Source organism: Halictus rubicundus, chromosome 15 (assembly GCF_050948215.1).
Source record: "Halictus rubicundus isolate RS-2024b chromosome 15, iyHalRubi1_principal, whole genome shotgun sequence".
Taxonomy (NCBI): domain Eukaryota; kingdom Metazoa; phylum Arthropoda; class Insecta; order Hymenoptera; family Halictidae; genus Halictus; species Halictus rubicundus.
The window spans coordinates 3554606-3842963 of NC_135163.1; the positions used below are offsets into that span (position 1 = coordinate 3554606).

Here is a 288358-nt window from a genome sequence, read left to right on the forward strand (position 1 = left end):
TCATTTCAAATGACCTCGGGAATCACCCTTTCCAAGTACAACATTTTCGGCCGAATAATAAAAACAATCGCGACGATCTCCACGAACCTCCGTGCAGACTCGCAGGAAGTAAAAATGGTCGTTTGCGTCGTTCACGAGTAATGTTTTATTGAATGTATAATTAGAAGGTAGTATTTACATTGATTCCATTTACCGGGACGAGTGACAGCGACGGTCAAGGGACCGGTCGGTTGTCACCGAGAAATCTCCCACGATCCTTTATCGATCGAATCGATCTACGGCTCCGATCAATCGTCCCATTTCCTCGTCGAAAACCAACCTTCCGGACACCGTCGGAGATCGATCGGTAAGGGAAGAGATCGGTTCGAGTCTTACAAGATCCGAGGGTACCATACATCCACGAAAGAAAGCGAGAAGTGTCCGTTTCCGCGTCACGGGTTCGACGTCTGTCATCCGACGACGAGATCCGCTCAGCAACTTACACGCTACATGTATTTGTACATACATATATATATATATATATGTACGTGCTTCTCGCGTACGCAACGAATATCTGTATATATGTAAGTGTATATGCATTTATATACGTATATTTATGTATTTATATATGTATAACGCACATTACGAAGGAGACGGCCATCGGGCACGCACCGAGAGACGTCAACGAGTCCCTGTCCCTTCACGGCGGAAAGCGGGACAGTGAATGCGAGCTGTTCTACGCGTTCGTGTCCCTTCCTTCGTCCAAGGTTACCGACGTATCCTCGTCGCCGTACCGTCGACGTCGAGTCCTACGTCGATTCCGAAACCGGGGACACCGGTCGACCGCGAATCGCAAGCGAACCGAGACATCACTGCGGCAATCGAGAAATCGGAGATCAAGAAGAACGCGGGTCTCCCGAGCGGCGGTACAAGGTCAACGAACAAGGTTCACACTTACTCTACACTTGCTGGAGCACCGAGTCTTGCGGTACACACGATTCGTTGGGTTTCACAGGGTTCCAGTGATCGCGCGCGCGCGCACACACACACGCACGCACAGGGACAGAGAACACAGTTGTCGAGGACACGCAACGTTCTTGCAGGGTCGACCCGAAGGACAGGCCGTAAGGTCTAGCGTCCGTCGATCGTCGATCGTCGGAGTCGGAGTCGTCCGTGGCGGAAGATGGCGGATCGGGTGGGTTAACGGCGGCCACTCCCGCAAGTTCGACCGGTGATTCACGTCGGGTAAAGGCTGGTGAAACTCGGTATCCTCCAGCTGACGGCCGCCAGGAGGGACACCAGAAAGTTGCTCGCCAAAATTGCGGGGCTAAGGTTCCGTCTGTCGCCGCCGTGCATCGCCGCCGGTTTCTCCTCCTCTGGAACCAGATTAGAAACACCGACTTTATTACAGCGGGGAACAGCCTCTCCTCTCGTCTCCGCCTCTATCAGCCCCCGCTCGCCGAGGAGGAGAGGAGGGCGAGAGGACGCTCGATGCTCGCACAAGACCGGTAAAATAGCCCCGGAGGGCGAACCACCACGCGACGTTTTAAACGAGCTCGACCAGTCCGACACCGACACGGCGAACCTTCTCCACCAGACTGGTCTGTTTTACTTCGTGGCCGATCCGGTTTAGCAGTCCGATCACGCGCCCCCCGCGCGATCTACGGAATCCACGTGACCGGAGCGCGGTTAAACTCGTCGTTCAACCCCCGTCTGTCCGGATATCTATTAAGCGGGCGTCCCGGTTTTATGGGGCGGAAGATCGATTTCTTTTCTTTTTTTTTAGTACCCTTGACGGGTCTTATTGTTTAGGGGACGCCGTTAAATTGACCTTTCGAACGCGTAAACAGAATGTATTGTGCGTTTCATCTCGAGAGAAAACTTTTGGTATATTGATTCTTTTAAGTGAATGCTTGGCTGGGTATGCATTGAAGGACGAAGGACACTGTCGGCATAAATTATATGTACCCTCGTTTTATTGCAGGTTTATTGTAGTAGATAGCGATATTGTTTCTTTCGGTTGCAAATAATAAGGCTTAACCCTTAACGGATCAGTGCCGCCATATAAGTGGCATGGCAGTTTTACTTACTGGGTCCAATGCCGCGTATATGGCGGCGAAAATAAAAAAAGAAAATAAAATATAAATATTTTCCTTTGTATACTTGGTATAAAAATGTTGGAGTCCACAGTTTCTCTTCGTGTGAAAAATACAGCGAGGAGTAAAACTGAATCCACACTATTTAAATCAGCATAGCTTTTTAAAAATTAGAAGGATTAGTTTATTAGACGAGGTGTAAAAAATTAAAAAAAGAAAATTGAATTGGTCGGAATGGCGAAAGAAACAGTAAAAGTTCTTTTTTACACCTCTTTATCTGAGCCAGTATTAAACATTTTTAAAATGCGTTTCATTCTCTCGGATAAATTATATGCACGCTGAAAATTTTACCGAGATTGGTTAATTCGTTTACGAGTCATAAACGATTAAAAGTGAGAAAAATTGCCATTTTTTATGATTTTCGACTTATAATCGCACTTTTAATCGTTTATAACTAGTAAACGAATTATCCAAAATTGGTGAAATTTTCAGCATGGATATAATTAATTCGAGTGAATAAAAGACATGTTTTAAATTTTCTATACAGGCTCAGGTAAAAAAGTTGGAAAAATCAATTTTTACTATTTCTTTCGCGATTCCGACTAATTCAAACTTTCCTCAAAAATAGTTTTCGACTCGTCTAATAAACTAATCCTTCTAACTTATCAATAACACTCAAGTCATTTGATCTAATTTTAAAAATGTTATGTTGTTTCAAATAGTGTGGATTCAGTTTTGCTCTCCAGTGTAGCTTGGACCTGGTGGGAAGTAAACTTGAAACTTGTTAAGGGTTAACTTCACCTTGGAAACCCAGAAAGTTTAAACTTTTTACTATGTAATCCTGTACATTTTGATGAGAAAATGCCAAAAGTCGCAGTTTTAAGGCGAGGAATTCACTGGTTCAAAGGTTATGCGCGCGTAAAGATAAAGATCGGTTTTTACCGTAAAATGATATACGTGTACTAAGCTTGGAGACTATAGTGCAATTTCTTGATTAAATTTCTTGAACAATCCAGTATTTTATAGTCGGAAGCTGTGCACGACAAATATCCATTTCTTTTTTTTACCGGAGGGTTCACTTTTAAACTTCTGAAATATCGACAACTTCTTCGGGAGTTCAAAGGTTTTGTTTCCTTTTATATCGGCGCGCTGTGGTGGCTCGATAGCGTGTCATATTCGAGGTCAAAACGCTTTTGATAGGGAAGCAAAGCTGGCGAAAATGCGAAAAGATTAGGGGACATAGCGAAAATTGAAATATGCAGAGGCAAATATTATTCTGTTCAGCGTCTACCGTTCAATATTCGGATACGGTGTAAATAAACTATTTGTTTTACGTTTCGGTTTATTTAATAGACGTCCAATTGAAATGTTTCACTCTCTATTCCTCTAGTTTTTTATTTTTCTTTCCGAGCGATATTGTGAAATGTGTTTCCAATCACTCGTTATTTCTGATTGTTATCGCTTGCTATTTTATCTTGTTACTGTTACACTGCCAATTGTACCTACTGGTTCACGGCGAGAATAAAATGTGTAATATGTTAGTTAATTTAATAAGATCAAGATTAATCGAGTATTTACTCAGATTAATTATTTTCTGTTCACACTACTTTTTAAGCACTGAAGGTGACCTTCAATTTTTTAAACGGAATGCTATATATTCTTTGCATTGTATGGTAGCGTCTATGAAAACAAATTCAATGATGTATCATTCAATGACCTTGAGATACAAGGTCAGAAATGAGCGAAATATTTTGAATTCATAATGAACGGAGGTCATATTGAACACGACATATAAATCATCTGAATGCCAGTAATTATTCGAAATATTTCCTCAGTTTCTGTCCTTGTGGGTGTCCCAAGGTCATCGAATGATTAATCACAGACTCGATCATAATACTCTATATCAGTTGTTACTCATTCTCGTAGAAAGTAGTATAGAGCCAAAAGGTCCGACAAGTAGTGTAAAATCGTCTAGAATAAATATCACACGATTAAGAAAAAAATCGAACACGTAGCTCACGTACACGACGTGTGTGTTTGTACGGGCACTGTGTGTCAAGGTCCATCGGATAGGCAGCGTACGATCTCGTCCGATCGTGGCCGTTGTAATGGGACACCGCGATTGATCGTGCGAGTAGTATAGATTGACTTGTAACTAGCAAAGTGCAGTCCGTTAATCGCCTATTCTAGTATCGCGCGATTACCAGCAATAGAGGGCCCGGTTAAGGAAAAAGTATTGGCCGGTTCTTAGGCGAGTGGAACACTAAAGCTCTGTCACATGCGTGCACCGTATCTCGACGATCAATCGCCGACGGAATATACATTGCGCGGCAGCCTCGTGGATTATTAATTACGTTTAAAAAGAAGAAAAATGAAACGGACCCATTGGAATGCATTTATGCAAGGGTATTACCGGCGCTACGGGTACAACCGGAAAATAACTGTGATTCCCCGTGAAAAATGAACCGGAAAATCTTTCCCGCGAGAATCAATTCCGCCGTCGTCCATTTTATTCCGCATGCGTGGGATTTATACTCTTCGGTAAAACGATAGCGCGCACATGTTATTAGAAACGAGTCCTGACTGGGTAGAAATGCGGAGACAATATAGCTTGGAGAGTTTGAGGTTAGGATTTATAGCGCTATGTTCTTACTGACTACAGTGTTTTCTCTATATATGTCGCCAAGGCCTCTGTGATAAACGTCGCGGAATTATCCCCACTACCGCGGCGTATACCCCGTGAGGCCTCGGACGCCGAGTAGTATAAACATAACACAGGTCGGGCACATCTATACGATACACGACGCTGGTATGTTGTCGACATATATCGAGAATTCACTGTACTTCTCTGGAAGTTCGCTGGCTCCTCTTTGCTTGTCCGTGATATTTAACGATCTTGAGTAATTATACTCACTGAGGTCCTAATGAAAGAAAGTATAATCGTGGGTGTAGCATCGCACGCCGAGGAGCCTCGGCCTCGCCGAGGAATGCATAACACTCCTGGACGATACATGTCACTGACAAGTCCCGTGTTGTTGACATATATCGAGAATTAACTCAGATGGCGTGCCATCTTTAATTTCTCGAAGACTGCATTTCTGAATGACACACGCGGTACCATAGTTGTTGGGACGCGGAGAAAGGTGAGTAAAGTTGACCTGGCTTTCCGAGCAAGCAGGAGACAAGCGGAAATGGTAAGAGATAAACAAAAAGTCGTGTCGTGACTATTAAAAATCGGACATTTGATACGCAATATAATCCTGCCCACCAGCGTTATGATTTGGCTCACCTTCGATCACATGAACGACCACGTACGAGGACCTCGCGTTGCTCGGGTCGCACGTGTAATTCCCGCCGTGCACCGGCTTCGTTTTGTTCACCATTAGGATCGATCCGTTCTTCGTTAGCTCGACTTTCACGCCCGGCTCCTCGTCGTAATTGATCATGCGACCCTGACGATACCAGAAGACGTACTGCGGCGACTCCGCCGCCGCCATCAGTTGACACTCCAGCCGAAGACTCGAGCCCTGCTTCACATGCAAATCAGGCGCGCCAGGTATGACCGAGTACGCCTCCGTGATTCGCAAGCGGACGAAATGCCGTTGCACTGGATGCGACGTAATCTGAAATACCGAAGACCCTAATTACTCCGTGGAACGTCGCGGTCGACAAGGTTCGCGCGGCCCTGATGAATTTTGAAGACGCACAGCGAGCGGTCTCCAGTTGTTAGAGCACTCGAGTTCGACGTGTGATTTCACACTGAACCAGCGGCGGATCGTTCATTTTCGGACCCTGGGCTAACGATGTTCGGGGGACTACCCAATTAACGCAAATTAATTGAAGTACCAAAAATTTTTGTATGAATTATGTTTTCTTCAGTTTTTAAATTTAAATTCTTGATCGCGAAGGAAGGGAAGAAGAGGATTTTGAATAATTAATTAAACATGTCTAGAGTGTATGTTACGTTTCACGAAATTTATAGGCAAACGTGGAAACAATTCTTTGCACAATGTATTCATGAAAGAACCGGCAAGTGTAACAAACGAAATTTTCATTTCTCACAGTGGAATAAGGTCGCATATTTCACCAGCTGATTGTTTCATTGTAACATTGAGCAAATTGTGTCGGGACAAATTGTTTTTACATCCCCCTATAAATTTCATGCAACGTAGCATACAGCCTTCTGCTGGACATCCATTCATTTCTTGAACACTGATAAGAGCAGAATCTTTGGCATGGCTGAAACCGACCCGGTGCTTCCTGCCACATTCATTATCTAAGCATTCATAGTCCGTCGCAACAAGCTTCGTGATGTTAACTCCATTTAAAGGCGCTATCATGCTTCGCGTAACGCTCATACAACGTACATTACGGAATATGGTCAGAGTGTCATTAATCAAACGTAAGTAGCATGGCCCTACCATTAATCAGACAGGCAATAAAAGTCCGTTTTCAATCAGGCAAGTGGCACAAGGCCGTCATACATCAAACATAAGGCTCGAAACAATGACTGAGATCCCAACGAGTACAAGTCCATATTTCAAAGGAGTGTTCGGTCAATTTCTTTCGACGTTTCTGCGCACAGTGACTCTCATTAATATTCGGACACTTTTAAAAGAACGATAAATTTTTCAATATTGGACCACACGACTGGCAGTTTTTTGAGAACACGCATAACTTTTGAACCACCAGTGAATTCCTAACGTTAAAACTTGGATTTCTGGCATCTTCCCGTCAAAATCTACAGGATTATATAAAAAGAAGTTAAAAATCACTGGGTTGCCAAGGTGAAGTTTCACCACAACTTTTAATATTTTCTCTGCAATTCCGAGCGATTGCAATTATTCAACAAAATTTTTTTCACATCATATAGTAAACTAACTGTTCTAACTTTTTATAAAAATTCAAGTCGAATATTCCAATACTACAAAAATTATCGTCTTTTTAAGGGTGTCCGAATATTAATGGGTTCATCAGCTAAAAGTTCTAACGAGATGCGAATCAGCACAGAATTTTGCCGAATCATTGTTTCAACGGGACGAATCATTGTAGTCCGATTTGAGGCGGAACACGAAACCTGACCGCGAGCCTGCTACCGGAAACGCGAGAATGACCTTAAACAAAGGTCAGACTGCCATATTTCATAGTGAGCACAATGTCCAAGCGGTTAGGATTTAATGTAGCGGATAATGCCGAGCATTAAACACATCTATGAACTTTCTTGACCTTATGCGTCCATTGTTGCGTGCTCTATTCGAGTTGGCCGGTGCTGGCATTTCGGCTGATATTTCGTCCCGGCGTGGTAATGTATTACGGCCGATGTAATTAAATGGCCGCCGGGCGATATTAATGTTCAGCGAACGTTTTATACGGGCTATCTGTTCATTTTGTTTCGCGCTATTGTCCAAGCAGAAAGAAATGCTTCATAAAAGTCGCCGGAAAATTGTGCCCCGTAAATTTAGGATACGGCCGTGGTTTTTACGAGCGAACGAATGATATGCACGGAGCGAACGCGGCCGGTGAAGCATGATGCGCTCTTCGAACAAAGAAACGCGGATTTTATTGTACGCGGATGCATCGGCCGCGGGCGCATACCTGACACTCGTAGATGCCTGCATCTTCGATGGTTACCGCTCGTATCTGCAGCGTCCAATCAGTGCTCGAATGGATCACGACAAATCGTTTGTCGACCGAGTGGGTGTTCATGCCGACGGTTAGCAGCTGCCGGTCTTTCACCCATGTGATCTGCAACACGAGACAAACAATGATCCAGTTATTAGGGGGACCCATAAGTAATCGATTATTTTGAAATGTAAAACAAACTTTGTAGTAACTTTGTAGTAAGTTTTTATTTCTTAATTTATTATATAATCTCCATCATTATCAAGGACAGTTCCTGCAAATTTTCAATCCCCCTCTTATAGAAATCCAGGGTCCGTGAAGCAAAATATGGTGCCTCCTTACATCTTCTACAGAAGTGAATGTTTTATTTCTTAACCGTTTGACTGCTAAGCAATTCTTGCATGAACGCACGAAAACTGCGGTACATATTTTGACTTGATGTTGTCAAATAAAACACTCTCATTTAGACAAATATCAATCAATTGTAATAATTCTTTTCGTATTATAAAGGAACAATGTTAATTGTGATTGTGAATAAGAAAAAATAAACATTAAATTGTTTTTTTCTTTGAAAATTAAAATTTATAAAAAGATAATAATGCTATCATCACTACTTGTGTCTGTTCTTTCACCATCCTCAGAATCACTAGCAATCGAATCAACGTCCGAAATAATAGCCCGTGGCATGGTTATTTTTTAAAAATAATATATAAAAACGGTAAAAAGTTATTTTAGAATGCACTCGTGTTACAAAGTACGCGTGAGGAAAGACTACGTTCACTCCCACGGAGCAACAAAGACACACTGTAACTCGCAGCGCAAATGCGCTGCGTCGCGGTTTTCGAGACAAATGAACGCAGCGCTTTTGCGCCGCGTAGCAGTCGAACGGTTAAATAATGTTCCAGAGATCTGAAAAGATGATAATCGAAGGGCGCAATATCCGGTGAGTACGGGGGATGCGATAAAACTTCCCATTGCAATTCTTTGATTTTTTCCCGAGTGAGTTTCGCTGTATGGGACCGGGCATTGTCGATTTGCAGTATTACACCTTTTCTGTGGACTAAAGATGCCCCCTTTTCCAATAGTTCTGAATACAGCCGCTGTAATTGCTGGCAATACAACTCAGCAGCAACTGTTTCTCCAGGTTTCAACAACTCAAAGTGAATTATGCCACGACAGTCCCACCAAATGCACAGTAACACCTTTCTAAGCGATAAGCTAGGTTTAGGGGTTGATATTGCGGTTTGATTTGCAGAAAGCCATTGCTTGGAACGCTTTATGTTGTCATAAAGAATCTATTTTTCATCGCCGGTAACGATTCTGCTAAGAAATGGATCTCTACGAAATCTGGATAGCAATGAAGTGCAAATTGATCGACGAATGTTCTTGTTGGTCTCAGATAATTGATGCGGTACCCATATTCCTTGCCTATTTGCCTTTCCCATTTCGTGTAGGTGCCTTTGTATAGTTGACCACGTGGACCCAAGGCTTCTCGATAATTCTTGTATACTTCATTTTGGATCAGCTTCCACTAGAGATTTTAGGGTGTCGTTATCAAATTCAACTGGTCGTCCACTTCGAGGCCTGTCAGAGGGATCATAATCACCAGCAGCAAACCTTCTGAACCAACGTTGACACTTGTTGACCTTCAATACATCTCCATAAACATCGCAAATTTTCTTTGTTGTTACCGTTGCATTAAATGCCGCATGAAAATGAAAAAGTATGCAATGACGAATATGATCCTCGGAAGGTACGGAGTCGCCATCTTACTACAGTGTTGTAAAAAAAATGATACTTTTTAGAATATTTTGAGCACAGGCTTCTTTACCGAAAACTGTAAAAGAATACGTATTTCCTCTTCAAAGACCGGTACAGAACTAAAGGCACAACAAATTCTTTGCAAATAATTGATTACTTATGGGTACCCCTAATACAATGATGACTATACTTAGCGAGTGCACTTTTTAGACATTTTTAACGTACAGTATAGAAACATTTGATTCTTTTCGCTTTCAACCGGAAATGCTCGATTCTAGTTCAATAATTAAAACATTCCCGATATATGTCGCTGGATAGACCCGTGTTTCGGACATATATCGAGTAAACACTGTACTTGGAACAATTTGCGGACGCGGGTCCTATGGAAAATTTTCTTTGAAAAAAGACTGGCAGGGTAACTGAATATTCGACGAATGGTGGAAGAGCTCTTAGCAGGCGCAATTATTGTGCTTTTCCCTCCGAGCGGGAGGTCGTAGTCAGGAATGCAATGAAATAAATCATTTATGAATCGTGAACAAAGGGTGTAACGAAATAAATAATCCTTTTTGTAGTAATAATAAAGAGGTTATTCAAGGGGGAATTCCGCAGCAATTAATTCAGATTGAAATACCGCGTTATGTTCGCCTTTTTAAAAACAATTTACTAACAACACTTTGAGCACGAAGAGAGCGTCTTTATGTACGATGGGTACATATTATTTTTAATTAATGCTCCGGCACAGATCCCGTAATCTGTTTCAAAGACTTCCCTTGTGATGTACACGCGAAATAATGTATAGGTGAAAACGAGTCGCGGTTCAGCGGAGGCGTTAAAAGCATTTCGGCCATTTACGGTAACAACGTATAGGAAACAGCGTGTATCATATCAGCGAGGGGGAGGGGGATGGGAGGAGGGGGTAAGCCAAGCTTGCGTCCAATATCAATTACGGAGGCCATTAGTGCACCCTAATTTCGGGCCAATTTTCATTCCTGACCGTAGTGACCACGAAACTTTACTCAATTTGCCCGACACCCGTCGCTTCCCTGTTCTCCCTGTCCAGAACACTTAAAAATACCTTCATTGTTGCTCGATACAGCGACAGAGATGTTTTGTCGGCCATTCTGCGTGAGACAATAACGACATTTCTGAATGTATTGCACAATACGGAGTAAAGAATAATATTCTAACAAACGAAGTTTTTTGGTTGTCTATGAAATGACCGAGTTCAGAATGCAACTTTTATGAAGTGTTTTAATCGAAAAATACTATCATAATCTACAGGTTTACTATACAGGGTGATTAAAAAATGGTTCCATACTTATAGGCCTTATTCACCGTGAATCGTAAAAAAAAGGTCTAATCAACATAGGCCCTGAAAGCAATTCTGTCTTTGTAAAATCATCTTTTGTTATTTATTACTGGACAGCGGATTTTATGCATTTATGACAAAAATGAGTAGGTGTAATTTAAAATAGTAACCACATTAGGAGAATTTAAGAACACTCTTATGTTATTTTCAATCTACTAAACATATTAAGAAAGAAAATAAATTTCTATTTCACTTCAGTTTGTTGCAATTCTGGTAAAAATTTTTATTTCCGCATACAGATCCGCTGTCTATTTATTACTGTTCCATATGTCATAACTGGTTCTCTTCGCAACACATCGAGTGTATACACTTCGTAAACGTAACTGCAGATTTGTACTATGACTTGTGTTTACAATCTTGTGTTTACAATCTTGTGTTTACGCGTACCTCTTGTGTTTACAACCTCGAGTTCCAACTTCTCTGTGCCAGAAGCGAAATAATATAATCGTGATATGGCACGTTAATAAATAATAATAGTTGAAAGGATTGCTTTCCTGACCCCAGTTAATTAAAAAAATCATTTCCATCCTTTCGGACAAATTGCAGATAGAGAAAAAAGAAATATGCGATGAATATTTTGGCGAGCACTATACCGCACTAAAAGCGTATCAAAATTCGGCATTCGTCACTTGTATAAAAGTATAAAAAATTTCAGCGAACTGATGGTAGTATTTATTCATCTTAGCTAGATTAACGTTTGCTAATTTCACGTACACGGTACTTCAACGTTGCATTACCAAAATATACAATTTTTAATAAGCACAAAAAAGCAGGTCCATATTTTTACGTCGTCAAAGCAGGGAAACCATTTCGGTTAATTAATTTTAATTAATTTGAATTAATTACGTGCCTTTGAACGGTGGAGAAACATGAGACATTCAACAACTTTTATAAAATATACAATTACGCTCGCTTAACAGTAACTGCGTTGAGTAAAAAATGTGACTGGTATATACGTTATTTTAGGAAAATTTCAAGACTGAATTTATTCAGATTGCTCGACATTTTTATGACAATGTGTGCTTTAACGAAGAGGTTTATTCACTAATTTCTGATGGAAGCATCCTTCTTCAAAGAGAGACATCCTTTTTAGCTCAACCAGTTCGAAAAGTGGAAGCTAACCTTGAACGACCTTGAAAGCCTACAGCTTCGGTAGTTCTTCAAAATTTTGAAATTTTACACTTTTTCAAATATCAGAAAAGTGTAAGAATAGAAATTCGATTGTTTCGCAGATCTAGACCGTAGCCTACCCTTAAGGGCCCGGTCTTCGTAGATTCGCGATAAGGTAGAGTGACTACATTACCGTCAAAAAATGGTTCTACGTGCCTCAAGTTTTCGTCCTTATATAAGAATATTTTGTCGCTGGTAAAGGGCTCATTCGAAAGAGGAAGGTTCAATCTAGTGCTCGCTGGTCAGGAGCTGCCGAGATTATGCAGATATTTGGTAATATAAGCGTTAGAAGTAGGCCAATAATTGACGATGCGCGTGCCGTGGAATCTAAACATTTTTATGCCATTGGCTGAGTTTTCTGGATGAAATCGAGAGCAGCGCGCAGTAGAAAATATCTCCAGCTACAAATTGAGCTATATTTTGTCTTCACTCTCTGCGAGATTTCTGGCATCAGAATTCATAATATCGACAATACAGTGCAAAAAATGTGACAAGTGTAGTCACAGACTTAAGACCCGTCGGATCAAGACCAAGACCAAGAGGGCTGTGAATGGAAATAATTAATTAAAAAGTCACGTGACTATCCCGGGCCCTTAAGAACTTGCACGATCGTGATGCTCCAAGCGCCACCGAATGGAACTCGCAATTTACGTTTGCTCGTGCTGGATGTGCTCTTCGACTAGCTGACTCCGGTATCTTCCTGAAGGCTCGATAATCGACGTACCAATCAAGCCTCGACACGTTTGCAATCAATCAATCCATTCTTGGCTCGCGGAACGTTTACAACGGCCTGTTTTAATGCTCAGCCCGCGTTCTAATTACTGCGATTCCATCTAATATGTCTGAAGGGAACCGGTTGCCGGGATATGACACTCCAGAATCCACCGAGCACCGGTAATCCCGGATGTTTCCTATAATCCCGGGTTCCACCGTGAAAAGGACCTACCTTCCAGACCCCTCGTCGTCTAATAGCAAATCCAATATTTCGACCGAGTCTCCGTGTCTGTGCGCCTGTGTGCCCGAACGGTTCTGGCACACTGTTCCGCGCAACATACCCCGGAACGCTACGAGTTATCGAGGACTCGAGTTTTCCTCGATCAGCACAAGAAGTTAACCGCGAACTTTGTCCTTGTCCTGTCGAACACATCCGACGCCGAGCAGGAAAGACAATGCCGAACTCCCGACGTTTACCCTGATCACTTTGACTGGCAGCGGTGTGCTGGATAATTTGCAAATTTCGTGTAAACGATACCCTCCGCCGTTCCAGCGAATGCTCACTCCAAGATTCAGAGATCTGCACCCTAAACTTCAGAATATTGTCTGTTTCTGTTACAGAAAACTGACCGGTGGGGTGTCGTTTCGTTTTTCGAATTCGATTTCTGTTAGTTCTCAATTTAACACGCTGTTCGTCATATAAATACACTTTAGTACTTTTATACTCGGAATACGGCAATCTATCGAAATCCAGCATAAAAAGTTGGACATTCCATTTAAAAAAAAAACATGGGTGACCTCTACATATTCTGTACGCCTCCACTTGCAAGAATATATTTATATTATGTAGTTTCTTAAACCCTGAAACTTCTGTATGTAACATTTTCTCGTATTGTTTGAAATAATCAAGATATTTAAGGGGACAGAGTTCGTGGGACACACTGTATATAGTTGTATGTCATGTATATTTTGTTCTGAAGAGTTTGTTTGTGTGTTCACCGATAACGAAAGTAACTGTGTGCTGTATATTGTTGTATATTATAATGTGGGATGAATGGTTCATTGTGCGTGCGTGCGTGCGGGCGACCGGATCATGTTGCGACGGTCCGGCGCCGGTATGTTTGGAAAACTCGAGTGACTGAAGAGGCGTGAATGAAAAGTGTTTAGGTCTAAGTGATAGGAGAGTTTGTGTATTTCTAAGAATGAAAGCGATGGATGCAAGAAACAGAGTGCAAGCGAGATGAATGCAAGGGGGTGAAAGACTATAAAGCGTGGATGTTCGGTAAGAGCGGAGAGAGTAGAGTTGCGACTGCCTTGCGAGAAAGAGCGTTAATCGTGTCAGCGTTATTTCTTTTAAATATATTAGTATTCAGCAACGTGTTTCAAAGAGATTAATCTCCCCATTTCCCAAGATTCCTACAATAACGGTGTTCCGTTCTGCATGGCCCGTCTTGTAAACTACCGTTTCCGGAGAACGAGGTTGTTCTATTGACATTTCATAGCGAACGCTGATACTTCGGGAATTCAAATTGGGACATAAAGCTGCAGAAGCTCCTTCAAGTATACCGAAAGCCCGCGGCGACGACACAGCTGGTGAACACATAAGACGTCGTTGGTTTAAGAAATTTCGTTTAGGTGACACAAGCTTCAGCGGGATCAAGAAAACAGGGGGTGTAAACTTCCTCCGAGTCTTCGAAGACAGTGTCAACACTACGACTTTATCAGACGGGTGGAAAAGAACCGTCTCAGAATTTTTCTTTCGCTAACGTAACCAAAATTAATAAAAATCGTGATCTGTTTTCTTCGAAATTCCCACCAATTTAAAAACAAAATGTACACATTATTTAGTAAACTAAGTCTTCTGACATCTCAAGGAGGCTCAAGTCGGAAAGAAGACGTAAAGAGTAAATGATGGTTGTAAGTCATTGATGACATGAATAGCGTAGAGCGTCCCGCAGACATGCGAGGAGTAAGACTGATTCTATCGGCATGCATCAGAGTGCAGCTTACAAGTCGACGCGTGGTATAACCTTCTAATACCATAGATGACCTTCAAAAGACCTTGACGACAACAACAGTCTGAAAATTTGTTTACATCCATATCAATTCCCTCTTTAACATTTCCTTCCATCTTCAATCTTGTGAATGAGATATTTAGGTGTTCTGTTTCTCGTGAATCACCCTGTAGAGACAAATAATGATATTGGCAATGAGAGGTTGGTGGAAGTTTCATACCATAGATGACCTTCAAAAGACCTTGACGACAACAACAGTCCGAATATTTGTTTACATCCATATCAATTCCCTCTTTAACGTTTCCTTCCATCTTCAATCTTGTGAATGAGATATTTAGGTGTTCTGTTTCTCGTGAATCACCCTGTAGAGACAAATAATGATATTGGCAATGAGAGGTTGGTGGAAGTTTCATACCATAGATGACCTTCAAAAGACCTTGACGACAACAACAGTCCGAAAATTTGTTTACATCCATATCAATTCCCTCTTTAACATTTCCTTCTATCTTCAATCTTCTGAATGAGATATTTAGGTGTCCTGTTTCTCGTGAATCACCCTGTAGAGACAAATAATGATATTGGCAATGAGAGGTTGGTGGAAGTTTCATACCATAGATGACCTTCAAAAGACCTTGACGACAACAACAGTCTGAAAATTTGTTTATATCCATATCAATTCCCTCTTTAACATTTCCTTCCATCTTCAATCTTGTGAATGAGATGTTTAGGTGTTCTGTTTCTCGTGAATCACCCTGTACAGACAAATAATGATATTGGCAATGAGAGGTTGGTGGGGGTATCGAGTATTACTTTAACAATTGTATATAGAAAACATAAGCGTCGCGACCATCATAGCGTAATTCCACGTCCCTGGATCGGTGAAGGTTTATGAAAAGTTTTCGCCGCAGAAATGACCTTCGCCTAGATGTTCGAGGTCAATAATTTTTTGATCGTACAGAACTCGTGTAGAACCTGCGAGAAACATCGCTGAGGCGTCATCTGATCATGGGATTCGAGTTTACAAAGTGGTCGGGGCAATGGCGGGTCGCTGATTTCCATAATAAAGAAGCACGAGTCAGCGGCGGCGGAATTTCGGCGGCGTTCTAGGAGCCACAATGGCCTCGTCGAACGGGCTTTTAGCTCGGTGAACTAGTTTGTTAAGATCTCGACAAGATAGGAAACGCGACCATAACGTTATCCCGTGATCGTTGGGAAGACATCCTCCACAGTTCGCGGCAATTCCCATTCGAGAGATTAAGAATGGAGAGGATGTTGGGGAGGGGGTGTGCTCGTGGGACGATCGGGGGGGACGAAGTTAGTGGATGCTGCGGATAGCCGTTTCCAATTAAGCTTCCGTCGGTGTTGGTGAACGCTCTCTTGAAAAGCTCGCGCGCTCTGGTTTGTGTGTGTGTGTGTGTGTGTGTGTTTGGATCCACATCTGCGTTCATCGCACGTACGCTTGCTCCTCGGGCCGTGGTTCTAGGTGCAGGTAGCACTGCTCCACGTTATACAAAGTCTTTCTTGCCTGCTCGAGCTTTAATAGCTCCCCTTGGGAATTCCCGGAACATCGGTCGCCCGATTCCCCGTCTAAGAAGACCGATGGCTTGAAACAATGTCAAAGGGAATTAGGGGTCGCGTAATGAAGTCGGCGTTTTAGCCCGCTACGCAATTTACATTTCGCCGAGAGCTTTCATCGATCTGAATATTAACCAGGATCTCGTCCCGGAGATGCTTTAAAGCTCCTCCCTGGTAATCAGTTTTTAACGGAATTAAGTTCATTGTTCACCTGATCAATCTTGGCCATGCGGAACGGGCGTTATTGCCGCGCCGGAAAGGCGGACGAGCTGCGACAATCGGCGCGCCGGTACCGCTTTAATTATTCGACGCTTATTAATTAATAGTTTTATGCTCAAGGAATAATGCTTCTTTGCTGAATACGTCCCTTCGAGGAGCTGCCTCGGATGCCCTCTTCTTGTTTCAATCCTTTGCAGTACGGTTTCTTTTTTACCGTCAAAGGGATTAGAACTTCTTTGTCGAAGAAGAAGAAAATTTTTGTTATTTCGAGAAATGCAGAAGAAGAAACTGTTTGCTTTCAATTGATTCTGCCGTGCACATCGATGACAAATATTTTGAGATTTTATATTTTTTGGACTATCTCGATCATTTCATATCGATAAGCAGAATATTCCTGTCGATTTCAACAATAAAATACAATTTCATACCGGTGTAAAGAAAGATAATAACATACATATACTTATTATATTCTGTACGAAATCTTCGTTAAAAGTCTGACACGATATTACGAAAAATGTAAATAATATTTTTCTGGTTTTATTGAAATCTCATAAATACTTTCAAGAGGAAACAGTCAGCTAAACTGCAGCATACTTTTCTAAAAATTCGAGACTTTTCTTCGCAAGATTCTATTGTCACGAACGTGGAAGTGTTTATGAATACACTATCGAGAGGTGACACATTATTTTATTAAAATTCGAGACTTTTCTTCGCAAGATTCTATTGTCACGAACATGGAAGAGTTTATGAATACACTATCGAGAGGTGACACATTATTTTATTAAAATTCGAGACTTTTCCTCCCAAGATTCTATTGTCATGAACATCGGAGTATTTATGAATACACTATCGGGAGCTAACACATCAGAAGTTCTGGAACCAACTTTGTGCGGTTCGAATATGCAAATGTAATCAAATAAGACACTATTTCTGACAAAAAGTACGCGAAACCCGGGAAAATAAAACTTGCGCGCTGAAATCGAGTTCGATTCACAATTCCAGAACGTAAAATATTTTGCAAGGGACGTTCGGCGAGTGATTTATATGCACAATTTTTTATTGAACCAATCCTGGAATTTTACCGTATTTGCTTTTACTACTTTTGTACTCTATAAGAGAAAACCATCCTTTTCGCACATGTCGCTCCTTTTACTTTGCGCGCTCGTAAGTCGTAAACTACAAAAGATATCGAGGAAACATTTACATAAATTTTACGCCGCTTCTAGAGCTCCATGTATCCGCGAGAAATAATTTTTTTTACGAAAATTGAATCCACTCTTCCCCTTCGAAAATTTCCATCCTCTTCAGATACATAGAAGCTTTTACTCGAAATCCAGTTGCATAATTCAGCTGGAAAAAATAAAAATTTCTCAAAGAACACGAGGGAAAAATAATTTTTTCTCTTGTCAATCAATTTTGTCTAATAAGTACATTCTTTATGTATTTATGGCTTCTGAAAATTCTGTACAATGGTATCTTGGAAACACTTGTGGTTAGTAACATTAAACAGTGGTACACTGTATAGTGGTTCTCGTTAGTGTATTTCAAAAGAGTTGCAAATACGGAATTTTTTAAAAATCTTCTGAATGTAAACGTACAGTCTTTTTAAACAAGTTTTCGCACGTTTACTGTACATTTGCTACAGAAGATACACACGTGCAGACATTTTTAAACAATTTTGTTCAGGTGTACCAATGCTGGGTGAGATTGCTTTCTGAATTCAAGAAATGATAAAATAAGTGATAGAAAAAGTTGCATGATAACGTAGTCGGTCCGAGACTATCGGCAGCACGGCATGTTCACGGAAGATTCCACGCTGTTATCTTTCCCTCGGAGACAATTCCGCAGGTTCCCAAGAAAATTCCGAAAGACACGAGAGAAGTCGATACGTGTCTCCCATTTTCGATTCGCCGGCGTCTGGCGGATAAAAAGCAACTTACGAAACCGTGCTCGGAGCAATCCGTGGAACGAAACGGCAACTTTCTCGATGTAATCTCCGAGATCGACGTTCCCGGTGTGTCTCTCGTCGCGAGTTAGGAACAGTTTCGCCAATTTCCCGCATGCACGAGAGGCACAACCGTGGAGCGAAAAGGTTCGCGGAATGATCGAAAGACCGTCGAGCCGAGAGATCGGCGGCCCTAATATATCCACGGCCTGGCCTCTCTAACCCTTTGAGGAAGCCTCGAAATTACTATGATCGCAGTAGGAGCTAGCTGGGCCCCCCGAGTTCGTGCGCGCGCGATTTCTCAAACGGTGGCCGAGAGAAAACTTTCCTCATTACCGGAATACTTTCGAAACCGTTCCTCCGATAACCGGATGAACTTTCGATGTTCCAACGGCGAATTATGTGGCCCGCGCATCGGCCCGCGATCGTAATTGTTTCAACGTAATTGGATAGCGGTTTTATTTCGCCGCGCGAAACTGACGGCCCCTCTCCCCTTCATCCCCGTTTATCAGTGAAATGCGCGATTGAAAGTGCGCGCGACCATGCGACCGATTATATGAACGAATATGCGATTTATTTATCTGCGGCGGATCAATTTCAGGACACGGTGTAGCCGGCGAAAAACTGATTACACATGCGATCAGGTTTGTTTGACGGATCCAGCTTGCCGAGGATTAAACGGGTTAAAACACTGCGACACGGAAATCTCACAAAAAGCGGAACACGTTTGGTCGAATTCACTGCGAAATCGCGGTGTTTTTCCAATGAAATTAACGCAAAACGTTGCCGGTGTAAACATTCGAAGTACATGCTGCTTGAACAAGTATTCTGATTTTTGCCACGGACAAAGGTGAATTTCAACAATTTTTTGTGAAAAACTTTTCATTTGTTCGAGGTTGTTGAGCGGGCGAGGAATTATTGTTTAATTTGCTTTTTGGTTCGTTTGTACCTCCATGAATCACGAAACTTGATCGAAAGTGTGTTTTCAACCATGCGACCATATAATAAATTTTAAAATAGCTATATCTAGGTTAAGGGACCCAATTGCTGTGGGGGTACCAATTACTGTGCCTATATTAATTATTTTTAAAGCATAATGAATATTAAAAACGAGCTGATTTTAATGAGAAAAATTTAGTATCTCTTTTTTAATATTCATTATGCTTTAAAAATGAGTATAATTAATACAGGGACAGTAATTGTAACCCCCACAATAACTGGGTCCCTGACCCTAATATCCTATGCGTACAATAAATACAGCACGCTGTGGGCAACCATGCAGCCATTTTATAGCTTTTAAAATAGCTATTTCTAGGTTAAGGGGCCCAATTGCTGTGGGGGTACTAATTACTGTGCCTATATTAATTATTTTTAAAGCATAATGAATATTAAAAACGAGCTGATTTTAATGAGAAAAATTTAGTATCTCTTTTTTAATATTCATTATGCTTTAAAAATGAGTATAATTAATATAGGGACAGTAATTGGTAGCCCCACAATAACTGGGTCCCTCGCCCAAATTTCATATGCACACAATAAATATAATGAACAGCAAAGAAGCTCTAATCACCGTAACTGTAACATAAATCGTAGTGCAAAGGGTTAAGGGAAATTCCGGAGATTCCGTTCACATTCTCATAATTAAAGAATTTCTGTTTTTAAATAGCATAATGACTGGTAATAGACGCACACGAGTGATTTAACTGTACTCCAAACACTAATGGCATTTAAATTGAGCAAATTACGTAGCACGCAACTAAATCAACAGTAGCGAATCAATTGGCAATTAACACGCATAACTGGACAGCTGTTTGTCCAATAAATATTTGTGCAACGAACGCCAACTCGCCGTGTACGAGTTACATCTAGGCGGCTAAAATTTTTACATTCGCTCTGGGATCCCGTGGCCAAGGGTTGCACTCGACAAATAATGCAGAGGTTAAGATGTCGGGGCGAACCTCCCGTGAATACGATTTTAGTTAGCGAATCAGAGCGAAAGCGAGCGATTACAGCCACGAGAGTCTTCGTCCGGCTGTGCTGCCAAGGTAGGTTTAATTTTCCAAAGTGCTTATTGTGCACGAAGTTTAACGAGATCGAGTTAATAAGTATTTGTTGAAGAGTATTCCTCTCGGCAGCGATTCCGCGGGCACAATGTTGCTCCGAAGAAAATCTTCCGACCTAGAAAAGGTTCCGTTGTTTGCCAGAAGTTTCGTCCGAGCTACTTTATTATTTCGCATGTCGGCCGGGTCTCGAAGATTTTCAGGGAGTCGCGCCGGGGCAGTGGCGGCTCAAATCGAGTGGAGGCCCCAGGCGGTAAAAATATTGGGGTCCTCAAACTCGAGTTAGAAATAGAAGTTCCAGGAAAACTCTCACAAACTTAAGAAAAATAAATGCTGCGAAATTCGGGGACCTATGGCAGTGGTGGGCACGGTGGGGCCTCTGCTTCCCCCACCAACGTCTCTATCGCGCAGCGCGCATCTCCGCTGCGCAGCGGGGCCTCGTGGATGTGGATAGACGGTTGGTTATGGCGGGACGTTGGTGGGGGAAGCGTTTTGTCGCCATGTCGAGAAAATCGAGGGGAATACAATGTACCCCCTCTCTGATGACCAGAGTAATGACACGTTGCGCGTGCGCGGCACCACGTGGCACGTCACGTGACCAGTCTACGGTCTTAGTGGGGGAGAGTGCTCATGGCGGTGGAATGGGATAGTGGAAGGGGAAAAGGAGGAGAGTGATACCGTTTGGGTATCACTTGGCGACGCTGCGGCAGCCATACGTGCCCATCACTGTGCCATGGTGTCCCGGGGCCCCGCGCAGCCGCTCAGTCCGCTTAAAATCCTCCACCGGCGCCAGGAGAGTTGCCGTTCGTTCCGGCCTCGCCGTAATCATTTTCCTGGTTTTAATTGTTTAATCGGCGAGCACCGGCCAGATGAGGAAACGGCTCGCGAGATAACGACGGGCGCCCGTAACGCTCGTCGCTGTTTCCCTTATCTAACGACACCGCCGCGGTCCGGATTGCGCTGACATTGTAAAATGCGAAGGCGGCGTAACGGCAGGCGACAGTTATGATCTTTACAGCACACGGTTCAGCACTTAACGTGTGATTTAGCGGCATTGACGTTGCGTCCAACCCCCGTTTCGCGGTTTCCCGTAGATCGGCCGCATTTAGCCGTACACTGAATAAGTAACGACAGATTTATGGCGCGATAGAAGTTTCGTCCGTGCCGACAACGGGGACAGGTCACATCTTGCGAGCGTCACCGGCGCGTCGCGACGCGTCGGCTTCGTCGGTCGCGATGCATCTGTGCGATTGGCCTACCCTCTCTTCCTCCACCCTCCACGTTCGGAAGCATAATTGAAACGCTTCTGTACTGTTAGCTTGTAAACGTGTAAGGAATTCGAGCGACTGCGGCCCATGCGGGCCGCAGCAGGGTACCATAGGCCGGCCAAGGGCGCAGTTTATGATTACGGAGCGGACGTGACTTCAGGCTATTTTTGAGATTTAGCGGAACTTCCTGTTTTATGATGATTTATTAGAGACTTCGTATTTTAGCTAAAGGTCTCAATAGTCGTTGACGTACCGTAAAACATCTGCGGACCAAACGTGCACCATTAAGGACCCTAGGTAGGCGACGAGGATTCGGGGCGAGGGTACCCAAATAAACTAGTCGGCTTCCCTCACCCTGTCGCCTCTCGGAGGGCGTACTCTACAATTAAGAAACCCGATTGGCTTCTGGGATGTAACCGCCTACACGGCAAAAACCGTTAAAAGTGTAGAGCGGAGAAGAAGCCGACGTTGTTGTAGCGCGCACGAGGGTAACCCATAGTCTTTGTATTTTTCCCGAATAAACGAGTTTAAGAAGTCGCACTCTAAGATCCTCGACATCCTTACAAACGAAATTAGAACGATTAACATGGAATGATTATAGGTCGATTTGTACGGGTTATTTAAACGAAGCTGTTACTTATTCAACCTTGAGATGTCCTTGAACCCATACTTCATATTGTATATCGTTATCGCTGGTATCGAGAGGTTTTCGAAACACTATCCGAACGAAATGCTAAGTCGTTTAGAATTTAAGAGAGAATTTAAATAAAAATGATAAGAGCGATAAACTTTCTAGCGGGATTGCGGACGACAGTCATTCAGAATAATATGTCTCGATCGGTGATTAGTTCGAGGCGGAAAGTACTCGCAGCCCGAGGTTCCAGGGCTAATCGATCACGGGTAATCTCGGCGAAAGGAAACACGATTGAAGACGCATTAAAGACCGTCTTTTCACGGCCTCGATTCAATGAAGACGAAACTCTCTGCACCGCGGATTCAACGAACGGCCTTTATTCCATTTCACCATTTAACCGTTGTTACGAAAACAAACCAGCTACGGAGTAATTTGGAAAAAGATCTCGGCGAACTTAACCGGATAACGAATTAAGCGCCGCAGACCGTCGAGTGGCCGCGTGCTCTTTCCCCGGAACGCGAATAATAGTTTCCACGGGAACAACATTAATCAACGTTACTTTGACCGGAACCCACTTAAGGCGCCAGTTCCTGGAAATTCCCTCCGGAAATCCGTCCATGGATATCCCGTGATCGGGAAAATGATTTCCAACCCCTTGGCCTCTGAATGTTGTGACCCCGTCGGACCTACAGCCCATTAACCAGGCTAATAATATTATCGAAAATATTCGACCACGTCCGTTCCGAAGAATTCCCTCCGACGAGGATCGTATTTCTGATCCTCGCAAAATCTCCGACAATCGCCATTACGTAAACCTCTGTATCGATATTTGCTAACCGGAGGGTTGTTTTCCATTTTTATCTTTCTTTTTTTAAGCGTCGAGCGCGTCAGAAAATTCGACGAAATTTTCACGATAACTCCCGCCGAGCCCCTCTCCATTTTCTCTATTTACAAAGTAATTGATGGGAACGGCCACGGGAGCCGTCAATTTTTCCCTCGCGCGAAAATTTTCGCACACCCTCCGGCCTCGCGGAAACTTTCCTCCTCGGTCGACGCGTGCCGCGGCATCGGCGGTTCTACCGCTCGCCGGGAATCGACTTTCGAAATTGTGTTTCACAGACAATCCGACGCACCACCCATTTCCCCGGTTTTCTTCAATTCTTCTCCGTTTCCCCGACGTGTTGCCGCAAGTTCCTCTCGCAATACCGAGAACTTGTATTGCCCCCGCACGTCTGATTCGCCCGTGTATGGCTATACTTAGGCGAACTGCTGCGCGCAATATCGGTACCAAGTTTCCGATCGCTTGTCCCAACCGCGATCTATTTATTGCCGGACATGGCGTAACGGATTATTGGCTGTTAGATTTATTAATCGGAAATATGCGGAGACCGGAAAATCCATATTTGAAACTTCTGAAGCAGAGGTAACAGCACATAACACTTTATCGACCGGTAGCGGTTGAACATCCTACACACTTCTTACCGATCACTCGATCGCAAACACTTCCCTGACACCGGCTCTGTTACGGTTGCCGTGGCAACTGATTAATAGGCTACCGGTCGATAAGCGTTGGAAAAAACCGATTAATAGGCTACCGGTCGGTAAGTATGGGGACACAAAGCCGATTAATATTCATCCGGTCGGTAAGCCTCGGGGATAGAAAGCCGATTAATATTGAACCGGTCGGTAAGAGTCGGGGACAAAGAGCCGATTAATATTCACCCGGTCGGTAAGCGTCAGGGACGAAAGTCCGATTAATATTGAACCGGTCGGTAAGCGTTGGGGACAGAAAACCGATTAATATCCACTCGGTCGGTAAGTGTTGGGTGCAAAAAGCCGATTAATATTGAACCGGTCGGTAAGCGTTGGGGACAGAAAACCGATTAATATTCACTCGGTCGGTAAGCGTTGGGGGCAAAAAGCCGATTAATATTGAACCGGTCGGTAAGTGGCGGGTACAGAAAGCCGATTAATATTGAACCGGTCGGTAAGCGTTGGGGGCAAAAAGCCGATTAATATTGAACCGGTCGGTAAGCGTCGGGGACAGAGAGCCGATTAATAGGCTACCAGTCGGTAAATTGTTAATATGGAACACAACTGATTTTAAACGCTTGCCAACAACACAAACATGCTGCTTTCTCAACGAAACATCGAGAAAACAAATTAACCCTTAGCACTCGAATGGCGACTGTAAAAAGTTCTATATCATTATTCGAAATATTTCTTACATTATTCAATTTGTATTTAATAAATTACTAAACATTTCAGTATTGCACGAGTAAATTGCACCATTTTCGTATGTACAACATGAAAAGAAAATATATAGAAGGGAAATATTCTAGGTCGGAAGAAATGATTCGTTTTGGAGTTACAATAGCTTCGAGTGCAAAGGGTTAATAGACAGTTCGCAGAAGTTTAAGTATTTCGATCTTATTGTAAACAATCTAAAAAAAGAAGGCAACCGCGGCGAGTTGAAGAGATTTTATTCTTGCAAGGAACAGATATCTTGCATTATTTCAAATAATGAATAAACTGAACTGTACCTAACAGTCCTGGCCTCGTGTAATGAGTTTCGAAGCACACGTTAGAGTCTGCACGATGAACAGGCGTAAGGGTTAATACTCGCGTTCAATAATTAACCTACTAGGCAATTTGCGTTAATTAGATGGGCACACCAAATCTAGGAGTCGGATGAGCCAAGAAGCTGCGATATCAACTGTCACTATATACTTCTCTGGTCTATTCAGGTTTATCCGTGGCCTTGTTCGACCTCACCTTCAGAAGCGGCACCCCTTGTTTCTCCGCATCCGAGTCCCACACAAGACATAGATGAATTCATCTTTTATTCATGCCCCCAGACAGGGACCGCAGACGGTATACCTGTCTGCTGACGATGGACAGAGTGTTTTACATAAGTGTCACTGGGTTCTTCAACTTTCTTCGCACTCACCCCTTTCCCCCCACTGCGAGAGTTCCTCATGGTTCTTAGTGTATAATGGGACGATTTAACGAAATGGTCGAGGCCAGACAATAATGGAATTTATTGACGAGATTGTTTGTCATTGCTAGACTGCGGATTTTTATGCAATTTTAAGTTTTTATAGACAAATCTTGAGGAAATAGAATGAAATAAAATCCTATTTTTCATGGGAGCAACCTGTGTAGATCCAAAACAAATAAAAATCGTACTAACTTCTATCTAATTTATAGCATTTTTTGAAAATTCTCATAAGCCATAAAATATTAGCAATTTTGAGTCATTTTCAAATGACTCTCCTGTAAAATTTCCTTCTGTTTTAACTTATTTCACTTTTCTTATGAATGAACGATATATTTAACAAAATTATTTGGGGCCCCCGGAGCACAATTATGGCAGAGTTATAATAATCTACTTTCCCAGGCAGCAATCTTCGAATTGGCATTATTTCTGAACCCACTCGACAACTTGGCTGGAGATCTACCTCGGCATCGAGAAACATACATAGCATTCATGCTATAAGTAAATTATGATTCCCTGGTGAGGCTGTTTCACGGCGAAGGATGCGTAAACAGAGAAGCAGAGGTCCTCTGAAACTCGCATAAATATCACGATGCTTGAAGAGTATTTCCAACTTTGCCAATACCACCGAAACGTCTTGCACATATTTTCATTTTGGTTCGTCAGTTCCATAACTTGGACATTTTTCTGCGGATTTCATGCATTCCGGACAAAAACAACTGAATGAAATACTGTATTGAATTATTATACACTGTGAAAGGCTATATTACGAGTATAACGATATTACTGTCGACTTATTTGAAACTATTAAACGACACAGGCACAATGTTATTCAACCCCCGTTTCTTACAGTCGACTTACAAACTTTCTGTTTTGCATAAAGATTCGCGCAGTCTGGTTATTAGCCTCGTAAATAAACGAACTCAAATAAAGCATGATAAACTGCTCGAAACTAACGTAACGATGTAAGTTAAGAAGTTAGAAGTACTGTAACGACGAGAAGCATTACCGATATTCGTAACTGTCTGCTGGTTGCGTTAGCTTGGCCCCCCTAAGTAGTATAAGTCAGCGCTTAGCCGGACCTTTTGCCACTAGTGGCACGAACCGCTGAACGATGATCGCTCCAGTGAGTAATTGGTGTTTTTAAATTACACAGGGCATAAAGGAACTCTTATTTAACACTCCCGCGATTGGCTAACCTCGTGTCGGTCAAACCGAGCTGTATTTCACGTTACTTCATAAAAATAAGAAAACTGTCAAATTTTTTGCCATTTTTAAAAAAATAATATAGAATCAATTCCTGGTTTTTAAAATCTCAATAATCGTAAATTAAAAATATTATAACCCGTCGTTTAGACGCGGAAACCTAGTGCTAAAGAAAAATCACGGTTACGAGATACAAGAACGGAGTTAAATAATAATTAGTAGACTGCGGATGTTTACGCAATTTCCAATTTTTGTAGACAAACTTTGAGAAAATAGAACGGAATAAAATCCTATTTTTCATGGGAACAGACTCTGCAGAAAACAAAGAAAAATTGTACCAAATTCTATGGAATTTTATATTACAGCATTTTTTGAAAATTCTCATAAGCCTCAAATGCATAAAGATCCGCAGTCTGATAATTACTATCACGGTCACATCGAATTTCGCGTAACACATGCGAAGGGCCTGTTGAATTTTACCAAGCTTCCCGAGGAACTTGCGGACTAAAAACGAAAAGGAAAAATTTACTGTGAAATTAGCTGGTACACTATTTTTCGAAAAATCCTGTTGTCGCAGTCGAGACACGGCTCCACCGTCGCGAGAAGCCTCTCGCCTAGCGTATACCGCAGGATTACCGTTGAAATTCCAATCGACCCGAATTTCGAGGCCTGTGTTTATTTCCGACGCGACTCTATTCGACCTCGTCGTACCGTTTCTCTCCCGCCCCCCGTTACGTCTCGGTTTCTTCTCTTTTCGTGCGGTCGCGTTTCTCTCGCCGCGTCGGGCTTTTTCTCGCGCGCTCGGATCCACGGCGCCGGAATATTTCAGAATATTTTACGGGGTTCCGCAGCGTTAAACCGATACCGTGGCAGGTGCTCTGTTCAAGTTTCCTGGCGGAAAAAAGAAGGGGTCCCCGGGATAGAGGGGCCGAAGAAAAGGAACGGCAGAAAATCCAGGTTGTGTACACAGACTGTCGAGAAGCGGCGACGGAGTCTCCGTTCGATACCGGTGGCGTCGCACAAGCCAGATGTCGGAATCGAATTCCACTCGGCATCGCGACGACGACGACGACGACGACGACGACGAACGATTTCTTTATAGAACGGATCAGGTCGAGCGGATTTCCAAGGAATTTTTATACGTCATATATTGATAGGAATACCTGATAAGCTTCCACCGAAAGAAATACGTTCTTTCCCGATGCCGAGGATAATTCTTTGGTTAAACGGTCCGGCAACTTCCCGTTTGCAAAATTTCAACTGCGATCTCCTGACCTAGAATCTTGCACAATATCGATTTCTCTTTTCCTGCATTTCCTTAAAGCCCGTGTCTCTAGTACGTATATCAATTCTCAAATTTTCTCTTGAAACAACAACGACACCACGTCGTTTAACAAAATTTTCTCTAGTCAAAATATGCTACATCTTAGTTTGGATAATCATATTTTCTGTAGGCATTGTACCGGTTATTCTCTGGTAGCGAGATTAGTGCCTGAAACATGTATAAATTTTGAATGAAGACTACAGGCGAAGGACATAGTAGGATAAGCAGTGTTAAGCATCAATACGATCGCAAAGAGTTAAAATCAATTTCTGCTCCTTCTCTTGTTCACGACTCAACCACAGCGCGACGCTGTCACTACGCTCCGCGTGGCCTGCCACCGAGTGGGCGTCAACCGCGCTCTGATTGGTCCGTGCTTTTCCTTAATAACTCGAAAACTACACGCTCCAGTGCGAAATGGTAACGGAAAATCATGCTGAGAATCACCTCATCAATCATCCCTTCCAGGGTTCTCGATACTTTTCAGGACACGCGGTAAATATACAAGAAATTCCGAAACCATAGATTGTAATCTTAATTATTTTGTTATAGAAACAGAATCCTGAAGGTGGATCCTGAAAGTGATCATTTCTGTAACTTCCTCCTCTTGAAGGTGAATTAGAGGTCGTCGACGGGACGTTCAGTGCAGCAAAGTATCGGGCAGAGCGGCGAGTACTTTTTCAGTGCTCCGAGACACTTAACGTGATTCATCGATTTAAAGAATCTCGCCAGCGATCCATACAGGGAGAAATACAGGGGTGGGAGAAAGAACCGGAGAGAAAGGATCGAGGCGAAGAGGGGCGAGAGTAATTTGTCTAAAAGTTCAGGAAGGTAGAAGGAAAATTAGCGAGAGCTGCGGCCGAGCTATTTGTTAGCGAGGTGGCAATAATGCTTCCTTCCCCCCCCCTGGCTCCCCCTCGTGGAAGTTTCAGTCTCCGTGATAATTAAACTTAATAGCGTTACGTTACCCACCGAATCCGGAAAAATTCGCCGACTAAGGGATGCAGAGTGCACAATAAACGTCGCTGGAACGCTCTCAAGCTCCGTGTCCAATTCGATTTAGCACCGTGAATTATTTCTTCAGTGGAAACTTTACCGAGAAATCGCTCGAAACACGAAACTGGGGTCCATTAATCATCTTGCCACTAATGAAACACACACAGTATCCTCTACAGCTAGCAGAAGTAGAATAGAAATCTGTTTCCTCTCTTGATAAGTTCAATCGATTCCAACGATTGAAACTATATCTTCAAATTCTCCTAATGTTTCAACAATTTTGTGCTTCCTTTGTTCATTTTTGTCAAATTGTGCAAACGATGTGAGAATATTTTTGAATTAACGTTTCTCCTATTCGTTTCTAGAATGTTGTACTTCTTTGACGGGTGATTTCTGAGCTGATTCGAAGTAACTTTTTCCTTTACGAAAATATTCTCCGCGGCTTTTTTAAGGAGTCATTAACGAAAAATATCGACCAATCAGAGCCACGCCACGCTACGAGCTGACATACGAATATTTAATACGTTAAAAGGAGCCAGTTAGGGAATCAGTTTACACACTAAAAGGTGCCATAAAGAACGATTTAATTGGATTAGTTAAGTTGATAAAAGAAATTCTGTTCTTCAATTATGCTTTGATAAGGAAACACGAGTCTAATTTCGATTTAAAAAATGTCCCGAAAGATATCAGCACTTTTATGAAATTTACATATTTTTATACCGTCGACGTTATCTGATTGAAACGCGCTGAGCAGTTTAAAAAAATCTTAACGACGAGATATAATTAGATCAACAAAAATCTAGGACACCGTGTGACCGTTAACAATCCACAGTCACGTGTCTCGCGGATTTTACGCATGTGTGACAAAGTTGAGTAGCCGAGATTTCAACGAATTTAATAAACGTCGATGTCTATTAAAATTAGCGAATCTTCTTATTTCTAACAATGAATTGTAATAAGAAATATAAATCCGCATGGATTAGCAAGGCTCCTTCGGCAGTGAATTCTTTCTTCCCATCTAGTAAAACCGAGAATCTCTGACGTCACGCCGTTCGATCGATTAATTTTTGCTGTCGAGCGCGCCTGCAACACGCGTGCCATAAGAAAATTAGGTGACCCCGGGACTTTCGAGTCGCACCGTACTCGCCTGTGAAATTTCGCCGTGACCCAGGAAAATTTTGCGAACGTGTGCGAGTCGCCTGCAGCATTTTTCCGACTGACGCCGGAATAAAGGGTAGCGCATGTACGCTCCTCTCGAAGGGAACAAGCTCCAATCTACGACAATTTCTCGCGCTTCATAAGAACGAACGTTCATTCATCTTGATGATGAGACTAGCTCGACGATATTTTTATTCGGCGTTGCCCCGACGAATTCTCTGCAATTTTTAAGGCCTGTTCAATCATCCAGTTAGCAGCTTTCTAGAACACTTCAAAACATTTAGGGGGAGTTCCCCTAACGCCAGACGCCTAAGGGTTTGCCTAAATAATTGAAAAAATATTATTTGTGATTTATATATAATTTGAGATTTTTATGTAATTTGTGATTTTTATATAATTTCTGATTTATATATATCATGTGATTTATATATAATTTGTGATTTATATATAATTTCCGATTTATATATAATTTGTGATTTTTATATAATTTCTGATTTATATATATCATGTGATTTATATATAATGTGTGAATTATATATAATTTCCGATTTATATATAATTTGTGATTTTTATATAATTTCTGATTTATACATAATTTCTGATTTATATATATCATGTGATTTATATATAATGTGTGAATTATATATAATTTCCGATTTATATATAATTTCTGATTTATATATAATTTCTGATTTATATATATCATGTGATTTATATATAATGTGTGAATTATATATAATTTCCGATTTATATATAATTTGTGATTTTTATATAATTTCTGATTTATATATAATTTCTGATTTATATACAATTTGTGATTTATATGTAATTTGCGATTCGTATATAACCTGTGATTTATATATAAATTGTGATTTATATCTTATTATTCTTTGTTTTTGTTCCCCTACAACTTGCATTATACAGCAGCTCGTAAAGTTTTAAATGTTAAAGATATAGCTATTGTCCAGAATTGGTGCCATTCGGCGTCAGGAGAACCACCCCTACATATTTATTATTAAACTGCGAATTTTATGCATTTAAAATGCTTCTCCCAAAAATGGGCGAATTAAACGCGAAATAGGAAAAACATTTAAAGAATTAAAACACTGTATTGTCTCCTACCTATTGACATTATAAAGAAAATAAATGAGCGTCTATGTAGCTGTGTATTGGAATTAATGGAGGCGATTTTTATTTTGCATGGAAATTTTGCATGGAAATTTTGCAGTCTCTTTGTCACCATCAATCCTGGCTCGTAAAAGAATACTGCAGATACAGTGAATAATGTAGGAGTCATTTTAAATTGCACAAGTACGAATTACGTGCACATTTGAAAACCCGCGTTAATAAATGATGCGAGACGTTAATTGAGCCGTTCGTTTGCTATATCGATTAACTCCGCGGAATAAAAAATAGAGGGGATGGATGAAATACATTCATTTTTAAAAAAACCTTTTCGTTTTTGGAGTTCAGTGTAAGTCTGATTATTACGAAAATTTCGGCTGCATTTGGAACTTGATATTAATGATTGTAATAATGATGTTGTTTATTGCACATAAGGGAAAACCTAATTGAATTTGCAATAGGCCATTCGATAGCTTATCCAAAGAAAATACTCTGTGGCAATTTTCAACCCTATAGGTCGACATGGGGGGTAGTAATGGGGTGAAGAAGAAAATCAGTTTTTTCCGTAATTTCTCTTATCCTTTTCAATTGAAAATTCTGAAAAAATCAGGCATATTTTAGCTATTACAATGCACATTTATGAATTTTTTTAGAATTTTTATCTTTGAAATCGAATTTTAAAAAATAAAAAAGCTTTTGAAATACTGATTTTTTCGTAGAAGTTTTTCTTGTGGTATATTCGAATAATTTTATTAGGATGTTTAGAACACAAGAGGGCTAAAGTAGTAAACATAATTTTAGTTTCGGTTTCACCGATTGAATTACTCCGATTTTGCGCAAATTTTTGTTAACGTGCTAATAAGTGTGGATCGTCCAATTGATTTTCCGAAAGACTGACCCAACGAGTTTTGCAATTGCGAGCTACGCGCTCTACTCACCGATAAAATAAATTTGAATATCTGGGACGTTCGAAAAACCGTGTCACTGCGTCGCCACAAAAACACCGTCGAGTCCGTCGGAAACTTTTGAAAAACGAGAGGATATCGATATACCAATCGGTGAAACGTATCGTGCGAACTTCGAAATCTGAAGTGTCTGTCTAAACATGGTTTTACAGCGTTCCGGTGCACCGTCATCGGTTCTCGTTTTCGTTTCTTTTCTTTTTTGTCACCGTGCGACAACAGAACAGCTGCTTCCGTTGCTTTTCTTTGCTAGGGTTATTTCCACGCGAGTATCGATCTCTCGAATAGCCGAGACACAGCGACACTGTTCGAGAGATAACACTAAAAGTCCGAAGAGTAAAGGGAATCTACCGGTAGCAGATTCAATCTCGTCTGATCGGAAGGCGATGAAAATAATACGACCTCAATCTCAATATTGCAACGTACAGTTTCGCTGGGCAATGCCGTTAAATAACAATTGGGAATTTTATTTTTCCTCACAGAGTCGAAATGACAGTTTCTGATGTTTCTCGATTTTTTATACGGGGTGTGGCCGGGCGGGTGGTACAACCGGCAGGGGATGATTCTACATATAAAAGTAATTCGAAAAAAAGGAATAAGATTTTTTCGTTTGACGCCTGGTTTTCGAGAAAATCGAGTTTAAAGATCCTGTCGCGTGCTTTAGTATATGCAGGAAGTAGAATTGGTTGGCCATGGTCAGACGCGTCAGAAGATTGCTGACTAATAACATGCGTGTTTGCTGCATTTTCGAAATCGGTTTTCTCGAAAACGAAGCATCGAACGAAAAATTGTTATTCGTTTTTTCCGACTTATTTTTACATGTAGAATCATCCCCTGCCCGGTTGTACCACCCGTCCGGCCTCACCCTGTATATCTACATTTTTTAGATATTGTATAACATTCAATCTAATAGCGTACATTGTCTCTATGGAGTAGCATTAAATATCGATTGAGAATTTTATTCTCCCCGCGAAATTGAAACGATGCAAAGTACGACGTGGAACGTTCATAGTTGCATGAAAATGTACTGGAATTCTCTTTGAACCTCGAAATTTCATCCTAATGTCCGACATTACTATAGGATCGCTCCACAGTGCAGAGTGCGTAGCGTCAATTTTTTGCTGTATCTATATTTTTGTACGTGTACATACATACATATATACACGTGTGTATGCAACTGCACCGGTCTCCTATAAGCCAACCACCCATTCTCCCTTTCTCTCTCCACACTCGACTGTTCAATTTTCATTTCCCGTCAGAGCAGCGAGTTGAGCGATTTTCATTTAATTTCCGTTCGCCAGACGGCACACGCGGTCCAATCGAGGGGAAGGGTCTTTTAGCTGTGCATCCAGATAACCTAACTGCCTCTTCAGTCTTAAAACCTGAGGCCACAGTTCTATATTAATATTGATACCATCTAACTATCGGTCCGCGTGCCCTGCGAATTGAAACGAAATACTGTGGCTACTCGATTCATGTCCAAAACGCGGGTGTCGCCAGGGACATATATCGGCCAGGAGGTTCTTTGATCCACGCCGAACGTAGAAAAGGACAGCGAAGCTCTAGAGGCCTCGGTTCACGGGTCACACCTCGCGGCAGTGGGGATAGTTCTGGGATTTTTATCGGCTAGGCATTTGCGACATATATCAAGAAAAGACTGTACTTGTAACGCGAAGTAGGGGGTGTAGATACCTACAAGTTCCTCTGTGCTATCTTCTCGTGGACGAGGAATACTTGTACAGTGTTTACTCTGTGTTACAGTGATTTCTCTATATATGTCGCCAAGGCCTGGATGATAAACGTCGTGGAATTATCTCCACTTGCGTGGTGTATACCTCGTGAGGGATCTCGAAGCACGAGAGGCCTCGGAGTGTAAACATAATGGTATGTCTCCTCGCTAATTGCAAATACAGTGTTTACTCGATATATGTCCAAAACACGGATCTGGCTAGGGACAAATATCGGTCAGGAGATACTGTTCTTTGATAAGGACTCGGTTCATGGTCCCTTTAGGGGCATAGCCCGGGGAAGTGGGGATAGTTCTCGGACCTTTATCGGCAAAATATTTGCGACATATATCGAGTAAAGGCTGTATTTATATGTACTTTAAAAATGCAGAATGGAAAGTTTTAAGACACGTTCCAAACTAATTTGTTCACTTGTTTCTATGGGACTTCACTATTTATCTCCGGTTTTATTTATTTGTCTTCGTGCGGTAAATGTCCGGGGAGTTCTTGGTATTTCTGCTTACACTTTTATTTCTCTTATTGCGAGTGAACGTATTCTCGCCGGTGGGAATAATAATCATTTCGATGTTTCTTATGAGCGATACGGCTCTATCGTTGTGCGATTAATTCGTTCGTATTGTTTGCTACTCGGATATTGTTTCATTCGCTAAGATGTTTGTTATTCGAAAGTATCGAGTCAGGTTAAAGAAAACGCGTCCAACCGGTTGTCTCTCGAAACGAACCGTTCCCGTGGAACAACTCGGCAAGAACAAACATCAAAGTGGAACACGGACAAAGCAAAGTTTCATCTAATGTTGTTCAATAGATTGCCGCGATACACACGCTCGGTACATCCGACTCGATTGCCCCGAAAGTTTCAATCTATTTTCGAAATTGCTTCTTTCGCCTTATCAATTCAATCGGCGCGACTGCGTCGCGCTGACATTCCCTCGAAATAGTTATGCTGATGTACTCGACAACGATTGCTGTTTATTTAAAGGAAAAATTATGTCGTTGAAACTTCGATCATTCTGCAACACTCGAATCGCTGTTTTCGTTTCGTACTGTCTAAATTGATGGAAAAGTTACGACGTTCAGTAATAGTATACGCATAGACCGAAACAATGTTAGGTTCACTCTACTGCTGTGACATATATACATGTTTATGTAATATTTCGGTTAAACTTCACCCGAGGAAACCAGAAATTTTTAACTTTTCTTTGCGCAATCCCGTAGATTTTGGCGAGAAAATTCCGAAAATCCAAGTTTCAATCCTAGGAGATCAGCAGTTCAAGAGTTATGCGTTTTTAAACTTGAGTGATTTTCGGGAATATTGATTCCTAAAATTCTTCTGGAATGATTATTTAAAGGAACATTATTGTGCTTCTTTCACACGCAGTCATTAAAAATGTTGACGAGTTACTAAAAAATCTGGAAAACATCAAAATAGTTTACTTGCTCCAAATCAAAATTGAAAAGTCCGAACTAGGGGCAGTAATTACTTCTTTAAACTGCATGCGTGTAGACTGAATAAAAACAAGGTAACTGTTAAGCTAACTGTAGATTAATTGGGTTCGAGACTCTGCAGGTGAAATGATCAGAGAACGCTTTAGTGTCCTGATTTCTGAACCGAGAGTGATTCTCGCAAACTTGAAAATGTGACGCAACGTGAAAGGACACTTACAGTTCCAGCTCCAGGATTGCCGATCTTACAAGGTAAATTGGCAGTACTTCTGCTCTGGGCGAGGATTTCCGTTGTGGGGATCTTGTTGACATCTTCGCCTTTATGGAGGGAGACTTTTAATGGCACCACTTCGTTGTTGGCGCCTAAAGATTGCTGGTGCTCCGCCTGGCTCCCTATAAAACGAACGTAAACCGATATACATACTACTCGAAACGATGCGCGCTGTTGCACTAGGAGTGCCATGAACATGTGACATTTTTCACCATTGCGCGAAACACGAAGAAAACATGTAGATGAAGAAACGAGTGAAAATATCCTCGAATCGAATGCCGGTCGTTGAACATTCGACAGTTCTACAGTAAATCGATAGCAAACATTTGAGAAATATTTTCATCTAAACGTGTTTAAAAAAAAGAAATTAAGATGAAGTAAATTTTCTCGGATTTTTTTGGTATGAAAATAAAATTTTTTCAGCAATGAATTCTGTACTGCAGCACGTTATTGCACTCACAAAATTGTTTATGAAGAACAGATAAAATAAATATAAATCTGCTTTCCGGGCTGACGGTCTCAGAAAATTGTGGATGAGATGGAAATATATTAAATTTTTCTAAATCGTCCACTTCTGCAGTGCTCTGAGGATTTTAATATGCTTTAATAAAACTTCAAAGATATTCTCGTCAGGTTTAACATCTGCGACATTCGACTCTTTAAGGTTCATGGTCTCAGTTTATGTAGATTTAAATGATCAGCGATCATTCGCTTTGACTTCAGTTGGAGTTCAACCAAATAACTATCTGCGAATCCTGCTAGTAAACAGTTCACCTTATCTAAATAGGAATTCAGGATTGCTGGCTCAAGACTTCGAGGCAAGGACAGAGAGATAGTCTGCGACTTCTATTTATCACGGAGAGTAGCAGTACCAGTAGAAATTATACGGGGTGTCCCACCTATACTCAGCATTTTAAATATTGTTCTCGGTGATACACAACAATGGCACAGTACAAAATTGTTTGGTTCAAACGGGCGAATATTGTGGTAGCCAATAAAATGTTCCCAAGTTCATTGTTTTCGAGATACCAAGGTATATTTTGGTCATCGTGCTGTGACCTTCGCGTGACCTTGAAAAACAAAAGCAGTTCACAAAAGTTGGACAACCGATGCAAACACTGAAGAAAATTCTGTTATTTTTCTCTATTGATTGCCAAACTTTTGTGGATTTTTCGTAATTCAAGGTCACGCGAAGGTCATGGTGTTATATGTCGTTGAACTCGTCTTGACCCCAGTTGTGTCATGTCTCATATCCCGAAACAAATGAACTTGACAAAATATTTCGGTTACTAAAATATCTGTCCCCTTGAAAAACATTTTTTTCGGGAGGTATGTAAGATGCTCAACTTAGATGGTGCATCCTGTGAATATGGCGAGTGTTGATTTTTATAATAGTGTTGATTTTTATTTTGAGTACGCAACACTGTAAAACTGCTGTGACACAGTTTCATAAGACGAAAACAATTAAAAACAAGAAGGTTTTGGATTATTATTCTTTGGCTGAGGGGGTCGATCCCACTATAGGGGATTTAAATGTTTCGCAACAGTTTTAAACAGTTCTCTTTCGGAACCGCTTCAAGCTCAGTTTAGGAGTTTTTTGCACCCGGAATGCCCACTCATCATCGCATCGCGGCAGAGTTTTCTATTAGCAGAGATAAATTTCCGCGAAAATCCAGAGTCTTGAAGAAGGATCGTGGGAGAGCTGGCCGGGGCGGAAGCTGGCCGGCTTTAGGGCCTAAACGCAGCCACGATCGGAGATTAAGCAACGAGGTTTTCACGAGGGCTCGGCTGGCGAAGGGCACAATAATGTCGAGGGCCGAGGCAATGGCCCAGACAGGATTTTCCTCTCCCCTCGAGATTAATGCAACCCCGTACCAACGATAACGCATAACCCGACCGCGGCCGTAAGTGGCTTAAATGAATAACTTAGTCACGACAATTACGCGGCTTTGCCCTGCGTTTGCTGCGCCCAAGCTGTTACAAATCTACTAGGCTCACGTGGGAAATTCACTTCGAAAACACTTACTCCCGCTGTGCACTCCCCCTGTCTACCATTGCAAACCGTGGCTCCCGGCCGCCTTTAATATCGAATCCATTCGCGTTTCACGCTGTACGGGCATTTTTGCCCGGAAATGTGGGTCACGATCCGTTTCATCGGATTCGTCACCATTCGACGGAACGTTGGGGCACATAGCAATACTTGAAGATATGCTGGTCTAGGGTAGCGATGGGCAGCGTCGAATGCTTTTCTAATTGAAATACCTGTAAAATACAGTGACTTCTCTATATATGTCGCCAACGCCTGGATGATAAACGTCGTGGAATTATCCCCACCACCGCGGACGCTGAGGAGTGTGAGATCGCGTGGATAAAAAAATACGAGAAAAATGGTTACATAAAACACATCTTACAAAGTACAGTGTTTACTCTATATATGTCCCAAATGTCTAACCGATAAAAGTCCCGGAACTATTCCCACTGCTGCTAGTGAGGGTCAATGAACCGAGGCCTCAAGAGCTTTGCTGTCCTTTTCTACGTTCAGTGTGGATCAAAGTATCTCCTGACCGATATATGTCCATAGCTAGACCCGTGTTTCGGACATACATCGAGTAAACGCTGTACAGTGATGTCCCTATACCGGGTGAACCAAGAATCGTGACCAGTAGAGATTACTCTGTTATTACCAGTCCGATGGAAAATGTTTTTATCAGATATAGCATGGTTTCAAGAGAGCTTTCACGTGGTTATAGCAATATTTTTGTCAATTACTTTCTGCATGATTTTTCAAGGTCACCTTCAACTTTTCTAAATACATCTATAATTCTTTTCACGCATATCTGTTATAGGATTTCAAGACGGTAAGTATCATAACGTAACATTTACCTTAATTTAAGCGACGTTCAAAATGGTGTGCGTCAGCTGCAATGACGAATGCAGGCGAATAAAAGAGTGCTTTGCACATTCTATGACCTTTGCACTGGTAGGCGACCATGCATCTACAATTCTCTGTCGCATATCTTCCGGCGCTGGAGGACTGCTAATAACAGAGTCACTGGTCACGATTCGTGGTTCACTCTGTATATGTCGCCAAGGCCTGGATGATAAACGTCGCGGAATAATCCCCACCACCGCGAGGTATACCCCGCGAAGCTCGAGAGGCCTCGGACGCCGAGGAGTGTGAACATAACACGGGTGGGTATGTCTCCCGGACGATATATGTCGCTGGCAAGACCCGCGTGGTTGACATATATCGAGAATCCACCGTAACTCGCAAAACGCAGCGTCGCGATATAACGAGGGAGCGGCTGCTTATCCCGTGTGTACAATGAAAACGGCGGCAATTAGCTCTCGTTACCGTGGCCCGACGGTTCGTTAAACCTGACCCGCTTCCGCGTGGCCGCGGGATCGTCCCGCTCGCGGGGATCTAACGCCGGACGAGAAATCTCGTCACGCGGTGATCGCACGCGAACGAGGAAACGACGATCGTGCACGCGATCATAGATCGACCGGGCGGAGGCCCTGGCCGTGCCGGTTTTCTTCGAGGATGACCGAACACAGAGCCGGCTTCGTTCTTTCTTCCGACAGCTCGGCCTAGATACCGCAGCCTGACCGCAGGAAGCCTCCGCGATTTATTGCGTTTTTATTGGCACCGTCGCGCACGGTTCGCCAACTATAATTTCCTCCGACCCTGCCCACCAGAACCCTTGCTAATTGAAAAGTACACCGGCGGAAGTCTCTCCCACGGTTTACACGCGGCCCTTATCGATCCCTCGTTCGAACGATGCATTCCGCGCAATGGGAACTTTAACCCTTCGCCGACCAGATATATGCCCACGGTACTTTTCAGTGCATCGATTTGTCCGCGTATTATTTGGTTCTCCAACGTGTTCGTTTCCTTTCCGATTAAGTGGAGAAGATCCTGTAAACGGGTCATTTCTTTATCAATTTTTAGGAATTTTTTAACGTTAACTTCGGTTTTCTGGTTTCTTTCGATTTCGACAGCGAGATACAGTGTCGCCAGACGAGGGGAGCACGAATCCAGGGGAAAAAGTTACCCTCTCTCTCTTCCAGTATCGGTGAATGCACGACAAAGACGGAACGCGTCACGTGACCGGGCCGCGGCGGAAGAGAGGGGGAATAGCGGCGGTGGAAGGGGAAGTTAGAGTGGGGGGACAAGTCTTGATCTGGCGACACTGAATAGAGTGCGTCTCAAATACTATGAGAGAGCGCACAGTATGAAACAGAAGTTAATTGACGCGCCAATTAACGCGCGTTGGCGTCGCCAATTAACTCATTCAATTCTTCAGTTTTTTCCATAATTCTAGTAAACCATGTTCCACGAATTTTCGATTTTATGTATATTTATGTATACCCCTGTGCAAAGTAAAAATTGTCCAAGTGGGACCTGGACGTTTTTGTGAAATGTAATTAAAATTTTTGCATTTTCTTGTGTAATTAACATCTTTAGTACGATATTTACGACGAACTAATTTGACTGGTGTGAAAGTAGTTTTTATAAAATGCAGTGAAAAGTTGACATAACCTAAATGCTTGATGTCAGGTTTGGGTACATAAAAACTATAGTTATAGGTGCTCCGAAGTGTATGCGGCGTATGTATAATGTGTACGCGTAAATTATATCTACATTGTGGGTACTCCTGCTGATAAGCATTAAGATGCCTGTTATGTATAAAGAAACCATTATACCATAAAATATTCCATATAATTACGTACTTTGCGCTCTACCTAGTGCCTCGTAACAGTACAAAAGGTAATCTATTCAACCTCGATAGCCTACACGTAATGCTTACGCAAGACCTTCGATTCGATACTTCATAAATATTTCTCATGCCGTATATTAAACTGCATAGACAAAATAAAATAAAATCATCGACAGTTTTAATCCCACGCGATCGATATTACTAACATTCTGCTGGGTTCTACAACCCAAAATCAAAAGTTACTAAGTTATTAAAATCAAAAGTTTTTAGCCACTAAAAATGTCTGCGACTATAAGGCGTCACCAAAAATTGCTGTACCATTATTCAAAATAGTTTTGACATTATTAACCCTTAGTACTCGAATGGCGACTATAAGGCTCTACTAAGAATTGCAGTATTATTATTCAACATATTTTTTAAATTGTTAAATTTGTTTGTATTTAATAAATGACTAAACATTTCAGTATTGTACGAGTAAATTGCACCATTTTCGTATGTACAACATGAAAAAAATATATATATAGAAGGGAAATATTCTAGGTGGGAAGAAATGTTTCGTTTTGGAGTTAAAATAGCTTCGAGTGCAAAGGGTTAAAACAGCAACAAAAAATCTAAGAGCACCGTACACCATTTTCAACTCGTTAAGATCATTAAAGGAAGAAACAAATTTCTATCGAGCCCCTGTTCCCTATAATTGACGGAAACAACGTAGATTTTCCATAAAGATTCATAGTAATAAATTATCGCTAACAATATAACGGGCTCGGGGTACGTGTATAAATTGACTTCAATCAGAAACGCCGTGGTAAGCTGAGAATACCGAAGCGAGGATATCGGGGGAAAAGGGAGAATTGTTCTTATTTTGCATTAATGGTTGACGCACCGATACGCTCGCGGCGTCGCTTTGAAGATTGCAGTATCGTTCAGCGCGCCTCTATTTTCATTCGGTGTATTTCACTCGTTCTTTTTGCCATACTATGCCAACAAATCCGATTCGTGAGCGCTACCACTACCGCAACACAGCCTATACCAGAAATCCGCTCACCTCGTCTTTGTGAACGCTGCGATAAAAGGTTCGCAGTAGAGAGCGGATATTATACTACGTCCAATACTGACAGAATTGCCGCGGCATGAAAACGTGACGCATTTCAGGAAACACGGTAACGTATAATAAATATTAATACGGGGGCAGGCAACGAAGTGTGTACAGATCGTGACGAAGATGAAGGAATAATCCGAAAAAATTGATAAATGCAACAGCGAACGTAATCAAAGTAGGACTGCAGGTCACGTGATCCTCTTATCGAAGCAAAGCTCGCGTAGATCCGCAATGGCGGCCGTTGGGAACGAAAGATAACTGTTGGTCCTGCCGAGGGAAAGTTTCCCGCCGAAAATTGCAGGATCGGCCACAGAAAAAGTTTGTAAAATCCTGTTCTAGAACCGCTACATACCGAGACCACCTCCAAGCGCAGGACAAGCGGAAAAATGTTGGACGGGGATGACGACGTCCTTTAAAAAATTCCGTTCTCCGTCCCCGAACACAGAGGGGTCGTTCCGTCGGCCCGAGGTTCCGGGGGGCCGGGCCGAGTAAGCCGCTGAATAATTTCTACACCGTCAAAGTCGTTTTCCGGCCGCAACGCTGGTTCGTTCGACGGTGCTTAACAGACCGGTATTTTACACGGGGCCCGACGTGTCCTGCCGCGTTACGAGCTCTCTCGGGTGCGCGAAGCACCTTCTCGTTCGGCATTATCGTCTTTTTACGAGGTACATAGCGATAGCGGTTGCAAGCAGCGGCCGCGTGCTGCTTTGTTGCCTGCACGTGTGAACGGACAATGCGCTCCGTGCGCGATAAACCTGCCAGCTCCGTTCCGACGGCACTCGGGTAACCGGTAACCGGCAACCGGTAAATAACCACCTGACGACCAGATACTCTCGTCGATATCGATTTCAACGCGCTAAGACTTTCGAAATCACGCCGACCCACACCCCTCAAACTTTTGGCACCTATGACACAGTCGCTCTCGTAGGTAGATCACGAATTTTTTGCGTTTATGTAAAAATTGGGTAAAATATATAACAGTAAAAAATTAGAAAAATCTAAGAATATCGTCGTGTTGTCTTTAATGTATCATTGAGACAGAATATTTTTATTTTGCATTTTTATCTGTTATTTTTGCAATGATCCGCAGTCTGCCCATAAGCGATGACACTAAAAATTATTTTCTACAAATGGACCAAACGATTGCGTTATTTTTTCTGCCAAGCGCAGAAGGATTAGTTAACTGGTGTAATATATTTTATACAATATATAGTAAATATCAATATTCGATATACACTACATAACCAGTGTTAAGGATCAATACGACCGCAAGAGTTAACATCAATTTCTGCTCCTTCTCTTGTTCACGACTCAACGACAGTTCGGCGCTGTCACGTTCGTCGCCGAGTGAACCTCAGCTCTGATTCGCGTTTTTCGTTAATAACTCGAAAACAAAACGTTCCAGCGCGAAATGGCAAAGGAAAATAATGCTCAGAATTACCTCAGGAATCACCTCTTCATGGTTCTCGATACTTCTCGGGACACCCCGTCTAATTAGCCTGTACACTGTAACAGCGTACATCTAACACTTGAGTGTTTAAGTTACATTACGAATGTTTCGGACGAACGTTAATAAAACTGTTTACGGTTGAACGTCGTCGTTACCGAGGCGAGATAGCAGAGCAGAACAACCGCGCAAATTTGCCGGAACAGTTGCGGATAAGTTTCCTCGCGGCCGAGCTGAGAGTTTCAAGGAGGCGGCCCCGTCAGTCCGCCGGTCTTCTTCTTCCACGTTCAAAACGGCCAGCGATTATTCAAGTTTCGATTAAAAAAGTGTACACAAGTCTAACGAGGAAGCCCAGACGACGTTGAATCGCGGGGAACTTGGCGGCGAATCGCGGCTACCCGGCGAAATGAATTAATTAGCCATCAGCGGGCCCGGGAAACTCTTAAATTACACTTCGGACAGTTTGTACGTGGAAATTAACGGGGAATTGAAAACGCCGGAGCGGAAGACTCATACACGGTCGACGGGTTTCCTCAATCTAATTACTTACAGTGTTCGCAGACCCGTTCTTCAATTATCAAACGCAATAAAATGATGATTTTATTAATGATCGGAATCGTTTCCTCCCTGCGCCCAATCTTCCAATTTATTTGGTTGGTGGGTTTCGTCGAAACCCGAAGGCCTTCCCTATTAAGGTTGCGAAGTATGTTAAACACTTCGACCATGCCTTTACGAAGGGAACTTCTTTTATAAAACCCTATAACAAAATGCCTAACGTCTTAGATCGTCGAAGGAGAATGCTACTTTCACTCCAGACACCTTAAAAATAATTTCAGAATAATTTAGAATAATGAAGAAGAGAAGAGAATGCTACTTTCACTCTAGACAATCTAAGAATAATTTAGAATAATTTAGAATGTTTAGAATAATTTTATTAATGTGCAAAATCGTCCTTTCGAACACGATTAATACTAGACGACTTCGAGAACGTTCAACTTCTCGAATGGCAATGGATGACCTTGAATGACCTTCAAAGGTCAACGTATTATAGATCATACAATTCGTCTCGCAATCGGCTATATATCCAGCTAAATAAAAACACAAAGTTCCATTTGAAATGAAACAAGAATCATTCTGAAATCTTAGAGTTAAGCTTGTTAAATAAGATTTGTTATGGGATGTTCGCCTTGAAACTAACTTTGACCGTAAGCACTTTCTTTTCTATAACAGTTTCGAAGAAAATTGTGCGGTGCACCTCAAGCAGGACACTTTGTATCGGAATGACACGCGATGAATATTTCAAGCTAAGTTGATCGTCAATTTTATGCATCCATAGTATAGAGAACCTCGTAAACTTTAGTGCAAGTTAAAATGTCGATTTCACCGATTCCTCGGTTTCACGTAACACTAAACCCGTCGAGCACTAAAACTGACTTTCGCGTGTATTGCCTTACACACATGGCAAGATCGAATTAAATATTGCACTTATAATATCTGCTTTAATAATAAAATTTATTCAATCTCTCCCCAAGGAAGCAACTCTATGTTTTCTCACATTTCAATGTTCTCACAGTTTCGTCACAAATGCATAAAATCCGCAGTCAATTGATAACATTTCTAAACATTCTTTCAAATTTGTTGTGAGCCCTTTAAACGTCAACCTAACAGGAACGCGACGTCTGTAAATAATTCGCCAGGAGTGCGCGCTCGTCAAGATCAACACCGCAGCAACAAAGGAAGCTGTTAACAGACACGAAGCTGCGAAATTCAGTTTATCGAACCGCCATCGAGTGCGTTGACGACAACGTTCCAGACGTTACTGTGGCAGTATCCCAGCCCGTAACGTTTTACGGCCCTTAAGTCTTCGGCAGAGCTTTCCCGGTTAACTCACTTGGCGGGGCATACGCTTAAGCCGTTTGAGAACAAGGAGTTTGCGCGCGAAACAAGACGATCATCGAGAGACGCGCAATTTTCCGACTTAAGCGCGAGTTGAGGAGCAACCAGGTCCCGTGAATACCCTCGAGGAAAAACAAGACAGGTAGCGATGGACGAGTAACCCTTCGGCGGTAAATTGTTTACTCTGATTACGAAGTATTGCGCTAGGATCTTTCTAAAATTCTGTGAACATTTTCTCAGACGCGCCTCAAACTACACAATTTAAGACTAAAAGTTCCAAAGAAGTTGGCAGAAACTTGGCACAGTGTTTACCTCTATATATGTCCCAAATGCCTAGGCGATAAAAGTCCCAGAACTATCCCCATTGCCGCGGGGTATACCCCGTGAGCCTTTTATCAAAAAGGCCTTTATCAAAGAACAGTATCTCCTGGCCGATACATGTCACTGGCCAGACCCGTGTTTTGGACATGTATCGAGTAAACACTGTATTTACAATTAGCGAGGAGACATACCAATGTTACGTTTACACTCCGAGGGGAATACCCCGTGGTAGTGGGGCTAATTCCGCGACGTTTATCATCCAGGCCTCGGCGACATGTATAGAGAAATCACTGTGGTCCCTTCGAAATTATACACTTTGCACCGAGCACTCTGACGGCGCAGTACACGACACGAAAATAGGGTGACGATTGAAGGCATATTTGAACTCTGGTCATTTTGCAAGCATAAATGCCAAGGCCGTCGTACCTCGGTTTTTCCATAGAGTCATTATCTGAGTACTCAATCAAACAACACACAGGTCACGGACACACACATACCATCCATAGAAAAATTAATTTTTGAGGCTTCGGCCACGTTTCCGCGATTTCAGACCCCCATGTAGCGACTCGAAAATTGAATTCCCGAGTCAGCGGGGCGGTGGTCGAAAATGAATTTCGGCCAATTTTCCCGACAATTGGAAATCGTAAAATGTCCGAGTAATTGAGATTGGTCGGCGTTCGGTTAAACGTTCAATTAGGGACGACTATCTTAAGGCGGACGCGGCGAACGACGCTTGTACGTCGTCGTCGACGACGACGACGGCGACGGCGATTCATGCGGGAGGGAACGCGTCAAGGGTCATCGATCGACGATGACGGTGACGAATTCGAGGATTTCTGTGACGGCGCCGGACGCGAATTTATTTGCGAAATGAACTGTGCTGGCGACGGTAATGACTCCAATCGAGGAACGAATGGTTTATGGCCGTCGGAAAGTTTCCAGCGGCGCTAACGAGCCGAAAGTTTGTGCGGTCTTCAAGAACACGATAACCGGATATTACTTGTCAGCCATCAACTGGCACAGTGAATTAAGTGTTTTCTGTGTCAGCACGAAAATGACTCGGTGAAACGCGAACACGGAAGTACTCTGTGGACGCACACGCAGACACACACACACACACACACATACATGTACACGCGGACTGCGTTCCCTCGACTGTGATTGCGGATGGACGTGCCACCGATTTCTGACAAAATTGTTAACTACTCTCCCCGCAGTCCTTTTCACTTAATGTATAGTCACCCAACCCGATGCTCCCTTTTATTACGCGTTACGTAGCTCGTTTCGGCAACGCTCTGTAATTATTCACTAGAGATTTAACGAGACATTAAGTTGATTTTACGATTAGGAAATTGTCCTTCGCACCGGAGCTACCGACGATATTTAAAACGCTGCTGCTTTCTCACTTTGTAATGGTTCTGCACTCATTTTTCCCATTACAGTGAATTCTCGATATATGTCAACAACACGGGTCATGTATCGTACAGGAGACGTGCCTGAGCTGTGTTATGTTTACACTACTCGGCGTCCGAGGCCTCTCGAGCTTCGCGGCCCCTCACGAGGTATACCCTGTGGTAGTGGGGATAATTCCGCGACGTTTATCATCCAGGCCACGGCGACATATACAGAGAAATCACTCTATTACACAGGGTATTATTGTACTTTTTTGAAAGAGGTGATTCCCGAGGTTATTTTCAAGTAACTTTTTCCTTTGCGAAAATGTTCTCCGCGGCTCTGTTAAGGAGTTATTAACGAAAAACACGGACCAATCAGAGCGTGGACGAATTCAGGCGACAGGTATCCCGCAGAGCGTGCCGTTTTTCGTTGATAACTAGTATAATATTTTTTGAAAAACCTGTATATGCGGACCGATTTTATATGGTGACCACACTTTTGGATAAAATAGAGTGTTAACCATAAATTGCTTCGTAATGGCAAACACCATGTCGCGTTTAGTCTATCTAACTTTCTGTGTTTTTTTTTTTTTGGGGACACCCTGTATCAGAAGTGTTTAAGGGTTGTCCTACTAAGGACTGTATAACGTGTACTATACAATGTAATAAACACAGTATTTTCAACAATACAACTTTCCAAACAATGGTATTGTTACTCATTCCTAACAAATCGGCTTTGTGTTTTCAACATCCATAAAACTCTATACATGTCGCGTCGAAGTTGCATTTGGCATAAAAATATGGTTCGAAACGTTTCTAACTTTTAATTGACCGGGGAGGCAGAAGCAAAATTCCACGAATTTTGTAATGTTTTTAAACGATATATATTTGTCCGCGAAATATTAAAAAGTTCAACCTTCTGTGGACCGTTCGCCGCACGTCGGTACTCAAAGTACCATTTTAATTGATAAAATAATAATTCCAACTCCATTGATTAAAAACTTGCCATTCGAGAAAAGAAAATTAATCCAACAGAAATAGTAAATTAAATTTATCGCAAAATTCAGTTCGCCAGAGCCCTAGCCGAGCTTAACCTCTTCGAAAGGGCCCACTGCACATAGCTTTCGTCCAACAAGGACCTAATACAACACTGACATTGATCTAACTCCACTCCTAATAGTTACGTTTACTTAACGTGATGTTTCCCTTTATCACGGATTACATCGCAAACTTCGATGACGCTTATCCAGCGATTATATCCCGCCGTGTAAACTATTTTCTCATGCTAATGACGAAGGTGGCAAATGATTCTCTACTCACCGGTGAGATGAAACTGTATTTCCAGGAAAATGCTCGCTAGGATCAGCAGCGTTCTCATGGTGACAATTAATTTTATAACGTCGTTGTTTCAGACGTTCATCGTAGGTATCTGTAACAGAGAGAAATGAGTCGGGTCAGAAATTTTCCGAGTAGATTCTAAGGTAGAACTCACTTGCACAATCACATCTGCATAATGAAAATAATTTTGATTCATCCAACAGAAACATCAATTAATAATAGTAAAGTGAATTCCCGATATATGTCAACAACACGGGTCTTGCCAGCGACATATATCGTCCAGGAGACATATCCGAGCCGTGTTATGTTTACACTCCTCAGTGAGTATAATTACTCATGGTCGTTGAAGGTCTCGGACAAGCAAAGAGGAGCCAGCGAACTTCCAGAGAAGTACAGTGAATTCTCGATATATGTCAACAACACGGGTCAAGCCAGCGACAAATATCGTCCAGGAGACATACCCGATGCGATGCTACACCCACGATTATACTTCCTTTCATTAGGACCTCAGTGAGTATAATTACTCAAGGTCGTTGAAGGTCACAGGCACGCAAAGAGGAGTCAGCGAACTTCCAGAGAAGTACAGTGAATTCTCGATATATATCAACAACATACCAGCGTCGTGTATCGTACAGATGTGCCCGACCTGTGTTATGTTTATACTACTCGGCGTCCGAGGCCTCACGGGGTATACCCCGCGGTAGTGGGAATAATTCCGCGACGTTTATCATCCAGGCGTTGGCGACATGTATAGAGAATTCACTGTACCTCGTTCATTTTATTTAACTGACATAATATTCGTGACGAACACCACAAAACTGAGTTCTGCCAATATACTATCTTTATAACTAACATTATCGTGGAGAAAAAAAGTGAACGGTGCTGGTATTTTGTTGCTGCAGTGTATTTGACATGTTTGTTTGAAGTCAAACGATGTTGATTTACGAGACCACGAAATCCAATAAAAGTTAATAACGTCGACACCGTGAGATACGCTGGCACAGAATTCCCTCTTTCTTCTCCCAGCGTCCACGTCAGTGTTCAAGTCCCTTGCAATCGATATCGGTCTAAGCAGAGGGGTTTGCGATCTCTAGACCCTTAGCCGCTGGAAGCCTCAAGATTTCGACACAAGTGGCCTACCTTTGTCAAGTATTTTCGACGGGAGGCACGGGGAGGGAAAAATAGATCGCAGAAAGTATCCATTGACAAGGAATTCTGGGCGTGCTCCACCGAGGTCCGCGGATTCGTCGAGTTCCAAACATTTTTGTTATTCAACGAGAGGCTTCTTGACGTTGAAGGGCCGCGTAATCTTGTTTCACGAATATTTAACAATTTCTCTGTTCTTTGTGGTTCTACTTTTCCTCGTTTTCATCGACGAAAACACTGCTAAACGCGAACAATGGAGAAAAGACGACCTCGGATTTGAAACCAGTCCACTTTCTTTTTACTGAAATTCTACTTGTTGTAGTTTTGTACATTTTAAACGTTAATTAGAAATACATGTACAGTGTTTTCTTTATATATGTCGTCAAGGCCTGGATGATATACGTCGCGGAATTATCCCCACTACCGCGGGGTAGGGGTCACGCCACGCAAACACGTGGGTTTATTTCCTACTGAAACTGGAATCGTTCTTTCCTAATCGCTAATTTTGTTTTCACAAAGTGCCAACTCGGTACAGTGATTTCTCTATGTATGTCGCCAAGACCTGGATAATAAATGTCGCGGAATTATCCCCACTACCGCGGGGTAGGGGTCACGCTACGCAAACACCTGGATTTATTTCCCACTGAAACTGGAATCGTTCTTTTCTAATTGCTAACTTTGTTTTCACAAAGTTCCAACTCGGTACAGTGATTTCTCTATATATGTCGCCAAGACCTGGATAATAAATGTCGCGGAATTATCCCCACTACCGCGGGGTAGGGGTCACGCCACGCAAACACCTGGATTGATTTCCTACTGAAACTGGAATCGTTCTTTCCTAATCGCTAATTTTGTTTTCACAAAGTGCCAACTCGGTACAGTGATTTCTCTATGTACGTCGCCAAGACCTGGATAATAAATGTCGCGGAATTATCCCCACTACCGCGGGTTAGGGGTCACGCCACGCAAACACGTGGGTTTATTTCCTACTGAAACTGGAATCGTTCTTTCCTAATTGCTAACTTTGTTTTCACAAAGTTCCAACTCGGTACAGTGATTTCTGTATATAGGTCGCAAAGAACTGGATAATAAATGTCGCGGAATTATCCCCACTACCGAGGGGTAGGGGTCACGCCACGCAAACACGTGGGTTTATTTCCTACTGAAACTGGAATCGTTCTTTTCTAATTGCTAACTTTGTTTTCACAAAGTTCCAACTCGGTACAGTGATTTCTGTATATAGGTCGCAAAGAACTGGATAATAAATGTCGCGGAATTATCCCCACTACTGCGGAGTATACCCCGTGAGGAGTCACGAAGCTCGGGAGGCCTCGGACGCTGGAGTGTAAACATAACACGTCTCCTGGACGATACTTGACACTAGCAGGACCCGTGCCGTTGACATATATCGAGAATTAACTGTATTTTAAGTTAGTCACTTAAAGGAAACATTATTTTACTTCGGAGCTGTTCAGATATGTTCGTAGTGAACTTAATACAACGGGGATAATTGGATCAGATTTGTTTTTTAAAAATGAGTTAAAATTACGAGAAAATTACCGATGGAGCCTACGCTAATTTCGCGGGCTGTATTTGCGTAGGGAGGCCGATCGATTTTCTCTGTAAACACTCGACGGCGCATCGTTGCTCGATAAAGCACGCCCTCAAACTGATTTGTCGAACGCACCGTGCCCACTGTTTTTATTAGAGCGGCGCGCCGCGTGACTTTAACGGCAGGACATAATTCCCGGGCAAGTTTAGTCGCTATCGCGAAGAAGAAACCGGACAGGCGGCGCGCGGCGTTCGTGCTCGGCGTCGGAGATTTATGGGGACCCGTAAAACCCGAAAACTCATTGCCAACCGGTGGCTCCTTAAAGCCCTATCCCGTCGACGGTGTCCGACGCGTGCAGCGTCCGCGGAGATAATCGGAAACAACGAAGGGAAATCGCGCGAACGCAATAAGGCCACGCGCGCGTGCAGTAAACAAATCTGCGAAGATCCGATAAGTTTCTGACGGCAAAAAGCCGAACAGGCTTTCCAGTAGCCCACGTCCGTTGAAATTCACCGTCGATTTATCACCGACGTCAGTCACGTTTCGACCATTGTGCTTTCAATTCGTAACTCCGCGAGCTACCTTCGACTCTCAATATTTCGTTTCCCGTCCCCTGGCGATTGCTAAATGCAGAACAACCGTACGTACACGACGATGTTGAAAAATGTTCAACATTCTCCCGCTGCGCGGAAATTTTATTGCTCGACTGCGCACCTTTATGCAAAACAATCACTGTCCAAGACGGTTGCAAGAAACTAGAGCTTACAAGGTACAGCGAGTTAACTTATATTCACACGAGCCGATTTTGATGACACTTATGTGAGACATACCTTTTCGTAAAATATTTATTACCGAGGGTAACATAGAAACAGTTCATTTTCTTGTATGAAACATAAATTCGAGCAGTTCATGAAAATTCTATCAGGACAGTTTGTTTTCGAAACAAATCAGTTCGAACAGACCCTTTTAAAAATGAAAAATGGCCGCTAACTTTGACCTTTGCTTTATTCACTTTTGCCAGAATTTCCACATAGTTACGACCCCTGTTTCACCCTGGTTTCACCCTTGGCATGATTCAAGAGGGTCGGTGGTGTTACACCGTGCGAAAGATAAACGAAATGTTATCATAGATTCGAAGCATTCACGGCGCTTCAGCATACACTTTTCACTGTTGAGGTTTTCGGGGGTAAGCCGTATTCTTTTATTCAGCAATTAAGTAAAATTGTTCACAAAGTATCACACGTAAAATATCACAAGTAAAGCTTTTTGTAAAAATCAATTTTATTTAGGAGAAATGAGTGAAGAAGAGTATGGGCTCGAGGAGACCCACCCCCCTCCCTTGGGGAATTAACTACAGTGAGTTCTCGATATATGTCACCAACACTGATATATGTCAATGTTTACACTCCTCGGCGTCCGAGGCACCTCGAGCTTCGTGACCCCTCGTGGAGTATCCCCCGCGGTAGTGGGGATCATTCCGCGACGTTTATCACCCAGGCATTGGCGACATATATCGAGAAGTCACTGTATTCTGTATTATTCGACTAAAGTTTTTGACGCGCCGCACAGTGGGCAATTTGGACGAAATCGGATTCAAAATCAAGGAACTTTCGATAGGAATGAGGTAGAGCGATGAAATTTTTTGGAAATGAAAGCTGAACCTTTGTAGAATATGGGAAAAATGGGGAGATTATTACCATCCAATCATTTCAACGAAAAAATTACTTCATTAGTTTTTGTCACAAAAATCTATTTTTTGCCAAATCCTGAGGTCGTAGACAAATTTTGAGACCAGATTTGAAATCAGCGTGAAAAAATCTATGGGAAATGATGTATAGCATGTTAAAAAAAAATATTTTTCCACGTGTGGTATTGGAAAAACTAAAATTTTCTTGAATTTGTGCGCGTTTAACGAATTTTCTCGAGGTTAACAAACGTTCGTACCACAATCTCTCTATTTTTCCCATATTCTACAAAGTTGCAGCTTTCATTTCCAAAAAATTTCATCGCTCTACCTCATTCCTATCGAAAGTTCCTTGATTTTGAATCCGATTTTGTCCAAATTGCCCACTGTGCGCCGTCTCCAGTTAAATGGCTGCTAAGAATTTCGAATTTGGAAGGAACGTTTGCGATTCAAAATAGGCACAACTCGTTCGAGGGTCGAACCATTGATCCAGCAGCGCATCTAGCAGACAGTTCGCTCTTTCGTAACGATTAATCGGATTTTTTCCGCTTCCGTAACAAATGGGCATTCCGGCCGAAATCGCTCGGCGCGTTTCCACGCACGCACAAGTAGGATGGCGGCAATATTCAATAGCTTGTCGGGCGGGAAATATCGTCGCAATAAATGATACATGCACAACGGAACGTCGGCGGGCATTATCGATGTCGGCATCATCGCGGCTGTTTCCCGCGGAACGAGCCCGGCCACTCTCCCGTTTCCAATTTATTTACACGGCCGCCGTGACACTTACAATTAGAGCGCTTTCGCGCGGGGACACACCAATCAGGATTTAAAAAAGATATAGCAACACAACTCACACGTCCACCGATCACAAAAATTATTAGACACCGTGGTTTCGTCATGCACTTGCCCAATTGTTCCGGATAGCGTTGCTACAACTAATACAGGCTGTGAAAAAATATATAACATTCCACTTGCAACACTTTGTGGTCGAGTGAAAAAAGAAAATATAACCAACCCCCAAAAGGGTAGGAAACCTTTTTAATGCAGCACAGCATATTTCTTTCGCTCGACAAAAAATTACGAAAAAATTCATGAATATTCTAACAGTGTACACTGCTGAGAATTTTTTCCGAATTTTTCACTGGAGAATCGAATTTTACAAAATGTCTAATGTTTGATGTATTAAAATTGTTGATTTTATAATTGAAGTTATCACACGACTACGTTTATATTATTGCGATAGTTGCGTCTTATCATGGTTATTAAAATGAGTATCTTTTTCAGATTTTTCGGATTAGGCGAACATCAGCAAAAAATCGGAAAAAATGCGTATTTTTCATGGAAGTTTCAAAGGTACAGTTATATATTAATTTATTTCTTTCTTTTCCTCCATTTATTTATTTCTTGTTTTCTTTTCCTCCCTTGCCGAAATGTTCTGCTGATATTAATATTAAAGCTGCAAAGCATTACAAACGATGCCAGTTACAAAATAACCTGTATTCCTAAAAATATCACAAGACTTAACCCTTTGCACTCGAAGCTATTTTAACTGCAAAACGAAACATTTCTTTCGACCTAGAATATATCCCTTCTGTATTTTTATTTTCATGTTATTCATACGAAAATGGTTTCAATTTATTCGTACAATACTGAAACGTTTAGTAATTTATTAAATACAATCAGATTTAACCCTTTGCACTCGAAGCTATTTTAATTCCAAAACGAAACATTTCTTCCGACCTAGAATATTTCCCTTCTACATATATATATTTTTCATGTTATACATACGAAAATGGTGCAATTTACTCGTACAATACCGAAACGTTTAGTAATTAATTAAATACAATCAGATTTAACCCTTTGCACTCGAAGCTATTTTAACTGCAAAACGAAACATTTCTTTCGACCTAGAATATATCCCTTCTGTATTTTTATTTTCATGTTATTCATACGAAAATGGTTTCAATTTACTCGTACAATACTGAAACGTTTAGTAATTTATTAAATACAATCAGATTTAACCCTTTGCACTCGAAGCTATTTTAATTCCAAAACGAAACATTTCTTCCGACCTAGAATATTTCCCTTCTACATATATATATTTTTCATTTTATACATACGAAAATGGTGCAATTTACTCGTACAATACTGGTGTTTAGTAATTCATTAAATACAAACAAATTTAATAATTTAAAAAATATGTTCAATAATAATAATACTGCAATTCTTAGTGGCGCCTTATAGTCGCCATTCGAGTGCTAATGGTTAACAATGTAAAAACTATTTTGAATAATGGTACAGCAATTTTTAGTGGCGCCTCACAGTCGCCATTCGAGTGCTAAGGGTTAAAAATAAAAAGTGGCTTCATGGAGATTTCGAGCAGCCTTAACACGTTGACCGCCGTGTCACCCATACGTGGGCGACGGAATTATTTCTACAGGTTTTTAAATGAATTTTCACGTTAATATATTCATCGTACGAAATTTGATTAGGATCTGTAAAATCCAAGAAAGTTGGGGGACTACTCAATGTCATACATTTAATTCTTTTCAATCTTTATCTCATTAAATAACTTACTTCGATTTTATGGCTTTTTGAGGTTTCCAGTATGGCAGACAAAGTGTTAATAATTTTGTCGCGGCGCGTAAATGTCGCGCAGCAGTCGGGGAATACGTCGATTCCGCGCGGCTGCGATCCGCGCCGAGTTTCCGGTCATTATTTCTGGTGGCCGGGCGCGGCGATGACTTCCAACGATGAGTCAACTGACATCTTTCCGGGCGGTGACACCGCCGTTGGAACGTTTCCATCGGCGTTTTCCCACGTTTCCAGCGGCGTTGTTTGCCCATTCCCCGGCCGCGTCTTCTCATTCGATTAGCTGCTACAACGAGCCCGCTTAAAAACGCCGTTCCGCCGAATCAATGGGACGTAGAGCGATTTAATTGGCGTCGACGCTTTATCTCCTGCATAATTCGCAGCATTGTAAAGGATACCGGGCGGCGCCACTCGATCCCGATGCTGCTCGTTTCACGGGGAACGGCGGGATAAATTATTCCCGTCTGTCGTTCTCTAACGCCACACCCCCCACCACCCCACCATTGTTTTATTCGCACATCATCCACGCGGTCATTGATTCGTGATAATTTCGACTGGCGGCGCTCCAGTCGAGCGCTCGCTTCCTCTCGAATTTTTAACGTTTCATTAATACACGTCGGGGCTCGGCGTGTTTCTCGTTTTTATTTTTAAACGCGCGAGGTGTCGATTGTACCACGAAACGGATCCGGAAAATTATGGTAGAATAGCTGATCGCGCACTCGGATATCGCGATTAAACTCTCGATCTGGCGATTCATTAGCGTACAATCGAGTGTTAATCGCCCGCGTTTGCCGCGTTCTTCATTTGAAATTAAAATAAAAAATGCTGACATATTATTTTCAGCTTACCAACCGTATTCGGGAAAGCGTGTGCTGCAAAGATCCGCAGTCTGTTCATCGGGTTGTTCAAACATGAACGTTTTTCAATTCACGGCTCTAATAATTCAAACACCCACTCTAATCCCGGCGATACATCCTCGCCCCGTAAATAACACGAAACAATATAATATCGGTAAGCTGACGTCGGCGTAAATAGCCAGTAAAATTAATAACTCGGTTACGCACGCGGCTCCCTCGTTTCAGACGCGTTCCGATACAAGCGCCATTGTTGCAGCGATTCTCGTCCCGACGTGAACGATCATTTCGCGGAAAAATTAGGGGGCCCAACAGGGGCGAAAAAAAAAAACCCTCGTATTTCGGTTATTTTTTCGCCAAACTGCGAAATTCCGCTGTTTCGCGAGACGGCGTTTCCGCGCGACGCGGCGAACTGTAAATTGTGTGTACGCACCGGTGATACGTGGGACACGTGCGGTTAGGGGAACCGGGGGTGGAAGCAAAGAGCCTCGGCTCATGGTAATGATCTCAGTCATACGGTTTCGCGGTGATAGCCACCGCGCTATTTACATACTGATACGAGCGTCGACGCGAAACTTTCTGTAATCAGCTCGTCGGGGAGATGAACAGGGAATCCCGGCAGGATTGTCGCGCGCGGGAGAGTTTAAATTGTGTGCGTGCAAAATATGCGAAACTAGAGGCAGGAAGTTGCCGCGATAACGAATGGGTTGGGCCGAGCCCGAGTTGGCCCGAGTCTGCCCGTGGTACGAGAGGGACAGTGTAAAGACATTAAGCCGATTTCAGGTTAAACGAGCACTTCTTCCCTCTTCCTACCCCCGCCGTCCCCCTCCGCTCTTCTTTTCCCTTCTTCTTAAATGCGTGCACACGGATTAATACCAACCTTACTCGCTGAATAATTTAAATGGTGCATGGGGCGTGCACCCTGTATCAGCGTCCCAACCGCCTCGGGACCGACCCAGCAGGATTAAAATCTGATGTTGCGTCGAAATAAACGGCTGAAGCTGGGTCAAGCGTGACACGTATTAGCTGCGTAGGGGTACCTTTATGGTTGCAGATAAGACGCCGAAACGACGACGCGACGATAAAACCGAAATGGAGAAATATATTCTATTGTCTTATAATGAAAGCGTTTTTATCGCAGCAGCGATTCCCACTGTCAGGGGTAAAATAGTGGCCCGATTGTTTCGTTCGTTTTTGGGATTGTGCGCGGAGAAATATATATTTCGATTGTCCTGTACTCCTATGTGCATATTCTATGTACATACTAATCCCGCTCGTGTTTACCAAAATGGTGGAGAAAAATTTGACTAGCCTGCTTAACGATTTTCTTCATGTCTAGAGTGCAAGGAAATACACAGGGTGTCGCAGGTTCAAAGTGCCAAAGTATGGAACAGTACTGTGTCAGTATGGGAAGTGTACAATGAGATTGAATGTTTGTTTGTGTCCCGTGACCTTTATCAATGATTACAAGAGCGGCACGCCAACAACCAGAGAACACACAAAAGCATTTCAAGAGGGCTTTAAGACAATATTTATATGCCATTTCTGTTCCATATTTCTATTCTTTTCTATTCCAGTTAACCTTGAGTGACCTTGAGTGACCTTGAATGACCTTTACAACAGGTCGTCGTGTTCACCTTGAAACACACTGTCAGAATGTAAATAAAAAATAACCGTACGGTTCCGGTTAACACTGAACCTACCAAGCACAAAACCTATAACAATGAAACGTCTTATAGAAGGGAGAAGATTGAATGTACTTAAACTTTGAACGTTTTTCATTACAATATTAGCTTAAATAAATAAGTCAATTCAGTAATTTCCCATGAAAACGTTTCTGTAATTTCAATAATCGCGAAATAGAAAGCCGGTCAATTTTGACCTGTTTAGTATTAAAAAAGCTGAGTTGACCTTCATATGTCCTTGACGCCTCCACCTATAAAATGCCAATTAAGTTCGGCCTGACGCATGTTCTTCGAAAGCCAGCGAGTCATTCAGGTGACCTGTTTTGAATGCCCCACCCCAATCACTGTAACCGTGAAATAAATCGTACTGCAAGGTGTTGATTGGAGGGAGGGGGGAGAGTTTCATCAGAAGTTCGAAATTAAACGGCAAAATATCGACGAGCACGGGCGACGAACAATCATCTTCTTGAATGCGATTTAACGTCTGAAACGCGATCGAGAGGCACGCCGCAGAACGAGTCCTCGGCGTTTAGGCAATTTCCGAGCGGTTATTCGTGCGCTGCAGTTCTCGCGAGAGCGGGGCGGGATGCAGCGGTGCACCGCGGCGGGTACGAGCCAGCCTCGAGGAAAACAAACAACTTCGGGCGTTTCGGGTCTCTCTAGGAACACTGTATTCTATTCCGTCGGTGCACGCTCGATGAAATCAACGAAACTCATGCGTTAACGTTCGTTCGAGCGGAGGAAGCCTGCCTTGGTGTCCGGCTGCGTTCCGGTTCGCGAATCCGCCAGGAACGTTCAACTTCGTGGCCGGACTGTTTACACTTCATTACCGGCGCGGCGATGCGGGATTTCATTCGGAAACTAGATAATTACTTGACCGGGGCCAAATATCGTATAATGGTGTTTGCCGTGTCTCCAGATTGCCGTCAGAGACACTGAAAAAATGATGGAAGGACGCTCACCGGCTAGACACTCGACGTCACAGCTGCACAAATTATTGGCTAAAGCGTGTGACGTCGAAGCCTAATCATTGGATGCGGGCGAAGACCCCCCCTTGCCTCTGTGCCGTTTCGAGGGACTTCTTGGGAGGCGGGGACGTGCCCCGCGGTAGTGGGGATAATTCCGCGACGTTTATCGTCCAGGCTTTGCCGACATATATCGAGAAATCACTGTACAGGAGACCGCCTTAGCCATAGCTCGCTAGAGCCGAAAATGTGTGTGAAGGAGGCGTGCCCCTTCCACTCTGACCAATCGGACCCGCATTCCTTTCACGGGACTACTTGCGAGGCGCGCACAGTACATCTTATTTATGGGACTGCCGGAAAAACTTCCGGATTTATCTCGACAGGCCTGTAGATCAACGTATTAGCGATCGCAGTGGGCATACAATTCATCCGGGACAAAAATATGGCGGCGATACATTATGGTCGCTGGAAAGGCGATTACAAACGCAACGTGTATCACAATTTATATCGCGGGCCGATCGTTCACGCTTGAATCCCTCCCCATGGAAATTGCCGTGCACGCGATTCCGCAGAGAAGATGATAAATAAAAGGAGCTGATGGTCGAATTCCGTTTCGAGTTCGACGGTAAACATTCGCGAAATGTTGACGCAATTCATTCGCTGAATCGCTTCTTCGCGCGCGCACGGTTTCATTCCGAAATCGTTCCGTCTGGATAACCAAATAAACGAATTTAGTCGTAACACTTTATTAAATGCAACGTGTCCTCCCGTAAACCGTGAGAAACGATACTGTTCGTCGACAGATATTACGAATGGCTTGTTGTGACTTTTAATTTTCAATAACGAAGAGCGCAAAAGTCATTTCGTTTCATCTAAATGTAATACGAAGTGATGACTGTCGTGTAATACGTTTAACGAAGGTGCAAAGGTGTCTAAAAACAAGGTTCTGTGTGGATAATTTTTCTAATTTTAGAAATACAGTGTTTACTCGATATATGTCCGAAACACGGGTCTTGCCAGGGACTTATATCGGCCAGGAGATACTTCGGTTCACGCGAAACGTAGGAAAAGAAAGGCCTCGGTTCATTGCCCTTCACCAGCAACAGTGGGGACAGTTCTGGGTCTTTTATCGGCTAGGCATTTGGGACATATATAGAGTAAACACCGTACTTTGTAAAATGTGTTTCATGTAATCATTTTTCTCATAAATGCACGAAATGGACAGCCCAGCGAAGAAGAACATTAATTTTCACTGTAAATAAAGTCACCTGAATAACTTCTACATTTTTTGAGATCGCAAGAAAACTTCTTTCAATTACGCCTACATACAGAGTGATGCTGAAATCGTAGTACAATCTGGCAGAAGTTGATTCCACGGAAAAAAGAATGAAAAAAAATTTGGTACAACATTTTTTCAAACTTCATTTTCGAGAAAATCGAGTTTGCAAATGCAGCGAATACGCGTGCTATCAAATAGGAATCGTCCGACGCCTTTGATCATGACTAACCACTTCTACTTCCGGCATACATATACTAAAGCACGCGAACCCGACGGTACTCTGAACTCGATTTTCTCGAAAACGAGGCGTCAAACGAAAAAAATGCTACTCCCTTTTTGGATTTGTGCTTACATGTCATCCAATCCTGACCGGCTGTAATACGGTTTCCACCCTGCATCAACATTTTAGTCATTAACGACTGTACATTAATATTGACATGTAGAGTTCGTGTGTGTTTTCTATCCACGTATTATTAATATTTTTAGTGTCCACCGAGCAGTCTAAAAAATTCCGTAGAGTCAAAATAATTGATTGAGATACGAATCGAAAAATTGTAGAATAACTTTAACAATAATCTGTCATCGTTTTAATATGTTTCAGATCTCAACCAAATTTTCTACACACGATACATTAATGCAAAAGTTCATTTAGCGACAGGCAAAGTGTTGAGTAAGTTGTTTTTATTTTGTGCTTTAACAATAATCCGTCATCTTTTTAGCACCTTTCAGATCTTAACCAAATTTTCTACACACGATACATTAATGTAAAAGTTCATGTCAAAGTGTTGAGCAAGTTGTTTTTATTTTGTGCAACTGATGGCGGCATTGGTGTGGCAGTGAACGTTTTAAATGACATTGACATCTTCAAAAATAAGATATACAATAACAATGATGCCGATACGTCGACACTCGTCCTGAAAGGGTTAAAAGCTTCGCGCGCCGGTGTAAATCAAGTGGAGCCGTTTCGTCAGGCGTTTATTCCGACGCACGCAGGTAGCAATGTTCGCTCGTCTCGATCAATTTTTGTATTACCTCGTCTGCCGCGGCTCCAATCGACTCGGCAGCTCGTGGTCCGGAGGAAAAACTAGAAAATAGGCGGTGCGTGTCACGCATTCTGTTACCGCGGGAGTATTACTGCGAAAAAATATGACAGCGCACGGCCGGAATGGATATCGTAACGATCCGGAACGGATTTATTTTACGCGCGGCCAAATACTATCTGCGAGAGTTTTACGCGCGTTATTGTTCGAACGTAAACGTTTGGTTGTTTCGCATTGTTTTTGGTTTCGTAGACTGACAAAATCGAGCTAACGTCGAACAAACACAAACGCCGCCGTAATTATTTATTCGGCGTGTACCGTTGAAAATGACAGAAACAATTCGGAGAGCAATTGCGACTCGAGACTATACGCGGTCGCGCGCTATCAAGCGCGTTTGTTTCATGTCGATGCACAAAAGCGAGATTAGGGATCGCGCGAGAATGAATGCGATTCCCGCCCGAACTTTTCTACGGCACGAGTCGGCAAGTGTCGATCGATCTGCCGATTAATCTGTTGAAACCTTTGAAACGACCGTCATCGGTTAGGTGGGATTACCTTAATCTCTTGTCCACCACCACCCCTCCCCTCTCCCGCGCCCCTACGCCGCCGCGAAACGCGTACGGAGATCCGCGCAGTTTTTGTGCGGTTTCCGCGCATTGACAACGTGTTCGCGTTATGGTTGCCGAGTTCCTTTTCCGCTAACGGCGTGCTTCCAGATCATTGGCTCCTGCCCCCGACAGCGCGACGCATTCGCACGCACTGTTCCTGTCGATCAAACCGAATCCCTTCGAAGCAGATCCGCGACAAACTATTCGATCTCATGTCCCGTTTCAACCGCCGATACCGATCCATCATCGTCGGGGACGATGCGATGCTACAACCACGATTATAGCTCCTTTCATTAGGACTTCAGTGACTGTAATTACTTAAGGTCGTTCAAGGTCACGGGCCAAGAGGAGCAAGCAAACTCCCAGAGAAGTCAGTGTATCGAAGAATAGTATCTTCCAGCCGATAATTGTCCCTGGCCAGACCCATGTTTTGGACATATATCGAGTACACACTGTGATGGACATAAAATATCAAATATCTCGTGAAGTATAGTGAATTCTCGACATATGTCATCAACTCAGCGTCCGAGGCCTCTCGACCTTCGTGGTCCCTTGCGAGATATATCCAGCGATAGTGGGGATAATTCCGCGACATTTACCATCCAGGTCTTGGCGACACATATAGAGAAAACACTGCACAAAGGGATTAAAAATATGGCGTGTTCTCTGAAAGTTCCCGAGTTCTTCGTGGCCCGAATCGAGCGCATAGTTCCTTTCATTAGGACTTCAGTGACTATATAATTATTCAAGGTCGTTGAAGGGCACAGACAAACCAAGGGGAGCCAGCAAACTTCCAGAGAAGTACAAAGGGATGAAAAATATGGCGTGATCTGTGAAATTTCGTTGGTTCTTCGTGGCCCGAACCGAGCGCAGAGAGATTGAAAATCCGTTAGCCGACTGATGCAGCTAGTTATGTTAGTTACTCGCTGGCCCGTGCAGATCCGCACCAGATATCCTAACTAAGGTAACATTTCTGGTCGCCGGTGTCCGACCACACGCGTTAATTTACCAAATGGAAGTTCCAGTCACGGTGGATCGAATCAGCGCCTGATTGCGGGTGCGCTAGATCAGTTCGGAGTTTAATCTTCCTTGAAGATATCGATGCTCCTGATCAGATCGCTAGATAGTGAGTGAGATAGTAAGATCCCTGATGGAATCATTCGTCAAAGCTTACCGGGTGGATCGCAGCGAACAAGGGAGCCCGGTCCGGAAGTAATTAAGCTTCGCACGCAGCCGGCAGTATCGAACGTTTCTCGCCGCGGCCACTGAAGTTACCATTCGCTAATTATGGCGTACGAGCTCCGCGAGCATGCGAAAAATTCCCGGACACGTTCGTTCGAAACGTTGGAACGCACAGTGGGCCGGGAGATTAAAAAAAGTGGTCGAAAACAAAGTAGAGAGTTAACCTAAGTGACAGTTACAGTAGAGACCTTCGCGACAGTTACGGAGCGGATCGACTTGAAGGCTAGTCCCTAGAAGCGCACGTGTTCAAAACATATAGTGGGCTGGCTCCAATGCCGATTAAAAAGGCGACTGAAAATGTGTGCTGAAACTCCTCTGAATAATAAATAAATAAAATAGTAAGCAAATGACTAAAATAGTAAAAATTCTATGGACGAATGCATTCGTCCGAACACCTTATCTTTGAAATAGATATCCAGTGATAGGGTAAGGGACCCGATTACTGTGCCCATATCAATTGTACTTATTTTGAAAGCACAGTGAATATTAAAAAAGAGACGTATAACATAGATATTAACCCTTTGCACTCGGCGCTATCTTCATTTTAAAACTAAATTTTTCTTCCGTCTTAGAATATTTTCATTTTATTCATACGAAACTGATGCGATTTCCACATAAAATATTTCAATGTTTCGTAATCTATTAAAATCCAGATTTTGTAATGTAACAAACATTTTGTGATATTTTTTGTAATTTCTTTGAAATAATGCCACAACAATTTCTAGCGGTGCTTCAGAGTCACCACTCGAGTGCAAAGGGTTAACTGATTTTAATGAAGAAAATTTAATAAATTCTTAAAAATATTCATTATGCTTAAAAAATAAATACAATTGATATAGACACAGTAATTGTTCCTGGGTGCCAACGTGAAAGTAGATTTTTTATTTTTGTTGCACGGTGCATCGGTGCAACGAGGAAAAATTGTCTGTGTACAATGAAAATTAGCGTCGGCGATGGCGAATGCATGTTACGCGGATATTACTTCGAGGCTCGCGTCTCCTGGTTAAACATTCCTGTTCGCCGGGTCGCGGATCGTTTCGGGCGAGCATGCACCGAACGCCGTGCTATACGTAAGATGCTAATTTCCCGAGAAAATTGCCGCTCGTATTCGCGCGAGCCGAGTAAAAACTGTTCTCGCGGCACAGCTCGGGCACAACCTTATTTTCGCCGAGTGTTTTCACGGGGGAACGCGTTCATTGAACGGTAGCGCGAAACAGTTCAACGATAACAGCGTGGCGAACAAGTGGGATGCGTCATCTAATTTCTTGATCAAATGTACGCCATCCTCCCCCCCCCCCTCTCGACGCGCATGTGTACGCGCGAACGAGCGTTTCGCTGCTCGTGTAAATGAAACAATTAAGGTGGCAAAAAAGGGGATGCTTGACACGCCACGTTCACGTACGATGGAGCAACAGAGACTTTCGAAACGGCAATTAAAAGTGCGATGCGTTCCCGTCCTAGTTCCCGAATACCATTATTTTCAGCCATTGGACTGCGACGTTGTCTGCCGACACGAATTTTTGCACGCCGAACAAGAATTCGATGCAAATAAAAAGTTCGGTAAAAGACAATCTCGATTTTTGCACACGGTTCCGTATTATTAGGGGTACCCATAAGTACCCATAAGGATATTGCTCCCTCTGATTATCATCTTTTCAGATCTCTGGAGCATTATTTAAGAAATAAAACATTCACTTCTGTAGAAGATGTAAGGATGCACCATATTTTGCTTCACGGACCCTGGATTTCTATAAGAGGGGGATTGAAAATTTACAGGAACTGTCCTTGATAATGATGGAGATTATATAATAAATTAACCCTTTGCACTCGAAGCAATTTTAACTCTAAAACGAAACGTTTCTTCCGACCTAGAATATTTCCCTTCTATATATATTTTTTCATGCTATACATACGAAAATGTTGCAATGCACTCGTACAGTACTGAAATGTATAGCAATTTATTGAACACAAACAAATTTAATAATGTAAAAAATATTTTGAATAACGATACAGGAATTTTTAGTGGCGCCTTACAGTCGCCATTCGAGTGCTAAGGGTTAAGAAATGAAACCTTGAATTTACTACAAAGTTTGTTTTAGATTTCAAAATAATTGATTACTTACGGTTCCTCCTAATATAACTGGAACGTTACTCCAGCTGATTCTTGCATTGTCACACGGTGCAACGAGAATCGTTTTCGCGTATTCTTTCGTGAACTTCTCGAGATGTAACGCACGCGGTTTTACTAGGCGCACCGATTCTATTATTTTTCCACCAGCCTAATAATAGTTGCGGATACGAATATTTCGAGCAGATGAAGATGTCAGATCGTCCTCATCGCGTGAGCGGCGAGATTGATGGCCAGACAGCAACAGCGTCGGAAGAAACGACTATAAGAAGCTCGATTCGCGAAACACTCCGAAACAGAGCCGTGGATCTTGCATCGCTCTATCGGTCGAAGTTAAATTGCTGAAAAGTTCGCGGAAACGCGATCAACACGCGATCCGAGTACGTACAAAAATATACGTGACCGTTTCTTCTCGGATAACGTCAAGAGAACCGGGCAAGAACGTCAAGAGCGTAGATCCCCTTATTAAATCAATTTCCTGAATACTGGAAATATGTTGCCGGAAAATTGAAAAAGGATACGGCGGCGAACGCGGAGAAGCTTGTGTGTGTTCTCGCTCGCCGCGTTTATGCCAGCTGCATTTAATATACTTATTTCATATTCATACGCGTGGAATTTGAAAGTCAAAGGAAGAAAGTATTCGCGTATGCTAAAGAGTTGCCACACCGTGGTCTTTTCCTATCTTTTTGTTTTCGGTTTCGCACAGCCGACGGGAAAGTTCCGACGCGAGACGGCGTAAATCGATAAGGCATTAGCAAATATGTATCGGGGAATGCTGGCACAACACCGAAACGGAAATGGAAAAGTTGCGAACTGCTCGCGGAGTTACGATTCTTTTTCCTGTGCCCGAACAAAAATGGAATCGCTTTCGAAACGATAACGGGGATAAAAGCACGCGTGACCAGACTGCCGGATGTCTGTGCATCTCTAGATTATCTTCATTAACATTAAACCTACCAAGCACCAAACATAAAAAAGTGAAACGTCTTATAGAAGGGACAAGATTGAATTTACTCAAACTTTGTACGATTTTTATTATAATAAGTTTATAATATATAAATTTAGAATAAATTTATTATAATAATGTCTGCTTGAATGAAGAAGCCAATTCAGTAATTTCCTCTGAAAACGTTTTTATAATTTTAATAATTGTGGAATTCAATACCGGTTATTCTGAACGTGGCAGGTTTAGTGTTAATAAATGAACGACTGTTGACACTAAATTTTTGCAGATTGCGTAATTTGTGAAACCTCTTCATCACGAAAATAAAATACCAACGTGTACATTCAAGCACAGAAAATTCATTTCTTTTTGCTCTTTATATGGGCCGGTATATATAGAATATACTATAGAATATACTATAGAATATACTATAGAATATACTATAGAATATACTATATATAGAATACCATGATACAAGTGAAATAAATTGCTTACAAAGCAGTACAAATAGCAAGAAAAAAAAAATAGATGAAATTACTTGATGACCAATTAGACTAATCCGCGATATTCTTTGCAGACAACAATTATACTTCTCAGCAGGATGATGCTGTAATCCACACTGCGAAACAACAACGTTCTAATTTCGAAAAATGTGACGGTTGTGATTGGCCTGCTCGTTTTCCCGATTTGAATACACTGAATTCTCGATATATGTCAGCAACACGGGTCTTGATGTCAATTATCTTCCAGGAGTGATTCTTTGATCCGTGCGAAACGTAGTAAAGGACAGCGATACTCGGCGACTTAGGTGTCTCGAGCTTCTCGGTCCCTCACGGGGTATACCCCGCGGTGGTGGGGATAATTCCGCGACGTTTGTCATCCAGGCTTTGGCGACATATATAGAGAATTCACTGTAGTCGTTCGTTAAAGAGTTGTAGGGATTAACTTTCTAACCCTTTGCACTCGGAGCTACTTTAACTCGAGAAGCCAAACATTTCTTCCGATCTAGAATATTTTATTTCAAGAAAAATATTTCAGGTAACAGGCAATGTAGTGAACGGTATGAAGTGTCTTTAGTTGACAACGCGTTCTTTGCGTGGTCGGATCGTCGTGAGCGACAGTACCAACGAGAAAAATCACGGAGCTTTCCTGTACTTTCTTCTGCCGGTTTGAGCGCGAGCGGTATTCTTTGACTGTGGAAGAGTTTCGTAGTTCTCTGGTACAACCGGGAACAAATTCCTCGGCGTACGGAGCCACTTAAGGGAAGAAAAGGGGAAAACCTGGAGGCACGATTGATCGTTCTCATACACGAAGACGAACGACGAATTCTTTCGGCGCGGGTTTGCGGCGGGCCGGATGCGCCACGGTAGGAAATGTAACGTGTGCTGCACTCGTGCTCGCGATACAGTCTGCCGCCGATGAATGAAATAGAAATAGACGATTGCGAACGAATTGCTTCTTCCGCCGACCGAGTTACGATCGTTTCAATCTCGCCGGTGATCCGCTCGCTGAATTTCTGGGTTAATTCGCGAATACCGTCCGCCGTAATGGCGCGATTATTTATCTTCTAATCTGGCTTCCACGGTTGCGCCGCGCGCGCCCAGTCCTGAATAAATAACATTAACCAGCTTTTTCTGCTACCGTTAATAGCCGAACGGGGAATAGGACGGAATAAGTCCTGGAATTTTAAGCGAATCTTCTACCCTTTTCACTCTGATTTAAAAGTTTCCCTCGGCGAAACTGTGTAGCACTCGCAGTTATCCGCCAAGTGGCTGTAAACATTTCAGTTTCACCATCTTGCGGATTTTATTCTGGCCAGACGATTTTGAACTTTCCGACGCGACTGCACTTACCACAACAAACGAACCTAACTGAAAACAGCGGATTGCTTGAAAGAAACTTTGAGCAGCCGGATGAGGAGGTCAAAAGTGTCCCCAAATTGAATTTGCACAATGGGCCATTCGATAGCTTATCCGAAGAAAATACTTTGTGCCAATTTTCAACCCTGTATGTCGACACGGGGGTTAGTAACAGGGTGACGAAGAAAATCAGGTAATTTCTTTTATCCTCTTCAATCGAAAATTATGAAAAAAATCAGGCGTATTTTAGCTTTTACAATACACATCTATGAATTTTTTCAGAATTTTTAGCTTCGAATCCGAATTTTAAGAAATAAATGAAATTTTTAACTGCCGATTTCTTGTAGAAGTTAGGAGATACAGATGTTTTTACAGTTTTAGTTATAATTTTTTCAGATTTTTCATAGTGGGGGCACATGGTTACAAAAATAGCAAACAGCTATTTCTTAACTTTTCCATGCCCGTACAAATATCATATTCATATGAATAGCGGTTTTTGATTTCTTTTATTATACTATGTGCCCCACTATGAAAAATCTGAAAAAATTATATGTTAACCCTAGGGTGGTCGCGCGAATTTTCGTAACGCCCGTGGTCTTGATATCACAAACCTTATTTCTCACTAAAAATGTCACTGGGTTCAAATAACAAGACACATATAATGCATTGTTTTTAATTCAGAAGGAATAGAAGTACAATAATGGACATTATTACATATTCATGAATAAACAATCTCTCCTTCGGTTCTGAGTCAATAAAGTCGGTCTGTGAGACCGGGCGCGACCACTCTAGGGTTAACAACCATAACGAGATGCTAAAATTCTAAAAATATAAACGTATTATCTCATAACTTCCTCATAATTTCTTTTATTTCTTGAAATTGGGTTTCGAAGCTAAACATTCTGAAAAAAATTAATAGATGTGCATTATAAATGCAAGAATGTATGATTGCCATAAGATTAGCGATTAGTCTCGCGAGTGTTGAAGTGGAGAACGTTAGAAAAATATTTAAACAACAATTCCGTGACAGGAACATTCGAGATCGAAGAAGAACGACGAACCTCGAAAAATGCAGTTTTTATTCGGCACATTTTCCCCGTCTACGTGCCGGAGTACGCATTTATTTTACGCAGAACTGGGTTGCAATTCGACTGAAACAAAAAAAAAAAAAAAACGAAGAAAAAAGGAAAAAAAAAATCGTTTCCGAGAGAGTCCGCGCGATTGTTCGTGCTCCTCGCTTCAATTTCGCCGATTCTTGGATCGCCCGGAGCTCGACGGAATAATTTTAATCGTAGCCAGCGACAAATATTTTCGTCGTCCAATACCGTCCTATAAATTCCGCTCGGTAGAATAGCCTGGCGGTGTCCATTGTGTCGGCGTTATCAACGGACTCGGGGCTCGATCGGCTTACGTTCAAGGTACGCCCGCGATGTCGGCTCGTCGTCGCTCGGAATTAATTCTTCGTTTGATCGGGATCGTTCAATTAAATCGTACGTGCCTCGGCTCGTCCGCGTCGGCCTCCCGCCGGTTATCGAGAAATTTTTCGATTAGACGAGAAACTCGCTCTCTCTCTCTCTCGACCGTTCTTCGGCCGGAGGAATAAAAATGGAAACAGATACGGCGATCCGGAATCCGGTTAGAAGAATGATCGGGTTGGAACGGGCAAATAAAAGACAGAACGGAAAAGGGGATCGCGAGGGAGAGAAACGATAAGGCGAAACTTTTTCCCTCGAAACCGTCACATTTTGTTTTCGCTCGTCCGAGGAGGAGGACTCGGTCCCTTTAATTACGTCGGCGACGAAAGACGAATCTCGACGGAGAAGGAGAGCACGGTTCTCCGATTCGAAAGTCGCGAGAATCGGCTCGGCCCGGCCCGACCCGACCCGACCCGGCCCGGCTGGGTTCATCAACTTCAGATTAATAGCCCTCCTACTCCGAAGCGTTGTTTCAAACCCCCCTACCGATAAACTTTTTCCGTGATTAATCGCGAGCCGGTCTACGTGCTCCAAACATCTACGGGCTTTCCGTTCCGATCGGGGGACAGAGCACTTTCCTCGTGAAATTCACCGGCGACGTCACGATCCTCGATCCCGTGCATCTTGTCCGTTTAATTGAACAGTTTCGTTCCACGGCCACTCGACATCTCGTAGTTTCGTGGCCTGTTCGATTTGACGTTGCACCCTCCTCCTCCCCCCCCACCCCCGACGACGTCAACCTACTTCGAGAGGCCACTCGCTCGATCTCGAAAGTCTTTAAACTTTTGAAACTCACGGGCGTGCTACGGGGCCGTACAAGTTCTCTCGACAGGTACGCCCGACTACTTAAGAGAATCGTTTTGTGCCCCGTGTGTCCCGCCGCCTCGGGGGCTGTGACGTCGATGATTATTCGAGTGTTTGCGAAAATATTGCGACCCGAAGAATCCACTCCGTGAACTCGTAAATCGCCTGGGCCGATGGAATCATTTCAATTGATACGAGGCACCGCGCCCGTGATATATCGTCCCGAGCTGTTCGCCCGGGCTCGAAAGTCTCCAAACTTTTCGAACTCTCGGCATGATGTAAAGCGTGCAAGTTCCTCCTGGTGGAAACGCTTCACTGCTTAAGGGGGTCTTCCGGTCTACGGTGCCGCACGAAATAATAGAACATTCCATACATTTGAATACACTGATTTCTCTATATATGTCGCCAAGGCCTGGATGATAAACGTCGCGGATTTATCCCCACCGCCGCGGCGTATACCCTGTGAGGGGCCGAGAAGCTCGAGACACCTAAGTCGCCGAGCATCGCTGTCTGAATCACTCCTGCACGATAAATGACGTCAAGACTCGTGTTGCTGACATATACCGAGAATTCACTGTGAAGCGATCAGAATTTTATGGAATTAACCTGTTAACCGGGGAATTCCCTTTTTAATTACGCAGCAAATAAGGGGCGCGAACTCTTTCACTAGGACGTGTAAATACGTGACGGAGGATGTAATTTCATGTTGCTGATGACAAATTTACGGCAGTTATTTATTTTATTTTATTTATTTATTTTACATAATGTAATAGATTAAATGTATTTTATTTTATTTTATTATATTGTATTTATGGCGAGCGGTATGGCGAGCGTTATAGTTGATTTGTTATATTTTATTTTATTTTGATATATTGTTATTATTTTATATTTTTAGGTCCGTTTTTTTTTTTAGGTTATTATGCGTATGATATTGAAAAGCGACAAGTAGCTCTCTCTCTCTCTATCGGTGTAACTAGGGGTATGCGATGTTGCGAGTGGAAGGAGATGAGATGTAATAGGATTGTAACCCTGAGGGGAACAATAAATGAATATATATATATATATATATATATATATATATATATATATATATATGTAATTTCATATTATTTTTTTTTAATTTATGCTTAAAATAAATGAAAAGACTATGAAATATATATTTTTTCGTTTATTTATATATAAAGCACAAAGGAGAATACAAAATTACAAACAAATAGAAAAGGACGTATTCATATGTCCTACCCGTACCCGATATTGTTAACGTTTGACGTATTTATACGTCCCGCTCGGTTAACAGGTTAAGAATGGTTTTAAGATCACCATGAAAGATACAAAGAAATAATTTATGAATTATTTTGACAGCATTGGTTTATACCATCTGTTCGACTCCAATCTGAGTCACTGCCACTAGACCCGAACAAGTACGTCGGTAAATTATTTTTAATGAACCGAACGCTGTATATGGAACGCGGCAGCTCGGCATGGGTTAAACGAGGCGTTCCCGTTTCGTTCCTTCTTCTAGTTCAGTCTGTCAGGAGCGAGCATAGCATTTCTCAGAAGTGGTTCAAGAAAAGTGTCAACGCGCGTCGAGAGTCGGTTTTCTGTGTCGCCCGGGAGCAGCCTCGCGTCGATATATTCTGCAGAGCGTATTTCTTAAAAATCAATGACCCGAAAACGAAAGATATATTTATTGGCATCACGCGAGGCCAACCGGCGTGCACTTTCAGATAAACTCCCTTTCGGATACAGGGCTACACGGGCGCCATAACGGCGAACACTTTCCGGAGATTGTGCCGGGGGTAGGCTCTCGGCCTCGGATAAATTTCGTACGGCCCTACCCGACGATTTTCCATCGGAAATTTCGTCGGGAACGACATTACTACCTCCTATGTTCGCCGTCTTATTGAGCTACTGCTCCGCGAACGCATTACCCTACTTCCGGAGTTTAAGTAAAATTTAATGTCAGACCTCGACGATCCGAACGGGAAAACGGTAGAGATTGTTGTTTCGTATGCAAACGTTTTCGTTTCGTATTACATCGTAGCGCGGACGATTCGCCGGTTTTATTTAAATTAATCGACTTACCGGATTATTCAATTAAATTAAAACGAGCTTGCTTTAAACGGCCCGCGATGCTATCCAGATCTATGTTACGACGGCCGACCTGTCGTAAAATGTCCGCACCAGCGAGCTAATTAAACGAGGTGTTATCCGACGGAACGCTTACCTGGTACGCCGACAAATTACAATACAGTCATTTCTCGATATTTGTCGCAAACGCCTCGATGATAAACGTCGCGGAGTTATCCCCACCACCGCGGGATGTACCCCGCGAGGGCACACAAAGCTCGATACTCCCCGGTAAACATAGCAGGGCTCGGGTATGTCTCCTGGACGATATATGACGCTGGCAACGCGTCGTTGACATATATCGAGAATTCACTGTACCGCGAATTTACAATTATTACCTTTTAAATTATACTTTCTTCCCCTTATAACACTTTGACTGCCAAACTAGAAACCTAAAAAATTCCATAATATCGAAGTAAGTTATTGAATGAAATAAAAATTGAAAAAAATTATGGTATTGAGTAGTCCTCCAACTTACTCGCATTTTACAGATCGCAATCAAATTTGGCACGAGGAGTATATTAACGTAAAAATTCATTTTGAAATCCGGACGAATAATTCCGTCACCCACATATGGTTGATATGGCAGTCAAAGTACCGATGTTCAGCTTTAAAAATTTCCTCGCGCACGCAATCAATGTTTCTTCCCCTTAAAAGGTTAGGTGAAATACAAATGGGTTCCATATGAATTGATAACTTCGCTTGTGAGAGAGTGAAGGACGCAGAATTTCCTAAGGCAGCATGTGTTTGCTTTCTCGGTTTGAGAGAAAGAGTTTCCCGCATAAAATCATGACGCACGATGAAAATCAGTCGCACATGACAACGCGAAACGAAGAAAATCACGGTTTAGCCCCGGAGTACCCTTCACGTGCACAGGTGAAATACCCGTGCATAGACAAGAAGGAAAATAGAGTTTGGTGGCGAGATATGGAAACGCAGCGTGCTAGAATAAATATTGGAAAGGGGCTGCGAATTATGCGAGGCTGGAAGGTGAATGTAAGAACGTATGCTGCTGAAATGTAGACTTCGAGGCGCAAGGTGCGAAAGTCGAAAACGTAGTCGGTTGCAGGAGAAAAGCAAAAGAAGTAACAACATGTCTGAGAGAAGTAGAGAATAAAGAAACGAATAAAAAATGTGAATAATAGCGCGGGCGAAAGCATGTGTGGATGGGTGAACGGGGGGAGATTGGATATAAAATTTTACATGTTGCAAGTGCAATTGTCTTTCGGGCTTGCACGTATATGCGGATGTAAAGCAGCAACAGAATTAATTTTTATCCACGAATTTATTATCCACGAAATTCAAAATATTGAAAAAAAAATATAATATAATTTTAATTTTTGTGAGAGGGAGTTTTCGTAGAAATATTTGTTCTTTTTTTAACACTAGGTTTACGGGACCAAAAATGACGGGTTCTATAATAGTATTTTTAATTTAAAATTACTGAGATTCTAAGGATGCATGCATGAGAAATTATTCAGCAAATTTTATTTCTCTGGGTATGCGTTGTTTTAAAAATATTTCTAAAAATGTGGGTAGCGCGTTCTCGTGATTTTGATAAAGTAATGCAAAATGGTCACTTATGCTAGACACTTATGTTAAGTGCCACTTAACACTAAACCTGCCACGGTCAAAATGACTCTATTTTCCTCAATTATTGAAATTATAAAAACGTTTTCATAGGAAACTATTGAATTGTACAAAGTTTAAGTAAATTCAATCCCCTCCCTCCTATAAGGCGTTTCACTTTTAAATGTTTTGTGTTTGGTAGGTTTAGTGTTAAATTTGTTGATTTTGCCCAATTTTACTGTGCGACGCGGTGGAAGGGTTAACTAAAAGAAACAAGAATTTAATTTTCATTAAATAAAGCAGAATGAAACGAGTGGTTAACGACCTGTAAACCGTAAACCGTGATTGGACGCTAAACAAATATAAAAATAGCGGGGCAGCGTACTAAATATCGAGGAGTACACTCGATCGTCAATTTCTCATAAACCGTTCGGAGGCTCTCCCGTGTGATGCACCCGACGAAAATATTTCAGCGATACATGCAGCATGCATGTATGCGCTTTATGCCGCAACGGCAAGCCTCGGTAGCTTTATCTGCTTTCCGGATCGTTTGGTGAACAGGCCATTTTCGTTCGCTTCGGAGCCGAGGGTAGGGGTGGGGGGTGGGGGTTTAAAGAGCCGCGACACGTGAACAAACTTGCGGGGCGCGAGGCACGAGCGGAATTCGTGTAAGCGATAATCCGCGGGCGAAACTTCTTCGGTGTCGGTGTGCACACCGTGATTCCGGAAACGTCTTGCGAGCTATGCAACGCGAAAACGAGACCGACTTCCGTTCGGCGGCGAAATTTTCGCCGACACACTTTTTCATCTCAACTCTAACCGGGACACAGTGTCGAGCGGCCCGCGGAGAAAAAGAAAGAAGAAAACGCGAGAAAAGACAAGAAAAGACAGGGAAAAGAAAACGAGGAAAAGTCGAGCGAAGACACTCGGCGAGAGCGACGTGCTGCGGCTTCGAATTTCGGTGGTCGTTCGATAAAAGCACGCTTTCGGGGCTCTAGACGCTCTTACGCGCGGAACGGCCACTTAGCGAGCCGACTGCGTGCTCGCGCGTTTCTTTCCTCGTCAACTCGTCATTCTAATCACATGTACGCTGAGTTGTGTAAACGTTTGTATGTTATTTAACACTTTTGCGCGTTCTCGGAAGGGTCTTTGACACGTTAACTGCCACGTCAGTCACGTATGACTGATAGTGATGTTTGACTAGGTTTAGAAATTCATTTTTATTGTGACATATCCAGATAAACCGAATTTTATTAGGATCTTTAAAATTCAGAAGGGTTAAGACAACAGCATCGCCTATAATACATTTTAAATTTCTAGTTTCGGTTTTCGTTAATTAAATTACACTGATTTTGTGAGAATCTCTGGGATTGATTTTTGGCACTTGACGTGTTAATAATCTTTTTGAACTTTGAAGGATTTTGGAATGTTAATCTGGACGTTTTTTTATGTGTGCATTATTGGTGCGCACTGACTGGGTGTGTACTTTCTTTTTTTAAGAAGACATTAATCTCTATTATTTTCTGCACGCTTAATTTTTTTTTTATTAACACGGCGACTGCCACGCGAATTTTGTGCGTTTCGCACCAGTTTCGACGATTTCATTCATAAAAGCAATCACAGCGTTATTAATAACAATGATCACTTCCTTCATAACGTATTTATTTACCTTAGACGATAATCTAAATGATTTTAGTATTAATAAATTGATTAGAATTAAATTATTCAGCGGCATCAGTTTTAAGAAACTCTATAGCGTCCATTGGGTCACGTGGAAAAGAAATTTTGATGAAATCGAGAAAAAAATATTAAAGGATTAACTTTCCCCAATTCTTTTATGTGGGCCTGTACTAAAAAATTCATAAATGCGTCTTACAGATACGTGTCAGCGAATATTTCGTAGTTGAGTGAACATGCATAATCTTCCTGGATATATTTGAATATTTTAACGATGTTCGAGAAGGTTGTGGACGTTTAAATTTTTTGATTAATAATACAAACTAGAGGTTGGTTCGAACGTCGCGGTAACGTATCGTATGGGGTTACCGTAAAGCACGTCTCGTTAATTTAAAAAGACCGTCGGAAGGTGTCGATTGGCACGGGCTCTCCCGTTTCAAAATCCGGAGCTAACTAGCTTGATTACGTTGCACACTTCATCGTTGTTATCTCGCCGAGCTTCTTCTGGCCCGTCCAAAACCGAAGATAGAAGAAACGCGGACTATATATCTCAGGAACACGATCTCGAAGCTTTCATCGTTAAATCGGCTAACAACCGTTAAATGAAATATTCGATGCGACCAACACTAATCTTTCGGAACAGCGTTGCAATAATTAGATAGTCTGTACAATACCTCGTCCAGCGTTATTTTCATTATACAGGCTGTCCCAAAAATATGTATAGTGAATTCTCGATACTTGTCAACAACACGGGTCTGGCCAGTGTCATGAATCGTCCAGGAGACATGCCTGAGCTGTGTTATGTTTACACTATTCGGCGTCCGAGGCCTCTCGAGCTTCGCGGCCCCTCACGGAGTATCCCCCGCGGTAGTGGGGATAATTCCGCGACGTTTATCGTCCAGGCCTTGGCGACATATATAGAGAAATCTCTGTACTTCCTTGAAAGGGATGATTCCTGAGGTGAAGTCACTTTTTCCTTTCCTTCTGCGTTAAGGAGTTATGAACGAAAATCGTGGCAGAAGCAATGAAAGCAAAATTTCAAAAATTTCCTTACATTTATATAGAATCTATGATCAATTAAACAATTCTCCCCGAATCAGGAAATTTTCTTCTACTACCTGTTAGACTCATCTAAATTGTCCTGTAATGATTGCAGTTTCCTTTTTGTTTGCGACTGAAAATCCGTTTTGGTGCACGGAACGAGTGGCTGGGCGTGGGGAGTCGATGGAGCCTAATTTGCAGCGCGTTTCAGAAAGTGAAACGAACGTGAAGGTTCTTCTGCAAATAAGAGTCGCAAACAATTAACCTCCAACTCGGAAAATCCGCGGCACGCTTCGAAAGCGTTTCTTGCGCTTTCCGCGCCTGATTCGAGACGTTCGAAAGAGAAACGTTCTCCGGAAGGCCTGAAGGAAGTAATTGAATTTTCATCGTATCCGCAGCGAACTCTGTGCAAGCCGAAATCCAAACGTTGCGCGCGAGGAACCGCGCGGGCCGCTCTAAACAGTTTCGCCAAGTTAAATCCCGGCCTCGCCTGAACGCGGCGCGTTGCGGCGCCGAGTCCGCTTTGAGGCGATCGTGATTCGCGAAACAAGTAAATTTACCGAATAACATTAACGGTTATCCCGGGCCAAGAGCCGCGCCGGTCCACCGGTTCACCGATGAATCCGATTTAAGGCGGCACGGCGGCGATTTAATCGGATTCGACACTTACAAAGAACGAATTCTGTCGGCGCACGGTTGCGCAATTCACCCTGGGAACACGAGCAACGCGCAGCTGCTGGACTAATGAAATTCATCGCGCGACGGATTTCTGTTTTACGAGACGGTAAAATTCTTACTGCCGGCCACCAGCCTCCATGCATCCCGAAGAAACCGCGGATGCTCGAGGCTGCACTCGCGCGCGATTTAATGCACCGCACACTCGACCATTACACGACCGCTGCATCGTGCAACGAATGCGCGCGAACCGACCCTCATAACTATGCTCGCTATGCTTTAAATAATCTTGCCACAGCTGATTGGCGATGGGCAAACGCGTCTCTAAAAAATATTCGAATGACAAGCGATTTCTACTTTTAAACTTTAAAATTAAAAATTTAGTTTAAAGGCAGCGTGTGTGCCTTATAACTAGACTGCGGATCTTTATGCAAAATAAAAAATATTTGCATTGATTGCAAAAATTTCTTACTTCTTTTAACACTTTGAGCGCCAAACTAGAAACCCCAAAAATTCCATAAAATCAAAGTTAGTTAAATTGCAAAAAATTAAATGTACGATACTGAGTAATCCTCCAACTTTCTTGCATGTTACAGATCCTAATTAACTTTAGTACAATGAATATATCAACGTAAAAATTCATTTTAAAACCTGCACAAATAATTCCGTCAGCCACATGTGGCTGACGTGGCGTTCAACGTGTTAATTGTTTTAGTAAGCTAAAACCAATACGCTGGTGTCCTTAAATCTTTTTAATATGTCCACTGTTTTAAATTGTGCCTACCCATTTTTGTCATAAATGCATAAAATCCGCAGTCTACTTATAACGTACACTGCGAAGGCCTAACGCGACCATTTTTCTTTCTCATAAAAATAAATTTGAACTATTTTGGCAGAATTAGTCCATTCAATTTAGAATTTAATAAAATATATTACATGCGTATCTAGATGATAATTCGTATATTGAAATTAAATTTATATTTAAGTGTTCAAGTGGTTTTCGGATCCACCGTGTCCGACCATAAACAGATGCACGCCTGTCAAGGTGAGAACGTTCGTGCGACCGCATTGGGAGCGCCTAATAAAAACTGAAATACGCTCGAGACGCGCGTGACCGTGGTCTCACACTGAAAAATCTGGTAGCCCGAGCGAGCATCGATTCACGAGAGATCGTCCGGCATCGCATGATCATAAACGCGCGCCGCTCGCATCGGTACGATCGCGATCGCGAGGCTCACGCGATCGAAAACCCAGTCGGGGCCCTCCTTCGACCTACGGAGATCGCTATCGCATAGCGAGTGTGAGTATGTCACGGACTAGCTCCGACGGACAGTGGAGGTTCGAAACGTGGTCGATGCACGACCTGGTTTTCCTGCATTCGAGATTTAAGTCGGTAATTCTATGCGGGAATGAAATTCGGCGGATAGTACATAACGACGACAGCGTGCTCGCGATGCATAAAGTTTGATTGAATTTTAAGAGGCCGCTGAAATTACCCGGGACCTCCCAGCGTTCGGTTTGCGAGCGGGATTAATAGTCGATCGGGAGAGAGTCTCCTTGATCGTTCCGATTAGCAAACCAGGAAAAAATATCGAACTTGTTGAACGATATATAGGAATTAATCCAATGCGCTATGCTGGACCATGGCTTCCCTTGATTTTCCTTTCTGCGTCTTCGAATATTCTGTGCTCGAACACAGTGTTCATATCAAGGCACGCCAATTAATATTCGGACACTCTTAGAAAGACGATTACAGTGTTTACTCTATATATGTCCCAAACGCCTAGTCGATAAAAGTCACGGAACTATCCCCACTGCAGCGAGGTATACTCCGTGAGGGGCCAAGAACCGAGGCCTACAAGCTTCGCTATCCTTGTCAAAGAATAGTATCTCCTTGCCGATATATGTCCCTGGATAGATCCGAGTTTTTGACATATATCGAGTAAATACTGTACTGATTTCATATTGGACTATATACCACTTGGATTCTCTTTGAGAAGTTAGGACAATTAGTTTGGCACGTGACGTGGGAAAATTTCGAGAAAAATTGCAGAGAAAATACTGGAGGTCTTTTATAACCTCTTTATATGCACCTAAAATTTTTTAAATACTGTAATTTTTTCATATTGGACTATATACGACTTGGATTCTCTTTGAGAAGTTAGGACAATTAGTTTACCATGTGAGGTGGGAAAATTTTGAGAAAAATTGCAGAGAAAATACTGGAGGTCTTTTACAACCTTTTTATATGTACCTAAAATTTTTTAAATACTGTAATTTTTTCATAATAGACTACATACGACTTGGATTCTCTTTGAGAAGTTAGGACAATTAGTTTACCATGTGAGGTGGGAGAATTTTGAGAAAAATTGCAGAGAAAATACTGGAGGTCTTTCACAACCTTTTTATATGTACCTAAAATTTTTTAAATACTGTAATTTTTTCATATTGGACTATATACGACTTGGATTCTCTTTGAGAAGTTAGAACTATTAGTTTACCACGTGACTTGGGAAAGTAATTTTGACAAAATTGCAGAGAAAATACTGGAGGTCTTTTACAACCTTTTCATATGCACCTAAAATTTTTAAAATACTGTACTGATTTCATATTGGACTATATACGACTTGGATTCTCTTTGAGAAGTTAGAACTATTAGTTTACCACGTGACTTGGGAAAGTAATTTTGACAAAATTGCAGAGAAAATACTGGAGGTCTTTTACAACCTTTTCATATGCACCTAAAATTTTTAAAATACTGTACTGATTTCATATTGGACTACATACGACTTGGATTCTCTTTGAGAAGTTAGAACAATTAGTTTACCATGTGAGGCGGAAAAATTGTGAGAAAAATTGCAGAGAAAATACTGGAGGTTTTTTACAACTTTTTTATGTGCGCCTAAAATTTCAGAAATACGTTTTGTGGATCTGTGTCGATTCTGAAAATTTCATCAATGTCGGTTGAGTAACTTTAAACTTTTTTACAACAAGAATCATAGTTTTATACACAGTGTACGATTTCAGCAGTGACTCACACTGTAACATGCAACTCCGGGAGACCATGCGGAAGGTGCCTGAAAGTGACTCGCGTTCAATAGTACATGCGAAGCGCATCCAACTCACAGAACACAGAGTCCAGTCCACGGTCGGAGTTATATTTAACTTACGCAACCTCTTGACCAAACACAATACTAGCGAGATATACTCACGTGGCGTTCAATGTGTTGGAAACCCGAAATCAATATTACAACAGTTTCGAGGCTCTGTAAAGGGTACATAATTAAGGGCGGGATGCCTTTAATTAGCTATTCAACATTCGCTGCAAATATTTCCCTTCCAAATTATTTCTTTAATGAGAGTACACAGTGTGCACAGAGAGCGGGCGTGCGCGCTCAGCGTTCGTGCAGCCACACTCTCGTGGCGGCCATTTGCTTTAGTGCAAATCATATTTTACATTCCGAATGACTCGTAGCCTCCTGGAAAGTTTGCACCTTCGTTTACAAAGTGCAAGTAATGTTCCGGTTAATTCTAAGAATTCAAGGTCGTTTATGTTTATTGTCTTTTGAGCTGACGCTTCCGTGGCGGACAACTTGAATATCAGCGGTGTAAACAACCGTTGAAGGTCATCGTGTAGTATACGAATGAATCTTTGCCTTGACACACGTTCTCATATGATATAAAAAACAAATAGATGACATATGCCGTCGAAAAAATTGAAGGTCACCTTCAATTTTTCGGGTTCGGGACGGGTTCTCGAAAATTTCGAGATTCTCGAAATAATCGGGATTCCCTAAAGGGAAATCGAAATTTTCGGGAATCTCAAAATTCTCGGGTACCCGCACACCCCTAGCCATTACAAATAAAATAGCGCGAACTCAAAAATATTACACACGCCATCACGTTGCTCGGAAAAGACATATATTATTTTTTTCTCTATCATTTTTTTCTAATGTTTATTATTTCCAAGAAAACCACTGAACACTACTTGCACATGGCCGCCGACTGTAGTCGCGAAACAACAGGCAGCACGGAAAATTACGTCTGCCTCCGCTAATTCCTTCTTCGCGAAAGAAAAAACCTGGCAGTGAGAGAGTTCGCGGGGTGGGGGTGGGGGGATGGAACGGTAACGAATCGCGAGCGTTTTTCTGACCGCGTGGGTGCAACGCGCGGCGGTTCCGTAGCGGCCTAATTCCTCGCTCGCACTTGTTACCCACGGCAAATTTACATTTCAAAACCGCGCGCGCGGCTCGAGCGCCCTGCAAATGCACGTCGAAAATTGACGTTGTGCAACGGGCGGCCGTCGATTGAACTTCTCCGGCGAGAATTATTACCGACGCGGCCCGCGAGCTTATTTTTATGGAGCGTTGCGCTCATTTAACCCGCAATTGCCCGCATTCCCCCCTATCCGGCCACGTTCCGCACACACACAAGCAAAAGCCGCAGTCAGCCGACCGACTCCCGTCACACACAAACGGAAAACTCTTATGAGCACTCGCCGGATCGGGAGAATAGTTTATTATACGGAGTGTTCTTCGATCGAGCTGCGCTCAATGGAGCCGAGTCTATTTTGATGTTGAACCGCTCAACGACGGGACACTCGAATAAAAACCACTAGAAGCGAAACAGAAGTACATACAGTGATTTCTCTATATATGTCGCCCAGGCATGGATGATAAATGTCGCGGAACTATCCCCACTACCGCGGGGTATATGTCCTCGTGGTCGTATATATATGATGAAGTACATACAGTGATTTCTCTATATATGTCGCCCAGGCCTGGATGATAAATGTCGCGGAACTATCCCCACTACCGCGGGGTATATGTCCTCGTGGTCGTATATATATGATGAAGTACATACAGTGATTTCTCTATATATGTCGCCCAGGCCTGGATGATAAATGTCGCGGAACTATCCCCACTACCGCGGGGTATATGTCCTCGTGGTCGTATATATATGATGAAGTACATACAGTGATTTCTCTATATATGTCGCCCAGGCCTGGATGATAAATGTCGCGGAACTATCCCCACTACCGCGGGGTATATGTCCTCGTGGTCGTATATGTATGATGAAGTACATACAGCGATTTCTCTATATATGTCGCCCAGGCCTGGATGATAAATGTCGCGGAACTGTCCCTACTACCGCGGGGTATATGTCCTCGTGGTCGTATATATATGATGAAGTACATACAGCGATTTCTCTATATATGTCGCCCAGGCCTGGATGATAAATGTCGCGGAACTATCCCCACTACCGCGGGGTATATGTCCTCGTGGTCGTATATGTATGATGAAGTACATACAGCGATTTCTCTATATATGTCGCCCAGGCCTGGATGATAAATGTCGCGGAACTATCCCCACTACCGCGGGGTATATGTCCTCGTGGTCGTATATGTATGATGAAGTACATACAGTTGATTTCTCTGTATATGTCGCCCAGGCCTGGATGATAAATGTCGCGGAACTATCCCCACTACCGCGGGGTATATGTCCTCGTCGCGAGGTATGTCTCCTGGGTGATACATGTCGCTGGCAAGACCCGTGTTGTTCACTTATATCGAGAATCCACTGTATATCGAGCATTGTGTGGAAACGAACATGTCTTCTATTTTCTTGGTTCAACCCGTCGCACCAGGATTGTGAAGCGTTGCACGTTTTCCTAAAAATTCCGTAAACATTTATTAACACCGACGCGTGACTCTGTATGTTTCACACAGACATTGATAATTATTATCAGTTACTTGATAAACAAGTTTACACCTTACACTATAATTTAGGTCAGTTCAGAGTACATAAATTGATACTCACCCCCACCAATTTTAAGACAATACTGTTCAACCCTTAAGTGAACTATCGTGGCCGTTGCGGCCCCGCTCGAATTTACCCTAATAATTATTTAACGTGTAAATATAAACTTAAATTATTTAAATTATTTAAATTATTACAAATTACGGTAAAAATTTGTATTAATCTTCCATTACGTCTACCAGGTTGAAGGGTCAAAGAAACGGATTAATCTTAAGTTGATCCCTGCTTCGTGCAATTGCAAATTTCAACGTTTTATTCGTCGATACCTGCACTTATCGGGTGGTATTGCAGTGCACGGGAACGAGGTGTTTCGAAGGCCGAAACTCTGGCCAGTCTATCAAACCTGATCCAACTTCCCGTCCCGCATGATCAACGAAGACAGTCCCCATTCCGCTTTCCAATAATTCCTGGTAATTCAATGATCCTGGCGAGTTCAATACCTCCGGCTGCCTTTGTTCTCCATCAAGGAAATAAATCATGCTACAGGGCTGACTTTATCGCCTTGGCAAAGCCTGTGTGCCTAGCTAATCGACCGGTCAGCCTCGAATCAGAATGGAGGAGCTGCGACGGTGCGCGTCCGGCCGACTGGACAGGAGGACACCGTGAGCGTAGTACAACCGACAATGAAAGGGCCGACGTGTTTTATTGCACCGCTGATACGCGAAAACGGGGGACCGGCCTGTCGGCGATCGCGAGTTAGTACAATGCCCATCTCCCCATACCGTAATTAATCATCGCTTCCTCGACGAGTCCACGCACTACGTTCCTTAACGTACCCCGTACCTGTCTGCGTCTGTTCCGGCTAGCTACAAGTTCCTCTAGCTAACAATGGGACCAGATTTAATGCGTCTGCTCTCCAGAGTATCAATCAAACTGACGCTTCATTCTTGCGGACACTGGCTGATCCGGGACTTAATTGAGAAATTAGTCTCCTCTTCGGACACACGCCTCACTTCTCTGTTTACTCCATATATGTCCCAAATGCCTAGCTGATAAAGAACTATCCCCACTCGGTCGCCGATGCAAGGTCGCGTGGATCGAAGAATAGTATCTCCTGGCCGATATATGTCCGTGGCTAGACCCGTGTTTTTGACACTTATCGAGTAAACACTGTACAAATATTCCTCGTCCACGAGAAGATGGCACAGAAGAACTTGAAGGTATCTACACCCCCTGATATCCCTACTTCGTGTTACAAATACAATCTATTCTCGATATATGTCGTAAATATCTAGTCGATAAAAGTCCCAGAAGTATCCCCACTGCCACGGGGTATACCCCATGGGGAGCCACGAACCGAGGCCTCTAGAGCTTCGCTGTCCTTATCAAAGAATACTATCTCCTAGCCGATATATGTCCGTGGCTAGACTCGTGTTTTTGACATATATCGTGTAAATACTGTACAAGTATTCCTAGTCCACGAGAAGATGGCACAGAGGAACTTTTAAATATCTACACCCTCTGACATCCCTACTTCGCGTTACAAGTACAGTCTTTTCTTGATATATGTCGCATATGCCTAGCCGATAAAAGTCCCAGGACTATCCCCACTGCCGCAGGATATGCCCCGTGAGGTGCCAAGGAGAAAGAGCTTGTCCCCGAGGACGAAAGGTCGCGGGGATCAAAGAATAATATCTCCTAGCCGATATATGTCCGTGGCTAGACCCGTGTTTTTGACATAAATCGTGTAAATACTGTACAAGTATTCCTCGTCCACGAGAAGATAGCACAGAGGAACTTGTAGGTATCTACACGCCCTCATATCACTACTTCGCGTTACAAGTACAGTCTTTTCTCGATATATGTCGCAAATGCGTAGCCGATAAAAGTCCCAGAACTATCCCCACTGTCGCAGGGTATACCACGTGAAGGGCCATGAACCGAGGCCCCTAGAGCTTCGCTGTGCTTTTCTACATTCGGCGTGGATCAAAGAATATCCTGGCCGATATATATCCCTGGAATAGTATCTCCTGGCCGATATATGTCCCTGACTAGACCCGTGTTTTGGACATATATCGAGTAAACACTGTACTATTGTTCCTGCACTGTTTTCCACAAATGCATTGTCTGTTCTTTCAAATCCCAGTGTAAGATTGAAACAGTATGAATTTATAAATTATTGTACACGGCGAATATTAGGGGTAGCTCTTCGTAGAACATTCTAAAAATGAAAGATTTTCGAATGAATTCCAGGAGATTATTTATCGAAATCCGTGCTGCGGGCTACTGAAAGCCCCATGACGGGCTGGTGACATGAGTATGCAGAGCGTATAGAGAGAAAATTGGATAAGACTGAGCGAAGATTCTTATCGTAATCGAGACTCGTGGAAGCACGTGAGATTCCTTCCTCACCGTCTGCTCCAATCGCGTTCTTTATTTTCAATTAGCTAGCAGGAAGAAGCTTGGAAACTGGATCTAATATAGAGCGGAAGGATTTCGACTGCAACGTCGATTCCCATCAGGCTGGAACCGGAACAATCCCGAAATTCCAAGGTAAACGTAATACCGGCGTGATTAATAGTTCCCGCGTATCCCGTCGAAAATTGCTCTTTGATTAATCGAGTTCTGAAATTGCTTTACACGACGCGGCGGCCCCCTGACCCTACTCCCCCGGACCGGTTCGATAAAAATCACTGAATAAAATCGACAACGTTATTGCGACTCACCGAGAGAGGGAGAGAGAGAGAGAGAGAGAGAGAGAGAGAGAGAGAGCTCCACGGCACGAGATTTTTCGCGTATACGAATTTTTGCCGCGACACGCTCCTCGCCTAAGTTCTAAGCGTCCCCGGTAAATGACATTTTCTTTTTCTTCTCTATTACAGAGCCCCCGGTGTCCCGGACCTTCGAGATTCCGGTCAAATCCTCCAGCTTTATCCGTTCCCTTCACGACTCGTTTTCCTCCCCTCGCCCCCACCCCCGCTCCACCCCGTCCGGTTCCCTTTTTGTCAGACCATTTCACCGAGCTATCGAAAAAACGATCTGCCAGCATCCACAATTTCAAGACGGATCTCTTCTCGTCGGACTCGAAATGAAACGGGTGGGAATCGGAATTCTTATTACCGTTCGTTTCCTCGACCCCCGCGCCCCGTTATATCTTCTCCGCTCCAACACGATAAGAGGGAATCCCGTCGAATTCCTTGCTTCCCCCGCCAGTTGTAAATTTGAATGCGGTCGAGAGAACTAGCCTCCTCGATCGATTATACTTACTCGCGTTTTAATATCCCCACCACGCCGGCTTCTATCCTCGAATTTTGAAATTTCTTTGCAGCACCTCACAGAATGGTTGCAATCAATTAAAAAATCATCTGTGCGAAATGATTCATTTGTATACTCACGAAGTCGATTTTTCTCGATTACTGTGCTTACTCGATATATGTCCAAAACACGGGTCTACGCAGGGACATGTATCGTCCACTATTTTGATCCACACCTAACGTTTAAAAGGACAGTAAAGCTCTAGAGGCCTCGGTTCATGGCCTCTCGCGGGATATACAGTTTTGGGACTTTTATCAGCTAGACATTTCCGACATATATAGAGTAAACACTGTGTCTCCTAGATTATATCAAGTAATGTTGTCAGTCAAAACTTATAGATTTATACAGGATGCATCTTTTACGTTGTATTAATTTTTTCGTACGACGGACGGTTTTTGGAATAAAGGGAAAACTAAAATTTTGTGTTGCCAATTCTGATAAATGAAGTGTACTTTGATTATAAGTGTATTTTTATTATCAATAAATGCGAGAAAATGTGTCTTAAAAGCGACAGAAATTGGTTACGATATTTTCTTGTTGACACCCGCGATTTTGCACTCTTGTTAGCGTCCCATTTTAACCCCCGTCATCAACAAATTCAATAGTACATACTCCTCTGCGTCCCTGAGCGGAAATTTCTGTTGGAACCTTTGATGTTCGCGTTTTCAAATTGGGTGACCCCGACTTTTCCACAGAGGAAGTCTTTTATTTGAAAATTGCTTAAAAAGCAGTTTGTAAGCGCCACAATTTCTATACGAGCTTTCCGGAGTAAAAAATTAAATCAGGCCATGGATAGTTAACTCCACTTTTATGTTCTGAACACACTTCTAAGTATTAAAGGAAACTTGTTAAAAAAAAAAAGTATCAATCCTCACAGTTTCAAAAAAATGTAAGTAATAATTAAACACGTTTGTTTTAGACTGCGAAAAAATACTTTGCGATTAAAGTTATTTCCTTCTGCATGCAATCAGTAAAAATCCACAACTTCATTAACCAAAATGAGAAAAGTAATTAAAGGTGACAGAATTAGAGGTAAAGCACGACGTATATTCTCTTACCTGCTCGAAACCACTGTTCTTTCTTCGCCTACGAGGCAGCACCGTTGTCACATCGAGTTATCTAATTAGGTCGAAGAGGATTGTTCCGGTTCCTTTTCGGCATCTCACTGTATGTATTCCTTGAGCTGCGCGACGTTACAGAGGGAACATTTCTCTTTCAGTGTTGAACATGTGGAGGGCTCAGAAGCCAATCAGTGTAAGCCCAATTTTCTCTGAAAATGACAATACGTATTCTGTATTCTATGAGCTCTTAAATACAAATTACAGAAATACCTCACATTCTGTAACATCATTAAATACAAAATGGTGTTCGTCAACTGATTTAACTCTGTATTCGATAGAAGTACAGCGATTTCTCTATATATGTCGTCAAGACCTGGATTATAAACGTCGCGGAATTATCCCCACTACCGTGGGGTAGGGGTCACGACGTTCGAGAGACCTTGAACACTCAAAAGTGTAAACATAACACTGCTCGGGTACGTCTCCTGGACGATAAATGACGCTGGCCGTTTTGTTGACATATATCGAGAGTACACTGTACTCAGTATGTTACACAGTCATTCGTAATAATGTCTGGACACTCTTAAAAAGGAATAACTTTTTAATATCGGACCATACGACCTGCATTTGTTATTGAGAAATTGAAATAAAAAATCGTTCGTGCGAATATCTAAAAAAGCCCAGCGACGGTAGCATGCATAGGAAAATTTGTTCAAAATGATGACCTTGACAACATATTTCAAGGTCATAGAAATTCGTGAGGAATCGCTAATCTGCATAGCTACATAATCTGCTTACCACTAATTCTATTCTAATTTCTCATTTCTTAATTAAAAAGTTATCGTTTTTTAAGGAGAATCTGAATGTTATTGCGAGTGACTGTACTTCAATTAGAGAAGCATTCGACGCTGCCCTTCATCACTGGCCGCGATTTTTTTCGCCGCGATGAAAATCCCAGTGAGCGAGTGCAGTGAAGAGAAAAAGAAAAAAACGAACGATTTTATAAATTTCCAAGAGCGCAAAGCGGTCAGCGATTCGCTTATCGCTGCGTGGATCAGTTAATTACACGACGAACTCGCAACCCGCAATACCTCGAACGATAATAAGCCGTGAGAATGATAACGTCGGCTCTGATTTTCGTTGAACCACTCATACATTATCGTTCGTCGAACTGCACGGGAAATCAACCGGCATTAATTATTAGAGAGAGATTCGCTCGCATATTTTCCAATACGTACACCGGCAACTCCCTTATCGTCCGAGGTGTTCACTATCAAGCGCGTGCGCACGCGGATCACACGGGGATACGCAATTAATGATACCGAGATTCGTTCCTGCTGAATGTTTCCCGTCGACCGCGTGAAATCGCCCCGGGAAGAATATCGAATTCATTGGCACGTCGCTGGGGAACAACCGAATGAAAATTGCCCACCCGGTGTATACCGGCTCCAAAAAGTACTGGCATATTAAGTGCCAAACAATCTTTGCGCCATTCACATAAACGTCGAAAATAAATGACGTATTGTACGCTGAGTACGTACCAACATGGCGACCCGTCAAAAACTACTGTATAACTTTTGAACGAGTGAACTCCGCGTTTTAAAAATTGCATTTTTGAAGTTTTCTCGTCAAAATCTATATGATTACATAAAAAAAAGTACGACATATTTGGTCTCCGAAGCTGAAGTTTCGGGAGTAAATGCTTCGGGAGCTTCAAAATGAGTTCAAATTTCTTATTGTTGTATTTTGTTCCACGGAATTGTCATAGTTCAATTCTCACAATTTCAAGTACTTTTCGTATCCACTGTAGATTCTCCGAAATGACAACTGTACAAATATGTTTGAACGTAATATGCGTATGTCAGGAATTTCATAAGGGACATTCGCACACACGATTTAACCAATTTCTCTCTGCCTGTCGGTTCGGGAAAGAAGATGAGCCTCGAGTCAGGAGAAAGAAACTCGTCACGAATGGAAGCACGGAATCGTAGGCTAGCAAGCCAGAAATAAATCTCCCCGGGCTGGAAATATGACCGGCCAGATATTGAGATCTAACGGACGAAGGGAGGAGGTTTTACGAGACAGCGGGACCCATCACTCAGGAAAGAGGATCGCGCCGCGATAATATCGTAATGCTTGGCGTGTGCGATGACCGCGGGGGGAGCACGACACAAAGTTGAAACGATATCTACAGTGGCCGAAATGTCTACAAAGTCATGTCTTCGTTCTCATAGATATTTTTAATATATTTTTCCATTTTTCTTTGCTTTGTCACAGAACTGCTAAACGTGTTTATTAGCGGGCAAGGGTGCCCGCCGATGCCCGTGGGCTCAGCTACGGGCAAGTGACTTAGCGGAGTGGGGGTAGACCATAGCACAGCCGTAGCTGACCACGTAGCTGTGACCTTGCGTTTTGTGACAAGACATACTGCATTGCCCGCAGGGGCGTGGCTTCGTGCCCGCCGGTCTGCGTATGCCCGGGGCAAGATGATCGCTGCCCGTACGGGCACACGCTGAACAGCTTTATCGTATCTGGTCTTGTATTTACTCTGTTGACGCTCGGATGAAATATTTCCCAAAATACAATTGTCTTGATTTATACCAGAAATGGTAATTCGATAAATGGTATAACAAATTGCTCGTCAATTCGCCTAATACCAGTTGAATATTTTTCACGAAACACTACTCGCTTCTCTAACTCTTCAACGACAGAACCCGGGTCTATTTTGGCCCGGAGTATTAATTCGTCATTGCCAACGCGATTGAATCGATCGAATGTCACAGAAAGACTAATCAATCCGCGAGAAATGTCTTCAAAAATGCGTTAAAAAAATTTGATAAATAAAGCTGTGCACGCCCTCGAGCAACAATCGACTTAATATTCTACTCAACGCGACCGAGACCATTGAAATATTTAACAAAGACCGTGCAGTTTTATTTTCGTACACGGTTCCAGAGATGGAGTTAATTAGTTCCGGGGGAAGAGTAAACGGGGAAATGTTCAAGTCGACATTGGATTCTTCGATGTTCAGGAGTAAATGCTGGACAATTTGTATTCCGGTTGCATCGGGCAACGTCGGATCGGGTCGGCGGCGCGGCTCACGTACCAAGGATTCGAATTGAAATCGATCGATCGATCGACCGGGAGATACGGATCGAGGACCTTGGGCGGCGTTATCGCGGAACCCTGCCATTTGTCACGACGTAAGCCGTGGGATGGGAGCTGGATCCTGAACCACGTGCGGTGTTTCGCGAGATCTTGATGCTCGCAGATGAAATCAAACCGGCGCTGGATTACTCGAGACAGCCGGGGATCGTCCTTTTGATCCGTATTCCTTTAGCGACTCTCTCTGAATTTAACTAATTGGCGCGCGGTTCCGGCCGATGATGTTTGCTGTAATGGCGAACGCAATCGATTAAACCTTGTACTTAGTCAAATTGCCATATGGTATGATCGTCGCTCATTACGTCGTCCCTTTGCGCCCGACTGCATGTCCGATTCGAAAATATTATAGTCCAAATAGATATAAACTTGATTTCCGGAGAAGATTCATCATGAATACCTTGGACACGGGCTTGCACGGATTTGTGAAATGCAACAATAATGCAAAATTATTAATGTGTATAATTCCTCCTGGGAAGCTTCCTAGGTGCTTGCACTGATGTCCCTCAATTTGAATATGATAAGGACATACGTCATTTTGTCTCGATAATATCACGCTAACTACTACACGAAGGACATATAAAGGTCAATGCACACAATTTTCGATATATGTCAACAGCACGGGTGTTTTGTTTACACTCCTCGGTGTCCGAGGTCTTTCGGAGTTTCCCTCACGGAGCCCCCCGCGACGTATATCATCCAAACCTTGGCGACATATATAGAGAAATCACTGTACATTCGTACGCAGAATTTGTTAGTCTATCGATTCACCCTACAAAAGGTAGGCCCTTCCATTTAAAGAAAAACAATACTGTTCGTGAGATCTAGGAAAATATGACCTTCAGATGACCTTCATCCAGACTGTGGCCCTCCAAACATAACGTAACTTTCTCTCCAAACATTTTTGTGTGTGTGTATAAACATGTACATTTACTCTGCAGTAATTTACTCTGATATACATGTATAAGCATTGTTTAGCAACGTATCTATGTTCAACGGTGGGTTGAACAGGCAAAATTTCAACACTGTTCGTCCTACATGGCGGACACAAAAATTAGTTTCACCTATCGTTGTGGAAAGAAATCGTCGATACACTGAATCGATTCGACACGGTGAAGTTGGAACCTTTCTTGAGATGTAAGGACGGGTCGTGGAGAAATTCCGTAGATTCATCGATGAAACCTTAGAGAATAATCATAGCGTAACCACTAGAAGGCAACCGATACGAGGAGTCTTGGAACTGGGACAGAGTCTATAGCCTGTACACTGTACACCTTTATCTGTTCTCGCTCGAAGGCTTCGAACTTCGTGTTCACTGAACGTTTTTATCGGAACGCGGATTACGGTGCAAATATTCCTCTCGGAAACGTACTCAAAAATATCCAATTGATTTTTTAGAGATTTCCCTTCTTTGACATTTCAATGAATTTTGCAGATTTTAAGAGTCACCTTCAAAAATTAACTTTTAAGTCACCCTCTATACCGAGCAACTTTTATTCAAACGATTTTAGTCGAGCAATTTTTATTTTATATTTTTGACTGTTCTAGACCTTCAGAAAATCTAAAAAAATTCTGAAATACGCATTGGAGGCCCTATTTTAATGTATAATCGTGGGAATGTCAAATGTTTGAAGCACTAATGGGAAAAAATAAATATTGAAAAGAAATAAATTCAAGAGCGAATTTCACAGTGGACCCTGGTTGCCCGCGAAGGTTTAAAAAATATTTCACGGTGTCGAGATGAAACAGGCACCCTGTACAACAAATTCCGAAACTCACAGATCGTTACCTTATTTATTTCGAAAATTTCCTGAAAATGATCATCTTTTTTTAGCTTGCTGGACCGGAACCTCCTCTTAAATGAGACATACGACTTTTTTGAAAACGAAGGATATTTTTCTGTCTCCGGAAATGCTGCAGATTATTTTACAATTTCGGAGGACCAATTAATTCGCGCAAGTAATAATTCCCCGAATTTCCGGGGCCCTCGATTTACTTGTCGGGCGAACCTTTCGGAGAGAATTAGACGGGGACAACTACAATTTCGGATCGTTCCATCATCAATCCCGAAATTTCGTACCGTCCGAATTTGTTAGCGTAGTTCCCGTTGCATCATTTTCAGATGAATTCTCCCGGCCAGTAATTGGACTACTTCTCGTTGGATCCGACAACGGATTCCGCAACGGGTAGCCGATTGGCCGCTGCACCCGAGTTTCCTGACCGCAGCTTCCAACTGCACGGCCCGATAACGACGTCCGTGTCTTTTGACATAAATACAAATTATCCGACCGCGTTGTTACGTTACTCGCGTAACACGAGGTCCCTTTTGCAGGCTGAACCGTGTGCCCTTCCGCAATTTTCAGAAACAAATACAACAACACGCCCCTGCTCGTCGAACCTGTGCCACGGTTCCCGGGATACAGGTTGCACAAGCAAAACGGCAATTTCCTTGCGCGACTCCGGGAAATGAAAGAAAAATTAAGTGAAAACCACGAAGGAAGAAAGACTCCAGCGCGTAATTATAATTTAAGAACCGTACCTTGGCGCGTACACGGTACAACCACGTCATTATTCTTTCATCAAAGTCCCATAATTTTATTTAGGCTTGTCCCGAGTCACAACAAATCCTTCCCACGGCAAACCCGTCAACGAGTCCTTCAAAAGATCTCGAAAACGAGATATAGACTTTTCCCGATATATGTCGCAAATGCGTGGATGATAAAAGTCGCAGAGCTATCCCCACTACCGCGAGGGGGGCTCGTGTGTAAACATAATACGAGTAGGGTATCACCTTCAGCGTGGATCAAAGAATAATAGTGTCTCCTGGGCGATTATGTTTCGAGAGACCCGTGTTGGTGACATATATCGCGAATTCACTGTATCAAATTGTACACAACGAGGAAGCAATTATTCTCGAATATTTTTCACCGGAAACTTCGTATCGATATTTCTTATGCGTCACCGAATTCTTCGATCGGGACACCACTATGGTTAGGCTCGCATCCGGCGGGAGGAGGAACCGGAAACTCGCCGCGGACGCGGACTTTTATGACACTTCTGCGCGCACACTATATGTCTTCCGTTCGAGTGCTCGGAAAATCACGCGAGCCTGCAGGTGTAAAAATTTGAGTCGTCAGTGCTGTCCAGCCCGTTCGATCGTCGTGCGACGATCGTTCGTTAACGTAATTCAATAAACCGGATAACGGTCGAGAATTGAACGGACGAACGTGAACGCGAAAGCGCGCGCCTCGTCCTAATTCTCCGACGAAGCAATTCACCAGGCGCGGCGCGTACGCGAAAGAAACAGCAGGCTGTATATAACCGCCATTTTTTTCTTCTTTCTCTCATATTTTCTGCTTTTCTTTTTTTCTTCTTCGTTGTTCCCGTCGCTGCTGTTGCGTCCGCGTTCCTCCTCCCGTTGGCGTTATAGCAAAATGGACGCGGTATTAACTTTTCAACAGTGTCCGGCACTCGAAAAAGTATGACTTTTCGGGATTCAAGGTGGCTCCGGGAGTGGGAGAACCGGAAACGCCGGAGAACGCGGGTTTCATGCGAGAAGTGTTCAACGTGTTCCGGGAAGCTCGCGAAAAATCTGGACGAGCATCTATCCGCCGGGAGATTTTGCAATTTACCGTGATTCTGGAATTCGTTCTGCTATTGTCGACGTTCTGTTTCTCGGTGGCGTGGCTCGAACGTGTACGTGTACGTATACAGGGTGGGACACCAGATATTGTCACCTTGATTTACGTCCTTACTATTATTGTTCACAGAGAGAAATATTTGCCTGGTGATTAAATCGTTTCGAGAGTCTTATTAGTTTTTGTTTCAGGTGGACGCGTCAAGGACTTATGAAGGTCAACTTTGATTTTTCAAATGGAATCGATGCAGCTTTTTATTCTCCATAATAAGGTATTAACCTATGTCGAAAAATGATTAGTTTGGGAGTTATTTTAATTTGAAACTGATAACTCCTTAAGAATTTAGAAAAAATGTAACACCTAAACTACACGTGACAACATTGTATGTGCTAAGTTGACCATCCGGTTCAAAGCATTAATAAATAAGTAAAAATAAATAATTGTATGGTCACGGTGTGAGAAGCAGTTAACAATGGAAAATGATGTTATCAGAGATTAAAAGAAAAATAGAAAACAAGCACCCGTTTGCGAACCGTCGGGGCTCAGTTTATTGCTGAAATCGACGAGCCTAATCGAGTTCAGAGAGAAATTCCGTTAGCCGGCGATCCTGAAATAGGAAAAGAAGCGTTAAAATTTTACGACGGGATGCGGCTCGATCTTTTACCGAATTTTCCTCAATTCACAAACAGAATATGTGAGGTCACGAGGAAGGCGGAACGCAACGAGAAGTGCGCTTCATATCCTATTCCCTTTTCTGTCCCTTTGATCCCTCGCGCAGGGTAACGCAATACTATCGCAGTTATGTATACGAAGAAAATGACTCGTCGCCTAAAACGTGCCCCGACGGGACAGGCATTCGGGTGCCAGGCGCAAAACGAAAATTTCCTTCTCACCCCTCAATCGCATTTCGACCGCATAGTTCACTGTTTCGCGAAGAAGGGAATATTATACTGCGCGATCACTGTACGAAGGAAAATCGTGGAAAATGGGCGAAGCAGTTCTTTCTAAACTAGTTCCAGAAGAATTTTATAACCACAATCTTCCATCACAAGTTACATTTCTTCGAACCCAGTACGATTTATACATTATTAATCGACGGTGGATCTTTGTGCTGAATAAAAATTGTCTAATTGCAACCAACCAAAGTAAAGTAAAAATTTGTTTCCCGTTTTAATGGACCTAATAGGCTAGGGAAATAATGTGACAATACTTTTACTGTTTTCCGTTTGGTACTAATTTGTTTTTACAAATCCGCAAATTTATTTTAAGATTTCAGATAAAATCCCTAATTATTAATACTTCAAGTGATCCAGACCATCTTCTAGCACGTCTATAGCACAATTACTATATATATATGTTATGTATCTCTTTTTTAATATTCATTATGCTTTAAAAATAAGTATAATTAATATAGGCACAGTAATTGGGTCCCTTACTCTACATGGTCACCGTTTCTTGCAACCGACACCAACAATTTTTATTTTGCACAAAGATCCTCAATCTAATAACCGAAAAACGATGGTTGTTATCGCGAGAGCGGTATCGGAATTGGTAACGTAATAATTAGTTAATTTGTCTTTCGCCGCGCTGACACCAGGCGCTCACAAAATCAGTTTCCAGTGAGTTATGGTAACAATTTCTCACGGTTTGATTTGCACGTGTGCTCAATATCCGGCCGTTCGGCGACCGCAATTTACGACGACGGCGGGATGTTAACGAAACTTGGGTGTCTTTGCTTTGCCACCGTTCCCTATCCATCTCGGGCCGCGGTGCGCGCGGAAACTCGTCGATTCTTTTGATTTACCGTTCGCCGATAGCTTAGCTCGCGGAACTTTCGCGGAGCGCGTTCGCCGCGCGCGTTGATTAATAGGAAGACGCGGCCGGAAAACGCGCGGCAAAAACGCGGCAGGAGAATTTCGAACCGATCGACGCGGCGGCCTGTCGACCCGTGGAACTTATCCGCGGACGACAAAAACGCCCAATGGCCGAGCATCGAATGTATCGGTATCGAAACTAAAATACGACGGGACCGCAATTAACGATCCTGAACGGAAGCACAACGACGAGAGGGGCGCCCCCGTTCAATACGAACAGTCGACCATTAGAATCGAATTCAGTGGCATTTCGTGAAAAAAGTCGGCTTTTTTCAAACAGATATATACTGCACTCTCGATATATGTCAAAAACACTGGTCGCTCCAACGACATGTATCGTCCAGGTGACATATACCCGTACCGTGTTATGTTTGCCGAGGCCTCTCGAGCTTCTAGAGCCCCCACGAGGTATACCCCGCGGTAGTGGGGATAATTCCGCGACGTTTATCATGTAGGCCTTGGCGACATATATAGAGAAATCCCAGAATATTCAATCTATACACCCCGAGACTAATGGCGGCTCAAGTCAAGTGGAGAACCCGAGCGGTAAAAGTTTTGGGGCCCTCAAACTCAAGTTAAAAATAATTGCAAGAAAACTCTCATAAATTAAAAAAAAACAGATGCTGCAAAATTCGGGGGCTTATGGTATCCAGGGCCCCAATGCCCGCGACGTTTATCATGCAGGCCTTGGCGACATATGTAGAGAAATCCCAGGATATTCAATCCATACACCCCGCGACCAGTGGCGGCTCAAGTCAAGTGGAGACCCCGAGCGGTAATAATTTTGGGGCCCTGAAACTCAAGTTAAAAATAATTGCAAGAAAACTAAATTTAATTGTAAAAAACTCTCATAAATTAAAAAAAATAAATGCTGAAAAATTCGGGGGCTTATGGTATCTCAGGGCCCCAATGCCCGCGACGTTTATCATGCAGGCCTTGGCGACATATGTAGAGAAATCCCAGGATATTCAATCCATACACCCCGCAACCAGTGGCGGCTCAAGTCAAGTGGAGACCCCGAGCGGTACAAATTTTGGGGCCCTGAAACTCTAGTTAAAAATAATTGCAAGAAAACTCTCATAAATTCAAAAAAATAAATGCTGCAAAATTCGGGGGCTTATGGTTTCCCAGGGCCCCACTGCCCACGACGTTTATCATGCAGGCTTTGGCGACATAAATAGAGAAATCCCAGGATATTCAATCCATACACCTCGCGTCCAGTAGTAAATTTCAAAAACTAAATGATGCAAAATTCGGGGGCTTGTGGTGTCCCAGGGGCCCAGGGGCCCACTGGCCGCGAAGAAACTACATGTACAGTCCTCCACAGTAATATTCGGCAACTTTTGATAGGACGATAACTTTTTAAATATCGAACCATTCGACTGGAATTTTTTTTTAAAGATAGATCAATTAGTTCACTGCATGACGTGAAAAAACATTTTTGAAAACATTTCAATTGGTCGGAATTACACCATAGCGCGATTCTACGCCCCCGATTTGGTCGAAAATGACGTAACACCTCCGCAAAATTGACCTTGAACATGATAAACAAGGTAAAAAAAATCGAATTTTTAAAAAATCGTGTTCTACTGGTCACGGGGACCTGGACTAACTTTGTAAGAGGAACCCATAGGTCGCAACTCAACCGTTCCCTTAAAAAATTATGTTTGTGTGAAAAATTTTGGTTTTCTTTCTACCTTGTTTTTCACGCTGAAGGTCAATTTTGCGGGGGTGTTTCTTATGTCATTTTCCACTAAATCGGGGGTGTAGAATCGCGCTATGATGTCCGCGACGTATAATTTTGTGACACCTTGTACGTAGTTCGCAGGTTTATTGTTTGATATTACCGAATTCCTGTGGCCACCGATCAACGTGTTGAAGAGAGCCGCGAAGATGGGCCAGATAACTCGCGCCTTCCCGCATTTCTTTCGTACCGTTCCGGAACGAGGAAATAATGCGGCGTTTCCGAAATCGCCGACGGGAACAATGCGGCCCGCATCTCGCCAGCGTTCAGAATAAACTTTATCATTCTCTCCTGACCCGGTTTGTCGAGCGATTCCCCGGTAGGCTAGGTGCATCTGCGGTTATGACTCGCTCGCGGAGGAACAAAGCTCGCTAAGTACGTACTCTATCAAAGCTGCAGCGGCAACGGACACCATTGAAACTGAATTTCTCTACCGAAACATGGTATTCCGTATCTGCGTGTACTCGGACTCGAATACCCGTCGCGCAATTATAATTCCGCCGTTTCCGTTTAGTAATCTGCGCCACTCGAGACCACGTGGTTCGTCGAACGTTTAATAGCTGCGCGAACGATCCTGCCGCGTCGAATGTGCGCACAACAACGCTTACGGGCCAGCATAACCGTGGTAAGAATAATCGATACTTTAAAAATGATACATTGCGTCGGCAGGTTGGTGCGATCCTTCTGGAACACTCCACCAAAGATTTATTTGGACGCTCGTAAAAGGGATGGATTTACAGCTTGGAAAATGCAGTCGTGTTGCATAGTGGTAAACGATCATTGAAGCTCTAAACCAATTTTCGAAATTGCTGTCAGAAATATTCGGAAATCTACTGAACCAATTTCGGCAATATTGTGCCTAATGATTAGACTGCGGACTTTATGCATTTATGACAAAAATAGCTAAGCAAAATTTAAAGCAGTGGACGTATTAAAAAGATTTAAGGTCACCGGCGTATTGGTTTTAGCTTAATAGAATAATTAAAAGAAGAAAGAAATTTTCGTTTCGCACCAGTGTCTTGCAATCGATGCAAATATTTTTTATTTTGCATAAAGATTCCTTTCTTTATGAACAAAAAGGATAAAAAATTATGTGTCCGAGTTCGAATAGCTCTGGGACTTTTTCAAAAATTGATTTCATCAAAGTTTGCATCCGTGAGGACATTTTTTATCTAGTCTAATGTAAAATTCAATAAATTTGTATTAAATAAAATCTCGTGGAGGTAATTTAGGATACTCGGCTCGATTTTTTAGCAAATACTATTGAAACATCGTACAGTAAGACATCAAATTTTTAAAAAGAGCATAATTTTATAACATTATTGAATATCTCGTATTTTTCAACCGTTCGAACCATAACAAAAATAATGAGAAAATGAAAGGCAGGTGGTCGCACAATAACTGGCATAACCATTTAAAGTTGAGATGCAACGTAGATGACACTTATCGATTTAGAGTGCAACGTGAAATTTTCATCAACTCGAGTTAATTCAGGCTTACAGTGCTATTCTAGTCTATTCGAAAACGCGACGGGTTACGTAGTTAGGCGACCTGTTCCAGTTCCTCTGATAATATTCACATGTAACACGGTTTTCGGCTCGAACTTTCGAATGAGCTGACGCGGTTGCTATAACACAGCTGCGCTTAAAAATTAAACGAGTTTTCGTTTTAAAACCGACTTTAAACACTAAACTTAATATGCGAGAAATTGATGAATTACTGGAGTAAAAGCATCAACGTTTTCGCTTGAGGTTTTTGAACAAAATATTAAATATAACTTTTTGATCATATTTTGGATCATTTAATTAAATTCAACGTAATAGAATGAGAATATTAATCATCTCACCGACTAAAATAAATGTAAAATCTTCTCGAAATCTATGGGTCTTAAGAAATACGCTGATGATGATTTAAAAGAATAAAAAACATAACTGTGACTCGAAAGTAGCTATTTGTAATCAGTAGACTATGGATCTTAGCGCAAAATAAAAAATTTTCACCTGAATTGCAACAGACTGGAGTGAAATAGAAATTTTCTTTCCTAATGTGTTTAATAGGTTGAAAATAATGTAACAATATTATAAAATTTTTCTAATGTTTCTACTGTTTGAAAATACGCCTACCAATTTTCCTCATAAATGCATAAAATCCGCAGTCTAGTAATCAGGAATTACTCGAATATAATTCCGTACTTTGTCAATAAATAAAAATAGCTTCCGAACGTGATCGAACGGTGGGTACCTCACGCCCTAATAATAATCCATATCGAGAGATAACTTAAATCGATAATGCAAAGTTCCGCTATATATAAAAAAAAAAAAAAAAGAAAAAACGATTCACCGCTTTATCGGTTGATCCGTGTTCCTCTGGTCGGTGTCGTGAAACGAGCAATAAAAAAACGAACGGGAGGGGATGGAAATTAGTCGGTGCATCTGTCGCCGGCACAGCGTGAATTTGGGGTGGCGCCCTCGCCGTGACGACGTATCGGCCAACAGGCGTATAATCTGTTTAAGTTTGCTCATTTGACTCGGTTGACTAACCGCGATTCAGGGCTGACTCGTCTTTCACCGGCCCCTGGGGGAACCCTAGGCGGGAGCATCATCCCTTACGAGACAGATGTGTCCACGGATCATCCCCTAAATACACGGAATCTCGTCTTGCGCGTTTTATCTGGCGCGTGGGACGGGAGAAGGGGAGGGGAGGGTCACGGTGTAACGTTCGCGAGCATAACATCGCCTAATTTGATCGGGGACGATTCCGTATACTGTATTCCATTCGAGATCACCGCTCTCGGATACAATTTTCGTCCTAGTCGCCCCTGTTCCCGATGCCAAGCCGCAGAATTTATTTGTTGGCGAGGAGCGCGCGCGCGCCTGCGCGTCTGCGGGTTACATCACCGGTCGGTTAACGACTTCGAGTCGAAAACAGGGACGGGGCCGGCTTACCCTGGATTTACGCGGGCGTATCTCCGTTCACGCGTGGCTACCGGTTGTTTTAAATCCGCGAACGCACCCCCGGTGACTCAGCGGAAATCTTCCCGAAACCTCGCAACACAGGACGCCTACTCGATCGGTACGATCGTTCTCCCATTCGCCTAAAACTCGAGAAACAGCCCCAAGAGAATGTTAAAGACCCATTAAATTCCCGCGGGATTTTAATTATCCGGCGCGAACACTAACGGACAATTCCGCGCATGTATCGTCGGCCGGCGCGATAAACTATCGTTGCGGTCGCCGCGCTATGAAACATCTACGTATTTATCTGGAACGCGGTGTCGTAAACTGTGAAACGCGCTCGTTACGCTCCTCCCGGCTATTAGAATCGGTATCCAGATTTCGTTAAGCGTTGCATTCCCGTGGAAAATTACGGAGGCCGCGCGCCACGGCTAACAATGACCCGGTAAATTAAAATCGTTCGGTCCGGCGTATCGAGCCGGCGGTTTGCTGTTTTAAATTTATTCGCGGATATTTTTCCGTGCGGTCGACGCGTCCGAATTCGCGCGGCTCGCGGAAAAATTCCGCCGTTCCCTCTAATTTCGCGTCAAAGGTGACCAGCGCAAATTTGTCCTGCGCGCGATGTGCGGCGCGGCGGCCGTTTCGGTACGTTAAACCGCGCCGGGGATCCTAATTCCCGGCTTCCTGGGCGGTGTAAAATTGCCGCGCGAACTTTCCGCACTTTTAATCTCGCAATTCCCCCGGGAAACAAGCCGCATCCGCATCGCCGCGACGCGGCAGTGCTCGGATCGTTTGCAAATGAGCACAGAGAGAAAGAGAGAGAGAGATGCACTGGTCGCCCGGTTACTGGAAAATCTCGCCGGGCGCGACGCGGCGCGGCGGGGCGTCAGCGTTGTCTCCGTTATTTTGCATCGCGAATACCTTATCGCTCGGCCGGTTTTGTTTTTAATTAGCGCCGCGGCGGACTGCACGCGAGTCCCGGCGATAATGCGAGTCGCGTACGCGATAAACGGTCCCGCTCCTGGAATTTCTAAGCGCTCGGTGATCCAGTGAGTTAGCGCCGGCTTTTCACGGTGCCACCGCAGATAACCGGCAAACGAATGCGGCCGATCTTCATCGCGCGATTAGTCCTATAATCGGAATTATTATTAGAGCGTTAACGCCGCGCCGCGCCGCGAACGCCGGTGTTTAATTAATCAGTTTTTGCCGGCTGGTGGGAGAGCTCGATATTAGGAATTGAATTAAACTACGGAATAAACTGACGGTGACCAGTCGCGTAGCGATAATCGGGATTGTGCGTTCCGTCCGTTCGGCCGCGCGTGAAATACAGACAAATAGCAACTTCGGGCCCGTGCCCCGCGAAGCTTTTACTCCGCCCGGTGGATTAACCCTTTCGATTAAACGATTAAACTGTTTAGCGTACTCGCTAGGTTCTCTGATTTGATCACCGGCACCCCGTGACCGCGATATTCGAAGATCAAAGATTTTTGTTGGTGCGAATTAAACGATTTCCCTCGTCGTCGCGGACAGTGCAGAATCGGAAACGCGTTCGTTGATCCCGGAGTCTCTTGTTTTATTGCATTCGTAATTGCAATGTTCAAACTTCAACCAATCGTAATATGATGAATTCATCAATTTGATGAATTACTTCCTGACCGCGAACAGACCGTTGCTTTCGATCACAATTTTTCTTGCTGAAATATAAACATTAACTGAACGTTGACAGTTCCATAATCGATTGTCCACCGTGTCCCAATTTCATTGTCAAAATATAAATGTCCAAATTTCCTGAACAGTGCGCAAGAGAGTTAAATAACAATGGGCGTAAAAATTAAATTGGCTCCGTTTATGTAAAATACGACGTCGTGATTGTTACACCCCGTTCCATTTAATTGGCTTCTGCATTTTTTATTTAATTTAGAGATAGTAATCAAATATCAGCAGTTTGGCGCAGTCTACATAATTAATATTCTTTATTAATTAGTGACGCTTGTTTACCGAATATGGGATTTTATTATTGTTATTTACAGGTATAAGTTACTGTTATTTGCAATTGTAAGTTACTGTTATTTGCAATTGTAAGTTACTGTTATCTATAGTTAAAAGTTACTGTTATCTATAGTTAAAAGTTACTGTTATCTGTAGTTAAAAGTTACTGTTATCTGTAGTTAAAAGTTACTGTTATCTGTAGTTAAAAGTTACTGTTATCTGTAGTTAAAAGTTACTGTTACTTACAGTCTATGTGACATGTGATCAATGAGTTTCCGATAATTTTTTACAATACATTTTGAACAGTTAAAGCAGAGTGCAGATTATTGAAAAAATATGCACTGTGAACAATCGAATATTCTATTGGAACAATATTATCAGAATAACCCTGAAATTGCAACTGTTGCAATTACAACGCGCGGCTCCCAGATCATTAGCAGATCCCAAATTAATTAAACTCGATAGCCTTCAATCTGTAATCGATAATTTTGAGGTCGAACCACGATATCGTGTTATTCCTTGGAGTAAACACTTTGGAAACCTTATTAATTAAGAACCCTTCTCAATCATATTAAACAACAGTGTGACAAGTGAAAATTCTGGAGCAAGAGAACCCGTTCAACTGCAAAGCAATTAGTAAAAATTTCTGCGTCCGGTACATGGCCAGTAAGCCGATCAACTTTGCCAAGCTTAAGCCGAGCTTTACTTATTGGCAATTTGCTACCAGTTTTTTTTATAAAATCGAAGATATACAGTTGAGAATTTGTCAATGAATTGTTCAAAAGCGGCGACAATTTCATTCATAATTCAAGAAATTTTTAAAATTAATATAACGTAACAAGTTCTTCTGAGATTATTATTCAAACGACAATTATTGAGCTTCTTTGACATACTGTTCAATCATTAAAAAGCCTATTAAGGGAAGATTTTCGCGTAACTGGTTCAAAAAATCGATTTTTGTCGTATTTCTTACAAACCCTAAATTCAAAGATTTTTACAACTTACCGATTTCAATGGAACTTCGTACATGTACATACCTTACATAGATTTACAAAAGACACGTTTTAAATTTTCACTACAGGCACAGATAAAAAGCTTAAAAATCGTGATCTTCACATTTTTCTTCGCAATTGCGATCGCTAACAAAACTAAACTAAAACTAATCTTTCTAAAATCTCAAATAAATTCTGCTTGGTCGACATTTAAAAGAATTATTCGTTTTCAAAGTGGTGCACGAATACTTTTTACCCTGGCCGTACGCGTTTCCTTCCAAATTTCGAATTTACGATGCACGCGAAAGACTCGTTCGATCCCGGCAGTGTTCTCGTAATCATCGGATCGTATTTGAAAATACTTAATCGCCATTGTCGGAACGGCCGTGTTCGAAGTGTACAGTCATCTGGATTATGAATCGGAGCACGCAGAGTCTCTTGATTGGCATTCCGAAAATTTCTATAGCGCGAGCGAACGCGAATCTATCCGGAGCGGTTCGAAAGGGATTTACTCCAAATTCCTTTATCGGCACAACTATTGTGCACGCTTTCGACGTTTTATTTGGATCTATAGAGCCGCGGCGCACCGATTCTGTGACGGGAATACCGTCACAGGGACGAAATATTCTTACGGATTCGACTTCTGTATCGATCGGCCGGCGCGGTTGCCAGTAATGGTCGCTTTAAAACCAGAAACCCGACGCATTCATAACCGCCGGCGAAGCGTACGGCACGAGAGATCCATCGAACCAACCTGCCACGAGTAGGATCGATCCCTGCACCGCAAAAACAAAAACAAAAAAAGAAAAAAAAATATAACGACAGCGAACCGTTGCGTGTTTGCGCGTACCGTTATTTTTCCGGTGGAATCCAAAGGACAACGCGGAACGAGAGGTTCCATCGACCTTTTCCGATGCGTAGCTGTTCCATTTCGTGCGGGCACATAAAAATGAAAGCTCGATACCAACCCCGCAGACTGAATTATGGTCGGGCACGAAAGAATGCTGCTGATGCCATCCGGACTCAAAGTACGATCGACCTTACACCGAGAAAAAACTTGTCCGTTGACAACGCACCTTATTCACACCGGCCTCTTGATAGACTTGGATCTATGCTAGCATAGTTTCCCGATCAGTGAACAAGAGCTTTCACGCGATTCGTGGCTTTCTTTTTGTGTATTGGTTCGTAGAATACAGTGAATTCTCGATATATGTCAACAACACGACTCTTGACAGCGTCGTCCAAGAGACATACCCGTGTTACTCGTGAGGTATATATACCCCGCGGTAGTGGGGATAATTCCGCGACGTTTATCATCCAGGCCTTGGCGACATATATAGAGAAATCACTGAATTAACTTGCTACATTTTTGTAATGTCATTATCTCAGGAACACTACTAGATCTTTCGCAGTGAAATGAAATTGAAATTAACACTAGGTTTACAGTTTTTAATTTGTGATTATCGAGATTGTAGAGATGCATCTATCAGGAATTATTAAAAAAATGTCTTTCTTCGGGTATATGCTGTCAAAAATGACTAAAAATTTGGATAGACACAATCTTGGTATTTTTATAAAGTAATAGACACTTTTAGTGTTCCGTAAACCTAGTGTTAACTTAATTACGTTATAAGTGACCCCCAACTTTGAGGACTGTTTTCACCCCTTTAACGTGGACGACGGCCAATAAAAAAATATGTGTCCAATATTTTTCTAATAACCAGCTCTTCCCAAAGTTTCATAAAAAATCGGCGTGTATCCCTTGTAAGACCAGTTCGAAATCCGACAAAATTGACGCTTTGCTATCGTTGGAAATTTCCTGATAATTTCCTGAAAAAACGCGACGGTGAGGATGAACTTGTCCCGTTCGATTTTCTCATATCAAGATGAACTTCGCTGCACCCTGTAACAGGTCGTGCCGGCATTTTTTTCCCCCTCAGAGGCAAGACGACCTCCTGAGATAGGACAGATGGCGTGACGAATATCGCGTTCGACTGGTAATTACCAGCTCGAGGGTATAACGTGGGTAATCAAACGGTCAGACGCTGCCGTTCCCAGAGGGAAAGGCAACCCTTCGTGCCACCCTGCGACTACGTTGCACCCCTTGTCTCGAAACCGTGCGAGAAGACTTATCGGATCCCGCTAAATATATCAGGCTTATGTCTCTTTCAGTATCCGGGAAACCTCATCGAAAGTGACTTCATTCGACATCGATTCCCTGTCCATTCGTTTCTCTTTCGTTTAATTGGCTAAGGATCAACTGAACCACGGACGAATAATGCAATAACCGGACTACTGCCCGCGCTTGCGCATCCACGAATTACGGTGGATACGACAAGTATTTTAACACTGAATTTCAGATTCTCGAGAAATTGTCAATGCTTCAACCACGATAATCACAGGGTGTGTTTGTTCAGCAGAAATAATTCTGGCGAGGTAAAAAATAGCGGTTTTTGGTTTTTTTAACTTAACATTTCGAAAAATCTGAGACAAATATATGTTAATAACCATAACGAGACGCTGAAACTGTAGAAATGTAAAATTAGCATCTCATAACTTGTACAAGAAATCGGAATTTCAATTTTTTTTACGTTTTAAAATTTGGTTTCGAAGCTAAAAATTCTGAAAAAATTCATAGATGTGCATTCTAATAGCTAAAATATGCCTGATTTTTTTCAGAATTTTCAATGGAGGAGGATAAGGGAAACTACGGATAAACCTAATTTTCTTTGTCACCCCATTACTTTGCCACCCTCTTGTCGACATATAAGGTTGAAAATTGACACAAAGTATTTTCTTTGGATGATCTATCAAATGGACTGTTACAAATTCAATTTGGTTTAGAGGCACTCTTGAAATTACAAGTGATTTGGAAAAAAACCTGTCTATAAGTGTGCATCTGCGACACAGACACAAGCATAACTGTCAGCGATGGTAGGGTTCTCAAACGACTACTGGTTTTGTTAGGGTAGGTTTTGTGCAGAGAGGGTACAGGGGACCACGATCCGGAGGGGTCTGTGGGCGTGGTTTAAGCCACGACGGAGGGGGCTGTGGGCGTGGTTTAAGCCACGACGGAAGGAGCTGTGGGCGTGGTTTAAGCCACGACGGAGGGAGCTGTGGGCGTGGTTTAAGCCACGACGGAGGGAGCTGTGGGCGTGGTTTAAGCTACAACGTAGGGGAATATGGGCCTGGTTTAAGCCACGACGTAGGGGAATATGGGGGCCTGGTTTAAACCACACGGAGGGGACTGTGGACGTGGTCCCAGCCACGCCCACCGGGGGGTCGATCTGGAGGTAAAGCTGTCTCGAGTCATCGTCTTAAATCGAAAGAGGACTATATTCGTATTCAGCACATCAAACCGAGCATAGAATGACGTACATCTATAACAGGTGTCATAAAATTTGGGGGAGGGGCATTTCTGAGATCTTACCCACATAAATATTGAATGGTTCTTTTTAACACCGTCTCTAGTTCTTTCTAAGATGGTATAAACCGTGCAATTTCTACAGAGATCACTCACGTCGGGAGCGGCTCGTCGCGTCGTCAAAAACGAAACGTAAAACGCGTTCGCCAGGAACAACGAGGCAACTGTAGCCGGGATAAAGGGTTGTCGATGGGAACGCGAACGGTATCTGCAAAGACACGCTCATTTCCGTTCTACGCGCCTTGAACGGCGGAACCTAAACGGCTGTTTACTTTAAAAGGCAGCGGAATGTAGTGTGCGAAGGGTTGCAAAGCAGGGGCGAGCCGTGACGGAACGGGACGTGGGCCGAAAGGGTCTCGCGCGCAATTTTCAGACAATTTCAGGTAATAAGTTTTGCATGTGAAATTGCAGTAATACGTTTTCCCGGCGGGTAAGTCGGGTGTACGTTATGCAAAGGCCAGTCTCTTCCTGCTTCTCTCTTTCGGTCGGACGGTAATGGCCGGCGTGTACCGTCAGGTCAACCTTCCGGATGCTACTTACCAGTGCTCATCCTCCATCCCCTCTTCCCTTTCCGTTCCTTCTTCCGCTCTTTCACCCTCTCCCTCTCGCTTTGCATTCGTTTATCAGCACCGTCGCCCCTCTTTAGGCCACTTCCTACTTGGATGTCCTGTTCCGCTGGCTGACCCTTTTTGGATGATCCTTGGATGGGAGGTACTGTTAGGCAAAAGAGACTGCACAGGCACGGTCCCCGCTAACCAAAAACACGCGGAACACCTACCCCCAACAAAGGACCAGAGGCATACAACGGAACATTATGTCTTGTAAATGATTCGTCTGTGTGCGAAGCTCTGAGCGAAGTCCTAAAACTCTGAGTGGAGCCCTAAAAAATTTTGGCACATAATAAATGTCATTCTACTCGTGTTGATGCACAGTGGACTCCCTATTGTCCGGTCTCGTCTTAACCGACCTCCCACGAACGTTGCCGATTGCTATTTTTCTACAGCAATAATGGACTTCAAGACAGTAAACAATATATTTATATAATTAATCTGAGATATCAAGGTGACCTTTAGGTTTCGTATCAGAATGAATGTTTTTTATATACATGATTTGAAAGAGTATTCAATGCTAAGGAAAAAATGTTGAGGTATATACAGTGGTTACTTTATATATGTCCCAAATGCCTACGCGATAAAAGTCCCAGAACTATCCTCACTGCCGCGGGGTATCCCCCGTGAGGGGTCACGTACCGTCTCTAGCTTCTTGGCCCCTCAGAGGGTATACCCCGCAGCAGTGGGGTCTAGATTTGCGACATATATCGAGGAAAGACTGTAATTACTTTACTGTCTTTGCCAAGCGATTCGGCCAATAGCGGAAGACGTGTCGCGCGAGGTGGGGATATCACGTGGTACCAACAAGTTCACTGCCATCTTCCAGTGAACGCACAGTACATATTTCTTACAACTTAATAGAACCACTAAAGAGAGTAATAAATAGCTACAGGGAATTCTCGATATATGTCCACAACACGGGTATTGCCAGCGACGTGTATCGTCCAGGAGAAACCGACCCGTATTATGTTTACACTTTCTTCGTGGGTATACCTCGCGGTAGTGGGGACAGTTCCGCGACGTTTATCATCCAGGCCTTGACGACATATATAGAGAAATCACTGTATTTGGTTCGAATGTCTCGCAATTACCGGAAACAGTTTTTATTTTGCACAAAGATTCGCACGATTGAAGAAGACTAAAACTTCTGCATACATATAATATGTTCGCGGAAAGTTTGAATGGAGTCTTTCATTTTTGAACTGCGAAACCTCTCCGGTCATTCGTACCTCGGGATTATGAGGAAAATGATGGACGGTATAGTGACGCGGGGATCGATTCAAAAAAGCGCAACGTCGTGTCGAGTGGAAATACGAGACACTCCGCCGCTTTCGAGTGTCTTCGACGTTAGGTTCCGGGAGGGGAGGCTGGAGAGTGTCGATCGTGAAGCACTTTTCGAGCGGCGTCTTAAGTTTCCGTGACTGTAGAATGGAAAGGGGCCGGATGAATGCCGAGGAAATCTGAGATTCACGGGGATACCCGTCCGGGGCAAAAGTAACGAGGCCTCTCCGCGAATCGGGTGAAGGCTGTCCTTTCGTCGAAACGCGTCGAAAGTGGGTCGCATAAACGTATCGGTAAAATGTTACCGTTTCTGCAGCACTTTTGGCCCTCGACTTCGCGCGTCGGGAATCGTATAAACGCTCTTGAAAATAATCACCGGACCGTGAATACGTGTCCGCAGCGTGTTCTCCGCTTTCAGAGATTGTCCCGCACAACACGGGGCCACCAAAGAATTTATTTCGCCAAACGAGGGCCAGATGTTTATAAATGAAGTGCGAGCTTGATTAAACTCTGTCATATTCTTCGCCGCGTTCCGTTTAACACGTATTCGGGCAATTTGCGTAAAATCTGCATAAGAGACTCATAATCAGCGCGCGCACTTTTTTGGCGTGTGCAGATACCTCACTGGAACGGATGAACCGTTTATTATGATTGCTTTGACGTAGCTATTGAACGCACTTTTTCATTGGACGAAGCCTAGGTGCTGTACTAAATGGAAATACTTTCCCTTATTAATGTTATAACTGGTAATTAATCAGTAGCTCTTTGTCTTTGTAACGGATGGAACAAATTTTTATTTCGTATAAAGATCTGAGGCTGATTAGAGACTGGATGAAGCCTAGAAGCGAAATTAAAATATTAATGTTATGACTAGAAATTAATGAGTAGCTGATTAATGAGTAAAAAATATTAATGTTATGACTAGAAATTAATGAGTAGCTCTTAGTCTTTATAATAGATGGAAAAATTTTTGATTTCATATAAAGATCTGAGGCTGATTAGAGGCTGGATGTAAGCCTAGGTGCGGGCCTAAATTAAAATACTTTCCCTTATTAATGTAACAACTAGAAATTAATGAGTGGCTCTTAGTCTTTGTAACAGATGGAACAAATTTTTATTTCGTATAAAGGTCTGAGGCTGATTAGAGGCTGAATGAAGCCTAGGCGCTGGTCTAAATTGAAATACTTTCCCTTATTAATGTTATAACTAGTAATTAATAAGTATCTCCGAGTCTTTGTAACGGATGGACAAATTTTTATTTCATATAAAGATCTGAGGCTGATTAGAGGCTGAATGAAGCCTAGGCGCTGGTCGAAATTAAAATATTAATGTTATGACTTGAAATTAATGAGTAGCTGATTAATGAGTAAAAAATATTAATGTTATGACTAGAAATTAATGAGTAGCTCTTAGTCTTTGTAATAGATGGAAAAATTTTTGATTTCATATAAAGATCTGAGGCTGATTAGAGGCTGGATGTAAGCCAAGGTGCGGGCCTAAATTAAAATACTTTCCCTCAATAATGTTACAACTAGAAATTAATGAGTGGCTCTTAGTCTTTGTAATAGATGGAACAAATTTTTATTTTACAATATATATATATAGATCTGCAGTCTTGCGGTATTTTGATAATACAACTGTAGTATGTCTGCATGACTCCGTATACTACTCCGCTCTTATTAATCAACAGCGGATCTTCGCCTGCGTATAATGTACGGAACAATTCACAGTACCACATAAACTATTCAAAACCAATAGCTTCGGTTTCACCGTCTGCATCCCCGAAAACGTAAATTCGCCTGAACATCTGGGATCTAGAGTGCGATTAATATCCCGTGCACTGTACTCTCTCGTTGTTCCGTCGTCACTATTAATAAATTTTCCGCGTAAACAAATCGAACGTGGGCGCACGGTTACGTTACGGTACAACACTTGAAACGAAAGAACGCGATATAGGATATGCGACTGGAGAATCGAACTTAAAAATAACTTTCGCGTGACGTCGCGTCGGCCGAGAGACGCTCTGTCCTTTGTTCGCCGTCCAGGCGAATAAAACGGCAAACAAAAGTTCCTCGTTAGGAACGCTGTCTTTTTATTCACCGGCGCGGACAAGTTTGAACAATCAAGGGGTAAAAAAAGGAACTCGATTCGAAATCAGCGTCAGCCCCTCTGCTCGGGGCTGGCCGTGTTATAAAACATACTACTGGACGAAATGATAGCACACGTGTGCTGTCTTCAACTTCTCCAAGACGTAGCATTTCTCAATGAAACGTACCGTAATTGTTGCGACACGGGAAGGAGGAACCTGCTGGTAAATAGAGTTCACTGGCTTTCTTAGTAAGCAACATACTACCTACCATTAATAACAAGATATATTCGCCTTTAGTACAATTACAATGATAATTAATAGCGAAAATTGATCAGACACTATTCGCCTTGCCTGTGTAATAAATACAGTGTTTCAGTGTACATTTCCTTAACCGTTTCTTAGGCTTAATATTACTTGATTTGACAAAAGTTGACAAAACCTTTAAAAATTAATGCACGCGAGTATAGAGTAATGACTGTATACTAATATAAAACTGAATACTAAACATATGTATATCAAAAATGTTGATATGAGATATGAACACAGTGATTTCTCTATATATGTCGCCAAGGCCTGGATGATAAACGTCGCGGAATTATCCCCACTGTGAGGAGCCCCTAAGCTCGAAAGACCTCGGTTCCTGAGGAGTGTAAGGTCGCGTGTGTCTCCTGGCCGATATATGTCCGTGGCTAGACCCGTGTTTTGGACATATACCGAGTAAACTCTGTACTGTCTTACAGTTTTATTAATTATTTATTTTAAGTTTCCTGGAACCGTGGCTAGAACTGCGTGGAGTGGGGTACAACACGGTAATAAACAATAACAACGGGAATGCAGGAAAACGAAAATTCTCACTACAATACACGCTTATTCATTCGTTTTCTTAAACGTTTGACAGTTTTATCGCGGGGTGTATCATTTTGTCGAGGAGTGTAAAATAATTGTCGGCGACTTCTAACGCGCGAAATCATATTCAATATTTTATTGTGGGCGCGTGAACGGCCTCCCCCTCGCGCCCGTGGTTTTTCGTAATTAAAACACGACGTCACACGCCGCAACTTGCCGGGCGTGATTTCATTGTCCGCCGGCCGGACATGCCACGCAGTACCATTTTTTTTTTCCACTCCCCATTTCCCCGCGAATTTCGGACTTCCGAGCATAATAAATTCTGCTGCTCTCTTTTGCCCGTTCGTTCCAACTATGCTTATGTTTCGCTCGTGCGCGCACGCGATGTCGCGGACTAATTAAAAACAAACATCGTAGAAAAATTATTCTACGCGTTCGAGGAAGTGTCGCGGAGACCGTGGACGCGTAATAACTCGAGAACACACTCGTGTCCGCCGGCATGACAACCGCGAATTAGCGCTGAAATATTAATAAAACGGGATAATTGAATTCTCTGCAATTTATAAGCGCTAATTCGCCCCTTGTCACCTAATATTCAAGTGATCGTAACTGTTAAGACGTGCGATCGCATGAGCCACGGGTTGAAAACTAGGGCTTGCAAAATGTAGTCATTGTCTGGCGATATTAGTAAAACGGAAAAATTGAATTCTCTGCAATTTATAAGCGCTAATTCGCCCCGTCACCTAATATTCAAGTGCTCGTAACTGTTAACCCTTAGCACTCGAATGGCCACTGTAAGGCACCACTAAAAATTGCTCTATCGTTATTGAAAATATTTTTTACATTATTCAATTTGTTCGTACTTAATAAGTTACTAAACACTTCAGTATTGTACGAGGAAATCGCACCATATTCGTATGTATAACACGAAACAGAAAATATATACAAGGGAAATATTCTAGGTCGGAAGAAATATTTCGTTTCAGAGTTAAAATAGTTTCGAGTGCAAAGGGTTAAGACGTGCAATCGCATGAGCCACGCCCCTAGTGGGAGATTAAGACTTGTCTCTCCACTCTAACTTCCCCTTCTACCGTGCTACTCCCCCATTCTGCGGCAGCGAGGTCACGTGACAATTTTTAAAGAATATACTACACCTTACAATTCTCACTACCATATATTACAATTCTGTTCTTGTCCTCGCTTGTGCGTCTGCGTCGTAACTAACTCCTCAATTTCCCCTCAATTCGTGCTGCCTCCCCTCATCTGGTGACACTGGGCCCGGGCAACTTGCGGCTCGCGAGCCGCAGACGACTCCTCTCCCTACTCCTGGTTGCTCCCCACCAAACTCCTGTGGAGTATAGATGTATACGCATGTATTTGCAGTCATGCGGTCATGCGGTCACGTGATTCAACGCAGGAAATAGTTGTGAGTGGGGGAACCAAGAGAGAGCGGGAAGAAGTTGGCCGGGCCTGGTGTAGAGCAGAGTACAAAGTTGAGGTTATGGCGTCACATGCGGTATAGAATAAAGTGTATTACACCAGTTGAGTTATTATACCGTGAAATCCCAACAGTAACTTCAGCTTTTGTTTCGCTCTTCTGATTTTTTTTTTTTTTGGTTTACCCTTTACTCTGAAGCATTTTTTTTTATCTCTCCGTCAGTTTATACGCTTTCGAGGAAAGTTTACGCGATAATAAATATGCAAAATGATGTTCCGACGTATCGTCGATCGAAGCTGCGGACGGGTTTTACATGTTTATCTCGGAGATTCGCACGATCCATTATCGTCGGTGAATCTTTATGATCCGACCATACAAACGACAGTCAGCCCGGTTTATTTCAGCATTTTCCCATGGCCTAGTTTTATTACCGTGTTACACCTATCCGAACAGCAAAGTCACACGAAAGTGGCGGCGCTCGTAAAATTTCTTGGGCCGCGAAGTTCTTATTAACCGTAATAAAATTTGCGTCTTTTTACAGCCTCGTCCCCAGCCTGCTCCCGAAGCTGACCGTGGTGTCCGAACTTATCCGCTTCTTAATCTTTACCGCCCACTTCGACGTTTCCCGATTTCTGAGTACGAACAATAACGTTCAACTCTCAATTTCAGAAGAAATATTTCGTGCGAGAAAACAGAGGGGTTCTATAAAAGTGTCACAAAATCGTATAACTCGGACATTTGCTATACTATCATCGTGATAACCGGATCGTTAAGCTGCGCCAAAGGTGAATTCAATGATATCAAAATTATTTCCATCGTTCTGAAATTATTTTTCCAAAGAACGGCAATTTTATTTGACCCCTGTTTCTTACAATTGTAGCAGACCATTTTTAATCTGTACAGTTTTGTCATCTTCGAGATGAAATCCAAATTTACAGCAAGCGACAACAATATATCCCCGCCATTTAGAAGCCAGATCGCAATTTGCATGCCAGACAAGATTTACCAACGTCTGCGTAGGACCCCCCACCCCCCTGTTCGGAAGATGAACAATTATTCGTAGTATCAGAGCAATCGGTGCACGAATCAGGCAATGATAAACGTCAGGCTGTAGCGCAGTTGCCATAACTTAACAAGATTGAAGGCTGCGCGTTGCGGTAGGCTCGAGTAGATCTGTCACAATTTCTCCTAGTTAATTATTGCTGATCCGTGTCCTCTTGATCTACAACAATCGTCTGTGTATTCCACGCGGACGCATTTGTCCACAATAGACATACCACGACAGTTTAGATCACTTTCTAAGAGTTGCACGGAGAGAGACACTCAAATACGTAAAACTTTATCAATACATGGGGGGTAACTTCTCCCCCTCAACTCGAGTCGATTCCCCTAATCTGGCGACTCTGGCCGTGGGTAAATCCGGTATCCGGTTTATGTTTTCGTATTCGTAATGAATTCTCACTATGTTCCAGAATATTTTATTAATATGCTAGAATTTTACTTTGAATGACGTTTCTGTTTTAACGCGGTAGGGTGAGTTATTTCAAATGGTCCTTCTTAGTGACTCTGTATATTATTGTAGAACAGTATTAGGACATAACCGATCGGGAAACACCGCCGTCTTCAGTCAAGATACAGTCTTTTCTCGATTCGTGTCACAAGTACCTAGCTGATAAAAGTCGCAGAACTATCCCCACTACTTCGACGCTCGACAGTCCTCGGACGGAAATCGGCTTGGAAAATCTTGAATCAAAACGCATAGTTCTGTCAGTTATACGATCTTCGGAGAGGTGGTGAATCAAAGGGAATACTAATTCCGCGTTGAATAAACCTCAACGAATCGAACATTTCTCGAACCTCCATCGACGGAAACGTAATTTCATTCGTTCGACACGGATCCGCAATTCGCGAGTCGAGAATCTCGGCCATCCGATTGAACCGGAGGCGCAGGTGTCAGTGATGTCAGTGTTAATGCGCCGAATCCTGTGCAAAGCTCCATTTAGCCAGGAAGATTAAAGCTAATACACGCGATAAGGATTATGGGGCGGGATCCATTCATAAAACGAAATGACTGGCGCAACGAAAATGGCAACGGGTGTCTCGTACGACAACTGCGGACAGGTTTTCTCTTTCTCTCGGGCTTCGAATAATTAGCTCTCTTTCTGCCAGCAATTTGCGGTCGAGTCGAACGTACGACTTTATCAAAGCAATACATTGTTTATTCGCAAACTGTCGGATTAAACGGCGCAAACTGCGATCGTCCCGTTGCCCGACGGTTTAACCCTTTTTGCGGCAACACTCTCATTCAGCCCGCGCCCTTCACCCTCGGTCCCTTTTCTTCGTGAATCGCAATTTTCTCTTTCCTGTGTATTTCGCGGACCGTTGCTCTACCTTTGGACGACCCCGGTTGCTTTATTTAGACTTTTCCATTTACTTCTCTGTTCCTCCGTGACCATTCATTCCTTTATCTTATTTCTTTCTTCTTTTTATTCTCCTCCCCCTTTCCCGTTTGTACTCGACTCTATTAGGATTGCCGCGCGCTGGACATACACCATTTTTCTCTCTTTCTCTTTGGCTCTTTTGTGCCGACTCTCGGGGAACGCGCCGCTGAGATCCATTGCTCGTTCGTTAATCGGGCCACAACTTTCTCCTGATTATCAAAGAGCACTTCGAGAGAAACAGAAAGCCGTCGCCACTCCGATGTAATTGAGAACGCGGCAACTAATTCGGTGCAACTACACGCTTTGCACGTCGTCGATCACGACGTGCTGCACCAGTGCTCGGTTAAAGGGCCCAGCCTGATTTTCGTCGGATATGACACGTTCGAAAGCTTATAAAGAACCCTTTTTGCCAAGTTTCTGCCCTCTACCTCGTCCGTAAAGGTAGCCACGGAAAAGGAAAAATCAGTGTTTGCCCTATCTTTCATATTTAATCGCATCTACAAATTCTAAAAGAAGTCCGACACATTTATCATATCGAACCACACGTTCGAGAATTTTTTCCGATTTTTCGGTTGGTCTTGTAAAAAATTAGAAACACGGAAAAATACGGATTTCATATTAAAATTTTGTCGGAGTCAATATTGTGGACGTTATTGATCCTACAGGCGCGTTAAATACTAGTGATAACATGGAAAGTGTATTTTCAAGTTTTACTATGAAACTTTAAAAAATGCGAACTGTGTTATTTTTTCTGTAACACAGTGTAATTGCAGCACCAATGGATAGCTGAGATTCTTCCGAGTAAAATGAGTCCAAACACGAGGTAAATCAGACTAATTGTGCTGATTTAATATGGAACAGACCTCGAGCTACTATCCCCACTACCGCGCTGCGACCCCCACTCCCATAAATGACTCGCGTGAGCGCGGTAGTGGGGGTAGCGGCTCGAGCATTGGCTGCTCGAGCAGGCCTGATTTGAATTGCTAAAAATAATCCGATTTACATCGTGTTTGGGCTTATTTTAATTGAAAAAATCTCGGCTATCCATTGCTACCACAATTATGAAGGCAAGAGAAACAACATAAACATTATACCGATTCTCTCACTTTATCGAACCGTGCACGAGTCAGTTCTTGGGTGAAAAAAGGATGTCCCGCTCGCGGGAATTTAACTGCTAAGCTCCCGTGTGCTGGTGTAAATTTAACCGTGCACTACTGTAATGGAATTTCGGTGGGCGACCGTCAAGCCTATCGGAACGAGAACAAACCGTCCGATTTGTTTGGAGAAACGAGGCGAACGTGACCAGAAATCAGCGGACGATTATTCGCCGGATCCGATAGAACGATGTTTATGGCCGCTATTTTCTCGTCCTTTTTACAACCCTGGCTCACGAGCCACCGGACCGATAAAATTTCACCCGTTGGTCCGCAAAGCCTCGCACATCGTACGTTATTAACACGATCGCCGGCCGATGGGTCGAACAAGATTTCATTCAAGAATTTGCGAAGCGAACTGGCTCGCGAGGGAACATGGTGTCGAGGTTATTTGAATGCTGCGAAGATACGTGGAGCTTTTCTGAAACCTGTGAGAGAAATACAGAGGATCGAAAAAGCATTTAAACCGATATGCTTTCGCATCAGTCATTCTTTTAAAAGTACGTTTTAGCATGATAAAGCGGATGGAATAGATCAAGAGACGTTTCGAAAGCGTTGGAAAATTTTTGTATAACTGAATTTATTGAAAGATCCATAGTCTATTCGTGACTGAAAATTATTGACATAGATCGCTGCCTACGCGTTGAAAATTCGTTCACATTTTCCGACATTATAAAGTTAATTATCAAGGTTGGAAAAATTATTTTGCAATAGCCCGATCCTTTCTGAATAAAACAAAAAAATATTTAGCTCAATCGGACAAACAGTTCCCGAGATAAAAATTCGTAAGTGAAGCTCATTTTCGCAAAAATTGCAAACTATGAAGGCCTGTAATTTTTAAACAAATTCTAAACCGGCAAAATGATGACTTAAACTCCCCCTAATTTCACATGGACTACAACATATTTCATTTAGAACAAAATCGCCGACGGTGAGGTCAAAGAGTGACTCGTTTGGCGTAGAATCATTCTAACAATCATTACCATAATACATTTTGTTGGAAATCATTTTTGTATAAGTTGGTATGAATGTGAACGGAGTGAGTGAGACGAACAGAGTGAGAGAGTAAGTACCGCATTGAATGTACGCGTGTGTAAGCCGGTCTGTTGAAAAGAATTGAATAAAATATATATTAAAATAAATGAAAGGAGAAATCCAACACTTTTATGAACACGGCTTAATTAAATTCAAAATGAAAGAAAACAGAGTTAGACGTTATCGATGCTTGTATCTCGAGACTTCGTTTAATTTTATTTTTCCTGTACCACGCAAAGCATATTTGATCAACCTAACAACTTCATCTTTCGCGAATGAGTTAATGCATAGTGTAACATGCAAATCAGTCTCATTGCCACAAAAAAAAAAAAAGAAGATAAGACGGATCCGGGTTAAAGCTTTCTGCCGCCGAATTCGGTGCTTATCGCAGAAATACAAATTTGTTTGTGAATTACAAACGACGCGGGTGATCGATGTCGCTGCGACAGAGATCAAGCGAAATTTATCTAAACCGGCATCGAGTAATTTATTCGACGTATTATGCAGGCGGAGGCGACATATTGCTACAGCATTGAATTAATTGCCTTTCGACGTGGCTGGGACCGTGACACGTTTAACGATGCATTTATAATAAAGCGTTAATGCGAAAACAGCGCGTAACGCTCGTTCCGTGTGTAGGAATCAACGCGGCCTGGGCACTCCAATAACTTATGCGAGCCATCAGAGAATTAAATCCGACTTTTTAACGTGTCTCATCGATAAACATCTGTTTCCTTCTCCGGGGAGATGCTCGCGGAAACTATGTAGGTGTTCATTTCATAGTAAAACCGTCGCGAGTCCCGACTGCGCGAGAGCGATTGCATTATTGCGATTGCATTATAACAGAATTACTGTCACTCGGTGTTCTAAGAGTAGATTACGCGACGCTAGGCCAAAAACTGACTGTGTTTTATTTACACGATTCGTTGAGGAACGTAGCGTCCGTGTAGAAACTGTTGAGTGTGCTACGTAGCCGTTAAAGCCAAAACTCTAAACCTAAGCCGAACTTTGTAAACTTTCGGGGTCCCGACCCAACTCGACCCGACCACGGCCCGACCCGACCCGAGGCTCACACACCCGACATTTCGGGTACCCGCACATTCCTGATATACGTTACACTGAGACCGGGAGTTAGGAAGTGATAAATTGTAAATCTAGTCGATATCTACAATAAGAAATACGTTTGTTAAAATAAATATACATGGAGTTAATATAGTAACCGATTATATTCATCATATTAGAGAATACGATTGGCAAGATTATTTATGACGACAGGTCTGTTTCGCAACACAGTCTTTGTTATATTTTAGATGTTACCAGCACGAAACACCTTAGAATTTCAGTCTGCTCAATTTTCTCAGTTTAGTAATAGTAAAAGTGATATTATGGAAGTTATTGCGGAAGATATTGAGTGCCAGTTTTATTACGGTGTTTAGTATCAGTGAAGAGCACTTTATGATAATCGCTCATACCGTGTATGCGATGAATTATTATATTATACCGCGATAGTTAAAATGTTATATCAGTCATTGCATTCTACTTTTCTGAGACTCGACGAAATACTAGAACACATCGTTCTAATAAAATTATAAAATACGACTAGCATTGAACACAACGCTACCCAATCGCTTGACTGTTTCCTTTGAGGAGTACTAAGACAGGCGAAGACACGTGACAAGATAAAACTTAGCATTAGTATTAGTATTTCAGTAGAAATAATTTTGAAGAGGTAAAAAAACACACGTTTTTGATTTTTTTAACTACATGCCCCCACTTTGAAAAATCTGAAAAATTATATGTTATCAACTATAACGAGATGCTAAAACTGTAAAAATATAAACTTAGTATATCATAACTTCTATAACACATCAATATTTGAAAATTTGGATTATTTCTTAAAATTCGGATTCGAAGCTAAAAATTCTGAAAAAATTCATAGATGTGTAGTATAATAGCTAAAATACGTCTAATTTTTTTCAGAATTTTCAATGGTGGAGAGTAAGAGAAATTACGGAAAACCCTGATTTTCTTCGTTATCCCATTACTACCCCCCGTGTAGTCATATAGGGTAGAAAATTGGCACAGAGTATTTTCCTTGGATAAGCTATCGAATGGCCCATTACAAATTCAATTTGGTTTGGGGGCACCTTTGACCTCCTTATCCGGCTGTGAGCACAAACTGTACAGCGTTCAGGGTCGCGAAGATTCACGGTATCTGGAGGGACGTCGCCATTCACTGGTCATCGTGAGTCTAAAAATTCTGAAAAAATTCATAGATGTGTAGCCTAATAGCTAAAATACGTCTAATTTTTTTCAGAATTTTCAATGGAGGAGAGTAAGAGAAATTACGGAAAAACCTGATTTTCTTTGTCACCCCATTACTACCCCCAGTGTCGTCATATAGGGTTGAAAATTGGCACAGAGTATTTTCCTTGGATAAGCTATCGAATGGCCCATTACAAATTCAATTTGGTTTGGGGGCACCTTTGACCTCCTTATCCGGCTGTGAGCACAAACTGTACAGCGTTCAGGGTCGCGAAGATTCACAGTATCTGGAGGGACGTCGCCATTCACTGGTCATCGTGAGTCTAAAAATTCTGAAAAAATGCATAGATGTGTAGCCTAATAGCTAAAATACGTCTAATTTTTTTCAGAATTTTCAATGGAGGAGAGTAAGAGAAATTACGGAAAAACCTGATTTTCTTTGTCACCCCATTACTACCCCCCGTGTAGTCATATAGGGTTGAAAATTGGCACAGAGTATTTTCCGTAGATAAGCTATCGAATGGCCCATTACAAATTCAATTTGGTTTGGGGTCACCTTTGAACTCCTGATCCGGCTGTACCCTTCAAGTGAGCACAAACTGTACAGCGTTCAGGGTCGCGAAGATTCACGGTATCTGGAGGGACGTCGCCATTCACTGGTCACCGTCGTTCTGCACGATACAAAACATGTTTCGCCGGTATAACTTGCGCAGTTCGGATATATTACTCGACCGGGTTAATTGATTCAAATTTGCATGTATAACCCGTATGCACTCGGCAACGCAACGACACCCGGAGACCAGTTCTTCCACCCACGACCCAATTCGGAATAGTTGACCCGATAGCCGGGGCCGTTCGCGTCGTGATATTATTAGAGGGCTTAGTTCGACCGCATCTCCGTACTTTTCCATTACCGGGGATTTCCCTGTCACGTGTATGTCCGAACGTTATTACCATTAACGGGGAACAACTTTTATCCGAGGCACTGCGGCCGTGGTGCGCGTTACATCGCATAAAATAAAACGTCGGGTCCCGTTCAGTTATTCCGGGTGGCGCTCGAGAGCGCGGATTACAGTCTCTCGCTAAAATATCCTCTGCACTGGCTAAACGACTCTTTTTTTTCTTTTAATTTCTCGTTAATAGAATCAGGAATATATCGGCGGTGCTGCCCGACACCGTGATCCTCCCGGTTTACTTCAGTGCAGTTTTACAAGGCCGTCCAGATTAATCCGGAATTTTTTAACCGGCAGTTCTCATAAAGAAACAAAGCAATTTTTGATAAGATAACTCACCAGGCACCTTACCGATCTGCGATCGAGCAATGTCAGCGACGAATCGAGAACACGACCGAAGATCGGCAATACTCGAGACGCTTCGTGCCGGAAAATCGGTCGCGGAAATCATTCCGTGGTTTGGCTTCAAGAAGACGCAAGTTTACGACCCAGCCACGAAATTCTGGAATTCTGACAAACGGTGGGAGGTAACTGCGCCCCGGGCAGTTCGCAGGAATCGTGCTGATCGCACGGGAAGCGCGGAATTCGTGATCGAATTTAAAGAGAAGATTAATCAGACTTTCCATAGAGTCTGACGTAGATTTAAGTATCGCGAGACTCTGCGAAGAATGTGTAAGGAATTGAGAAAATTTTTAGACGGAGACCACGAACTTTCAAAAATTATGGAATAATCGTCGGTAGACAATATGGGAACTATTATCGTCTATGGTATCGTTACCAAGGTATCAAATACACGAATAACCAGGTTCGCACGCCAAATATTCACAAGTGCAGTAGGTGCACAATTAACCGTCCGCTGTTGGGACCGAATTGCAGAAGCTCAAGTGTACAAAAGAGCTTAAGTGGGCACTAGTGTGCTCGCAAACTGTGAAGCGAGCAGCACTACATTTTCCCTTAAAACAATGAATTATACAGGTTGCAGCAGCCAAATTATTTAAATATTTCCTATATTTACTATTGTGTAAAGAAACTACTCAGTTCACAAGGTTGACACCTCGTCATACAATGACATTTTAACACGTCGACTGCCATGTCACCCATATGTGGGTGACGGAATTATTTGTCCAGTTTTCAAAATGAATTTTTACGTTAATATATTCATTGTACCAAGTTTAATTAGGATCTGTGAAATGCAAGAAAGTTGGAGGACTACTCAATATCGTACATTTAATTTCTTTCAATTTTGATTTCATTAAATAACTTACTTTGATTTTATGGAAGTTATGAGGTTTCTAGTTTGCCAGTCAAAGTGTTAAACGCGTATCGAACGCTAGTAGTAGGTATACAGTGATTTCTCTATATATGTCGCCAAGGTCTGGATGATAAACGTCGCAGAATTATCCCCACTACCGTGGGGCATATACCCCGAAGCTCGAGAGGCCTCGGACGCCGAGGAGTGTAAACATAATACTCGGGTATGTCTCCTGGACGATACATGACGCTGGCAAGACCAGTGTTGTTGACATATATCGAGAGTCCACTGTAGCATTCGAATATCAACGCGAATAACTGTAATCCATTCTACAACAATGTAGTTTTAACAGACCGGTATGGTTAACTAGGATTAGTTTCTCTGTCAGATTACACACTTTCGCGGCACAATGTACATGCGCGTGAATGCGCGCTGCGGACATCCCCGCGTCCAGAAAGCCCCAGCGGCGCGGCATCTGCGTCCAATTACAGGACCATCCGAATATCCACGAAACCGGATAAAACACCGGCCGACCTATCAGAAATACCGTAATTCCGTGCACGTCCGGCTAATTCCCGCGAAAAACGGGACAGCAACCTTATCTCGCGGCAGCACCCGCTATACACAGGAATAGCGGGGAAGAAGCATGTTCAGACGCAACGCAATGCAGGACCCACGAAAGGGTCTCTCTCGAATCTGACACCGAGTCCCAACCACTTCGACCACCCTTGCTAGAGGCAATAAATTAACCTAAGAGTCGAAGACTCTTAAGGGGGCCGGCAGGGTTTGCAATCCATATACGTATGCATGGGTCAAAACCTTTTCAAACTATCGCTTCAATATTTCAATGAGCAGTTTAGAAGTGGTCAATTGTGTTTCCTAAAAGTCCAATCTATGTCTGTATAGAGCCCAAATTGCGAATTTCTACCTCATCGTGGAGTAATTTGTAATACTCGGCAGAAAATTCGAATTCTGAAGCAAGTATGACGTCACAAGACGGCTACCGCTGAGAGATTCTCTTAATTTCGCGAGATTTAGTGTTCGTATCGAAAAAAGGGCTCTATACAGACATAGCAAAGACATGTACAAACACGGTGGTATGCATTTTTAATTGATTACTTACTTATTTAAGACGTAAAATGTCTAGAAAAAAAGGCATAGCGTAACATAGCGTGACAGTCAAGGCCAAATGCCTGCCGGCCCCCTTAAGACCCAAACGACGGGACTCTCGTCCCATTTTCTCCACGAGTTTCCGACACATAACCATGTAAGACAGCGTCTGGACAATTTCTAACCACTCACCCCCAATTTTCTCCCTCTACCATTTACCACCTCCACCACCAATTTCACATCTCTTAAATACCCATCTGTGCGTGCGAGTCCTCAGTCTTCAGTTTGTATACAATCAGTTCTCAACTAGTCACATCTTTGCACAGTCGTTATAATTAAACTACGTGTTATTGTTATTAACAAGTTGTCCATTTTCTCTACTACTCAAAACACCTCACCATCAAAAAGAACTACCCAGCACGGTTTTAATTAACCAAGCAGGAGTGACAGATGAGAGGAAGGTCGACTTAACCGATCCTTTCCATCTACGCACGTACATACAAAAGCAAGAGGAGAGAGAGAGAGATGAACGCTGCGATCGCGGGGAAAATCCTCAACCGCCTCCGACATCCCAGCGTCTAAGGCATGGCCCGCTAGGCCAGATGAAGGGAGGGAGCACGAATTGAGGGGAAGAAGTTACCCTCTCCCTGCCAGTAGCGGGTTGGTCACGTGACATTGTGACAGAGACGGAACGCGTCACGTGACATTGTGACAGAGACGGAACGCGTCACGTGACCGAGCCGCGACGGAAGCGTGGGGGAACAGCGCGGTGCAAGGGGAAATTTAGAGTGGGGGAACAAGTCTTGATCTGGCGTGTGCCATATCTATAGCTTTACTGACGAGTCCTCTAGCGGACCCAGGCCGAATTTACACTTCATGCGTCGGAATTTATGTGCTGATGACGCACAATGGAGGCCTAAAATATCGAAATGAATCGTGACGGTCCTGTCAACGAGTGAAAATAGTCTTATCATATTTTTTCCAGCACTGTCGAGGAATCATTATAGGTCGGCGAGCGTCAATGCCCAGACGTCGGGTCGGGCCGGGCCGAAACGCTCCCATTCCTTCTCCAAAGTGTGTTACACTTCATGCCTCGGAATTTATGTGCTCGTGACGCGCGACGGAGGCCTAAAAAATCGAAATTAATCGTGACGGTCCTGTCAACGAGTGAAAATAGTCTTATCATATTTTTTCCAGCACTGTCGAGGAATCATTATAGGTCGGCGAGCGTCAATGCCCAGACGTCGGGTCGGGCCGGGCCGGAACGCTCCCATTCCTTCTCCAAAGTGTGTTACACTTCATGCCTCGGAATTTATGTGCTCGTGACGCGCGACGGAGGCCTAAAAAATCGAAATTAATCGTGACGGTCCTGTCAACGAGTGAAAATAGTCTTATCATATTTTTTCCAGCACTGTCGAGGAATCATTATAGGTCGGCGAGCGTCAATGCCCAGACGTCGGGTCGGGCCGGGCCGGAACGCTCCCATTCCTTCTCCAAAGTGTGTTACACTTCATGCCTCGGAATTTATGTGCTCGTGACGCGCGACGGAGGCCTAAAAAATCGAAATTAATCGTGACGGTCCTGTCAACGAGTGAAAAGAGTCTTATCATATTTTGTCCAGCACTGTAGTAGACGAGATAAAGGCATCTGTCGAGGAATCATTACAGCGTCAATGCCTAGACGTGTCGGGTCGGGCCGAAATGGAATTTTTTACGAGTGTCCGACACCTGCGGGTCGCTTTTCCCACGACCAGAAAAAAAGAAAAAAGAAAACGAACGTAACACTCCCGCGCCAGGAGAAAATGAGAAGCATCTCTTCTTCCCTATTGCGCCACTTTTGCAAACGACCTACCGCTGAGTGATTTAAAACGCTGGAACAGAGGGCACCCCCGCGAACGAGTTATTGGCGTGAAAAGTTCCCTGCCACCGGGTGAACTTTCCTACCATTCTTTTTGTCCGACGTTCTACCCCGTGTGCGCCTGGCGATCGATGCTCGCCACCGTTTATCGTTCTCCACGATTATTTACACGGCTTCGACGATCTAGCCGACAACGAGTTTACGATCGCGATGACATCCAGGCTAGTCCACGGGATCTTTATGCAACGGAAAATTCACCTCGCGCGGTTTGCGGCCTGGAATTCGACAGAAGTTTACGTCCCCTATAAATGATTTTAACAGCGCGGGTCTCGTTGCCGGCGCGACACCACAGAGCACGCAAAATGGCCGACCTGACGTGATTGAATATTTCAATTATTAGTGGAATTAGAAGAATTCCTTTTTGTCGTCGACGACACGGTTTCGGGAGACCTTCAACCCAAAATTTTGTGTGATATTCAATGCACTTTATAGTTTCAATGGATATTTTTATGCCTCGAATATAAATTAATCTATAATAATCGAAAAATATAAAAATCTACAATAATTTCGGTATTTATCAATATTGACAATATTAAAGAAATTTTACAAAGATATTGGAAGTGGGTACCCAGATATAGCCGGTTAGGGTATCACTGACATAAGTGTTAAGGTGATGTCTAGACAAATAAAGGCAATGTCTAGACGAAATAAAAATTATCCGTCACAGTTTTTACGAAGAGCAAGGGTATTTTCTCTTTTAAAAAGTGCAATAACATATTTTCAGTTTTGTATTTGACCAATCGGCTTCAACCAGAAGTGCACAAAACACAGCTTAACAAAAGTAATAGTTTCATTCGTCGCAAGGGATTCACGGGATAAAGAGATCAACCATGATGTTTCAAATCTGAAAAGCTGCATTCCTATGTGTTCGTGTACGATATCCATTTCAATGATAAAATTGCTATGCAAATACAACACAACAGCTGAAAAAGAGAAGTATCAGATGAAATATCTAGAAAAATTCCTATTTATGGAGGAATTTATACGCGAACATTTGAACGAAGCGTAATCTTCAACGGCAGCTTGATCGAATAACTCCGAATCAACAACGACCAATACGTTGCAGTTTACTCGAATCAATATCATTAATTTTACGGAGAAACGCGTTGGCAATTGTTCGTTGTACCGGGGACCTCGTTGGCGGAATAAAACGTCTGGATGACTCGTACAAAAAGACGAGAATAGCTGGCGAATGGAATTGCAATTAACAAAGTGACCGATCTGTACGCTCGCGAAGCCGCTCGCGCCCGGATAGAAATAACCATAATCGAAGTAATTAATTACCTATCATTCACCGGTCCGTTCACAAACGCGTCGATACCGGTATCTCTAGAAGCATCGAGATATCGTCCGACCGACCCGCGCCCCTTTGCCAGCTATCGCGGCAAGGTTGCCGCGCATTATATTAATTCGATTATAGTTCCGCTTTCCGCTATCCGAAACGATTATCATCGGCGATCAGTAATAATGCTGGATTAGCGGTTATTAAAGGCTCGGCCGATTCCCACATTTAATTAACGCTATAATTGCCGCGACGCGTACAAATGCTGCGAGATGCGTCACTACATTGACAATTTCGCTGAGCTGTATCGTGACAGTTTTCGACGTGCAAATATAGTCGTCCAGCCGACTACACAATCGCACGGTCCCGTCACCGTTTCGGCACGTTCGTGTGTTGAAACTGTATTGTGTTTCACGGAATATTCTCTCGTAACGTTAACCAGTTAACTGCGGAGTTTAATTTTTAAAATCCCTCGCGAGGCGCGGAATTAAAATCAAGCAATGACGAATATACATATGTCGGGCGCAGGCCAAATCCACCTATTATAAATTTTTGCGAAAAAAAAGTCGAGCAAAATGCGAAAGTATTACATTTTTGTGTTCGATGAAGAATGAACAATTCATAAATTGTCAAAGAATAATAAAATTCAGTTGATTTCAGTGAAGCATGCAAAACAATTCGGAAAATACCAGATGCATTGGAGAAAATAATCAACCTAGGTTTCAACCAGTTAACTGTGGAATTTAATTTTAAAATACCCTCACGGCGCGGAATTGAAATCATGCAATGACGAATATGTACGTCGAATGCCGGCCAAATGCCGCTGTTATAAATTTTACGAAAAAAGGAAAGCAAAATGAGAAAGAATTACATTTTCATTCGATAAGAAATCAACGATTCATTAACGTTAACCGCACCGCAATAGAATTTTGGATGACGTGTATACACGTCACACGCGCTTAACTGGTTAAAATCTTAAAAATTTAAGTGGAAGCTTAAAAATCATCTCTTGGAATATAATCGCGAAAGAAATAATTGGATTAGGCTTCCGAGGGTCTACGTTGTTGGTTCGTGCCTAAACTTATCATCACTGTTGAATAATTCTGTGAGAGATACTCGGCTGCGAATAATAAACTTTGCAAATTTATTGAACGATCGCCGGTGAGTAATGCGATAATTCTGTGCTCGATACAATTTCCAGAAAACTCTAAAACCCGGACCGTTCCATCGACAAATCAATTTTTTTTCATTGATAAAAATTCCGACAACAAAGGTACATCGACAAAGTTAACGGGGGATCGAGCACGGAAATTGGCGTTATTAGTTTTATAGGCATTTTTATGCCGGAATGCTCGCAAACCGCGCGGACAAGTGACTGGCGAAAAGCCCGTCAACGAGCAGAAAATAGCGGTGCTGATTAAATTTCAGCGTTATTTTCAATTACCGAGCAATTTATTCACGAGCACCATTAAAAACAACTCCGCGCCGCGTCGCGTCGCGTCGCGTCCCGCCGAACGACCGGGTCCGGGACAAACGAAATTGTCTATTCGCCAATCGATTTCGTTTCTAAACTAGTCGCGGGTACACGGTCGATCGCGTAATCTCTTTAGCTGTTGTGCGAGAAAACAGCGGCCGCGTCTCTGAGCCACGCGAGCAATTTGCCGATGTCCGCCGACGAAATGTCCACTATTTCGAAATAACCCGGCTCTCGGTCGATCGATGGAAAGCAATTGCCGAAATTACGCCGCGGGAATGAAGATGAATTGTTGACTGGCGCCAAATCGGCCGGCCCGAGTGCCTATAATGCTCTCCAAATCCTTCACGCGCGACTGTCCTTTTCCCAGCGAGAACCATTGCCTCTGCGACTCCGTCCGTCATCGACTTTACTCGATACATGTCCCGAATACAGTGACTTCTCGATATATGTCAACGACACGTCATAACGAGCCGTGTTATGTTTACACTCCTCGACGTCCGACGCCCCTCGCGAGGTATACCCCGCGGTAGTGGGGATAATTCCGCGCCGTTTATCATCCAGGCGTTGGTGACATACAGGGTCATCCGTTTTTAAACGGCCAAACGTCAACCAGCTATAGAGGACCCCAAATGGAACAACTTTCACCCCTAACACATTCTTTGATTCTAAGCTATTTCATTCAGTCTCCACGGCGTGCCCCATGTGAAAAAAACCAAGATCCAAAGGTCATACACAAAAAAGTTGACTTAATAAAAAAGATGCCCCTATTTATTTTAAACCAAACAAAGGAAAAATCATCAAGATACATAATTGCAGTCCTAAAATATTTAATCTTATGTGAACGCAAAAAAATGACGGGTTTTTGCAATTATCTAACAATCAAGACCGAATCAAAAAAAGTGTTAGGGGTGAAAGTTGTTTCATTTGGGCTCCTCTATAGCTGGTTGACGTTTGGCCGTTTAAAACCGGATGACCCTGTATATAGAGAAATTACTGTATCTAGCCGATAAAAGTCCCAGGGATGTGGGGACCAAGAAGCTTCGCTGTCCTTTTCTGCGTTCAGTAGTGTATCGAGGAATAGTATCTTCTAACCGATATATGTCCCTGTTGTGGACATATATCGAGTAAACACTGTAGATTGTTTTCACGCGTCTTATCTCATAAGAGAGACCAGAATCACCTAGTGAAGTGTTGAAAAAACGCTCCGGGATGTGTCACGACGATCGAGCGAAACTTTTCCCACAGAAAAAGAAAACGGTTTCTACAATTGTTTCAGCCCCGCCCCCGTGAGGTTCGCCGTGTCACGCACGAAGGAAGAATGACGAGAACGATCCGTACGAAATTACACAGGCCAGTGTCCGTGTCCCTCCCACAGTTTCACGGCAATTGTGCCGGCACGATTCGAGATTACGGTATTTATCGGGTAGGAGGTAAAATCGACCGATGTGAAAAGCACATCGCGACGTAGTTGCCGCGAAATTAGGCACGAAATATCGCGGTATCGGTGTCGTCTTTATGGCCGACAATTTAGTTGCTGTTTCGACGTTCGTGACGACGACGCCACGCCACGCAAACACCTGGGTTTATTTCTTACTGAAACTGGAATCGTTCTTTCCTAATCGCTAATTTTGCTTTCACAAAGTGCCAACTCGGTACAGTGATTTCTCTATATACGTCGCCAAGACCGGGATGATAAACGTCGCGGAATTATCCCCACTACCGCGGGGTATAAGCTCGAGAGGTCACGGACGCCGAGGAGTGTCAACAAAACGCGGTTCGGGTACGTCTCCTGGATGATATATGTCGTTGGCAGGACCCGTTTTGTTGACATATATCGAGTACTCACTGTAGCGGTTGAACATCCTACACGCTTCTCACCAGTGTCGCCAGATGAGGGGAGGGAGCACGAATTGAGGGGAAAAAGTTACCCTCTCTCTGCCAATACCAGAATATACACGGCAGAGACGGACCGCGTCACGTTAAAATAACGATGTGCACTAATTTAATTTAATTTCCTACACGTAAAATACAAAGTTGTGGTCGTCACACGTATGAGACAATTGTTATTGTTCAATGAGCCACGAGTTATAGCGATTCGTTTAAGCATACTGTATTATTTCTGTTTCGTTGTTCTTCTTTCTCTCAGTTAGACTTTTTCGGTTCTTGTGTTGCTATTCATGTTAGCCGGCTATATTCGACGTCCGATCTCTGATCTAGAATTTTATGATAGCACGCGACGGAACGCGAACGTATCAAAGGAATTTTCGGCCCGTGAATAATTCGACGTTTTGAAAAATTCCGAAGATTTGAATAGAATCGAACATCGACTATGAAAAGCGTACGTGTTCGCCGGTCCATTGTCATAATGCAGACGTAACACGTGTTTATAGGGTCAATCAATTTTGACCGGTACATTACGTTTGTTTTATTAAATTTCGAATATCCGAATATCTGACTATCGGGAATTCATTCTCGTTGCTCTCAACCGTGCAGTTCAATATCGGTAATAATTCGGTAGTGAATTCTTCCATTCAACAATTATGATTGTGATACGAGATACTGCTTAAAAATATTCATGATTTCAACGATAATTCCATTGATGATTTTCGGACAACCAACAGTAGAATTATTGAGCGTTAAACGTGACTGTAGTGTACAGTGTCGTACACGATTGTTATAGTATTTTATAATAGGCACGTTTCATTTTGGCGAGAAGAACCGCAGGACAAGCGCGACGGCGTCGTCGTCGACTGTTGTCGTTGGCAACGGGAACACAAAAATAAAATGCAATTATCGCCTGACGACGCCGACTGACGGGCCGTGACGCGCCACGTTATCATTATTATTCCTTTTTAATAAAACCGAGAGGAAACGCAAATGCAAGGGCATGGATGTAATGGAATATATGTATATGATATATATATATGTGTGTGTGTGTGTATATGTGCATACACCGACACGGCCGGAGAGGAATAAAATATTTTTTGCCCGTAAGTCCGCCCGTCGCTCGATCGAGCACAGCCTATTTTTTAGTCCCACGCGGCCCGCAACCGAAAGCTCGGGGCAATTCAATTCCGTCATCAGAGAAATCCTCTCAAGTGTGTATCTACATAAATTTCCGAAAGTCTAGCTTATTCAGCAACCGAGCCTGGGTTGCTTATTCGGCGAGAAAATTCCCACGGAGTCTCTGTTAACCCCCCCCCCCCCCCCGCGATTACGATCTGCAAACTTTTCACGACTGTCCCGGTTTTAATTTTGCAGTAAACGATGTTCAAACTACACATCTATATCGTTCGTTTACAATTTATTCCATGTAAGCCTCACAATTTAAAAACTAGTTTTAGGTCCTCATCCCTTGAAACATTTTTTACGTTTACAAATGTTAAGTACGTACAAATGTTCAAAGCGCACAAACCTATCGTTTGTTTACCGTTTGTTGCTTTATATATGCCCATAGAAAAATCTTTTCTTTTCAGGTACAGTTATGTACAATATTTACTCCATATACATATGTCCACAACACGGGTCTAGCCAGGGACATATATCGGCTAGGAGATACTATTCTTTACGTGGAAAAGGACAGCGAAGTTCTAAAGGCCTCGGTTCATGACCCCTGAAGGGATATATCCAGCGGCAGTGGGGATACAGTGTTTACTCTATATATGTCGCCAAGGCCTGGATGATAAACGTCGCGAACTTCACTGCCGCAGGGTATCCCCCGTGAGTTGCCATAAACCCGAGGTCTTTCGAGCTTCTATACCCCGCGGCAGTGGGGATAGTTCTGTGACTTTTATCGGCTAGGCATTTAGGACATATATAGAGCAAACGCTGTATGTAAATTTGCATTGAACCACAATTGAACCGTTCAAATTAGGACATATTTATATTTGCAACAGAACGAATTTATGCTTCAACTCGACGTAAATTGTAAAAAAATCTGTTGCACGTTATTTTGTAATATCTGGCAGAGCAATTTTAAGAAGAAATTACGTTAGCTCGTGTGACTGCTCGGTAAAGTAATGTCATAACAGAAATAGGACCGAAATTGCAGAATTGCAATCTCTCACTCTTACGCCGATACCTCACCCCCCCCCCCCTCCGGCCAACGATAGCTATAGATACTAATAAAGCGATTTCATTGTTAAGCGCGCGAGCAAAGTTTCGTAATTAGTGTGAATGTATGCCCGAATTACGTAATGCATTCGAGCGCATTAGAATCGTGTAGAAATAATTACGGCGTATATACCTCTCTATACGTCTCTATATATTTTGCAGCGAGTGCAGAATAGCGTAGTTATGCAGTTTTGTGTATTCCCGTTGTACTACATTGCGCCGTATCAGGGGCACGATTTAAATCCCAGTTGGATAAGACCTCTCATTATCAGATTAATTCCTGTCCGTTCGCGGGATAATCAACGTGTAAATTATATCGACGCGTTTCAATTCGAGCCACCGATCGATCTTCTTCACCTGTTACCGCTCGATTGCATCTGACGTGTCGATTTTGAAATGGTAATGCAGGTCGATTTATCCCTCGCCTATCTCTACAGTGTTGCGATCTGTTTGTTCAACCGAAAATCGACTGCAATTACACCGAGTACACAATTTTCACGCAAATATTTCCCTGTAATGAGAGAACCTACGAAACTATAACCAGCAGAGAACTCGTTAGAATTTATCTGAACATTTAATAATTGCCACTGAAAAAACTGACACCGTGTATATGTTCACAAAGTTCCCAGACTGATTTTTTCACCGACTAGCAACACTATCTTTTTTAAATAACTTATTAATAAATCAATTTATAAAGTTAAATAACTTATAAACTTGTTAATTAACCCTTTGCACTCGGCGCTATTTTCATTCTAAAACTAAATTTTTCGTCCGTCTTAGAATATTTTCATCTTATTCGTACGAAACTGATCTGATTTCCACATATAATATTTAAATGTTTAGAAATCTATTAAATACAAATCTTGTAATGTAACAAATATTTTGTAATATTTTTTTTAATTTCTTTGAAATAATGCCACAACAATTTCTAGTGGTGCTTCAGAATCACCACTCGAGTGCTAAGGGTTAAATTCTATTAAAATTTTCTTGTTTCTTCATTTGTTCTTTGTCACTGCGTCCGTCAAAAAATTGTTTGATTTTATACGTCCTCACGATTACAACAATAGAGAAACTCGGTCCACGACAACGCACCCGCACATTCGTCGTTACACAATTTTTAACAAAAAAAAAAAAGCGTAACTGTTATCAACCACCGACCATATTCACCAAATTTGGCACCTGCCGACGTTCTCTGATTTTCAAATTGTCCGAGTAAGTAATCGAGCAATGAAAACACATAACTAAAGAAAATAATTAACTGATTCAATAAACTGAGAGAATACAAATAAAGTGAAAGAGTCATGTGTTGAATTAACAAAGAAAGTGAAAACTTATCAACAGATGATAACGAACACGAACGAGTTAACTGTTCCCAGGTCGGTCGTCCCCAGTTGAAAGGTTAAACCCAATTGTTGTGTAAATTCACTTGAAATGGGAAAATTTAAATGCCAATCGAGTGTAATTGGCGGTTAAATGTAAAACATTCTGAAGGGTGATTAACGATTCGATTAACTTCCAGAATTTTGATGTTGCACAAAGATCCTCGGTCGAATTATAGTTATTTCGTGTTACAGGACGATTGTTGCAATTTTTGCACGATATTACAGCAAAACCGTGTTTTCAGAATGTTATGATTTTTTTTTATAGACCGACCTTATCACCAGTAATCTGTGATATCCGCATGGTCCGTACACACTGTGCAAGATTCATTAACACTAGGTTTACGCAGCACTAAAAGTGGCTAGGGATAAGGGACCCAATTACCGTGGGGGTACCAATTACTGTGGCTATATTAATTACACTCATTTGTAAACCATAATGGATATTAAAAAAGAGATTAAATTTTGTTCATTAAAATCAGTTAATATATGTTACATATCTCTTTTTTAATATTCATTACGCTTTACAAAATAAGGATAATTAATGTAAGCACAGTAATTGGTACCCCCACAGTAGGTCCCTTACCCAATTCTGGATTATTTTATAAAAATAATAGGAATATATTTAGTCAAACTTCTAGCAACTGTTTCATAATATACGTTCCAAGCAATAAATGTATTGAATAAATTTCCTATAAATACATCACAATTATAAATTAAACAATTCATTAAACAATTCGTCGTATTGACGGTTCCCGGAAATGTAGTATTAGGGTCAGATTATAATAGGCAGGTCAGACGTTGAGGGACCATAAACGCTAGGCGCAAAAACAGGGTAACCAACTTCTGCCGACAGAAATTGTTTACCATGTTTTTGCATCCAGCGCTTCTAAACACTCAGCGTCCGACCTGCCCATTATAATCTGACCCTAAAACGGGGAACTCGAGACTCGTACGTAATCCTCAGTTTAAAGGTCGATTTACGCATACCGATGACGTATCGGTGTCCGTTCGATCCGGAATTTTCCGGTCAGTATCGGTGATCATAAATACCGTTCCCGTGTTTTCTATTAAACGCGTTCGCACAGGTCCCGGCACAGTTTCGTATTTATTTCACCGATACATAACGGACGACACTGATTCGCCACCGATACGTGTGATTCGAGCCTAAGGATTTCGCATCCGAGTTGCATCGAACGGCCCCGTTTACGGAGATCGTTTCGCCCAATTAATTCTCGGGATGAACGTGGTCTTACCTGGTTGGTCCTCCACGGCCCTGCCCGCCGCGTAAGAATCCAAAAAATGGCAGCGCGCGGGTTGCAGTGGTACGCGAGGCCGATCGAAGTTACGCGCACTTTTTCGCGTCGTTCACTGCAGTGGCGGTAACACGTTGCAGTACTCTCGCGGTGTCTTCCGGTCCACTATTATCACAGCACTGTTGTGTCGCCTCGAGTCGAGGACCGGCGAGTACGACGCGGCTGCGAGGCAGCTCGATCCGCGATCGAAGCGATCTCGCGAGCGACCGCGAGGCACCCTCCGCGCGAGCGATCGCCTCGATCTGCACCATGGAAGGACCTCTCCGACGCGATCCTCGAGATGCACGCGCGTGCTTCCAGTGCGGGTTCGCGCTTAGGGTTTCACAGAGCCGCAGCGACGAGTAACTCGGCGGAAATCCTCGGTGCTTCCGGTCCGACTCTCATCCTGGAACAGTGGAGCTCCGAAGAACACACGGTGGGATCGGGAGAGAGAGAGAGAGAGAGAGAGAGAGAGAGAGAGCGCGCGCGTCAACCGAGCGATCTTGTTCGATGGCTCGATCGAAAACTCTTCCGTGCTTCGGCTCCTGTTCGACACTCTCTGCGTGTGTCCCGGTGCGGGAGCAAACTTTCGAAACGGCGGCGCGGAGAGGCGGTTGTGTTATGTCGCGCGCGCGTTCGCCTCGTTTCGCTTTCAAACACCTCTTCACTGTGTGTAAGGAGTGCACTCGACGTGTCGATGGATGCGCGAAAGCGTCGGGACGCAGGCCAGGGCACCGATACGCAGCAGGTAAGCCGAGACCGAGCGATCACGATGCGCGAGCGTCGCGTCGTGTTGTTGGCAAGCGACTAACCCCCGACGCCGTCCTGCACCCCCGGACGCCGCGCATGCCCCCTACCTTAAAGAACTCACCCAACCCCTCTTCTCTGTGCCGCCCCAAAACCACGGTGACTTCATCTTTTTTGACGAGAAGCCTGTGAGACCCCACCACCTTCGCCTACCTACACTCTCTCTCTCTCTCTCTCTCTCTCTCTCTCTCTCTCTCTCTCTCTCTCTCTCTCTCTCTCTCTCTCTCCAACCTCCCACCCCCCTACACACGTCACCCCCGCATCCCCCGACATCCCCCCACTATCCTTTTATCTTTCGGCCTGTTCTTTCGTGTCCCTGCTACCCTCCTCCTCTTTCATCTTCCGCGCTTCGACGTTCTTTTTCCCTTTCATTCCTCGCACTCCAACCTACTCCTAAGCCACTCGTTTCCTTTCTTTCCTTCTTTCCACTATTTCCGTCCTCTTCGTTCGTGCGACAGGATGGATCTCCAAGGTCGTTTTATTGGCTGTTCCATGCGCGGGACGATTAGCGATTGCATTTACATCGGTTTGGTTTTCTTAGTGTTTTTGCCGATGATAATGCTTCGGGGTTGTACGTACGCTGTGGGACAAAAAGTACGACTTGTATTTTTTACATTTTTGTAAAGCAACAACCGGTGAATGAATACATTTTCCATATTACCACTAGTTTTCGGCACGCTTCTATGCATAACACGCGCAACATGGTCCAGAATATTCACACCGAGCAAATTTTACGAATGCAAATGTAAATTTCGTGGGACGCAAACGAGACGAAATGATACCACAAGCACAAAATCTGCGCTTCGCAGTTCTACGGGAACGGGATTTTTGGATTATTATAGCGGGAATTCTGCGTCTCTGGATCGGTGGGAATTTGGAAAAAAAATTTGTCCGCCAAAATGCCCTTGACCCAGATTTTCTTGGTGAAAAGTCTCTTTTCATTGCACGGACAGTGCCCGTCACCGGAAACAAAAGTCTCAATGGAACAATAGGTCGCAAATGAACACTTCTCTTGAAAAACGATTTTAAACTTTCGTAAACTATTTTATTCCACATGTATACAGAGTGCCCTAAGATGGTTTAAATGTGGAGAAGGGTGATTCTAGATGACAACAGGAGATCGAAGAAAGAATTTTGTTCATTTCCGGTTACTGGAACTTAAATATAAATGGCGGCGAGGTACATTACATTACGAAGTTTCATTAAAAGTTATGTCACCAGTGATAAGATCGAAGTATGGCGACAAAGTGATGAATCCTGCCAACATAGATGGGTTGAAATTTTTAAATATTTAATTTGTTAATTAGCGTACTGATGGACAAAATTATAAGGCATCTGAAAAATGGTCGAAACGAAGGCGTCATATTCCATCTATGACAAATAACGTTGCATGTGAAACGCAGCCATTTATTTTTTCCATTATCAATTAAACGCATGATACAATAAATTTTCTAAACCGAAATAATTCAGTTCCACTTGAATTAATTTCTAAGACGCTGTTTCTAACGATAAAGGAAGTAAATACACGTATAGTGTCTCCACATGGAGAAGAACATGGTAATGGTAACATAACATAACATGAAAATGAAAAAAAAACACGTCGAGAATAAAATTTTGTCATGCGAAGCTCCATTTTCAAGAAAAGTCAAGTTTAAGAGTTCAAAGCACGTGGTCCTTGCTGAACAGGTAACGGACGTGTCTCTTCATGACTTTCCACTTCTACTTTGTCTACATACCAATGCACAGGTGCTTGAAGAATTTTTAAACGCTATTTTATTCTACACATTTTGTTTGTACAACAATCCTTCTTTCCACCTTTCAATCTACAAAATTTTACATATTTCAATTGTACTTTTTGGATAAAATAATTTTCCCTGCATACAATCGATTGAAGCTACTACACACTTTTAATAATAGTTGAGTACAAGCTGTTTTAATTCCCATGTGAATTGCTTACTTATGTTACACTTTAACTCTCAAAAATTACTCCTTAAAAATCATTAATATTTTGCTAACAAGTCTGAGCTGCGTATTTTGTTGTAAAATCACGTTAGGCATAATCTAATATTTAATATAAACTAATACAATTTTTATAAAATATCGAAATGGTAAATTTTCTTCTGGCATTCTATTGGCACAGTTTCAAAATTGATTGAAGTCAACGGTCTCGAATCGAAGCGTTATGTTCGATACAGAGAAATCAGAAAATTACTGCAGACGCATTCACGCCGTCACTTCCGATTCGCGTGAATTGTTTTCAAAATTAACTTGTTGCACTTGGCGCGCACGGTGATTCGAATTGATACGTCTCGTTATAGTTTTATGAATCAATGGAATATTAGTGTGATGCGAATAACTCTAGGGAATTTCGTTATTTTATAGGCTATCGCGCGTAGAGCCGCGAGTCTCGCAGGATAGTTTAGCTGATTGTGCTCTCGTGAACGAAAACCACGAACAAGTATAGCGAATCACGCGTGAATTTATACCGCATATTATACCGGCCGATTCGGTGATAAAAGTATTATCGTGTTGCTGTTAATTAATTGACATGTAGAGTAATTATTATGCGTATAATCATTGAATTATGACCATCAACGAGAGAAATATGATCATATCCCGTTCCTGATTAATTTGAAAATCACAACTTCATTTATCCAATAAAATTTCACAGGGCATTAATTACGATGTCAAACCGAACAATCTAATCGACAGACTTCGATAACTGCATCGTGAAGCGACGCTGACTGTAGAGTTTCAGTTATGGCAAAGAAAGTATAATAGATAAGACATCAGACTGATAGAATTGAAACAGACCTGCTATAGCAGTGCCTACAATATTAATAATAATACATGGTGGCATTCAAGATCAAGCTATAGTACGAACGCTTAACCTGTGTTTTGTAGGTTAGGTACGCCTAAGGTAAGAGTTACCGCACCCTCGCACGCGCGTAATCACGGATTACTGTTTAAATAATAACCAATCCGACGATATACAAAATCTGCAAATCAAAATGTTAATTGTTTACCACATGACGTGCAAATAAGATTTTGAAAAAATTGAAATTGCTAAGAATTACATGGGAAAATAAAGAAGGCACTTTAGGACATTTTCTACTTGAGCCCGTAAAGAAAATTTGAAATATGCGTTTTGCGTTAGGGGTACCCATAAGTAATCAATTATTTGCAAAGAATTTGTTTTGCCTTTACTTCTGTACCGATCGTTGAGGAGGAAACACGTATTCTTTTACAGTTTTCGGTAAAGCAGCCTGTATTCGAAATATTCTGAAAAGTATAATTTTTTTTACAACCCTGTAATAAAATGGCGGCGTCCGTACTGTCCGAGGATCATATTCGTCATTGCATACTTTTTCATTTTCATGCGGGATTTAATGCAACGGTAACAACAAAGAAAATTTGCGATGTTTATGGTTATGGACCGCGTCAATTATCTGAGATCAACAAGAATATTCGTCGATCAATTTGCACTTCATTGCTATCCAGATTTCGTAGAGATCCATTTCTTAGCAGAATCGTTACTGGAGATGAAAAATGGATTCTTTATGACAACATAAAGAGTTCCAAGCAATGGCTTTCTGCAAATCAAACCGCAATATCAACCCCTAAACCTAGCTTATCGCTTAGAAAGGTGTTACTGTGCATTTGGTGGGACTGTCGTGGCATAATTCACTTTCAGTTGTTGAAACCCGGAGAAACAGTTACTGCTGAGTTGTATTATCAGCAATTACAACGGCTGTATTCAGAACTATTGAAAAAGAGGGCATCTTTAGTCCACAGAAAAGGTGTAATGCTACAAATTAACGATGCCAGGCCCCATACAGCGAAACTCAGGAAAAAATCAAAGATCCCCCTAAGGTCAAAGGTCCCTCTAATAGATCTTGTTAGTTATACACATACCTAAGAGGAGCGACGCCGTAGAGATTTCCTCGTCGGATCGCGGCTAGTCCCGTGGCGTCGTGCGTCGCGCGTCGTTGCGAAGATGGCTCCGCAGGATGCATAAAGTCGAAGTCGAAATTCGAAGTCGACAGAAATGGCCGGTGAGCGTTCACCGCGGGGCGGCAGCCTGAAAATGTCGACAGTGTAGATATAGTGTATACGATCGCTTCAACAGGTACAAACGACCGGGAACGTATCGCGCTTTTTCATACAAAACGCCTTTGTGACGCGCGGCACCGACGCGACGCGATGCGACGCGACGCTGCAAATTATTCCTCGTCCTTTTTCGAACCGCGTCCCGATGTATTCTCCGGCCGGTCCGCTTGTTTATCACTTCGCGCGTAAATATTCCTCTGTAAACGAACAACGAAGAGATTTACCTCTCGCGATGCGCGAGCCACAGTTCCACTTCGCGTCAACCGTCACCGTTTCTTTGCTCGACGAACGTACTCGGTTGTGTAATACGAAATGCTACGTTTTTTTCTTTTTTTTTTTTTAATTTTTTGCTACGAAGAATGAGAAACCTTTTTCATCTGTCCTTTTGTTCGTGCATGGGGTGGGGTGAGGGGGGGGGGGTTTATTTTTTTCTAATTTCAAACGAACGTTTCGCTCGTCGAAATTGTACGCGATGCCTGATTGTATTGTTTCGTTGTCGAAAGGATCCGCAACCATCGGGTTCCCTGGGCGCGGTCATCATCAGCCGGGTTGGATTTTTCGCGAAGCTTATTGTTTAAATTCTCCTTGTCGGAATGGAACTTTTCATTACAGGTAGCATTGTCAATAGCATTATTGATATTGCGAGTGGTATAGGTTGCGCGTTGACCCACTTTCAGATCATCCAGAAAAACAACCTTCCCCGGACGACACGTTCGGGTAACGATATACAACCATGGAAATAGTAATGCTAATTTATGAAAACTGAAATAGACGTTTATTGTTCGAAGCTTCTAGTCGCGATATCTGTAGAATTTTATTGTAGTTGAATTTGCTTTCAAGTTGTTCATATATGTATACACTACTCCGCAAAATTAAAGGAACGCTGAATTTTAACCAAAAAATAATCGACCTTTCAACTCCTCTGACTATACAAGCTACTGGATTTATTCGTGCCTCACTTGAACGTTTAGCTGTGTTTTTCGAAGTTTATGGCAGAGTCGTATCAACATCTTATTGAACACAAAGTAATGTAGAAATTGTTTTGAAGTATAATATTGTACAGTATAGTATATGTTAATATAGTAAAGTACAATATAGTATATGTTAGTACATTCCAGTACAATATAGTAGATGTTAGCACAGTACAGAACAGTATAGTATATGGTGTATATATAGTATATGTTAGTACAGTAAAGTATAGTATAGTATATGTTAAGTCAATGTTCAAGTTTAGAGTCGAATCAACATCTTATTGAACACAAAGTACTTAATGTAGAAATTGTTTTGAAGTATAACATAGTATAGTACAGTATAGTATAGTACAGTACAGTTCAGTATAGTATATAGTATATGTATAGTATAGTATAGTATAGTATAGTATAGTATAGTATAGTATAGTATAGTATAGTATAGTATAGTATAGTATAGTATAGTATAGTATAGTATAGTATAGTATAGTATAGTATAGTATAGTATAGTATAGTATAGTATAGTATAGTATAGTATAGTATAGTATAGTATAGTATAGTATAGTATAGTATAGTATAGTATAGTATAGTATAGTATAGTATAGTATAGTATAGTATAGTATAGTATAGTATAGTATAGTATAGTATAGTATAGTATAGTATAGTATAGTATAGTATAGTATAGTATAGTATAGTATAGTATAGTATAGTATAGTATAGTATAGTATAGTATAGTATAGTATAGTATAGTATAGTATAGTATAGTATAGTATAGTATAGTATAGTATAGTATAGTATAGTATAGTATAGTATAGTATAGTATAGTATAGTATAGTATAGTATAGTATAGTATAGTATAGTATAGTATAGTATAGTATAGTATAGTATAGTATAGTATAGTATAGTATAGTATAGTATAGTATAGTATAGTATAGTATAGTATAGTATAGTATAGTATAGTATAGTATAGTATAGTATAGTATAGTATAGTATAGTATAGTATAGTATAGTATAGTATAGTATAGTATAGTATAGTATAGTATAGTATAGTATAGTATAGTATAGTATAGTATAGTATAGTATAGTATAGTATAGTATAGTATAGTATAGTATAGTATAGTATAGTATAGTATAGTATAGTATAGTATAGTATAGTATAGTATAGTATAGTATAGTATAGTATAGTATAGTATAGTATAGTATAGTATAGTATAGTATAGTATAGTATAGTATAGTATAGTATAGTATAGTATAGTATAGTATAGTATAGTATAGTATAGTATAGTATAGTATAGTATAGTATAGTATAGTATAGTATAGTATAGTATAGTATAGTATAGTATAGTATAATATAGTATAGTACAGTATAGTATAGTATATGTTAGTACAGTACAGTTCGGTATAGTATATGTTAGTACAGTACAGTTCGGTATAGTATATAGTATATGTATAGTATAGTATAGTATATGTTAGTACAGTACAGTTCGGTATAGTATATAGTATATGTATAGTATAGTATAGTATAGTATACTATAGTATAGTATAGTATAGTATAGTATAGTATAGTATAGTATAGTATAGTATAGTATAGTATAGTATAGTATAGTATAGTACAGATTAAAAATATTTTATCTTTGCTGGCTATCCACTATCCATTTCCGCTAATGAGTAAAATAACGTTATAAAATAGAAACGGTAGATCCATTTCTTGTCCCGTATTCTCTCCGGTTACGTAGCTAAACAACATAATAGACAGTTCATTTAGGTCCGTGTTTGCGAACAACGGCCTCTCACCGTAGAAGTTGTCCATAATAGTTACTACGGACCGAGCGCGAGAAAAATATTTCAGAGTGGTAGGAAATGATTAAAGCGGCCTGAAATATCTGTTTTCAACTGCACCGTTTCTGGTTTCTTGTAATTCCATTTCCGCAATTTGCGTAAGAAGAATATCGCCCGTGTTTGTTGTCCATCGGGGAGGGAAACACCAGGAGAAATGAAAAACAAACATTCGCACGCGAATAATGTCGCAATCGGTTCACACTATCGCCAAGTATCTCTTTGGTCGGACAAGCGAGATCCTGGGCGAAGGATTAAAAGAAACACTCGAAACAAGGAGAATTACAATTCAACGATTCTCGGGGATGAGTTTATTAAAGTTGCGACCCATTGAACCGGAGCTAGAGGAATAGTAACACGGACAGAGCCGTCACGGGTACTTATTCAGACATCTTCTCTCCTCCGTCCCTCTCCGGAAGAGATATCGATTCGGATATCGGTCCAGGTGCACCACTCATCTCCTGCCTTCGTTTCTGTCTCGCGGCCACCCTCGATCCCCGCACCCCCTTTCCTCCACAATTTTTCATTTCGAAATGATAACAATGCAATTCGTTAAACCACACTTTACATAAAATTGTCGCCTGTCTATTGTATTTTTACGCCGACGAACACACCGTTCCCCGCCGCCGTTATACTTAATGATTGTTCCCGCCGCAGCTTTGTCCCCGCTCAAATCTCCGACCCCGTGTCGTTATTATCGCAACAATAGGTATTGCGCCACCGGCAGATCGAATAAATCTTGCTCGAGTGTGCCGAACGATTTTTCAAAGCGTCACCGGACGCTTTCTTCGCAGCTTCTACAAACTTGTAACATGTCAAATTTCCACTCGACTGATATCCACGCGACACATATGGAAGTACAGTAGCACCTCGCTCGTTGCGACCTCGTTCGTTGCGTACTGGCTATCCCCACCACGAGTTGTTAGAACTTGTGCAACTCGTGGTGGGGATTGTGCTGGTCACGTGGGGGAAATTGCACTCATTTTAGGTCCCGTTTCGTGCAACGAACGAGGTCCTACTGTACTTCACATTTTCATACCACCGTCCCTTATATTGTCTACAGTGTAGAGTTAGGGAAACTAGATCAGTACAAATATTTGTATCTCATCTAGTTGTAAAACTACTGAAGAAATTCGTGGTAATTTGAAGAAAATTCAAATAATACAAATTCAATTCACAGACCCAATCCGTGCACCGTAGGATTAATCTGGCATTCGAACTTTGTAAAAACTAATCTTCCAACCTGTAGTAATTTCGTTAAAAAAATAGTATTAGTAAAACTGAACTCATTTCAAAGCTCGGTGCCTCTCATTTTTGCGACTCATCGTTCACTGTTTCTAGGAAGTTTCAAACTTCACGTACCCATTTTTGTCATACATGCATAAAATCCGGGGAGTATTATAATTTTTGGAATTTTAGAATTAAATTCACATTTGCCGTGATATCAAAGTTTTATATTTTATGAAAAGTGGAACGTACGGGCACATTTGAAATACGTTAGGACATTACAAAGGCCGAAATAAAATCGTAAGCGGACCGCGGATTTTCGTGCAAAATAAAAACTGTCTGTATCGATTGCAAGCTGCATGGAGATTTAGTTAAAAACAGTATTTAAAGAATTTTCATCCACGTCGTTTCTCTAGGTTCTATCCAGTTTCACTTAACGAATTAATCACCATTCGCGAGACACAGAGCATTTCCAGTTTTCAAACATTTCGCGAGCAGACTTTCGCGTGGAGGATGCGACTTATTGCGTCGTAGACGTAGCAACAGAAGGACGAAGCACACTCGGGAGAGCATGTTTAACCATATTTCACCGTGTACGAGCCCGGGCGAGCGATTATTACATTTCAAAGTGGCGAGGTGTCCCAGCAGACGGTGGAATATTAATTTCCATCCTGTTTCCCTTGAAATTTTTGCCAAGCGATAATCAATTCGATTGGCCCGAGGAATTTGCACGGGAACGCGATAACGTCGCGGGGGATGGTATGGGGGTGGGGGGGTGGGGGTTAGCGGAGGGTGCTAGAAGAACTTTTCAATCTCTCCCCCGTGCTCCGGCTAAGGATAAGAGGATCTTGTAAGCCGGCCGATTCGTTTTACTCCCTTTTCCCGGGAGCCCTTCGTCGCCCTCCCACGGGAGCCCACGGTCTCGGTGTCGTGGCAGAGTAAAGAGGGTAAATCACCCCACGGCACTCACCTTAACGAGAGTAAACGGGCTCGTTCGGCAAATCCAGAAGCTCCCGGGGAGCAGGTACTATCGGCTATTTTCGGCTGAATAAGGGAAGAAAAGACTGGGCCGCGCTTGTCCGTGATCGTGCCGGAAGCTATATCACACTACGCTAAAGTTCACCCTGCCCGAAGGAAAAACGCCGTGGAACTTCGCCCGGTTCGAGTTGTTTCTTCTCCGAGAGTTTTCCCTGGCACGGTGGGTGGGAAACGCGGCGAGGGGATGGAAGCGGGTCAGTTCTACCGGACGAAGGAAGAAGAAGAAGAAGAAGAAGAAGAAGAGGAGGAAGAGCGGCACGCCGGCGGGAGGGGGATAGGAGGAGGGGAAACAACTTTTACTAGAACCGTGCGTCCCGAATGTAAACCAAACGTTTTAGACCGGTTCCAGTTATTGCCTCGGCAACCTCCGGCATTTTCGGCGAGCCCGCCCACCTTTGTCGACGACTCCGCGAAACTATAAATGCTCGGGACACTACTTGTTATTCGGCACGCCTTTCCGAAATAAATGCTAGATTCGGCTCATAACGCTCTCGCTTTAGAGCTTCCGTGCACGCTGGAACCTTCCGCCGACGTTTTCTCGCGTCGCTGTGCCACCGATCCTTCTTCGCACAATGTTTCTGAACGTGGCTGGACCGAAAACCTGAGGTGCGAAGCGAGAGTGCCGAAAGCTCTCGTAATAACTAAAGAATGAAGCCGAAATCACAATTTTTCACTCTTCGTTTTCGTCTGATATTATCACGGAGAACCACCCCTTAAATTTTCTGTAGTCGAACACCCTGTATACTCGGTCGTGATTTTTTGACGGAGCTTTTCAACCGCGCTGCGCGTCGATTCGACGTTGCCGGCCCCCGCCCGTTCAAAGTCTCTCATTAAACGGTTAATTTGAATCCGTCTCGCATCAGGGCGCTCTCAGTCATGAACACCGTCTTGATCCCGCAACGGAACGGCGCGACGCTGAGTGACTAGTTAATTTCACATGGCGCGTCGTATCGCGCGGCTCGAAAAATATACGCCGGGAAACTTTTCCCGGAGAGCACTCCCCTGTTGACTTTTAATTAACCCTCCCTTGTACGCGATCGTTTCCGGGTGTTTCCAGAGCCGCGGTCAAATAAAATTACCCAGCCGACGGTTGCGAGCCACTTATATCTCGATTTCGACCGTAATTAGCGTCACTGCGCTTTTACCGAGTTAATATTAAATCGCGTTTACAAGCCCACGTGCTTTGGCCACCGGCGCCATGTCACAGAGACGTCTGTACGCTCCTCTCGAATCGTTCTCTTTCATCACGATCTATCGAATCGCGAATGCCGTCCCATTGATACCTAACTGATCGGCGACAACTCATTAACTCGCCTAACAGTCCCATCGATCGGACCAATATGCGTCGGGCGGCCTTTAATAGTTTTAGGATTAATGCTGCTACCCTTTCCGATGCAATATTTCACGTAATGAATTCTGTTTCCCTTTATTTCTCTTTAGGTTTACCGGACCCGTCAACGGGGCTTAATATTTTTAGTTAATACTAATATTTTAATATTGATCTTTATATATATATATATGTAATATATAATTTAATTGTTTAATGTTGCTTCAACATCAAAGGTCATTAGCAACACGGTACATTTTCTTACAATATATTATACATATTTGTATCGTTGATATACTTGGCAAGACCGGCGATATACTCCTTAGAACTTAACAGAATGGGTAAGGATCTAGGCAACTTAGCATTTTTCCTTTCATTCTCATATTTTTTGCATTCTATTATTAGGTGGTTCATGTTAATTGGTACTTTACATGTATCGCAGATCGTATTTTCTTTCTTATTTATTTTAATATTTTTAATTTTATTCGAATTGTACAGATGCATCCATGAGAAATTATTCAACGAATTTATTTCTTTGAGTATACAGGGTGTCCCCGTACTGATGGTACTAACCGTGGAGGGGGTGACTCTACATGAGAAAATTAGTCGAAAATAAGGAATACATTTCCTTCGGTTGAGGCTCTATTTTTGAGAAAATCGAGTTTAAAGATCCGTCGGGCTCGCGTGCCTTGGTATATGCGGAAGTAGAATAGGTTGGCCATGCTCAGACGCGTCAGACGATTGCTATGTAATAGCACGCGTAGTCGCTGCATTTTCAAACTGTATTCTATATTGTATTCTAAATACATTGTATTCTAAATTGTATTCTATCCTTTCAACTTATTTTCCCGTGTAGATACGTTCGTGATATTTTTATAAAGTAATGTAAAATAGTCACGTTTAGTGGTCCGTAAACCTAGCGTTCATACATTAAATCGTATCTGTGAACGCGAAAGCGGCACGACAACATTAAACATTCAACGTGAATTCAAAAAGAGTATTCATTCGCAGTATGATTTTATTCGATTATCTCTATGATCGTGCCAATTTGTGTTACGGAAAAGAAGACGTTTCTTTATTTTTCTACTGCCTTTCCTCTGGAACTGCGAGCTTCGAATTAATATGTCAGCCAATATGTCGACTTCGTGAAAATTTGATTAGAACACACTGCTGGGATATGTAATTTTAAAGCGTCCTGCATAATTAATACACCGGTACGCCAGGCAGTGCGCGCGTGCAGCGATCTAGTCCTGACAAAAAGACGGGTGTCGTAAATCTTGCGCTAGATTGTCGCTTTTCATACATCTGCACGCGAGTTGAAGCAAAGAGGAAAAGTTTGGAACTGAAACGAAGAGCTATTATATCTATATTTATCGTGTCATGATTTCAGAGATTGTTAAACATGAACATTATTCCTCTCCTTCAAGTCGAAATAATATTCTTCCGTTGTCAATTCTTAATGTCTAAAATAATATCTTCTGCCGAGAGAAATATGCCATAAATAGTTTATGTTTGTACAGTCTTACGTGTCCATAGTTTTAATATGAGTTACCGTCTGCAACGTTCTTAACTATTCCTACATTTTTCAACTAAATGTGTCACTGGAATTATTCAAAAATGTCGCGATTAAAAACATTAAAAATATATATATTTAAATATTTTGTGTCTATAAAAATTTACAAAAATATACATAATGTAAATACATATATCACTATATAAAATGCCCATTCGATCCACCGCGTGTCCTGAATCGCCATACTTCGCAAGGATCATCGCCTCGATATCGTGCGCATACAGTCACGCTAATCGCGGGGACTCGTGACTACGTTGAGAATCAAGCGAATAACTCAAATTCCGCGAAAACTTAACGGCCATTGTACCGTTACTGTCTCGCAGCAGGAGCGCCCACAAATTTCGGCAGTGCGAAATTACTGCAACTACTCAGCTCCCAGGCTTGGCAGTTAATGTGAAACACGGTGTTCCAGCTGAAGGATTCCGAATTACAATAACCGGTAGCGTCGTCTCCGAATGGCGAGCAACACCCGATTAGGTATTAAACCATAACCCGTACCTGGCTCGCACTACAATTCCTTTTGCATACATCGGTCACCTCTAATTAAGCTATAAACGAGTCGCGTGTATTGCAGAATTAGTCTGACATAATATTGTTTCTCGAATCTTAAAGGCATCATTTATTTATGAACTCTTATCGAAATGACAGTGAAATTGATGATAGTTGATAATTTTCTGAAAAACCATGTCTAATTTAAATAATACGAAAATAGAAAATATGATATGCATCATTTTGACTTGTCCAGTAAATCTAGCGGCAGGATTTATTACTACAGATTTCACTCATAAAACCAATTAATTCTACATGGAAGAGCTATTAGATTTTCGGACGTTGATTTTGATCGATGACGCTAACAGACTGTGTTTCCTAGCTTCGTCTTCTCGTGACACGTTAAATATTCGATTTACAACACTCTCTGCTTATTTTTTTTTTTTGTTTCTCTCGACACCGGCTACAAAAGAGCAACGAACTAATTCTACAACCGACACCTGTAAGCAATAAGTATAGGGAGCTCTAGGATAAGCTCATACAATTATCCATAATAAATAAAGCACGACGACTGACCCTACAAACTCCAAACTTTCGGATATTGTTTCAACAAATTCTCGAGATTTCTTTGTGTGACTGAATTCTCGATTCGAAAACTCGTAATTAAAAGAAATTGACTGTTCTACACCCTCTAGTTTCCGAGATATCTCGGAGAGCGTGTTCTTCGCCCCCAGCTTTGAGGGTTGCTTTCACCCCCTTCAGCGTGGACTGTGAAACGGTATTCCAAGAACCACTTCCACTTCAATAAAAATCAGCTTGTGTAACTTGAATGTGTTCGGTGCAATTATAAAGGAAAGCTCCGCGCCGTCTAAGGGTTAATAGCTAGATTGCTTGGCAACCGTAACCATTAATCACGAACATGATTCCAGTCAGTCATTAGTCGAATGACTCTTTGCCCAACGCTACGACTTATTTCCCGTGCAAGAAAGACATGGAATAAGCAGCTCCAGTCGTGGATAAAGTAGCACAAGAGAGAGAGAGAGAGAGAGAGAGAGAGAGAGAGAGAGAGAGAAAGCTGAAAGCAATACGAGCCGCAAAAGCTTAATGGCACTTAATAGCAGCCGGTGACATTAGAACGAAACAAACTACCACTTCGCCGAGCATCGTCGATCATGCGGTAGGGAAACGCGACAGCAGACGGCGGAAAATCCGAAGGGAGAGCGTTACGTGTGCCTGTATAGTCGTCCCGAGGAAGGGACGAAGGGACGAAGGGACGTAGGGCGGGCTCGAGTTATCCGGGGACCGTGCACCCACGAATTTCGACACTGGCGAATTACGCTAACCATTCGCATCCCCCGCATTGTTGGAGGGTTAATGCGAGACGTCTAGCCGCCCCTGCACCCGTGTCGCCACCCCTCGCCACGCGACTTCAGATTACAATGGTAGCGCGGCGACGTCGTGGCAGACGCGCGGTACTGTTGCACACGATTGGTCCCCGTGTTAGGTCGAGAAGTGCACCTCGCCCGAAGCATGTACATGCACAACCGAACACCGCGCACACAGGCCCGCCGTTAATCGTATTTGTACGCACGCCCGTATTTATCCTTCTCTTTAACAGACTGTCGCGGAATCCCGTCAACGCGCACGTTCCACGTTATTGAAGGGAACTGGCGCGAGACGAATTCGCGGATCGAACCGCCAACTGTGTGGCAAACGACCGCCATATCTGTCCTCCGAAGGATAATGCGACACGTTAACAGCTTACCCGCTGGAAACCTGTTAACGGGATTCACCACGATTCCGTTACCGCCAACGCAAACTTGGAAATATCCTTCTAAATGGTGAATCACTCATTTCCTGCATCTTTATGCAAAAGATTTGGGACATATATAAACACTGTACTATTCTTTGATCCACGCGACCTTGCGCTCCTCGGTGACCGAGGTCTCTCGAGCTTCGTGGCCCCTACTAATGGGGATAGTTCCGCGACGTTTATCATCCAGGCCTTAGCGACATATTAGGGGGACCCATAAGTAATCAATTATTTTGAAGTCTAAAAGAAATCTAAAAGATTTCCTAATTTATTATATAATCGCCATCATTATTGAGAACAGTTTGCCATCTTTCCTGCAAATTTTCAATCCCCCTCTTATAGAAATCCCGGGTTCGTGAAGCACAATATGACTCAAGGTGCCTCCTTACATCTCCTACAGAAGTGAATGTTTTATTTCTTAAATAATGTTGAAGAGATCTGAAAAGATGATAGTCAGAGGGAGCAATATCCGGTCAGCACGAGGGGTGCGGTAAAACTTCCCATTGCAATTCTTTGATTTTTTCCTGAGTGAGTTTCGCTGTATGGGACCGGGCATTGTCAATTTGCAGTATTAAACCTTTTCTGTGGACTAAAGATGGCCTCTTTAAAGATGGACGCTTCATTTCACGGGTAGCAAACCTTCTGGACCAACGTTGACACTTGTTGACCTTCAGTACATCTCCACAAACATCGCAAATTTTCCGGCCATTTCTGTCGACTTCGAATTTCGACTTCGACTTTATGCATCCTGCGGAGCCATCTTCGCAACGTCGCGCGACGCACGACGCCACGGGACTAGCCGCGATCCGACGAGGAAATCTCTACGGTGTCGCTCCTCTTAGGTATGTGTATAACTAACAAGATCTATTAGAGGGACCTTTGACCTTAGGGGGATTTTTGATTTTTTCCTGACTGAGTTTCGCTGTATGGGGCCGGTCATTGTCAATTTGCAGTATTACACCTTTTCTGTGGACTAAAGATACCCTTTTTTTCAATAGTTCTGAATACAGCCGTTGTAATTGCTGATAACACAACTCAGCAGTAACTGTTTCTCCAGGTTTCAACAACTCAAAGTGAATTATGCCACGACAGTCCCACCAAATGCACAGTAACACCTTTCTAAGCGATAAGCTAGGTTTAGGGGTTGATATTGCGGTTTGATTTGCAGAAAGCCATTGCTTGGAACGCTTTATGTTATCATAAAGAATCCATTTTTCATCTCCGGTAACGATTCTGCTAAGAAATGGATCTCTACGAAATCTGGATAGCAATGAAGTGCAAATTGATCGACGAATATTCTTGTTGGTCTCAGATATTTGATGCGGTACCCATATACCTTGCCTATATGCCTTTCCCATTTCGTGTAGGTGCCTTTGTATAGGTAACCATGTGGACCCAAGGCTTCTCGTTAATTCTTGTATACTTAATTTTGGATCAGCTTCCACTAGAGACTTTAGGGTGTCATTATCAAATTCAACTGGTCGTCCACTTCGAGGCCTGTCAGAGAGATCATAATCACCAGCAGCAAACCTTCTGAACCAACGTTGACACTTGTTGACCTTCAAATACATCTCCATAAACATCGCAAATTTTCTTTGTTGTTACCGTTGCGTTAAATCCCGCATGAAAATGAAAAAGTATGCAATGACGAATATGATCCTCGGAAGGTACGGACGCCGCCATTTTATTACAGGGTTGTAAAAAAGATTATACTTTTTAGAATATTTCGAACACAGGCTGCTTTACCGAAAAACTGTAAAAGAATACGTGTTTCCTCCTCAACGATCGGTACAGAACTAAAGGCAAAACAAATTCTTTGCAAATAATTGATTACTTATGCGTACCCCTAATATATCGAAAAATCACGAATACTAAGTGTGGGGCCTTTGAATGCAGGGCCCAGGGCAAGTGGCCCGTTTAGCTGGTGTTGAGGACGACGGTGTAAAACGATGGTGGAAGGTTCTCTCTAGAAAGAAAGCGAGGGGAAGGATCGTTAAGATAGGATCGTTAGGACAACAAACGACGAGGGACGCGAGAAAGACGTAACAAAGCTTCGTGGACCACTTCCTCGGTGGCGTGACTTCGGTCTGATTTTGGTATTCAGAAGCCATCGATGAAAAATTTCATCTGCTTAGCTTTGATCGATCTTCCACGTCACGTCGTCACATGGAAGCCATTCTTTATCATATCCTTGTCTTTGTATCGAAGCGGCACGCCCGACGATCGTTTCCCGATCGAACACCACTGGTCGTACGTATATGCGTTTCATATTTCACGTCCACGAAAATCCATCCGTACAGCGTTTTTTCTTTTATTCCGCTAAATCGCATACAGCGTCCTATCGCTTAAAATGCCGCGGTATACCGGCGGCGCTTCTCTCGCTTCGGGGGCAACTAAAAATTTCTGCTGTATAACACCTGTTTCGTAAATATTGCAAAAGTTTACAGACACTAGCGAGTTTTCGGTGATGTCATATATGTAGTTCGCGATGAATATTCTCCTAACTCGAAATTGGCGATTCTAGAAACAGCTACTGAAACTCATAGTTCTTGCTTACGGTATAATTAGTGTTTTCAATTTTAAGATGTATTATAACAAAGGAACTCTAAGCAAAATTTATCAGGTTGTCGCATGTGAACTGTCCGATTTTTGGGGGACAATTTGGGAAAATTTCGGGAAACAGAAAACTAGAGAAAAATTCCAAAAAATCTCGTAAAATCTGTACTTTCTTCGAGAAGCCACGAATCGCGTCGTTCGAGGACACGATTAGGTAGTGTCGCACCGTCGAGCACGTGCGTCGAGATTGCGCGGAGTGGTTGGATTGGTTAATACTGCGGACAGAAGCCGTGGAACAGAATATTTATGCGTTTCAGAGCGGTGGTGCACGGTTAGCCACGGGAGACAGCCCAGAGACAAAAATGGTGGAGCGCCGGCGACGAGCCAGACATCGTAAACACAAATTTATTAACGGGACTCCAACGACCGGAGCAAAACGAGCAACCTCGAGACGTGGGTGTGGACCGTGCTTGGAGAATGATTTTTAGTTCATCAGGATTAAGGACCGGCCTCGGGAATGACTCGAGCGACTAGCTCTCGCGGAAAATTAGCGAAATGACTCTGTCACCGGTTCCACCTGCCGCCGGCCGTCTGGTATTAAAAGGCGGCGAGCGCGTAATTCATTTAGACGGGAACGTTGCTCGTCCCATAAACTGCAACGATTAATCCTCGGCGAGTAGCATTTGCAATCGTAAACTACCATTCGAGTTGCAGATAATGTATACTTCCCTTTTTTTCATCGATTATTAATTTTCTTTGCCACGCGAAAAACTAGCTCCCGACTTTTACGCAAGCCTCCAAAATTTCTCAGTATTGTGCTACGGGGAAAACTTAATTAACAAGTGGTGATAACTCCGCGATGTTTATCGTCCAGGCCTCGACGACATATATAGAGAAATCGCTGTATTCTCACGGGGTATACCCCGCGGCAGTGGGGATAGTTCTGGGACAATTATCGGCTAGGCGTTTGGGACATATATAGAGTAAACACTATATACGTCGCAACTGCGAGTTGCAAACAAATCCTTTTGCATACACAAGACCACTTCTACTTAACGGAAATGCAAAATAAATGGACCGTTTGAAAGATCGAAACCAGAATACTCCGCTCAAAAGTGGCTCGTTACAACGTGAAGTCGTTAAGTTATGAAAGTGGCTCTGATAATTTGATCGGCCACGGTAATTCGATCGATCCGAAAACAGGATGGATAATCATTGCAAGCAGGCTTCCATTTTCAGTGTACCGGCGAGCGAAGGTAAATTACAATTCCTCCAATTTCCCGGGGTATCCGTCTGCGCCTTTGACGGTGCGGCGCCGAAACTAAAATATTGAATCTCTAACGAGAATCGTATGGACCATCGTTCGGCGGCTAACACCACAGGTAGAACGGTCCATTACCCGTGCTCTGAAGTGTGCACGGAAGTCGATGAAATAAAACAGCGACGATATTTAATATCCTTTGTAGTTCGGCGTTGCAGCGAGCGCAGGCTAGGGAATCGGCAAAAGTCGGTTGGGATCGGTACCTAGAAGTCTGTAGTTGCATTCGCGAAACGTTTCGACATGCCGTAACGCGGTAACATTATCAGGCCTGTAACTCTATACTCGGCTATATTAACGCCGATGCAGGCGGGGCTCCCGTCGGGGGAACATTGCTAAAATATACATTGTTGCAGCCAAGACACTGGCGTCTGCGATCATTATTCCGACAGACGTTCCGTCCCGTCGTAAAACGATATTACGAAGCGGACGATACGCCGCGCGTCGAGCGTTTCGATCGCACGACCCGCCCGGCCAAGTTTTGATGAAACTCGTAACACCGTTTGGCCACTCTTTGGGCCGACAAAGTCTTTTACGATGACGCGAACCGACCGTGCCGATGATCGATAAGAATGTTCCGTGAAATTCCGAGATTCGAGAACCTTGATGACCACAGCGGGTGACCGAATTATTACAACCACTTCCATGCATCGGCGAGTCCAACTTTTATATGAAAATCTAGCTACAGTGTATTCTTGTTTCGGCTGAACTTGGGAAAACGCCCCCCTTCCTTTCGACGCACGACCCACGCCATTCTATTCGGTTTGACATGATGAACACAAAATGTAATTGTCATTTTTGGCGCAAATGACGTGCATGCAGTATAGGCCTCTTTTCTGTTCCAGCAAGCAACGTATACAGGGTGGTTGGTAACTGGTGGTACAAGCGGAAAGGGGGTGATTCTACGCGAAAAAAGAAGTCGAAAATATAGAATAAAATGTTTTCATCCGAAGCTTCGTTTTCGAGAAAATCGAGTTTGAAAATGCAGCAAGTACGCATGCTATTCGATAGGAATTGTCTGCTGCGTCTGATCATGACCTACCAATTCTACTTCCTGCGCATACTAAAGCACGCGAACCCGACGGATCTTTAAATTCGATTTTCTCGAAAACAAAACCTCAAACGAAAAGTTTTTATTCTATATTTTCGACTTCTTTTTTCGCGTAGAATCACCCCCTTTCCGCTTGTACCACCAGTTACCAACCACCCTGTATAACGGACGAACTTGTCAAAAAGGTATTCTCTGTATAGAATATAGATTGTAGTAGTAGCGATAGGTTTTTGCGAATATCTCGAAAACTGTTCATTTGCGCCAAAAATGACAAGTACATTTTACGTTCAGCATGTCAAAACGAATAGAATGGCGTAGGTCGTGTGTCGAAAGGAAGGGGGGCGTTTTCCCAAGACTTGTGCAGTATCGCCAGATTAAGACTTGTACCCCCACTCTAACCTTCCCCTTCTACGACACTATTCCCCCACGATTCGTCTCTGTCGTGCATGTGTCACAATGTCACGCTATGTATAATGAGATGAGATGGAAAAATAGGATGGAAGAAGATAATGATGGGAAGATAAATTAGCTTTGTAGATTCCCATTTTAGGAGTGCTGATACAAGGTGGAATAAGATTATTCGCGTCGTTTAAAATTGAGAAAGTACAATGTAGGACACGGTATTTATGCGGAATCGGAGTATGACAAATTGACACGAGGGGCGGATCTGGTTTAGCTTTGTTCCGTTGTGTTTGCTTTTTAATTGTTTCCTCCTGACTTGTGCGGCCTTTAATAAAGCTGGTCGACCCCCAAGCCGCGTTCCTGTTCCTCGCGATTTCCGCGAAACCGACGTTTCGCGAGGAAAGTTGCCCGAGCGGTTAACCCCAGCCGTATCTAGTCCATTACCGTTCGAATGAATTATTCCCGCGAACGATAAGAACTTGGAAAGAACATTTTCAAAAGAGACTTCAAAGGTTTAACCGCCGACGACGACCTTGTTTCTATAGACGTCGATACTGGGCGGCTTTAGTCCCGTCGCGTCGGACTCCATAATCACGTGAACTGTGTGGTTTATTTTCTAACATCGTTCAACTACAGGCGACGCACGCAGACGGAAATATTACTTGTTTATTGCCCACGATGGGATAATTACACGTCCACGCCTATCCAATGGAATCTATTAACTTTTATACAGTCTTCGGAAAAAGTTACACTATAGTTGGATAAAATAGAGTTCTAAATGGTAAATAATCCTACCTACTTTAAAGTGTGCGTACAGTTTTGTAAATAAATATTTTAGTTGCTGTAGAAGTTCTGAAAATAGTATTTTAGAATAGTGAAAATATTGGGAATTTCGTCGTGAAATGTTTTCTATATTTGAAATGTTTTTACTGGGAATAATGGTTTGTATCCAATACATTTATGGCTAATTTTTCGTTGGTAATAATCGAGAAGAGACATTTTTTTTAACACGAACTGTTTTTCGCAAGTTTCAAACAAACATGTGCATAAGCGTAACAACATAATTATATCTTTTGACAATGATATGTAAATACATTTTTATACACACGAAGCTTGGATGAAAATTCATCAAAGAGGTTCTTTCGTTACAAATTTATTCATTACACGGACACATCAGAGATAACATCAAAAGAATGTGTTTCATTCATAATTTGCATACTTTCAGCAAAAACATCAAAGTTTATAGAAATGAAAAATTTTAATTACAGTATGGTACTTGTCTTTACAGTATCGAAAAACAGAAAAGAATAAATTTGTTGGAGCACGTATGAAAGTTAATAATAATCTAATAAGTACCATGAGCAGCATTTTATGTTTTATTTACGACCAAGAACGTTATTATTCAAATATTAATATAATCTTTCGAATTAAAAGACGTTGTAATAAATGTTACCACACAGTGATCACTTTCATAATTATATTCCACCAGTTTCCAATGTTTTCATACTAATTACTGAATTGAAATACGAGGACAGATATAAACACGAATTATTGCTCAAGCCTTTTGTTCTAATAACGAGCTAGACTTGCGAGAAATATTTCGAACAATACTAAATACAGTGAATTCTCGATATATGTCAACAACAAGGCCAGCGTCATATATCGTCCAGGAGCCTTGCTATGTTTACACTCCTCGGCGTCCGAGACCTCTCGAGCTTCGGGGTATGCCCCGCGGTAGTGCGGATAATTCCGCGACGTTTATCATCCAGGCCTTGGCGACATATATAGAGAAATCACTGTATGACTGCTATAGCTTCGTTTTTCGAACCCGTCATTTTAACAGGTCTGTAAACCTAGTGTTGAAGATGTTACTAAAATTTTCTCAGAATTTTTTCAAAGGCTTTCCACCCAGTGAAAAATACGTCTGACGAAAACGACCCTGGCTTACGGTTCGAGGTTGCCTGAAAAAGACGTTTACGGGGTAAAGGGTTACAGGGAAAAGATTTAAAAGCCAAAGATTTTCTGTGTTACAAAGAAAGCTTAAAAATCGAAGCTTAAATATCTCGGCGAACTCTGCCAAAATAATCGCGTCCATCATAATTTTCTGCAAGCGCGTCTGCAGTCGCGAGCGTATCCACCGCGAGGAGAACTTCCTATAAGGGACCGTTTAACCTTTTTCACGCGAAGATAATCGTGTGCAGTCAGGAGCACGTGCTCCAATCGCAAAACACGTCGGATATTCGTCTCGCCTCCGAGCAGCGGAAATTTTTCTTGTTCTCTCGCGAAGGTCGGTCGTCCGCACGCCAAAAGCATTCTTCGTTCCATCGTCCCGGAACCACGAAGAAACAGATTCGCTCGCGTTTCTTGTTCCACCGTGGCCGATATATTACGTCCCTGTGTCTGGGACTCAGCACCACGGATGCCGAGAAATTCCGGGTTGAATTCGAGACGGTTGGATTTTCGGAGACGAGTATTTCCGCGAATCGTCATGTTTCCGCCACTGTCTCCGTACAGGGTCGTCCAAATAAATCGGCAATTCTTTCAATGATCGTGAGTGTGGCAGAATTTCACTAATTTATCGAGCAGGTAGGACATGCATACCTAGGTATAAAATAATTGTAGCTATTACAGGTAATATCATTTCACACGTTTTGATGTGTTGGATGCGAATATAACTTTCGTTGGGTAATAGTTACAATCAATTTCTGTTCTCTTGTTCACGACTCAACCACAACGCGACGCTGACACTACGCTCCGCGTGGCCTGTCGCCGAGTGGGCATTAGCCGCTCTTCGATTAATTCGTGGTTTCCGGCGTAAATTTGCAAAGGAAAATGGTGCTAGCATCACCTCGGGAATTAAACCTTTCAGTATTCCTCAGAAGTTTCGGGACACCCTGTATCAATGGAGCCCCAGTTTAAATTTTGTCTAAGAAGATCGAGGCAGGTAGTGTATATCGAGTAATTCCATTCTGTATACCATTACTTTGGGCAAACAGTCGAAAGAGTATACAATCTTTCTGGATATATGTCGCAAATACATGACTGATATAAGTCGCAGAACTGTCCCCAATATCGGGGGGTATTCCCCGCGAGGAGCCACGAAGCTCGAGAGTTAGAAGAAGTAGAAAGAGTATATATGTCGGTGGGAGGTCCCGTGTTGTTGACATATATCGAGAATACACTGTATTGCCATTTTCTTGGCATTTGATTTGTTTTTCTTGACTCTTGCGGATTTACCTCGACGACCGTATAGTTTATAAGCAGAACGCGACGCGGACCACGGCCGCAGGGTCGCATCACCTCGGAGGAACTAAACCATGGTATTCCCCCTTGGAATTCGAGCAGACTCGAGCACCGCCTCTAATTTCATCCGGCCTCTGAATTATAGCTCGCGCTGATAGCGGCTGGGTGGTGCGTTCCGTCTGCGCGACCACTCGGTGGCGACGACGCGGCGTCAACTGCCCGTAAAAAAGGGCTTGGCTCCTCCACTTTGACGATATCCTAGACTTTAAGGGCGTCTCTTAACCCTCCGCCCGGTCCACCGGCGCGAGATACCGCTTGACACCGCGAGGAAAAACGGCCCTTATGCATAAATCTTACTGCTTTATTCGCCACCGTGCACCGGTCAACAATTTCTTACATTCACGCGGTTCCGGCGAATTTCAACCGACAGTTTAATTCAAATCAGAGCGGCGGACTATGAAATTAGAGGCTTCTAGGTTTCATATTAGCCCACGTTTATTGCTGTACGATTCTTTTTCACGGGGCTGTAACTGTTTCAGTATCGTTCTGCAGTATCCTACTTCAACGTGAGATTCACTTTCGGCAGTTAACTTCTTTTCTTAATAACTTTTTAATGAAAAACGAGCGACGGCTATGATTTCCTTAGGGCTACTGGTGGAGGTGCCCTTGACAACATGTATCAAGGTCATCGGAGATGTCTCCCCTGAAGTATATTTATAAGACAAAGGATAATATTTTGGACTTCCAGGAAAATAACCAAAAAGTGTTGCTCTAAAATAAAGAGGTTATAATTTTACGCATATGATGTATACACAATATTTACAAGTGTACAAGGTGGTTTATCAATTACCTAAAATAAAGAGAAACGACAATTAAAGTCTATTCTCCACGCTTCCTCCTAGGTTTATTATTTTATTTATACTCTCTTACATCCTCTGTCTCTATTAGATTAGATGGCGCGCTGAGCTAATAAAGCGCGGCTGGCTTGAATTAAAGAAAGTATCCTTTCTTTACATATTTATAAAAAAAAATTATAATGATGAATATATAAATTATGGTGTACTTTAATGTACATGACAATTAACCCAGTGATTTCTCTATATATGTCGGCAAGGTCTGGATGATAAACGTCGCGGAATTATCCCCACTACCGCGACGCCGAGGAGTGTAAACATAACACGGCTCGGGCATGTCTCCTGGACGATAGATGACGCTGACAAGACCCTTGTTGTTGACATATATCGAGAATTCACTGTATGTAAATTATTTTATATTTCTAAGTTGGTTATGTACAATAAAAAAATTGGCAATTTCAGGTAATTTTGAAATAGCTCTCCTGTAAAATTTCCTTTTTTTTTCCTTTTCTTATGAGTGAAAGTTATGTTTGCAACTTCAGTGAATTTATGTATTACGCGACGCGGAGCCCGAACGCCTGTATTATCCATGTACCACGGCATTCCTGAGACCTTATCCACGCGTGTTCCCATAAACGTCTGTCACCGGGGAAGGATGAAAATCTTGCGGAACGAATAGCGACGGCATGATTCGATTGTACGACAGCTGCCAGCGAACGCGCGCGGCTTCTCCCTGACGATAATTGCGTTTACGTCATCGGCCGATTCGTTTTCGCGGCACGGATCCCCCCGGGGGAATTCGTCTATCGTCGCGTCGTCAACGTCGTTCCCATAATCGAAAACAGCTGGCCGATCGGGCCTGGTTCTTGTAAACAACCTGTGCCGTGCGAGCACGACACACAGTGTTCCGGCATTTTCTGGTTCGTTTAACGCCAACCGCTCGTTATTCACGCGACCCGTGTTGATTTTCACGGGTCCACGTCATCCGTTTACGCCAATTAATTCCACGCCGAATGAATAATAATGACGGGCCGTTCCATCGAGCTTTCTACGGCGACAGTGATCGGCCTGTTGCGGTCGGAACATTATTAAAAATGTTCGACCGTACGTGCGGTCAGCGGCAGCCCTTTACTATGCTTGTCACCACTGTGCGGACATTATTCGAATCAAATTTTGTTTGAACAACACCAACGAATTATTCGTTACTATTTTATTCATTGTTCGGCATCACGTTTGACAAACACCACGTGCGTTGCGCTGCGACCTCAAAACATGATGTCGTTCATTCATAAGAAAAGTGAAGTAAGTCAAAAAAAGGAAATTTTTCAGGAGCTATTTGAAAATTATTTAAAATTGCTAGCTCTTATTTTATTGTGTGTAACCAACTTAGAAATGTAAAATAATTTGTTGTTATTTGGATACTGGATTGTCATGTACATTAGTTGTAAGGTACACCACGATTTATATATTTATTATTACAATTTTCTTTATAAATATATTTTCAGTTATGTCGTTTTTCCTGCCAATCAAATTGTCGATGTCTCCACGAAACGTGTAATTTTATAAAAATCGAATACAGCTCTTGATTACAGGGTCAGAAATTATCTATAATGAAGGAACATTGCAACTCGATTTATTTTATAACAATGAAGCACAGCAAATGGAGTTGACCCACTGTCGGTCATCACCAAATATCCTGTTGATTGATTCAATAATGATTTATAAAATTCGGATGGTATATTGACAATTTTCCAAAATTGATAATAAGATTATCAGTAGCGTGATAATTTCGCGAGGTGGGTAAGATAGGCGAGCGAACTCATTACTCGGCATAATATTTTTGCAATCGGAACAGTGGGGTAGCCACGATCGGAATTGTGCCGTCGACGGAACCAGGCATCGTTCGTCAAATATGCAAAACTTCCCGGCACTTCGGCAATTTACAATGGAAATCGGCGAGCAGGAATAGCGCGATACATCGCGGCTCGTTTTCGGCAAAAGAGACAGAATCTTTTCGAAAGATATCCCGGCCGGATGGATCCGATTGTCCTGAATATTCGTTTCCCGCAAGGATCCCGATCCCGTCGACCAGCTCGCGATTAGGTGTCCCACGAAGATACGTCGCGTTCTCTCTCTCTCTCTCTCTCTCACTCTCTCTGCGTTTGCGCGTGTGTGTGCATGGAGAAGCGAACCTCGGGCATGATATTGCACGGCCGAAATTCCGTATTGAACGAAAATTTCGTCAAATATTGGGGCACCGCGTCACGTCGATGCCATATTCATGCGGCGTGCCTCGGTTTCCGTGACTGTCGTCTTTTAAAATTTTAGCTGTTTGAATTATTCGAATTTCCGAGGGAATTCAGCGAGGAACAGGACCGACCATGACGAACGAAACCGCGGGACTCGTCATTAGAGGACACCGGGAACCAAATCACGATCAACATTAAAAACCGTACCGGAGATAATCCCATTACTCTGATTGAAATTTCCTGAAACAGTTAAACCGTGGAATCCGTCATAGTGGCAAGTATCGGACGTTGAACCGTCAGGGAACTATTTCCTGGGGGAAATTACTACGGCTAGAGTCCGCTGGAAATTTTCATGGCAGTGGATAGAATTTCTGGTGGTATTATATCACTTTGCTTCACAGTCCTTCTGTACATCTTGTTAACAGCAGATCGTCGAATTTTACGTTCTCATGGATAGATTTCACACGGTAACTGGTTTTTAATTTCCCGCGGAATGGAACGGAATGATAGTGTATTTTGCGGATTTTTACCGGATTTTGCCGGGCCCCGAGCACGAATAAATTGAATTGGTTAGTCTAGCCCCGTGTCTTGTAACAACTGGACTGCGGATTTTATGCATTTATGACAAAAAATGAATTGGTCAAATACGAAATACAGAATACGAAATTATTTTCTACTTGGTAGAATTGTTTAACGAGAGAAAGCAGTTTTGTGTAACATTTGTTTCCTACGATTGACTCGAACAATTTTTGTTTCCATAAAAATTGTGCAGTCTAATATAAAAAAAAAAGTTGGACACGAGGAATACTAATACAGTACCGCTCAAAATTAATTTAATTTTAGTGAAGTATTGGTGAGTTCCGCATACGTAATTTTTAATTTACAACGTTAGATATTTCATAAGAAACTAATAAAACTCGACAATAACTTTTTTATGCAATGCTAATACATATTTCGCAAGTGTCCGGATACTTTTTGAGCTGTAGTGTATATCCATACATCTATATTGATACTAATTTTATAATATAATCGTTTTTCATTCATGTCAATAATTACTGTTCATTACGAACTGCTTATTAACACATTTCAAAAATGTAATTCGGGAACTCCTGGTCTGCAACAATTTTTCCATGCAAAGAAACAAGGTCAAAAAAAAAGAGAAATAACATTTTTTCGTTTTCGAGAAAATTGAGTTGGAAAATTCGGCGGTTACGCGTGCTGTTGAATATGAATTGGCTGATGCGTCTGATCATGACCAACCAATTCTACTTCTTGCGAATGCACACATAGGGCACGCGATCCCGTCCAACATTCAAACTCAATTTTTTGCAAAAAAAAACCCGTCAAAACATGTTATTTGTTTTCCTCCTTATTTTTTCCAATAGAGTCACCTGCATAGTAAAAGAAATTAGTTTTACGATTGGTACTAACTTCGAATACATCTTAAAACATTCATCCGAAATACATTGCGTTTTATATGCTAAGTTCGTTATTTATCATGTTTTCTCCCGTGACACAATGACTAGCTGGAAAAAAATATACACATCGGATGCACGGTTTCTGATGTCAACTTATGTGGTGTCATGAACAGGAGATCTCATCTTTCACTTTATGGTATTTTTGATCGCAAAGAAAAAATCTTGAAAAAACTTTTAAATTACTTTTTAAAGATCATCAAATTACCACTCGATTGTTAACTCTAAACCTACCACCGCCGGTCAAAATGACCGGTTCCAGATTTTTTATTTTATTATTGGAATTATAAAGATGCTTTCGTGGGAAATGATTAAATAAATATATTTAGCAGAGCATGTATCATAATAAGCGAAGCGAATAAAATCCAAATAAATTCAATCTCATCATTTTTATAAAACACCATGTATCAGTCACTTTTAAGGCTCGGTAGGTTTAGCGTTAATAAAAATTTTTGAGATAATTGAACTTAGGGATGGCCTAAACAGCGATTCTACCGAATAAAAAAAAATTGTATTCGCAAATATTCCACTCACAATTATAAAAGGCGTAATTTAGAATCGTGTTCTGGCCCACTGTGCGTCACTTGGTATTCCTGAATCATTCTTCCAAAGTTGAAGAATCTTAAAAATATGGGTGACGCGGTAGGGTGCACCTCGCGGGGGGCACAGAACTGCAAAAGAATTCGGAACACAAAGGGTCAACGAACGATCCGAGAAGCAGAGGAATCCGATTATTCCACCTCGATTCTCTTTCCTTGAAAATCGAGCTTCGCATTGTCTCGAACGTAAGACCGCCAAAGAACTGCCGCGGCTCTTCCCCCCATGAATATTATAACGGACCGTGGCACGTCAAAGTACCTAGAACTTCAACTTCGCGGGTATCAATAAAATAAGAGACACTAGTTTCGACGTTGACTGGTGGCCCGTCGCGTCGTTCGATCGCCGGCATCGAGAATGTGTACACTAGGGTGGACCTTATTTTTCGACCATCTGATTTTTTTTATGCGACCCCCTAGATCTGTTCCAGATCCAAAAAAAAATAAGTTCTGCAGAAGAAGAGCTCAATTGGACAACAGGAAAGGGTGTCCCAATCGGTTTGAAGTTTGAAAATTTCAGTAATTTCCCTTTAATTTTACATGCAACTCAAATTTTATGTTTTAATGATAAGAGTTACTGTTATAACATAAAAATATCATCTTTTGGTTGTATAATAAGAAATTTTACTTGAAAGTTTCAACAATATTGTCAATATTTTGGTTTTTTTACATTACGGAGTAGAGCTACGAGCGCGCCAAACGGTCGCCAACAGGCCCGAATATTCAACTTTTTAAAAAATTTCAAAATAGTTGGCCTGAAATTAATAAAAATAATTACATCCCGGGAACGCACGACGATTAGGTTCTGAAACATATTAATGATATACAAAAAAAATCGAAATTTTTAAAAATTATACAAAAATGAGTCACCCAAGAGATGACTACAAAGAACTTTTAGAATTAGCAATAATTTTTCTTGGGGGGATTCCTTTGGGTGGCATTTCATTCAAAATGCCTGGCGCATTTCACCATGCGAGGTGGATGGCTAAAATAATATACACTTTAAAAATATTTATTTTTCGAAACGAATTTCCTCTCAACCAGGAAGAGTATAGTAGCATTAGAGATACATGTGTATTTCTAATTAACATTTATATTGAGCCGTGGATTTTGACCCCAATAGCTGCTATGGCGCCACGTGTAGATCTAGAATTCATCAAAAATATAATTCATTACAAAAATGTTAACGAAGAAATAAGCGATGTGGCATTAAAAAAAATTGTGAACCATTTATGGTACTTGTCACCGGAGAATGCGGCGCTATCGTTTTTTGATAAAAAAGTTTCAGTAGAAACAAAAAGATCGATGGTGCAAGCACTACAAAATGTAAACAATAATAATAATTATAAGAGATACATGACAACGACTATAGAAATTAAAAATCTTGCGAATTTGGAAATACAACATTTCGTATCATCTGAATCAAATAATTTTTTCAAACGGTTCAATATAAATTCAGATTTTCTTTTAATTGATCCAGCACTATGGGAAACTAATAATAATTATATCGAAGCGATAGGTATTATAACAAAATTAGAAGTTGTGAATGACGTTGCAGAAAGAGCAGTAAAATTAATGAAAGATTATAATTTAACGTTATGCAAAAACGAAGAAGAAAAACAATTCATATTACAAATTGTAACCGATTATAGGGAAAAATACCCAAAAATCGATAAAACAACATTAAGTACAGATTTTTAAAAATTATTTATACTCTTATTATAATTAGGCCTATAAACAAAATATTCAATTATAAGTATTTAACTGTCTTTTTCCACTTTTCCTTATATTAATGTGAGATCAAATTTTATATTTAAAAAATAAATATTAAAAATTTTGCTTAAACAAATTCATTAAACAATTTAATTTTTGCTTTGATATAATAAGAATATTACATTGAAATAGTGTTTAATGACCAGTGGGATTGAAAAAATGTGTACTTTTTCATTTTTCGCAAAATTAAAATTTTTTGCATAAACAAACTCGTTGCGACACGTCTTCCCTTTGTCCGATCGACTTGAAATTTGGAGGGAATTAGTTTTTTACCGAGTAGAACAGATTGCAAGGGTCGCATCAAATGAATTAAAAAAAAAATTTTGCACAAGAGCAACTAAGGTCCACCCTAGTGTACACGCGTGGTGCACGTGCATCGGTGTTCGGCACGTAAGCCTTGGAAAGGAGTCGTCGATAGGAGGTAGCGTCCCCATTCGGCCAAGTTCATAAGGCAGGCCAGATACGACGGGAGTGGATCCGCTTGCTCCGCATTTTTCCCGCGGAACGACTGGCTTAAGAACAACGAAAGGGGGTTTGAATGTGTCTTCGAAATGTTTTCTATTTCGAGATCTAATTTGATTATATCGAACTCGACGGAGGATAGAGCAAAAGAGAGAGGGAGAGGGTTGAGATGGGATGAGGGTGGGTCGCAGGGTGACTAGTAGCGAGACGTAGGCGAGTGCCTGCGGATAAGAGACTCGAGAGCACGAAGAGTGGAAAGAGAGAAAGATCAATAATCAGGGAACGAACGGAGGAAGCCGAGGGGAGGGAGCCGGGAACCGCGATGCATCCGGTGCATCGTGAAGAACAAAGGATGCGCGGGTTCGGTGGTGCGGGCGAGGGTGGGGCCGGACGCGGGGACGGCAGGACCGATGCAACCGAGACGAAAGAAAAATGCGAAGATTCGAAGAAGCATTCCTCTCGGCGGGAAGGAGCGGCGGGGGCGGGGGGAGGCGGGGGACGGAAGAAAGAAATCGGGCCAAGCCAGATAAGGAAAGGTAGAACCGGAAACAGGGAGGAGGAGGGAGCAAAGTTGGGGAGTCAGCTTCTCTCCCGTTCAGTGTCTCGATAAACAATCCTGAGAAACAAAGAGATGGAGAAGAGGTCCGGTACGAATCGGTGGTAGGGGATTTCCGTTTCGAGGTCCATCGTGTACTCAGCCTTTCCCGTTGCATTTATTTATCCGTGGCAATCGTAACTCCTCTTCGCGATTCCCCTTCGCTCCCTTGTTCCCACGCCAGGGCCACCTCCGGGGAGCGAGGAACCAGAAGTGGGTCTTAGACAGCCGCTCCGCGACCAGCCCCCTCCCCGAACCCTCCCCCGTGATCCCCGGAGGAGATACAGTCACGTACCGACGGTTTTTCAAACGATCCCATCGACCCCCATAACTCAGCGAAACTTTTCGGAATACTCGGCGAGACTTGAGTAATTCCCGTCGCGCGATCGACGCTGCGCCGCACGGCGCATCCACGGTTTCGTGAAGAATTCGGTGACCTTTTTTACCGAAAAATGAATTTTTACTTTTTAACACAGGGCGCACCAATAACCACAGTAGAACTGGCCCACTGCTAATTTTACATGGGAAAATAAGTGAAAGAATAATATTTTTTTGAATTCTCTATATATGTCACTGAGGCATGGCCGATAATTGTCGCGGAATTATCCCCACTACCGCGGGGTATACCCCGTGAGGGGCTAAGAATCGCTGTCCTTTTCTACGTCCGGCGCGGATCAAGGAATCTCCTGGACGATCTATGTCCCTGGCTAGACTCGTGTTTTGGACATATATCGAGTAAACACAGTATTTCGTGACTGATACAGTAGTATTCTCCACCTTTGGATCGGTGGAGATTCGTTAAAAAAAATTGCGATTAACGACATCGAGACCCATGTTACTGACATATATCGAGAATTATATTGTATATGTTGTATATCGTACATACGTTTCGAAGTTGCACGAAAATGTCATTAAAATCTTCGAGAAAACCACTGGGCGCCTCACTGCTCGTTGTCATTCACACTGACACAATGCCAGGGGACATTCGTCTGTTTTCTTTCCCGCCTCGTCATTGTTGTTATTTAATATTGAATATTTAAGGCCGGATTGCGTTATTTACGACGCGCAGCTGCGACGTCGTTAATTGGATTTCGACGATGACGTTCGCGCCCTGGAGAAAAATGGGGTTGCTCGCCTTTGTTCGACCCCCATAAGACGATTCCCGTGTTCTTGTTGTTGTTTGTTTATCGTATAAGTGTGTTAGCCGATGAAGTTAATATAGAAACGTTGTTTGCAAGATCTTCGAACGCCACATGTGTGACTCGAATGTACTCTTTGTGTTTCGCTTACTTTTACCCGCCGGTATTTTCCCGAGTTTGACAATTAATTCGAAAGTGTTAAATATGTGCTAAATTAAATATGGATTTTTCGGTGTTTGTTTTTTCAAGCCATATTACGGAAAATTTTCGTTTGAATACTCTGTGTCGTGTTCTTGTTTCAATTCGACTTGGTGTCGACTGGTAAAATTGATTGTCATTTACAATCCTTTAATTTATTTTTAGCCGTTGTTTAATTTATTATCGGAGTTCCATGAACATGAAACAGACTAAAAAGTTGTGCAGATTTTAGTCTGATTTTTGTGTAGTGAATGTTTTATTTTCTTCTATTTTTCCATCCCCGTAAATATTAAATAAAAAACTGCACAGACTCCGGATATTTCAGCTTTTTAATATCTATGTATTTTTCTACAATGTATATTTTATTTTGCAATATTTTTGCTGCTGCGCGTGTGCCAAATAAATGGAGTAAGTGTACAACGATCAAAAATATTTTAAATATTTTATTAGTGTTTCAATGTCGCATTTTGTTTTTTTGAAACCGTGTATTGGGGTACAATATAACAGTCAAATGCGCTATGAATGCATCAGCGGTCTAATTAAACAATAAAACATTGGCGTATTGATCTCCGCTCGCGAGTCTATTGAATTTGAATATTTTTTTTAGGGGGGCAGGTTCACCAGCAGGAATTGACTATGAGATTATTCCATTATTCAGTGCTATATTGTTCTGTACATTGTCTGAACTAATTTAATAGAAATTCATCAGTAGAATCGACGTGGTCGCAGACAATCAGCATCATTGTTTCTATCCACTGCAAGCAGTGAATTCGAGTAACAGTCGGACACGGTGGTATTCGGAGCACGGGTGTCCACTGTAAAAAATCCAATTGTTTCGAAAATAAAACCGTGCGCAGAAAAAAATTCTAAAATTCCATGACTTTTGTACACCCGTATCATTTACCACTTTTTGTCACACGACATCCACCATTCTATAAAAAAAACCTGCATAACCTATTTCAATTATCCTTCAATATCTATCATTGTATTTTTCCACATAACCTTTTCATTATATTCCAATTAAAAAAATCAATCGGTGTTCTCATTCAAGAAAACAGAAAAATCCCGGTTGTCTGACGGACAATAGCTCACAATTAGAGACTGAAAAAACTTTTAGAAATATTATCAATCAGAATACAAAAAATTGACACAAAAACCGAAGAGTACAAAATTATCAAAATTCTAGATCGAAAACAGTGGCAAACTTCGGAAACGGTCACTCGCAGATTTCTGCACACACACACACATTCTCCGAGTAACGGTTAAGTGTCGGAGATGATAGATATCCCGAATTTGTTTACTCCCGTTACGTTGGCTTTCGGTACGCTTGAGCGATCGATTTTTCGAAATTCGAATGCAGATCTCGAGATTCTCTGTGCAAGCTACAACAAAAGGAATCTGTCAGCGTTCTACGGAACAAATTCGCGCGCGTCTGCATTGCGTATGCAGGTCCGGGTTGTCTGCGTTATTGAATGATTCCCCGATAAGGGAATCATTCGGACACATAGCTCGCGAAACAATATCATCGCTCATCGTCCAGCTCAAAGTTTCCTGTTCGGCCGTGCGCGCGAGCATTTTGTTCGGCCCGTTCCGATACATCGTGGCAACTTGATAGCGGGCTCCGATAAAGTTGCTCGATCTTCCCCGAGATTCTCCGGGCGGCGGCGGATAGACGGGCTCGCGTAACGTATTCTACAGGTGGAAATAGATATCGGGCAAAAATATTCCGCCGGTTTCCTTTTGTATCGAGCCCTCGGTCATCCATCTTCCCGCGTCCGCGGCGCGTTTCATTCCCGCCTTCGGAACGATAACATAAAACACGCTGCCGATCGATGCCACTCCCGCCGCCGTTTCCTTTAATCACTTCCCATCCGGGGAACCCCGGGCCCAATAGCACAACGTTGCCTTAAAGTGTAACCGATTCATTGAAACGTCAGTCTCCATTTACCCTCTAACCGAATCAATTGTTTACGCTGTATGGGATTATTTCGGAAGTTCGTTACGATTTCACGTAGCTGCAGTTCGAACGTGTCTGATCGAATCAACCTCAAGCTCCTCGCGTGTCTTCCGGACAAAAATTGCAATAATTACTTTCCGTGGAATTCTGCACGACTTTACAGTTCTGCGGAACAATAGAAAGAAACTTACATCTGGCAGAAATTTGATTTTCCTCCGGTACAGTGATTTCTCTGTATATGTCGCCAAGGCCTGGAGGATAAATGTCGCGGAATTATCCCCACTGCCGCGGGGTATACCCCGCGTGAAAAGCCCCGGACGCCGAGGAGTGTAAACATAACACTGACGCTGACAAGACCCGTGTGGTGACTTATATCGAGAGTTCACTGTATCTAAATTATTTTATATTTCTAAGTTGGTTACATACCAAAAATTTGGAAATTTCAGGTAATTTTCCAATGGCTCCCCCGTAAAATTTCCCTTCTTTTCGACTTATGTCACTTTTTCTTATGAGTGAAAGGTATGTTTGCGACTTCAGGGTTGACAGACATCCATACAAGACCGTATGGCCGTATTGATGACATACATCGAGAATTGACTGCAGTTTCACAAGGTCGATTTCTTTGCCCATGAATAATGAAAACAAGAAACGCGTGCGTAGAATTTCGTAAGAATTTACAGTTCTGCAAGAAAAAAAAAACACGTACATCGAGCAGATACTTTACATTCTTCGATAATGGACATAGTAGACTTGCGTGCAACGCGCTCAAAACATTATTTACGGAGACTGCATGTATGCACTTTCTGTGACAGCAAGTGTACAGTCTTTTTAATCAGTTTCTTTAATCGCGTTCTACGGGAGTCTACTGACCTAATTTTGGAACATACACACGTGTTGTTATCGCAATCGTGGTAGCCACGTGTTAAGCTATAGATAATCATTTAGCTGGTGCAGGATCTTACGGAGAACATATTCGAGTTACACAAGCTGGTTTTAATAAAATTTTTGTTAGCGATACTCCTTCGAGAAATAAAAAACGTTTTTTTATTGGCCATCGTCTTGACTGAAGGGGTGCAAACAGCCCTCAAATTAGGATGTTAAAAACGTATTTTATCGAGTGTTGTGGAAATTATTAGAATTAGGGAAATTGTGTGCATGGCGAATTTGTCTACCTACTTTTTTCATAAGGAATGGGTCTCTGAAAACAGATTACAAATATCACTGTTTCGAATTCGAATTTTTTAAATAGATCTCTAGTTCTAATAGTTTCAAAGATATTCAATAAAATATATTTTTGATACCCAACTTTGAGGGCTGTTTTCGCCCCATCAGTGTGGATCGAATATTTTTCGGAGAACTGCCACACACAAAAATTTCATTAAAATCGGCTTGTGTAACTTGAATATTAAGATTTTAAAAATATGCAAGGGAGAGAGAGAGAGAGAGAGAGAGAGAGAGAGAGAGGGAGAGAAATATGAGCGCAATATATTGTCCAATTTTCATACAGTCAATTTTACTCAATGCACATATGGGGCGAATGAATTTTGGGTAGAATTTCGGGCGTTTTCAGCTTCGGTGTAACATGGCGAACGTGTAGACCGTTCGATATAGCGGTTCTAAAATGAAGATATCTGATCGCGCCGGCTAGAAGTTCACCGTGGGCTGCTGCTTGCGCTTTAAATTTATCGCAATGTATTTGCAGCTGGTCGTAAATGCATCGGTTTCACGTATCGCCTTAGCTAAACGGATAGGAAGGAGCGTATCGCTGCTATTAAAACCTATAAATCGCGAGAATTTACGGTGTCACGCGGAACGATACCGCGACGCGGGTCAGTTTCTTACAGTTTCCTCCGGGGAATTTTCATCATGGACCACATTCGCTGTTTCGTTCGCTTGAACACGCCAGAAAGGGCCGAAATTAAGGGGAACGAAATATAGAGGAGATTCGAAAGAAAGAACGTCTGTTTGAATTCTGGTGGCGAACGTAAAGCTCCGTCCACACTGACCCAACATCCAGCGACTTTTTCATGCCTTCCGCTTCTCCTATTCGATGAAAGCGACAACTTTTTCAAGATACACGGCAACATCGACTAAAAGTTCGTTGATGCTTCAGCGTAGACGTAGCTCAAGTTTCGTAAACAAAACACTGATTTACATATCGGATTATTCATGTAACACTTCCACGCTTAATCAACCACTTCTTACTACCTGGAATTCTGTACAAAATTAAGTATGTGGAGATTTATCATTTTGCAGTTATTGGATTCGCTAGGTTAGGTCGTGTTTGTAGGTTAGAAAATGGACTCCGCGCAGTAGCGACAGATTTTTGCAAATATCTCGCAAACGAAGGTCATCCGGCGCAACATGTACAGGAAAAAGTTGTTCAGAATGACGACCATAATAACATACTGCAAGGTTATTGAAATTGGTGAGGGTCCCTTGTTCCGAATAATGATCAGGTTCTCTCTTACGAGCGTTTGAGTCGAGCATTAAGAAGAAGATTTTCCAGAAATTCCTTCCGAAAGGAATTTGTCATACTTCTATGGTACCATGGAATATTCGAGGAATATACAGATTTCAAATTTCGAAGAGTTTTCTGGAACGAAAACCATGATTAACGTCTTTTCTAGGAGATTCTTCTCTCGTTCGAAAACAATGGTCTTCCGTCGTGTTCCATCCGACAGAGGGGGATAAAACAGAAAAAATATAAATAGACAAGCCAGTAAAGGAATGGGCGGAGCGATGGACTGAAGCTGGAAGTTAAAACGTCGGACATCGTAAATTCCCGGGCTCTGAGGCCGAGAAATCGAAAACCATTCCACCACGCCCCATAGATTATATTCTGAGACTCTGAGCGCAGCATGACCGCGACGGTCGGTCGGAACGACAATCGGTTTGAAAAACTAACGTGTAAATTCAGAAATTATTGGCGGACCTCCTGGCAGCTTCGTGCTGCGACTGTACCCACCTCGCAATAGTTTATTAATCTCGACGTTTCTAAGCTGCTGCGCTTAGTTCGGGTTGTTGTCAAGACGCGGTCTCGTTGCGAAGCTCGATTGTCGCTTCGGTTATTTAACACGATTGCTACCACCATTGTGTACAACATTCTGCGTATGCATTTGTTCTTTCTTTTTATGAAATTTTATTAAGTTTCTCTCTATTTTTCTGCGCAACTCTAAATCCGTACAAAATTCTACGAACGCAATTCTTTCCGAAAGACACGCGAAGAGAGGAACGTTTGACGTTGATTCGATCAGAAGCATTTAAACTGCACCTACGAGAAATCGTTACGGATCTCCCAGACGATCCCATATAGCGGAGATAATTGACTTATTCGCTCGCTTCGTTCCTTTCATTGCAGGCATTATTACTTTCTATCTCCCTGGTAGATGTCCCGTTTTTATTACCTTAAAATAGGTAGATAAAAAAATTCGCGACCGCTTAAAATTGAACGTCCCGATGTAAGGAACACGTTCCAGCAATTTCACCAGCTATTCCAGATTTCTGAATCGCCGCGCGCCGAATGGTCCGTCGGGTTTTTCGTTTTCGGCTCCACTTCCGAAAATTCTCGATCGGTGCATTAGCGTTCTTTTTTATTTCCCGGCCTCCCGACAAACCGACCTCCACCTCGGCAATGGATATCAAATATTTGCTCGGCCGGGAATTCGTTAGCAATAACCGTCGACGGGGATGCGCCTTTCGATGTTTCGGCGGCTCTTTTTATAACGTAGACCGTACAGAGGCGAACTGATAATCCATCGTTGTCCTCGAAGGGCTAAAAGAATCGAAGAATATCGATACTGTTACTTTCGAGTTACACGTACGCCATTTTGCTTCTTCATAATATTGACATTAGATTCATAATCAGCGACCCCCGGAGTACCAATTTTCAACTAAATTGGGGTAACTCTCCGATTTTTGCCGAGTCCGGAGCACAGTGCATTGGTAGCCTTCAATTCCGCGCCGGGATCGCTCGCGAGTCTCCTTAATCCGGTCTGAGCCCCGTCGATCCGAAACACAGCTGGCACCAGGTGAGACAGGTGTGTGACAGGGAGTCAGGCCGTTCCGAAGTAATTTTCCGTCGGGCCTGCGAGCGTGTGCCAGCTTGGAAGTCGCAGTTTCAGGAAAGGGGACGCCGCTAATTAGCAACGAACAAGGATGAAAAACGAAAGTGGTCGCGTGCGAAATTGCGAGCCGTCTGGCTGCCGTGGACGTGACACGCGAGTCAAGCCGGCTAGCGATGCTCCGTCATTGTTGCCATTCCGCGGAACTACTTGCGCCCGCGATCCCCGCCGCACGTTCGCGATAATGGCAAGAAGCCAAAACAATCGTCGGCCGCTAAATTTCCAGTCAACAAACATTGGAGCTGGGCCAAACGCTCTCTTACCGCTGCTTGCTCCCCGCTGCGAAAAAGACTTTTATCCTGGCCGCGCAGCTACCAGCCGCGCTACTGGCTCCTTTCTCCGGCAAGGAACGGGCTCCTCGGTCTCGTGAATAAGCAATTCCCTTTTTCATCGTCCGGCGACTTCCCTCGCCGCGGTTTAATCGTTTTCTTGTCGCTCGAATTCCGGACGCTGGAGAGCTCCTCGTGTCGTTACCTCCTCGAGTATTCCGGTTGCCTGCCGAAAAATACTCGCTGCTTTGGGGTTAACTTCACCTTGGCAACCCAGAAATTTTTAACTTTTATCCGATATAATCGTGGAGATTTTTACGAGAAGATTCCAAAAATCCAAGTTTCAATGTTAGGAATTCGCTGGTTCGAAAGTTATGTGTAGTTAAAGTTGAGCGATTTTAAGCGTTCGTGGCCGCCGCCATGTTGGTATGTAACGATCAGAGCCGCTAGGTAGCAACACAAGCGCGCGGTGATGTCGGTAATGTAGATTTGCAAGCGTAGTCCCCTACATGAATCAAACCGTGACTAACCTCCTCGCGGCTCCGCTCATTGGACGATGCTGAGTACATACCAATATGGCGGCGCCCTTGCCTGTCAGAAACGCTTAAAATAGCTCCGCTTTACACATAACTTTGAACCAGTGAATTCCTAACGTTAAAACTTGGATTTTTGGCATTTTCCCGTCAAAATCTACAGAATTATATGAAATAAAAGTTAAACATTTCTGGGTTGCCAAGGTGAAGTAAATCCCAAAGCAGTGCGTAATCGGAGTTGGGAAGAATTGCTAGTTTGTTAGTTTCGTGTCTGATTTAAGGGCCCCTGCAACCCTAATTTCCAGGATCTCGGCGCAGGATTCGTCTTCTCGTTACATGCGACCTCTAATCTCGACTAACGGGGCGCGTTCGTCCACTGTTTTTATTATTCATGGGCGTAATTCGCCGCATCGTGCGAGCATGGTTCGCAACGAGGAGCGAAGGGAGCACAGATCCGGGAACAATGTGCTCACGAGGGTCGGCCACGGAAACGCTGCACGTCGGCGTAGGATCCTCTCCTCGCAACAGAGACGACGGGGACAATAATGATTCAAACGGTTACGTGAATTTCGTTCGAGATAGGGAGAACAGAGGACGAACGCCTAGAATCATTTCACTCGCTGCGAAGCGGCCGGAAGTGCGTCGCCTTTGTTCGCCGTATTTCTGAAGCTGTGACTACTCCTGTTGCGCGCCAACGGTCGATGAGTGTTACAGAAATGTGTTTTAGAAATTTTCCAAAATTGTAATGAAAGGCTTGAATATTTTTTGAGATGTTAGAAGGATTGCTAGCTAGTGTCTAAATAATTTTTTGAAAAATTGTTATTGATGGCAATTGCAAAGAAAAGGGTGGTCACGATTTTAAAGTTTTTCATCTGTGCCGTTAATGAAAATTTAGAGGATGCAGATTCTTCGTGAATTTATATAGTTTACGTTCTTACTGAGGATGTGACACGATTGAGCCCCGTAACAAAGGAGTGATCTGTGATCTCGACTGCTTCTGTTCACAACAATTCTTGAACGTGCGTGCCCGTACCACGTCGGAAGTAAAAAAGACAAAGAATAAAAAAAACCGTAAAAAAACATAGGTGATGTCGTAAAAGTCAAAAGTCCTCGCAATTCGGTGCCCTCGCGAGAAAAACCGAGCACGCAGTACGGAATATAACAGAGGCTCTGTTGGAAAGATGAGGAAATATTATTTTATGCTCCATTAAAGTCTAGAAGACAATAGAACTTTGTATCCGAGCATCCATTCCCTGAATACCCAAATAACTTCTACTGTCAGAGCATTTTGTCACACGCTTCGTTTCCTGAGCAGTTTGTTGCCGTGTAACCTCATTAATAATTCTAGAAAGTGAAAACAAATTATATCACAGTATGACCCAAATATTTTGAGGTACTTCTGAAAATGAACTTTCGTCCGCTTTTTCTTTTTTTTTTCTTTATCAATACCTCACTGTGCGACCCTGGGGAAAGTGTATGGGTGCTACAGGAGAGTACTTCGAAGATGATCGCGTAAATATTTCGATGAAAAAAATGGTCTGAAGAATAACTAAAGACTCATCACGGTTTCTACAGACTGATTCTCATTCGACTCGTATCCGGGACCTGTCCTTTCACCCTTTCCAAAGAGCACACCCGCCCTTAGCGATGTTTCACCCTTTAAGCACAGAACAGGGGGGCAGAAAGAAATTCGCCGGACTCATCTTTGTGCACGCTCCCCTCGCCCCACGGACTCGCGACGCTGACTTTTAATTATTCGAGACGGCAGCTGTCGTGGCGCGTCTCCATGTCAGAATGCAGAGGCTGCCGGTGTTCCTTGTGCGAGGGGAATACCGCCGGAAGGGATGCCGCTGCATCCCTTTACACAAAGTGCAACTATAATTATTGACTTTTCATTATTTCAGGTTGCAGGTGTCCGGGCGCGTGGAGTTCGTGCAGAGATTAAAGGATAGGGGAGAGTAAACTTGTAAGTTAGAGTATTCGCGGCGAAAAATAAAACTTGAAAGCGTAATTGGTAGCACAAATAGTTCTTAATAGGACGGGAGAATCGCGGTAATAATGTAATTCGTATTGTACAGGGTGTTGAAAAAGTTATACTGTTTAAAATAGAAGTTTTTTCTATCAGCATTATGTTTTTAAAGATGAAGGTGACCTTCAATTGAACTCCGCGCATCACAACTTAGAGCTCTACCATTTCCTTGCGAAATTGTATAATATTACATTCAGAAAAGTAAAAAATGTTTGGTCCCCTGAGTGGAAGTTTAGCCTCCAACTGATTAATAACGTTGGCAAAAAGTCGGATAAATGTCAGAATAAAAGAATAAATAGAATGATCAATATTTTCTGGATCAATACATCCGACGTAAGTCTACCCTTCATATTTCGCACACTAATAAATACAACCGCTGATAAACTTGGGGGCTTTCTACCCTTATATCTCCCTTAATATAAGGGGTAGAGATCTGAAACTTCTCAAGATAGTATTAAGGCAAATATACACTGTTCTGTGAACACAGATCCTTTATAATGGCGCTGAGTTAATTGTCCATGCTTCTACTGCAAATGCCTTTCTATTTGATTTTAATTTTGCAAAATTACGCCTGCAAACCTACAGTTTGTATATTACGTGGATCCCCAGTTGAATCTCTATCTTAATGAAAGCTAATCGTGAATCTTGTTCTTTCAGTTATTTTTCATGAAACTTTCGGCTCCTTGAGAGAGACGAATGGTGTTGATGATCTTTTCCCAGAGTTATCTGTTATTAGCAATAATCAGTTTTATCGTGTTACAAGGCAATCGTTATCTTGTTGATACGTTTCTCTGGTTCACAATATTCAAACTTAACGAGCTCGTTTGTGCGATTGAAACACCGGTCAAATATTTATTTTCTGCGAACGGGGAGGCGAAAGAAGCGAGGGCTCGTTAAACGATCTCTCCGTTTGGTAATGAATACGTTCCGGCAGTTTGAAACTTTAAACGTAACTACGGATCGTCCAGGGGGTTGTTTCACGGTTTGCTGCTTGGTCAAAGATTTCTTTTTTATTTAGGGCCTAGAGGTTCATATGATGATACGATTAATTTTTATGTGTAAAATTTCATTACACCCTTGTATTTCTTATTTTTGCTCGCAATTTGTTTATGGAACGTTCTTAAAAGTTTCTCAACTTTGATCTTTTGGATTTATAATTTTTACTATATCCTAGATTTCGGTTATTTTTATGAACAATTTAAAGCCTGGATTTTTGTGCGAAGAAATAATGACAGTCGATGAACATGACATAAAAATAAATAAGTAAGAAAAGAGAAACACAATTTTATATTTTAATAGCACAGAAAAAGTTCCGAAGCCTTTGTGCATTCGAACTTCCAGCAGCAGGGGTGAAATACTTTTGTACTGTTTATTCGTTTCCTCTATCCCCTACGTTGCTCTAACTTTTGAATTTTATTGCACCTTGGTAAACTCCTTTCGATAACTTTGCGAAAGCGGAGCTTTTGATTACCATAAATACATGGCAGCACACAGATATACCTTTACACGTGGTAGAATAGGGTACTCTATACTCAGATTCTATACAGAGACAGCCTGAGGTGCTGCAAGTGGAATAGCGTGGCCTGGGATCAGACAAATGGAATAGGGGACACTCTAGGGTCAGACAAGTGAAATCGGTGCAATTGCTCACAACTGGAATGGGATACTCTACAAGTAGAATAAAGCAGACCCAGGGTCCGATAAGTGAAACGGTGTAGTCTGAGATCAGACAAATGGAAAAGATACGACCCGTAGTCCGCTAAGTAAAATGACGTGGCCTGAGATCAGACAAGTAGAACACCAGTTGAGTGAGTTTCTCTATAGTCAGACAAGCAGAATGGGGACGACATGTGATCCAATAAATACTGTCCAGATAAATTGAACAGGTGTGATTTGTCACAAAAGTGGAATGCGTTATCCTGTAGCCAGACAAGTATAAGAAAGACTGTGGTCCACTAGTTCCAAATGGAGTCGTGTGGCTTGAGATCAGACAAATGGAATAGACACGACCCGTAGTCCGCTAAGTAAAATGACGTGGCCTGAGATCAGACAAGTAGAACACCAGTGGAGTGAGTTTCTCTATAGTCAGACAAGCAGAATGGGGACGACATGTGATCCAATAAATATTGTCCAGGTAAATTGAATAGGTGTGATTTGTCACAAAAGTGGAATGCGTTATCCTGTAGTCAGACAAGTATAAGAAAGACTGTGGTCCACTAGTTCCAAATGGAGTCGTGTGGCTTGAGATCAGACAAATGGAATAGACACGACCTGTAGTCCACTAAGTAAAATGACGTGGCCTGAGAGCAGACAAATGGAACACCAGTGGAATGAGTTTCTCTATAGTCAGACAAGCAGAATGGGGACGACATGTGATCCAATAAATATTGTCCAGATAAATTGAATAGGTGTGATTTGTCACAAAAGTGGAATGCGTTATCCTGTAGTCAGACAAGTATAAGAAAGACTGTGGTCCACTAGTTCCAAATGGAGTCGTGTGGCTTGAGATCAGACAAATGGAATAGACACGACCCGTAGTCCGCTAAGTAAAATGACGTGGCCTGAGATCAGACAAGTAGAACACCAGTGGAGTGAGTTTCTCTATAGTCAGACAAACAGAATAGGGACGACATGTGATCCAATAAATATTGTCCAGATAAATTGAACAGGTGTAATTTGTCACAAAAGTAGAATGCGCTTTCCTGTAGCCAGACAAGTATAAGAAAAACTGTGGTCCACTAGTTCAAAATGGAATCGTGTGGCTTGAGATCAGACAAACGGAATGGGAGTACTCTATGGCTAGACAGGTTCAGCAAGATTGTTTATGGTTAAGCAAATGGAGCGAGCACAAGTTATAGTCAAACACGGCTACAAGAAACGAGATGATCAACTACCGAGACTCTCGTGCAAGCACAATTAATTTCGTTCCAACTCAATAACAGGAATTTACTATTAGTTTCTGCTCATCGGTTACAATTGGAGGCTATGTAATAATGATCTGCATAATCATCAAAAAGCGTTCTTTCGTCCGGAGATTAATTTCGAACGACGTGAACCATTTGGGCCAAATCCGTGACCATTTTTGTCTCACGAGGAAGATTACAGTTCGCAGCGGAGCGTGGTGAATGAATAATTAGGGGATAGTGCGAAGCCAACAGTCATCAAGCGGTTTCGGGAAGAGAAACACGGGCAGGTACCCGGTTATACGTTACTCGGGAGTCCCGAGTGGGTAACATACAGCCGGGGTACATTGTAGCTCTGCACCGAAACGCGCCTCATAACTCAGAGATCTTTGGCCGAGCCGGGCGCCGCCGTGGGCGCAGCAACGCAATAAGACGCCGATTATATTGGGCTAATATTCCGAAGCACGTTGGGGGATTCCGGCTAATCCGACGTGCATGTTGAAGCATACATCAGCGCCGGTTGATGTACCGTGAGCTGTTACTCACGTATGCATATCAGCGCGCTCACTTGTATACACGCGCGTGCCGCGTGTGCGTGCCGGTGCGTGGCCCTCGCGCATCTGCGGCATTTCCATTGGCTCGTTACATCGTTCACAGTTCCTTGTAACCCGCGCAAAACAAGGACCGTTCCGAGGGAACCGATGCACGCTGCTACGGATCGCCAATCCAGCTGAACGATGTTGGTGGCCATCACTAAATTTTTATTGCCACTAAAGAGGGTCTTACGTCGTCCGAAAATACAGTTATAAATTAATTTTAGGAAGCCTAATAACACTGGTGTGCGTTTAAAGTTGATCGCTCAGGAGATCTGTTGGTGTGGGCACATTTGAAACAAGATAACAATTAATCATTTGCAATAACGAATAATTTTGAATGTCCCTTATTTTGTGACACATGCCGAGAAAATGATGTGTGCAGAATTTGGAAGCCCATCGGACAACCAATGTTGCATTTGCGTTAATTTTGTGCTAAAATTTGTGACTATTTTAGAAATAATTGTACTGGCCGGACATCCCTAATTGGGAGCCCACAGTTTAAGTCGTGTTGGAGGCAAGCAACCCTAGGAAGTGTAAACCATGCAGATATTATTTTATTTTCGAGCAACATTCTCCAGCTAATTCGCGTGATTATCTGGCACAGTGTGCAGCTGTGCCAGATGCGCGGATACGTTCCGATGACGGTGTTCGGTATTGCCTCTATCTTATCCCCCTCCCCGAACTCTCCTTTTCGGTTTGCTCGTTCGAAGGTGAAATTAAACCGGATGGAGGAAGCGCCGGGCACGGAAGAGCGAAGTGTCAGCACCATCGGCGAGGAATCGGTGGCCGTGTGCACTCGACTTGGCGTTAGTCCGGATTGTTCGGGCGTAGCTCGAAATGAAAACGGAAACCGTGCCCCGAGAAAAATGAAACGGACGGGTCAAAAGTGAAAGTGGCGTCGAGAGAACGAACAGGATGTGCTTGCGTCCCGACTGCTGATGAGAAAGGATTTTCCGTCTGAGATCGGCCCCTCCTGCCGGGAGTCTTTTCACCGACGAATTGAAAAACGCCAACTTCTGTTCCTTATCGTCCCGGGATATCGACGGAATCAGTTTCTTCCGGGGGAGCATGACAGCGCGGCGGACTCTTAATGGGCTCCCGGAAATGTCTCCGGTATGGCTGAATAGCGATGCGTTCCGCGAAACGTGTTTCACTTGGTTTATTCACAAAGGAAGTTGGACGAGATGACATAGGTGCTCGGAATAACGTTCGGCAACTTTTCCTCTCTTCTGGATGGAGCTCCCAGCAACTCCTGTGATTAGGTACCTCATTAGTTCGTTAACACGACAAGTGCCACAAATCAATCCCAGAGATTCTCACAAAATCAGTGTGATTTAATTAATGGAACCGAAACTAGAAATTTAAAATGTATTATAGGGAATGCTGTCTTAACCTATCTGAATTTTAAAGATAAAATTCGGTTTATCTGGATATGTCACAATAAAAATGAATTTCTAAACCTAGTCAAAAATCACTGTCATATGTCACTGACGTGGCAGTTAACGTGTTAAATATCAGGCCATTCGTAAGTCGTTGCACATTTTCTGGACACATACTACCGCTCAAAAGTATCCGGACACTTGCGAAATATGTATTAGCATTGCATAAATGTTATTGTCGATTTTTATTAGTTTCTTATGAAATATCTAACATGTTAACATTAAACCTACCAAGCACACAACATATAAAAGTGAAACGTCTTATCGAACGGAAAAGATTGAATTCACTTAAACTTTGAACGATTTTCATTATAATATTCACTTAAATAAAGAAATCGATTCAGTAATTTCCTATGAAAACGTTTTTATAATTTCAATAATTGAGAAATAGAAAACCGGTCGTTCTGACCGTGGTAGGTTTAGTGTTAATTTAAAAATTACGAACTTACAAATACTACACTCAAATACGTTTAAATTAATTAAACGTCGACGAGATTCATCGACGTATTTACTGCGGAGTGTCCGGATATATTGTATTTGATATCACTTTAATTATAAAAACGAGACAATTGCGATGGTAAAAATTTCACAAAAAACATTAGAAAATTAAATGGCGAGGGGCGTCTCGCTTCGAGGTACCACGAACCCATGGCCATTTCGTGGAAAATTCCCGTGCACGGGTAAATTGGAAAAGGGACCATCGCACAAGGGCCACACAACCGCGACCTTTCGCGGTCCTGTCGCCACCCCACCCAAAAGTGGGGTTATGGTTGCACCGTAGGGGGGTTTCGAACCTCCCCCGGCCGCGAGGCGCGACCATTATAGTACTTCGCGGTACGGTCCGGGGCCCGAGGGCCGCTTCTCAAAATCGCGAGTAAGGCGAAGGGTGGGGGAAACAAGGATCGACGCGTCGCGTTACCGGAAATCGAAGGATCACTGTCGCGTTGGCTCTCGTCCCGGACGGTGGAAATAATATCGTCGCGGTAAAACCCTTGTGAGTGTGCGAGTGCCGGATCGAGGTGACGTCACCGAGACGCAATTTCGGAGAGAACAACCCGTAAAGAGGCCTGGGCGGACAACGGAGAAGGTAAGTCAACACAGTGATCCTTTTATATTGATTTCGCGTGAGAACGACACGTCTCTCGTCTCGTTCTGTATTTCGCGTGTGCCGAGGCGCTTCTGCAATAAAATAACGATTTTGACGATTGATAAATAGAATTAAAGCTTGATAAAGAGACAGTATTTGTTGTCATGGTTCCAGTATGTTTTATATATATAATTCAATTGTTTGATGTTGCTTCAACATCAAAGGTCATTAGCAACACGGTACATTTTCTTACAATATATTATACATATTTGTATCGTTGATATATGTACTTGGCAAGACCGGCGATATACTCCTTAGAACTTAACAGAATGGGTAAGGATCTAGGCAACTTAGCATTTTTCCTTTCATTCTCATATTTTTTGCATTCTATTATTAGGTGGTTTATGTTAATTGGTACTTTACATATATCGCAGATCGTATTTTCTTTCTTATTTAACAAAAATGAATGGGTTATGTCTGAGTGCCCAATTCTGATTCTAGAAATTGAAGTTTGAATTTGACGATCTACTGGACTTGGAAAGTCCAGTATGTTTTCTATTTGAGCGTATCATCAGAAACACAAAGTATCTCGGTGAAATATTCACAAGAAAGTGTGCATTGTGACTTCAGTGTAGACGCAGCTTTAGAATGTTCGAGACGCGTCATTTCATATTTCCAGTCGTTCGTTTGGAAGATATAACGAAAAGTAACAACCTTAGTGATAAATCATTCATACATTTGATACGTTAGTTGCAGAAGTATATTGCTCGATTCTACCGAAGGCCATTGAAAAGCGGTTTTGATAGAAATAGTGTTTCGCGTGTGCCGAGGCGCTTCTGCAATAACATAACGATTTTGACGATTGATAAATAGAATTAAACCTCGATAAAGAGACAACAATTGTTGTCATGGTTCCAGTGTGTTTCCCATTTTAGCATATCATTAGAAACATAAAGTATCTCGGTGAAATATTCACAAGAAAGTGTGCATTGTGACTTCAGTGTAGACGCAGCTTTAGAATGTTCGAGACGCGTCATTTCATATTTCCAGTCGTTCGTTTGGAAGATAGAACGAAAAGTAACAACCGTAGTGAGAAATCATTCATACATTTGATACGTTAGTTGCAGAAGTATATCGCGCGATTCTACCGAAGGCCATTGAAAAGCGGTTTTGATAGAAATACGCGTCACCGGGGAGAAACTTGGACGTTGCGAGACGCCGTCTTCTTTGTTCGCGGATTGTTTTATAAAAATTTTATACCGGAGTTTAGTTTCCAGCTGAAATTCCCCCGGAACAATCCTCTTTTGTTGCGCGGACGTGTCCTCGGCCTTTGATGCGTCTCCGAAGAATCGCGGCGCGCGCGAAATGTTCATAGCGTAGACGGAAGTATCGAAAGTTGATTTCCATGAAGAAATTCCCGGTGAGTTTCCCGCGACCAATGAAACGTCGCCGTGGCTGTCTCGCGTAGACAGGCCGCAAAAACCGTAGAGCCGGAAGTTTTATTTTAGGGACGTCAGAGTCCGCTGTACGGTCGCACATGTCCTCGGTAACTCTTTCCGTAGTTTACGAGAAGTTCGACGTGCTTCATTGAATTGCGAAACTTTCCTTGACTTTTCGCTGGGCGGGGAAAAAAAAAAACGCGGAGAAGAAGAGTGGACAAGAAAAGCAAACGCCGTCAAAATCGAATTCCGATCGCTTGTCTACAGTCGAAGAAATTTTTATAAGAACACCAGGATTTCTCGAGAAATATGAGATAACGTATTTCACGAAGCTTTACTAGTTGCACACCTGGAACTTCGCGTGCGCCACGATGTCTTTATCGCGGGACGATTCTGTGTCGTGAACAGACTATGGATTTTATGCATTTTTTAGTCAAAACCGATTCCAGCTGAACAGAAATAATATTGTTTAAACCTCGTTGTTTCCAAGTTATCGGGGAAAGTGATTATTTGTGGCTCGTTACACGTCCGCCATATCGAATCCACCATTTTTTTTTTTTAACCATAATCCATTTGAAATCAGATTTATAAACAGCGACCTGAAAACCCCCATCAATTTTTAAATTAGAGTACTCCATAAATTTAATTGAGAAACGAATAATATTTTTGTTGCATTTTCCATCTCCGACAATAAAAAAATATTTTAATAATAAAAATGTGATCACTAACTGTCGTCGAGTTGTAAATTATGCTACAATAATTTTGTGTTCGCATTGAATGCCCCGTTAATATTTGTTATAATTCCATCATATTTACTTAAGTATATTATGTTAATTTACTGCGGGGAATCTGTCAAAAAATGGCCGCGAGATCTTCGAAAACTAACAGCCACGTTCGTCCGAGCGAAACTCTTCGAGGAGAATCTGAAAGTGAAACGGTGGCGATTAAAATATTCGGAAGGTAACATAATAATATAATTGAAGAACAAGTCGAACAGACAATACAGTTTAACGAAGAGATAATCGTGAACGTTTTCGGCCGAATTGTCTCCGCGAAGGGACGGCAGCAGGAACGAAATCCCGTTCATCCTTGAACCCTCCGGATTGATTTAAGCCGGCGCTGGATGACGTGATCTTTCAAAAAATCGTGGACGTTGAAAGGGGGAGCGGATCAAGCGAAATTAAAAAACCCCGGAGCTGGATTACGGGTCTAATGAGGAGATTGACGCGCATTATCCGCTCTGTTAGGTTCATTCCGACCGATTTGTCGGGCTTGCTAATTTTTCCTCGTGATAGCGGCGGCGACCCCCTCTCCCCTCCCCTTTACCACGCAGTCCAGAGTCGGCTTCGCCTTCGCCGTTGCAAAACTTCTTCTTTTCCCGCTCGCATTTGCCGAACGAGACCAGATCGCCATGCTCGGTACAAGTTTACTCTTATTTGCAATTTGCCCCGCGTAATTTGCGGCCGACTCATTTACAAGTTTAACGAGCGGAGCTTGTCCGCCGCGCGTACAAAGACCAACGAGGTCCTTTGTTTCCGGCTGATTAGCGGAATTCGGCGAGAGGACGCTTCGCCGGGGGTTCCGCCGTCGTCTTTGATCGTCGTCCTACTTTTCGCCTTCTCGTGTATTCAAAATATGAATCGAGACTGTCGGGTATGTCAACAACACTGGTCTACCCAGTGACATACATCGGCTAGAAGATGCTATTCTTTGATACACGTGGAAAGGGACAGCGAAACTGTGTAATCCCTCACGGGATATATCCCGCGGCAATGGGGATAGTACTGGGACTTTTATCCGCTAGATATTGGGGACATGTATCGAGTAAGGACGACTGATTTAAAATTAAACGTGTTAACCTTAGCACTTCCAAGGGGTGGGCTCCTGGAACCCACAGTTTGGGACAATTTAAATTAGGACTATTTTTCTTGGGTGAAAAATTCTCAAAAAATTATTTATTGTAACTTGTACATTCAAATTTATTATTCCGAAGTCCCGTTTCTATACGGAAAGAATTACAGAGCATAGAAATGGAAAAATTAGACAACCAGACAGTGTGCTAAAGATTCCCTCAAAATTTGAAGTTAATTTGTAAACCAGAAATATTGCAGCATCCGTTTTGAAAAAACAGGTTTTGGGAGAGACACGTTTTCAAATTCTATCAACATCTAGCGACGCGAGTCGCATTCTTAAAACGTCTGTAATTATGTTAATTTAACGGTATTCTGTAGCAAATGCAACAATTATAATTAAAGAAAATGCAGGATTAAATTAAATGCAATTAAAGAAAATGAAAAGAAAAATCGATCTTTTTATGGTTCTCGATTAGAAGGCCCCCTTAAGTGAGCACTACTGTAACAGTAATATCGCTACTTAGCTCTCCGTATTTCTGCCTAGTCAAGATTTGTTTCTAACAGTGGCGTTGGTAAACAATGGATCGAGAAAAAAATCCCGAGGTCGCACAAGAGCGGTGAGAATCCGCGGGGATCGTCGATGAACGGATGTAACTTCGGTCCGGAAATTTCCAGCCGGAACTTGGCTTGGTTCCACGAGAATACTTGGCGAGGCGACGGAGTTCCTCTTTCCGTCATGGAAATTCACGGTTTGACGCGTTATAGATCTTGAAATCGGCCCCGGCGCGGCAGTATTTCATTATTCCCGAGATCCGTGTAATCGGACGGAAGCTCTTAATATTATTGGCGAAACACGTAATTAATTTCAGCGGCGTCATGATCGCGCGCGGAAGGCAATTCGTCCATTGACTCGACAGCCGGTAATTTCTTCCGGTTCGAAACGCGTGCAAAGAAGGATCAGGCGGCAAGGAACGCGCGCGTTACTTCGAACCGAAAGATCGAGATAAAAGTAACATGCACGCGAAATTTTCTCGAAAAAAATAAGAATTACGAAACTACCTTCAAATTCTGACCGATCAATTCCTTCAAATTCTTCAAATTAATTTTCTAAATTCTAGTGTAATTCTTTGTGAACATATTTTGGAGATGTTGAGCTGTTTTTGTGAACAAAAAATATTTTTCATTTTTGAAACTTGTTACACGAGCACCCTTTAACCTACCGGTCAAGTGGCCGGTTTCAGATTTTTTATTTTACAATTATTGAAAGGATAAAGATGCCTTCGTAGGAATTGATTCGATAGATTTCTTTATTGAAGCATATATTGTAATAAAAATCGCACGAAGCCCTAAGTAAATCAAATCTTATTGATTTTATAAGGCCTGTCTAGGAACGTACCGATACGTCAAAATGTTAATGCAAATATTTTTATTTTTTGCTATAAAACCATTCCCAATAGGTTACTGAAGTAGTGCTTCACATGTACAGTAAATACTGGGCAAATTGTATCTTGTTCGGTGTCAATGTATTCAGAAAAATGTCAGAAATATGTCGGTAAAATTCCATTAAAAATAAATAAAAATAAAAAAAGCTTCATTCACTGTATTAGCATTGTGCCACCGCACCGATGCGCTATTTTTGTTATGCCATACAAAAAAAAAATAGAACTATAAGATCTAAACAACGGCACGGTCCCGAGGGTTTTGTTTAGATCGAACCTTCACCGTGCTACGGCTTCGTACAATTTTTATGTTGTAACATGTGTTTCAATAAAGAAGTTCATTTGAACACACATAAAATGAACAAATACTATTTGAAAATGTTATTATTATTACTCGAAAATTTCTGTCGATAAAATTCCAATAATTTCCGTAATTTTGAAAGAAACCTTCGACAGGTAGTTCTAGCGTTAAAGAAACAGCAAGTCGATGATATTAATTGTTGCAATTTTCTCGGTAAAAGTCACGCGACCCCAGGTAACAGACATGTATTTTCATTTTATACTCTGTACATGCGAACTAAAGGAACGCATTAATTAAGATTTTCCACGATTTTGTCGTATAACGTGCTCGAATAAGTCAGCTGTACTTAATATTCCCCAGGAGAACTTCACGGTTCTACTGATTGTGAGCCGTAAAACCCGATGTGGGTCAGTTTGCTCGGCAGTTGAAGTATTAAACGAACACAGCGATCTACGTTCGCTTTTTATGCATGCGAGATTAAACTTAACTTGACGAAGCTCGAACGAACAACGATTTCTCACGAATCGATCGCTAGCATGATGCTGCGTCCTCAGGAAGCCACCGGGCGTAACAATCTTTTTTTTCATATTTTTATATATATTTTTTTTTTGTCACGATCGTTCGGATCGCCAGGCGATAACGATCCCGGGCTAAACGATCGGGAATTGTCGTTTTAATTGGTCCGCGGAGCCGCACTGTCAAATAACGCGGCGCGGGAGCCTCGACGATCCTTATCTTAACTGCCGATCAACCAGCGGAACGGTCTGATAATTCGGCAGCAACGTGTCGGCCACGTTTCAGACATTCCCCGGGCGATCGGCAAAATCGGCAGGGGCGGGTTACCCTTTAACTGCTGGCAATTGCCCGAGCGATAGCAGATCCTCGCGTGTCCGGAACCAGGAAACGTCAGGCTAACTCGAGAGATTGCGCATTTTCCGCGGAGCGATCGCCGATACGCGGGCCGCGAAGTCGCTTATTAGACGCCATTGTAGCTCGGGGAAACGCCGAGATTCGCGGCAATCTACCAACCGGAATTATTATGGTTTCGGGAAAGTGCGAGGGGAGGAATGCTCGAAAGACGACGACCGAGTTTTCCCCGTCCTTGTAATTAGCGGACGTACTCGAGGCGCTTCTAATTTTTCTTTCATCGCGATACACACCGGTTTGCTAGTCGGCTCGCTTCGAACTCCGAGAGTCCACGTTGCGACACAAACGGGTCAAGGCAGCAAAAAGTGCGCTATCGATTCATTTCGACGCGCATCGGTCGTTTGAACGGAGCTCGACGGAAAATTGATAGTGGGTACGAAACGGTTTCATGGCACACTGTGGCAGAGACGACGCGCTTTTGTCGTCTTCGAATTAAAATAAAAAAGGAAAGTCGCGCACTAATCACATTTGCTCCTTGCGATGCCCGAGACGCTAATCCTGATTTTCCTGTATTTCAAGCTTCGAGGCGCCTCGCTAACGTTCTTATGGAGATAGCAGTAGTTTATATGTGTCCCAAATGCTTAGCCGATAAAAGTCCCAAAACTATCGTCCCACTGCCGCGGGGTATACCCCGTGAGGGACCAAGAAGAGTGTGAACACTGTGCACGTTCCACAAGTTGTTTAACAAACTTGTCGGATAATTTGATTTTTACGGTTTTCTCGCCGCTGTTCAGCAAAATGGCAGCACTGCGCGGCGACGCAACACTATCGGTAGGCGGGAAAATTCTTTTTCTTCCGATTCGAGCCGTTCTCTCATTACTTTGCGACGGTCGGGACAGCCAAAAATCCGAGTCCGGGGGAAACGGGGCGTGAGGGAACCGAACCGAACAGAACTGAACGGAGCAGCAGAGAGTTAATAAAGATAAAGTTTTCCTTGGCAACGTTCGGCTGAAGAGCAGCATAAAATGCTGTGCATACTATCGTTATAAGAAGTTCCCGTCCTTCTCCCTTAACGTTATATACCTGTACCCCGCTTTTTCCTCGTTTCGCCCTCTCCTCCCCCACTCCTGACATTTCGAGTTACTTCTTTAGCCGTCGGATTGTGAAATTCAATTCTGCCTGGAGCGTTGCTGCGTTCGTGCGATTACACTTTCAAAAGAATTTCTGGGCTACCGTCGTCGTCCTATAACGCGGTCTGTTAAGATTTCGAGACGACTATACCGCCGAAGATTACGTGACTACGACCGCAGATAGAATACATTCTGAACGCGCGGGAATATACGCGCGTTCCATTCTATGTAGAACGCGAGTCGTTACACGATCGTTCGATTAGCTATTCGCTTTGAACGCGACGTTCTTCTTTGCTGAAACGATCGGATCGTTATAGTATTGGATTCCCCCGGGGGAAGAACGTGAAATACGTAGAATTCAGTCTCTCGACCTTGCGGCGTACAGGTCGCCGAGAAAGCTGTAGTTAGTCGCGCTAACCAGGATTCTCCAAATTTCTTCTGCTAACGGTTTCAACAAATCGAAGAAAATGTTACCTCGACACGTTCCCTAACAGCGTCTATCTCGTCCACGGCCGCCATTTACAGTGTTTACTCGATATATGTCCAAACCACGGGTCCAGCCACGGACATATATCGACCAGGGGATACTATTCTTTGATTCACGCGACAGTGGGGTTAGTTCTGGGACTTTTATCGGTCAGGCATTCGGGACATACAGTGACTCCCACTAATGTTCGGACGCTTTTAAAAATCGTATAACTTTGTTATTATTGGATCGTACGACTTGGTTTTTTTTTTAAGAAGTTAGCACAATTGGTTTGCTACGTAAAGTGAAAAAAAATTTTTACAAAAATTGCAATTGATCGAAATTGCAGAGAAAATACTAAAAGTTGTACTTTGCAACTTTTATATGTGGACTTATATTGAAAATTTAGAACGTACGATTTGTAGATTTGTATGAATTATACATATTCTGAGAATTTCATCAAAACCGGTCAACGTTGCAACGATTTTCACCCTTAAGCTATCATCGTTAAGCGTTTGCAGCTCATTGCAACGTTGACTGATTTAGATGAAACGTTCAGAATATGTATAATTGATGCAGATGTACAAAACGTACTTTTTAAATTTTTTATATAAGCCCGCATTAAAAAGTTGCAAAATACAACTTTTAGTACTTTCTCTGCAATTTCAACCATTTGCAATTTTAATAAAACATTTTTCCACGTTATGTAGCGAACCAATTGTTCTAACTTCTCGAAAAAAAATCAGGTAGTATAGTCCAATATTAACAAGGTTATGCGATTTTTAAGAGCGTCCGAATATTAGTGGGAGTCACTGTATATAGAGTAAACCCTGTACTGCTATCCTCTTATAATATACGAAACAAAAATTGTCACAGAAAACTTGGATGCCATGTGTGTTGTAATTTTACGTAATCACATGCACAAGCGTAATTTGATTTTATTTTCATGAAACATGGAATCGCGATTGTCGTACATAACGTTAGTAGCCAACGTGATGTGTTTGTAGTTTGATGTTTCAGTTATACAAGTTTTATCGCAAATAAAGTTGGCAGTCCAGTCGTAAACGCACAGAACCCACAGTCTGCATATAACACAAACGTCGAAAGTCAATTTTCCAGGCTACAGAGTGACGTATAGGGAAAGCTTCACAGATATTATTACGTACATCGCCAGCAGCATGTTCGCCACTGCTCGTATATTTCCTATTAGAATCAACAAACATTCGGTGACAACGTATTTCCTCTATCTATCTCTCTCTCTCTCTCTCTCTCCACCTCTCTCGAGGTACGTTTCACCTGTGCGAGAAGCTTGAGAGGTTGAACTTTCCCAAATTGGCCCGTGTACGCAGGCACAAACGGGTTTCCAGCGAGCATGACCGTAACAGTTGACAAGAGTCGATTTAATCAAGGCTTGACATTAGTCGCCCAACCGGGTCGGTCCGCGAGTAATTAATAAGAACGTAAACAGGCGCATTCCCATTCTTGTTCACAGCGGACCGACCGTTTCTTGGCCGGTGTTCCGGTCGCGTCGTCGACGAGCTCAAAGGGAGTTGGCCGCGAACGTACGGGCGAAATTTCGGCGGCATAACTGGCCATTAGGCAAGCTTGGCCCTCTCTCAATTTAGCAGCGAAACGATTTCCCGGGGGAAAGCTTTTTACGTGGCGTTCCAGTTTCCGTTTTCTTCGCCGGTCGTTCTCCCTCGTTCCGCGGACGACCATCATCCGGCTCCGTTGTCGTTGACCTCCTATTAACCGCGGAAAAGACGTTTCTCCGTGGGAAATGACGTTTCCGCCTCTTAAAAAGGTGTACCGCCCACTGCCCACGCTTTTCGACAACCGACAACGCAACGTGTCAACGTCCGCCATTCTTCGCCGTGTCCCGAGCAGATGGCGATCGCGAAAACCTCGGTGAACCGCGCCCGACCGAAATCGTTTTCATACCCGGGAACATCGACGATCATTCCCATCGCGCCATTTTCATCAAAGTTTCGTCGAATTTGAGCATTCGCAGAATTCGCCCGGATAGTTTCGAATTTTCGCCAGGATCAACTGCATATTGCGTTCTCTTTGCGCGTCATCTTGAATAGTTGACATACACTCTAGTCACCGCGGGTCACACTGATTGCCTATCTGGAATACTTGCCTTTTACTGGTAGGCTTACACGACATGCCACTTAAGTGTACAAGCCGATTTTAATGAAATTTGCATACAAGCTTCCGGTGTACTCGAGGGGGAGATATTTTGGCGAACGTTCCGGAAACTCGTGGTTCTTTTCTTAAAGTTTCTTCGAGAGACAAGTAGTGAGCTTATAAGAGGAAGATTCGTAGGCTGAACTAAAAATATTATTATATTTTACAGAATATTTATACAGGTGTTCACTCGATATATGTCCAAAACAATATGGTCTAGCCACGGACGTATATCGGCCAGGAGACATTACATTCCTCGGCGACCGAGGTTACTCGCGGTAGTGGGGATAGTTCTGGGACTTTTATCGCCTAAGCATTTTGGACATAAATAGAATTAATGGTTGTTGGATTTTATTTCATAAATAGAACAAAATGAATCTGTTATTTCTTTAGAAGCAAGGATCGTTTGAATCGGCTTTTGATATACATTGTATCTGCAGTTAATATACATTGTATGTTGTCCCCGGCATGGGACCCTCGATCCTCAGTTGTTCATATTGGACTGTTGCTCCTCTGTTTCATTCCCTTGTTTCATTCGCGACGTTTCTCTCAAATCGTGAAGACGTGTCTGACGACGTGCTTTTAGAGAATCGATTGAAATATAAGAATTATTTCGTATACAGATAAAGAGTGTGATTTCATTATAAACACCCATATCCCAAAAATGGTCCACGGGATCTATAAATGAGAAACGATTTCACAAAACATTTTAGAACAGCTAGAATTATTACTAGTTTGCGACCGAATGAAAATTAGATTTTGTCAAAATATTCGCCGGAAGTCTTTCGGAGAGACCTGATAGTTCCAGTTCGTCCATTTCTTCGGATTACACGCGTCACCGCGGAATTATTCATGAGGCGATTAATATGCGAATTTTTCAGCGGGACTGTCCGACGTGTTTCTAGAAAAATTCGCGGCGCGTGTGGGCGGGGTGCACCGTCGACAAAAATTCGGCCACGGACACGGTCCGTGGACCGAAAAATTGACGCCTCGGCAGCGGCGCAGCGGCGTGCTAAGGACGCGCGGCGTGCAATTTAGTTTCGTCCGTCAAAGGCTCGAAGGCGGCTCCTGTTGATGCCGTCCTCCTGATATCCCGTTGACAGCTGTTGACAAACGTTGGTCAGTGACAACCGACAGCTGACAGTTCATTGGTTGCGGCCGGTGGGTAGTATTTCTCTTGTATCTCTGGTTTGGTCGCCGACAGGCGCACAGAGCCAGGCACCCGGTGACGCCGGCAAATTAATTAAAGCGTAGGGAAAGGGAAGAATCGCGGGGCGTGGAAGGGACACACCGCCGGTACTTTGATGTCGAAGCAATCAATTTAACGAGCGCGCGACCTAATTTACGCAATAATTCCTAATCGCCGATAAAGTACGCGCAGCTTACAAATAACAATGGGATTCGATTTCTGCCGGCGACCATTCGAAATCGAACAGCATTATGCCGTTAATACACCGAATTACGGAATTATGTCAGCGAATTTTTCCCCATCAATGTTTCCTTTCCACTGTTAATGTACAGGGTGGTCCTTTTAATGTATAATTTTTACTCAATTTCAACGGTGCCAACGGATTGTGTCCGAAGGTCAATTATTTCGGAGATTTCAAGGTCATCGATGCTACATAGCTGATGAAAAAATACGTTCAAGATGTTTATTATAACATGACCTTAGGAAACTAAATAGTTTACGTAAAATGAATGGATATTCAGTATCAGCAGGTATGTTAATATAATAATAGGGAACGGTACGAAAGGGCGCAAAGGGCTAACGACAAGGGTAATTGAAAAAATACGTACTGTACAAAGGTAGCACAATAATTTAGTAATAATAGGGAATGGTACGAAAGGGCGCCATGAGCTAACAATAAGTGTGATTGAGAAAATATATACTGTAGAAAGGTAGGATAATAATTTCGTAATTAAATAATGCGTAACTAGAGGAGAAAAAAACTGGAGCACCTAGGATGCCGGGTGTTCTGGCAATAAGACTTTGAGTAACTCCACTCCACTTAAGCACCGTTATTTATTAAACTTGTAATTAAGGGTTCAGTCAGACTTTACGAGATCTCGCTTTTATAGTCGAGCTTTTCCTCGGTTAGCAGCGACTCGGATTTTTCTGACAACGATTTATTTGAGAGCAGAAATTAATTATTATTTTGACGCGGAACAAATTAATTATTTAACGCAGAGCGTATACGATTTAATACGGACGACGAAATACAATACATTTACGCTCTTGCGTATTGCGAAAACGAATACATCCGAATATAATAAACAATGTATGTTAATATGAACTACTTAGGAGCAGATGCATCTACGATAGCCGTTTTATTAAATTGAAAATTTTCTAAGTTGAATTTACGGTTGCATAATAAGTTACATTTTAAAATAACTGTCTTATTAAACACGGTCGCTGCGGGAGCTTTTCGTTCACTATGGGCTGCACTTGCAGCGAATCGCAGTAATATTCGGACACTTTTAAAAGGACGATCACTCTTTTAATACTGGACCATACGGCTTGGATTTTTTTAAAAGTTAGGAAAACCTGAACGAAAATTTGGAAAAAATTGCAATTGGTCGGAATTACGGAGAAAATACTAAAAGTTGTTTACAACTTTTCCGTGTGGATCTATATTGAAAATTTAGAAGATATATTTTGTAGATCCGTATCAATTATACATATTCTGAAAATTTTGTAATTCCATTTAAACGTAATAATTTTAATAAGTTTAGAAATCTATTGGAGTGGGAAGAAATCTTGATAATTTTGTTGGTGCTGTATACAGCAGAAACAAACAAAATCCATGCTTATTATTTTAACAAAATCCTCAATCATATGTTCAAGTTATAACTTAGCAAATGAGATGATTTTCTAAGAATCTCGGTAAGAATGAAATTTTTGAATTTTTCTTGAGCTTCAGTATTTAATTGCGGGTCACAGCAACGGAATTTTGGAAAATGAAATACGGAAAACGATCTTGGGAGATCAGTAAAGAATTGAATCGTGGCAGAAATAGGTTGTCGAAGCCGCGTTGACGTAACTCATAAACATGCCGAGGAAGACTGTCGATCGAGACCAATTGTCGCGTAAATGCATCAAGAATAGCTGGGATATCTGTCGATCCGGATGTTAATTGATTTACCCCGAGGTAATTACGGTCCATAATTAGGTACGGTATAGCGAGCGAGTGTCGGCCAGTAGCAATTTGCTTTTCCGATAAGAGCGCAACGTGATTGGCCCCGGGTACCTCTGTTCCTGACCATCAGGTAAATCAAGGCTGCCACGTAAATCCGGAGCTCTTTGTGACCGAGAGAACCTCCACGGTCGAGACGTCGAGCTTTATATTATCGCAAGCCACCTACATCCCTTCAGGCCCCTCCACACCGCGCGCGCACACACACATATACCTGCCGGTCCTCATCCACCCCCTAACATGTTCCCTGAAGTACAATACCGGGACATCGAGGTGGAGCGAGGTTAGCTTGAATTAAACGCGCTTATTCTACGCACAAGATGAAAAAGACCGTATGAAAAGGCTAGATTAGAGAACGTTACCTTAGTCCGGCCGTCGTTTAATATCGTCCTTACAAAAGGCTCTCCTCGCCACACGGCTTCATTACGACTACGAATTCTTTGGAGATTCATACATATTATACCGCCATGTCGGAACCGTGCGTCCCTCCAGTGTTGCGCCGCTTCCTGCCTGAGGATCTACACTTTACTTGCACTTTAACACTAACTGTTTACATCCCAAAAAGGCCTAGTACCAAATATCCAACAATTACTCTAAACAAATTCTTCGAAATCACTTGTTGTCACTGTCGTTGCGCGAGAATCTTCTGTTTGAAGTACGCGCATGCGTGAATGGGGCTGCTTGCCGCGCGGGTCCGAGCACCAGCGTGAATGGGGCTGCTTACTGTCAGAAGAATGGGGATCCAGCGCCGAAAGAAAATGGTAATGGCTACCCAGCACGCGCGCGTTACGTTAGGCGGAAACTTTAACGCTACCTGTTTACATCCCAAAAAGGCCTAGTACCAAATATTCAACAGTTACTCTAAACAAATTCTTCAAAATCACTTGTTACTTTCGTTGCGCGAGAATCTTCTGTTTGAAGTACGCGCATGCGTGAATGGGGCTGCTTGCCGCGCAGGTCCGAGGACCAGCGTGAATGGGGCTGCTTGCAGCGCGGGTCCGAGGACCAGTGTGAATGGGGCTGCTTACCGTCAGAAGAGTGAGGAACGAGCGCCCAAGGAAAATTGTAATGGCTACCCAGCACGCGCGCGTTACGTTAGGCGGAAACTTTAACGCTACCTGTTTACATCCCAAAAAGGCCTAGTACCAAATATCCAACAATTACTCTAAACAAATTCTTCGAAATCACTTGTTGTCACTGTCGTTGCGCGAGAATTTTCTGTTTGAAGTACGCGCATGCGTGAAAGGGGCTGGTTGCCGCGCGGTGTCCGAGGACCAGCGTGAATGGGGCTGCTTGCAGCGCGGGTCCGAGCACCAGCGTGAATGGGGCTGTTTACCGTCAGAAGAGTTAGGAGCGAGCGCTGAAAGAAAATTGTAATGGCTACCCAGCACGCGCGCGTTACGTTAGGCGAAAACTTTAACGCTACCTGTTTACATCCCAAAAAGGCCTAATACCAAATATTCAACAGTTACTCTAAACAAATTCTTCAAAATCACTTGACACTTTCGTTGCGCGGGAATCTTCCGGTTGAAGTACGCGCATGCGTGAATGGGGCTGCTGCCGCGCGGGTCCGAGGACCAATGGCTGCTTGACGGTAGAAGAGTGGGGAGTGAGCGCCGAAATGAAATTGTAATGGCTGCCCAGCGAGCGCGCGTTACGTTAGGTACAAACTGTTACGTTGTGTACGATATTGTAGACGTTTTATTGATGTATGTTTATATGTAACAATAATATCCTACACGGTGTCTTATTTATAGTTGCAGACCCGAGGTGTCCAAACATGTAAAGAAGACAAGATTATTGACATCTTTGACGGATGCGGACCAGAGATTCGAAGTGGCCAAGCTAAGTGCAGGATATTGACTTGTATTTTTCGAGTTTGTCACTATGGGAAATTCAACGTTGGAAAGAAGAGGATTGCTGTGCAAAGTATAGTAACTCTATTCAACGGCAACTCTAAGGTAACACTAATAATTGTCACACTATTATTTGAAACAATTTTTACATCACTATGTTTGTATCTAAGGGATTGATAAAAATTTAATAGAAATAAACTTCATACGTATACAAGGAAACTACTCACAATAGAAATATTCTGGGTCAGAAGCATTGTTTTGTTTTTTCGAGTTGAAACAGTAAATCGGTAAATACATATTGCTAAATTTCAACGAAACTGTATCGGGTTTCGATACATTCTACGGGCAAATTAATGTTCGAAAATGAAGCGATTATTATTAATATTTTTTTAGACAAATCACGGTTCAAAGCGTCTTCGTGTTTTCTCTTAATCTTTCCAGTTTCTTTTTCATCAATTAAATTACCTTTATAACCCGTTGCCCAGAAATTCTTTTCACTCGGTATCCAATCTATACGACTTAATTTTCATTGTCGTAGAGCTGTTGTTTCATTTATTATTGAAACTTTTTATTATCCAATTGATTAGCTGCGATTTGGTATTTAAATATACTACTTCCCGTTTCCACGGTTCAATTTATCGGCGGCTTGGCGAAGTTTAAATTACAAACCAGCAAAATCATGAGACATCACCGCGTGTCTGGCGTCACGTCGCAAAAATAATGCAACGAGCCGTGCCACATTCGAACTCCAAAAGTTATTACTCCGGGGCGGCACGATGCGCGTGCAGGCTGCGAGTGTCGCGCGTCAATTTCGATCAGTTTCATGGGAAATAAACAGAACAACAACGGGTGTATTACCATATAACGACGAACAGGAACCGAAGATGCTTGAAATTCTGATGGAAGAAGACGAGAAAAAAGGATACGCGTACCTACGAAAGGTTGTTCGGCCCTACTGGCCGCTCGGAATGAAAGTTTCAAAATTGGCTTAACCGGGAGCCATTAGTATGTTAATTCGATTGGAGTTCGGTTAACGCTTCGCGTCCTCCCTGAAGTCTAACTCGAACGCATTAGTATCTCCTACAACCTAACACACTTTCGACCATCATTTCCAGGAATCCTTTTCCATCGTCCTCCCCCCTCCCCATGCTACCGAATGTTAAGCAATTTTCCATTACCTGCAGGATTTTCGTCTTTTATTAGTTTGCTGCAACACAGCTACAGAAAATTTCGCGTTGCTCGCTCCGTTAGCATAGTTTTCCCATCTTCCTTTACCTTCTTCCACTGGTTTTTTTCTAAATTTTAAATATCAAGCAATTTTCCATTACCTTTCTAAAATTCTGTATTTTTCTCAGATACCTTTAAGTACACATTTTAAGGCTATGTATTTAATATTTACGAACAATTTTTAAATATCAATGTAAATAGACGTACAATTCGATTCCGATTTTCGATCACATATTCCTTCGCACTGTGAAGCTCGTGAACACATTGGTACCCTAGGTAGACACAGTTTCGAGTGGGAAGCTCCGAATAAAATTGAAAAATAAATTGGACATCCAGTTAATTTTACACGAAGGACGACGCTCGTTTCGATTTGGTAATTCTGTAAAGAGTAGTTGGCCCGCGCGCCGTTCTCGCCCTTGTTACAACCTCAACCCCGAAACGGGAAACTTTTCCGGCAAGTTCCGTCCCGGGGCCGGAATTAAAGCCACCGAGATTCGTTCCCCGCGAAAGAAATTTCCTGTTAGGTGCTAAGTTATTCAAAATGTTATTTCTAACTGTCGCTTCGGTTCTCTTCTTTTGCCGGTCCCCGTAGAAAACGATATTAAATCCGCCGCGATTATGTGCTCAATTATATATTCTTCGCGACAAACTTGGTCCGGCCAAGTACGGAAATGGTCGTATAAAACAAGTCTTTAAAATCCATTCTATAAAGACTTCCACTTAGAATCTCTCCCGGCGCACTCTAACAGCAAATTATTAGAATCCATTTTAGAGAGAGAGAGAGAGAGAGAGTTCCAGTCAGAGTTTCTCCAAATGTTCTCTAACTGCAAATTATTAAACTCCATTTTAAAAATACTTCCAGTCAGAATTTCTCCAAGTGCCTCTAAAAGCCAACTACTAAAATCCATTTTACACGTATTTTCAGTCAGAATTTTTCCAAATGTTCTCTGAAAGCAAATTATTCGGTTTGGAGCTCTTTTTAAAATGGATTTTAATCATTTGCTCTTTTAGAGAACATTTGGAGAAATTCTGACTGGAAGTATTTTTCAAATCGATTTTAATTGGGTTTTAGGGGCACGTGGAGAAATTCTGATTGGAAGTATATTTAAAATGGATTTTAATAATTTGCTGTTAGAGAACATTTGGAGAAATTCTGACTGGATATAATGGATAATCCATTTTATAAAGAGCTCCAAACCGAATTTCTGTGAATGCTGTCCGCAATAATTTGTTAAACATTTGGTTGCTTATTTTAGTGTGCATTCATCAATGATGCCATGGTATGTAACAACAATTGTAACATTTCTCATCATAGCCTAGCAAAGCTACATTTGAGAGGAGACACAAAAATAAAAGAAATTACAACATTTCGGACCCCAAAGGGTTAAATTTCTTCACAGGCTTTTTCAGATATAACAAATAATTAGTTGTCTGTCCCTGTATGTATTTCTTGATCTCTCGCAAAAAGATCTTAATGACGAAGGTCACGCGATACGAAGCTTAACGAGGATGCTCGTGTGAGTTCAAAAAATATCTTCCACGGATTGCATCGCGTGTTTTCGTTCCTGCTAAACGAAGGATCAGGTTTCCCACCGTGCGATCCTTCGAATCGATGATTGATAGGGGCGAGTATTATACAGGTTTCAAGATAGAGCAATCGTCAAGTTTTGAAAGATGAATGAAATAGCTAAATTGTATAATTGGGAGAAGATACATTTATTATATTATTTGTTCAACAAAACACTGTATCGTCATTCTCTTCAATTATTACAGCCACGTTATTCAAGTGACGAATAATATCATCTACACAATCGCTAAATGTATATTGGCAATTTACAAGCATACGTAGAAGAGTAATAAAAATTCAGTATGACAAGGTTATAATTCAACTAAGATTATTTTCGATCTATCGAAATTATTAAGGGAAAGAAGAATGAATTTTCTATTTTCTTACAATAGGAGCACAAAAATTTCTTTTGCATATAGATTTGCATCCTAGTTATAAACTGTACACAATTATGAGAATCGCACGGGGCTAAGATGATTCTAACTAGGATAAAATTCTCGGAAGTTAACAACCACATGCTTAACATACTTCGAAAGCCTCGCCCCGAAGTTTCGTGTCGCTTGCCTAGTCGTTTCCTCCGGTGCTGCGGCAATTGCATGCGCGACGATAAGACGTTGCTTGTTTAAGAAAACAGAATAGCAGACATTGCTCTTCCTGATGAACGTTTCAAGTATGAATAGCATCTGCGAGGAAGTGGAAAAAATTGGAACGCACAGATGATGCAAACATGAAAACGGGACCAAACAAGGAAAATACAGTACGAGCTTATTCATACAATATTTCTAAGCGTTGATTGTGTTGGGGATAATGTACAGAGTCCACTCCATATATGTTCAAAACGCGGATCTAGCCAGGGACATATATCGGTCAGGAGATATTCATTGATCCACGCGACCTTACGGGGTATACCCCGCAGCAGTGGAGATAGGTCTGGGACATTTATCGGCTAGGCATTTGGGACACATTTTTATGCCATTATTCTCAATAGAAGTATTCATTTTCCTACGTATTAGAGATCGCAGGAAGCTGCAAATTGTGAAAACAGCGCTAAAATGCGCATACATAAAATTACATATTTTTAAAAAACAGCTTTCCTGCAATAAACGAAGCACGATAAAATACCACTACAAATTTAGCAAGATCGTTATGCGAGCCTCGAGCGTTTTGAAATTTCACACTATTCAGAATGATTACAGTATTTCTATAACAAAGAACAGTTAACCTGACCCTGTTTCGGATCCATCCCTTTCCCTAATACGTTTTTCACTCTTCAGAACCGGAAAATTATTTCGCCGCGTATCCCGTTCGAGGGAGGCGGATGTAATTATCGGAGGTGGAAATAATACATAGTAATTAGTGGAAATCATTCTGTTCGAGGCGTACCGGCGACATTGCTTTCGCTCAGGTTGTGGTGGCGGGACACTCGAACTTTTCGGAAGGTGCACACCGTCAGGATTCCATAAATTTTTAAAGGCCGGCATAAACTTCGCCGGTGAAATATAGACATTTACGAGTGGCCCTGTAAACTCGGGATCGCTCGTGGAACGGAACGGAACGGAACGGAACGGAACGGAGGAATCGTAAAATATCAAGGGAAAACTTCGGCGGATCGTGGGCCGCTGTCGATTCGGCTCTCGATTCTACGGAGCTATCAGCGGAACTCCATTATTATACTAGCGCATACGACACGAAGTTTTCAAAACGACACACGGCACGTCAGGTGTTGCCACTTACGCGTGAACGTCATCGATCGTTGAAGGACGGCACGAGCAACGCGAAATTTCCAACTCGCCACTTTCTGCTTAATGCACCGTACGCAATCAGACATAATGTGCTTGCACGAGCCGCTTATGAACCGTCCCGAACCTAACTAATCTCAATGTTATTATTCCGACCCTTGCGAGGCCTTTAGGCTGCGATCGTCGGGGCAAACGTTCGTAACGTGAAACACCCGAATTTCGCAAGCTTGACCAAAGTAAAGGAATCCGCCTTGCTTATCTTCGAAATGTTAAAAGACTATTTCCGAAAAAACTGAAGAAACTAAAAGGAAACTAAAGAACTAAAAAAATCACGAAATGTTGAATTTTTATTTCGGCTCAACTGAGTGGTAATGGAGGACGAGGATTAGAACCGCAATTAAAAGAATCGATGAGAAAGAAGCAGAATGGCTCAGTCATCGCCGTCTGCCGATGGTTAATGATATTTTTCCTTGATAGTACAAAGGAGGAAATTGGTTGTGCATAGGTCAAAAATCAGAACTTGTTGAGAAGATTGAAAGGCAAATAAAGTGGTCTCGCTGTGTAATCACACGCCGTCGACCTCCTTATAGTCGCAACGTCATCCTCATTATACCACTAGACAGAAGTGAGTAATGAAACGAAGTGGTTGGTGGAATACATGTATTTACAACGCTCCGTGTAATTATGTCGCGAGCTCTGACTGATCGTGGTTGATTTCAATCTGAATAAATTATTAAACGAAAGAATTCGATATCACACTCCCTATTCTCCAGCTTTGATCTTGCTTAGTTAATGGCAAAGCTTGACGGTGCAAATGTGTACACAAAGGCGGGATTTTCTACATTAATTTGCAAAGAAAGAAAATGAAAGATTGTTGAGAATTTGAATACTAAATACGGACAAAATAACTCGTTTCATATAGTTTCTTTCACAAATGTTGAAATTGTAAAACTGCTCTTGTGAAAAATTATCGAATTACTGAATTCTGCTCTTTCCTGTTATCACAGAGTTACGGTCTTGTACCCATTGTTGTTTCTACGCGATGATATGGCTGGATTGGGATGGGAAGATAAGAAATACAATGTATTGGGTTAAACTTCACCTTGAGAAACTAGAAATTTAAAAATTTTTTAAACGTAATCCTGTAGATTTTGGCGAGAAAACCGCGAAAATCCGAGTTTTAATCCTAGGAAATCAGTAGTTCGAAAGTTATATGTGTTTAAAGTTGAGCAATTTTAAGCGTTTTTGACAAATGAGGACGCCGCCATGTCGATAACGTAGATTTGCAAGCGTAGTCGGGCCGGTCTGGTATTTATGAAAATGATCACACGCGTATGACTTTGGAGGCATTAATAATCCAATCGAACTACTACGAAAACTTTCTGCAACGATTTTCTCGATATTAGCTCTCTCCGAAAACGCAACTGATTGTACCACAACTATGCAAACAAAGCAACAGCTACCGTGGTTAATTTCGAAACAAACTTCGCTAGCACAAGATTCGATAAATTCTATACCAGAGATAAGCTGTGATCTGGCAACATTGAACAATACGAAAATCGTACAGAATTTGAATAAACACTGTAATTTCGTGTAGAACATCAAAAACTAAATTGTCGTGTTCTGTTCAGTTCTAGCGTGAAAAATTCTAAGCGTCCTGAAACAATTGGATAAATATCGCGCGGCCCATGATTCTTTGCTGTTCCCGCGAGCACGAACTCTCGCGCTAGGGGTTGTGTCACAACTGCTGTAAATCTGCTCACGAAGAATTAGCCCGAGTTGCATGGTTCGCGTTCGTATCACGTAACCATCGAAGTTCGGGCGACAACAAGTAGCTGTAGCCCTCGATGAAAGCCCGTGTTCGCGTTACAAGCGCATGCACTCTGTCGTCCCACGCGCGAGACGACAAGAAACTCGGCGCTGGTTCGAGCGTGTACGTACAAAAATCGGATGAGAATCGATACTACTTAAAATCTTACAGACAACTCTGTCGACAGAATTGTACAAGACAATTTAACCCCTTCCCTTGCAATATCGAGTTCTACTCGTGATGAAGATTCTGAACAGACTCTAATAAATATGTATGTTATTAATTGCCTTTAAACCGAAATAAAATTATATTTTGGCGTTGTTAATGTACAGCTATTGAAGAACATATAGGCATACAATAGATACAAATTTTCTCCTTTTTTTTTAATGAACTTACGAATTAAAAAAATCTCTAGTCACTGAAACTGTAAAATTAATTATAGTGCAAGGGGTAAAAATGTAATGTATATCATCTGTATCCAAAATGATTTAAGTTGAGTCTAACTGGTTTTGAAGAACTTTTTGAAAAATGAAATTTGATGGTAGATGATGATGCTAACAATTTTAGCTTCGCGATGTCATGTTATCGGGAGATTCGCAGATTAAACTAATCAAAAACCAGATCTAATTTAAACTAATTAATCCAGGCATAAGCTGACATAATTAACGCAAACTAACTAAGCGAGATTTTAAGCCGCCTAAACAATTCAGACCTATGAACTAGTATAAACTAGTTAATCCACGTCTAATCTAACACACCGTTACTCACATAACTGATCGCACACACTTTAGACCAGAATAACATTTTTATTAATGGACTTCAATTTCTCTGTAATTGAATTGTGGGAAAATAGATAATAAAAATTGATTTTTGCAACTTTTTTATCTGGGCCGGACGAAAATTTAAAAAAGAGGTTTTTAGACTCCTATACGCTATATATATTCTGAAAATTGAGTTTGGTTAATTGGTTTAATTGGTAAAATGGCAGTTACAGGCCAAAAATCGTGAAAAATTGCAATTTTTACTACATCTGATCGTATACAACTCGTAAACCAATTAACCAATTTCGATGAGATTTGTAACAAGCATACCTGTAACTTATACGAGTCTATAGAACACACTTTTTAAATTTTCGTTATTGGCACAGATAAAAAAGTTGTAAAAATCAATTTTTACTATTTTCTTCCACAATCACAATAAGCTAGTACTAGAAATGATAAGGAAAAATAACAAAAATGAATAAATCAGTAGATTCATTGTCAGTGTAATAATGTATTTCGTACATTAAATAAACTAGCAGTTTCTAGAAACGGTAAGGAAAAGTCTATCAGGTGAACCTATACCAGGAACTGTATTGAAAAATAACAACAATTAATAAGTTAGTAGATTCGCGAACAGAGTAATAATATATTTGCCTGTTAAATAAATTAGTAGTTTCTAGAAACGATCAGGAAAAGTCCATTAGGTTAACTATTATTAGAAACGATAACGAAAAGTAGTAACAATTAATAAGTCAGTACATTCGTGTGCAGCATAATAATATATTTATCTATTAAATAAACTAGTAGTTTCTAGAAACGGTAATGAAAAGTGGCAACAATTAATAAGCCCCAATAGATTCATGAACTGCACAATGACACGTAATATACACATTTATAAAATAAACTGATCCTCTGTCACAGTAGAACAATGACACATTGTTTTATATCAAAATAGGCATGACACTAAGAGAAATTATTGATAATCCAAATAAGTTTAACAATATTAAATTTTTGAAGATATTAAATTGTACTGTAATATATCTTAGGAAGTGTTATTGGATACTGAAACTAAAAAGAAGACCTACTTATGCTACAATACAGTTAAATAGGAATAATTTCCTTCGTAAGGACTAGCTCCTTGCAACGTAGAGCTATAAGGGCCAAGATAAAGCGAGATAGTTGATGAGGAAATTGGAAGAGGGACGCGTGAGAAAACTTAGGAAAAGCGATGCGGCCATAAAGAGAGAAATTATAGGGGTTCGTAAGAGTTTCGATCGCCAAATGTGAACCAGAGTTGACCGAGCTCTTAAAGGGGGGATTCTTGTATAACAGGTTCAAAAAATCGAAAAATTCTTTTACATAAATCTGAGGTACAACATTTCAAAAATATGTTCCCAAAATCTTAAAGCTTCATTATAGAAAATGAAGATTTCACAGCTTGTTTAGTTCTCGTTATATCTGCCACATACTATGAAAATATGTAAAAAAAATTGGTTTTCATTTTTGTTAATATACTGCCAACCAGAGCAAAAAATATAAAAAAATTGGGGGCAGTGCTGATAACTATATATTATTTCTGAATTAATCTCGTAGGTGCCAGTTTTAAACTTCTACATGAAATCTGCATTTTGACGATTTTTCGAGTTTTTCATTTTTTACAATCACACTTCGCAACGGAAAATTCGGAAAAAAATTCCCTAATATGTATGTCGACACCCGGAATATGTCAAATTTTTTGAAAACTTTTAATTTTTTGAAAACTTTTAATTTTGATTGAATGGGGAGAATGTAACAAAAACTGATTTTTTAATTTTTCTCTGCAACTACCCCAACAGATGCGATATGGGGTTGAAACTTGGCAGTGAGGTTTCTTTCTTGATAGGCTATCGAATGACTCATGTCCGACTAAAATCAAAGCCGTTCTACTAATTTCGACAGATTTATGCGCAGATCATGCCAATAATATTTAAATCCGTTTGGTCCGTTGAAATGAAATTTCTGCGTCAGAAAAAGCGGTGGTGACGTAAAGAACAGAAACATACTTCGTCAAATACGATAGAGAGTTGACCAGGCTCGCGCGCGTTCGTTCCAAAAGTAAGCAAAACAGTATTGATAGTTTAACGAATAGCGTAATTGCCGCGACTGCCATACGGGGAACCACAGTCTTTCCTTTGTCTTTTACTGGATGGTAGAGCGGTGGTTCAAACATCCTCAGAAACTTCGAATCACCAGCGTCTGTTCTCGTAGGCGTCGGGACGCCGTTGTTCGCGGATGATGGAGGTAGCGAGAAGGGGACCTCGGGAATGAAATATGCAAAGCAATTTCCATCCATCAAGACCACCTATCGCCGATCTTCTACCGGGGCCAGAGCACGCCTTCGCATTCGTCCGTTGCGTTCTCGGATTCTACGATGTATAAATCTCTTTTATCTGCCCGCGTGTATGAAGAACTGTGTGGTTTCCGAGGGGGTCAGACGAGGATTTTTCTCCCGAGCCAGCTGCTTAACACCGCTCCGGATAACTCGTGCGCGAGTTCATCCCTGTTTCTTTCTTTTTTGCTATTCGCTTCCTTGTTAATTGCGTGAGATTCTGCGCGGACTGATGCCCCCAACAATACGTTCACCTACAGGTTGATTTATGCTATTCGAGGGGACCCATGATGTACATATAATGAGCAGGGATCTTATGGGAGTAGTCCACTGTGATGGGTGTCTTCTTTTGGTACGTTTTTTTTTTTATAGAAATGCAGGAAAAAGTATTAACATGAAACTTGTTTCTACATACTCGTCCTACTTTTGCGGGTAACTACAAACTTTTTTGTTATAAAATAAACTAAAATTAGCTCTTCGTAAATTTAAAAAATTATGAAACTTTGCACACAAGCAGAGTAAGTTATGCTTAATACAACCTACTTTTTCGTGCCACTTCTCGCATTAACACTTTGAACGCCCAACTAGAAACCCCAACAATTCCATAAAATCAAAGTAAGTTATTTAATGAAATAAAAATTGCAAAACATTAAATGTATGATACTGAGTAATCCTCCAACTTTCTTGCATGTTACAGATCATAATCAAGTTTAGTACAATGACTATATCAACGTAAAAATTCATTTTCAAACCTGCACAAATAGTTCCGCCACCCACATATGAGTGACGCGGCGACGAACGTGTTAAAGGGGTGAAATCAGCCCTTGAAAAAATCTCGCGATTCCAGTGAGCTCCTAACGAGTCAGATCGTCCTAGTTTACTAGACACTTTTTGCGTGACACGTTTTCGGTGCCTGGTGTCTGATGCAGAGCTCGAATTAGATTTGATTAGTGCCCAGAGCTCGTTAGAAATTTCAATTTCATCCTTCGTTCGAGCGGCCATGCCTTGATATAAATGTCGCCAAGGCCTCGACGATAAACGTCGCGGAATTATCCCCACTACCGCGTGGTATACCCCGAAGCTATTGAGGCCTTGGACGCCGAGGAGTGTAACCATAACACGGCACGGGTATATGTCACCTTGACGAAACATGACACTGGCAAGACCCGTGTCGTTGACATATATCGAGAATTCACTGTACGCGGCGTGCTAATGAAACGAAATTTCGTTTGCCAACCGGTTTTGATGAACAGCTTCGCACTCGGCTTCTGGCTATCGAAAGCTGCGAAAATTCCGATCTCTTCGGGGTCACCCTGTACGGAATACGAGTGTTCCGTATTATCCGGTGAACAGAAACTAATTACTGCCAGGGCAGGAAGTTATCCTTCAGCAGGGACACGGAGAATCACTTTGAAAATGCAACGCAGTTGCACCGTCGCGATTAGGTTGAAAGTTAGGGCCTGGCTAGGGGCGGTCGGTGTTTCGATAAGTTGCCGTGAAATTACGATCCTCCGGACGCGACTGTAAATACTTTGACCCGAAAATTTCCATGGGACGAAACGCCGGTCCGGGTGTTCGGTCTGCAGTTTCGTTTGAGTTTCGGCTTTGCCGATCTAATGAGAATGCGAGACCCATTCGGGTCGCGACCACCGTGGACCAAGATGGTCGATGCCCGTCTCGATTCAGGGCTTGTTTAGGCTCGGCAAACAAACGCGCGGTTACCATGCAATTAAATCATAGCGCCGGACGTCTAAGCGGTCCCTCCGCTCTCCGTGCCGTTTCATTTATTCATCGGTTCTATCCTCTATCCATTCTGATACGATCAGTGGCCTAGTAGTTTACAGGCTGACCCAAAACTAATGGCCCGAACCATGAATATCCAATTACCAAACATGGCCGCACCGGACTGCCGCATTGCCACCAGCCTCGAGTTTGTTTTATCGAGCTGTCTGCTCCATCCTTTTTTATTTTTTCATACGCCTGGCCTAGGGTCACCGGACGCCCCAATTTTTTCGAATTTGTTCCTATTTAGTTGATTAATCAGTATTCGAGATTCTTCGTATTCTACTGTCGAAAATACATTTCCTTAACTATTTTTTAGGCTTGATATTACTTAATTTGACAAAAGTTGACGAAACCTTTAAAAATTAATGCATGGGAGTATAGGGTAGTGACTGAATACTAATATAAAACTGAATACTAAACATATATATAAAAAATGTTGATATGAGATATGAACATAGTGTTTACTCTATATATGTCACAAATGCTAAGCCGATAAAAGTCACAGAACTATCCCCACTGTCGCGGGGTGTACCCCGTGAGGGGCCAAGAAGCTCGAGAGTGTAAGGTCGCATGGGTCGGAGAATAGTATCTCCTGGCTGATATATGTCAGTGTCTAGACCCGTGTTTTGGACGTATATCGAGTAACCACTGTACTTTTTGCATTGATAGTGCATTTGTGTAGATCAAGTTATAGCGTAAGAAAGTTTCGAACTTAATACTAATCTCTTATATTCTGCAGAGAAGATATTACATTTGTCACGCTGAATACCTAATGAAGCTTGTTTTTCTTTGTTGTTAGGCCCTGTCCAGTTGAGGCGTTTTACGAGTCGAGGTGCCGGCACAAAGGCGTCGCTACGCGATGTACGAAATTCAAGGGAGGAAAGGAAAAAGAAAAACGATCGAACGGATGGCGACGCCTTTGTGCCGGCACGTCGGCTCGCGCGTTTTACGCGCGTAAAACGCTCCATCTGGACAGGGCCTTAGGCAACGGATGAGTGAGGACCGTGCATACGTGCGGCGAACGATATACATATATTAACCCTAGCACTCCCAAGCCTCGTGCCGTCATGCGAAGTCCCCGGGGGGAGGGGGAGGCTTTACTTATTTCTGCTAAAATAAAATTGTTTGTTAAAAAAAGTTTTGTAATATGTAAGCGTGAGATACTTCATGAATACATTGCATTGAAGATAATCGATTTGGCAAATGGGCGGGACAATTTGAAAATACAGGGGTCACATAGAAATTTATATTCTTAAGAATTTTTTAAAAAGTTAAGAGTAATGCAACAGTTCTTTTCTTAAGAATTTTTCAAAAAGTTAAGACTAATGCAACAGTTCTTTTCTTGAGAATTTTTAAAAAAGTTAAGAGTAATGCAACAGTATTTTTAACCACTTAGGTTGGATTTAATCAAGTACGCAACGATAAAGAAACGTATGTTTACATTATTTTTTAATTTTTTTTAAACTTTTCTCGCATTCCTTTCTGTATAAACTCTACCATTCTATTCGCCATTGTAAAAATACATTCTGATCGCACTATTGTGCGTTGAACTTGTTTTTATGTATCGATGGTTGTTACTTTCTGTTTGTTAACGGTTAAATTAACGGGATCGATACGAGAAGTTGGTATTGAAAACTGTGCACAACATTTGCGTAACACAATCCCCGGAGGTCTTATAAAAGCATTTCTCGTCAGGATATCGTGCATTCAGCTTCCTTTTATTTATCGATTATTGTTATTCTCTGTTCGTTAACGATTATATTCGCCGGATCGATACGAGAAGTTGCTGCCGAAAAATTTGCACAACATTTCCGTAACGCGGATTCATTATCGCGCATGACTAAAATATTCGGTAATCTCCCGTCGATATTTAAAAGTCTCCGGAAATTGTTACACACGAAATACATATCCCAAAGTGATATTTTATTGAAAACCGAACGAGAATTATCGGGCTTCTATAGACAGCGAGCGTGGGAAATTAATTATTTCTCTCGTTTAAATTTCCAGTAAACTGAAACAATTGTTCGTACGCGGATATACATACACAAACGGAGGAGAGTTCGGAGAATTATCAGTGTACCGTTCATCGATCATCATTTATTGTCGTGAATAAGGGTTTCGATGTAGTCGATTGCAAATTTAATATTCTTCTCCATTTTGAAAAAAGGTCATCAACTCTTTCACGTACAACCACACATTTCTGGAACGTTGTGCGAAATATAAAATGTAAAATATTATTTAAGATAACTATGACGCGTCGAAGTAACTTTGCCAATTAGAAACATCAACACAATTGAACGCTTTTTCTTTTGCAAAAAAGCTACTCGACCTCCTAATGAAATATAAACGTTATATTCAGCACAGAATTTATTAATTGGAGCAGTTCATTATACGATAGCTACTACACGATTCAAATGTTGAAGTTTAAACTGTGAAATACAGGGTGTCCCAAAAATGTTGCACTTCCTCGAAACAGGTGATTCTTGAGGTCATTTGCAGTAACTTTTTCCTTTGCGAAAATATTCTCCGCGGCTCCGTTACGGAGTTATTAACGAAAAACACGGACCAATCAGGGCACGACAGAATCGGACTCATCGCGGCTCGGCCAATGGGAACGCCACGCTCAGCGGGGCCTGTGGCCCAGCGGGAATCTGTCCGCTATAACCGCGTCCTGATTGGTCCGTGTTTTTCGTTAATAACTCCTTAACAAAGCCGCGTAGAACATTTTCGCAAAGGGAAAAGTTTCTTCAAATCACTTCAGGAATAACCTCGTTTAAGCGCAACATTTTTGGGAGACCCTGTATACAGCGAAATATTGGCGCGACGCGAACAGAAAAAGACCTCCAGGACTTCGAGAATCGTCCTGACGAGAGTATTTTGTTGTAGTTCGAAACTATCCGAGACCACGGCTAGTATTCGCCGGAATGATAGTTCGTTCCACGTTGTTTCGTCTGTTCGGCGAGTAACCGCGACGCTGCGAAAGCTGAGAAACAAGGATGTTGTGTTTCCGTGGAGCTCTTCGGCTCTCTCGCGGTATCCTTTGTTTTTTAAGTAATCGGTAAACAGATCGAGGAAGCTAGATAGCTGTCCCGGGGTTTTCCTTTCTTCGTTTATTTTCGCCGTCGCTGAATCCGAGGTCGTTCGATCAGAAAAAGTTAAGACACGCCCCCCCCCCTCCCCACGGTTTGTCTATTTCGACGCGGAAAACAAACGCAAACATTTGTTAAATAGTTCCTTCCGCACTGAACGCGATAACGTGAAATAATACGAGGAAAATAGATTCTCCGAGCGTTTATCTAACGTCCTCGGCCATTCCTGCGTTCCCTTCTTTTTCGTGTTTGTTTTACCAGGGGAACGCGTGGAACGCCGGGAAAAAGAATATTCCCGTTGATACGAACGGTATCAAACGATGCGAACAGCCGCACAGATATAAGAGATCTGTCGAGGAACCGCAACAGGTTGCTCATGGAAGTATTCAGATGAGAAGATTATACCCGTATTACCGGCGTATTAATTTCTATACAACGCCGTTTTAACAAAAGTTTAACCGTCCGTGAAGGATAATACCGTGAAAATAATATCGGACCTTCGTTTGTATTATTTGAGTATCGAGATTTACCGTGGACTCGCCGCCGCTTTCACGCGCTCGCCGTCATACAAACACACCGGTGTATTATTTTTAAAAATACTGGGGCAGACCGTCAAACGCACCGACGGGATTATTAAAAAAGAAAATTTGAAAGGTCAATTTTATATTTTAATAAACTCTCGTGTCGCGGTTGAGAGAATCCTCATTGGGTTTAAAGTGGTTTGAAAAACACGTCAAAAGGAATATTTTTTAATCCTAATATCAACTCCTTTCCTCGACTTTTGTAGATTTTATAACTTTAGTTTGAAAAGCGAATATTAATAACTTTAAATTGAATGGGAGAGATTATGTACTATTTATTTACATTTAGTTAATGTTTAGTTGCGTAATTCATTTACATTGTATGCATATCGATTTACTAGCTAGAACCGTTAAAATTAATTCTAATTTGTTTATTTACACACTGAACGTCTTGAAATTAATTCTAATTTGTTTATTTACTTCGTCATATAAGTATAAGTTTTATATAAGTTCAAAAGAAATATGTTCCTGAAAGAGATATGAATTTCCTCTGCATGAACCTCGTTCAAAAATGTTTTATCCCAGATGCCACCGCACCGTACAGCTGTACCACGTCCGTTTTATATTGAGGTTATGTTCGAACGTCCCACGTCCATTGCGGGCATTCCAAGGACGTTCGCGAGACTCAAATTTCGTATGTTCTAGGAACGTGCATTTCTGCCTGACTGTAACAACCTACGATCGTTTCGGAAAGAAACAATCACGAACCTCGAACTACTCAGTGGAACGTTCGGATAATCGAGGGTCTACTAGATCGTGGATTAAACTAGTAAACGCAATGCAAATTGTACCGTGTTTGGGCTCGCCTTAATCAGAAAATCGTGACCATTGGCAAAAGATTCACAAACAGGTAACTAAAAATAAAAAAAGTTTTGCCACCATACCTCGTAGCATAATATCTCGGTAATTATTTTTCACCTCGCATACCTCAATACGTTTTTACTGAACATTCAATGCTCTTTCAAATTGCATATTTCAATATCACACATTATAAAACAAAAACTCAAAGTCGCGATATAAGAGTGAAATTTTAAAAAAACTAGTTACCAGATTATATGTATCGGTTAATGCCCGATAACTTTTGTTCGAAACATTTTTTGAAGCAACAAGTAGATTGCGAGAAAATTTAGGTGATACGGTTAAGTGTCTCATCGGAGAACCGGCCAGAAGTCCGATCCCGTATGGGCCGGTTGAGAGGGTTTACTCTAAATATTTCTTCGTGAATCATAGTGTTCTCAGAGAAATTTCATCCACTGTAATTTCTCGGCACGTCTTTCAGTCGCTGTTCTGCGACACGCGTTTCTTCGCCGGTCTCACAGCCGCGGCAGTATTTTATCCGTGCATCGAGCGAACCGTATCACCGTCGTTTTATCTCGACGAGGAGCTCGCGCGGGAAACTTGTATCATTCGCTGAACTTTCCTCGTTCCGACGCGACGTTACGAGTTACAGGAGACGGGATTCGGAATTACTCCGTATTGCTGCGCTTGTATTACAAGTGCGCGTGCAGACTTGTGTAACGCGCTCCGTTAAGTGTCTGCAGGACGGGAGGGGTCCGTTACCTGAGCGAAATTGGAAGCTTCATTTTCGTGACATAAGCAGTTGAAACTTTAGGCCTGTCTCCAGGGCTGTGCAACTGTCACGATGACTCTCAGCTTGTCAAACAGTTGCGACTTTATCGCGACAACTATAGCGCCGCCGAGATCCACGTATACACTGTTCGTTTGATGTTGGATTATCGTTTGGTTCGTACTTGTTACTGCTGTCTGAGAGGCGAGAGACGATTGGTTAGCCGGCGCTGTTTCACACAGCCAACAGATATATTTGGTTTCTAACAACATTCTGTTCGAACTTGTATGCTGTAAGGTGATATATTCCCGTGGTATTTTGATGGAATTTTCAAAAGTGGAAGAATGTATTGTTGTAGAACAAATATTTTCGAATCCGTACAATATTAATGCATGAGATTGATAATAATCATGAATCCGTTCCAGGGATTATTGAAGATAGCGTTGTACGATGCCAAACATGGTAGTGAATCAAAGCACAGCTAAACTTCACTGTACATCCTGTACATCTTGACCGGAGAGTGCCAAAAATCGAAGTTTCGAGGCGAGGAATTCACTCGAAGGAAATTAAAAATACCAATCCCATACCAAGATGTTTTCATCTGATTGCATAGAGCCTAGAGAATGGAGGGGAACAAGAGAAAATTTTTGTCCAGTAGTGTAGTGTTTCCAAGTGGCCTAATAGAACGCGTGTCGCAGAGCAGCAACCGAAATAGGGGGTCAGGGGCTCTATTGAGAAAAAGCGGGGGTGGGGTGACGAAATAAGAATGGAAAGGGAACCCAGTATTAAGGGAAGTTGCCAGACTTTTCTTCTTCGCCTGGCTGTTTTCCCTTTGGTCCGCGCTGCTAATTACTTCACTTCATCCTCTCTCCGGCTCGGCGGACATGCTCGTGTTCCGCCGACGTACTTTCATGTAACTTCACCCTTGAATGAGATAATTCAGTAGCGATGCTGCGGGGTAGGGATCGAGGGGTGGGGGGTCCGCGCGAGAAAGTAAAGGCGAATGGAAAAGTCGGAGCCGATGAAGTAGCGAAAAGGGAAAAACGTGGCTGGACGCCGGAGACAGAGAGGTGCCGAAGGAAAGAGGGAGAGGGAGCGGTAGAAAGAAAAAAAAGTGGGAGGGAGAGAGGAGAGACGGGGGTGAAAGTAGAGAACGAGGCTTGGATGCTTGAAAGGCTGGGTAATTAGCAAGAATGCCCTCGTAACCGTAGCCGGGACCCGTTCCGAAACGGAAATTCTCGTTGCCGAGGCTGAACTTTCTCTCTTTATCCCGGCCCTGAATATCGTAACGAACGAGAAGCGAGGGAGTCGGTGGCCGGAGTATGCTGGGTATACTCTTCGATGTGTTTTCAATCGATGTTAATGGGGATACCGGAAAGACGAGGCGCGAGAAATCTCGAGTACGATCGGGCGCGTTCGCCCGTACGAAACAGCTCGCGCTTTTCCTTTCCTCTCGTCTCGTTTCGTTCCGTTTCGTTCCGTTTCGTTCCCTCGTCTCTGCTCTACAGCTCTCGTTTCGCGGAACCGTGCCAGGCCTTGGCTTCGTTCCCTACAACCCTCTCACCCTCACCTGTCTGCCACCCTCTCTCCCTCTCTCTTTTTCTCTCCACTGTTCCCCCCGTTCCGGTTACCGCTTCCACTTTCTTCGGGTTTCAAACCGGAAACGCGATACCGTTCCCAATGAAAAACGGTTAAACCGAAAGAGTTAAACCATTGTCCGCCGTGTTTGCCGGCCGTTTTACTTAACACAAAGCTGGCGGCTCGAGAGCGGATCCGACGCCGATCCAGCCTCTATTCTTTCGACGGTTCGTTCTTTGATTCTTGCGAAACCATTTTGTTGTGCACCCACTTTGTCGCTTCTCGACATTCACCGCGGACCTTTGCGCGAAATAAAAATTTGTCCAAGCCGACGGTTTTCTAACCTTTGTTCCCAAAATCTGATGAGAAAGTTTTTCAATTAAAAGGTAGTCGGTAACCATGGGACAATGAATAGCGAACGAACAAATTGACAAAGAAATTTTTATTTCATAAGAGATTAAGATTTCGTTAATTTGTCAATTGTATTTTGTATTTTTATTTCATCCAGTCGAGATTGAAAGGATATTTTATTGTTTTTTACTTCCGAAAAGACCCGATGTACCCTTAAAGTTCCGAGAGAATTAGGGTTGGTGTGTCCTGCAAGAAATTCCTAAAAATTGATTAAAAGAATAAGCCGTCTACAGGAATTTCTGTACCTTCAAATAACACAATAATCCTGCAGATTGTAATAGTATTTCTTGAGAGAAACACCTACCGTTTAACACTTTGGCTGCCAAACTAGAAACCTCAAAAGCTCCATAAAATCAAAGTAAGTTATTTAGTGAAATAAGAATCGAAAAAAATTAAATGTATGATATTGAGTAGTCCTCCAACTTTCTTGCATTTTACAGATCCTAATCAAGTTTGGTACAATGAATATATTAACGTAAAAATTCATTTTAAAAACAAATCCGTCACCCGCATATGGGTGACATGGCAGTCAACGTGTTAAAATCGGGCATTTCACGCGCAACGTCCTAATATCAGGTGAGAGAGGAAATACCTAACATCAGTTATGGGATGACCGGCAATTCAAGGGTTCGAAGGACTCGTTTCACAGGGCAAATTCGGCCGGGCCGTGGACCGTGAAATGTTCCACATTCCCACCGGCAAAAATGTCGGCACGTTGATGAGCAGCGGCTATGTTTGACGAAGAATTCGCGAGAGATTTTTCTCTTAGTGGATCCGGCATTCCCCACTTGGTCCCGGCGCCGCTCACGTGCGACATTCCCGCGGTAATTCGGTTTAACGGAGCCGGATGAATACGTGAATCGACGGATACTGTCTGCGAGGAAAGTCTGTGGGGATATTTGCCCGCCGACACGACTTTGAAAATATTATTAACTCGGGGCCCGGGGCGGCTGAAATTCGCCGAGTCCTGTCTCTCATCGCGCGCGTCTTCGAAATATTCCAAGCATAATTCAACCTCATGTTAATGGATGAAAAATTTTCCGTGGACTCTTGAAATTTCCTGAACATCTGGCTCTCGCAGGAAATCAAATATCAATCGCAAGAACCGTGTCGTTCCTCTTCGCTGTCAATGGCCCCCTACAATTTTTATGAACTCGAGCAAGATGAAGTCCTTGACTTCAAAGACGAAGTCCCGCATGCGTTTTTTCCATTTATTCTAGTGCAAATAATCGTAGTTTCCTCCCTTCGTGATTTTGCAATAAATTATCATGGAATATTTGTATCAGAGTGTGTCTGACCATTGCTGGCCGTATCTACTTGTGCGGGCAATAGAGTTACCTACCTTTGTGATTCTAGAAGAAATTGTCTAGAAGTGTATGTATAATTGTACGTATGTCTGATTGATGTTGGCCGTTTCTACTTGTACGGTTAATTGTACTTACAGATATTTGAAACAAAAAATTATCCTGGAATATTTGTACTATACTGCCGTCTGACCATTGCTAGTCATTTCTACTTGCACGAATAATCTAATCACCTATTTTCGTGACTTTACAGAAACTTAAAATATTTGTGTAAAAATACGTCTGACCATTGCAGAGTATTTCTACTTGCCGGACTATTCAGATATTATATTACGATTTGAAACACTGTATGTCCCAAATGCTTAGCCGATAAAAGTCCCAGAACTAGAGCTTCACTGTATAGTATTTCCTGGCTGATATATGTCCCTAGCTAGACCCGTGTTTTGGACAGATATCGAGTAAACACTGTAACAGGAAAAAGTCGTCAATGGTTTTTCGCTTCTGTTCGTGTCGCCTATTTTCGAAAACGTTTCGCCGATGCTCGCGTCTTCGGTTAATTCGTGACAGGCAATTAACTTACCGATGCATATTTCCGCCTCGCTTTGTGCATTCTAGCAGGCAGCGAACCGGCGAATAATTAATAATCGACTTTCCCGGCTCGTTACCTTGTTAACGGAAAAGTCTCAAAGAACAGTTTCTTTTCGAGTGTCGAAAAATACGCTGCTCTTTTTCTATCGATACAAGACCGCGGCTTCTAACGAGCCGCTTTATCCTCTTAACGCACACGCTTGTCGCATAAAAGAAGCACGCCTTAATGCAACCTGGCGTTCTTGTGTTTCAGAAACTAATTTCAATCTGAGATAGTGTTCTCGCTTTTATGGTTGCACCAGGCGAGTCACTTCCGGCAAGCTACCTCGTTAACCTGCAGAGTCTTAGAAATAATAAGAAATGTTTGGAACAAAAGCAGTTCAGTTCCTACGGGGAGCTATTACACGTTGGACGGACTTTTTACGAACTGTACTTGATAGTTTTATTCTCTGAAATAGAATCGCACGTTTTTTGTAGACCGTACAACACTTGTACAAAACATTCTTTCCTTGGCGAGGTTCCATTGACAGGATTAATGACTCATTCAGAAAATTATCATTTCAATATTAAGGTGACTTCGTGAGCAGTTTTTCTCGAATTCTAAAGTCGGCAGAAAATTAATAACTTCTATACAAATCCATTTTCAGTGAGTTTTGGTCAAAATGATTAATCGGCGTAGTGTTCGTTGATGGTAAAAAAAATCACAAAATGTGGATAACAATCTTGTGAATGACGAACGTGAACGACAAATAAAAATTCAATTTCCACCGTGATACAATGAACTTGTAAATCGGTGACGTAAATTCATATGTTTAGTAAAAATTGCTAATGCTTCACGACAACATTTTTGTCTAGATTTTTTTATATCCTTTCTATATTTGTTTGAAACACGTGTTTCTACCGTTAGCGAATTCCACAAAGTAACGTTAAGCTAGACTCTAATTCTGACGGACGCGTACAAATATTTTTACTGTAAAGAATCGAGCGCTACCAATTTTCGCTTGATAATTGAATGGCAAAACGTGTAAATATTGATTTACGACTCTTCGGTTGTGTACATATCGAAAAAACATGCTGGAATTAAATGAACCGGATACTTGGCGCATTTGTTTGAAACTGGATGCGTATTTTCTTTGATAACGGGTCTGAATTGTTCCCTCGTGTATTATCAGCAAATCTGCATTATCCATTGTAATTATGGTTTCCAGTTTTTACAAGATCACACGTGCATAATACGCGGAACGGTGCATGGTGCGTAAATGTAAAATACCGATTTTACATAAGAAAACGAATCGGGAGAGTAAGAAATATTTTACGAAATGAGAAATTATGTCTTTTCACATGTGTACGTGCGTATTTGAACTGAACAAATTTCGATCGAATTTGCAAGATCGGAAAGACACGTGTGCGACGAACACACTTGAAGGTGCGCGAATGGGGTTTCAGAAATACAGAGAAAATTTTCCCAGCCGGGAGATAACCTGGGTAGTAAAAGTTGCATTCGGGCTGAAACCTGCGAGGAAATATTTGACAACGTTTCGAGATTTAGTGTCAACATGACCTAAATTGCGCAGGATTCCGTACGCTTTCATGTAAGGCACGCGAAACTGTGTAACACGGGATAAACCAGATGAGCCATTTACGACTAAATGGCGCAAAGAATTAATATATTATACTCGACGATTGTCACGCCGTTGTCCAGCGTTTTAACTCCATGATTAATTAAACGCATTCTCAACGGCACAACAATACCGTTGAGACGTGCTTATTGTGTCGCCGGCTCGAATTTCAGTTTGGGTCCACGCTGCTGTCGATTTTGGACGACGCCATTTTTCAGAGTCTTTCTAGAATCTCTTTCTTTCTAAATTCTAGAAAATTTTTGTAGAATTTGTTGTTCCATGATTCGGATACGGCTGGAAATCAGCTAACTTCCTTAGGGCAGTAGCTCTGGCCGTCTCAATGATAATTGACGCAACGGGGGCCCAGTGGCGGCTCAAGTCAAGTGGAGGCCCCTAGCGGTAAAAATTTCTGGGCCCTCACACTCAAGTTAGAAATAGAAGTTGCAAGAAAACTTATAAAAGTTCTACACAATATTGTGTTTACTCTATATATGCCGCAAATGCCTAGCCGATAAAAGTCCCAGAACTATCCCCACTGCCGGGTATACCCCGTGAGTAGATACTCTCAAAAGAGTAGTATCAAAGAGTACTATCTCCTGGCCGATATATGCCCGTGGCTAGACACCCGTGTTTTGGACATGTATCGAGTAAACGCTATATTCATTAAAGTTGTCCAGTGATCTGAAAACCGGACTATTCCTTCTACTTTATTTATTACCGTTGACACGACACAACAAATACAGTTTAATTACGTCCCCTCCCCACGTTCGAAAACGTGGAATATAGCAAGAATAATTTATTCACTTCACAGCAAGATTTCGAGATAGGAATTTTGCGAATAAGAATCACTACGATTTTTGAACTGTTTAAAAAATCCGCGAGCGGACAAACAGTAATGTATCGTAACTCGGCCATTGAAATTTAACGAATGTTGATACGGATGGAGCAGAATTTGCGCGGCAGCGAAATTGCAAACACTGCAAAATTAATTGCCGAATATCTGTGCTTTTATTGAGGAAAAACCGGGATCGATGGTAATAATGCGCTCGTAGTTGGCGGAAGTTCGAATACTATAATTGTCAGGGCATGCCGGCTTTCATGGCCGTGCGCGCGCTGACATGCGCAAACAATGTGTTCGCTGCCAAATATTTGGCGGTTCCACCTCGCCCCGTTTCTTCCACGAGTGCGCTTAAGCAAACACGTATTTCGCATTCGTCGCACGCGAACGCGTCGCACCCGCCTCGTAATATTGCGTCGTGAAAACTTCGCCACGTTTTTAGCCTACTTCCCCGTTCAATTTTGGCGCGCACGCCGAGCAACGAGAGAAAAAACGGGAAATGGAAATCCCTCTCTCTCTCTCTCTCTCACTCTCTGCCTATAGGAACCATCATCGCGTTTCATAGTATGTTCCGTTTTAATCAATCCTCGAAAAAAAAAGAACGAGCGCCGAAAGACGTATAGAAACATCGCGAAACGTCGATGCAATACCGTCGAAAAACATATACAGTGGGTCCAGAAAGAACTTGAATTCTGAATGCTGGAGAAATCCGTTGAAAACAATAGTACAACAATAAACCTAGTCCCCATGTCACAGCTTAACACTTTGACTGCCAAACTAGAAACCTCAAAAATTCCATAAAATCAAAGCAAGTTATTTAATGAAATAAAAATTGAGAAAAATTAAATGTATGATATTGAGTAATCTTCCAGCTTTCTTGCATTTTACAGATCCTAATTGAATTTGGTACAATGAGTATATTAACGTAAAAATTCATTTTAAAACCAGGACAAATAATTGTGTCACCCACGTATGGGTGACATGGCAGTCAACGTGTTAAGGGCCAAGGGTAGTCACGTGACTTTTGCAGAGTTAGCAGGTCGGTAACTGTTGTATAATTTCCGTTCACAGCCTTCAGATACTGACTTAAGATCTGCCTTGGTCTTGATCTGACGGGTCTTAAGTCTGCGACTCAACTTGTCACATTTTTTGCTCTGTATTATCGATATTATGAATTCTGACGCCAGAAACGTGCTTCAAGCTTTTGGCTTTATTTCGCAGAGAATCAAGACAAAATATAGCTCAATTTCTCTCAATTCCATCCAGAAAACTCATCCAATGGCATAAAAATGCTTGGATTCCCCGGCATGCACATCGTCAATTTTTGGCCTAATTCTAACGGTTGTATTACGAAATATCTGCATAATCTCGTCAGCTCATGACCAGCGCGCGCTAGGTTGAACCTTCCCCTTTCGAATGAGCCCTTTCCCGGCGAAAAATATTCTCGCATAAGGACGAAAAGTTGAGGCACGTAACACTTAACACGTAACATTTTTGTCGGAAGGTCACTCTACTTTATCGCGAGTCTACGGAGTCTTGGCTCCTAAAGCTTCTACCAGTAGAAAATATTCATATAACAACGGGTATATTCGTTTCTTCACGATGTACAGATCAAGCAAATTTGGAACATTTTTAAAGACGTTCGCAATCGAAACGATTAGTTCGAGAAGGTTTTCGTTCGACGATGAAGACTCGAATGGAACGAACGAATCAACGCGGCCACGCAGGCCGCCGCGTTCTATTCAGCCAATTGCGAAATTAATTAAATCAATGCTCGACGGAATAGTAATTTCAAGGGATTCGCGTCCGCCATCTCGCGAAAAACAGAACCGGAGGAACGCCGACGGGGAAACGGGTAGTCGCAGTCAGCACGAAGAACAATGACGCGGACGTAGGATACAGCCCATTTAATTAAACGCAACGATGATTGCTCGCTAATCGCGACGTCGATTCGACGTGCGCATTGTTAACGTTATAATGACAACGAGAATTCAGGGGACGAGTCGAGGCGGACGGAGCAGCACGATTTCCATTTGTCGTAGATTTCATGCGCGGCTTTCGACAATGAAGCTTTCGAGCGACGATTTCGCACGAGGCTTGTTGCCTTCCGGTGCCGCTCGCGATAAATGCTGCTTCGGAAATAAGGATTTATTCAAGACTCTATGCTACGCTAACCAAAAAAAAAAAAAATATTCCACGAAATACCGACGGCTCCTTTATTCTTTCTTTTTTTTTCCACAGTCGACGGTAACCGGGCCAAAAACTGCCCCGAGGTCCGGGAGCAACGCCGCAGAACCCGACAACCATGGCGGACCGGAAATGGCGCAGCGCGCCCCATTCTTCGTGGTCTTTTAATGGATCGAAGCATAACTTTCCGAATGTTTTTCTGAAAACGTTCATCGTTCGGAAGCGTCGCGTTCCGATGGGACCAACGAAATTCTCGCGAACAGGAACAAAAAATTGCTTCATGGGTTCCGAGAAATGCAAGGAATGCACCGGGGAATGGACGCAGCCGTGCACCGGTTCAACGCGAAAACGATGCGTGCTGGCCGCTGAAAACAATCTGTGATCGTCGGCCTGTGTAATTGGTCACAATGGGAACAACAATCGTGCTGATTACAGTGTTTTCTCGATGTATGTCAACACCACGGGTCATGCCAGTGACATACATCGTCTAGGAGATACTTTCTACGACTTTTATCAGCCAGGTATTTGCGACATATATCGAGGAAAGACTGTAGTGTCTTCTACAGGAAATACCACATAGGTATAAGACTACCTGACTATCTCTTTTCGATTTTGCTCATGCCAGGTATACTAGAAGACAATACCAGAAGAGGTGTGCAGTGTTGACTACCTCGGACCCGAAACTTCATGCTCATCGTGTACAGGCACGATTTCTCGAGATTCCTCTACCTTCTGCCGCCAGCATCGAGCCCAACTAGCAACCCTAACCAGCTTGTCGGCGAGACAATACTAATCCAATGGTAAAATTTTTTATCTTCAATTATTTCGCTATGAAACTTATACCAAAATATTCATGACATTTTTCTGATTCAACGAAACAAAATCATCAAAGAACAATGGAATAGGTTTTGGAAAAGTTCACGTTCAACATACAGGGTGTCCCAAAAATGTTGCACTTCCTTGAAAGGAGAGATTCCTTAGGTCATTCGAAGTAATTTTTTCCTTTGCGAAAAGTTCCTTCAAATGACTTGAAGAATCACTCGTTGCAAGGAAGTACAACATTACTCGGACACCCTGTATATTTTCAAGTACAAGTAAAATTTTTGCAAATTATGAACAATATCGGGACAAGTTTCCTTTGCAAATGTCCAGAGATCCATAGGTGTAGAGACACGGTGGCCGTTACTTTTCGTACACCCTGTACGTGAGACGGGCAGGAAAGCCATAGATTTGAAAGGATGAATGTTCCTCACCGAAAGTAAGAAGGAAAAAGGGTCGAGCTTGTTACCTGGGTTCGGCCTACACAAGCTTTTTCGAACCGCAACGTCAGGACGTGCGAAAACACTGAAGACCCTTCGTGATTAATGGTCAACGCGTTTACGTTTTCCTTAATTAATCTCGCCGTTTTCTCGGGAAGATCGATGAGGGTCGAAATAAAAATGTCGGAAGTGAATTCATAAGGTCCGGGAATGGTTATCCCCGCCGACCGGTGGATTCACATTTGGTCGCTGATCCCGGTCTTCTCCTACGTTGTCGTTATATAACATTCGCTGGGTCCAGGTTGGTTTAAATAGGTTTGATTAAATCGATTAGAAGGACTGCGACTCGTGACAGCGTATCCCTACGGGGATATGAATACCGAGTAACTTGAAAACGTTAATTCCGTGTACGGCGAGAGTTGGCGAACGAGCGGAAACGTAGCTTGTTAGGCGGTGCTGCGAACGCGACATTATCGAATGAAACTATTCTCTACGCGTTCAGAAAATTTCTATGCGGTTTCCGCGGTAAAACGTTGCAACTTGCTTCAAATTTACAAATCTCTGCTACGAATGCTGCGAATGTCTGACCTTGTGTGACCTTGAAAATACATTTAAAAAATTAAAGGTCACCTTCATTTTTAAAAAAATATTACTTGCGAAAAACAGTATAAACTTTTTCCCCTTTTATGTTTTTTTTCTTCTAATGTTTACTATTTTCCAGAAAAACGCTGCCTAGTGTAAGCATGAACACCCTGTATAACTTTGAACCTGAACGCGAAGGACTGCTGGATATTGGCGATCACAGTTAAAGGGATACGTTCAATTATCTTCTGAAAAATGATTTCGTATGCGAAGTTCATTAAAACCGGTGTGTTACATGCAAAACGACGTCCCTTGTTAGCGTAAAAAAAAAATGATTTACTCGGACAATAAGTGAAGATAGTAGCAGCAATTTATAATCGAAACGAGACCCATCGATTCTTCCGGCCGTCGTAGAGGTAGAATGGCTTCCGGTCGATGGAATATTGTGTCGTGAAGCATTTATTTCGCACCAGCGGATCATAAATCATGGACCGCGCGTGTTGCAGCGCTTTTGTGCCGCTATTCGACCAACCAAACTGCGGAACAGGTCCTTTGTCCCTTGGCAATGACCTTTGTTACCCCCCGCTGCCTACGCGTTAAGTTTCATTCTCACAAGCTCGAGCTGCAAAGGCATTTTCATTTTTCACGAAACCCCGCAGCGCTAATTTCTTTCTTCGCAAACCAACTGACTGGCACAGCACGCCCTTTATTCGCACTACATTCTCTGCTGAAAATTTCACCGCATGACCTACTATGCCCCATGCTAGATTTTCATTGGGCTTTTAACTAAATTTTCTAACAGATCCCCGGTTAACTGATTGAGCAGAGGATCGAGCAGATTTTCCACTAAATCTTCCACTAAATTTTTCACCGGATTTTGCACTCCATTTTTCACGTGAGCATCTCATGCTTTTACCTCTGCGCAGCGAACTTCCCACCGGATTTCGCAGTGGATGTTCGCAATCATTCTTTGATTAATTATTCCATTAGAATACATATTAATGGTTTCATGATTTATTCGACTAAATGGCGATGTAATTGTACAGATGGTTACTTTGCCAGATGGAACTATTATTACATTGACTATTTCGTCGAACACCAATGCCTTTCATTTTTTTTTTATTTTGTCGGTTCCACCATAAAAAAGTTCATACTGATCTGCATCTGTTAGGTATATATCTGTATTATTATTAATATATTATCTGTATTTATTATTCTATGGATTTGTATTTGCCATTATTAGACTGTGGATTTTATGCATTTAAGACAAAAATAAGTAAGTGTAATTCTAAAGAGTAAAAGGATTAAAACAGTTTAATAATGTCGATATACTATTTTTAAGATATCAAAATTATTAATGACCAAAATAAATTTTTCTTAGCTCCTATAGATTGCAATCGGCGTATAAAAGTTTTATTTTGCATAAAGATCCGCAGTCTAGTCATTACATAGATCAGAGAATAGTATCTCCTGGACGATATATGTCGCTGGACAGACCCGTGTTGTTGACATATATCGAGAAAACACTGTATGTCAAACTATCAAAGGCTTTCAATACATTTTTCACCACGTTTTGACAAACGTATAGAACATACTTTTTCAAAAAAGTTGTTAAATAAGAGTTTGACTCTTTTCTCCTTGATTTCGACCGATTTCAATTTTTTCAACCAGTAAATTGATTCTTCTGGCATGTCAAAAAAGCTCGAGTCGTTCAAACTCATCCGCGAAAAGTTATTCGGTTTCAAATTGTGTACCGGAGACACTTTCACTGACAATGCATAATAAAAAGACTGGACCATCACGAGTAACGAAGTAATCCTTAAAAACAGTGTAACAGATGAAGCAAACAGTCGAGAAATTTGTCTAATATCCACTCGGCGAAGAATACGGCGATACGTTCGTGCACCTTTATCTCGCGCATAAAATCCTAATCGCGTTAATTAAAATGTGCGAGCCTGGCGAGAGGGTGGCTCGGCGACATCCAGTGGGCGAAAAGCTTCGAAATGAAAAATTCTCTGAGGTCGGGTGGCAATTATCGCGTCGTCGGTTTGTCAACGAAGCGGAGCAGCTTTCGGTGTTTGAATGAACGGGACGCGCGGGCCACGGAGCGCGGCGGCGGATTGGGGGAAGAGCGGCGCGATTGTTTGCGCCAATATTTGTATGTTCCTGTAATAATAAAACCGGCTGTTGTTGCTGTCCTGGCAACGGCTCGCGGGGACGTTTGCCCGCCTCGGGTCGTAAACGACGATATGGACGCATTGATGTTAATTAGAGCCGCAAAAATCCGAGGGCCCGCGGATGGCCGGAACCGAGGTGAAACATCCGGGCTAGATGAAAATGGAACCGCGGATCCGCACGGCTGGTAATGTGCCCGTGCGATGCTTACCCGTTGTTTCGCGGTTCTTCCCGCACAGCCGAATGTTTTCCCATGAATTCCGATCTTCGAAAAAACGAACCAACGAATGTTTTCGCGCCGGCTGCACCCTCCGTCGGGAATTCGATAAACAGAAAAAACATTAGGCAACCGCGGATGTTGACTCTGGCCGCAGTTCCGAAACGCAAAACTCGCTTCTAATATTTTTCATTGCGATACGTGTGGCACCGGACTCATCCGATTATATTATTTAACTCGTTTGCATCATATCGACACGAGGTTTACGGGTCCTGTCAAAATGACGGGTTCTAATATTTTTAATTTCCGAATATTGGGATTGTAAGGACGCATCCATGAGGAATTCAACAAATTTATTTCCCTAGGTATACAGTGTTTTCTCGATGTATATCAGCCACACGGGTCTTGACAGCGACATATATCGTCCACGAGATACTATTTTTTGATCCCCGCGACCTTACACTCCTCGGCGTCCAAGGACTCTTGAGCTTCGAGGCTTTTCACAGGGTATACCCCGCGGTAGTGGGGATAGTTCTGCGACTGTTATCAGCCAGGTATTTGCGACATGTATCGAGAAAAGACTGTATGTTGTAGAAGTAACCTTGGTGGAAGTAGCAGTCACCGTGACTACTTTCATCCGCAGTGCAATCAACGGTGTTAATTATCGGGGGAATCGGGAGTGCCGGTTTTCGAGCAGGTTTGACAAGAGAAATCCGGGTTTTTCTCTGCGCGTTCCCGGGTCCGTTCATTTGCATCGCGGCGCTTGTTTCGCACGGCGAAATTTATGGTATTGACGTACCGAGTTAATATTAATAGATACCAGCACCGGCACCGGATAAATGCATGCACGGGACGAGAACCGTTCTCGGTGTGCGCGCGCGAGCGCCCTTGCGCCTCGACGTTCTCCATGTTCGACCGCTATTTAGGGCCAGGTGCACTCCGAGCTGTGCCAACAAACGCGAACGCGAACGCGAAACTAATGCCGGCGCATTTCAAACCGAGCGCATCTCGGATCAAGAAAAGGGCCGCGAGGAAATATTCTGTTTCGCAATTCCGCGTCCGCGCATAACCGCGCCGCGCGATCCCTTCTTTCGCAAACGTTTTCAGCATTGTGTCGAACGTTTCGAGAGAACATTCCACTCCCCGCCCCGATAATAGCGTCTCACGATGTAAATATTGCAACGGCTGCGAAAACTCTGTTGCTCATTCATGCAAATTCAGATTTTCATTTGCAACACCGGAACCGTAATCGAAATTCATCTCCCCTCCTCCCCTTCCCTTCGCAAAGGTTTCATAAGGGATGCAACGCGGCGAAGGCTCCAAGTTATCATTGCACTGTGTTTTGCATACCCGACTCGAATGAGCAGTTCGGCGAACGCGAGGCTTCGATTGCAAATTCGGTTAGGTTAATTTGCAAAACTAAAACTGTCATTAAAATTCATGCCCTTCTTCACAGGTTTCGTAGAGGACGAGGCGGGTCAAAGGTTCGAAGTGTTTGTTGCTTTTTGGTTTTCGGATTCGTGATTGCTATTCATTCTGTTTTTCTGAACGGTATGTTGCTGCAATCGTGCTGCTGGTATTTGTCTTTTAATTGGGTACATGTTAATGGGGAAAAACGAGTATTTAAATTCGCAAATTTTATGCGTTTCCTCTGTCTGTGACATTGAATGACCTTGAGTTATTCTAGTCACTGAATAACTAAGGAAAGGGACTGTAAGTGTTTAGAAAGGGGTGGTCCAGTTCCGAAAAAAGGAAGGTCACCTTGAGATTTCTAAAAAAAAAAAAATGACGAAAGTAAATATCTTTATGCCATCGTGTGAGCATAACTGAACCATTCACCTCGTTCTTAAGACATTTGAGGTACTTTTAAAAACTACAAAGATATTTGAGGTGCAAACGTTAGGTGATTCACCCTGTACAGTGTTTATTCGATATATGTCCAAAACACGGGTCTAGCCAGGGACATATATCGGCCAGGAGATACTATTCTTTGACATACACGACCTTACATTCAGCGACCGAGGTCACTCGAGCTTCTTGGCCCCAGACAGTGGGGATAGTTCCGGGACTTTTATCGAGTAGGCATTTGGGACATATATAGAGTAAACACTGTATATATTATTTTCTCTTAAATGTTACACATACAGAACGCTCTTAAATGTTACACATACAGGACGCTCTTAAATGTTACACATACAGAACGCTCTTAAATGTTACACATACAGAACGCTCTTCAATGTTACACATACAGAACGCTCTTCAATGTTACACATACAGAACGCTCTTCAATGTTACACATACAGAACGCTCTTCAATGTTACACATACAGAACGCTCTTTAATGTCACATAGCTATATTTTTTAAAAATTATTATGTACAAAAAAGTATGATGAGGCAAATAACGATAATTTCAGTTTTAGTTTTCAAATTTGTCTCAAAATATAATAGCTGAGTTTATATCATGCAAAAATTAATGCGTGCGAAGCTATTGGCGTTTCTCGTAGGATTTTGAAGAAGTTGAAAATTTGCCTTTTGACCGCGTTTTGACGATCCCTGCGCACCGTGGCGGGGCTGTAAAGGAACAGATTCGTCCGGTTCGTCGCGGGCCACCGTTCGCTCGTCGTATTGTCAAAATCCAGGATAAGTTCGCCGCGCAACCTGGAAATTTCAATTCCATTTGGAGAAGTTCGTACGGTCGCCTCGAGTGTCCTCGGTGCCCGCGCAGATGCTGGCTGGTGTCGGCCACCAGAAACGGACTTTCGACTGAACATCGAGCGGCGTTCGACAGCAAAACGTGAATCTAAATTTCAGGATTCTCCGGTTTCCACGGGGAAACGCGTATTCCTGTCTCTGATTCTCGGTCTGACGGCGCTACCAAGTCCCGTGGAAGGTACGCTGAAGTTGCTTAACAAAAAGTTTCACTTGTTTGGCGAGAATGTTTGAAATTGGTGCCGGCTAGGTGCTCGGTAAATTCAGTCTCCGATCCAATATTCCAACGCGACTATCGCGTAATTGTATTTGGTTTGTCGGGGAGGAACTTCTGTTGTTTCATCCGGCGTGTTTTAATAACGAGTTGCCCGATCGTGTGGACACGTTTCGACGACGAGTATTCAAGAAGAAGTGCAAGAAATGCAATTTTCAAATTTTAACCCGTGCTAGTGGGGATAATAAATGTCTCGGCGAAATATATGGAGAATTCACCGTAACGTGTTCGAAGCGTAACTATGAACGATCTACTGTTGTCAAAATTGAAGTGGGGATCAATGGAAATTGGGAGGAATCTCGCAGACGGTGCTCAAGTGCTGAGACAATGTCACCCTGGATCTGAATCTTATCTTTTCATTATCTCGGTCTATCGCAGCCTATTATCTAGAGATCGAGTCAACGATTTGCTGGACGTTGTCACGGATGATCAATGAACGGTAAGCGAAATTGAATTAGCCCCGGTATAAATTCAACGGGACGTGGTAACAAGCCAAACGCAGTGGAACGAGCAAATGGAAGGGCAGACAGCCGGCTGCCGGAAGGAACATTCGGAAGACATGGGGATCGCGAGGTAAGAGGGGTTGCGTCGAAGAGAATCCGTGATTTAGTCAGTCGGTGAAGGGAGAGAGAGAGAGAAGACGAGTCCGGGGGTCCCTTGGACGGTTTACAAGCCGTTTCCGTGGATCGAGGTGGGCTCCAATTAGAATTTATGCAGGCCAGGTCAGCCGAAAGTGGCCGATGCATATGCATCGAATGTAACGCGTTTGCTTAGATTCCTGGGATCGTGTTGCGGTCTTCCGACAGTTTGCAGCCCCTCCGCGAATAGCGGCACACACTTTCCTGCTACCAGGGATATTAGAGGTTTCCCTTGAGCCCCGTCTAAGCGCCGCCCTTGTCTCCTACCCTCTTCCTGTTATACTTGCGGTTGACGATTAAGTGATTCAGCTTTCGGTCTCCCACTCAACCTTTCACCAAACCGTTTATCAAACACTTTCCCGAATTTGGAATTTCTTCAATCTCTCGCTGGACGTTCTACCAAGGCTCGATCTTTTGTCATAGAGGTTAGGTCTGAGGTAGATCTATTAAGCTCTCGGCTTCGCCCACCTAACGTTTCATCAAACTATTCATCAAATCATCCCTTAAACTTCTACTAAATTTTTCACCTTAAATTTTTGCACCTTCTATTTATAATAGATTGCTCAATCTTCGATTGCCGGACTCAAGTCTCGATGAACTACTTGACTTAGCTACTTCAATTCTCTACTCAAAGTTTCTCAATATTATTTATCCAACTCTTCCCTAAACTTGCTGTTTTTTTTTCTACGAAACTTTCCTCTGAACCTTCGCCGAACCATTTTGCAAATAACCGAGATTTTTAATTTCTTTTGCCTCGGAACGTGACCATACTCGTTAAGACGCTTCCTCAGGTTTTTGTTTTCTCTCTTCAAAAAAATATATACAGTGTTTTCTCTATATATGTCGCCAAGGCTCTATATATGTCGCCAAGGCGGGGATACCCCCTGAGGTGCCTCGGACGCGGTTATGTCTCCTGAACGATACATGACCCTTGCAAGACCCGTACTGTAGACATATATCGTGTAATTTCTCAGCGTTTTCGCTTTAAAAAAGAAAGTAATTTCCGTGCTTCAAATACCTATAAACGTGTCTGCAAAATCTCGATGCAAAAAGTTCTGCTGAAAAAGATCCTAAAAATTTGTAAAAAAATGGCATTTAATACCAGAATGCCTCTTTAACCAGTTAGCTGTTTTTGACGAGTATACTCGTCACGAAGAAACGGCAATATTTTGTGTCGTGACGAGTATACTCGTCGAAACGGCTATACGGTTAATTTTTACTACTCAATCTAAGTTAACTGGTTAAGTAGAACAGTGGACACGATAGAGACTCGTCAGGACGAAAATGCTCGCAAAATTCGGATCGCATAGGGTTGGCAGTATAAGCATTCGCAGCCGGTCGTCTTGACGGTTAGCAATTAATTCATTCCGGTCTCGGTTTCCTCGTGAACGTTACACCGTCTCGCGTCGTCGTCGACGTCGCAAGTCGAGACGGAGCGTTCACGAACGCAGAGGGGAATAATTTCACGGTTATAGACAGCGCGGCGCGGCGAGTCGACGTCGGATGGTCGATTGATATTCCATCGGATGACGTTCGGGCCCGAGGTTCCCAGCGCATCTTACTCGCAATCAGTCTCGGTTAAATGTCCCCGCAGGTTCCGGCGGCCGCCGCCTTTATTCCCCGAGATTGGTTGCCGGTCGGCGAAGAACGACCCGGCTCTCTTTTTCTGCGCCAACGGGAACGGTAAAATAGATTCCGGTCTCGTAAAAATTTTACAGGACCAAGATGGTGACGAGTACGCGATGCAAATCGCTGCCGACAGACGGATATATCGCGCGCATTTTTCGCGACGTATTCATCGCGAGCCTTCCTCCTACGGATTATTGAAACGAGAATAACTCACCGCCTCCGTGTCATTTAAAATTCCATTACAATACATCGAGGGGAATATAACCGGCGACATTATTGATGCGCATGTAATAATTTCGTTGAATAATCGAACGGGGAGTCTTATTGTTCCAACATTCCGCGGAATCGTTAGCGAGCATCCACGCGGACACCTCGCTCGCTAACGATTCCGAAGACCTTCGTAAGTGGAATTTAGAGAACGATGCCTTCGTTCTCTTTCGCCTGTTATGGTCCCCGAAATCGTGTCTAATCTCGTGGATGGTTCGTTCGCAGCTGCGTCCACCAATTTCTTTCCTGGCTGCCGGCAACACACACGTTATTTACCGAGTTTCTGCGTTCCTTTAGCCGCGCTGCGTTAGTACCTTGCTCAAAATTTCACGAAATTTACTGTACAGAATGCTTCTACCTCTAACGGACTGATATTTTCGAAATATTCACTGCATAAAGATTATTTCATCAACTTCGGGAGAGGCGGGATGATTTGCACGTACCGTATCTGGCAGCAATTGTCTATGAGCTTCGCTAATATTTTTCAAATAATTCCATGCAAATAGTCATACTATATTATTATATTGTTTCGTATATTATACGAATAAGAATAGTATAGTATACAAATATTTCTCCAGAAATAGCTACACTGTTTATTCTATATACGTCCCAAATGTCTGGACGCTAAAAGTCCCAGAACTATCCCCATTGTCGCAGGGTATACCACGTAGTGGGTCAACAGGAATCTCCTCGCCGATACATGTCCGTGCCTAGACCCCTGTTTAGGACATATATCGAGTAAAGACTGTCTATGGTTTTCTTCAATCCAGTCGCATCTAAATTTTTCTTCATCACAATAACAGATCTCGCATTGACAAAAATCTATCATCTTACCTCTCCACAATTTGAAAGAAAAAAGACATTTACAGTATTTAAGAAATTTTTAAATAATAGATTGTAATCTACTTACCGTGAAACTACTAAATGTACAATTCCAGTGAAAGTGTAGCCAATATTTTCTATATCTTTGCAAAACGCAAGATCAAAAAGGTACACTGATTGTCAATTTTCATTTCTTGGGGTAGCCGAGTCGGCATGCATAGTCATTTCGGGCCCTGTCAAGAGCGGCCGAATGCGCTGTATATTTTCTCGTTGCAACGCAGTGGACAATGGCGAAGCAGGGAGAAGCAGTAGTTGGTTTTCGATAGGTTTCCCGAGAAAGAGTGGGGATCACGGGAGCAGTGTCACTTCCGCCCCGTGAAGCCCCTCAGGAAATTGTCCTTATCCCTTGATCCCTTAAGAGTTTATCCTATCGTCGCTTCCTGTAAAGTTAGAATGGCCGTTCGATCGTTCTTCCCTCGTCCATCTCGCAAGAACCGATTCTACTCTGGGGGAGGTACACCGTATTCCCATCCGGAGACTTTATGGAAATTTTTAATGCACGACAGCTACGGCGGCCTCGTAAAAGGGAGAAGTTCCTCCTCATCGACACTTGGGATTAAATTCTTCTCCCATACTTTCGCGGTGTAACTATGGCGGAATGGTGCGGCGAAGCCGTAAATTCTTCCGAAATGAATTATGTATTTCAGCAGTCTCGGGTGTGCTTTCGGTTAAGATCGTATTTTCTTTGAGGATTTTAATTGTTCAACAGTGTAACTCTCATGGCAATACGACATCAGCGATTCGAAATTCACGGCGGACTTCTAACGCTCAGGTACACCGTAAATAAATAAGACAAAAAGGACTTACATGTAAAGAAATTCCAGTGCAATAAATAATGTTTAATAAGAGCCCTCGGTCGCCGAAGAGTGAAAGGAATCGAATAGTATCAATAGCATAAAGAATAGTATCTCCTGGACGATTTATGTCCGCGGCTAGACCCGTGTTTCGGACATGTATCGAGTAAACGCTGCACCTATACACAGCTTTACTTTACAGACTATCACAGAACAATGTGTTTATTTCCTAACATAACCGTGCAGTTGTTAATAACGTGATGTCGTTAATATTTCTGCTAAATTCCGTGTAAGTAAAATGTGTTTGCTGTCTACAATTATATTTCACGGAATCGAGCACGACATTAAAAGCGGAGAGCTAGGTGAAACGACTGGAACGGTATAACGAAGCCAGTTGGCCGTTCGAACATTCCAGATGTTTATTCATCTATTTGCTAAACGGTGGAAACGCTGGTCGTTCGACGGGCGAGCGTGTACAAAAATCATAAAGAAGGTAACTTGGTTTACGTTGAAATTCCCAGTTCAAAATTTCGAGTGTGCTTCGACGAACTATATCGCTCTTATGGCTGGCCGTAGTAAAAGTAACTAGAAAATTAGATCCTCGAAACACCGGCAAGAATGTTAAATTTAGAGATATAGTTATGCTGCCGTTCACAGGTCGGAGAAATACTTCTTTGCGAATTAAACGAGTTTCACCTGGAATTGAAGATTTGCGACTAAAAACGAAAATCTATTTCCGATGAATATTTATTATTTTTTTGAATGCGTGTGACACAACTGTTTAACACTTTGACCGCCAAACCGGAAACCTCAAAAATTCCATAAAATCAGTTGTTCAATGAAATAAAAATTGAAAAAAATTAAATGTACGATATTCAGTAGTCCCCCAACTTTCTTGCATTTTATAGATCCCGATCAAATTTGGTACAATTAATGTATTAACCCTTCGCACTCGAAACCATTTTAACTCTAAAACGAAACATTTCTTCCGACCTAGAATATTTCCCTTTTATATGTATTTTTTCATACTATACGTACGAAAATAGTGCAATTTGCTCGTAGAGTAATGAAATGTTTAGTAATTTATTATATACAAACAAATTTAATGATGTAAAAAATATTTTGAATAATGATACAGCAATTTTTAGTGGCGCCTTACAGTCGGCATTCGAGTGCTAAGGGTTAACGTAAAAATTCATTTTAAAACAAATAATTCCGACACTCGCGTATGGTTGACATAGCAGTCAACGTGATAAGCGTGTGTGCCTAGGCTGGCCTGAGTCGCATCCCCTCCGAGTCTCTTCTCCCCAGACGCCATCGAAGACAGTCGCTGCGTTCGCTTAGGGACGTCCCACAATGCTTACGTGTTGATTCGCAGTGGAGCCGATGGGAAAAATGCAGAACAAAAGGATCTCGTTCGAAAAAGTAACGCGTGTGTAAACCAAATTAATCGCGTCGAGCCGTCGCTGACAAAAAATCATGCACACTGACTCGGAATCAGCGAGAAACCGCGTTCCTCCGAGTCAGCGAAATCGTCAAACGGGACCCGGGGATCGACGATCATGCTGGCCAACAGCCGTGCCAGTTTTACGAGGAACTTTTCGAACTAGCTGGCACCTTTCCGCGAGGTCGTTTGATTTTATGAAATCGACCATTGTTACGATCCGCGAACGACCCGGTAGCCCGTCGTTTGCCCACCGGAAGCGTCCCGTTGGATCACACAAAGGGAAGAAACGAAACACAGGGAAGCCGGGATTGATCGCCGGTATAAGAAAAAGAATTGTAAAGGAGCTAACAATGACGGGCCGGAGCGTAGCGCAACAGTGGGAACAGATGAACGAACGGGTTTAGAAACGGTCGACAGTCGAGTGGAAATGGTTGTCAGCGGTAAGAAGTAAGAAGTATTCTAGAGGAAAGGACAATGCCCGCGAGAAACAATGGCGACGGCGCATTGAATGGGACGAACGAGCGAGGACAAGTGTACCGATCGCGCGCGCGAACGGCCCGTGAAATTGAAGGGGAAAGTAATATTAACCTTGAAAGCCGCGAGAAACTTCGATAACTTCCCGCGGCGAACCGAAGACAAATGCGCGTGGTGTAATCGATCGGAACCGGGGAAGGAGCAATTAAAATTTTCGAAGGCGCGAAGCGAACGGGGGCGATCGAGCGTTCGGTGGAAAAGTGTAAGGGGAGGAAGTCGATGAAAATTCTGACGGCAATTCGTGTTTGAAAAAAGAATCGGAAGAGGAGGTGAAATAAAAAGGAAGAAGAGAGGGATGGATTAACGAGGGAGGCGTGGATCCGTTCAGAAGTGGTCAGATCGGGAGAAAAACGAGGGTGAAGTTTAGACAAGGAAGGGAGTATCGATCGAGGAGTCGAGGAGGAACGAGGAAGGAAGAAACCTCGATGTTGTAGGTAGAGTAAGCCGGTACGTGAACCGAATAAAAGTCGATGTCGGAAATATGCTTTGGCCCTCTCTTCTGTCCCCCCCCCCCCCCCACCGCCCAAACACCGGTCCACCAACGTCGATCCATACCATTCGGCTCTGATGCGGGATCTTTATTTCATGTTTTTATGATCGCTCGAAGATCCACTTGCATCCTGCCTTCGATTTTCGCGCGGGAATATCGAATCGCATGGTCACCAGACACGGGACGAGATCGATAGTGCGGACCGAACTATGCACACTCGGCCCGGCAGTTTGCAAGAAATTTACATGATACATGCCTCGAATTCCGCTCCCACAGGAAACATACAAACTTCTTAGTCGAAACTTTCACTTGTTCGGCGAAGTTTCCAGGATTGCGGACGGGTCGGCGGGATCGTGTGGACCAGGTCTGAGGAAATGGCGGCCCGCGGTGAACGCGGTCCCTTTTCCCTTTCCACTGGGGGCCACTCCGCCACGCCCACTTGGGTCTGTGTACGCGTAATGACGCAACTGTGTCCAGAGTGAAGCACGATACTACTTTGTTATTAGCAGTTTGAACATTTTTTGGTAATTATCAATTTCAGTGACCTAGACATATGTTGACAAGGTCATCCCTCTGAACAACTTTTCTCTGTACATGTTACCGACACACGGCTTCAGGTTGTTAGATATTTTATATCATATTAGACGCTTTTTAGGGCGAAGCCCCTCCCCTCGCACCCCCACCACAAAACTTAGACCTAACTAAAATTCATTCAAAATGGCGGAGTAGACCTAGCAGTTCTTTACAAATGTCTCGGAAGCTGAGATCGAGCGGCGGTAACTTGTATGCGGAAATGTTGTTCAAGGTCACACCCCAGATAACATGTTTCGCCATACACCCCATATATACTTCTAGATTCTTGCTACACGGAGAGTTAGGTTTGTACAGCTTTTAAATAAATTTTGATTAGGTTATTATAGGTCTGGAGCCATTTCTAAAAACATTGGAAAATTTTTTTCATGATTAGTCATGGTAGATTTAGATCTAGAGCATTGGCAGATTTAGATCTGCTAGAAGTCATCACGGTGTGCTGTCTTACATCATTACAAAGTTGACTGTGCATCTTTCATTCAAAACCGAATAATACAATTAATGGAATCAATTTTCCGGGAAACATGTGGGATATCTGTAATTAATTACAGATATCCCACATGTTTCCCGGAAAATTGATAATTAATTATACAATGGGACAAGCACCAGATATTGTACGTCAAATAATTGGTATGATTAACATCTCGAAACATGTATGCAGATTACGGTGAACTATCACATTGAACGTATGCTCAGTCATTTCTCGTTGAGCCGACAAATTCCATTCATGAGAGGATTATTAAAATATATAGTGTTCCAGAAAACGTATTAATGGTTAAATATCATTACTGTTTAAATTGTTAAATTATCTTCATTTATTTGAAATTTCGGCTGCACGCTAAACAGCGGCGAGAAGTAGCGATGGGTACGATCCTTCTCGATTAGTATCTGCATAAATATTTCAAAGAAGTGCAGTGTTTACTCTATAAATGTCCCAAATGCCTAGCCGATAAAAGTCCCAGAAATATCCCCACTAGGGTTCCGCTGTCCTCTTCTACGTTCGGCGTGGATAAAAGAATCTCCTGGCCGATATATGTCCCTGGCTGGTCCCGTGTTTTGGACATTAATCGAGTAGAGACTGTATTTGATTTCCGAATTCGCGATACAGAGAGTCGTGTCACTGCCATAGCTAGCGAAAAGTCCATTTTAGGAACTCGAGAAGCAAGAAAATGATAAGAACACCCGAAGATGAACCAAATGGAATCCGACGCGACAAGCAGATGATGAGGATGGAATCTCTTCAGCATCGGTAAAAAACCGTTCCGAAAGTGTATCGATGTATACAACAGCATAGTCCACTGACTACACGCGACGCGATGCGACGCGACGCGACGCGACGTCGTGCATTCTGTCCGGCTGGGTCTGTGTCGACGCTATCAGATATATTGTTTCGCACAAAAGACCCGGATAGGAACTGGGATACACAGTAGCGTTTACGGGTATCGAAGTCGCCTGGGGAACGCTGCAACGAAATGGAACAAAGCTTCGTGGTTTCCTCGCACGTGCTCCGTGTCTTCTATCGTGCAAGTGCATTTTTCGCGTCGTTTGCGATGTAGTCCCCAGGCAATAAACACTCGCGAAATGGGTACGCGACTTCGAATTCCATTCTACAGTGAATAATTATCAGGAAAACATTCCCGAACAACTCTAATGTCTTGGCGACCATGATTCATTCAAATCTTTACCCATCAGTCTTCTCTTATACAGTGAATTCTCGATATATGTCAACAACGTGGGTCTTGCCAGCGTCATGTATTTTCCAGGAGACATATCCGTGTTAGGTTTACATTCCCCGGCGTCCGAGGCCTCTCGAGCTTCGTGGCCCTCCACAGGATTCACCTCGCGGTAGTGGGGATAACTCCGCGACGTTTATCCTCCAGACCTCGGCGACATATATCGAGAAATCACTGTGCATATTTCTCAACTCACCTTTTTGATATCAACGTTAATCTCCCAAGTTAAAGCCAGAAAGTTTTTACAGAAAAGTGAATCTACCGTGACAACTGTTATTTTTAATATTATTCAAGCGTCTATATACAGGGTCATCCTTTTTTAAACGGCCAAACGTCAACCAGCTATAGAGGACCCCAAACGAAACAACTTTCAGCCCTAATACTTTTTTTGATTCGGTCTTGATTTTTAGATAATTGCAAAAACCCGTCATTTTTTGCGTTCACTTAAGATTAAATATATTAGGATTGCAATTATGTATCTTGATGATTTTTCCTTTGTTTGGTTTAAAATAAATAGGGGCATCTTTTTTATTAAGTCAAGTTTTTTGTATGACCTTTGGATCTTCGTCTTTTTGAAATGGGGCAATCCGTGGAGACTGAATGAAATAACTTCGAATCAAAAAAAGTGTTAGGGGTGAAAGTTGTTTCATTTGGGGTCCTCTATAGCTGGTTGACGTTTGGCCGTTTAAAAACGGACGACCCTGTATAATTCGAGATTCAGTTCAGCGATTGTTCTTATTTACACAAATTTCGTATGCACCTAGCGAATTAATTTCAACATATCATAACTGATCCAGCCGTCCTCCAAACAATCGGTGGCTACATATTTTTGTTGCACGTTGATTTTACGACGAGGAGAAACAAACGCGATCGTGTAAACACTCGACGAAATGAACACGAGCATGTAACTATTATTGTAGAGGGAACGCTCGGCGAAATCGGTTGTTTTGAAACCGGTAGGAGGTAAAACCCTGCCGCGGCTGTGACAATGCCGTGACGGATAAGCTGCCTCCATCGTGCCTTCTACGAGTAGTACGAAATTCATTAAACCTTGTCCACCAAGTAGAAGAAACGTTCGCAAAAAGCCTCGGGGGAGGGGGGGGGGCGGCATTAACGATGCATAAAGCGCGAACGTTTCCCCGATAGCGACTGGATGGCGGGGACAGTACAGAGTAAGCTGAAAGCTTTGTACGAGTTGCATGCTAAATTCACGGGACGGTTGCTCCGATGCGGAGCACGTGCCACGGTGAATGGATCGCAACGAAGGAATCTGTTTCGCGCGGCGACCGCGGCAGCAGCGCCGGGGACAGTCTTCGAAACGAGCATGATCCTGAAATCGGCTGGCCACGGAGCCTTCCGACGTGGAGCATGTTCAAGCGACACCAGCCCGTTCCCATGAGACTTGAAGAAATTTAATACTCGACTCGTACAGGACCGTCGAGATAAATTTGTTTGTAGCAGTAGCTTTAAACAAACATAATTTTCTCCAAATAAAATACTTGCCGATTTAAAGTTGATTGAAGTTTTATCAGTGAAGATACTGTCCACTTGAATATCTTGGTTATTTCAAAGAATACGAGAAAATGTTACGTACAGAAGTTGTAGGGTTTAAGATGCTACATAATATGGTATAAATGATATTCTTGCTAGTGAAGGTGTAGAGAAGACGTAGAGGTCACCTTTGTTTTTAGATTGGCGTATTCCGAGTATAAGAGTGCTAAAGTGTATTTGTCCTGGAACTTACCGTTGCTGAGATATTTGAATGTTTTCATTCTATCACTTTCATTATGTATTCAAGGATATGCTCATTACGTCAAATGTAGACATTGGTAGGCGTTCGACGTCTCTCAGTGTCAGTCAGTTTCTCAGTTAGTGAACGTAAGATAGTCAATATGAAATTTTCATTCGAAGAACAATTACGGATGCTTCTAATTTATGCGAAAAGTAAGAGAAACGCAATTGTGAGAAACTGCAGATGGCCGACATTTCGAACATTCTTCATGGAAACAGTCGAATATCTCAGCAACGGTAAGTTCTAGGGCAAATACGCTTTAGTACTTTTATACTCGGAATACGCCAATCTATCGAAATCGAGGATAAAAAATGGGACATTCCATTTAAAAAAACAAAGGCGACCTCTATATCTTCTCTACGCCTCCACTTGCAAGATCATCATTTATAGCATATTATGTAGTCTCTTAAACTCTACAGTATTGTTTGAAATAACCAAGATATTCAAGTGGACAGAGTTCGTGGGAAACACTGTATATCGAGTAAAGACTGTATTCTTTCAATTGTTCCAAGCAACACCACCGCTGTTCGCTGTCCGAAGCGGGTTCAATCCCGGATTGAAAGACAAAGGACATTCTCGAATTCGGAAGATGAGAATGGACGTTTGGTTACGGAATTCCGGTTTATAGAGCAGCCTGCGGACACGGACGGAAGCGGAGAAGAAGAAGAGCGTAACCGGATGACTCGCATCACCGGCGAGACCGCTGTCTTGGGAATATTTCTGCCGCTCCGCGGCTCGCAGCTGACGCTCCGCCGCTCCGCTTTGAACCGTCCGCTTCCTTCTCGTTACGGGGACACGGCTTGAAAAATTCATCGGTGCAATTTTATCCCGTCCAATTCGCCCTATTAAATCCCGGCCGCGTTAAATGGTTTTTCAACGTCGCGGGAGAGGATCGACGTCGGATGCCTCCGCGCGTGAATGTCTTCCGAGATGGTGCGCGGAGAATGGTATTCGAGCCGGCTTAGCGTTCTCGCTAATTAGTGTTCCGGACGGCGCGGAGGCGCAAGAGCGAGAAGAGGGACGCACGCGTCGCGCGAGTAAGTCGTTAAGTTGGCGAACCGTCCGACGCGCCGCCGGAACGACGAGACGAAAAAAGAAGGCCCAAGGTGAATGAATTATTCATTCCGCGAAAGAGTTCACGGCGAATTCACCGGCGGAATTCGAAGTGTCCCGGCTGTTTGATGCGCCATTGTGTTCCCGCTTTCTATCGGATTCTCTGGATACAGATTGTCCGGCGAATTGATACGGCCGATATCCCGATATTCAATTGGCTTGTCTGACCATGTCCGGTTTTATCTACTGCCGCGCGCAGACTGGCTAAAAGATGCGGGACCAGGGAAGCATATTTTAAATTTTCATTACAGGCACCGATAAAAAAAAGGTAACACACGAGTCACGTTTATTTTATTCTTCGGAGTTTCGATCGATGGTAACTTTTAATTAATTTTTAACATCTCGAGCTCGAGTCGCGCGGTGCAATTTCTAACACAGTTATTAGTTTCTGAAAACGGAATAAATAGATGAGCTTGGAAACGAGGTTGTGTATTTGTGAAGATTGTAAATCTAATTGAAAACAACCAGTTATAAAAAGGTTGTATATAACTGTCAGAATCCAGATAAAAAGAGTCCAATATTCTTTGTTTTCAGCAGTATAAAAGAAGCACGACCTATAAAACAGGATGTGAAACATTTTCGATGAACTTTCGTGAACACGACCTAATTGTCTAATATTAACCGTGTAATCGTTAAAACACTCGAACGTTAAATATAACTCGTTCGATCTCAAACATTTTGCCTGTAGACGCATAGGGCCAAATACCCAATTACTAACACTTGCATAGTTTTTGTGTTAATTAACCAAAAACTAAGTATTTATCTGTATGTATCATTATTTAATGTATTCAGTTGAAGAATATACTCTAAGCAGATCTTCGCGGTAGTGGGGATAATTCCGCGACGTTTATCATCCAAGCCTTGGCGACATATATAGAGACATCACTGCATCGACATTTCGATGACCTTGGATCAGTGCTTTAATACGCAGGTCAATGAAAGGGTTCGAGTGTTTAACGAGTATTTAAGGGGGCCGGCAGGGTTTGAAATCCATATACGTATGCATGGGTCAAAACCTTTTCAAACTATCGCTTCAATATTGCAATGAACAGTTTAGAAGTGGTCAATTGTGTTTCCTAAAAGTCCAATTTATGTCTGTATAGAGCCCAAATTGCGAATTTCTACCTCGTCGTGGAGTAATTTGTAATATTCGGCAGAAAATTCGAATTCTGAAGCAAGTATGACGTCACAAGATGGCTGCCGCTGAGAGATTCTCTTAATTTCGCGAGATTTAGTGTTCGTATCGAAAAAAGGGCTCTATACAGACATAGCAAAGACATGTACAAACACGGTGGTATGCATTTTTAATTGATTACTTACTTATTTAAGACGTAAAATGTCTAGAAAGAAAGGCATAGCATAACATAGCGTGACAGTCAAGGCCAAATGCCTGCCGGCCCCCTTAAGGATCGTTTTTTCAATTGTGACCGGTATGTGCGGTCGGGTCGTCGGATTCGCGATCGAACGCGCGTCGAAACAACGTCGCCCCGGCCCGTCTGGCTAAAGGTCAACACGGTTCCGTTTAAAGCTGAACGGCTAACGAGAAAGTTCCACCCGGGGCTGGGTAAACTTAGATTGCATGCATTCTTTTCCGTCGGAGGGCAAAGGCGAAAACATTCTTCGAACGTCTCGCGATGCAAGCTCGTTCCAACTAAGTAGACCCTAAGGCAACCAGGTTAAATGCGTTCCACGTACAGACACAGATGCAACGCGATCGGCGTCGTACGCGTCATACGCTGCCCTATACATATGTCGGCGCTGCACACTTGCCAACGAAGAAACACGGTCCGAATCGGCCTGGCCTGGCCTGGTGATCCTGTTGAAAAGAATATCTGCCGCGAAAGTTTTAACCGGTAGCCCGGGGCCAACGTAAACGATATTTGAGAAGATGGCTTGTTAAACAGTAACCGCGAGAAGACAGACAGACAGAGAGAGAGAGAGAGAAGGAGAGAGAGAGAGAGTCTAGTGTCTTGGTCTTTGGTGTGTCTGGTTAGAGGATGAGGAGATATCCGATGGTAGGGGAAAAGTTGCATGGTGGATAGAGTCCGGGTGGGAAGAGATCAAAGTAATAGAAGACTAGGAGATTGCAGGTTAAACATGCAAATGCTAATACGAAACGTAATGTACGTAGTCTTACGTAACTGGTCGTTGCTCATGTGCCGGCGAGCAGCCCCTATCAGCCACGACCCTCGTCCCACCGACTCCAGTCCACTTCAGCCGTGGGGGAACTGTACACGGTAGAACAGACGATAGAAGAGCGATGCAAATTGCAATGTTGCATACATAATACACCCGCGCGCAGCCACGAATGTTCTATCGTGGACGGTGTTGGTACCTGAAGACTCCGAGCTTAGCGCGCGCGCGCGCGCGCGCGTTTCTAAGAACTCGTCGGCTTGGAGGATGAAGCGAGGATCGAGAGTAGTAAGCTTGATAGAAGGTCAAAGAGAATCGGAAGAGACGGAGAGCGGTGAAAGGAACGACCGTCGACGTCTGCATGCGTAATGGACGAGGGTTATCATCGACCGGATAGAGATGAAACGAACCGGAAATCCTGAGTGACGTTATAATGCCGACGAAAGGCACGTAACCGAGATACCCCGGGGCTAATACGAAGGGAATCTGTCCATTGTCTTCGGCGTCCGATTGATGGATTACGCGAGCAAGAAGATACATCGATCTCTTGCCGCGCCGACGGACCGAACGCGACGAGCTGTATGTCGATCGCGCCGCTTTCACGCCGGTCGAATGATCATTCACCACCGTGTCCTGGTTTCCAATCCTCTTATCCTGTTGACCGCGCGATAAGCGACCATACGCTTGCTTCTTACAATGTGCCCCGGTTGGCCTCGCTCGACACAAGCACATACCGGACCATGCGCACACGCGCGAATGCATTCAGAGACCTGCACCCGAGATTTCTCGGTCTGCTGGTCCCGGCGCACGGTCGCATGCTGAATGGACCCGCGCGGAGATCAACAGACCGCTAGAACGTGGAAGGCCACCGCCAGACAGGTCTCTGTACAGGTGTTTTCCTATCGAATACAAACCACTGGATCGAGTAATTGAATGGCACGCAGGGTAGACCGGGCCCAGGTTAATACAAAGATGTTATCCGGACACCGTGTATACAGTAGATCCTCGATATATGTCAGCAACACGGGTCTTCTTGTCGTTTACGGTCCAACAGTCACTATTCTTTGCGCCGAACGTAGAAAAGGACAGCGAATCTTCAGACCCCCTCATGAGGTACAGGCATACAATTCTCGATATATGTCAACAACACGGGTCCTGCCTGCGTCATGTATCGTACAGGAGACATACCCGTGTTATGTTTATACTCGGCGTCCGAGGCCTCTCGAGCTTCGTGGCCCCACACGGGGTACAGTGATCAAACTGGATACAATTCTCGATACATGTCGACAACACGGGTCCTGCCTGCGTCATGTATCGTACAGGAGACATACCCGTGTTATGTTTATACTCGGCGTCCGAGGCCTCTCGAGCTTCGTGGCCTCTCACGGGGTACAGTGATCAAACTGGATACAATTCTCGATATATGTCAACAACACGGGTCCTGCCTGCGTCATGTATCGTATAGGAGACATACCCGTTTTATGTTTATACTCGGCGTCCGAGGCCTCTCGAGCTTCGTGGACCCTCACGGGGTACAGTGATCAAACTGGGTACAATTCTCGATATATGTCAACAACACGGGTCCTGCCTGCGTCATGTATCGTATAGGAGACATACCCGTGTTATGTTTATACTCGGCGTCCGAGGCCTCTCGATCTTCGTGGCCCCTCATATGGTACACCCCGTGGTAGTGGGGATAATTCCGCGACATTTATGGACCATGCCTCGGCGACATATATAGAGAATTCACTGTACTGTTACGAACCAGCGCTGCGAGGTGGTGCGCACTGCCGGCGAACTGTTTATGGTTTTCTATTGTTAGTAACTTTATCTAAACGGTCAACTAACAATTTCTGGATCTGAATGGTGCGTTAAAATCAAGTTAATTAATGCCAATACGAAAATGGTTGGAAACTGTCTCGGACGCGATATAAAATATTTTCCGGGAGCAAAACAGGCTGGGGATTTTGTTGATAGAGGTCGAACTCGTTTGGTTAAACATTTTTTCGCCGTTGGGGGGGGGGGGGGGAGGGACGCCGGGAACGTCCCGTAAATCCACGGGACATTTGTTTTGCTTCTCGCGGGCAAGAAACTTGGGCATGTCGCATAGTAACAGTCAATTTAACACAGAAAAGTTTATGTTCTCGCACACAGTTAGCCAAGTATCCAGCATGAATTTAGGAAAGTTTCCCGGAGCGGAGGTGGCTTCGATTATGCGGTGTGATTTACTGCAGCCCCGCGGGCGCACGTTAATCCCGGCGAATCGACACTTTCCTCCGACACGGCCCCCAAGTAGCGGCGTGCAAAACACACCACGTAAATCTTCCATCTACGGACGGGGTCGTGAATAAATCTTTATTTACAGTCCATCTCGTATTCTCGGCGATCCTCATTACACGATACACTTGTTCGCCGGCGATTATCGTTCCGAAACGATTTAACCTAGATTCGCCTAATTTATAGCGTTCAGCCAGCAGCGGCGTCGGCGTCGTTTTATCGTTAATAATTTGTTAAACGAAAACGCCGCTTCACTCTCGCTGCGTGTCTACGTTTGCACGAAACCCCGAGCACTAATAACAGAGAACTGCTCTCTCCGGTCTCTCGTTTCCTCTGTAGCCCGAATTGTTGTTCTAAATGTAAACAAATTTCGGTAACTTGAAAACGACAAATCTCATTCCCTGGATACGAATTAACTCCGCATTACTCGCGCGGATCTGAGGTCCGTTGAATTTTATGATAATTCGTGCCAATCTGATTATTCGTATTACTTAACAATTAATTCCTTCGTCTATAGCGTCGGGATACGTGGACGAGATCTTTTAAGAGTCATATGCTGTCATTTGCCAATGAGAAAATGTCAATAGGGTGGTCGTTGTAACATGACCACATTCTTCTAAATTAATTCAAACATTTCTCATGGAACAAAATATTAATGTGTGTGCTCAAGTGGCCGAGGCAGTTTTCTTAATCCAATAGAACAGCTATAGGATCATGTTGGACGTCGATTGGGAAGTTATTCTTACGTAAATGAAACAAAATTATAAAAATATAAAGTGAAATTACAACTGGTTAATCGAATTAATGCGAATGCATTAATTTAGCTATTGTGAATAACATACGTTTCTCAATCTTAGCCCGCGAGTGTACATAACGAATTCTGAATACAGTGAATTCTCGATATATGTCAACAACAGGGGACTTGCCAGCGTCAAGTATCGTACAGGAGACATAACCGTGTTATGTTTACGATTCCTCGGCGTCCGAGGTCCCTCGACAACGCAGCCCCTCGCGTGGGGATAATTTCGCGACGTTTATCATCCAGGCCTTGGCGACATATATATCACTGTACCACCGATTGTTGTCTTATTAATTTCGTTCTAAAAACATCTTGAAATTTAGCTTCCCAGACCGGAACCTTCCCGTACGGCAACAATGGCTGATTGGACGGAACGGCTAATTAGCGTTGGCTGCGGCGAGTCGTTCGCGTAATGAATGCAAATCTATTATTTGTTGAGATAATGCGTCTAGCGGCGAGTAAGCGACTATCTGCCATCTCGGATCCGAGATGAGGCAGCGAACGTTATGCCAGGGTTTCCCTCGAGCGTGTTGAACACGAATCGCGCGCGGCGGGTGGTTCGTCTCGCGTCGAATATCGCGCGGAAATACCGTAGCCGGTGCATCCGAGTCAAATCCCGGATGTTTGGCGTTATGCAATCTCGTCACGCGAGTCTGTACAGAGTCACGCATCGCGAGGCGACCCGAGGATATCCATCGGCACGTCTCTTGCGCAACGCCTCCGGCGCCGTCCCCAAGACGGTTTTCATCTTTCTGCTGCAGCGACTCGAACGCGTGCGTCGGTAACGTAAATGTTAGACCTGGATTGAAAATTATTTACGTAAGAAAGTTCATAAGTTGAAGATCCCCTGCCGGAGGGAGCCAGGTAAGTATCTAATACGGTAGAGTCTCTTTTATGCGAACCAATTAATGCTGAACCTCATATACGGCAGGGGAGACGCCATATTTGTTGTAGTTTCTGAATGGGAAGGGGGAATCGCTTCAATTGTGTTTTATTTTCAGTATTTTACTCGATTTAAATTTAATCGTTTATTTTAGTAGTTTACTCGATAATTGTCCAAAACGCGGATCTAGCCACGGACATATATCGGATAGGAGATACTAATCTTTGATCCTCGGCGACCGAGGTCTCTCGAGCTTGTTGACCCCTCACGGGGTATACTCCGCAGGAGTGGGGATAGTTATGGGACTTCTATCGGCTAAATATTTGGGACATGTATCGAGTAAAGACTGCACTATCAGCTCGCTGTTTTCACAATCAAAGTGAACACGAAAAATTGCGTGCAAAGCTTTCCTTAATTTTCGTTAAAAGCCCCAAATAAAAAGGTTGTGACAAGCCTTCCGACTTCCATAAGGCGTTTCACCTTTGTGCGTTCTGTGTTCGGTAGGTTCGCCGTTAATACAAGCACAGTTTGCGATTTAGCATCGACACTGATCGAGAAGGATCACGGCCGCCACTAATATCAAGCGAAAATATTTTGCGAGCGTGACGGGCACCCACCGATCTAAATCCGAAAAATAATATTACACTCGGATCCGCGTGGCATCGCTTCAACATGCACGCGGCACAGCGAGCAAACTTCCAAACCGAATTTCTGCCGTCCTTTGTTGGAAACGAACTCGACGTTTCTCGAAAATCTCGGAATACCGGTATGTTTTTGTTTTTTTTTTTTTTTTTGAGTATCCGACGCGAATGTGACGAATCCGTCAGCGCTCGTATATCGAAATAACGCAATTCCGAGTTGCATTTGTTAGGTCATCGACGAACGCTGTCGCGTCGGTCCTGTCGACGTGGCTGGACAACAATCATCTGCCGGCTGGACGCTTCGTTTAGGTGTTCTCCGGCTGTCTCGTTGCTCGCCAGGTAATTAATTCATATAGTAATTGTCGTGCCATTGTTGCGCGAGTAATGGCCGCGGGCATTTAATAACGGCGCTGCGCCTACTTGCTGCGGGGATTTCATTGTAGGACCGAATGCCTTTTAATAATTGGCATTTTCATTCGGCGAGTGTCGCGGTCGAAGCGTACGCGAGCCGCGAATCGTAGGCGTTTTAATTGTTCGAATTTTCGGGACTGCGCGCGAGCACACACACACACATACTGACAATTGTATAGTCGCTTGAATGGAACGTTCGGCGTTAAAGAGCGATAAACTTTTTTCCATTCCGAGCAAACCTATATTATTTTCTTATTCCGGTTCGTTAACGTGAATCATCATCAGGTTGCAGATTTCTCTACCAATTTCAATTTCCAACGAATTTATCGGGAAAACTTTTTCGCAGACCACTCCACCGATTCGAGGATCCTTTGTAGGGGCAATTGATAAATCAGTGGATCCAAAAATATTTACACTGTAGGTAGGGTAAGGGATCCAATTACTGTGTCTATATTAATTATACTGAAAGCATGATGAATATTAAAAACGAGATATTGAATTATTTTCATTAAAATCGGTTAATATATCTTTTAGCATAATGAATCCAAAAAGGAGATGTTAATATTAAATGCAATATACGCGTTAAACATACCCGGTAGCTTCAATCTAATAACGGAACTTCAATTTGCTCTCTCATTTAAATATTGAAACACTTTATCCCATTGAAAGTCTCGAAACGGAAATTGTATTAATTGGAACCAGGCGATCGAATCGTATGCTTGAAATCGCGAAATCTGGCTCGTCGATCCTCGTGAGACGCGAGACCGGGCCGGGCCGGTCGTAATCGTTATCCCCTAAAGCACGCGATGTTCCTGCGTCTTTTCACGGTCGAATAGGTTGTCAGAGCCACGACAACCAGTCGGACATTTCCCCGAGTCTTCCCGGAGACTTTATCTCGGTTTCCTTTTGTTCCTGTGACAATTTTTCGCGCTTAAATCCGGGTCCCCCAGACTTCCGTATCCGGGGAGAAACCCCGGGAATCATCCGGAACGATTTTACACATTTTCGCACAATGCGTCGTTATGAAACTGTTACTGGCACGACTCGCCGGGTTATCGATTGAACACCGTTCGATTTTCGATGTCGTAAAGTTGGAAATTTGTCAGGCTGCCAGTTATCGACCATGTCCGTTCCTCGAAGGATCTAACGTATTACATTTCTCGTCCTCTGCCTACTGTTCGATTTTTTCCTATCTCGACAGGAGTACACCCGATTTTCTTCTTGCACGACGCGTTTTTACGCAAATTTTTACAGAATTTTCTCAAGCACTGCGCGTGCCTTGCGAGAAGCCCCGTGAAAGGAATGCGGAGCTGATTGGCCGGAGTGAAAGGTGCATGCCTCGTTTCACACGCATTCTCGGCTATGGCGGATCTATTGGATAAAGCAGCCACACATACAGTCTTCACTCGATATATGTCCCAAACATCCCCACTGCTGCTGGGTATATCCCGCGAGGAGCCAAGAAGCTTCACTATTGTATTCTACGTTCAAATAGTATCTTCTGGCCGATATATATCCTTGGGTAGACCCGTGTCGTGGACATATATCGAGTAAACACTGTACTATTTAGAGCGTGATTATTTAGAACGGTTGATATATTTAAATAGAGTGATTTCTCTATATATGTCACCAAGGCCTGGATGATAAATGTCGCGGAATTATCTCCACTACCGTGGGGTATACCCCGTGAGGGGCCGCGAAGCTCGAGAGAAGAATCAGGGCAGAGCTTGACATTTTTCTCTCCATAGAATATTCATCGACATGTTCCTGATTTGGGGCCAATGAAATAATGAAGACGCTGTAGTGGTCGAAAGGTTAATAGTTTGTCTTGTAAAATGGAATTAAACCGTCTCAGAATGTCCAACAATATGCCAAGACAATTTGGCAGCATCATGGAGCATCTTGCATTTAAGTCTACCAGTAATGCGAACTGAAACTTGTCAGGCAAGTAGAATGGGTCGACAATGGCCAGACAAAGAATGTCGGTTAGGTATATAAATAATTGAATATGGTCATCATCTAATCGTATCTAATCCATTTAGTTGTGTACACGTGTCTAACTGATCCAGTAGTATAAGTTCGTTATTCGTCGGATCGTTATGATGAAACTGTGTAGACCCACAATTGGCAGATAAGTAGTATAAGGTGGTCACTGTCCAGGCACATGGTATGAGAATGTCTCTAATGCGTGCGAGTCTAACTGGTCATGTAAGTGGTGTAAGTCTGATATTAATCAAGCCAGTATAGTAATACTGTATAAATCTAAAACTGACCACCAAGTAGTATAAGACAGTGATTGGTCAGACAAATAGTACGAGAATGTCTCTAATTCCCTTTAGTTATACGTGTACCTACCTGGTCCGGTAAGTAGAGTAAGTCGGTTACTGGTCAGACGAGTAGAATCAAATGGTGTAGGCCTACATCTTGCCGGTAAGTAGCATAAGGCAGTTATTGTTCAGGCAAATAGTATGCCTCTAGTCCAGTCAGTTTCAGAATAATGCGTATGATCTTGTCACTAATCAGACAAGTGTATTAAAACCATTCACTGAATTTTCCTGGTTGCACTTATGTGCAATAATTGAACTGCTGATCTTCATATATTTAGAGCTTGTAAAAAATGTATATACCTTCTCATTCTGTTGCTTGCAACTTCGCATTTGTCTTTTAACAAATTCAATATCTGGTTTAATTACAATTTCTATATTTATAATGTTTACGCGGAATTATCGAGCCGCGAAGCTCGAGAGGCCTCGAACGCTGAGGAGTATAAACGTAACACGACTCGGGTATGTCTCCTTGACGATACATGACGCTGGCTAGTCCCGTGTTATTGACATACATCGAGAATTCACTGTATTTAGTACGATTGAAACAAAAAAATGTATTTTCTACACACCATATTGTTTGCATATTCGACGCGTTCTCTGGAAATGATTCTCAAGAAAAACTCGGACCAAAAACGGTTAATTATAAGTTGCGATAATAACGAGAAGATCTCATTGAGAACATAGAAGATGGAAAGTGAAGAAAAGTATGGCGAACCCATTAATCTCTCTTAATCATTTTGCTCTGACATTGTTTCAAGATAAAGTAACTTGCATAATTACGGTGCTTGTAAAACTTCCACCATTACCTTTACCTTTGTGTATAGGTCACGTTTTACTCTGCTCTGTTCTACTATATATAGGTATAACGTCGAGTTATATTTCATAACTTATTTATTATCGTCTTCATATAACTTAACTAAAAGTAGTCACACAATAAGCAAACATGCACATAGAGATTTCAATTAATTAAGAATTTGGTCGACAAAGTTACTATCGGATTTTCATCAGAGATTTTTTCTTGGCACGTGAAATTTGTCGAAAATATAACATAGATAAAATCAGTTTAACAATGTAAAAGATTTACCATCATTTATTAACAGAACGGTTGAGTTTTGACCGACGGTACCTTTTGCTTTTTTTATTCCTGCGACGACTAGAATATGATGCAATGAAAAAAAAATGGTTGACCTTTTGACATTGAAATTAATTTCACGCTACCTTCCTTACATCTGTTTTCTTCTGTACACTTTGGTTACCTATTGTATTTTGCGGTCCAAGTTGACACGGGGAAACAATTTTCAAAAATCGTCGGGGTGGACCGGTATTGAAACCTCGTCACGTTCGGCAGCTTTTTTAGAGGTCGAGCCGAGTGGGAGCTCGAAAATTACCGGAAACGAGGGCTCAGTGAAAGAGATCGAATATTTACGACTCGCTTGTATCGGCGATACTTTTCACGGTTTTTCCCGGAGGCGGTTTAAATGGCAGCGATTTTTGCGGGCGACCGTTGAATTTCGTTTCCCTCGGAAATCTTGCGATAAAATCCGTGCTTTGGCCTCCCTTTCCTTTTCTCACCCCCCTACCCCCTTCCCCCGCCGTCACCCGGCACTCTCATTTTCTCCTTTTCTCTCGTTTGATCCACGTACGCTTTTACGAGGCCTCTATCGCGACGCCTAGCAGCTTACGGCGATTCTTACGGGAGAACAAGAACCCGTGGCCGATCATGTTCAATGCCTTTTCGTGAATCACGATAAGATCGCGAGGCAGACGCGTTTCACGGCGGGATCCGCGCGATCTATACCCTCGTCGATCAGACGACTCGATGGTCCCTTTGTGGCTCGAGACTCGCGGCCGCTTCGACGTCTCAATTCCTGCTGGTATTAGCTCCATAAAAAAGAGGAACGGCGGCCACAAATTTTTATTGCAAAGTCTCTGTTCGCGGCCGGGAAAAATGAAAGACTATGTGTTCCCGAACACCCGGAGAAAACTGTCCCTTGACTCGTACATTGATTTGAGGTTCCATTTATCGCAGTACCGCGAGCCGTTGCCAAGCTTTCGTGCGGTGTATTGTTACGACAAATTCAAAGATGAAACGAGGATGTTTATTTATGGATTTATTGACTAACATTTCTCATTCTGTTCTATTAATTTCTGCCATTTTGGGGGGTAATGTTATCGAATGAACCTATGAACGAATATATTAATTTTAGCTGCGAATTGCAATTTCAAAATAATTCCTTAGCAAACCACCATTTCCCAAAGGAAAAAATTATTTTAAAGGACCTCAGCATTCACCTTTCTCAAGGAAGTACATTCTCGGGACACCCGGTATAAGACATTGACAATTAACGTTTAGCAACTTGAATTCGCATTTTAAATTTCCAAAATTGAAAAGAAGTTTCTCCCAGAAGACAATTAACGTTTAAGAACTTGGATTTGCATTCCTCCGAGTTCTCCAAGTTGGGGAAGCCACTTCCGGTGTGTTCGAGCCAGTTTTCTGAATAGCAAACGTCGAGCAGTTTTTGTGAGCATGAGATCACCGCGATCGGCCGAATTGTTCCGCGATTGAACTCGCGCGGGCGTTTAGTCGCCGATATGAATATTCATTGCGTCAAGTATCAAGAAGATTAAGCGTATCGATGTATACGGACGTGTACGTATTACCCTAATAAAACGGATGCACGTAGTGGCTGTAATTATTCGAGATAATCGGGCCCGTCTCATTTCCGAATACCGCGGCCGCACAAACACGGAGATTACAGGTGATCGTGCCTGTTGTTGTTCGGGAATTCAGGTGTCTACTTATGGTGGCGAATAATATCGTAATCTCTCGTCGAATAATATCGCGATCACCGATCGAGATCAGCCGAAAATTCGAATACGAGAAGGGCTAAAACTCCGATCCACAATGGCGCTTGTTACGCACACTTGTGCGCATGCTTCGAAATATTTTTTTTCTAACACGGTAGAAAAAAGAAAAAAATTACATTTACTCGATCCACACCGTGACAGAATTAATTATTCTTAACGCGACTTGACAATCGTATCGAAACGTTATTCCTACAGTTTTGTTAATTTAAAGTTAATTGGCATTTTTCAGAACTGGAATATTAACCTTCCAGTGCACGAGTCGGGTCTGTGAGGTCCATGAATTTGTTTTAATTTTCTTTTTTAATTAAATTAGAATTGCATGATGAATTCTCGTTTTACTAGTAGTTTTATGTGTAAAGTATCAACAATCGCTGATACTGTGTTGCGTGAATTCTTGCGAAGGAAGTGAAGCTAATTGTTTTCTCTGTTGTACGTTCGTATATTTGTAGGCACGCTTGTACGTTGTGAAGCTACAGGTATCGCACGTGAACTGTGAACGGTGCTGAACAATCAGAATCGCTCACTGAAATACGTGCTCTTTGTCTTGTTACCACGTTTTATCCTCTTATCGTCTTATTTTCTGAAGTACTAATATTTTCACAACCTTCGAACAAATGTAACACAGAACTTGTTGCCTGCTGCTTGAAACTTAATTATCTTTTCCTCTGACGTTTTCTCCTATTATCAACGCTGACAGGTGACATATGATTTTACTGAAATTTGGAATCCAAATTATTTTCATACGTACAATTTTTGTTCTGCGTGTACTAGTTTTCGAGTTATTGAACTCCAAAGGTTTTAACTCTCCATTTTGAGGAGTAGTTTCACCCACAAAACCTGTTTTCCGCCGATAAAAAGAGATACCTGTGAAATACAGGTAACTTCTTAAACGAATCCGCGAAGACCATTTTCGGAAAGGAAAAAGTTACTTCAAATCGCGTCAGGAATCACCTCATACAAGGAAATACATTTTTGGGACACCCTGTACGTTTGGCTGAACTATAAATGTGAAAAGGTTCGTCAAAATCGGGAGAGTGACAATTGTTTGCGATGTGTCTAGTAAGTCAGATACCTGAGATGATTAATTTAGAATATCGAATGCGCGTATTCTCGCATGAAAGGGCTCTTACAGCGGCGCGCGTCACGCGATTATTAATTTACTAGTGCAATGCATGCCACGGTACAAGGACGCGGTAGATAGCGTTGTCTGCTGAAGCTACGTCAAACGGAATTCGGTTACAATCTCCCGCGGTGCGCTATAATAACCGTCGAAATTATATTGACCCTTTGTCGTTGGCTGGCACCAATCGTTTTATCGGTGAATAATTAATCATCATTTTCACTTGTTGTCTCGCTAATCCATCTGCATTTTTCCACCCGTAGCAAGTAACCTTGTTGCTTTCGGAGCGTCCGTTACCGAAATCGATTACCGAATGACAATTATCGACAATTTCATTGGCAACACGTAGAAACGACTCCATGAAAAGCCAGACCGTGGAGCACAATCAACCGAATATATTATACCGCGGCTTAAAACCGTCGATTCTCGTTCGTGTCAGTGTCATGCTCGGGCACGATAATATTTGAGAAAATTAGTCACTTGCGAAAAAATAGACCCCCCACCCTGTGATGGAACGTCGAACTAATCGATGCATGGAGCAATCTCGCCACATGAGTGGAGGGAGCACGAGTTGAGGGGAAATAGTTACCCCCTCTCCGGATGTACTGGAATACGCACGGCGGAGACAAAACGAGTCACGTGACCGGGCCGCGGCGGAGGAGTGGGGAAAAGCGCGGTAGAAGGGGAAGGTAAAGTGGGGGACTCGTTCGTCAGTATCATGCTCGGGCACTATAATATTTGAGAAAATTAGTCACCTGCGAAAAAATGGACCCCTTATGATGGAACGTCGAACTAACCGACGCATGGAGCAGTGTCGCCACATGAGGGGAGGGAGCACGAGTTGAGGGGAAATAGTTACCCCCTCTCCGGATGTACTGGAATACGCACGGCGGAGACAAAACGAGTCACGTGACCGGGCCGTGGCGGAGGAGTGGGGAATAGCGCGGTAGAAGGGGAAGGTAGAGTGGGGGACTCGTTCGTCAGTGTCATGCTCGGGCACTATAATATTTGAGAAAATTAGTCACTTGCGAAAAAATAGACCCCCCACCCTGTGATGGAACGTCGAACTAACCGACGCATGGAGCAGTGTCGCCACATGAGGGGAGGGAGCACGAGTTGAGGGGAAATAGTTACCCCCTCTCCGGATGTACTGGAATACGCACGGCGGAGACAAAACGAGTCACGTGACCGGGCCGTGGCGGAGGAGTGGGGAATAGCGCGGTAGAAGGGGAAGGTAGAGTGGGGGACTCGTTCGTCAGTGTCATGCTCGGGCACTATAATATTTGAGAAAATTAGTCACTTGCGAAAAAATAGACCCCCCACCCTGTGATGGAACGTCGAACTAATCGATGCATGGAACAATCTCGCCACATGAGGGGAGGGAGCACGAGTTGAGGGGAAATAGTTACCCCCTCTCCGGATGTACTGGAATACGCACGGCGGAGACGAAACGGGTCACGTGACCGGGCCGCGGCGGAGGAGTGGGGAAAATCGCGGTAGAAGGGGAAGGTAGAGTGGGGGACTCTGCGTGTAACCAGTGAGGAATGGGCGAATGGCGAAGGAGAAGGGGTAAGGTAGAGTGGGGGAGAAGTCTTAATCTGGCGACACTGAACCAAACTATACCATAAAGTCTGCTATTCGAGAGCGCACGCGTACTCGCAGCTATGTGCCCCGAATCACGGTGTCGTATAGTGTGTATCTATCTATCTGTTCGCGATCGTAACTCACCGAGATTGTATCTTCCACCGCCGCGTGTAATGATACGACGGAAAAAGAGATTTTTACAGCCTGTCGCAGCCGGAGGCGGCCGGCGACTGTCGCGGAAATACCAATGAGTTAACTGGTATCGATTTCGTTTCGCTTTATTGGACAGCCGTTTGTGCTCCTGCGTTATTGTTTTACGCATTCTTTACAACAACGTTCTTTGCGAGAGGAGAGTATTTTGTTGTGGCTAATAAAGGATTCGAAATCGATTATTTCATGCTTATAGCGCGAGGTAAGGTTAACCCTGGGAATAGTAATGGTGGAGCTTGGAAAGTGTTAACTTTGAGTTATTTACTTTTTAAAAAAAAATTCTTGAAAAATTATCTATTGTTTTGTACACGTTTACGTTTAATATTTAAAACAAAAATACACGGTCTATAAGAAATCGAAAACGGAATATGCGACAGCTGTCAGCGCTCGTTCGAACGGGACCGATGCAGCGCTCTCAGTTACGATTAAGCATTTTATTTTTTATTTATATTTTATTTTACAAATTAAACATTCGCTGCAGCGGACGCTGACGGCGATGTTGTTATACCCGCGGCAACAATTTTTCATAATTCCGAATGGAATATCGAGTTCCATCCGGATATAATTATTCAAAATATCGTAGACATTTTCCGTCTGATTAAATATTAGCACTTAAGGCAAACCGTATTGCGTAAAACGGAGAAATATTTAAATTGTAATAAGTTTCATTGCAGTGCAAATATCAACATTCTTTTTTGTATTTGGGTATGCATTTCTCAAACACAAATATTCAGGAACATGGATTAACATTTCAATTGAAAAATGATCAAAAAGGTGTCACTTTTTAGTGTATTTTCATTACTGAAAAATAGACAACTTTGACATTTAAACCACCCCTCTAGGTCTAATAGTTCCCGAGATATTCCACCAAATATTGTTCGTACCCCAAACTCTAAGGGCTGTTTTCACCCCTTGAACGTGAACGATGACTGCAGAATAAAATGTGTCTAATATTTTTCCAAGAATTACGTATTATTATATCCGGAAAATGTGGTAACAGCATGCGCAGTACTCCACCAAGAAAATCATCGAGTACCCTGTTCTCCGTCCGAAGGAACGTCGATAAATCCGATAATTTGATCGGCAACCGTCCGGCTGCATTTACATCGGGCGGGCTTTAACGAGGGCTTTTCCCTATCGAATCTGCATATCTTTTCTGGTTTCGCGCTTCGATCGATCGTCAATTAACAATACCGTTTGCCCATCCGGAAATGTTGAAGTAAGTGGAGACGGCGGGGCAAGATTGTCTCTGGCAATTTCGTTTCCGTCGTTGACAAAAGGAAACCAGAAGGGAACCAAGAAGAACTACACCGCGGGTCCGGAGCTCCCGAAACGTGGCCAACAATTCAGACTGTTTGAACATTTCTGAAATTTGCCAGTTACAAGTTACAGTTAAAATTGAAAAAATAAATTGTACCCAACTGTACCCCTCGCGCACCAGTTTGCAAAAATCTATCGAGCCGTGAATGTCCCACTATGTGTTGTAAACAATTTCGTAGTGGTGCGATCGTGTGGCTCTGTGATTTGTCAACAGACCTGAAAAAAACAAAGGTTAACTGTCGTATCGAATTGCCATGAGTTGCCACGGGGACGTTCAAACTTCTTTAGAATGACTATGCTAACGATTTATTTTCTATTTCAGTTGACCTTGAGTGCGTGACCTTCATAATGGGTCATTGTTTTCGTCTTGAAACATACTATCAGAATGTAAATAGAACACCGGTACGGTTCCGAGGTGACCTTTATATCTTCTTGACGCCTCCGCCTATAAAAAAATTAGTAACATGAGATTATGGGGCCCTCGATACCGAGTAAGTTTGATCCTATGCATTTTCTTCTATTTTCAAAAGCAAGCGAGCTATTCAGGTGGCCTGTTTCAAGTGCCCCACCCGGTATAAATATCCAAAGTTATTACATGACTCATTTTACAACGCATGCAATCCGGAGTCTAGTCGTGGCAGTAACGTCAATGCATCCCTCTTGTATTAGAGCAAATGCCAGTGGAACTGGAATGAACAAAATATTTTGTTTATATGCATTTGAGTTATCCCTGAGCTGCAGAGTTTTTCTTACGTTAATTTTCTAGTTCATTTTTGGCCACGTTTTGGAAGCTCTCGGCCCACTGTGCAGAGAAAGAGAAAAATAGAAAGAAAGGGAAGAATGCCGGCAAAGGGTGGAAGGCAGCTAGGCAGCCAAAGAGGATCGTTTCGGCGTGATAAGTGGCGAGTCCGCGAACCTGGCATCCGAGAGATTTAGGGCGGTAACCGTTCTTCGTCCCGTCTGTTTCCCTTTCTTCTTTGGCTCGCTAATTCTATCTTCTTTTAAGCCGATGTCGCGGACGGGCAGAGAGAGAGAGAGAGAGAGAGAGAGAGAGAGAGAGAGAGAGGAGCCCCGGGATCTTTTATTTTTCGGCACGTAAATCACGCGACAATCGAGTTCCGGTTTTCACGGGGGAGAACCGGCCGGATAGATAAGGTGGCAGAAGCGTGGGGTCAAGTGCGGAGGGAGCGAGACCGTCGAGATTTGCATATCTCGCGAACCGAATAATCGATACCACTTAACGTTCCGTCTCGAGAGCGTGCGGGAGGCGCGCAAACGGGAACCGAGAGAATTGGCCGGCGGGTTCGATGAAACGAACCCCGCGTCGGGATTGTTGACTAATGGATGCCGCCCGTGCCGATTCCTCCGAAATTTTTCCGTGATCCGCGAGGCATCGAGCGCGTAGAGATTAATTCGGAGCACTATCGTTCCGTCACGCTCTCTGCGCTTTCCTGTTACTGCTCGACGCGCACTCGGCAACAACGTATTGCACAGGAAAAAGGTAAGTTATTTTGCTACTTCTGACTATGACTCCGGAAACGAGAATTTTATTTTAATATACAGCGTTCACTCGATATATGTCCAAAACACGGGCCTAGCCGATGACATGTATCGGCCAGGAGATACTGTTTCGATCCACGCCGAAAAGACAGTGAAGCTCTATAGGTCTCAGTGCATGGCATCTCACGGGGTATAGTTCTGGGACTTTTATCGGCTAGGCATTTCGGACATACATAGAAAAAGCTATATTTTTAACGTGCCTTTTCTACGTTCGGCGTGGATCAAGAAATAGTATCTCTTGGACGATATATGTCCCGGCTAGACCCGTGTTGTTTGACATCTATCGAGTAAACACTGTATATTGCTTTAAAAATATTATGTTATTTAGAAAGTCAGTCTATATTTCATCAGAACCATAGCAAAGCTTTAGCAAATTAATACAATTACGTCGCCGTTCGTTCGGACACCCGAAAAACGGGTACAAAGCGAAAAGTAATAGCGAATAGATAATTCGAGCATCGACAAATCTGCACATTATTCTGCACATGAGTGGAGAATTTATTTTAGGATGACACCCAATTAATTTCCCCTAGTTTAATTTCTAATAATTTCATTGCGGACACCGTGTGCGCGATAAATCGTAATTCGGCGAATTTCGTATAATCTGTGGTCGTGACGTGAACAGAAATACCCACTGTTGCTCGCTTGGCGACTAGTCTGACGCGTCACGAGTGCAGCCAACAACGCCCCGATCATTCGGAAGAATAATATTAAATGTTTTCGAGCGGCGCACGGTCATTCCGAAGATTTTACAGTTCCTCTGTTGAATGAGTCCGTTGCGGAATGAGGCATGAAAAATAGAAACGTCCTTGGTCCACGACGCACCCAATGAATACAGGATTGCAGGACGGTCGCGTGAATTTAATTTTCGACGAAATATCGTGTAAACGTGCGACGGCTGCTTGATGGAACAACTCGCTCGAGTGTGTGATATTCGGCTCGGATCGACGCGACCGTTTTCCCTCTCTCGCTTCGGTTTCCTTTCTCCGTTGTTTCGCCTCTGCAGCATTTGCAATCTTACTTTTCTGATTCGGCTTTTCCGAGATCGTTGCCACCGATACCGCTTCGGATTCAATGTCGCATTCGCTGATCATTCGCGGATCGATTTATAATTTTCTGGGGAACATGCGACGATCGAAACTGATTTCGGGGATTTTTCTATTAGGGGTACCCATAAGTAATCGATTACTTGAACAAAATTTGTATTGCCTTTAGTTCTGTACCGATCGTCGATTAGGAAACACGTATTTTACAGTTTTCGGTAAAGCAGCCTGTGATCAAAATATTCTAAATAGTGTAATTCTTTTTTACAACCCTGTATATTTGTTATTGCATACTTTTTCATTTTCATGCGGGATTTAATGCAACGCTAACAACAAAGAAATTTTGCGATGTTTATGGAGATGTATTGAAGGTCAACAAGTGTCAACGTTGGTTCAGAAGGTTTGCCGCTGGTGATTATGATCTCTCTGACAGGCCTCGAAGTGGACGACCAGTTGAATTTGATAACGACACCCTAAAATCTCTAGTGAAAGCTGATCCAAAATTAAGTATACAAGAATTATCGGGAAGCCTTGGGTCCACATGGTAAACTGTACAAAGGCACCTACACGAAATGGGAAAGGCGTATAGGCAAGGAATATGGGTACCGCATCAATTATCTGAGACCAACAAGAATATTCGTCGATCAATTTGCACTTCATTGCTATCCAGATTTCGTAGAGATCCATTTCTTAGCAGAATTGTTACCGGAGGTGAAAAGTGGATTCTTTATGATACCATAAAGCGTTCCAAGCAATGGCTTTCTGCAAATCAAACCGCAATATCAACCCCTAGACCTAGCTTATCGCTTAGAAAGGTGTTACTGTGCATTTGGTAGGACTGTTGTGGCATAATTCACTTTGAGTTGTTGAAACCTGGAGAAACAGTTACTGCTGAGTTGTATTGTCAGCAATTACAACGGCTGTATTCAGAACTATTGAAAAAGAGGGCATCTTTAGTCCACAGAGAAGGTGTAATACTGCAAACTGACAATGCCCGGTCCCATACAGCGAAACTCACTCAGGAAAAAATTAAAGAATTGCAATGGGAATTTCTACTCCCTTTGACTATCATCTTTTCAGATTTCTGGAGCATTATTTAAGAAATAAAACATTCACTTCTGTAGAAGATGTAAGGAGGCACCTTGAGTCATATTTTGCTTTCTATAATAGGGGGGTTGAAAATTTGCAGGAAAGATGGCAAACTGTCCTTGATGATGGTGGAGATTATATAATAAATTAAGAAATAAAAACCTGAATTTACTACAAAATTTGTTTTAGATTTTAAAGTAATTTATTACTTATGGGCCCCCCTAATATTTTCGAGTAAAAATCATCGAGTTACCAAGCCCATGTTCCACTTAGGCTGCATGTCTGCTGAGACTAGTAAATTTTCAAATGATTTAATTTTCCGAGTGCTTTAATTATTGCAAATGATTTAGTCTGCTGAGATTAGTGCAACTGATTTAATTTGCCGAGTGCTATTTCTATAAGAAGACTGCATTGTTCTGAAGATCTTGCATCCCAGGATACAATTTTAATAGTACTCGATGGTTACAGATTTGACGGAAAAAGGATTAAGGGGAAAATAGGCCAAGCGAGCAATAAGTGAACATCAATTTTCGATGAAGGGACAAAAATACCAGAGTGAATGATAATTGCTCAATTATCTTGAAAGCAGGAGAACGCCGCGCAGAATGTTAAATTGTCAGATTCCAGCACGGCTGGAAAGTATGATTCTTTTTTGGAAAATCGTTTTGATTCGCAAATTGAAATACTAAATATTCCACCGGTGTTATTTCGGTTCCGCGTGAAATATTCTACTTTCCTGGAAGGAGAACAGGCTTGATTTGTCACTGCGCATCCGCGTTGTTTACGACAGTTCTGACCTATTTCTCCGGTTAGGGGCAAAAACGTCATCCACTCGGCCCCGGTAACAGATGTTAATTTTTTTCTTTTTTTTTTACAAATTCGCAGTAATGATACTCTGTGACGAGAAAAACACGTTTTCGAATGCGGATGTCATTGGGAAGTGTAATGCGCAGCATGTCCGACCAGCCGATGCACGCATAATATTATACAGTACAGCCAAGCAATTAATTGAATACTGTGATAAATTATTTAATAATACGTAATCGGGAATTGATTTCATTTGAGCTGCTATTCGCGAGCTGGCGCGAGTTAGGGGGAGTGGGGGGTTGGAACAGGGCCACGCCGGAGGAATTTATTTCCAGCGTAATTACGGAATAGATTTAATCTGACTACGAGATTAATCTTCTTTTCGAACGGCACGAAAATGCAACAGGCGTTGGCAGGACCGTTACAAATAATTCGGTGAAATTCGTTTCGTTCGTTCGTTCCGTTGGAAATTTCTTACCGCTCGATACAATTTATCCAATTACGGTCTCGTTACCAGTTTGCGCACTACGGAGAACAGTATTTTGCAAAGATATTTGCACGCCTTTGCACAAAGCGTTTCATAATTACCGAGAAAGGGTGAAGGGGAAGTTTCTGAGAAGAGTGGCCGACTATGTGCTCACAGTTTCATTAAGAGCACAGTGTGCCAGTAAACTATAGTGTGGTGTACTTTATTTTATAACTATGTCAAACATTATTTTTCTCATCTATGCAGAAAATAGTTTGATAACATTCTTCCCATTTTACCAATTGCTTCTATTTTAATTGTCTCCTTGCATTATTGGAAGCAGAAGAGAAGTCACTTAGGTGTCCTCATAGCCTAAACACCAGTGTCGCCAGACCGGGGAAACTGAGGGGAATACAGTGATGACGACCCCCTCTCTGTCATTACCGGATTAGTCACGTGACTTTGCGACGTATTCGCGAGAAAGACGGAACTCGTCACGTGACCAGGCAGTGGTGGGGGAATGGCGTCGGAGAAGGGGTAAGGTAGAGTCGGAGACAAGTAGAGTGAATAGGTTTTAATTGTTTTATATAAATCCGAGTCGTTTCATTGGCTCAGAAAGAAGCGGTGACATTTCTAACAAGATTATTTGATTGTTTTAATGCTGTTTCCAAGTATCTTAACTGCCTGAGAGCTAAACGGTTATCGAATTACATTCTCGCGGGTTTATTCCTGTAATAGGAACTCGAGGTGGAGCATAGAATTCCGTGTACTGCCAAGGGTAAATATGGTACGCGTGAATCGCAGGATATTGGCACGCGTTAAATAAAAGTCGGAATTTAGATTCCAAGGTAAATATACGCCAACGCTGAAAGCACTCGGGTTCGTTGTGTTCGTAAGATATAAAATACATAGAGTAAAATTCATTTTTACCGAGCCACCGTGACCGTACTCTCGCGGAAAGAAGAGATGGGAACAAACATGAGAGAGATCGCGGGCAAAAGTTCAAAGCTCCCGACTACAGCGTCATAATACAGGCATAAATAGATGAAAGAATACACAGCTGAAGTGGCCCAAGAGTCTACGAACGGCTGACCACATTCTATTTAAACCGTCGGAGAAGCAAAGTTACTCCACTTGTCCAACCGAAAACGGACCATCCAGGTGAAAGCAGCGAAGTAAATAAAGCAGGATTGGCTGGTTGGTTGGCCCCGACTATACGCGCACCACCGCCGAGAGACTCTCTTCCATTCCGGGAGAAATTGCTTTTCTGATACACACAATGTTTTTGTCGTGTTCTCATTCGGCTGGAAATCACTATCGAAGGAGCCCGTAAAACTGGCCGTAAAGTTCACCCGTGTGTAACTTCGGAGACTTCGGATTCTCTCGTCAAATCGGCAGTTTCGGTTACAAAAATCTGTCACGCGGGGCGGATAATGTATACGTCGTCCTTGCCACGCAGCATTATTGAAGCCGGAGAAGATGATCGATTGCAGTGTGGCTGCGTGCACTTCGATAAACTTTGCATCGTTCGCCCGGCGAAATTGAGCTGCCAAATAAAGTGGCGACGCCGCGGATATAAAACAAGCTGAATATTTCGACGGTGCCGCGTAAAGCTTGCGTCGCTTCTTTTCGTCCTTCCGTTTAAACTACGGCAATCGTATTAATCGTATCAATTTTATAAATCATATGGAACAATCGTGTAAACGCGAGCGTTTATTCGGGACACCCTATTTAGAGAAATCTAAAACAAACTTTGTACTAAATTCAGGTTTTTATTTCTTCATTTATTATATAATCTCCATCATCATCAAGGACAGTTTGCCATCTTTCCTGCAAATTTTCAATCCCCCTCTTATAGAAATCCAGGGCTCCTCCAAAATTACAAGAAATGAAATCTTTTTAAACAATAAAAAAATTGTTGTATCAGAAAATTCTATAAGTGGAACCATACAATGCTTATTCAACAAATTTTATTATAACTTCTAAATTTCTCGAGAAAACATGCTTGTAACTAGTACCATGACTACCTCTGCGTCGCAAAAATGGATCGCATCACGAAAGGGGCAGTTTTGGGCAGCTACTTTTTCAAAATAATGTTAATTTCTTCGTGGAATATTGTGGAATATACAACTTTTGGTACACATTTGTAAAATCTGTGCACTAAGTTATATCGTTCGCATCATACATTCCAAACATTAATTAACATAAATCCAATGTTATTATTATGTATAGTACTTACTTCCAGGAGCAGCATCCATCGTACACGCACAAAAAAAATTCAATTTCCGTAAAATTGTAAGCTCGACACCTTTTTTTTTCACAACGTAGTTCACTGCACGAAAACTACGAGACCTATGTTACTACGTATAGGTAGTAAGACCTTTTTACCTGTGACTTCTTATACAGTCATTACCTGAGTACCCAATACGGCAAGAGCCATACCCCTAACGTGAAATTCATTTTTTGCATTTTGGCCACGTTTTTGCGACGCACAGTGGGCAATTTGGGCGAAATCGGATTCAAAGTCAAAAAACTTTCGATAGGAATGAGGTAGAGCGATGAAATTTTTTTTAAATGAAAGCTGAAACTTTGTAGAATATGGGGAAAATAGAAAGATTATTACCATCCATTCATTTCAACGAAAAAATTACTTCATTAGTTTTTGTCACAAAAATCTATTTTTTACAAAATCCTGAGGTCGTGGACAAATTTTGAAACCAGATTTGAAATCAGCGTGAAAAAATCTATGGGAAATGACGTATAGAATGTTATAAAAAAATTTTTTCCGCGCGTGGTATTGGAAAAACTAAAATTTTCTTGAATTTGTGCGCGTTTAACGAATTTTCTCGAGGTTAAAAAACGTTCGTACCACAATCTCTCTATTTTTCCCATATTCTACAAAGTTGCAGCTTTCATTTGAAAAAAATTTCATTGCTCTACCTCATTCCTATCGAAAGTTCCTTGATTTTGAATCCGATTTTGTCCAAATTGCCCACTGTGCGACGTCTCGAAAAACGTTCGACGTCCGACGGAATTTAGTGGGGAACGACGGAGAATCGTGTCCGGCGGTATTTTCCCGTTCGTTAGAATTTCTTGCGGCCCTCGTTCCCGGTTACGGCGGATCGCAAGTACGGATCGCGACGGCGATGGTTTTGCGAATCAGCCGGGAGCGTGCGAGATCCGAACGGCGGCAATAAGAAATCTGCAAGATTAACTCGGAGATGGTGTCCCAGCAGCAAAGGCACTCGCTGGGCGTAACATAAAATTCAACGACCGTAAGAACGGGGGCCGACGGAGTATCTACTTTTACCTCGGGACTAATATATGTGTACGGGAACGGGCTACGGTCCCCGCGGCCGGAAGAAGTCTCTCCTTGCGACAGGATACGGTCCAACTGGCCGCAAATCGCTATCGAATTGGAACTGGCCAGCGATCTCTTATTGAAACCGCTTCGACTATCCGAACGAGCCCGTGTAACGCGCACGCCAGCTGCGATAAGCGGAATTGCGGATTATTTGAAGTGTAATCCGCCCCTTTTTTGTTAAGGCTAAATATGTTCAATCCTCGCACGGCGGACACTCCCGGCGACTTCATCGCAGTCGTAGGCAAGACTCATTCGAATCCTTAGGCGACAATTTCTTTTCGCGTATTTTCGAACCTACAGTAGCGGACAAAAGTTTAAGGCGGTGGCCCCGCCGTGCATCCCCTCCCTAACTCCGTACGCGTACACGAGATTTGCAAGGGTACGGGAGGCCCGCTCTCATTTGTTAACAATGCAAAAATAGTACTGTTCTGTAGTCAAAATCGCTAGATAAAAGTTCAATCTAGGGTGGAAAGGTCCTCAGAAGTCCTACTTTTGCGTTTTTTAGCCGTAATTTGCAATATTCAGCAGCATACTGCTTGTCGAGTGACATTATCGTAAATATCGAGAGATTCAGAGCTCGTATGGAGTTCGTAGGACCTTTCCTAAATTACGGCTAAAAAACGCAAAAGTAGGACTTCTGAGGACCTTTCCACCCTAGATTGAACTTTTATCTAGCGATTTTGACTACAGAACAGTACTATTTTTGCATTGTTAACAAATGAGAGCGGGCCTCCCGTACCCTTGCAAATCTCGTGTACGCGTACGGAGTTAGGGAGGGGATGCACGGCGGGGCCACCGCCTTAAGACGAAAAGAAAAGAAGGAAGTAATAATTCAATTGACATGAAAAACATAAATACAGTGGTTTTATTTTGGTAGTAACAGATGAATAGTTTGTTTACATATTGACAACAAAAATTTTTATTATGTTTCTGAGCATAATAGTAATAATATGCAAAAGAAAAACAAATCTATATTATATTTTCATGGTCAAAAGTTTAAGACTATGTGTAAAGGAAACATTTTATTCGAAAAATGTGTGAAATATTTGTTTTATTTTAATAATTTGTCCAAAATCCATTATTTTTTATCACCTCGGCACATCTTTTCGGCATCGAATACACTAATTTTTGACATTTTTCAACAGGAATGGTATTCCAAGCCGTTTGTATTATAGAGTAAAGTTCATTAAGATTTTTTGGTTTATAATTTGCCACACTTTTCTTTACTATATTCTATAAGTTTTCAATTGGATTTAAGTCTGGCGACTGCGAAGGCCACGGTAGTACGTTAATATTTTCTTCACGAAAAAAATTTTTCACAGCTCGGGCTGTGTGTTTTGGATCATTATCCTGTTGGAATATGAAACTATGAGTCATATTATTGTGTGCATACGGTAACATGGTATTCTTCAACATGTCTATATACTGGAAACGGTCCATAATTCCATCTATACGACGTATTGGTCCAGGGCCGTTGCGAGAGAAACACGCCCACACCATAACGCTACCACCCCCGTGTTTAATTGTTGGTAAAACGCATTGTGCTTTCAAATCTTCACCAATTCGGCGTCTTACATATTGTAACCCATCAGAAGCAACACGATTAAATTTTGATTCGTCTGAAAATAGTATTTTTTGCCAATCTTGACTCGTCCAATGTTCGTGAGCTTTAGCAAATGCAAGTCGCATTTTCCGATTTTTGGAACTGAGCATTGGTTTCTTCCGGGGTCTTCGTCCTCTTAAATGGAAGTTTTCCAAACGTCTTCTAACAGTTCTAGCACTAATGTTTGTGTCACTGTTCGTGTTTATTTCAACTGCAATGACACTTGCAGAACGAAAGCGGTCCTTTTCGCATAAGCGGTGAATCCGACGATCCAGTTTCGCAGTTGTTTTCCGAGGTCTTCCGCTTCTTGATCGATCAGAATATTGACCAGTCTTTAAAAATGTGTACCACGCTTGCTTACAAGCCGTTTTGATTTATTTACAAGACTTGCTATTTTGGAAAATGTCATTTTTTCTTTTCGCAGTCTTACAATTTGCTCTCTTTCGTTTGGTAGCAAACTCCGAGACTTACCCATACTTTTCTCCACTGTACATAAACTTCAACCAACGAAAGGTATGCCAGACTCCGATTTCAAAATTTATATAGCAAATTATAGAAAGAACGTAATAGATGTTGCTTGTTAGACAGATCGTCTTAAACTAATGTCCGCTGCGCACAAACGTTCAGTAGAAACAAACGACTGAAACTTCTACATTGTTTACATTTGACGATCACAACATTGAGATGAAGGAGATGAAACATATACCTGTCTTACTTTGAAATATCAAACAGAATAGAAAGACAGTACTTGTATATTACGCGTATAATCGAAATCGCGTATCATCGTCTTATGTCCGCTACTGTACTTCGTTGAGATCGTTGCTGATCCAGCCAATGATTAAAACTTGGTATCGAAAATTGAGATGAAACGTTCGCAACTCTGGATCAAAATGGACCCAAGTCTCGCGGTCCGAATTTTCAAAGCATAATGAATACTGAAACTGAGATATATAACGTTAACTGATTTTAATGAAAACTGTTTAATATTCATTATGCTTTAACACGTCCATGTCACCCATGTGTGGGCGACGGAATTATTTGTCCAGGTTCTAAAATGAATTTTTACGTTATTATATTCATCGCACCAAATTTGATTACCGGTTTCGCACGTTTGATGGCCGTCGTGCGAACCGTAAAAAGAATTAGACGCAATGCTGCTCGGGTTTCGCGCACGTATCGGCGATCTCTCTCGGCCTTCGGCGTAACGGACGATAAAATAAAGACGAACAGACCGTGTCGGGCGTCTTTGCGGAACCGGGGATACGATCGGCGGGGGATGTTTGTTTCGCCTAAACGAGCCCGGGCAATTTCTGGCTCGGTATCGCCAGGCGCGGTCGCCAGAACCACTCGTTGCGAACAATGGAACAACGCTGCCTACATTATCGTTTCCTCGTGTCCTCCAATTCAATTTGCCTGGCGACATTGTTGTGCCTTCGATGTAAAATCCTCTCAAGGATCCGGATTTCTTACCCCCTGGCTCGCTGCCTGTTTTCATTCGAATCTCTTCCTCCTCGATCTTACATTTTTCTTCTAAAATCCTATGGGACCATCGGGTAGCTCCGCTTCCTCCACTCTCTCTCTCTCTCTCTCTCTCTCTCTCTCTCTCTCTCTCTCTCTCTCTCTCTCTCTCTCTCCATCTCTTCCTCCAGTCTCTCCATCCTCTCTCCATCCTCGTGTCTCTGTGCTTGATCCTTCGCTTTCTCTTCATCTACTTGGACTCTCTTGTCGCAGCTTGTAAGGGATTCCAGCCGGTCGTAGCGAGTTTTCGTTGCCGGCAACTTCGGCGTTCATTTCATCGGATACTTTGACGAATGCCTGGAGGGCTGTATGTCGCGGTAATAGTCTTCGCGCAGCTGGGAATTGCTTCTGGGATCTCGCAGCCGGGAACGTATATCCGTGAGATTTTCGCCGGGTTAATCGCTTCCTAATGATGGATTATTAAGAAGCGATTCGAAACGCGGCCCGACACCGTGAACGTTGAATTTGCAATCGTCCAGTGGAACCCCTCCTGTCCCCACTCTCGCAGGATAGTTCGGAATTAATGGGCGAACCGGCGAAACGCATAATCATCGGATTCATAACGGTTCGAACTGGATTGTTATGCTTTTGCATCATCGCTCCCGCGGACTGCTCATTAACGTTAAATTAGGTAGAGCGGCGGGCGGGTAATCGAAACCCGGTCGCAGGCATAATCGAGATATTCAAACATTCATAACGGGTCGCAATAAACTTTTTAATTGGAGCCAATCGGTATTTGGTAGCCGGCCCCGGGGCTCACTCGCTCGCGGAAAAGTCATTTCGGTTAATCGTCGTCGGACATATTTTCTGAATATCTGCGTACGCATGAACGCCGATGAGACATCTGCGTTTAAGCACGGTAAACGGATTGGACAATTCGGATTTTTGCGCTTTTAAGCTAAAAATTGGTAGGTTAAAATGAAAAAGAAAAATTTTCCAAAATCTTGCTGGCCACCTAAATCATGCTTCGAGAATTAATGGAATACGCATATTCAAACTGTTTCTTCCGCGTATAACCTTGTATGACCTTGACAGTCGAACACGAATGAATTTGTGTTGACATACGCTGCCATGCGATATAAAAGAATATATGGCGTTCCATTAAAAATTTACTTAAAATTAATGGAACAACAATATTACATAAGTCGTTACGTTGCTTGCAAGAAACAGTATTACTTTGTCCTTTTTTATTTTCGGTTTTTCTTTTCTAATATTTAATATTGGTCAGAATGAGTGGCGGTGATCGAAAGGTAAAATATCGATTTTTGTACGTGAAACATAACAAACTGATATCGAGCTGAAAAATAAACTTTCCAAGTTTGACGTAAATCGGTTTTTCAGTTGTCGCGGGCAAGGTTTTTCGAAATTGCCCTGTCGAGAAACACGTACCAAAATACACGCGCGCGGCGGGACCACGCTTTAAACGTACTTGCGACCTCCTCGATTTTTCTTGGATTAACTTTAATAAATAAACTTTAGTTAATAAAGTTCCAGGAGACGTTTCCCAGAGATTATATGTACTTCGCGGAAATATCAGAACCTGAAAATTTAAAACTTTCGAAGCTTCTAGGTACAATCCTTTAATATACGAAGAGAGTTGAAAATTTCTCCGTCGACCTACTAAACTATTTCGATAAAAGTTTAAACACGCTGAAAAATTACGTCCTGTACACTGTTCATTTCCTTTCGTTTGCATCCTCCCGCAACTTACCAGCGAATCGACAAACAGGCAAGACAATGATGACGGTTGGAATGTGACATAACGGTGGGAAACAGTGCGAGAGGTCGAAGGATCAAGTTCAATGATGCATCTGCAGGATCGCCGCGACTATGTTTCACGAGGAGAAACTGTGGCTCGGAGATTCTTCGACTGCGTGACAAATTTCCGCTGTTTTCCTCGCTGCTTACCGCGGGCGACAGGAATAAAAAATGTCTTCCATGATATTCCCAGTTACGTGGAATTTTCAAGAGCACTGCAAAACCATGACATCCATCTTGGCCAGATGTCTGACCCGTATTGTGCACTACCACTCACTGTCCACTTCCGAACAATCTTCTACTACTCGCAATAAAAGTTTTACAAGCTACAACAGAGTGGCCGATAAGCTTTGAACGGCTTAAACAATTGAACCACAAAGTTTGTATAAATAACCAAGCAACAGACAGATTATTTTCAAGCAGACAAATTGTGGAACTCGTAATAAGATTTGTTGGAAAAATGATTGGTAAAACGAAAGAATTTGGCCAGTATTCTTGCTCCAATTGAATAATTGATTGGAAAATATTCTATGCTATTTGTAATGTTTGAAAAAATGTTGTTAGGCCTTGTTAACTGAAATGTCTTCTTGAATCTTTTTACACTTTTCTAAAAATAATATTGTGATATGTTTTGGAGCTATATTTTATTTTTTATTAAGCTTGTCGTGTGTGACAATAGTTTGAGTGTTTAAGAATAGACTAGAATATTAAAAATAGTTTTTTTTCTTCTATAGAATAGAATATTAAAATCTTAAAAATTGACGAAATTGTGGCGCTACAATTAAAAAAATTAACATTGCTTAGTTAAACAAAGCGACTTGTAAAGTCGATAATTATTTTTATGTAATGTTGCATTATCTGTTGTAATATAGTTGATTAAATTTTCGCCATACACAAGTCGATCTCACATCATCACATTCCAACGTATATATGTATATATGTGATTGCAACGCTATAACTACTATGGTTCTACCACCTGCTCGATGAAATTCAGTTCTACGCCACTTCGAGCATCTAGAAGTTAATACAGCACAGTGTCATACTGTTAGGACTTTATCAAAAAGTTTGACAGCGAAACTTGCGTAACCGATATTCTTGCACGTATGAAATTACGCCACCAGCGTTGATTTAACAATGCCGATGGGTATAAACAGAGTCAAGATGATTGAGAGACCTGTTAAAACTTCTAAGGTACTGAAACTTTGTACAGTTACAATCAAAGTTTACTTATTTATAAGAGGGTTTTATAATTTTTCCAAAGCTTCCCTCGCTGTGGTTCGAGCAAGAATTCTGCAAGTTTACCTCGCTTTTTAATTAATTATTACAATATTTATATTGGATCGTGAGCAACCTTCGACCTCGACTCATTCTTGTGCTTGTACTATATGCACTTTCGCCATGTAGACAAAAGTTAGAAATTATTAATTGCACCTTCGTCAAAATTTGTATTGGCGACTGCGAAGTAGGCCCCTTTGTCCCATTAATAGTGTGCACCACTACTAATCATGTTACAAAACTTCTTTATTTTTTTCTTATTTTTAAAATTTTTAAAATAAAATCTTTATTATTCTTAAAATGATACTGAGCACGATATCATTTGAACTGTATTTAGTGGTTTAATTGTCCGTGTGTATCGAGCCATAGCAGTTAAATTACTTCTTGATAGAAAACCGTCAACAATTAGATCAATTAGGTCAATATCGAAGGACAGTAAGTTCGATTTTTGAGCGCAGCAAAGTGAGGCATGCAAAGTGGCGGGAGAAGGAAAGACAGAGGAGCGGAAGGAAACGGAAGTGGAAGAAAGTCTTGTTGGGGGCCTGGCCGGGAGGCTGCAAGTTGGATATAGATTATTGTTAGGGAGGTTGTTGAGCCAGCAATATATCTCGGAGCTCCATCTCCCTCTGGCGAACACGAATCTCCCGGGCCGGGCCGCTCGACTCTCCGCCACCCACGCAGACGCCCACGCGGTCGATCCCCGAGATGGTCGCGATTAACGATTCTGGAAACGTCCTGTATCTCATCTACCCTCTTTACGTTTTTATCCACGGCCGCTTCTTCCACCGTGTCTTCGCTGCGTCTCCCCCGGAGCCGCAAAAAAATTCCGACGAAACCGCAACACCGCACCGATGGGGGAAAGTAGTTCTGGTCTGCGTGTGGTCAGACGATTAGCAGCGACGAACATACGTTATTTCGCCTCGGCTGTAATTTCTGCCAGCCTATAAGTGCTCGGACTGTAAGTAAATGATGTATTACCTTTTTACCAGCTGCTCGGCCGTGAATCGCCGAAGTGGAGTCTGATGTGTGTCAATCACTTTCATCGATACTGTAGCATTTTCATATTCGATTGAGAACTATGCCTTCGAGATATAAGTTGAAGTCCTGGTAAGATGGTCCTGTCGAGTGCAGAGGAATATTCATTTTCATATGTATTATTGTGAATATTGTCAAAGAAAGAATCACAATATGTTGCTTGCAATCGATGCAGCCAATTTTTATTTTACATAAGGTCCACAGTCTAGTTAAAACTCATTGTAAATATACATAACTGTGATCGAAAAGAAGCCAGTTGTAGTCGGGAATTATAAAATTGATACCTTGGTAATATAGAACAAGAGATACAGTGAATTCTCGATATATGTCAACAACACGGGTCTTGCCAGCGACTTGTATCGTCCAGGAGATATACCCGAGGTGTGTCATGTTTATACTGTGAGGTGTGTCATGTTTACACTCCGAGGTATACCCCGGATGAGTATGCCCCGGGTAGAGTATACCTCACGGGGTATACCCTGCGGTATTGGGGATAATTTCGCGACGTTTATCATCCAGGCCTTGGCGACATATATAGTATAAAACGTCTAAATTAAAGGGCAAATACGTATGAAAAATGTCTTGAGAATATTGTGTATAATTCTTCCTGAGGAGAGTATTTCAGGTATATGAAATGAAAATGATAACCTCCTAATGAAATGAATGATAACCTCCTTAATAATGATCCATAGCCAGGCTCTGCAGCCTCCTAGCTTGATGCAGCGTCTTTCTTCCATTTCCATTTCCTTCAGCCCCTCGGTCTTACCCTCTGCTGCCACTTAGCATGCCTGGAAGCACCGGTTTGTCGGGCACAAGCATAAGCTCCCCGAGCTCCTATACACTGTCTTTATATCGAGAAGCGGAACTATCTGCAGCTCTCCTACTAATTTCGCTGCTCTTGTCCCCCGGAAACACACCGTGGAATTGCTTGGGACCTCTGTACCGCATAATACCGTGAGACACGTTCGGAAATTAAAAAATTAATTTTTCAGAAACTTGAACTCCGCCGCGTGACAGCTCATCCGTTCTAAGAAGACCGAGAGCTAAAAGTATGACGAACAGATTGAACCGGCCGCTCAAATTGAAAATTCGATCGAGCTGATTATCACCGCGTAGACTGCGGATCTCGTTAAGATTTTTCCATTTCTATTTTTTCGAACAATTCTTAGAAGATCTTTCATGATAATAGTATCTGACGACTTTCCTCTTCTGTTTTGAGGTAGGAATTTTTTATATCAATAATTCTTTATATTTTTTTTTATAATTAATCAATACAAATGTGATGATAAATATTTCTTTTATATTATTGTCAAATATTTGAATTATCTAGTCAGGAAATAAATGTGCTTTTTTGAAATTTGTGTTATAAAACACTGGTGTTGATACATTAAACTACAGTTGCATCAAATAATTGAAAAAAGCACAAAATGACCTTGGTATAACCATAAACAATTTGATGACAGAAAATTATGCTAAAAGTGTTGAAACCTTTCTGTCGCATCGCCTGCTGGTCGGTAGTTACGTCGAACAACACTTGCCGCGAGACATGTTCAATTAACTAGCCGAACGATTTGATAAGAAGACTAGTTAGCTTTAACGAGTAATTAATTACATGGCACTTTTCTCCGTGCATTCGCTACACGAAATTCGTTCCAACGAAACCGGGTGCGTCGTAGATCGCGCGACAGGTTCTACGATCGGGCTTTGACCGGTGATTTTTTTTTGTCGTCTAATTGGCGCCGAGATCCCTCTAATTAGACGCAATTACGAGAATCCGAGGGTCTTCCGATCGATACGAACTGTCGTCGCGCGTTGTTTGATCTCGGCCCGCCCTTCGTTCAAGATTCTTTGAACGGATTGCGTTATGAGAGCCACTCGATCCGATCTATCGATCGATCGATCAATTCGAAGGACGTTGTTCCGGTTCCGTGGGCCGAGAGCTGATCGATGCATCGGTCTCGCCTACGCCTGTGTATACAGGACCTCTTCTCGAGGATGCATTGATCGGTACGCGAGCGGAACCATTTTGAGGAGTTGTCACGTCGACGAGTTCACCCGACGTCGAACGCCTGGCCGGAGATGTCCGTAAAATGATACATCCGGAAAGAGGATCTTTCGGTGACGAGCTCACGTTCGCGCCTTCCGCGGAGATGATGTCGAGCTTATGTTGTTTCGCCCGGACGGCGAAGCCTGTCGCGCGTGTGGATATGTTTACACGCGTCAGGACACGTGTTAAGGTCGATGCACATCTCACCGGCCCGGCCGGCCGGCTCAAAATTATAACCCTGGTTTTGGCCCTAGCGTTTACTGGCGGCAACCGTGTCAGGCTTTGGAACCGAATTTCTTCTCTGGCCTCTCGACCCTTTCCAGATGGCCTTTCGAGAGCGCGTTGACAGTTCCCTGCTGTGCGTGGCACAAAAAAAAATGTTTTTAGGGGCTCCACAGCTCCTTAGGTAATCTATCCGTACCTCTCCTTTACAACACCATGGAAATAGGAAACGTTCCTGGCACTTACAATTAGTGAAACAGCATCGCACATCCTTATACAGGGTGGTCCACACAATTGTTTCAAGTCATAACTCCGTTATTATTGCATTTACGAAAAAATGATAAAGGAGAAAGATAAATGGTTCGAAGAGCACTACATCTGTAGGACTTTAAATTTTTTTTAGATGCTGCAGTGCATGTGCAATTAACAATTGCATCATTTCTTTAAATAGAATAGATTCTTCCTTTCATTCTACGTAAAAAATGATTAGGGTACCATGGCAAAAAAATTATTAGATCTCGAGATATTTTCAAAAAATGTCTTTATTGAAGAAGATACTCAAACACTTCATAACTATGTTGTAAAGGTAAACACCCTTTCGACATTGTTATCATAACAGAAACCGATTTGTACGAGTGAGCATTTCATAATTCAGTAGCAAGTCACGTATCGTAACTCGAGTACGAAAACTAAGATTTTGAAAAAGTGTAGCTGTATTTCACTAAATACAAGAAAATGTATGACATTTTTTGAAAATATCTCGAGATCTAATAATTTTTCACATTCAACATGTGTTTTTGATTCACAAGAAAAATTACCTGCCTATTTAAAATACGACAGATGTTCCCCTCAAACCCAACAAATGGTAGCTCGAACCTATAGCTCCGAAAGGGAGTACCGTATTATTAATTATTCTGGTAGCTTTTTCCTAATAACGCTCAAATTCCTTAACAAAGTATTCCCCATCTATTACCACGAGGGACTCTGAAATGTTCTAGTTAACAGCTTTTGAAATAAATAATGACGAATTGTTTCACCGCACAGATTGTCAGATGATATTCTTTCTTTTTCGTTAGCGTGGTAATAAATTGTTATTTCGTTTGTTACAACGTTCAAATTCCTTAACAAGATCTATTACCACGAGGAACTCAGAAAAGTTCTGGTTGATAGTTTTTTAAATAAATACAGCATGTTCATTCTGTCTTCGTACTGCCACGCTACGAGCCGGCCGGCTAGCCTGCGAACATTCTCGTCGAGAATGCTAGCCGGCTAGCCGGCCGGCTCTAGCATTGGGCAGCGAACCCCTGGGGTTCTGGTAGCAGAGGACACGCTGTGCCTTTGTTCCGAGCCTCTCGAACCCTCTCTAATAGCTGTCCCGGACCCCAAAATGCTTATAAACGGGGAAAAAACGGCCGGTCGGCCGGCCGGTGAGATGTGCATCGACCTTTACCCGGTAGGTCCTGCGCGTCTCTATACGTCATCCTGCGAGCGTACGTGTTACAGCTCGATGGAATCCGATAGGAAGATACCGCCGCGCCGGGCCGAGCTGAAATATTCGAACGGTTCGCGGCGTTATCGTCTAGGAACGCGTCAGACCAACGCCACCACCCCGCACCCCTAGACTTTTGCATTTCTTCATGCGCGATCGCTCAGTCCGGTAATTCAGTTTCCAGGATCGTCATACGTTTTCTCGAGCGAAAGCTCGGCCATTTTGTGTTTCTCATTGAAATGATCGATTTCTTTCTATATCTCTTCAAAGATTTATTATTGAAACGTATCGCGTGACAGTCGGAGAACTGTCGTCTCCATTCCGATCGTCCGACTACGAACGTCTTATTCTACTTGAAAAAAGAAGAAAGCTAGTCTTCTTCGTCACTGCAACGTATACTGTGTACCTATCGACTGCTATGCTTGAAAATAAGTTGGTATATAATCATAAGTAATCTTATTATGCTTCCAGAAGCTGAAACAGGCGAACAACTGTCATCTCCATCCCAATCGTCTGATCACAAACGTCTTACTCCACTTGACAAAGAGAAAGCTAGTCTTCATCGTCGTTGCAAGGTATACTATGTACCTGTTGAGTGTGCTATGCTTGAAAATAAGTTGGTATATAATCATAAGTAATCTTATTATACTTCCAGAAGCTGAGACAGGCTAATAAATAGTGGAGCGCGATAGTGGGGGTAACCGATCCTACGTCATCGACTCCCGGAGCACTAGTTGCCCAGGTCTGGTCTAGCACAGGCCCCAACAACTTGTTCCACGCTGTCGCTTCAGGACTCCCACTACCAGTGTATCGGTTCCCCCACCACGGTTTCATGCTCCGCCTTGTACATCCCCACCGTGTACATCCCCACAGGAGTTTGGTGGGGAGGAACCAGGAGTAGGGGGAGGTGTCGTCTGCAGCTCGCGAACCACAAGTTGCTTCACTACTACCACTACCTGTGTACCGGTTCCCCCACCACCATTTCATGCTCCGCCTCGCGCGACTGCGAATCCGTGCGAGTACATCTCCATAGGAGTTTGGTGGGGAGGAACCCAGGAGTAGGGGAAGGAGTCGTGTGCGGCTCGCGAGCCGAAAGTTGCCCAGACCTGGCCTAGCACAGGCCCCAACAACTTGTTCCACGCTGTCGCTTCAGGACTCCCACTACCAGTGTATCGGTTCCCCCACCACGGTTTCATGCTCCGCCTTGTACATCTCCGCCGTGTACATCCCCACAGGAGTTTGGTGGGGAGGAACCCAGGAGTAGTGGAAGGAGTCGTGTGCGGCTCGCGAGCCGAAAGTTGCCCAGACCTGGCCTAGCACAGGCCCCAACAACTTGTTCCACGCTGTCGCTTCAAGACTCCCACTACCAGTGTACCGGTTCCCCCACCATGGTTTCATGCTCCGCCTTCTACACCTCCGCCGTGTACATCCCCACAGGAGTTTGGTGGAGAGGAACCCAGGAGTAGGGGAAGGAGTCGTGTGCGGCTCGCGGGCCGCAAGTTGCCCAGGCCTGGTCTAGCATGTGCATCTCGTGGAATGTGGAGGGGAGTATGTAGCAAACGCCGCTACGGTTCCCACTTGGCTTTTTGCGCGAGCGTCTCCAGGGCTCTTCGAGTGACCTTTCGACAATGCACGGACGTGTCGTGGATACGGACAACGGTCCTTCGTACGAGTTGCGGGCGGACTAGGGTAAATGAACCTTAAATCGACGTTTATGGAGGTGGGAAAAACTATAAAATAAAAGAATTTTGTTTGGAACGTAACAATGTCCGAGGGTTGGCTATCTTCCTGTCAGGCTGCGGAATTGAAATAGCCGGGCAGAACAGAGCAGAGCTATTCGGTGGATTTTTCTAGGCGGAAGGGAAGAAAAACGGCGAAGGGAACGGAATCACGCACGGGTTCACGCACGCACGCCCTCCCGGCGATAAATTCCACCAGGACGAAACGCGTCGGCGTAATTGGACGTAACGCGGCCGATTAAATTTTACGCCCGCAGCTGCATTGCGTTATATACGGTCCCGTGACGCTGTCGGTCTCTGGCGCACACGCCGATTCCATTTATTCCGTGATACACCGTCCCGGAGTTTTACGTTCGCCTTGTATGACGGGTGCGTCTAATACTGACGCGTGTCGCCGGCATGACGGACGAGCGTGTTCGTAAATCCACGCATTAACCCAGGAGAACTGTGCCGATATTCGAAAGTTGATTCGTACACGGTTCGGCGCGCTAAAACTGTTCCCCGGAAAATATACACCGATCGCTATTATTTTTCTTTCGCGGAAAATCGTCACCTTTTGCAATCTCGCACCGTTCGACGATTTTTTTTTTTTTACTTTTTTTCGGATTCGGGCAATCGTATCCGACAGATTTTTGGGAGCTGGTCGTGTATCTGTACGTTCCTCTTTTTTTCCATTCGCATGTGCAGCTTTTGAGAAAATTGATTTTGGAAAAACCGCGTCGGCGTTGAGTACCGCTCTGCCAACGTGATCTTGCTTTACCAGGATTATCTGTAGGTCAATGATCTGTTCTATTGCGTGGAATAATTAGATTTTTTCACGTGCGTTTAGTTTCTCAGATAAATTGAAAAATATCAATAACGAGTTTTCCATGCTTAATTTCCTAAAAAATTGGAAACTGCTTTGAATGAAATGAATGCTTTGGGGAAATGAATCTCACTAGAGATTTAAAATGCTTAATAAAAAGAAACGTGCGTTCGGATATTATGAGAATTTGAATGCAAGGATGATTATAATAAGCATTCGATGTAGGAAACTGGGTCGCTCTCCAGACTGCTGCATAAATTCCAATCGCCGTTTCGTTGTAATAAACATTAAAAACTAGATCGCTCATCAAATTCTGGTGCAATTTCCACGCTACGAACAACCTATCTGTGAATTATGCGATGAAAATACTAAAACCGCCAGAAAAATGACGGGCAAACAGTGCATAAATTGAAAAGGCATCGTGCACATCAATAGTAAAACCGTCGCAAAAACGATAGTAGCGCGAATAAAACGTGGAAACTGCGATGGAAATTTATTACTCATCCACCGTATTTCCCATATCAGATGGCAGATTATCACCTCTTTCAATCACTATAAAACGGGCGGGAAAGACGAGGATGCTTGCCCGGTTGTAACCAGAGTGAAATACATTTCAGTTTTTAATGATAATCTCGAAGTCTTCCATGACGAAAGTAGGTAATTTAATTTCGGGATACATAAGTAATTGTCGTCAACAATGATGGAAAATACATTTGACGTACTGAACAAATTCAAATCTGATTAACATTGACAATTACCAGGCCAGGGATATTTATGCATTTCTGAAAATTTTCAAAAAGTGCTATAATACAACATTCCACAGAATTTAGTACAATTTTTATTTATTTCAGATCTGCAAAAGTCACCACAGCTGAAAATAAGATTTTATTTGACTCCACTTTCTTCAAATACTTCTAACAAAATTGCATGAACATCCGCAGTCTAGTAATTACTAAGAAAAGGATACCCCGGATTTCGATGACCTTGAAATATGTTGTCAAGGTCGGAACATATTTTCTGTAACATATTTCGGGGTGATCGAAATCTGCGAGGAGGACACTTTTCTAAATAATTACCACTACAATTGCCATCTCTCTGAGAAGTGCTATACTTGACGAACAAATTGTCCATCGGCCTGCTAATAACAGAATGATCCAAACTGATCGCGTTTCGCGGTTTACACTGTTTCTCGGTTGCGAAACAGGCGTAGATCGCGCGTTTCACGTTGCAGATTGCCGGGCGAAGGGCGTAGTCGAAATCGGAACGAACGCGAACGAACGAAGCCGCTCGATGCATTCGCAGCCCAGAGAGACACGGTCGCTGGCGGCTGAACAATACGGATTGTCAGCGCGTTACTAGTCGACGGGCGAAGCAGACTGCGGTTCTGTTCCCGATCCCTACCAACGCGATGTTGATCTTGCTCTTCGCCGCATTGCTCGCGATACATTATTAATACCGCGCATATAAACTGCAAACCAAGAGGATTGCACCACCGTTCAGGGGGCGGAATCATATTGTTGAATGGGGCTGTCTGGCTGCTGCATGTTTGCTGTAATTATAACAGATAATGGAAGTGGTCTGGCAGAGACCCATCATCGGCAAAAATGTTCATTCTTTTACCAGGCGCACTGGTTGAAGCACAGTAATGCCTCGATACATGTGAACACCTTGGAACTGAAATGTCACTTACAGTGGAACATACCGAACTGATATACGCCAATTATGGTGGAACTTTGTAGCTCTGAAACAAATATTTAACACATATTTTGTTATTCCGAATCTTGCCTCTACACGATAAGTGTCAAGTCACACTCGTCGCGACACTACTGTCATATTTGGTCGAATATCTCATTGTCAGAAATTCTTGGAGGGGTGGTTCACAGGGCAAAGTTGTGTATTTTTTTATAACGAAGAGATCCGTGCAAACAGATTTGTAATATCACTGTTTATTTCAAAAATGTCGTGAAAAATAGCACCTTTTTCTTGATTTCACCAATTGAAGGTTAATCTGTTTCTTGAATATTTATGAAATACAAAATAGAATTTATTCGTTTGATATTTCTGATCATTATTTTAAAACAAAATGGAACGATACATACTTCGTTTCGAATGACATGTAACTGGGACGTCGCACTGAAAATTAGCCGGTTCAAATTCGTTCCCGTGTTTGTTGCTCGCCGGTTTCCCTAGACCGCGTCCCATTCTTGTTGAAACGCGGTTAAACATTAGTTTCATCTGTTGTCTCCAGATTAATGTTCGAGCGTTTCGCCGAGATTCAAGCGAGCTGATAAATTGGAATTCATGGCTCTCTTTCGTAAGAAACACCGTGGCCGAGCTCACGGCTGGATAGAAGAAGGTTGTTACCGGCGCGGCGTAGAGAATGGAACGGACTTATCGGATACCGGGGAGAAAGAGTTTCAGGAATTCAAAAGCGGAAGCCTCTAGCCTCGCGGTATCTTGTATTCTGTTCGCGGGATGAGGTTTCATTCATAGAAAATAAGTTTCGCCCGGCGTCTTTCCTCCGCGTTCGCCTCTACCGGGTTCAGGAAAATAATCCAAACAGCGACGGGTCCTCTAAATTTCCGCTTAATCGCGCAGAAGTATTTATTACCGCGCGGATCCGCCGAGTACAATCCTTCGAGTGCAAGTGCCAACTTTTGTTGCCGGGAATTTCTGGAACCGGTGTTAAGCCCCCGGATTTGCCATCTGGCGGAGGTCGTACGTTAAGTTGTTGCGCATCATGCGAAGGATGCTTCAGCAAAGCATTATATTCCATTGGACAACCCACAATTGTTGCCAACATGCTAATGTTTCATCAAACGCAACGTGCCACATTTACGAGTTACCGAAACAATTCAGCAGAAGCCATGGAATCTCTGAATATCACTACTAGACTGCTCTTTATGCATAATAAAATTTTCAAGCGTCCATTGTAAGATACAGGAGCTAAGTAAACATTTATTTCCCTCAATAATAATAGCACTATGTTAATAATAATATATCGACCAATTATTTAAATGTATTCACTATTTTAAATTACGCCTACTCATTTTTGTCATAAATGCATAAAATGCGCAGTCTAATTATTACTGACTTTAGACAGCAAAGTGTACAAAATTAATCTGACTTTCTTTAACACGTTGACTGTGAGTGATACGTGGTTGACAGAATTATTTGTCCAGGTTTTAAAATGAATTTTTACATTAATATATTCAATGTACCAAACTTGATTAGGATCTGTAAAATTCATGAAAGTTGGAGGACTACTCCATATCATAATTTTTTTCAATTTTTATTTCATTCAGCAACTTACTTTGATGTTATGGAATTTTTGAGGTTCTAGTTTGGCAGTCAAGGTGTTAAGTAAACTGCGAGATAGTGAACGTCATGAAACACATGATTTTACATTTACAGTAGAAACTCACATAATTCATACAGATCTACAAAACCTATTTTTTTTTCATTTTTAATATAGGCCCACATAAAAAAGTTGTAAAATACAACTTTTAGTATTTTATCTGTAATTCCGACTAATTGCAATTTTCTCCAAAAATTTTTGCTCATGTCACACGGTAAACTGATTGTTTAACAATTCTTCTAAAAATCCAAGTCGTGTGGTCCAATATTAAAAAATATTATCGTCCTTTTAAGAGTGGCACGAACATGACTGTGAGTCACTGTACACTTCAGAATACGCGTTCGTGTACCGAATTTAAAATTCCAAAGAAACCAATTCCCAAATTTTTCCAAAAATCGAACATTTTCAAATCACGTTTTCAATACGTTCCCGATGGAATTTCCAATCGTGCTTACGTGAAATTCCTGCTGGAAGAGTGCACTTTCCGATAGCATTAATTACGATCTGTAGCATTAATTGGTTCGTATAAACGAGGCTGTACTGTGTTTTACTGTATTACATTTACTTTACAAATTGCAACATTTTACTCCGAATTTCATATTCAATAAACTATCCGAAAATGAAATCGCGAAGCCGCCTAATTTAATTGTCTATTGGATTTAATTGTGCGCGTTATTGCGCAAATAGCGGATATAATATTTTAATATGTAAATACCGAAGCCTGTTATCAATTACCATCGACGAGAATGCAAATAAATGTTTCAATCAGCGATACTCTCAGTTTGGAGCGCGGTGGAGTACAATAAAGCGATGTAGTATCCTGTAAAGTAAATGAATGATGTCGAATCAATATCGTTCGCGAGAAATCCATTCACGGCGGACAAAAGTGTCCAAAACGGTAGCAAAACAGGAATACCACGGGGGGTTCTGGAGACGCGGAAGGGAAGGGGGGGGGGGGCGTTATTAAAATCAATTTTCCGCAGAAGCCGAAGTGGCATAATTCTCGATAACGTTGTAAAGCGGCGAGCATAAATGTAAACGCGAGACAAATAGATCCCCGTGTGCAGCAGAAAACGATTTAATAAATGCCCCGGCCGTGCACGGTCGCTTCGGGGAATACCGAGCATCGAAAACCGACGCGGATGAGCTGTAATTCAATTAACGACATTATTCCTCGTATGAAACGCATTAACGTCGAATGGCCGGGTCAGAGGACGGCCGATGGAAAGAAGCACGGAAAATATTTGATTAGCGTTGGACATCGAACGAAATTTTGTCGTTCGTAATTTACACGACTAATTGAATTCGCGTTATCGCAAATGCGAGCAGCGCGGAAAAAAAATTCTCTTGTAGCAGGTCGGAACAGTCCCCCGGACCTCGCGCTACGACAGAAAAGAGAAATCAATTCGTCGTACAAAAGTGAAAAATGTGTGTAATAACCTTTTTCCGTGCGAGCTTTTATTTCGGACAAAACCGAATTTGCTGCGACTACTTTGTCCGACTATTGCGGGACATTTCCACTCGCGATAATATCATCGAGCGCCGACTGCATTCTCCGCTAGTACATCAATTTGGAAAATACAGGGTGTCCCCGAAAAATGTATACACAGTTTGAACCCTGGTCCTTCCAATTTCCAATTAATTACACTCTGAAAAAGAAAGAAAAATGAGAAAGTTATGACACGTTAAACAGTGTATACATTTTTATGGGACACCCTTGTATTATTCCTTGTTCTAAATTTGAATCAATAGTTAATTTTTAGTATTATTGATAAATATTACCAGTCGACGAAATGCTATTTTTGGAAATTCTTTTGGGAGCACCTAATTTGTTTGCGGTCACTATTGCATTGGCTCATTTAAAATTAATAATTCGATAAAATTTGAACAATGCTCTGTTGCAATTCTTAGCAACAAAATTGCTCGTTCTTAGTCAATAATAAAGAGTGTACAAGGAAAGAAATCCTTCGTTCGATAATACAGTATACGGTGTTGTTTACTCGATATATGTCCACAACACGGGTCTACCCAGGGACATGTATCGACTAGAAGATACTATTCTTTGATATGAACGTAGAAACGGACAGTGAAGCTTCTTGACCTTTCACGGGATAGTTCTAGGACTTTTATCAGCCAGGTATTTGCGACATATATCGAGTAAAGACTGTATTACATAGCAATGACCACAAGCCACTTCGAACAGGGTTTTCTAATAGCTACAACCATGTAATTGATAAATATTTTTCAATATATAAATTCTGAGTTTCTCTCCGAAATAAACAATTTTAAATACGAGAACAATTTTGGGATAAAGTCTCACAAATTTTGCAGAATAAATTGTCAAAGATCTGACTTTTTTCGGTCCCCAAAATACGAGTAGAGTCAGCCGCTAACGTTACGGGGAAATCGGTGAGTCTGCTTTACAATTTAACGTTTCGGAATATTCAAGGGCCAAAATTTGCTAGTTATGAACATTGCGCAGTGCAAAGGGAATATATGCAGAGGATAGTAGACATTTTTGTGGATCGTCGAGCTCGTTGAGCGTATTTCGTTCGTGTTGATCGATCCCGAGGGGTAATCAGGGACCACCTGTGACGCCATATTAACGTTGACACGATTAATTGATTCAATAACACCGCCAATTGAAACGTAAATGACGATACGCCATTTTACCGGACCGGCTGTAATAACACGCGTTTTTTATATAAATTGAAATCGTTCGAGTTACGTCGACAAGGTCGGCGAAACGGGTACAATTTTATTCGGTTAACGTCAATCGCCGAATAAACGTTTTTTTTTTCACCAGTGTCAACTATCTCGACTGTGCCGAGCATGCTTATTATAATTTGTTTAATTGACAGCTGGGCTGAAATTCATCGCGATGTCAATGGACCGGAGAAACGGCGGATTTTTGTTATTACAAAACAAATTTAATCGTCACGGAAGTGTCGGGTCCGGAAGATTCTATTAAATTCGCGCGTGTGAAATGCGGGAGGTGCTCCGCAGCTATTTTAAGTTCTGTGAAACTCCAGAGGAATTTTTATAAAACTTTGAATCCCCGACCTTAAAGTTTGAATCTGATACAGGCTCCTCGGAGAGATTTTCGTCGACTCCATAACCGAGCTTCAGCGAAATTCATTTACACAGTTTCCGCGGAACCGTCTGGTTTTACACGTTCGCTACCAGTATTTGTTTGTCATTTGTTGATCGTTTTCATTTCTAAAATGTCTTGCCATAATGTACCCACTCTCTGAAATTACTGACGCCATTTGGAACAAGAAAGTCATGGAATCTCCGACTGTTATGCTGCGTACTATGACTCTAGGCGGTGTACAAAATTAATTTGTTTATATTTAAATGAACTGCGAGATTGAGAAGGCCAAATACGTCACAACCAAGAATGGTTAAATTCTGAGGTATTTAAGGTTATAGAAAAATATGGACTTTCTTGAAGGGGCAAGTAAATAATAAATACAGTGTTTACTCGATATATGTCCCAAATATCTAGCCGATAAAAGTCCCACTGCCGCGGGGTATACCCTGTGAGTGGAACCTCGGTCACCGAGGAGTGCAAACGTAATGCATAATCTTCCAGCCGATAATTGTCCCTGCTAGACCCGTGTTTTGGACATATATCGAGTAGACATGTATGTTTACACTCCTCGGCAACCGAGGCCTCTCAAGCTTCGTGGCCCTTCACGGGCTATACCCCGAGGTAGCGAGGATAATCCGCGACGTTTATCATCCAGGTCTTGGCGACATATGTAGAGAAATCACTGTATTTATCAATTTTCACGAATTTTTCCTTAACTTCTCCATCGTGTCCCTTTACTTTTAGAAAATGAGTTTAACCGTCTCCAGACTGTGAACGTCACGTAGCGAACACATTAAAAGGGTGATATCGTCCCCCATTAATACCGTCGATAGGTACAAAGGATGTCTGGCAAACAATGGAACGCGTGGTTCGCTTTATCAATCAACGGGATCTCTCATTAAGCATGCAGTGATGTAATAAATGTGGCGAACAATAATTACTTCGGCGGGACGAGCGGGTCCGAAACGATTCCGCGAGGGTGACCGGGGGCGAGTATTTATTTGAACAATAATTCGGCCGGTTGGTAAGATCGAAAAACGTTACCGATCGATCGCCCAGAAAATTTAGTCGACTGGCTGGGCTGGCTGGCGCGGAGTTGAGCCGTTTTTCCAGGGATAAAGGGACTGCGGGACGGCCGGTTACGTAACGAGAATGCGAAATTTAATCGGGTAAACGATAACGTTGATTCGCGTGTGCTGGCTCGTTTGCGTCGTTCTCGGCCCGGCCTGAACTCGGCCGGCCGGGCCGGTCGCCTTCGGCGAATATTCGCCATTATTCGCAGAGTGCTAATATCGACGCGATAAACACGACAGCGTGTCCGCGGAATGAAGGCAATTTAACGAAGCCGCCCCGTCCCGAACACGGCCCTGTAAATTACGCTCGATCGGCTGCCGGCGAGAGCGGCCCATCGCCCATTGTAATGCGAAACGTCATACACACTTTACGCGTGTTTACTGCGTAACGCGCGCTCCCGTTATCAGCCGGCACTCTTTATTAAAATTTTCATCTCCCGTCCGCTCCGCCAACAACAATGCATTTCCGTTTACTTCGACCCTTCTGTCGCATTCGATACCACCGATTCGAAGAGCGTTTCTTGCTTTCTTTGTTCTTATTTCTAAGTTCTGGAGTGTAGCACGTGTGCGCCATCTTTAAATTTTTCTAAGACCAGCTCTGGCTGCAATACGGTGACGTAGGTATTTTATTGGGACCTGAAAAGATGTCTGCCATGGCAATTTGTACGGCACACGCTACATAGTACAGTGATTTCTCTATATATGTCGCCAAGGCCTGGATGATAATCGTCGCGGAGTTATCCCCACTATCGCCAGGTATACCCCGTGATATAACTGGGTATAACTGAGTTTAGCTCCTCAACGAAGCTTCGGAGAATATTTTCGCAAATGACAAAGTTACTTCAAATAACC

The 288358-nt window shown here is 42.5% G+C and overlaps 1 protein-coding gene across 2 annotated transcripts; it reads right to left on the minus strand.

Annotated features, from left to right (window-relative positions):
- Positions 1-797: 797 nt before the first annotated feature.
- Positions 798-135075, minus strand: LOC143361776 (zwei Ig domain protein zig-8). Of its 2 annotated transcripts, none has more exons than XM_076801407.1 (7): positions 134634-135075; positions 86955-87166; positions 47854-47962; positions 35605-35777; positions 7671-7820; positions 5365-5698; positions 798-1355 (listed from the first exon to the last, which is right to left on the minus strand). In XM_076801407.1, exons 3-7 carry the CDS (start codon positions 47909-47911, stop codon positions 1216-1218), a joined length of 855 nt encoding a protein of 284 aa, XP_076657522.1. In that variant the 5' UTR covers positions 47912-47962; positions 86955-87166; positions 134634-135075; the 3' UTR covers positions 798-1215. The 2 variants fall into 2 exon arrangements, with proteins under 2 accessions (XP_076657522.1, XP_076657523.1); XM_076801408.1 differs by lacking the exon at positions 134634-135075 and adding an exon at positions 107275-107331.
- Positions 135076-288358: the final 153283 nt, after the last annotated feature.

Coding starts and splice junctions, on each gene's coding strand:
- LOC143361776 (XM_076801407.1), bottom strand. CDS start 47,911: ATGAGAACGCTGCTGATCCTAGCGAGCATTTTCCTGGAAATACAGTTT. Junction 7,821..35,604: donor GCAATCCTGGAGCTGGAACT/GTAAGTGTCCTT, acceptor CTCGTGTTGCAG/ATCACATGGGTGAAAGACCG. Junction 1,356..5,364: donor GGTCGTTCATGTGATCGAAG/GTGAGCCAAATC, acceptor ATCTGGTTCCAG/AGGAGGAGAAACCGGCGGCG.